We start from the raw sequence: 206,889 nt of genomic DNA, 5'->3' as shown, positions 1-206,889 counted from the left end.
TTATTATTATAGGTAATTATTATTTTGCTTAATTAGCTTTTTGTTGATTTGAACTTACTTGGTGCATTCGCCGGTGCTTCTGCAGCACACGCTCCATCATCTCTTTGATTTTTTCCTAATTAATGGAGGAATCTGATCACCCACTTCCAGCTAGTTTTCAATCCACCCTTGATTATTTTTTGTTGTTGTTTGGGAATTGATTTAGAGTTAAAACATGTCTCAGCTAATTGCAAGATATAATACCACAAAACTGTATGAATTAACAAATACTAATATGTATTTAACATCTGTCCTAGATACACGTTTATACCCATACACAGAGGATGCTGCTACAGGCTGGAATTAGAAGATAGGAACAATGTATCCAAAGTCTGTATTTCTCTAGTAAATTTCAAATCAGCATGAGACATACATATCATTCAGATATTCAGCTGTTCAGCATCTTCACCAAAAAGAGAACATTCTAGATGACCCTTATGCCAGCATAAGCTGTGGTTCTACGTGATATTACTCAATTAACATTGTATGACATTTCTCCAGATGTGTTGACTGCTGTATCCATCTTAAAGGGAAAAAAAAACCAACCAAAAAACCACATACTTTTAATTTCTCCTGTTTGTCACTAAAATGATGCATTATAAATTTGTCAAGTCCTGCAAACCACCATCATTTTGTATTCTGGGCACACCATAAATTTTCACAGGAAAATATGTGTTTAGAATCACTAGGTCTGTTTGAACATTGAAGGCAGTTATTTTTCAGTATCTTCCATCCTTGAAGTTTAGCTACCTTGTAGTACCAAAAATCCAGCTGTACAGGGATCAGAAAACAAACAAAACCAAAAAAAAGGCTGGAAGAGAAAAAAGGGAAGGAAGAAACCCATGTGTGACCTTTGGTGGTTTTAAGACTTGCTCAGAATATTGTACCTTCATCAATAATTAAATTACTTTCCCTTTTAAAATATATTGAGCCCTCATTTTTACATGGATGGATATTACTACACCAGAAATTCAACCTCTCACTCAGAAAAAGGGTGATCATAAGAGTGGGAAAACCACTCAGATAAGTAAAACCAATGCAAATGCAAACCTTTTGCCAACTCCTCAAAAGAGATTGACAATCTGAAGAAGCATAAACACATGGGGCATACATTTCCCAAAATAAGAAGTGATGGCAGATGCTCAGCTGGCACTGACACATCAGGTAACCATCACTCTGGGAGGACAGGTGTTCTCTGAAAGTTGGGCACTTCTAATAAGATTGAAAAGAAAGTGCTCAAACACCAAGGTGTCCAAAAATGTAATTAGGTCTGCAAATAGAGATTCACCTCTTTCTCAGGTGTCTCATTCTCTCTTTTTGTGTCTTTTCCTTGCTCTGTGTGAAAACAGAAAAAGGGGTAAAAAACACTACGGTGCTGGAATATTGCGTGTATATACCCATATTAATTGTATACATCCATATCAGTCAGCAAGTTAATATGTAGATGCGATTTTGATGACATATTTTCTTGGTTGGTTGGTTGGTTTTTTGGTTAAGGATCTTCAGGAGGTTTTCAGAATATAGGGGCTGGCATGGAAAGCAAAGCTCGATTTTATCAGCTATATCTCAATGCTTCTTAATACCATGTGCTTTCATCAGTATTTTCTCTATGCCTTGTTCCTTTTAGGCAGTACTTGGCACTTCATAGTCCTTCTGAGAGAGTGCAGACTGCAGCTGTGGGTAATCCTAGAGAGCAGGTGTGGCTAGCACAGGTCTTTCCCATGAGAATTTTTTTTGTGTTTTATAAATAAAGATAAAGTTTGGATGTTATTAAAAACAGTGTTTTAAGATCTAGACGGTGCAGGCTTGGCCAATCATGCCTAGGGGGAGGTTTCTAACTGACCAATCTGGGTGACCTTTGAAAACTCTATATATATGATGAAATCAAAACAATAAAGGTCTTTCCTTCTTGCCACTGAGAACTGAGTTCTTTACTCTGCTAGCTGCTCAACAGCGACAAGCAGGGACACAGGTGTCTTCTATTTTAGATATTTAGGCCCAAATACCACACATACATGACCAAACTGACTTTTACTTAGGTACTACATGATAGGAAAAGTCAGTCAAATTTTCATATTGTAAAGAATGAAAGCAAAATTGTCCCTCTTGCTGACAAATGCGTCTGCACTCACTGTGCCCCAGGGCCTGCACGCCCTCATCCTGCAAGCAGAGGTGCCTACAAAAAAGCTGGAGAGGGACTTTTTGTGAGGGCAAGTAGTGGTAGGACAAGGGGAAATGGCTTTAAACTGAGAGCAAGGTTTAGAATAGATAGGAGGAAGAAATTCTTGACTGTGGGGGTGATGAGGCACTGGCACAGGTTGCCCAGAGCAGCTGTGGATACCCCATCCCTGGGAGTGTTCAAGGCCAGGTTGGATGGGGCTCTGAGCAGCCTGCTCCAGTGTAAGGTGTCCCTGCCTGTGGCAGGGTTGGAACTGGATGATTATTAAGGTCCCTTCTGACCCAAACCATTCTACAGTTTCATGCTGCTCCCTGTGCCACAGGCCCCAGTGCCGGAGCATGGAACTGGCCGCTCTGTGACATCAGCCCCGGGGCCGAGGGCAGCGCGGCTGCTGCGGGCACTGCGGCTGCGGCTGTGCTGGTGCACAGAGCTCTCACTCTTGCAGCTGTCACGAGCCATGGCAGCCGTGCTGCTGCTCTGCCTCCTCGCCCTGCTGGCCACCTGCAGGCCTGTGCAGGCCATGTGGAACACCTGCGAGTGAGTGGCCCCAGGCTCTGGGGGGAGTTGGGCGATAACTTCAGGCCTTCCCTGGAGAGGGCCCACTTGTCCTCTGTGGCCAGGCCACAGCTTCCCAAACCCCATGGGACAGCCTCAGTTCCTTGTGGACAGGCGCACACACTGTGGCCTTCCCTGGCCTGCCGTCCCTGCACGCCTTGTGGGGAGCTTCTGCTGGAGCAGCAGCAAGCCATGGAGCAGCATGGAAATGACTTTCTGCTTGCAGAGGGAGCTGTGGGCTCCGGTCCTTGATTTCTGATGAAGAGGAAAGCATGACACGCGTCGTGGGTGGCACAAATGCCGAGGCAGGGGCCTGGCCCTGGCTTGTCAGCATCCAAGATCCCTCAGTGTCAAGCACGGGACATCTGTGTGGAGGGTCCCTCATCAGCTTACAGTGGGTCCTCACAGCAGCCCACTGCTTTGCTGACCCCAGGTAAGGAGGAGTAGGGAACAGGGATATCCCCACAACATCAGCAGGTGCCCTGTCAGCAGCACCATCTCTGGTGATGGGACTGTGCTGCTCCCATCTCTCCTTGCAGTGTGCCCAGTGCCTGGGCAATGTGGAGCCCAGCTGAGAGATTGCTCAGAAGGCTGGGCACATGCCACTACTTCCTAACAGCCTCCAGCTGACGTTGCCAGAGCCTAAGGCATGCTAGAGCAGTCACTGCGTCCATAGTGCTTTCTCCTCTGCCTTGGGAAGCAGAAGGCTGGGCTGCCACAGCTCCAGGCTCTGCTGTGTCTCACCCTTCTCTCCACTGCCCTCAGGAACATCAGTGCCATGCGCCTGGTGATTGGGGCCACCCAGCTGACTGAGCCAGGCCCTGGGGCCGAGGTGCGTCTGATTAAGCGGCTGCTGGTTCACAAGGAGTACAGTTCAGCTGACCAGAGCAACGACATCGCCTTGCTGGAACTGAATGAGCCTGTCAAGTGTAACCCCTACATCCAGCTGGCCTGTGTGCCCAACGCAACGCTGAATGTGGCAGAGCTGGAAACCTGCTACGTCGCTGGCTGGGGTGCCACCTCTGCAAGATGTGAGTTTCCAAAAATGGAGGGCAAGCTCCACACACTGGGAAGATGGGTTGGGCTCCCTAACACCAGAGGCCAAAGCCAGAGTCAGGCTGCCTGCACCCTAAAGGCAGACAGCAGGGACACAACGCTGCAGGGACACAACACTCCAGTGCCTCTGCAGAGGCAAAGCCAAGCTCTAGGGAAGGGCATCACCCCCACACAGGAGGGAAGTGGCAGTGAGCTGCTGGGTCCTCATTCCTTTCTGTGCTCACAGCTCAAAAAACAAGCGATATCCTGCAGGAGGCCAAGGTCCACCTTATCGATGTCCAGGTTTGCAACAGCAGTGAGTGGTACGCGGGGGACGTCCACACCCACAACTTGTGTGCTGGCTACCCGGAGGGTGGCATCGACACGTGCCAGGTAGGAGCATGTGACGAGCCACTCAGTCCCAGCAGGGTGGGCAGCACCACGCCACCACAGCCCAGTACCTGCTTTCCCTGGACAGTCACTCTCCCAGCCCCAGCTCCCCACCATTGCTGGGGCTTCTTGCCCATTCCCCATGTGTAGGGCCTTGCCCAGTACCTCCATTCTCCCAGAGGCCTGGCACTCTGCCCAGAAAACCCTGCTAGTGCTCTTGGCAGCCCAGAGGTCCAGATGCCAGTGCTGGAACATCTGTCCTCTGCACATCCAGGATCACTGTGCAGAGCTGAGAGAGAGCCTGACATCATAGGCCCCAACCCACTCCCAGCCAAGCTTCTGGAGGCTCCAGCATTTGAGCAGAGCCTTGATCTGCTGGGAATCTGGTAGGGGCTGTGAGAGAGAAGGAGGCAGCCCCAGTGCTGACAGGGACCACCCAACACCACCTTAATCCTCTCTGCTCCTCTGCAGGGTGACAGCGGTGGTCCTCTCATGTGCCAAGACAACAATGCTGACTTCTTCTGGGTCATCGGAGTGACCAGCTGGGGAAGAGGCTGTGCCAGAGCAAAACGGCCTGGAATATATACCTCTGTTCAGCACTTCTATGACTGGATCCTGGTCCAGATGGAAATGCTTCCACATGTAGCAGCTGCCCCGCATCCTCAGGCACTGCAATCTCAGGAATGGGGTCATTATACGACCGCCTCGCCATCCTGGACTCGTCATACCAACGCCCCACGGCCCACTCAGAATCCGTGGCCGAGACCACCTGCCACCCAGAATCCGTGGCCAAGACCACCTGCCACTCATAATCCATTGCCCCCCACTCAGAAGCCGTGGTCAAGACCACCTACCACTTATAAGCCATGGCCAACAGCGGCCCCCACCCATAAGCCATGGCCAACAGCGGCCCCCACCCATAAGCCATGGCCAACAGCGGCCCCCACCCATAAGCCGTGGCCAACAGCGGCCCCCACTCATAAGCCATGGCCAAAACCAACCCCTACTCTGAAGCCAAGTACAATACCAACACCAGTGGAAGAGATTAGCAGCTGCCCGTATCCACTCAAAAAGCTGGTGGATTTCTTCGCTCAGATCCGGGAGCTCCTGAAGAACCTGCAGGGAGGAGCTGTTTGAGCAGCAGAATGGATAGGATCCAGTGCAGGCTGCATGGGACTGCAGCTGTTTCCTGCTGGGGCAATACCTGCTGATCCAAAGGCTGCCTCAGTGCTGAAGAACTGCTCTGTCCTGCCCAGATTGCTCCTCTGCATGCATACAAATACCAACATTGACTTAGTTAGTGAAATAAAGTTGCCTGTGTTTGCAGTTAACCATGTTTTCAGTCCCATTTGGTCCCCTGGACAAGGCAAGGACTTCCTTGCCTAGGACCTGCAAAATGAGGCTGTGCCAGATCACTTGGGCACAAAGGCAGTCACTCCAAAGGGCTGGAACTGTGCCTGGTCAGAGAGGAGAGTGCTTAGAGCCACCACAGGATGGAAAAGACTGGCTCATCAAGGCTAGGAAGAGGACAGGAGCAGATAATGCCACATGCAGACACCCCGGGGGGATGCATTAAGGCACACAAGCTGGTGACCAGGGCCTGGCAAAAGCCTTAGCTAATGGAGCAGACCTGGGAAACTCCTGAGCATGACAAGCGAAATTGCTGACTGTTGCAACGACAAGCTGATAGGAGCTACAGTGCCCTAAGGAAGAGCAAGATTTCACAGGTAGCAAAGGGGCATTGATATGCAAGGTGGCCACACTTCAGAGATGTTTGAAGGAAGAGTTGGGGTCATTGTGGGAAGAGGAACCTGGCAGGAGCAGCAGGACCCAGGAAACTGCATCAGTAATGCCATGGAAGGCCAAGGTGAGTTAGTTAACAGCACCTGCAACACCAAGTCTGTTCACAGGTGGGACAAACCTTGGATTCAGGGGGAAAAGGTAGCAGGGAGGAGAGAAGGGCAGAGAAAGAGAGGAGTCAAGGAAGATGAGGGGGATGTATAAGCATGGCAGGTAGGGGGAAGGGAGGATCAAGGAGCCAGTCTCACAGATGCAAGCTGCTGGTTGGTTTGCTTGTGTGACTGAGCCCTGCACCTAATCACCACAGGATGGAAAGAGATTTCTTCATCCTAGGTTTCCTGCAGCAGAGTCTCACACATCCAAGACCTGGAGAATGGCAGGTGGGGCTGAAAGCAGGAGCATCCTTTGTCTACAGCTTCCAGTTACTGTGCATGCTTGGCCTCTCATTCCAGGTGCCACTACTGTCATTGTCAGTGTGGGCCTGAAACAGCAACAGAACTCATACACAGCAAGGACAGGGAGCCTCCCAGAGGGTGCTGATGTGGCCAGCATGGACTGCTGCATCCATGTTTCCCTGTTCTTTGGACAGGAAGGGTGACACTGCTCGGGTACCTCTGGCACATTTGGCTTGTGCTGCACTGCTCACCGGCCACAGCTGTAACCAGATTGGACACGTGCATGCTGCCTGCAGGAGCCATGTTCTCTAGCGGGTGTTTTTTGGGAAGGAGCTGCTGGCAAACAGCTGCAGAGAGCAGGGTGGCAGTGAGCTTCCCAAAGAGGTGGTGATGCCACATGTGATGATTTCCTGTGAGCTGTTAGTAGGAAGTTCTGGGAATCCCTGAAAACAGAGGGGCTAAAATAAAGCTGGAGAGGGGCTTTTTTACAAGGGCAAGTATTGATAGGACAAGGAAGAATGGCTTTAAAGTGAAGGTAGCTTTAGAATAGATATTGGAAGAAATTATTCTCAAGCAGAGGAACAAAGTGACTTCAAAGTTGCTCTCAAAGCAAATGTCACATCTATCTCCTCCTCAGAGATGGAAAAAGCCTGTCACAGTCATTACCATGACACAAGCACCTACCAGCAGCCTTGAACTGCTCATTCAAATGCCAAGTGACAGGCAGATGTTTCCAGTGAGAAATACAGCCCTCTCAGAGCCTTTGGTTGCATCACCCACCAACACAGCATTGCCTCAGCCTTCTCTGGCCAGGGCTGTGACCTGCTGGAGTCACTTGAGCTCAACCGGGCTCTGCTGGAACTGGAGAGAGGTTTGCTCTTTCTTGTCATAAATGTCTTTGTTAGTAGGGAGCTGGCAAGGAGAAGGGGACATAAGATAACTTACACCCTGCCTATTGTTTTCCCAGCAGCATTTGTGTAGTAGATTTCTAGAAGAAAAAAAATCCCACAAACTACAGTTGGGAATTTAAAACAGCACTGGGGGAAACTGTGCACGCTCTGTAATGATTAGATCATTAAGACAGAGTATAGCCCCCATAACCTGACGTTTCACTGATAAGAGCACGGAAGGATGTCACCCCTGCCTCCGGCCGAGCGCTGCCGCCCCTGCAGGACCGGCCCACAGAGCGGGGCCGCCATCGCCGGGCCAACGCTGCCCCCTGGCGGCGGCCGGCGGGAGCGCGGGCGGGGCGGCGCTGCCCGCCGGGAATAGCTGGGGATGGATCCCGCGGCGTGGGCCCGCTTGGATCTGCCCGGGAACGCAGGTACGGCACGTTTCCTGCCCGGAGACCGCTGCAGGCAGCCACTGCCTCCGCCAGCTCGCCTGACGCGTCGCGTTGGTGCAGCCTTAGACACTGGGAATTACTGGTGACACCTCACTTCGACCGGGTTAAATATTTTCCCACTCCGGGCGTGTGTTTGCACAGGAAAGATCAGCAAGTCACGTCTGCTGCCGTTCCCTATGCACCAGCCGCCCGATGTCCTTGGTACCTGGCCGTCAGTTCTTAATGTACATCAACATGCGCTGATATACAGCCTCGCTGATCTTTGACTCGCCTTTGGAACAGCGACACATTTTCTCAACAACAAATTATACTTTGACATTAGAAGGTGGCAATCTGTAATGGATATTGCAATCTGAAGATTGAAAGAGACTATCTGTGATCTTTGTCCTCAGCCGAGTAAGCTGGAGTCTCTCTTCCCTCCTACACGTTATTTGATTGTGGGACATAACCTTGGGATGTACTAATAATCATTAGTCAGAGCTGATGTATCCCTTACAGGCCTGCCCTGCTCGGGGAGGGAGACGTTCCTTAGAACAGCAGTAAATCAGCAAAACATGTGCTTAAATATACAGTAAAATGTGGTTTGAGACACAGTCCTTCATACATCATGTAGCAAAATGTTTTATTGAGAGAGTCACGCACACATTAATGAGGAAAGTGGGCTGCTGAGACAAGGCCTGCAAGGGGAAGCAGTTTGGTGGCAGGAAGGGGCTGGGAGAGATCTCAGAGCAGCTTGTAGTCCAAGGGACGCTGTGACTCCCCAAGTCCTTCTCTGCCCTCTCGTAGCCTTGGACTAGCTGTCAGGAGAGAGGGGAAGGCAAAGGAAGGAGGGGAGCCCTGCAGAGCTGTCCAGACAGAATGAGCCTTGGGAGCCTGGCAGGGGCGGTGGAAGGGTCCAGCTTGCCAGGAGGAGTGAGGGGTCTGTTCTTCTGTTCACCAGCTTTGCAGGTCAGGTCGCTACTTTGTCATTTGTTTTTGCTGCTGAGCAGCTGTCTTTTTGGAGCTGAATGTTGCAGGAAGTGTTAGAGTTTCTCCTTTTCTTTTCTGCAGACATTTGTCATTATTATTTAAATCTGAGTGAAAAAATAACACATGCATCTGCTGAATGTTTTACTCTCCAGGTTCCTGACCTTGCTGCTTCGCCTTCTTTGGTTTGTGTGGTCTTGAGTAGTTGCAGAAACTGTGCCAAAAGGGCTGGCCAAGCCAGCCAGCCAGATCTCTGTAATCTCTGGGGCCGCATTGCACACTGATCTGGGAGAGCCTGAGCTGGCACATCCCTGCTGATCATGACTGCTGGGCCCACAGGGCCCTGGGGTTTCTCTCGTGAGTCTTGTGACCCATTTTGGAGCTGACCAAACCAGTGCATGTTTGGCCTTTTTTGCTTACTAGTGACAATTCAACCAAAGCCGGAAATGTCCATGATAACCAAGCTTTGGATCAACTGTCTTGCTTAGTGCAACCTTTCCATGTTACATTTAGTTCTTTCTAATTTTTTTTTTTTTTTTTTTTTTGGTAGGGGGTGGTTAGGACAGCTCAAGCATTGCAATAGCCATAGACATTTTTACTGCCAAAACTATGTTTGATGCCTGTTTGGCTGGTGGGGAGATAGGCTCGGGATAGGTGTGCATTAGCTGCTTTCAGTACTTCTGACCCAAAACCATGTGATTTTGCTGAGGGATGACAGCCTGACATGGGCCACAGGTGAATGCAGGCTGAGCTGCCCTGGAGGTACTGAGATTCCCCAGTGCCAGCAGAATGTCTGTGACCAGCCCTGTCATGAACCTAGAGAGGGAAACAAGGCAAGTCTTTCACTTGTTTCTCCAGTGAATATTAGAATGGTTTGTGCCTTTGTTTTCCTAATTTTGTAATTTTTTTGGTCAGAAATCTGTTCCAAGCATGAGCCCAGACTAATTTTCATGTAAGGCAAGTCAGTTAAGAATGGGGATGTTTGAATGGTTTGCCTTTTAATAAATTAATGAGTGCTCATGTTTTTAACTGCCTTAAGAACAGATAAGACCTCCATTCCTCTTGTCATGGCAACTACAACAAACGGAACATCATTCAGAAGTCAAGGAAAAAACACAGGCACTTTAGGTCTCAGCCAAGAGAGCTGCAAAGTAGCAAACCTCATTACTAATTCAGAGGATCTGTATTCCTCAGAGCTCACCATTACTGGTCTTACTAATAATAATACTGGAGCACATAAATTTAGCAGAAGGCAGAGTTTGGCAGAAGGCAGAATGGTGTTGAAGTGCCACTCTCCCAGTCAAACACCTCCATGAGGCCTTCCCTTGCTCCAGTCAGCCTGGTAAGAAGCAGTGCTGGGTTGTGGGGAAAGAGCTGAGAAGAAGAAGGTTCTGGTTTTATAGCCATAGCAGTCTGGTAACATTAAACCTAGAGAGACAGTGAAAGAGGCCATAGGTGTTTGTAATTTATTCATAAAGAGCTATGCCATCATAAGAAACTTTTTAAAATAGTATGTGATAGTTCTTTAAATATTTAAGAGTTTGTTGACCTATTTTCTCAGTTAATTAGGATTTTTTTTTGGCTGCATTAACAGTGACTTGAATGCAGTCTGTTTTAGTCACTACACAGTTCAGCTACACTGAGTTACAGAAACATGATTTCTTTCTAAGGCACATGACACAGGAGAGGAATGCCATTGTACATGTCTAGATATGTGCTTGAAAACCTGGAGACTTACTTGTAGGTAGGGCATCGGCTCAACTTAGTGAATATAAAACCATTTACCTGGCATCCTTCTGGGTCCTAAACCAAACTTTATCTTTTCAATTACAGCACTGCCCTTGTTTTTTCCACAGCAAAGTGCTACAGTGCAGTTGCCCTGCTCTTCAAAGTGCAATGATTAGAAGCATCAAGCTCATCTCTGCAAGCTGCGTTTGTGAGTACAGTTATTTTCTCACTCTTTTATTTTGCCCAGGGCTCACTGGGCCTAGAACTGAAGTTGACAGAAATTTGTCCATGTGTGCAGCACAAACATCACTGATCACAGTACAGCTGTATTGTCAGAAACCAGCTTTCTGAATGCTAATGGAAGGTACTATTAGCAAAAGATTCTCCCTGTGCATCATGTTGGAGCAGGAGAACTCATGTCCCACCTGTCTCCTCTGAAGTCAAGGGTGAGGTAGGGAGGATGTGAGAGCAGGGCTTTGACTGATTATCCAGCATGGAGATGGACAACCAGTTGGAGATGGCCTGACATAGTGGGAAGTTGTCCCCAGGAAGGCTGGGTGAACCATCAGAGTCACATCATTTTCTGCTTGGCTCGGGGGGGATTGCTGTGGGCTGTGAATTAGGCTGCAGCACCAAAGTGAAAGTTTGTTCCCCACTACACAGCTTGGGAGTGATCCTGAGCTGATCCACCGTAGAAAAGGACACCAGATGGGTCAGTTCCTGCTCTCTGAAAGCCTCTAAAATGTACATCTCAAGAGGATTATTATCAGGTCTATTTCTGGCTCTTTTAAAGCTGCAGTAAAATAAACCTTTACCCTTGCTGTTGTCACCTTTCCTTCTTAGGAGGTGTCTAGGATCATGCTGGTTTTGAAAGGTTGCTTTAGTGGCATCCTGCAGAAAAACTCGTGGTCAGAGAGAAGTTTGCACAAACTCAGAACACAAGGATGCTGTTAACTTCCCACGCAGCCTTTGCAGGGCATACCCAAAGTGACCTGGGAAGGGTACTTCTCAGTCCATGTTTCTGCACAGAGTGTCACTGAGCTGACTCAAAGAAAAAGACTAAATAAACATTGGCTGTCAGACTTCAACAAGCTCCCTCATCAGGTGCAAATGGACGGGAAAGATTTTCTTCCATTTGCACCTGATGAGGAAGCATGTTTCTCCCCCAAAAGCTGGTGTCTGCCATCCCATGTTTCGCTCCCATGGATCAATTCAGCATTCTTGGGATCAATGTTCTCCACCAGTGAGTTATTGCTTTTTATTTTCAAATTGAAACTTAAAATCTTCTGGCAAATATTTTGTCATCTGAGGGATACCAAGTGCACAGAGTCAAACCTGTTAAGCTCCGAAATGAGAATGGTTGGGTTTATGTCATGGGTTTGCTGTTCCTAGAAAGAAATACGACACTAGAAACTTTTTTTCTGAGATTAAACAGGAGTCAATACCACAGTGCAGAGGAAGAGTTTCTATTTTTGCCTACACCCTTAAGGCAACAGAAGAAGGGTATGTCATTGCCACAGTGACAGCTAATGAGCAGATATACAATATTAATTGCAGTAAGTGTAGCACACTGAGCAATCTATCAACTTCTATTTTCTCAGCAGCTGTGGTTTAGAAACTTTTGCCTAACCCCTCTGTCTGAACTGGCTGCTTTGGGTTTGTTTGCCTGTGTGGTGGCACAGAAGGCCTAAACCACCCTTGTCTTCTTGCCGCTGCTCGAGGGGGTGACCCAGTTGTACTCAGCTTGCACCAGCACGAAGCTGTTCTCCCGGATCTTTCGGAAGTGCATCACCTCGCCGTTCTCTGTGACGGTGATGACGTCGGGCTCGGGCTCGCTGAAGGACACCTCGGCCCGCTTGTGGCAGTGCTGGGCACAGACACAGCGCATGGCAGCTGCCAGCGCCAGGCCCAGCGCCGCTGTGCAGACCAGGAGAATGCCAAGCTGGGCTGCAAGCAGTCGGCTTCCTCTGCCAGGCTCTTCCCCTTTGCCGGGAACAGCGGATTCGCGAGCTGTCACCCATGGCAGGGTATGCCCAGCTGCCTTCTCCTCATCCTTGTCCTCCTCACCCCTGGTGCCTGTCTCCTCTGGCTGTGGTGCCAGCTCTCTTTCTGCCATTTGTCTTGAAGCTGAGGACAAATTGCTGGCAGCGTTGGCATCACCCAGCCAGGCTGTGGTTGCAGTAGTGTCACCCAGGTGTGTGTGTACAGGCAGGGCAGAGGGAGATGTTGTCACCTGCAGGGAGGCTTTCAAGGTGGTCCCGCTCTCAGTACTGCCCTTTGAAAGCAAATACACACCAAGATGTGCAGTGAGGGAAAAGGGGGCTGATTAAGTTCTCTCTACCTGGCTCTTGGTACACTTCAGCTCTGTTTCTGATGCCCATGTGTCCCTCTGGCCTTAGCTTAACTCTTCTCTATTCCCTGTTTACTCAGTAGCTTTTAGAAAATGAAGCAGATGCAAACCTGGTCTATCCATACCAGAATTGCCATGGGAGAGACAAGGCACTCAAGTTTCTCCCAGGGGCAAAGGCAGTATGGGTTCGAGGGATAAAGGTGAAGGGCACAGGTGGAGAGGAAGGTCATTGCTTTGCCTCAGCAAAGATCTGCAGTTTCTGTTGTGGTGGTGGTATTTTTCACAGGCATCATTATCACAAAAAAAACCAAAAAAACCCCACTTAATGAACAATTCCCACCTTGAGTGGCACCAGGGTCATGCTGAAAGGGCAGGTGGGATCTTCCCAGCCAAGCTGCATGTGTAGGGTCTTATGGACCCACTGGGATTCAGTATTATCCTTCTGAGGCTATGGAGTGGAGGGACACAGGAGACTTGGGATGGCCTTTGCAATCAGCAGTTTGGGGGCATTCACATACAACCTATAAACTCTCCCCAAAGGCTGTCTTGCTTTCTCAGTTTACACAGCCAATTACAAATCTTCTGCCTCTCTGTGTTGCTTAACCACCCATTTTAGTGGGAATGACGGTTCCTGCCTGTGCCTGTTTCTGGGGACTGTCTGGTTCCATCCACCTTATTTTATCTGTCACAAAATGCCAGCTGCTCCATGCCAGTTCTGCAGCTCAGGCTTTGCTGCAGGTATCATCCAAGACTAACTGGGAAACAAGCATGCAATTTAGGAGGCCCCCAATGTATTTTTCCATTCCCACTATGCACCTGAGCCCCCATCCAAAAGCTGCAAAATGTACTGGAGTTTTTTCTTTGGCTCCACTGAGATTTGGATCTGGCCCTCAGTCGCTGGCACCTCTCCAGCCTGTCCAGCCCAGCAGGCTTTTTCACACATCCATTAATTACACCAGAGCAACTCTTACCCTCTACCATCATTAGCAATTTCTAAAGCTTCCTGGGAAGACAGTGTGACAGGAGCACAAAGCTGAGGTAGGAGCCCTGGCAAGCTGTGAAGCAAAGTAGTGGAGGGTCAGAGCATCCTTTGTGGAAGGGATGGTTTCTGAAGGTGCTATTAAAATACAGTAGTAAATAGAAGACTTTCAGTGGCTGAAGTGCAGACTGTAAAGTAGCTGGCTGGCAAAGTTAGGATTGCATGTGTATGGATCACTTGGCCTCAAAATGCAAACACCATGCTGTAAGGATATACTGCAGCATTTGGGACTTTGGGTTAGAAAATGCAACTGTATCACAAGTCCTTGTCCTATCTTTTCATACTCCTCTCCATTCTTGCCTAATTTCTCAGTATTTTTGTTTCATTATGCTCTTCTGGTCTTGCCTTGTGCAATAACTCTTCCTTCGCTTTAGTTTCCATCTACTTCCATTTTTCTGCTTCGCTCCATGTCTCTGCCAAGTGCTCGTGGTACACATCTCTCCTTTACTTGTTCTCTGTCCTCCACTCCTTCCTAAATATTTCTGCCTCATTCTCTGCTGTATGTCCCCCTTCCTCTTTTATTTTCTGTGAGATTATTTCTCTTCCTCCTTTGGCATCCTACAAACCAGATGTAGTTCTTTATTCTCCTTGTATTTTTCTTCTCTTCATCACCTGCGTACTGGACTTACCCTGTTAACTCTGTATCTTGTGTCTCTAAGCACACACATTCCCAGCAGCCTGTGGTCATGGCTACATATGGGAAAGCAATTGTTTTTACAGTGGGCCTCTTAAAAACCCAGGCAGTGGGCTCAAAAAAAAAAAAAACCCAAAAAAAACAAACAAACAAAAAAACCAAGCTAGACAGCGAAAAAAATCCAATTTCCAGTTAAGGTGAAAAATTTTAAACTTTTACAGACTCAATGTTAAGGTGAAAAATTTTAAACTTTTAACAGTCTCAATGTAGTTTTAGCCAATTATGACACCTACACGGGCTGTTTGGTGCTGTGACACAGTAGAGAGGTTTTACTGTCATCTTCTCTGAGACCTTTCTATCCTTAGAGAAGGCATCCTCCCCAACCCCAGTGCTTACCTTCCTGTCACCTGTACACATCAGACACAAGTGTGGGGTGGCAGCATGGGCAATGCTTCCTGTTCTGAAATATGGACAGAGGAAAGGCAGGGTTAGCAAGTGACACCTGTGGCTCACACCACTAAAAAGTGCTGCTCCTTAGAGCAGTTTTGGGACACATGCAGTCAGTGCAGATCACACAAGCTGTATTTTTAATTATGCCTGATCATTGATTCCTATCCCCATCATTTTCACCTACAGCATGAAATATTGCATGAAAGATCATGCAACCCAAACCTTCTAAGACTTCTGAGCAGACATCCTCAAGCCCAAATTTCATAATTGCTTTGTATCCTTTTTTCTCCTTTTCCTTGCAGATGGAGAAACAGGTCTGCTGAGTTCACTGTTTCACTCAGTATTTGTATGCACTTTTGGAAGAATGTTGTAACAGTCGATAGGTTTTATCGCATTTTTCTACCACCTGACCAGTCTCCCACTGTGCTGAGCAATGCAGCATTGGGTTTTAGGAGTTTTGGATTTTTTCCCTGTCCCTGTCTGTCATGTGCAGTCTCCAAAGGATTCTTTCTCAAAAATCTCAGCAAGCAAACACCCTCTCACCTCCCCCCTAGACACAGACACCTTCCTACATATTCCTTATTCATCTGCAGGGAAACTAATACTATTTTCCTTCCCCACAAGGACTGGAGTAATAGCTTTTCCTTCTGCCCAGTTTTTACCCTTTGAAGGTGCTGTAGCTGGAGGCATTGTCCTGGGAGAGGAAACCTTGCAAGGCATCCACCATTCCAACATCTTGGGTGGGAAGGGATGGCTCCAGCCCCCGGCCTCTGGAGCGGCTGCTCCTGCCGGGCACAGCCCGCGAAGTCCGCATCGGCTGCTTTGGCTCAGCGATGGGATGAGTGTCAAACCCCACACCAAAATCTGGCTCTGGTGTTGGTGTTGCCACGATGCCAGTGGGGCTGGCAGGCAGCGAGGAGCCAGTGGCAGCTGCGGGAGAGGTGGGACCTTGTCCAGCAGAGAGACAAAAAGCAGGGAGAGAGGAGCAGAAGTCTATTGTCTTTGGTTTGTTTATTTCAAATCCCACTCGGTGCCAAGGTTTGCCAGGAAGGTTTGTAACAGTGACTCTTTTGTTTTCTTGTCACTTATTTTTAAGAGGGAACCCACATGGAAATTAAAGCAGCGAAGCTTGCTGCCCATGTAATGATCAAGTAAAATAATTAAAACTCAGCCTCAGTGCCATGCCAAAAATGCTGAGAAATACATCTGAATTGGGTACAAGTAAATTCTTGGAGCATCTTACTGATCAAAAGCTGCACAAATACAACTAAATATATACCTGGAGAGCAATAGTCACATTTAGAGACAATTATGTTCTTCTGTTTAGGCAACATTGCTTATTGCACTTCCTTCTCTTCAAGAGCTGAGATTTTAAGTAAAGTATTTTAAGGTTTGCATTGAAATCCTAAGATCTGACAACACCATTTAATTTTTTAGTGCCCTCCTTGGAACTGGCTCCATCACCTCAAATCTTGACCCACACCCTCACTTCAAGGAGCTCACCATGGCCATCACTGATCTCCTGGACAGCCCCAGGAGTTAAACAGGTGCCCCCAGCTTGTTTGGGCCACCTGTGTTGGACACTTGCCCAGATTAAGCTGTAAAGCTACTCTGCAGGGGGTGTTGGTCAGAAACCCAGGGCTTTGCTCGCCGTACCTGTGGGGTGAGGCTCAGCTGCTCCCTGCGAGGGCACAGGGGATAAGGTGTCAGACTTCTTGTCAGCAAGTGTCTTGTTTCGCCCTCCCTGAGCCACAACAGCAGATTCAATCTTTGCCCAGTAAACGAAGTATGACTGGACTATGGAGATGCTGTTAAAACATAATCAGGCAAGAATTTACTGGCTCTATAGCATTAATAAAACATCTGACTGTTTAGCTAATCACAAAGACTGCTTTCATGTGAAGAGAGAACCAATGCAAAAGTATTTTAAAGGATTAGCCTGTTGTACATTTTCTATTACAAATAAAAGATACCATGTCCCATAAGAAGGATTCAGTCCCATAGGAAGGAGTCATAGCTAAGATAGCCAAAAAAGTGTGGGAACTTAAATAATAAAAAAGAAATTTAAAAAGCTGTATTACATTCATCATGTTGATAGAACTACATTTGTAAATCTTGGACTAGCTCTGCTTATAATCTTCTGTAGGCAGGGAAACAACAGTGGTATTTACTAATTAAAACAAGCCAGTGTTACTTGTACAAACAGCAGAATAGGTAAGGGGAAGAAAAAGTCTCTCTTCTCAGCCCTCTGATATTTGAGCCTGCCTAATCCTCTGCTTTTTGTCAGGTGCCAAAACTGCATTGGCCAACCTTTAACTTCACCCAGAGAGCCTTATTTAAGCTGGAGATTTTGGGAGAATTTCAGCTCAGATTGCTCAGCTGCTTCTGAAAATTAGCTAAGGGGAAACCAACCTGGGTTTTCCTGTGCCAGATGATTCTCACAAGACGTTTTTAAGCCTAACAAGGCATTTTTTTCAGATGCTGTGACAGGGCAAAAAGGGAGAGTCTATCAGAAATCAGCTTGGAGGGTCAAAAGCCAGAGTGTGAATGAAGTGGCAGAGTAGGTGGCTGGGACTAGGTCTTGTTGATATTTGTTTGGGTTTATAGCAGGGTTTTTTTGTGAGTTTAATAGTATTTTTTTATACTTTAATAGTATTTTCTGATCTAAAGCCATGGCCAAAAATTGAAAATTCCAAGCAGCAATATTCTGTTTCAATGAAATTTTCTGGAATCATCATGAGATGCTCAAGCCACAGCACTCACCAGGACACTTATGTTTTGGGAAGCAGCCAAGGATCTGGCCAAGCAGTTTCTAAGTGGTTCTGTAAAGTCAAAATGTAACAATTTAATCTCTTTTGAAATGAAAAGCCACTGTGCTTCCTCTAAGGCAGTCAGTTAGACGATGTTTAATTTCATTCCAAAGTACCGAACTTCCAAAGTTCAGAACCAAACTACTTGGACGGTTTGGGACTTTGGTGCAAAACAGAGATGTCAAGTTTTGACACAGTGCTCATTCTTTTTCTATTGTGAATAATTCTGTTTACATTTAACTTTTTTTAAAACAACACATTTTTCTTTTTTTTTTCTAAGAAGTGATATACAAGGTTATCCTGTAGGCAGGGAAGTCCTATGGGCTGTGTTATTTACAGACAGGCACCATGGTCACAGTTGTCACTCTATGTCTTAATATTTCTATTTCCTAAATGCTTAAGCTGTCATCTTCTGGTGTGTCTATTCTGAGAAAATAGTGACCATGTAAATAAAAAGCAGCACTAGCCAGCAGATATTAATGGTGATTTATGTACCAACAGGGATACTGTTGCAGCATTTGGTAAGTATTTAGCTGTATTGGGTTCAAGATACATAAACCACTGTGCTGAACAAGTACAATGGAAATATAAAGCCAAGGCTTTAACTGAGAAGACATAAATTCTGATTAGGAACCAGGATGTCCTTACAAAAACTTGATGTCTCCAATGGGTTGGTCCGGTGCTTTCCATACAAAGGACAGATTTCTCTTCAGTGATTTGTCTGAGTGGGTGACAGTGTCACCATCTTCAAAACAAGTCAGCAGCTTGGAACCAGGAGGCAGGAAGATGAATGTGCCAGTGATTTCGTTGTTGGACACTTTGCGAGCTTGCAGCATAAAGCCCATGTAATCCCGAGTGCTTCTCACTGTCACTGGAAGACAAAACACAGGACATGAAGGGATTTGTCTTCTTGTTACGGAGTGAATTGCTTGCAATGGAGTTTCCAGTAGTAGCACTGAAACCAAAAGAAAACTTTGGGCAGCACTACTGAGAGCACCTTACTGTCTTTGTCCTCACAGTCTGTCTTGGACATGCTGGGTACAGAAGGCCAGACTTTTACCTTTGGTTTTGCAGCGTGTAGTTGCACACAGAATTTGCCTGAGTCTTCACCCCATCCCTCCCTGATGATAAGCTGTTAACCACATTGGATTAGGCAGCATGCAGCCGTTTTTAAGGAAGGAGGTTTGGACACCACTCCTTATGTACACAAAAGCTTGTATTCTGCTCTCAGAGGGGTTTTGTTTCCCACAAAACAAAGCGGCCAAGCTGGGGAGTGGTGCCTCTCAGCTCTGTCTGCATCTGCCTCAGGAGCAGCAATGCCATGGATGGGGAAGGCTGCCAACCATGCCCAAGAGTCAGGTGAGTCACCCAGACCCCTTTGAGTGGTGCAGAGGGGCTGGGAAAGTGACTTGATGCTCTGGAGGTGTCTCTCATGTGCCATTGCATGTAATGAGCTCTGGTATGGTTGAGACACAGCCAAGATAAATTAATCCCACCCAAAACACTCATGCTGCAAGCAGAATTCCTCTGTAAATACATCCTCATGACAAGAGAGGTGTTGTAGCTCACTCAGAGCAGTTATCGCTCTTCCCAGACCTCATGGAGATTAATGCCATCACTTGAGATTAGTTACCATGTATTTTTCAGATGCAGGAATGAGAAGCTGTTCCCTACCTGGTACCTTATCTCCTGGGAAGTAGAAGGACATGTTGATGTGGAGAGTGACACAGTTGTTGTTGGAGCTGTGCAGCTGCACCCTCAGGTGCCTGGGCATCATGTCAGTGCAGGCAGAAAGGCTCGCGCCGTGCGAGAAGGCAGCCGCGTAGGAGACCAGGCACAGGGTCATGCAGGCCCAGCCAACAATGGCACTGTGGCCTCTCCTGCCATCCTCCATTCTACAGCAGGAAACAATGTGGAGTTTCACTTCAAAGCAGTGGCTTCCCAAATGGTGCCATTGATCTTCCTGATCTCCAGAGCCACCCTCCCCACTGGCTTTAAACAAAAGGGAATAAGTGATGTCTCTGGCACCTGGAGCCACTTTGGGAATCCACAGCATTCACATTCTCAAGTAAATTGTTGAGGCTGGGAGAGAGAAGAGGCCCCACAAGAGGATGTATTCCTTGTGGAGCTGCCCATGGAGGGAACAGCTGGGGAAGGTTTGCTCTAAAGCATCTTGTGGGCTTTAGGAGAAGGAGCAGTCTCTGTACAGCCACACTTGCCACCCTTCACCATTCCCAGCCCAAATGCACAGCCTGATCAATGCAGGAAACATCTGCCCCTTGGATCTGCAGAGCTGCTGCAGGTCGCATTGCATGTGGGGCTGGTGCACAGGGCAGAGCCTGTCCCTGCCCACTGTCAGAGAGCCTGCGTCCCTACAGTGACAGCACAAAACTCATTCCAGATTAACCAGAGTATTGTGCCATTCTCCTTTTTCAAAATGCACTTTTCAAAGTGAAGCTGAAGGGTGAGTGTGTGGCATTTATTGTGATGGATATCATGAGGCAGGTGCTTCTGATTTTAATGTAGCGCTTTCCAACATCTTTTCAACATGCAGCTTTTCCTGCCTTAGATGTCATTACACTTAGCCAATGAGTAAATGTAAATAAATCAGAGGAAACAGAGGCTGAGGAGGTCTAGCTCATACCTCCCTCTCAAACACTTCTGAAACATGCCAGCTGATTAATTAAGCACCACTGCATGCAAAACAGTTTATGCCCAGCCTGAAGCAGCAAGTGGATGGATGCATCCACAGCCAAGCATCCTGCCACTCCAACCAGCTGTGTGCCAGGAGATGCTCGTGGGAGTCACAGGAGCCTTTGCTAACTCTCCCAGCCCTGCTCGACCAGCGGCAGGATGCCTCCTCTTCGTGGAGTCAGCCTTCCCTCTGGGCACACTTCAACCTCCCTTGTTGGACGGGATTTCTCACAGGAGCTCACGGAAGTAGCCCCGAGCAGCAGCTCTTTCCCTTGGGTGTTGCCCCCGCTGTGCCGTTTCCCGTCCCAGCCCCAGCCGCCCTCCTGTCCCATCCCCGGCGGGGAGCAGCGCTGCTCCCCGGGGCTGCCCGGGCTCAGGCTGCCGGTGCCGCCGGCTCTTACCTTGCGACACGTTCGCTGCCGGGCTCGCTGCCACCACTGCCCTGCCAGCCAGCCAGAGACCCATCCTTTCAGGGACCATCCTCCCCTGCTCCTCTAATGGGAAGCGCAGCAGCTGTTACTGCTAATACCCACCACCCACGGCAGCTCTCTGCCAGTGCCCAAATCCTGCTTTAATCATATTAGATTTTTTCTTCACATCCCACTCCTTTTTTTGTTTGTTTGTTTTCTTTTGTTATTCTTTGTTTGTCGCTTTTTTTCTTTTTTTTTCCTCTTTTGTTTTTTGGGGGGTGTGTGGTTTATGTGTGTGTGTTAAATCTCCAAGTTTCTTCAATGAAAACAAAGGCAACTAGCAGGGGTGAGGGGGACCAACAGCAAATCATGGGGTTTGGTGGGACATCCTGAAACTCCTCTGCAGAGGTGCAGGATGATGGGACTTTTACTTCCCTGTAACCATCTCCACACACACATCCCCTCTTCCATGCTGAAGCAAAGCCAAGCCACATCAGTTCCCTCCGTGACCCTGATCAGCATGCCCTTTCTCTCATGCTTGCATGGGATTCATTTTGGCAGTAAAAGCCGAATTTTGCTACAAAGGCTGGGAAGGTTCATCCCGTGTGCCAGCCTTGCCAGAAGGAGCCATCAATACCCCACAAATCCCCCGAAGCTGGCACAGGGGACCAAACATCTGATAAGTGTGATTGTCCCCCAGCACACGAGCTGTATTTAAGTCCAGGCTGTCAGCCCTGCTCCTTGCCCGAGCTTTGCTGCGCTGCGCAGTGCTGTGCTGTGCTGGCAGTCAGTGGCAGAGTGATCCTGTCCCTGGGCTTCCCAGCTCCTCAGATCCACCTCATCACTGCAGACTGCTCCGGTGATCAGGACCCTCTGATGACCCTGGCCACTGTCATCAGGCTCACCCTGCTCCCAGCCAGTGGCTCATTTCTGACAGTGGTGCCTCATATTTAGTCTTGCTTGGGATCTGCCCTTTGTGGGAGTCTGTCCAGAGTGGGCATCCCAGCGACCTCTGCCTAGGGCACCCCCCAAAAACTGGGTGCAAGCTTGCTGGTGCTCCACTTATTAGCGTTGTTCCCATGAGCCTGCCCTGCCTGTCCTTTGGAAGAAACACAAGACGCTGGGCTGGCACTGAGGTTCTGCTGCTGACAGCCCAGCTCTCCACTGTTTAACTGGTTGGAAAATAGGGAAACCGGTGGTCCTGGGTACTCATCACATGTTTAGCAGCACTAGTCAGATAGTGCTGCCCGGAGAGTGTAAATTGCTGGGCTGATCTGAAATACAGTCTTACACAGCTATCATCCTCAGTGCCTGCTCTCAAACACAGGAACTCAGCGGCTTCAAAGCCATAGTCAATGCAAATGTCACAACCATCTCCTCCTCAGAGATGGAAAAAGCCTGTCACAGTCATTACCATGACACAAGCACCTACCAGCAGCCTTGAACTGCTCATTCAAATGCCAAGTGACAGGCAGATGTTTCCAGTAAGAAATACAGCCCTCTCAGAGCCTTTGGTTGCATCACCCACCAGCACAGCATTGCCTCAGCCTTCTCTGGCCAGGGCTGTGACCTGCTGGAGTCACTTGAGCTCAGCTGGGCTCTGCTGGAACTGGAGAGAGGTTTGCTTTTTCTTGTCATAAATGTCTTTGTTAGTAGGAAGCTGGCAGGAGAATGAACATAAGACATCTTAAACCTTGACTATTGTTTTCCTAGTAGCATTTGTGTAGATTTCTAGAAGAAAAAAACCCAAAAAACAGCAACAACAAAAAACCAGTTGGGAATTTAAAACAGCACTGGGAAAAACTTGGTAACACCTTGATAATTAAGATAGACTGTAAACAATGTAACTTGAAATTTCATTACTGAAGTGTACAGAAGGATTATAAACCCAGTTACATTGCAGCTCTTTGGTGCAGAAATTCTATCCTTCTTGCAGATTGCTTCTACATCTCCACATCACCTGGGCACAACAGGGACAGCAGATGTGGAGTGAATACAGTGGAGCTCAGTATGTAAAATGTACATGGATGTAAGAAACTCAGAGCTGACACTCCAGAGCAAGCTGGTTGCTTCATTGACAGGCTGGGAAATACTTTGCTGCCGCAAGATAATAAGGGTTTTAATGAGCTAGAAGTCCCTCCCAGTCAGCTGGCAGCCACCTGAGTCCTGGGAACAAAGTTGAGGGGCTTAGGGAAGAGTGGGCAGGTTGATCAAGTAGAGAGCTTGAAGGGGGCAACAGCTCAGTTCAGATCACAAGGAATTGATCATTAAACCAGCAAAGCTGGCAGCATCCACCTTATTTAAGAATATTTCAAGTTATCTTTAAAACAAAGAGCAGTGGCCAGCTGTGAGATGAGTGGTTAAAAACCCATGGTAGTCCCACAGAGAGAATGGATAACAATCTCTACAAACTGGCATCTCAGGGTTGACCTGTGCATATCTGTGCCTCTGTGTTCGGGCAGACCAGGATGTTTTTCTGATACTAGTTAGGCAGAGGGTTGGCAAAAGTACCTGCAGGTCCTTTCCCTTTTATCCAGTTGACTATTCTTGCTGTGCTTCTGTCACACTTACTGAAATGTCACTATGACTAAAATGTTACTGTTGGGAATGAACTGGCACATGCATGCAACACTGGCACATGCATGCAAATAGTGTGAGCCTCTTTCCCTTACAAATTGAAACCAAAATAACCCTTTATTTGGTAACTACTGCAACCTGGGCAGCTGCTCTGCACTAGAGGAGGGGTTGGGAGAAGGGAAGAAAGAGATGTAAGGCCCAGCAACAAATAGTTTAATGAGTGCTTGAATAAGACTGTGTAATATAGGAATACAGACAGCAAATAAAATGAACATGCCTTCAGGTGCCCCCATGCATGTAGCATCAGTCAGAGCCCACATGGACTTTCCCACATTTCACTGTGCAGAGCAGATACAAACCATCCATGGAGAGCTGCTCTCCCTTTTTGTCACTTGAGCTATTTTATGATTTCCATAAGCAAAACCAGCTCTATTCTAAAGGATGATCTCTTGTTGCTGCTGTTAGATAAAGGCAAGGCCAGGCAGGAGGTGCAATCCCAGCACCAAGTGGGAGCTGCTCACGAGCTCTGTTAGGGTGATCTGGCAGAGGTATCCTGTGGCTGATGGTCCCTCGCTCAGGGTCAATACAGCAGCCAAGGAAATGTCCCCTCCCATCAGATTTCAGGCCTTGGAGAACAGTTTGGCACAGAAATCCAAGACTTTGAAACTGCTGACTCCACAGCCTGCTTGTTTTCAAAACCAGCACAGGGCTGGAGCTGGCCACGGGTGTGAGTTGGGATATTAAAGATCAGGCATTGCTCTGGTACCATCAGTCACACATTGCAAGGCTGTCACATTACACTTTCATGCTTTCTTATCTCCCAGGAACAACACAGCTGTGGGGCACAGCTGGTTCTCAGAGCTGTGAAAAAGCCTGAGGAACTAAGGGGCAAGTCGTACCCAGAAGGGCTCTGAGTAGCTGTTTTGTCATTGTAACATCACGGAAAAGACAGAAAAAACTCAAATGAATGATGTTCAGAGTGGTTTGCATTAGATTCCCTTTGAACTAGGAACCAGGTGGAAACAAATTGTAAAAGTGAGTGGTCATCAGTGTATATACCTTTAAAACAAAACCTTCCCAGCATGCTGTGCTCCCTTTCTATAGGGGCAACTCCAGGGCAGTGCAGGCTTTAGTAGTAACCTGGCTTTGGCTGCTGCACCACACAGTGAGTACTTATCTTCTTCAGACTGGCTTTCTCTAGTTTCCATGGGATATGTTGTGCTGCTGCTCCCAGCCAGGGTTTTGTTTAAGGAGATGTGGCTTAGTTTGGCTTTTCAAATGCAAGAAACTTGTGCTGGATGTGGGGTTGTAGCAAATTCAGAGTTACTGGTCTCCCTAGAGTCTGTCTGTGAGCTGAATGTTTAGCTGAGGTAGGACAGTGGTTGAATGGCCATAGTTTCATGGTGTGATCTCATTTCATAAAAGTACTGACTATCAACATGAGTGCAGCTCTAGTTTTTGAAATTGACTCATAGTTTTATATTACTTAATTTTGGGTACATTCTTCTAAGAAAAGTGGTGGACAAATGCTTGCAGGTTGTTCAAGGCATTAATGTTTCATGGTCAGTTCTGATCTCAATGAGCTTGATCTCCAAGTGAAACTGGTTTGTACACTGGTATTGGGGCAAAAGCATCAGGATATGGTAAATGATGTAACATGGAGGATATAAGCACTAGTATCTTATGCTGTTCTTTGTGAATGAAGACGTATTGTGTTTATAATGAGTCTACTTGTATCTCCCAATGAGACAGACCTTATAAATGTGGCTGAGTCATCAAGAGTTTGTGAAATTTACCTTTCTACTTTGATGTTGATGTACGTATATAATGCCATGTGACTCTGGATAGCATTCCATATGGAATTCTGAAAGTTGGGGATTTACTTGCAAATGTAATGTTGCCCTACACAATATATGCATGTAAAAAAAATCTAAAAGATAAGTAGAATAAATCCAATATGACTATTTTATCCAGCCAAAACCAGCCTACATCCAAACACTGGATTGCCTCAGCGAATTCAAGCTTAAATGTTTACTTGATTTACAAATAGGGGTTGAAAATTGAATTAAAGGGGGTAAAATCTTGTAAAATGAACTGAGAGACAGTGATTGTAAGAATTAAATGCTTCATTTCTTTTGCTACTTTTGAAATTTAAATATGAATTACAACAGCTGACCTTCAATGCAAATCTTCCTGTCTACCTCACGTAGTAATAGTGACTTCATGACTTAGAATACATTAAAAAAACCTCTTGGCATGTAAACTACATAGTATTTGTATTTATATAGAGTTTAGTATGTGATTGGACTATCAGAAGTAGCAATTACAATTGAAACATGTTCTATAACTAGAGTCATAGAAACATAACTGCAGTTTAAAAGTTATCAATGCAAACTCTTGATATTAAATCAAAGTGTGCAAAATGTGTTGCTGTATGACGGTAGGTATGTGGAGGGGGGAGAAAGGTGGACAGTGGGAAAAAAATTAACCCTGTTTTAAAATAACCAAAAAACCCAAACAACAAAATCCAGACAGTCTCCAGGACTGAAAGCAGACAGTAACCTGCCAGCTACATATAGATGACAAAGCAAATGAAAAATTGCATGCCCCTCTTGGAGGTACATCTTCATTTTTTAAAAAAAGTCACTTACAGGAGAGCAAGTTGGTGATTTGTCTTATATCCTGGACCTTTTTCAACCCTTGTCAGAAAATGATAAATTATTGAAGCGTATTGTACAGTAGCAACTCTATTTGTGTGTTCTGTCATGGCTTCTGAAGTGCTTAATGTGGAAAGGTTAACTACTGACTGCAAAATAACTTAGAATTATTTCTTCATCTTAAAAACCAGTAAAATTAAAAATTTGCAGTCCACATTCCCTCCCTTTGATAAGTGAAATGTTAATATTTCCTGCTTGCTTCAGAGCCACTGGTACTTGGGAAGAAGAGGACAACGTTATATTCACAGAATTGTCTTGTGTTAATCCATCCACAGCTAGAAATACTTTTGTTCCTGGAAGCACTGTAAACTGTCCAAAGAATAAAGCAAGGCTTCAGACAGCTCATTTTAAAAAATTAACTAAATAACCTTATCGTGAGGTACATTACCCCGACTAGTAACTTTGTCATGAAGAACAAGAAAACATTCCGAGTGTGTGGATGTTAAGTGCAGAAACACTCAGGCAAAGGAGAATCTGAATGTTCAAAGTTGGAGTTTTTTTCCTTGGCTGACCGTATGTAAAAGGAGAAAATACACTTTATAAATTGGTATAAGCATCCATGTAAGATTGAGCTGGATTTACTCATTGTGCTTTGATTATCTGGGAACATTGTTGCTTTTGTCTGCTCAGAGGTTCCCCATCCCTAATGCATACCCCATACTCTAATGCATTTGTTCTTATTTCTGGCCAGACACAGAGAATATAGAGATGGTACCAGGTTGGGGTGGGGAAATGGGAGAAAGAGGGAACAGTCTGGAGAGGACATATGTGGCATGTTTACAAAAGCTTTCAGATTCCTAATGTGTTTTCAAGAGTAGCTTTAGGTATTAGTTAAAACTGCTTTTTACTGAAGAACTCCATTGTGTTTGTTAGAGAAGCACAAGAAAAAGGTCACCCCAAGCAGAGGAAGGGTGGGGGGTACACAGGCAGGAGGTGAAGTAGCTACTAGGCTGTACTGACATACCAACTGAGAGCTCTTCACCTCTGACTGACTTCCTCAGCTGGCACAGAGCTTTCTTTTCACCCTTAAGGCTTTTCTTCCATTTGATTCAATCCTTTCCCCACCCCTAACTGTTGAAGTGTCACTGCTACATCCCTTGATTCAATCCACAATTCAAGATTTTTTGGACAGCTGAACTTTTTACCCGATGACTCTTACTAGACTGGCATTTAAAGCTGACCCTGTGTTTTCCAAAAGGGACAGGTCATTGTCACCAAACCACTAGCATTTCCCTTCCCACCATCAGTTAAACTATTGTTTTGCCATCAATACAAGGCTCTGATTTGCAAGTACTCCATCCCTGCTTACCTTCCAATCAGTATTTTTGTAACTGTTAGCATAATTAAATGAGCTGTTGCTTCAAATTAGTCTTGCAGCACTATTACATGCTTCTCTTTTATTTTTTTTCTATACAATGGAACACAGCAATGCTTTGAAACAAAAACATTCAGGCAGCTTACGCTCCTTTACATTTATTTTTTTAAAAAATATTTAAACACTTGTATATTTCACCTGTGGATTTTGAGCTACAAATCAAATAGGGCTCATCACTTCAAAGAGGTTTACAAGTACAAAAAACAGCCTCCTTCTGGCATCTTCACATCCTCCTCTTCTGGGTGCTTATGTACAACACTGTGAAAAAGAGAAAGTGGCACACAGAAGAGGGCCCTGGTAAATAACATGCAGAAGCCTTTTTATTTAAAACATCTTATTTCCATGGCTTGTAAATCGACACTGTAATAAATCCCATTCAGCACAAAGAAAGTCAGGCAACTTCTTTAAAAAATGCCATTAGATCTAAACATTATGTGTTACTTTGGTTCAGTATTTATTTTATTCATAGCCAAACTATGATCCAGCAGATGCAGACCAAACAGAAAAAGAACAAAGCCAGTGCCCTGCAGTATTACTGAGGGGAGCATGAGAGCATTCTTCAGCAGCAGAATTACAGGTGTCAGACACTAATGCTGTGATCTTTCAATAAAAGCTGGAAATCCCAAGCACTTAAGGCAAAGCTAATTATTAGTTATGAAGGAACAGACATCTTCCTCCTGCTTGACTGATAATATTCCCAGAACAGATCCATTCACAACATAAAATGATATTGTGCTCCTAAACCTGGGATGTCTTCTATTCAGCCTGTTCTTGAGCCTTCTGCCTCTCATCCATTTGTTTTAACTTTTGTAACAGATTATTTCCTTAATTGATTCTCCAGCTGTAATGTCACTCCACTCCTTAGCATCACAGTCCAAATGCCTTGCAAAAAGCAAGAGTTGGCCTCATTTCAAGGATTATTTCTCCACCCAAAATGCTTTTTTACACTGGTGCTGCATTCTCTTTGACTCTTCTTCTAACATGGGATTGCATCTTTGTGTTTTTTTATTCCATCCCTCTTTGCTGACCTCCATTTTCTTTCCAAGCAACTTGGTCAAACTGCTTCATTTACCTCCTCTACAAGTCTCTTCACATCCAACTTGTGAACCTATTCTATTTTTAGATACTCTTTTCCCTGGCATGTCCTGCTATTACAGCCTGATACCAGAGTCATTTTAGGAGCCTGGGATTGTCCTTGAAGTGCACTGAAATCTACCTACTGCACTCGGATATTCAAAGGCTCAATAGTAAAGCATGAGTGATTTTCTTGACTGGTGGTAAAATCTTTACTCAAAAGATGAAAGTAGCCTCCTGTACTAATGATCAGCATTCATTCAGTTCTGGAAAACTGCTTCACCAAAAAATACTACAGTGGCACTGTAATATCTGCACTGTAGCATAAATTTATGCAGTAGCTTGCCTTGAAAACATAAACTCTTACAGTGCCAAAGCCATCTAGGCAAGCAGTGAGTACAAAAGAGTAAGCCTGTCAAACAATAGAAAATAAGCTTCAAGGAAGGCTAGAAAAGAACTTCAAGTTCAGAGGCAGAAAGGACCACAGGAATGCAGAAGAGCACAGGCCCTAGAGAGTGAAACTGTAAAAAGCAAATATTTTTAAGATTTCCAAGAACGAGTATTAGTTTTAGGCTTACAGGCAGCTTACTTACACCTCAGCCACCCCTCAAATTCAGAATATCAAACCACAATTTTCTAATGTGCAGTAACAGAAGGAGCAGGAATTACCATTATTTCCGCGGATAAATGCATCCCCGTACTTGTTCTTTAACTGTCCATTTACATATTCTTCAGTCTGCTCCAGAGCTATGTTCATATATCCATCCAGGCAAGCCAGGACACCTGAAAACAGTGGCAGTTTAAGAGAATCAGCCTGAACTTACTGTAAAATAAACAAAAATGCACTTTAAAAAGTATGGGGGGAAAAAACAACCCTGTATCTTCAAAATAAACTAAAAGCCCAAGCTTGGCCAGATGTGTTCTTCAAAGAAGTCAGCTGGGAGAGAGGAATCCCAGGCACTCTGCTAGCAATGTTATCAGTTGGTGTAAGAGTTGTGGGAGTAAAAAATGTTATTAAGGCATTATTTCAAAAGATGGGCAATTTCCACTTTGAAAGTTTAAACTGTCATTTCTCACTTGTGTTTTAAGCACTCACAGAAAAAGAACCTGTGACATCAAGTGTAACTGGATAACCTAAGAACAAAGCTATGTAAACTCAGTTATCACCAAAACTTGTGATGGATATAGCTGACAAACAACCCTTTGTTGTCTTGTGTTGTACCCTATAGGATAGCACACACACTTTTTCATATTTATCTTCATGCTTACAGACCTAGAACACTGCAAGTCTCTATTTTGATGTCAACAAAATTCTATATATTTTTCAACAGACTACATGCTCTTGAGCAGCACTGAAGTCTTCCCACAAAAACAAAATTGCAGCTCTTAGATAATGCAGTTAAAGAATAAAAATCTCGGCCATTTGTAATATTAGATGATCTTTTGTTCAGGAAAATATGCATTTTAGTAGCACATAACTAATAAGCATTTCACAAGCTCTTTTATATCCCTCTTGCATGTGTGTTTTCCTGACATCATTGCACAGACCATACTACCTAAATAATTTTTCCTCTGTTTGAAAAACACCTAGCTATTTACCTAGCAGTAAAACTTGAAATATAGTCTGTTTGCTGTGCTTGAAGTGATGGAGAAAACTCAGGACACATTCTCATTTTACTGAAGTGTTACTGTAGTATGTTCCATTTAATAATTAGGAATTCAAATTCTTCTACCAACTTGTCATGGCTTAAAGATTATTATTTTCCTTTTCATTTTTCTCTGCTCTGTTTCTACAGACATAGGAAAAACTGCTCACAAAGGGCCACTAAATGCATCAAAAACCCAAGCTAAACAAAATTCAGGATTCTTTTCCACTCCAGTAATCCTGAGTGCTCCACACAACAGAAAAAAAATGTTTGTCCAAAATTAAAATTGGACAGTGTCGATTTACCTGAGCTACTCAGTAGGCCATAAATGCAGTATTTTCAAACTCTGTTTTCCTAGAGCGCATTCACGGTTGTTTCATTCTGTTCCTTCTTTTCTTTGTGTTTACTCTTATACTACTAATGGCATCAAATATTATCACTGCCCATCCTGGCTAGCAATTATATGTTTTATCTGTAGGTAGAGCTGTGGATATGTACATATCCATATTTACACACAGAATCCATACATTAATGTATCCCTGATTATTTCCCAGGGCTTCCTGCCTTGGACATTTGCAGCACTTGGCAATGATTCAAGACATTTCACAGTTACACATCAACACTTGCATGAGGCCACAGTCGGTGCCTGTGGGAGCCTCAGAGGGTGGAGGCAACAAAAAAATCAGCAACACAGCCTGGGGGAGAATCTGGACAGATCTGCAACAACAGCCTGAGATGCTGTTTTGTAAATGTTTGGCTTTTACAACTGGTGGCCACATTTCTGCAGGAAACAAAGTGCATGTTTTTCAAATAAAAACACTACACAGATTTTCAGTCACAAGATCAAGTCAAATAGGAAGGAAGGAGTGCACAGGGAAATAAGGAAGGGAATGGGGGAAAAATATCCAGTGACAAATAATGGTGTTCAAGGAACTCTGGTTCAATTCCTGCTGTGTCTGACTGTAGGCACATTAAACTAGCTCTGCTGTGGGGAAAGTTGAGTAGTTAATTTACAGCATTTACAAATGCATCTTAGCGAGGGGAGGGTAGCAATGGTCTCAAAGAAAATAGGAGGTGGTGCAGCAAAAAAACCAAATCTGGTTTGGCCCTGCCTTGTGTGTTCCTTCAGGTATTTACCTGAAGGATAATGATGACTTGCTTTAATTGACTTTAATGAGCTCTCTCTACATTCCCCTGTAGTAAAGAACATACAAAGAGGCAGTGAACTTTTTGAGCCCCCAGTCCCACCTGAAGTGCTCAGACAATGTAGTTCTCAAAGAAATGAGAGACTGCAAATTTTGTCAGCTGAGCGACACTGAATAGAAACAGGAAGGGATAAGAAGGCACTGCTTGTTCTGTCAGTGAACAATAACTATTTAAAACTGTCATAACACAAAGATTCCTTGTCACAGCACAAACAAGTCTCCTCTCACAAGTGCCAAGCTAAGCCAATTGAAGTAAATCTCTCTGAAGCAGTGATCTGTTGCAGAACCATCATGTTTAAGTCATTACAGAATAAAATCTCTACATTGTGCCCAACAGAACATACATGATTAGTTTTAATTAAGTTTGGATACTACTAAAAAAACTGGACAGATTGATAGTGTTATCTTAATGAGAGTAGGACCAAGACATTTCACTCCACAGAGAAATGTTTCCTTTTCTGCTTAAAAACATCTATAGTCCTACATACAGTGCATGAACGTATACTGATAAGCTAAAGAAATCAGGATTAAAACTGATGGGCTCTGTTAAAATGAAACTGGCAAAAGCCACACTAAGCTTTCTCCTGTATCTCTGTGAATCTCAATCTAACACAGGCCTAGGCAGTTGTTTAACCAAGAATGTCACTAACTCTTCAAAGCTGTCAAATCCCTCGTGTAAGAATTCTATTATGACTGACAGCACAGTTTACTCTGAAGCTTTTCTGGACCAGGATCTATTCTAGGAAATGGGGAACAGAAAGGTGAAGAAAAGTCTAGTTCCAACAAGGGTTGCTTAAAAGGGGGCAGCCTGGCCATTTCACGAGTTGTAATTCCAGAATATCTTTCCAAGTAGCAGTTTAGAAACTCAGAATCATCCAGTTGAAGTATTTGTGACTAAGGACACTGATTATTTAGATCAGTAATTTTAATCTCTGAATACACTGTTAATTCCTTTTTTATCACTCTCTCTGGAGCTGATTTTCTATTTTTACTACCACCATTCTGAAGTCTGTATTCATATACTGCATGATTCTGGTTCACACTGTTTTGATTTTCAAAATCAATGCATCTATTCCAGGCTCCTAAATAAACTTTACTCACTGTGAGAGACAGATGGAGAACTTACCTCGATAATCAACTCCAGAATTTAATTTTACAACAACTGGCCTTCCAATGATTTGCTTTAGGAAGTCACTGGGGGTTTGCTTCCGTAGACTCATCTTGGTCTTCTCTTGTAAGCTGAGAAGAGAAAACATTAGAATAAGAGACATACTGCCACATTGTTTTAAATACTCTGTACAGACAGGCAGATCCCAGATTCTTAATATTTTCAGTAGAAGAAGATGCTGAAGGAGATGAAAACAAAACCCTAAGGGGTTGAGGTGGGGAGACAGAGCTCCTATAGCCATTGCATTAAACTTTCCCTTTGGCATTTTTATTACTTCTGAAAGTATTACTAAGAATCCTTGTTTGCCACACTGTGCATCTGTTAAACTTCAACAGCACTACAGGCCTTATCATCGCTAACACCTTTTGCTAAAATGGTTTTAGAGGGCTAAGCCCCAGATAGGTGTTTCATGTCTTCAGGGGCACAGGAAGCAGCCGATCGATGCTCTGGACACGGAAGTCTGTGCGGGAACAGCAAAAGTAGTTTTGATCTCAGCTCACAAATACAAGAAAAGCATAAATTTAAAAGGGTGCCGTCAGGTGATCAAGAGGACTAAGATAAGGCTTGTGATTAAATCACAGAAAAGACGCTGTGATTTAAGAACGCATTACACGCACCCAGCTTGGTGCAAGACCGCTCCCAGTCACCATTCGCTTGACTCCTGCTCCAGCATCACTTTGTTCTGCATTGCAGGTCGATGGCAGAAAACACCGGCAAGGTGCCAAGTGTCGCTGCTTCCTGGGGCAAATCGCAAAGGGCTATTCCAGCCGTAAATCCGGGGATGGTCACTGTTCCCCTACCAACACGCACTGCCGCCAGCGCTGCTGCGCCCCGGGGCTGTGTCCTTTCCCAGCCCGCACACGCGTTCCGAGCCGCTCCTCCCGCGGGCAACCCTCGCGTTCAGCCCGGCCCCAGCGCCCGGGGGCAGCTCCCGGCCGGAGACCGCGGCTCCATGACAAACCATCCCGGGGGGCACACGCAGGGCCCCGGGCCCACCCCGCACTCACCGCCCGGCGCTTCCCGGAGCTCCCCGGCGCTTCCCGCGCCCCTTCCCGGCGCTCCCCGCCCGCCGCGGCCGCGCCCCGCTACGGCGGCCGGGCGGGACATGCCGCGCAGGGCCGAGCGCGGGGCGGGGCTGGGCGCGCGTTCCTGCTGCCCGGCCGCCCTGAGGGGATGGCGGCGAGGAGTTGCGGTCATTCACGGGGATGGAGGCGTTTCTGGGTCTTGCGTGGAGTTCCGCGCGAAATAACGCCCCATCCGCTTCGTACGGAGAGAAATCTGGCAGGAAAGATGTCTCGTGGGGAAAAAAATCCCCACAGGATCAGTTAGGTAGGGAAAAACCTCACGGATCATGGAGTCCAACCTATTTCACAACACCGCCCTGTCAGCCAGACCACGGCACTAAGAACCATGTCCAGGCTGTCCTTAAACACCTCCGGGAATGGTGGCTTCACCACCTCCCTGGGCAGCGCATTCCAGTGTCTACTCACCTTGTCCGTGAAGGAATTCCTCCTATGTCCAGTACGATCCAGTGCAGAATTGTATTCAGCTCTGGTGAGATCCTGTTAATTCCCAAATGATCCTGTCCTTACCAGACACGGTGAGCACCTCTCAGGTGTCCTGTCCAGGAGCAGACAGGAAAGTGCTGAAGGTGCTGATCAGTTAATTTCACAGAGGAATCCGTGAACATAGAAGCCTAAGAGTTGGTTTTTTTTAAAGTCACCTGGGAATAACTTGGCCAAAGAGAAAACTGAAGTCACCTTCTACTTCCTTCCATCATCTCACTTGTTTTTCCTCCTTTCCCCCCCAGCTATCTCCTGACGTTTGGAAAATACTTTTTTTTTTTTTTTTTTAAGGGTTTAATACTGTGGCAGGAGTTAATCATCTGTGAAAGCTTCTGGACTGTTTTGTTTTGTTAGGGATTTTTAAATTCTTCCATTATTGATTTAGTATCTTGCCAATCCTCTCTATTCTCTTGATATGAAGAAAGTACCATGGCTTTTTGGAACACAGGTTTGTATTGTCACTTCCTTCTAGAATTGTTTATCTTCTCTTTTTGATCATGTGTCCAGTAACAATTTTTTTTCCAGAGCTTGGACTAAAAGGCTTTAAGAGGCAAGGGCTGCAAACCCGACCACATTCACCTGCCTGTCCCAGAGTTCAAGCACAGGCACGGACAGGGAAGTTGGGCCACACTGTGCCTGTGTTTCCAGGCAACCATCATGTTAATCAGGAGCATCCAACTGTGCTTGATTATATCTAGTACTTGAAGCAGAAAAGAAACAGAAAATAGTTACTCCAGGGAGCAGACTTGCAAAGTTTTATTTGGCTGCCTGGCTTCAGTGAGTAATGCTTTGATAAAGGACTATTCCTGTTTTCATTGTTATCAATCTCCAGTATAAAGATTGGGCAAATAAAACCTTCATGCCTGGGCTGGTAAATTTGCATGGCAATTTTGTAAATCTGACCAGGGACATTTTGTTTTGTGAGACTTCCTCTTTGCTTTTTTTCTTATGCGTTTGTCTTCAGAGCTTGTATTTCTTTTTTTCCAAGCCATCAGAAACTGATGAGCTGTTTTGCCTTCTGCTCAATAGGCTGCTTTCAGGCTAGCTGAGGCTTATACTTAATTACCATTTCTCTGTGTGTGGATACCTTGATTTTCTGCTGCCAGTCAACAAAATCATTGCACTTTCCTGCTTCACAGCCTGTGAACCTCACAAACACATCAGATTTGAATCATGGGCATTGAGATTGGTGAGTTCTGTATCCTTAGCTCCCATCTTCCATAGTTTGAGACCAGGTCATGAACCCAAATCTTGGGTCATTTTCCTTGGTTTGCCACAGGTCTCGAAGCAGTCTCATGTGCTGTTCCTAGGGGTAAATTAGCCTTAAATGGACTCCCTAAGGATTCCAAAGCTCCAAGAGCAAAAATAGAATTCAGATGTCATTGGCTAATGCTTATCTTTTGCTTGTTTGTCAGCTAGATGGAGAAGTATTTTGATGTAAAATGTTGCATACCTGGCTATCAATAGATTCTTTTAAACACTGCATTACTTTATCCTTTCCTAGTGTACTGTGGTAGAGCCTTTTCAGCTGCATAACTCATGGAAATCAGCGAGATGCTGCCCTTGCCTTTTAATCAAGATGAACTTGAAAGGTGAACATTGTAAGTGATAGAAATTATTTATAATTTGGTAATAAAAGTTTATGTCTAGCACTCCAAATTTCACACATCTGCTATGTGCTGGCCTTGAGATATAGAACAATTGCAATTGCCTTTACATTTGGCCTCAGATGAAAGGTCATAAATTACAATGATGGAGTTCGTAGTCATTCCCAGCTCACAAAATTTCCATATTAACATCTTCACCTCAAACATAAATGGTTACAGAGTTACAAAGAAAAGAGTTGTGTTGGCCTTTGTCAACTGAACTTTAAGATGTAACTCTGTGGATCGTGTACTATTGCTAAATTTTAAACATAAAGCATCACAGAATCCTTGTTCAGACGACCTAATTAAAACTTTACCGTTAACTTTAAAAATGAAATGGGATTTGACACACACACACACACTCTCTCTCTCTCTCATATCAATGCAATAAAACCTACTTCAAAGTTAGGAAGGTTTTTCTCTCCCAGCTACTTAAAATAAAAGCATTTTCAGAGTGAGATGGCTACAGAATGCAGAATGGGTCAGAAGGAGTGTCCAGTTTTTCCTTTTCCTGTGAATTGCACATCGTTCATATCAGTTAAGTGCAGATGAACAACAATTCAGGTGACAAAAGCATGTCTGTGGCATGTTTTGAATTCAGCCTGAACAATCCCCAGCTACAACCAGTAGATTAATAAAAGCTACAATCTTTAAACAGTCCTCATCTGAAACTCGGGTCAGAGAGGACAAATCAATTCTGGCCCCAAATACAGCATACCATATGATTTTAACAATTAACTTTGATGCCTTCTTAGGTTAGGAAAAAAAAAATAAAACCTTTTTTTGAAATTATGTAATAAAATAAGAGGCCAAGATTGAGTCCCAAATCCAGAGAAACTTTTCTTGTTCAGAACCTCTCAGAATGGGCAGGCAGAATGAGGTATCAGCCTCCATGAAATAGTGTTGATGTGGAGAAGCTCTGCAATTCAAGACTAGCACTGCTATTGCAGGGTTTCCTGAAGACCCTGAAATAAACACAATAGTACAATTGCTACAGGCACTTTGCCTGTTGGAGAGGTGGAAGGCAAAATTCTGCTCCCACTGAAGTCAGCAGAAGTTTTGCTGATTACTTCTGTGTACTAAGGATGCCTCTGTAAGGTACTGAAAATACACCTGAGGTCTCAAAACTTTCCTTCTGGAGCTGTGTTCTTTTGCTCTGATTTGTACTTCTTAGAAGTCTTCTTCTGATGTTCTGAGTGTGAGGAATAGAACATTAAGGAATTGAACGACGCATGAAGAAGCAAGAGAAAGAAAGTATTGGCACCTTCATTATTTTCCCTCCTCTTCAAACTTCTTGGTGAACAAGGACCTGTCAGCAGTTCTTCAAGGGAGCTGGGGAGACTAATGTAAGAACTCAGCCTGAGGCTTTCTCTCTGTCTCCTACACTTTCAGTTCTGTACAAAAGAAAGGGAAGATCCTCAGAAGCTTTCAGAGTTCCCTTAACCCACTCCAAGTTCCTGGAAGTGCTCTCCTTGGCTTCCCAAGGGACCAGCATTTTCATGAGCATTAAGAGGTCTGATATTCCCCTTTGCATACATTTGGATGGGAGAGTTCAAGCCTTTCAGCATTTGAATGATAGTCTGTCTGTGCCTATATGGTAAAACTTCAAAGATGTTTTTCTCCATAAATGGAGGCTTAGGTATCCAGCATTATTTTCCAAGCTGTGCTAAGGTAGTCAGAACCACTGATATCCTGCCATGTTCTCAATTAAAAAGTTAATGCATTTTTAAATGGAACCTTACTCAAAAAAGTACTGGGTTTGCGCAACAGATTTTAGATAGAAGAGCCTAGCAAAATTCTGTTGTCTTCAACTTCTTATGCTGTGCTCACACCTTGGGATGTTCATCTCCTATATGGCTTAAGTAACATGATGCCCTTTTATCATATTTGTCTCTCCTACTTTCTGTCCAGTTAAAATATAGTGTGACAGATCATGTCAGACTTATGCTTTACATTAAGTGAAGACTGGAAGCCCCACTTGATTTGTTTTTGCACCACTTAGATTTTTTTTCTATAATATGATCAAATTGGAACAAAACCTTTTGTGCTTAGACTTTATAGAATATTTACATTAGAGCAAATGCACATTCTTTATTTTTCTCTTGTGGAATATCAATTCCAGATGATATTTCAATGTAAACTTTTCCATAGCTGGTTCAATGAAGCTGATTCAGTACCTCAGGTTGAAAAATCTGGTATCAAGTTTAAGCACAGACACGAGTTGGAGTGGTTGCTTTAAATTGACCTGCTGGTGCAAAACATCTGCAAAGATAGTTCCCAGCTCCCTAGAAATGCTTCTGATGCAGACTTGGGGATATGAAGTAAACATGAGTCAGAACTAATTTGTAGTGTGGTAAGAACAATACAGAACTAATTTGTAGTGTGGTAAGAACAATACATACGTTGTCCTGAATTTCAGTGAAGAAGGAAGATTAAAGAGTGTTCAGACACCTTAAGTATTTAAAATATTGGGAATTATGTTATAATCACTGCGTGCTTTTACTAAGAGGAGAGCTTAATTTCTTTAGAAATAAAATATGATTTAATGTCAATGTTAGGTCACTCCCAGTGCATTTGTGAGCCGCTATTTTCCGATGGGCCCCAATTCTTGGCCATTGGCTAAAATGTCATTGTTTCTGAGTTTAAGGGAATGAAATAGAATGTGATTCTTTTGTAAGGTAACAACAAAAATGGGTAAAATCAAAAAGGAGAACTAGAAGCTGTATATATAGGAAATAAACAGGAATAGAACAATAGCATAAAATTCTATATTGAGTCAAAAGTTAGTTTTTCACAGAGTACGTTATACAGCTCTCTTGTCTTTTAAACTCTCTTATAAATTCAATGGATACACTAGTGAAAATAAAGATGCTATCTATAAATACAGTTCTGTCAATCTGGTGTGACTGCCTGTGACCCAGTCCCCAGGGCCTGCAGTTTCAGAGGTAGTATAACCTCAAACACAATGTTCAGATCTGATTCCCTGGTGTTCACACATGCCGGAAAATATTCCTCTATACTTCAGTCTTGTCTGCTTTTACACGAAAAAATATATTCCTGGACAATTTATACAAAACAATATTGAAGGTTGGGTACTAACTCTTCCAGATCTGCAATAACAGGTTTGAGGGAATGTTATCTTCTAGGAGAGGGGAATGATGCAGGGCAACTGACTCACTGTTCCACAGTCTGGTTTACGCCTTTCAGGCAAAACTGCCATCTGTGCCATCAGTGCAACTCCACCACTCCTAGGAATTGTAGGAGCTTTAGGGCAAAAAACAACACCCATCTTCTCTCACTCACCTGATCCTACCTAGAAAATGGAGAGAGCAGTAGCATAAAGTGCCTGTAGCAATCCAGACCACCTGGCATTAAAAATCTCACCCTTGCTGCTGCTGCATGGCCTGCATGGATGTTGGAAACAGTGGAGAATGCTATGAAAGTGCTCAGCATAGACAGGGTTTGTGACTGTGAAACTGCAAGGGTTCAAAAGCCTCTTCTGAGCAGAAGACAGATGATACAGAAGCCTGATCAGCCCTTGCAGGCTTTTATGGCCAGGAAGGTGTTGGCAACATTGTTGTAAAATGGGTTATAAATCCTTATGACTTGGATCATTATAGAACTACAGCTCTCATTACTTCTCTCTGCTCTGCTCTGCATCAGCAGCGGACTTCATTCTACAGAGAAGAGAAAGAAAATCCTCTGTGCTTCCAGGAGAAACTGGAAGGTGAAGAAGCACACTGCATTCACATGCTTTTCTTTGGTGTCTTGTTTAATTTCATTTCCGGCTCCATTGAGTGACACATGCTCTTGGATTCCTCCATGACATATGTGCAATCCTCTGGTCTTGCACCATCAAACCATATCCTAACCATGTCACCTCCTCAGCTACTGTGTTTCTCCTATGCATTCACCTTCCCCATCCAAATAATTTCCTTCCTTTTTTTGTTTTCTATTGTGTTGGGTTTTTTTTCCCCCCATGGCTTTCACCTGTGTGCTTGTATACTTGGGACTGACATTACCAATTGATTTCATATAATGCATACAGGACAGCCTAAATATATATTCCTGTCTCTGGATGTAGAGTTTAGACATTAAAATCAATGCCTTGGAGGTGAAAGGCTTCATCGTCCATAAATAACTCTTAAACTGCTCATTTTGGCTCCTCAAACAGAGTATCAGCAATGGAGTATGTCATTTGGAAGATGAAATTTGAAAATACACATGCTGTGCTCACATGCTGAAGTTTCCTCAGTTGGAGGGAATCATAGTGGAAAGGGGGAATAACAGTGGGTTAGTATTTCCACACAAAATATATAAGTAGATTTTTAATTTGTTTTTTTTAATAATAAAGAAATATCTGTGACGATTTTAGCCCACTGTTGAATAATGAATAATAAGTGAATAATCACATGCTGTGTAAACAACTCAGGGTTACACCTGCAAACAGTGCAAATTTCCAGTTTGAAATGAGCAAGTCAAGTGTGGGGCAGGTTGGTCAAGAGGGAGGATCTGTTCTCACGTCTGCTGTTGAGCTGCTTTTAAATGTTGAGACAGGTCATCCCACCTCTCTGTGTCTCACTTTCTCCTCTCTAAAACAAAAAGAATGATATATCTAAAGTGCTTTCAGATCAATGGATGAAAACTTTATGTAATAGAAAGGTATTATTAAGATCCTAATGATGCCATGAGAGAAAAGAATCAATAATTATTTATATTTTTCTTTGCTGTTTAGGAGGTATTTATCTACTGACTATATTTTCTACAGTCAAATGCACAACAGCTGAGTGTTGTCACTGTCTTGTGGAACATACAAGTCATTTTGTATCTGTATGATATAAAGATGAAAAACAGGTTAAATTCTAGTATGTCATTTCTCTCAAGGCTGGAGGGCCAAAGTCAAAGGAAAATCTAATGATTTACTGCATGAGCAAGTGCAAAATCTATGCATTAATAAATTCTACAGGACTGTATATGCATGCTTTGCTCATACTATTTTTTATGCTTGAATTTTTTTAGGAATTAACATTTAAAAGATTGCTTTCAAAAATTGCCCCGCATCAACTAATCTATGTTTAAGGAATCATGTATTTATTTTTAAAGTAACCTCATTACTACCAGACTACTTTTTCCCTTTGACAGTAAAGCTGAGTGCTTATCTTCCATATTTTCATAATGAAAGCTCCCAAGCACAGGATACTGTGGCAGATTTACAGCCTGCGAGCAGCAGAACTGACAGGCATTTTAATATGAAAGGAGATATGATGTCTTTAATGTACAGTGATGTCACTTCTAACAAGGTAGAAGTGTGCTTTTTGCACTGCAATCACCATAAGAAGTGAAACCTGTCTGCTTCAGAAGTCACCTTTTAACCCAGGAAAAGGTCACAAATAATAGAAAAAAGACAGGACTCTGCTTACTCAGGTGGAAGGGCACTCTGACGTTGGAGGAGCAAGGCTATTGTGGATGTGCATTATCTCCAGGAAGCTGAAGCTACAAATAGTCTAGCTAGAGCTAACCTTGAGAACAGAAAAGGAAAGGATAATGAAAATCCTCAAGGGAGTGTTAAACTGAAAGCCAGATTGCCTGTTGACCACCCTTTTTCCTTTTATCCAGCATTGATTGGACCTAATAACTTGAAAGTGATATTGACAGCAGTATAGTCCACCATTAGCTGGACACATGATTATTTCATTGAGAGAAAGGACAGGAACCCTGTACCAAAACCTAAGGATTTCATTCTACATTAGACCAGAGAATTTACTACTTTGTCTAGGAAATATTTGACAGTGATTTTAAAGGCTGATTTAAAATGTGCATTTCTTAAATGTGCTCCCAGCTCCGGACTGAAAGCTTTTATCATGTCATTCTGAAGATGCACCATTCCTAAACATCATATACGAGAGCATAAGATTAAAAGGCCATAAAATAGCAAGAAATCTCAAGGTCCAATAAGTACATTGTGTTAGCATTAGGCTGGTGACTTTGGTTAAAGACAGGAAATTAAAATACATTGTCATATATAGATATAGCTATCTTCTCAAGAGAGTTGCTTCCTCAAAGCGAAAATTTCAGAAAACCAACTTTGGATATTATGTCCTTTGGTATTTTGGCAGTTTGATCTTGAAGGGATTGCAATAAGGAGGAAAAGAGCAACATAAGAAGTAATTACGTTATTTTCTATTATCTGTGTAGAAATCCTGATTTTATATGAAAATGGTTTTCGGGAGGCTCTGAACCATCATCTTCTCCTAACCAGGGTGGTGAGGCACAGAAACAGTGATATTCATGTAAGGTAAGACAAGGAGGAAGTCACAATATTGAACGATGTGTATAGTGTTATCCCCAAAATGAAGTATTGATTTCAGTACAACTGCATATCTGTGTGTCCTGCAAAATCAGAAATAATGGTTGACCTCACAATGATGCCTGTAATATTCCACAGCTACTCCTATGTTATTTTGAATTTAATTTTTATAACTTAGTGTATTCTTAGAGATTATTTGGTTGGGTTTAATTTACTTTGAAATAGCTATCTCACTTCATCCCACTTTGAAGTGGAGGGAAGCGAAACTGCAAATTCAAGTTTACATAGAGAAATAATCAAGTTGCACTTCAATAGAAAATGGCAGAAATACTAGTAGTATTGGTGAATTCTTCTCCCATTTTAAGCCTGTTCTTCCAACAGCAAAGGTACATTTCAAAGATAAGCCCTGGGTATGCTTGGATTTATGACAATATTTTAATTATATTTTCCAAAAAGTAAAAATACTGGTAAGTGAGATACAATGTGATACTGCTCTAGAGCCATAGATCCCTGGGAAAAAAAAATCTGATGTCATTAATGTAAGGTAATGGTTTGGAAGGTCCTGCAATAACTTTAAAAGGTCCCATGTCTGGAGAGGAAAGCAGCTTGACAGACACAGGTTGTGAACTGCTTCACTTTCCACGCTACCTTATATCTGTCAATATATTGGTTATGGAGCTGTGCCGAGGCCAGTCTCCAAAGGCAGGCTGTCACATTTCTCAAAAGATAAAACATCCCTAAGGGTACAAAGAATTCAGGGACACAAGCTGATAGACAGGAGCAGCACTGCAACTCTAACATTTTATGGCTGAGTTCAGCGAGTGAGCCCTTTACAGGATAATTGAATTGATGAAGGGCTCACAGTTGCCCCGATTAAGCTTGTTCCTTCTCCATATGTAAGACTCAGGATAGTTTAAGCAAAAATTGATGAAGAAATTTGGAAGAGAAATATTCATAAGCTCTTTGAAAATTGGTCTCACATGAAAAGCTTGCCATTTCTTGTGTTCCATGTGCCGTTTGTCCACACAAAGAATCCTGTTGGCTGAGAAGTGCTATTTGCAGCAGCCTTTTTTTTTTTCATCTAACTAAGGATTTGTAAATATTTTTAGAACATGTCTTGCTGCTTCATGACTCATTCCCTTTACGAACTTTGGTATTTTTCCCATTTGTGACCATGCAGCATCCCTGTGGCATATGGTCACCTGGGAAAGAATTATTAAGGAAGAAATTGAGGGATTTTAGCTATTTTTAATGATTCTTGGAAGACTGAAATGTGGAAGAAGAGCCACATCAAAGCAACATTTTTCAATCTACTGTTTTGCATCAACCAATCTCATTTGTTTGTGCTTTCCATGATATATCCCTCTATTGTATCTTTATTCATAACTGAATTGAAAATTATCTGGGGAATGTACTTTGCCTCTGCACATGCTTGTCCAGTGCCAAGTGAAAGAGGGTGATGGTCCATGACTGGGACCATTAGGTGCTATGATAATACAATTTTTAAATAATTGTATATTGGACCAGGAGCTCATAATTTCCTGCTGATGAAGGAGAGCACAAGGGCTCCTGTTGAACATCCAGGAGATATTTAACCAAGTACTTAGGTAAGAAGGACACACCTTCTAGAGGGAGGAAAGGGAAAAGGAAGCATGATCTAATTCTTCGAGCCTAAATTTAACTTTATCACTGTAAGTATTAGCAGCAGGATGCCATGGCACTGGGAGGGTACAGTCAGAAGCAGGACTTATTTTTTACAGTTTAGCAGTAGATTATGTCCTTTGTGAAGTTATAAAAGTTACCATGAGATCTCTTAAATAATCTTAAGTAGAAATTAACTTATGCAAATACAACTTCTTATTTACACACGCTAGCTATGGTTGGCTACTGTAGAACACAGCTGACTGATGGAATAATGTAGAGATTTCAGATTTGTGACAGATTTGTGTCTCTTTTCACTCTGTCAGGTTTAAGCTCAGTGACTGGAAATAGGCCAATTTCAATAACTTTTCTTACTGTATTCCTGTTATCCTTCTTAAGACATTAAGGCAAAGGGGCACTCAATTTATACCTGAGCCTATAATTAATCAATAGGATCAACAGGCTGGCAGACACTTATTTTCAACATAAACTCCATGGTTTGCCTGTTTCATGGTTTTTAACATTTCATTTCCAGATTTCACCTCTAGAGACAGCAAGCTACCAAGAAAATCTAATGCTGAGGTCTTACACCGGCAGCACATGTGGTTTCATTTGTTCTTGGGCTGCACAGTCAGACACATCCTTGCTAGACCAGGACAGTCAGACGTGGCCAGCTAATCTACACTAATCAGTTTGAGTCTCATATAAGTAACTTAATATGGCTCACAAGTTACAAGACTTGGCTAGTGTTCCTACACTCTCTCCCTAGATGTATGTATGTATATATGTATATGGTGAGTATTCTGATAAAATTTTTTAGGGAAAAAATTATTCCATTCACTGTTTATTTTTATTTATAATGTTTAGTGCCATATTTATAAATGTTTTGTGCAATTACATATCTACACTACTCTCACAGGTTCATGAAATATTATACCATATGCTTAAATATTTTTTTTCTTTAAATAATACTGGGTTATAACCACAATTTCTTTTCTTCCACCCAAACTGTTTTTGGATTGCTTCCACATATGTGGCATCATTTGCCATTCCGTTTAATTAACCAGATTGGTGAGAATGCTTGATTTTTTTTTTTTTTTTAAGCACCTTCTCTTTATGGAGAATTAAAGGTCATAGCTGGAAAACTGGCCAGCCAAGCTCAGTCATTTCTAAGCATTTTGTTAATTTTTCCTGATTAATGGTCCTTTCAAATTCAGATTGCACAGTTACTTCAGACTTGCATCAAACACTCCTCAGAACTAGCAGCTCACAGTGGGTAAAGATAACCTATTTCCTTCAAGCACTGGAGCTCTATCTGTGAAATATTGGCATCACATGAAGATTGATTAAAGCTCTGCCGACACCTAATGTGCAAAAGAAAAGAATAAAAATTGCCCTCCTTGCCTATCAAAGGATAGCAAAGGATACCTATCTTAGATTCTAGCTGCTTTCTCTGAGGTCTGAAATGGACTGGTTCTGTTTATCAATTTATGCCAGTGTTTAGAGCAACATCCAGAGGGTGATGGTAACGAGGGACCACAGTCCTGGCTCCAGGGGAACACATTAGTATTAACCTCAGTGCTGGGTCATGCACTGTCCCTTTTAATCAGGGATGTTAGGCCATCCCAGGCAGGTGCATCTTGAGCTGAAGAGTAACATAACCTTTTCTACTTTATCATGTCAGGTGACAAATTTAAACCACAGTGGGCTGAAAAAGGCTTGCTCAGCACTACAGATAATTTAATTCCTCAGTCATCTTTCCTCTTTATCTCCTGTTGACATGCTCCAGACTATAAAACAGCAATAGAAACCATGTTCAGATAAACATAAACCTTATGGAGGTGTCCAGTGGGCTTTGTGCCCTTCCCCTTGTTCACCTCTGTGAATGGCAGATTGGGGTGCTGTTGGTGAAGAGGGAAGGGATGAACCTGGAGTGATCTGTGCTTTGGGATGCACCTGTCTGTGTGTGACAGGCCTCCTTCCAAAGCCTCAGCAGCCTTGCCCTACCTAATATACAGCCCACGGGGCTTTGTGGGGGACTTGTGGTTGTGGATGGGCATATATGAGTTTGACCTAGTCCATTTCTGCATGGTGTGATTCTGCCAGTCTCTGTTTCCTTGGAGTTCCTATTTTTAATATCATGTGCCTGTCTCCAGAAAATTACCTAGTTAAGTTTATAATGAAAAGTTTCCTGGGAACCACCAGCTTTTTATCTGTTCCACAATGGGCTTTCTCATAAAATAAGCTTGAAATATACTGTATTTCTCTTCAGGTTTTGGAGGATAAAAGGAGTTTATTTCATCAGTCAGGGACCAAACAGCTTACAGATCTGAAAGTGCTGAATCTGAGTATCATGGTTCATAGCTGGGAGACATCATGATTTAGTCAAATATGCTGCTTTTCCCCACGAGTTACATAAGAATTACCAGTTGGATCCTGGAAGCACCACCTAAACATTTTGTGACTCTTCTTTTATGAAAAGTGCATAATGGGGCATATATTGCCATTGTAAAGGGCATGAAGGCAGCACCTTCATGGTAGCAAGTGTAGTGTAGCAAAGGGCCTCTTTGCTACACCAACAATAGCAGTGATCTTTGAGGCAGGACAGCAGTGAGATGCAGGAATTGTCAGCATTGCCTGCTGTTGTGGTTTAACCCTAGCCAGCAGCTCAACCCCATACAGCCACTTCCTTACTCCCCCCAGTGTGATATGGGAGAGAATTGAAAGGGTAAAAGTGAGAAAATTCATGGGTTGAGATAAAGGCAGATTAACAGGTAAAGCAAAAGCCACAGGTGCAAGCAAAGCAAAAGAAGGAATTAATTTGCCACTTCCCAAGGGCAGGCAGGTGTTTGGCCATGCCCAGGGAATCTGGGCTCCATCACATGTAATGGTGACTTGGGAAGACAAACTCCATCACTCTGAACATCCCCCCCTGATTATTTCTTCCCCAGTTTTACATGCTGAGCACGACGCCATATGTTATGGGATATTCCTTGGGTCAGTTGGAATCACCTGTCTTAGCTATGTCCCCTCCCAATTCCTTGTGCAACCTTGCTGCTGGGTGGGGTGAGAGACAGGAAAGGCCTTGGCTCTGTGTGAGCCCTGCTCAGCAGTAACAAAAACATCCCTGTGATATCAACAGTGTCTCCAGCACAAACCCAAAACATAGACCCAGACCAGCTGACTGTGAAAAGAGTAAAGTCCCCCAAAAAACCATCACACTTGCTCTGCCAGGAGCATGGAGAGAAGCAAATCTGTTGAGCAGCTGCCAAGGCTACAACGGCTTGGTGATGCCAGAGAGTACCTGTAGCCACTTGGCTCTCCAGAATCTGCCTTCTGATGTCTCTGGAAGGCCAACCAGATGTAGTGACTTGACATTCAAGAAGGGAAAGCAAAGCTCTCTGCTAAGAGCTAAGATCATTAGTGGGTGTGTAAAGGGGAATACTTGTTGCGACATTGATTTATGCAGTCTTTTAATTGCATTAAAATAGGTGTAGCCGGTTCGATGCTTGCAGTAGAGTGAGTTTTTATGAGGCCAGACTAATGAATGAGCCCCTCTGCACCCTCTGAAATCATTTGAGTCCCTCCCTTGTGTATAGATCGAAATTACAGCAGCAGCCACAGCACAAGTGTGGCAGTGCCTAGAGAACAGTCCAGTGCAGACCCATCAGTCAATGTCCTATCGATATACTAACAAATATGGACTAGTAGTGTGTCAATGCTAAAATGTTACCCTGGTTTTATATTAGTGCATTTATCTAGAGCTAATGTAATTTTAGTGATATCCTCTATAAGTACATATTATTAATAACCATGTGTTTTATTAAAAATGTCCTGAAAGTGTCAGTCATCTTTTTGTTTTGCATATGGTACAATGGAGCAGATCCATATGGAGCCCACAAGCCAGCTGAGAGAATTGGAAGGAAGTTTCAATTAGTGGAGGGAGGTTCACAGCAAGAAAAATTTGCTGATTCTCTAAACTTCTTCATCCTGAGCCTCCCATTCACTTACACGTGTTAGAGACAGGGCTCCAGTGAAGTCACTACTGAAACTGAGGAGGATAAGCAATAGCTTTTCAGACATGATCTATTCCTGGTAGCTGATGATTGATTTCAGATGTTTGAATAAATGCATGTACCTTTTTTTTATTTGTGATAGAATTGTTGCTCGTGTATAAAAGTGTTGCATTGCCACATTTTTAGACTGCAGCAGCAGCAATAGCTGTATTTCAGGTGCCCTTCTTAATCATTCAGATCCAAGAAAAGAACATGGCTTTGAGCTGCCTGAGGGACAGCATGATTGGCATCAAGGATGAGCACAGCTCCTGTCCAGGCTGTGGGCCCGAGGTCAGTGAGAAGCTGGTGCTGATCAATGCCATCCAGACATAGCTGCCAATAATAAAGGAAATCCATGGCAGGAGAGGGCTGTGCCTCACACCACAAAGTGCCTCTTGTTAGCAGCAATGCTGTGCCCTGAGTGGACAAGTCATAGGCTAAGGAATAAGGTGGCTTTCTTTCTCAGGGTGATAGAATGCAATTGTTTGTCAAAACTAGTGGGCTGTGCATTTGGTTATTTTATAAAAGCAGTGTCAGGTGTTCTTCTTGTTGTGATTATGTTGTGTAGCACTAGAAAAAGTATAGAGCTGACAGCTAAATTTGTTTTGCTAACTGTAACCTTTACTATGATCCAAGAAGTGTTTATCTTGCCCCATATCAGTACTTTATTCACCATAAAACTATTCCTTTGCCTATGCAGAATTACACATAAGCACTTTTTTATTTCTTCTGCATCTATACAACACTTTGTGGAGAGCAATGTCAGCAGCACTGTATGAACAGGATTCAGGAGTGACAGATACCTCCTCTTAGCTCTGCTGCTGTAATTCTTGCAGGCCTGATCCAAATCCGCTTGAAGTTTTTACGAAATGCTTCCATTTGTTTCACTGATCTTTGCAAGAAGTCCCAAGAGACATTTGTCAACCTTTTAGAGAAGAATTGTCAAACAATGGGAGTCCCACTTTGGTCAGTCAGGGCCAGATCCTTAAATGCTGGTCTCCAAGCTTCCTCATGTACCCCAATCAGCAAATAAGGTATCCCTACTCTATGTGCAATCATTTATTTATTTATAAATTATAAACATGTGCTATTGTAATAATCAATTATATATATTATAAAAAATGCACAAAATATAAATTTAAAAAAGGATGAGTCAAAGATGTAATATATGAAATTATTTTTAAAACATTATTTATCAGGGACACACACATAAAGAATTTCTTCCTTCATCCCAATGGTCTGTCTTGTGTGTACCCCACTTTGGAGACCATCATCATAAAAAGTCCATTCATTGGCAGTGGGAATTTGCACCATCTACCACACAGAATTTTGCATCATCTACCACTCAGAATTTTACATCATCTACCACTCAGGAGTTATTTATATACAGCTGCTTGTATGTGCTCTGCTGTTTGGGAACCATTTATGCCACGTCTAAGGTTCTCCATTTGTAAAATGGAAAAAAAACCCATGGAGTTTAAGAAGATTACACACCCTGCAAGGGCTTTTTGAGAAGGTAACTAATGGACTGCTACTACTACTGTAAGTCTTACAGGCTGCTAAACATTGTAGCATATGTGTTTCCTGGACAAAAAAAAATAGCCTGGGCAAACTATGGACATTAGTAAATGAGCCTGATATTACCTTTACATCATAAGAATGATCTCATAGTTACCATAATTTAAGTTATGATGCCAGAACCATTCTTCCACAAACTAAATGATTCAGCAGAGAATTGTAATAAAAAGAGTCTGTCTGTCAGATTATTGTTTAACTAGAATCTAGCCAGATTTTGGACTCAGCCATGAAAAGCAGCTGTAGTCAGACCTGGTTTAAATTCAGCTTCATCTAAAAATCTGCTTTCGTTTTGCTTTGATTTTTTTGTTCCTAATGACCGTTCATTATGGATGTGGACTTTTCTTCTCTGTCTGGATATGTGTAAGTATTTTTGAAGCTTCTGTTTGCTGATTCCCATTGCGTTTGAACTCTGCTTATTGAGAGGGAAGACATGGGCCAAGTTTCATCAGGTGGTCTCTCCTGTGCTCCTGACTCTTGAGCTGGTTCCACTGGAATGCTGTTTTCCGAAGAGAACTTTCATGCTGCTTGACCCTGTTTGCACATAGCCTTGCCTCCTTAATTTTCCTCCTCAGAGCATATTAAGTATATCAGAACTAAATATGCTAATTTTTCAATAAGAGAACCCCGAATAAAATTAATTCACACCATTATTAAGATATCTGAAAAAAATCCCAAATATTTTATGAAAGGCACAATTTCCGAAGATACAAAAATATTCAACATGCACAAAAGCTGCTCTCCTAAATGTCACTCTGAAAATTTGAAATTTCCTTCATAGCTATCTTTCCTTTCTCTGTTTTATGACCTTAGGACAGAGAAAATGTCTATTTAATGTCTACATTAAAATGTAGCATGTCTGGTTTGAAATAATCTGTTACTATTGGCCACTGTAAAATCAAATGATCACTAACTTCCTCAGTTCTTGCCATTATATTAAAATTATTATCACCCCGTTTTTTCCCAAGAATTCATTGTTTTAGGTGAACATCTTAAGGCAATATTTAAAAATGGATTTCTACTTTATTTTTAATATATACGATTTGTTGCATGCAGAGTGAGTAATGTGGGGGGAGGAGGCACAGCTCTGGGGTGTCATCACCTTGTTAACATTACCATAACCAGCTTGGTCAAAAGAGAAAAAGGGTTAAGATAACATAAAATAAGAAAACCACAGAACATAAATTCCCAATACCACACAAGTCACTGAGTTGACATGAAAGATTTCAGAATTAAACCTTGGTGTAAGAAGCCCTTTGCAACTAAGGGTTGGAAACAGTGTTTCTTGCTATTTAAAATATATTCACAGGAGAAGAGTTGGAGTCTGTCCCACCATCAGCTCAAACACGAGTTCACTGCTCCCTTGAGGGGAGTGCAGTAGAAATTAACTCAGCAATGCCTTGTCTTCTGCTCTTCTGCTGTCACAGGAGCTCTGTCATCATACTGGACTTCATCTACTAAATCTATGTGGTGAGTAACCCATACAACAGCATCTCATGGAAAGGGTGGCATTTAACTGTGACTGGTTTATCCATGGCTGGAACAGAGCTTACTTCGAAGTTAAAAAAATCACCCAAGCAGAGGTTAAAGAAAAGCTTTGCTTGGGTAAAATTAATGAAACCAATTAACTCAGAGCTGTTTATTTTGGAAGAAGAAAAAAATCTTTGCAAATTCTAGAATGCCAAGGAATCCTCATCTGGAGTACTTTTTTCGTGTGTGTGTGTGTGTGTGTGTGTGTGTATTATGTATGTGAAATATATATATATATTGGTGTATGTGTTTGTATTAAAAGCATGGCATTTGCATACTAGGCAGTAACACCCAGTTAGTGCTGACTTATAGGTAACAAGAAGAAAGTGAGCAGGTGACATTGCTTCTAGCAATGTCCTATTTGTCCCTTTGTCAGCCTGGACTATAGCAGCAGCAGTTCACTGTCACTGCCACCAGGGTCAGCAGATCTCAGATTTTATGGGCAACCTATTGTTCATTACACACGTATTTAGAAGCATTACCATGCAATATTAATTTTTATTTTAAAAGCATCCTGTAACTGTAGCAATACATGTAACATTTACACAAAAATAACCTTTGCATCTGAATCTAGGTCAGCTTGTTGTCTCTGTCAGGAAAATAATGCCTAATACCTGTTTATGTCAGATTGAGGAAACTGATCTTAGCCACCTTGAACTGTTGCCTTTGAAGGCACAGGTTGTCAAGTCTTTCTGACTGCAACAATCTGACACAAAGGAAGTACCTCTGACAAGTTGATTGTATTTATCCATCTTGCAAGCAGTTGCCCAGCCTGTAGATTTCATCTCTTCCTCTGCAGGAGCATTTTGCAGCCAATAGATACCTCCAGAATGCACAGGCACAGAGCTGGTGAAGACTCACCAGGTTCCTGAGCCTGAAACCACACATATTTAAGTATGACAGTGGTTCTACTGAAGTAATTGTGACTATTTGCATAACTTCAGCAAGTGTTTTCAGATTTGGGACTGTGCTGGTTAGCATCAAGTTTAATACTACAAAAGCAATAGATTAGTTTCATTCCACATCTTTTAAATGTTGAATTGCATAATGTGGAATGGTTTGGACAAAAATGCTTGAATCAACTTGCAATAAGGGAAGGAAGAGTTCACACTACTTCAGTCAGAATGAGGAAAAATAATCCCCTTTGACAACCATTTAGAAAAAGAAAAATAAACATGCAAATAGACGTTTATTCCAATTCATCATAACCAGATGTGATCTGTAGTGTACCATATTTTCCATTCTTAAAAGAAAAATTAATTGTGGGCTGGATAAAATTCTATACTGTACTTGTTTGCAGTACCAAAAATATGTCCTTGATTAGATAGCCTCAATCACAAACAACAACTTATATTTTCCTGCCACTTGCTAATACAAACAATGCTGTGTTAGGACCAAAATGAAACAGAAATTAATGTTTTTGTACAGACAAATGCAATTACAGTGGAAATAATAGATTCTCTAATTATTATTTTCTAATTTTTTTTCTTTTTACCAAATAAGTATAGCATTGAGAACATGTAAAAAGTCTTCATTAATTTACATACAATTTTAACTAATTTTTTTTTGCAGTGGTTTTGTTTACTTCTTCTTAGTCAAAGTGGTTTGAAGTGGTCCCATCTTCCCCAGAAACCTTCATAAATCATGCTAAACAAGACACATATCTCTGTTGTTTAAAACTCAGCTAGGAGGGGAATGTTAGCTCCACCTATGCAGTTTGAATTTGTGTCATCTACATTTTCCACTGATGCCATGACAGAAGGGAAAAAAGTCCCCAAGTTTCTGACATTTTACAGGCAATTTCAAAATTCCATTGCTATTTAGAGGACATTTGGATTAAGACAAGAATTTTTTGTCCTGGACTTTTAGAGACATTTGAAGAGCGCCCTGAAGTATGAAGTATAAAATAGAAATTCTTTCAAAAGGAATTACTGCTTCTGAAACAGGAATGCTTTGCATAGGTTTGTTGACATTTGATGGATTATTTCTCTGTCTGAGGTTGTCTGCACTTCAGAATTTTCCACTGTTGCTAGTTCGAAAGTAGCACTACCAGAGCCCCGACTGCAGACAAGCCATGTGTGTCCTTACCAACAGGGAACAACTGTTTTCAGAGCAGATTTGGGTGCCACAGTAATATGGATGACAGCATCTGCTGGTACATGAGAAGCCTGAGTTAAGCTGGCAGGCAAACTGTGAGTACCTCTCCTCAGGCATGGCTGTGACAGTAGCCACTGAGAGAAACCTTGTCAAATGGGAACACAGGGGTAATGTGCTCTGGAACTGTATAAGGGTTGGACACAGTGAGTAGAAATACTTGTATAGAGGCTGTGTGAAGAATTTAAGGACTCCTGGCCAACTGGTTAAGGGAGGCTGGGAGAGTCAGTGGAGTTTGGCCTATGGCTGTCCATACTGCCCACCTGCAGCCCTCTGTCTTCTCCTGCCCTACATCTCTAGTGGACCAGAGCTTACACCACCAGGACAATGCTTGGGACTGCAAAATCATGTGAGGTGGATGCTCTTGGCTATCTGGGTTTCCTCTCTGGTTGTGAAGACATAACTTTAAGTTTGTATATCCATCTGACTATGCAGGGTGTTTGCCACAGCACCAAGTTACATGGAAATAGTGTGATGTACCTGGGGTAACAGCAATCCCATCCAGGCTTCCCATGCAAAGAGCTGTCTCTAAGCAGTCTGTTGCCACTTAGGAGCAGGATCTGACCTGGTAGATCTGTCTGGTGTTCTTCTGTGCCAACTTTTTGTCTCTGAGGTGCAGCTGCTTCTGGAAGGGAGCTTTGCAGCTGTACAGACTCCTAGAGCTCAGCCTGCTGTTCCTGTCTGCATGAGTGGCAGCTTTGGCCATTGATGCTTGAGGATACAGCTCAAGAAGTGTCTCCAGCAGTATTTCTAGCTAACACCTTCAGCGTGTCTTATATTTGATGTTTCCAAAGTCTCCAGTTCTTGGAGCTGCAGGAGAATGTACAAATATCCATTTCCTTGCAAAGGTTCAGGTTACACAAGCTCTTGGGTTTGTAAGCTGTCTGAGAGGTCAAATCCAGTCAAATGCTTGTGTGGCTTATCTTGTATTAAATATTGCAGTAGTCATCTTATCTATCTGAGAAAGGTGAAGGGTTCAGTGACCCTGAGACTTGAATCTGTGGTGCCAGGGAGTCAGGGAATTTTTAAAACTTGCTGTATTATGCTTATCTTCTTACAGTCTGACTTTTCTTTAAAAGCTGGTGTTAAAGACTGCAATACAGTTAAAACGGTACAGTTAAAAAAAAAAAAATCTCTGATTGTATTCATTTGTAAGCTTTGCTTATGCTCTGATCCTACAAAGCACTGAGCACCTCAAATAAAAGGGATTTTAACTTTTGTAGGCTTCAGTGGGAAATCTTGTACAGTATGCTCAGTCAGAAATCGGAAGAGAAGGATCTTGAACAGAGTTCAGAAATGTCTTTGGAGCTCACTCATGACAATGCTCACAACCTTATCCACAAGGTCATGATTTTTAAGGGCTCCTACAGTTCTCAGTTCCCATAGCTGTGTACTGTGAGCATATTTGCTCTCATTAGACAAACAAACAAATGTCTAACCTTTGTAGCTGAGGAAAATATAAAAACATTGAATCCATTTATCTCAACACCAGCAGACCAGCCAGATGACTCAAATATCACAGGAATCCGAAGTACAGTAAGTCTTAAAACAAGCTCATGGGTTTTTTTATGTTTAGAGTTATCAGTCCTGGAATTTTCAGGCTTATTTCCTGCTACCCCATTGTGTTTCTTATTTTAAGTTTTGGACAACAAAATGCCTGCTTCTCTTTGCACATGGGAGCAAGCTAATCCTCTAAAAAATCTGAGACCAAGACGTCTTGGTTTTTAGTGGGTGGCTTGCTGGGTCTCTACTGGCCCTCTTAAAGATTATTCTAATGCTACTGTGAAAGGGCTTTCATTGATTGAAGAAACCCTGTTATGCACTACAATATTTTGATGTTTCCTCTATGTCTTATGATACATTCAAAGTAATTTCACAAGTTGTTCCCACAAATAACGGGATCAGGTTAACATAAGAAGCAGCACCTTTCCTGCTCTCATCCAGGCTCTTCATATGCTTAAATGATGAGCAGTACTTTTGTTCAAAGCTCCTGGCTATTCTTTCTGGACAGGAGCACTCTAATTCCTTAAAACTTTTCCAATCAGCTCTTCTAAATAACACTGATACACACCAAAAAAAAGTGCTTTTCTGTTTGCCTGCCTGGACTGTATAGTCTCATATCTGAACAATGTAATTTATTATCGATATCTGAAGTGGATGGCTACAGCTTCCCCCATATATTAATAGCTGGAGCTATTATTTTCAACAGAAGGATCTGCTGGGCCCTTCTTGTGATATAAACATTGCTGCTAACTGCGTAGCTGGCTGGAAAGGATGATAGTGTCCCTTGCTATTATAAATCTAGTGAGCTCACCTTTAAATGTCTGTCTCTATTCTCCCCTTTGGGCATTGTTCCAGTCACTTTTTGGCCTTTTTATTTTAAAGAAAAACACTGTCCATATGGTCAAAGGAGGAAGTATACTTGCCCTCAGATTCACTTAATGTGTGCTTGTTCTATATATTTTGGAACTGGACTGCCATTGTGCAGGAGAGGAAAAAATAGCCATCTTCAATGAAACACTAAATTAGTAGCCTGCATGCATCAAACAAGAATAAAAGCCCATGCTGGAGGATACAGTAGATCTAAATATGCATGCCCTGATTCACGTAGACGGCCAAACTCTTTCAAACAGAAGCATAATTTGACCTATGAAGTAATTAATGCCATGATTATGGGAAGGGAAGACACCACAGTTCAGGCTGCAGCCGGACTGCTTTCCATTAATAGAAAGCTCTATTATTCCCTCCCCCCACACACATACTTATCTCAGTTTTTAAAATTATGTTGGCTGCAAAATTCCTGTCTGTGCTGAAGGCACAGCAGAATGCTTCAGCAAGATTTCAATGAAGTTGGTATGAGTTTCCCAAGTTATCTGATTTAGTTTTGTTCCTCTATTATCTGGAAAGGGTAGCTCACTTCTTCTGCAGTCTTGCCATATAAATCCCTTTTACCAGATTTTTGAGGAAGACAGATTGGCTTAATGAAAACATATTACTTGGTTTTATTCTAGGTAATTCTCAGACCAGTCTCCCACACATCAATATCAATGGATTTTCTTTTCTGCTGGATTTGGCAGGAAGAGGAATAGCAGCTGAAATCTAGAAAGATCATGAGAGGGGTTTTTTTTCACACAACTTGTAATTAATTGTGGTAATCATTGCTGCAGAATTTTATGAATTTCACTTTTTTTGTATCTATTGAAAATGTAATCAGACAATTTAATGAGAGGAAAACCTATCAGGGACTTTCAAATTTTTAGATAGTAACTCTTAAAAAAAAAACTTACAAAAAATCCCTGAATCTTAGATCACTAGAAAATATAGGACTATACTGAGGATGTGTCACTGCATGTTTGCCACTTCTTATTCACTTCCTTAGACATTTGCTGTTGGCTTCTGCTGGAGGAAAGGCATCTGGTGGCCTAGACCTTTGATTTGATGGTCAGTCTGAGGTATGTCAACAGGAAATTAACTTTGACTCAAAGGATCATATTCTATGATCACTTTTGACAATTATAAGCACAAGGAATATAGTCATATTTTCAAATTTTGGCATAAAATATATGGACAACTAAAATGTGATCTGAACTCTTGCATTATTTGAGGGAATATTTTGTCAGAATAAGAGCCTGAAGTGCCAGGACAGAGAAGTATCATAGGTTAAGCCTACATCCTGAATAGAACCTCATTTGTAAACGGTCCCTGTCTCTCCACTTAGGACGACTATAAAATCAAGCTAATAATGTTTATACTTAGTTTTGGAAGGAGCTTTGAGAGCTAGAAATAAATGCTTACTCTGCAAATGCGAAGATTTATTTTTTTACATGGAGTGATTGCAACTGAGTAAAAATGGGAAGAGGATCAAAAACATTTGGAAGACTCAAGATCACAAATGACTGTCAGTGACACTAATTTTCCTAATGTTTTAGGTGCTTTTGCATGTCCTCTAGGGAGGCTAATATGCATCCAAGGAAAAGCTTTATGTGCCCTAACTTTTTGATGCCTGGCACCTGATGTGCAGTTCCAAAGCTTGTGTTCGGCACAGCATTTGTGGCCATGTGAATACTGAACACATTTTACCAACAGGAGAGCTATGGAGTTGCCTCAGATCACTGAGCTTGAAGGTAAGAGCCCTCTGCTAGGTGAAAATTAATTTTTCAAAGGAGCAAAGACCCTGCCATTAGACAGATTTTGCTGGGATTTAAAGATACTTCTTGTTTCAAGTAGCTACTTTTTCATTTAGGGGAGATTTATCCCAAGAACCTCAGATATAAGAGAGTTGAGATCCTTGCAAAACCCCATTTTGTAATAAACCCTGTGTAATAAATACCGACTCTGGCTTTAAATTTAAATAGAATCATTTATTGCTAGGGTTTGACTACTCCCCTTGAAGATGTCCAAAGCATAAACTGAGCATCTTCAAGGCCTGTTAGGGCAGAGATGGATGAGGACAAGGCTGGCTGTGAACCAGCAAAGCTGACCACAGCAAGGGAGAAGTGTGATGCCTTATACCTTGGCCAGCCCATGCTGTCCTGACTCCAGGCTGTTCTATAGAAAGATGTGTAAGGACAGAGTGACAATTCTGAAGAAGCTGAGGCACTGAAACCCAGCAGCCTGGGATCACCCTGCTGTAAATGCCAGCATCTGGGAACCAACAAGCTCAGTTAGACACAAAATCAATCTTTAGTTAAAATCTATTATCTTTCCACAGGTTTTTAAGGCCAATACAAAGCAGGGTCCAAGAACTGGCTCTGAGAGTGTAATGCTTTAATAGAAGGGTCCAGTTAAAGTACCCTGAAAGCCAGGCACTGGCTTATGGAATGGTTAATCCATCTTCCCTCTCTGCCTCTGCTGCCTATAGTTCCTGCACGTTTGAACTGTCATATCCTTTCTCCATTATGTAATAGCCTAGAGGTCACACATGTTCCTCTGCTTTGAATAATACATCTCTATGAAGCCTCAGTATCTCTGTTTGAAAATTTATTTCTTTCATTTTAATATTTTATCAATTTTGTCCTAAATGGATGACCTTAACTGGTTGCAGTTCATTTTATTTCTTCTCTACTTAAATATTTTAAAGGTTCCAAAGTACAAACATCATTCATGCAGTGTGTAACAAAAATGCTCAGCTTGAGCTTTGGATTATTTAATTGTAATTGTCAAGCTATTATTAAAATTGATTTTTTTTTTCTTCAATTTCTTCCCCCCTCTCCTTCTCCCATTTATAACTTTGTTTATCACATCCTTTATGCTGGTATTTAACTACACTTCAGTGCTTATAGAAGAGCTATACAAAGCATTAATACCATTATTTGTGAACAACAGACAGACAAGAGTCAAAATCGCCATGCAGTGAGGACAGTTATTGCATTCAGAAAATAGCTCAGTAACGTAATTGATCCAGTACCAGATACAGTGCTTGGTGTTTGGTACAAGTAGAGCTTTTTGTCCTATGTTTGGAGAAAAAAAAAGAATCAGAGTTATATTTTATGAGCTGGCCATCTTGATGCTGCAACCAATCTGGATTTTATTAAGCTGGAAAAGGGTTTTATTTGAATGGTAAATCATCACAATACATACATATGCACTAGGAAATAAAATGAGTTAACAAATACCTGTCAGTCCCAGCTCTGAAATGGATAGTGCTGTTAGAGAGGTGTCATTTTGGGCACATAAGGTTCTTTGTAAGAATAGCAGTCCTAGCCTTTCTCAAGCCTTTTTAGGTAATTAAATTCAATCTTCATAAATTTCAGTATCATTTGGCTTCCTGTCCTGAGCAGGTTGATGTCACTACAGGCAGCTTCACACTGACAGTTGCTGAGTGCCTGGTCTCAGTGACCCTTCTGATGTATGAAATGCTTTGGGTTATTTAGATGTGAAAGGCAGTAAAAGCTAGTAAGCACAATTTGATTTTATGATTGTTATTCTGCACTTACACTATGAGAAAGCAAAACTAAGATATCTGCACTTCACACTGTGGCATTTTTATTAAAATAGGAATAACAATACTGAAGGAATCTGACTCATGTCCTTGAATGATTTCAAAATAACTGTAGCTGTTCTGTGTTTGCAAAATAGAATAGTCAGTATACAATCAATTTTTTATGTTTAAGACATTTAATTATTTGGGACAGGTCTATATTTATGTTGTTTATTACCTTACTCATTTTCTTGTATTTTGCTTTTGTTCAGCACTAGTCTTGCCCAGCTCTAGCTGTTAGTAAGATACAGACTCATATTTTGTTTCTGATATCTCTGTGTCATATTACAGTGTCATAACCTGTCTTCCGGTTTGACTGTGCAGTATTCCACACCAGGAAGACACATTAAATCCTTTTCTTTTCCATTAGGTCCCTAACTGCCATGTTGAGGACAATATGAAAGAAATGGCACAACCTCTCTTGCACTGGCTGTAGGGTTTTGGTTTACCTTGTGTTGTGTCACTGCAACAGATGCCATGCAGGTTGCTGAAAGCAGGAATCTGTGCCTTCGTGCAAACAAATGGGGACATCTTATTTCCAAGTGTGATTCCTGGGCTGTGCACAGAGGTGGAAACGAGTGAATGTATAAGTAGGTTGCCTCTTGTTTGCTCCTGGGATGGAGATCTGGATTTTTGGACATGAGCCAATTAGTCCTGTAATGGGGTTTTGTGATAATCCTGTTTTCCTCCAAACCACAGATATGCTATAACCAGAGAAAATTCTTTAAATAGTCCTTTAAAAGACACTTGAAACACTTGTTGCATACTTTTTTTGCCCTGATCAAACAGCTCTCCTGGTTTCTGAGGAAGCTACTGAAGGTAACCACCATTGCTTCTGTAACTACAGGAGTTTTCTAATTCAGGTGGTGTGGCAGGTGAGGTTATCTTGCCTCAACAGGGAGTGTGTTAGTATAATCCTTTAGAAAGTTTTTGCAAACACATCCTACTCATCCTTAATTATATAATTAAAAAGTATAAGCATTAAAAATCCTTCTAAATACATATTTAAATCCTAAAGGATCTCCTTAGACTGGAGTATTACACAAGATAGAGAGCTTAGCAATGAGTTGTACTAAGGCCTGATACATTACAACAATTATGCACGTTCACTTTATTAACTATCAGTAATTGTGTTGTGAGTAGTGCACCTGATACTTAAATTTAAGCAGCTTTAATGTACTTGCAAACTGTATTTCTGTGTAATAGACAAGGCAAACAAAACACAGGGGAAAGGAAGAATGGGGTTTACAAGGATAAGACCAGGAACAGGGGTGCAGAGACAAAAGATACTGAGACACCTCAGTCTGACTCCAGTATCTGCTGTGCAGTAGTACCCAGGCACGGATTCCCAAAATACCATAAGGAAACTGTGGCATTTTTCCAGAAGCAGATTTCCCTGGGAAATCTGTGACTTTGGCCAAAGTGAGCACACGCTGCTGCTCTTCACCTCACCAGGGTAAGCATCCTCACAAATAGCAGTATTTTTGTGTGACTACAGCTGCTCTTTTAACTCTCTGCATAAAGACCTGCATTTGGGGAGCTGAAGGTTATGAATTCAAATCCCAGTTTCCACTTCCAGATGAGTGTATACATTTGGCTGGAAACAATGCTTGCTGTCTGGATGTATACAGCCATGGATCATTGCAGCAGCACAAGTCAATTAGCCTTTGTGACACTCTGGTGTCCTGTGAAATAATTTTATGAATACTTCAGGGGATGTTGTTGGAAGGATGGTGCTGAGAACTACAGGGCACAAGGGGCAAGGCCAGCAAAATAACCACCTTTGGCACAGGTTTCCAAACACTTCTGTGTTTGCAGACACCTGAACCTTTCTGCATTTCCTGGGTCTCTCCTGGGAAATTCAAAGGATCACAATTAACCTTTCCTTATTACCAAGCACAGAAAGCAATAGGGGAGCCTCTCAGGTGACATGATTCATTTGAGCATTCCACTGGTGTCTGCAATCATAGATGTGTTGTGGAAGTCAAGGCAGGGAGAGCTGAGCCTCCTAATTAAAATAAAAATGGGGCCTGTAAACACATTGTAAAGGCAATAATACACAGTAATCTTCATTTGAACTGCCATATAGGAATCAGGCTGGTATAAGATAGATCTCCAGTCATTCTTCAGTACTTCCATTTCACTGGATGCTACTCTGTGAAGTAACAAAAGACTGCAGGTGGTTACTCTATATTAGCAACTAAATATTTTGGGGGTTTTGGTTTGGTTTGGTTTGATTTTTTTGTTGATTTTTTAAACATTTTTCTATTTTTATCCCCGAAACTCTAAATGAATCTCTCTTGAGTAATACTGACATTTTGTAACTTTTTTTCCCCTAGCTTTAAATTAAAGAGACCTCTTGTCTGTTTTTGTTTGGTTTATGGGTTTTTTTGCCTTGCCCCTTTTGGAAGAGAAAAGGTTTACATGATGAACACCTTTTATTTTTATTATTACTAGAAATTTTTAAAAAACAACAGGTTATTAATGTCTAGTTTTAAAATTTGTGATTTGAATTTCTCTCTAAGGAAAGCATGAGACATTTTTTAAAACCTCATCATTCTGTGTTTTGCTTGGTTTTTTAGCTTTTTCTCCCCAGAGAGTAATATAATAAGTATAAAAGTTTAAGAAGTACAAAATGGCATCTTCTCTGAATAGAAGTAAGTATAAGTAAAAGAAAGTATCACTTTTTTCTTTCAATTGCCCCCTGTGCTCAGTTTTGAACTGTAAAAGAAAGTTTTCATTTTACAGAAAATTTAAAGGAAATAATAGTGATTTTTCTTCCCCTCTATCCACTGTACTTTCCTTTCCTTTTCAATGTTTTTCACTGAGGACTCTATCTGTCACATTACTTAATGTTAGGAGGTGAAATTAATGTAGAGATTAAGTGTTAGACATGTGGGAGACTTACAGATAGGAGTAAATTTAGAAGAAAACAAAATCCTTGAGAGAGAGAACTGAAGATGTTATTGTTTTGATACTATTAGACATGTCTTAGAAAGAAATTGAGAAAAAAAATAGGACAAAATTAAATGAGAATAAACACTAAACTGTACCACAGTCCAACCATGAATTAAAAACAAGACTTTGTCATTAAAAGTTTAGTATTGTACAAGTTTTGATAATAAATTATTTCCAGGGACAAGCAAGATAATTATTCTGTTTGACAGTCCCATGCAAGTCTCATTTACAAGGATTAGTTCAGTTGTGGGGTCCAGGTTGGAGAATTACCACAGTATGTTGGGAAGAGTTTAATTGACAGCTACAAAAATTCAATAAAGTTGAAAAATTGGGCCTTCGAAGAGAGACTAAGAAATTTTGTTATGGTCCAGCTAGAAAAAAATGAAGATGAAGTGACACACAATAATTTTAAAAATAACTAAAAAGGGATGTTATAAGGAAAAGAGGACTCAGACTTGCCAATGAAAGAGAAAAGGACACAAAATCTAGCCTGTAGATTTAGGTGAAATATAGCTGGCTCCCTCAGAGGGCTGTGCCAGGAAAAGCCAGGTGGATGCTGGGGTGAGGACTTTGTGGTGGCAGACAGTCACCTTCTGTCTTTCAACTCAAGCAGGCAATGGAGGGCACCAGGAGTTCAGCTTGCAGGGCAGGAAGAGAACAGCACTCATGCCATGGTATTTTTGTGCTGATACCCCAAAGCTGTCCCTAGTCAGCAAAATCTAATTACTTAGTTTTCCTTCTTATGAATCCACAGGAGAGCAAGGCAGTTTTCAGCAGACCTGGCAGGTAGAGCTTGACTCTGGCCCCACTTTATTTCTGTAGGAGAGGTTGTCAGGGCGTGCAGAAATGGCTGTCCTGGTATGGTTGTGCTGAGATTTGGAATCTCTCTAGTAAGAAGAATTTAGACATAATGAAATCAACTGTGTTCCTTGCAGAAGAATGAAAGCAACCTACCAGCAATCCTGAGTCTCAGTATTGATTCTGTTCTTATATTTGCAGTGCTTTGAAGCTGCTATGGTCTGTTGGTTCATTAAGTTACATTTACAGGTTGTCCCTAAACACTGGCTTTTACATAGTCTGCATTTTAACACTCTTTAAGTGCACATTGATATGTTCTGTCCTCTGTGCAAACCACAGTCAAAGAAATCCCTTTTCTGCAATGACTAATGAGGTACCAGAGTGGTAAAATAAACAGAAGGAGGAATTACACAGTGTCAGGAAGCTAGACCAAAGAAATGTCACCTTCAGAGAAGCAGCAATGAGAAATGACCTTTCACTTTATTACAGTGTGCCAAATTTGGTTGGGTTTAGACAAGAACCTGCAATTACTGAATATTTAAAAGTGCACATTCTTACTCATGGAGAAGTCAAATAGAGTTGGGGGGATTTATGTCACAGAAGCACATATGATGAAAGATGGGTTTGACACGCTGACAAGGACCATGACTGAGATTACAGTTGAATTATGCAATTAGATTTTATTAACTATACATATTATTAAGGACTTTTCATAACAGAGGAAAGGATGTCAGGGTCCTGGTGATTGTACTGACCTCTTATGCCACTGGGAAAGATGCAGAAAGGCTTTCAAAAGAGCAATATAGTTCCTATTTAATCTTTAAAAAAGAAAGAAAGGTCAAGGAACCATTGCTGCTACTTTATTTCTCTCAAGTCTTCACCAAGGAGACATCCCATTTTAATGTGCATTGCCTTAGATTTATATATATTAGTAAAATATGCATCACTGAATCATTATATACTTTTGAATGCACTGAATTTACAGCAGAACTTATAAAGTGGTATGTGCTTGTGTATGAATCCTCAAAATTATGTAACTAACCTCTGAAGGTTTCTCACTTTAATTCATTTCTGACACAAAAATAAAAAGAAAAAAGAAAACCCTCCAAAAGATTGCTTAACATCTCTGTAAAAATGTCATATCCACAAAGATATTCACTTACCATGCCAAAGAAAGAAAAAAAGTGGCAATTTATATTCATAATGTAGTTTAATTTAAAAATTATATTCATAATTAAAGATAAATAAATGAAGGTGACAGCTAGCTCAAGACAGGTAGAGAAAAAAAAGCCCCAAACAAAATTGCGAGCACTGGTGTAAGTACAGAGAATTCTTTAAGTCTACTGGTTGTGCTCCAACTTTGGTAGGAAGCCTAATTGTTCCCTAAATTTTTACTTCCCTTCCAAATTGGGAGTGACACTCCCAGAGCAGGTGCAGCCCAGTTCTTCCCATGGCAGATGCTCAACAGCAACTGTACCCGAGCTGGTCCCTCACCACCAGCCTGGCCTGGCTTGTTTCAGCAGCTACAGCAGGACAGCCTCCAGTCTGCTCCACCCAGAGCTGGATAAAAACCATCTTCAGTCAGGTAATGGAATGAAGCCTTTGGGATTTAGGAAGTGCCTGTGTCAGTGCTGCAGTACACCCTTATCTCAGTCCTTTGGGAATGTCTGTCTTACGATAATCTTCAGTTATGTGATTGTTGGTTTTTGCAGTGGGATGCACAAGTTTGTCTTCTGGGCCTCTCTCAGAGTCTGCTCCTGATCTTCACTCATCTTTCATATCCAGGCATATTTCTCCCGATCCATTCCCCATGTTTGGCTGTAGCTTTTGCTCTGTGTTTCTAACTAAATGGATTTCTCTCCTCTACTGCATGGATCCCTACAAGTCACTGATGTATCCAGGACCCTTTTTCACTCCTGGTGTCCAGCAAACTGAAAGTGACCACTATAAAGAATGTCCTTTTCAGCTGCCAGAGGTGTTGGGGCTGCACTGTGGTCATGTATTCCATAGTATGAGTTGTCCAGTCAGCCCTCTAAGTTCAAGCATGCAGTAAGGTTGGAATTTTCTGAGCTTTTAGGTATTTCAGTTCTAACAGTTTTCTCTTGCAAATAATGAAAAACAAGATATCTAAAAGAAACCTAAAGGCTGTTAAAAGTTATGTTAGAAGCGTAGGTAAAAATTGTGCCACAATTCAAAGAGAAAACAAGGCATTCCAAAAATCCCCTGCATGGCTGAATGTGCAAATTATGTAGTCCATATAAAAAATATGAAGGCTTTTAAGAAATGGAAAGTTTTCTCAAATGAGAATGGGAAAACCCATAAAAATGGCAGCCCAATTTCAAATGAGAAATTAAGAAAGCTAAAAAGAATGTGAAAAGAGTCTTGCAAAGAATGCCGTAGCTGAGAGTAGAGAAATTTGTAAATGCACCAAAAGCAGGAAGCCAGCTGAGGATTAGTGGGACTACACAATGTTCAAGGTGTAGAAGAGGCTGCAGCAGATGAAGGAACCTCAGTATGAACTCTTTCAGTTGTTTTTTTTACAGCAGAAACTGTCTCATTACCAATTCTGATGCCTTCCTTGTAGCAGGTTAGTCAGAAAATATAGATCAGTTTGAAGTAAATACATGGGATGTGCTTATCAAAATAGGCAAGTCAGAGGTCAGTAAGTCATCAGGACAAGACAACATCCACCCAGGAGTCCTGGAGGAACTCAAATGTGAAATTTCAGGACTGCTGGCCATGATGTGGGATGCAATAACAAAAAGGCACTGTGTTGGAGGGTGAGTGTACAGGCATGTGCCAAAAGGCTCTGGATGGGATCCTGAGAGCTACAGAGCAGTGAGCCTTACTCTCATTCCTAGCATAATGAAGGAGTACCATCTCTAATAGTAGTGGTAATAATAGTGATAATAAATAAGATCAGTGAGCACATGGATAAATTTGACATGTTGAGAAGGCATCGGGTTGGCTTCTGTGAGGGCAAATACAGCTTCACTAAGCTGAAGTTCTTTGATGGTGACAATAAGAACATGGACAAAGAGGACAGATTGGACATAATGTATTTGGATTTTCAAAATTCCTTTGCCAGGATTCCAAAACATGGAATGGAATGGAATGGAACGGAATGGTTCCAGCTGGAAAGGAAACTATATCATCCAGTCTGGCTGTCTGAGGTCCTTCCAGAAAGTAGAGTTAGACTTGAAGAAAGGTCCTTGTATGGACTGAAAACTGGAGAAAGGAAAGAGTGGGGATTAATGGGCGTTTCTCAGGATGGAAAAGAGTTGGCAGTAAGGTACCCCAGAAACCAGTCCTGGGACCAATTTCATTCAGTATTTTCCTCAACAAGCTAGAGAAGAGAAGGCATAGTAAAAATTCTGGGTTTGAAGATGATATTAACTGATTTGCATCACAACTTTTAGCGTTGATAAGTGTGATTTTATGAAAAATAGTCTAACCCTACTTACATGATGTTGAACTCAGAACTGAGGTGCTAGACTCTTGAACTCAGGAATGAGATTTTGGAGTGATTGCTGTCAGTTCTCTGAAATCATGAGCTCAGCGTTCTGTGGCAGCAAACAAACAAAAGCGAATGAACAAACAAAAAACAAACCCAAGGAAAGTACTGAGGACAAATGGGAGGTGACATTCTGACACCATACAAAGCTGTGGTGCACCCTGTATTCAGTGCTGCCAGTTCTGCTTTCCACCTCTCAAGAAGGAAGCAGTGGAAGCAAAAAAGATACAGAGAAGGTCAGTCAAAAAGCTTGTAATAATGTAGCAACAGCCTTGTGAAGAGAGAAAAAACAGTGATATTCTTCATTTTGGAGAGAAGGATGAGGGGAGATGTGATAAAGGTTTATAAAATCACAGATGTGATGGATTAGCTAAATTCTGCCTAGTATCAGAAAGCTCAGAAAGGAATTAGACAGCTTCATGGATAGGATGTGCATAAAGGGATGCTGGAATGATTATGCAGGAAGGTAACCTCTAAAATCTCTGCAGCAACAGTGGATTCTGGAGCAGTAGAAGAGGAATACATTGCCAATAGTTGCCAAATTCACATGCCCTCCTGAAACAGCTTTTCCTTTTGTTGTTATCCCTCTGGCTTCTCTATTGTGGGCTAGGCATTAGCCACCACCAACATCCCACCCCCCCCAAACTTCCCAGGGAGAAAGGTCTAAGGAAAAAGTCAAAAAATAAAGGAGGAAAAAACCCTACTGTTTGAGGTGCAATAACAGCTCCAGGTGAAATAGCTTCAAAAAAGTGGGAAGGGGTATGAGGGTCAGAGTATCAATAATAGATAGATAGAGAAGTGGAGGGAAACACGGGGAAAAAAGCACCCAGGTCTGCCTACTACTCCCTGTGGAGCTACAAGGAATGGAAAAATGAACAGTTGCCAGAGCACCCCCTCCTCCCCATTTTTTTCCCTGCTGTCAGAGACACAATAACAGAGTGAATGGATCATTGGTCCTACCCCAGAGAATGTTTCTTATGTTTGAATGGTCTTTTATTGGAGGCATTCTTGGCCATCCTGGAATTCAAGGAAAGAGTTGTGACAGGTTCTACAGAGACTTCCTGCATGATTTGTTTCTCTGTTTAAAAAAAAAAATCTTTAAAGCATGGTCTCATTTTCCAACTGAAATAGAAAACTATAGGGTATTGGATAGAAGGCAAGTAAGACATAGAAGAAATTACTAAGGGAAATATTTAGGATAGATATAAGAATGTAAAACTGCATCTCACATAAATCAGTGGTTTTTAATCCTTTTTGATTTCCAGTGTAGGTGTATGGCAAATTTAACCTACTTAGAATAGATTTGCTTCTTTGAATTTCCCTTTCCATTTCCCTTAGTTCTCTCTGAGTTTTGCAGACCACAGGTTGATAAGTATTACAGAAAAGATACCACCTTGGAAGTTACCTATTTCTGGATACTTTCTGCAAAGTAAGAGCACATCTGCATGGACACTGACCAGGTTGTAATACCAATGGCCACACTGTAGTAACATTTCTTTTGTAGAGCTGAGTAATTGTGCAATGCATAGATGACTTTGGGTCTTAAGTTTTTTGGCAGATGCTCATCTCTTTGGAAAAGAAAGGGAAGGCTCCAAATCTTACATATCATCTCCCCCCACAGTGCATCTGTTCAACTCAGACTTGCAAGGCACTGGGTTGTCATCATTTGTGAAAGTGTCACAAACCCAAACAAAAAATATGAAATAATGACTGCATCTATTTCCCGGTGTGTGATACCAATCAAATTGTGAAACAGATCTTCAGCTACAATAAAGCAACATAGATCTGTTAAGACAATTTCATTTACAGGGAATGAGAATTTGGTGCTGTACCTTGTATGTGAGAAATAAATGCACTTGAAAAAATTTTTTGAAAAAATTAAAAGGAAGATACAACCCTGTATCTTTTGCTGTCCAACAATTATGCAAATATTTTTAATAGAACAATAGAATATTGCTGGAGACCAGTTGGTAAAGAGAAGAATTGCATAATAATTTGACTGTAAAACTAAATTCTATAAAGACATGCCACACATTAATTATTTTACATCACCCACTTTCCCCGGACTAGAGCACACAGGTCTGACTGTGAAAGTACTAATACAGAGTCCCAACAGTCCTATTAAGAGACAAAGAAAGAGCAATCTGGTTAGGCTATTTTTTCATCTTAATACTACTGTCTGATCACTTTATAATTTTGAAAATAAAACCCTGTAAGAAAATAATACCACACTGCTAGAATAAAGATTTACAAAACTTCATGATCCTGATTCCCATCTGCCTCACACCCTCTGTAGTCATTTTGGCCTGCAAAATTTTATGATGTTAATCTTGTAGATTGTTATCCCTTCTTTGTATAAACATTAGTGTCCTCACTGAGGTAAGATGGTAAAATCGGGTCCAGGGGGCCTATTTGTTTCTATAATACATTGAAAAGTGTGTGTGTGTGCACCTATAACTTCTGAATGCTAAAATCAACATTGTAAACTGGGAGGTAAATTATTCCCCTTTTTCTTCTATCCTTGCCACTCCTTTTTGTTTCCTTTCTTTCCACAGCTTTTATTTTTATTCCCTATTCTTATTTTTCTCTTCCTATTTCTTTCTCCATAGCTACATTGCTTTTACCCCTTAGTATTGCAGTTGTTCAGAGTTATTTTGAAAGTGGACAATATACTCGCTATTGCATCTCAATTTCATTTAGGACCCAACTGAGATCAGCACTGAATCTGAACATTCCCTTACAAGGTCTAAGGAATACAGCCCAACTGTGCATGACTAAAGGTATTGTATTATGGAGCTTTGTGTTTAAGCAATTATTTTAATTTTTTTCAGATTAATTTATTTATCATTTGAATTGTAATTTGTGTGAGAAATTTTATGGACTGAAAATGGAAAGAACACAAAGGATGACTGCTTCAGAGGGCTGGTTGTTCACAGCCCTCACCTTTGTTTCATACATCAGTGTGCATCTTTTGTAATCATATATATGAGATTCCTTTGAAGTATATCCCTGAACTGGTAAGTGAGATAACCAGGGACTTCTGGAATCCAGAGAGGTGGAGAGGCATGAGGCAGGCTGATATACAGAGGCTGGGACAGAGCTGGCCAGTCTGTGCCTCAAGCTGCATGTGGCTCTCTAAGTATTTAAATACAACTCCTGTGCTGGTTGGTGTGGGGGCTGGGGCATAATCCCTGCCCTCAGAAGCAGTGACTCAGCAGGAGCTTCCAAGGCCAGTTTTAGGGATTTTCTTGGCCTCTGCCTGTTTGTCTAGCAGAGCCCCATTCCTCAGGCAAACTCTGCAAGGCCATGATATCACCCTGAACCATTCCCACGGCCGCATTGCTCCAGAACAGGATAGGTGTCTTAAGACTTTAAACACAGGGAAGTTTCTGATGAGGTGTCTGGAGAGCTGAGGAGATCAGACATTATGGGAAAAGACTGTGAAATAGTCTGATAGGTTATGTTTTTAAATTACATCTTTTCCTCATTCACAGTAAATTTTTTTCCAAGCCATATGATCCTCAAATTACCAGTACAAATGGGAATACAATTAATAGCAGTACCATATATTTATAGGGAGCATCACATTTTTTGTGCCAGGAAGGCATGCCTTTTATTCTATTAAACTGAGCAAAAGTCTTCTCCTGGGCCTCGTCTTCTCTGCATGGTGCCATCCTTTCAGGAATACATCATCATCAGAGTGCTTTGTCCCAGTGATGTATTACACTAATACATCTGTTGCTTTAATGATATATTAGTGTAATACCTTATCAGAGTGATGCATACCAATGATCTATTGCTCAAAAGGTGGTGCCATTCAGGAATGAAAGAATTCATGGACACAGTCAGTATAATTATACAGATAAGTCGACATAGATTATGCTGGAAGCTGCTTTCATGGAACCAAGAACACCAGTACTATGCCAGCCTACTTGGTGCCATTTTCTAGTGCCATTGCACTGGATTTGTAATGCTGAGGTTGTTACATCTCTTTTAAACCTTTTAAATATACTAAGAGCAACTACCATTAACCTTGGGTCACTGTGAAGCAGAATGTATCCAGTTACATTATTTTTACTGTATGGTAGTACAGTACTTACTTACCCGTAACCACATGAAACCAAGTAACATTAACCTCCAAATAGCCTGAAGAACACACCATATCTCATTATAATAATCTGGGCTTCATCCTTTGCCTGACTTTAATTATTGTCCATTCTCAAATATTTTCAATTACATGACAGTTGAACTACTTCAGCCTGTCATTAACTGTAGGCCTCTTTAATCTCAACCTTCATTTTTTTTACCATCACATTTTTTTTCATTACTTTAGCCACTGAAAAACAGGTGAAATCAGCCTCATTTACATTGTTTTGAGTAGCATGTTAATTAAACATTTCAAAGCATCATCCAGAGATTGTGTCAAAAAAACCAAGTTCTATTCCCTATTTTTTAAACTTTTACTGTAAAGAAGGGGGAAAAAAGTGAGACAATATAAAAAACTCTCAAAACTCAGATCTTTTTTCCCCTCTGCCTTAACTTCTTCACTAATTGGGTCCAAGCTGCCTCACTAATTGGGTTTCCAAAGAGAAAGACAATCAGAACCACATTTTGCTTGTGGAAATTTACCTGAGGTGTAAAGTATTGATTCGCTTATTTACATTTCCTCTAAATATGCTTTACACCAAAGTGTGAAGAATGTTGCAGAGAAGAAAATTAAGGCCTCCAACTTGTTTCAGAAGTTCATCAGAGCAGGGAAAAGTGTGTAGGTAACTCTAGAATTTTTGCCAAATAGTCCAGCGTGAAACAATCAGTAGCACAAATAAGGGAGAAAAGGACAGGCAAAATATTTATAGAATGTAAATACTGGGATTTTTCTTTCCTCTTCACTTTCTCTTATCTTCAGCTTCAGTGACGATAACACTTGCTAGTGACAAGTATTATTTTAATTTGCAGGAAGGGTTGCTAAAGCAACTTTCAGGAATGTATGTAACTGGGTGGCAAACTGAATTCACAGAAGCCTTAATGGGGATACAGTGTGATGGATGCAGGACATCCTACTTGTTACATTCCTAATCCTCCAAGGTCACTCAGCTGATGTGTGACCTTCCAGTTTAGAAACTTCTGACCCAGATCTTTCTCCTGCCCCATGGGAAGATGATTTAATTTGGAATTCCTGGGTGGGGCTGTGCTACCTGATCTCTGTCAGAGGTGGAAGCAGCCTGCTGGCATGGCAATGTAGGAAGTATGGCTGCAGCAAATAGCAGTTCCTTCAGCAAGAATCCATGACAGTTTTATTCTGATCAAGAAACTAGCAAGTTACCCAATTTCATCTTGGCAGGGTGGAGGGGGAAAGGCATCCTCTTTATCTGGCCTGAGAAGCCATAAACCCCAGTAGGACTGACCTCCAGAGCCAGGCTAGCCAGTATTTTATCTGAAAGTATAATTGCTCAAGTCACTGTAGAGGGATATTTGCAAACTTCCCTGCACTTCTTAGAGGAAACTGTTTCAATGAGTCTTTAGTAGGATTTATCAGTCCTGAAAATCTGTCGTTTCTGCGGTGCTGGCCTCCTGATCGTGGTGGGTCCAGCGTGCTTCTTGTGGCAGTCTGATCTGTGACAAAAGCCTTCCAGAGGGTGATTAGCAAACACAGTAGCAGCTAATTCTGATAAACTGCGGGTGAGCAAATAGACCTTTGTGTAACTTGCCTTGTGTGCTGAGCAATTGGAAGGGACAGATTTGGGATGGGAAGAGAGAAACTTAGCAGGTGGGCTTGTGACACTGTTGCTCTGCTTGTGTTCTTCCTTACCGAGCTTATGCGATACCATACACATTAACAGCTCCTGACATGTCGTGTTTTTAGGGTCACAACAGTCAGGTAGGGGGTGTGTTAGTCTTTTCTTAAGAGATGGGCATCTGCATGGAGAAAGAGAATAGAGGGAAATGCTTAATAGTGTGCAAGAGCCTAGGGGACTGCAGGCAAAGTGTGTGGTCTCAGTCAGCATGGCTCTAATGGCCATTCAGTCCTAGGCAGCCCTTGTTTTCTGCTTTAGAGGTGCAGTTTGTAGGGTCTTTGGGAACCCATCTGAATGATGAGTGACTCCAAGTTTTTGTTTTCCTGAGTTAATTTTAGCAACATCTGTTTTCCAGTCTTGTTCACTGTATGCTACTCAAATGCTTTTGCTAGTGTGGTGCAGAAAAGGAGGAATGATGGACAAGGTGGGTGGCAATTGCTTAGATTTGCTCCCTCTGTACTGCCCCTGAATGGCAAATCACTCCATGTTACTGGGCTGTGTCAGATTATGTGTGGACACAGCATTCCTGTTAGTTAAACACCATCCATTTTAGCCAAATGGCATTCCTTTTAGTTAAATGAATAATAATTTATTTTTAAGAGCTGGAGTTTGCCTTTAAGCTAGGTTTAGGAACCTACAAATTTGTTGTTTTGCGCTGAACCAGTCTTTCAGTTCCCTCTGCAGTCCACAGAGAGAGCAAGGTTTCTCTAGAGAAATTTGTCCTAACTTCCACAGGAAGGGGAACAATTGCTTAACTGTCTTTTGACAGCAGGTAACCTAGAAATCTAGGTTACATTAAATGATTTTCTATCATACTGAAGATTAGCAGAATTTGCATTTGTTATCCACTGCTTAAAACTCCCCATGCCTGCTATCTTCCACTAATTTCAAAAAGTTTTGGAACAAAACCTGACACTGCTGCATGTCTGAAACTCTGTCAACAGCAAAGTGGCTCGATTAAGCGGAATTGGTTTGGGAAGGGAGAACTGTGGGGTGACACTCAACCTCTGGCAGGTTACCTGTGTTCCTCTGGCACAGGCAGCTGTTTACACTGCGCAGTCCCCAGCAGAAGCTTAGTGTATCACCCTAAGTTTTGTGTTCTTAAATTAGGGAAAAAATGAAAAGAAGCCTTAAAACAATAAGCTTTCAAATCTGAACTGGAAAATGGTAATGCAGAAAGTGAAACCAACAGAGCAGAAGGAGAAGGAGAGGGTGGCAGGGCATCAGGAATGGGCCAACAGCCGTTTCATCTGGACCAGGAGCAGCTGAGTTTGCCTGGCTGTGTCTTAACACCTGGGCTGCAAAATGCAGTGACTAAGGTGAAGGTATATGATTAATTCTGCTGACTCTATTATGGGAAAATTGATTTCTGGCAAAGGGATGGAAAGAGCAGTTGGGGGCAGTAAAATGCCTCAAACCTTGGAACAATTTGCTTTCGTGCATGAGAGCTGGAGTCATTATTCTCCATGAGCAAGACCCCAGCTATGAGCAGATCAGTGAGGATTTTGTCACTGATTGAATTGGGACCAGGATTTTGCTAATTCATGACTAATTAGTAATCACAGTAAGTAATTACTAATTGTGGCAAATGTGCAACAGTTGTGTTGCTGCTTGGAGTGGAGCTGTTTACTTCGGGGTTGGGCTTTTTTTTGGTGTTCCAGCATGGGAAGCAGGGCTCATAAATCCCTGTATTACTCACCTTTAAAAGGTGTGACCTAAAAAATAGGATTTGGCTGATGAGTATGGATGCATGGAAGGACCATTCAAGCAAAGGAAGGGTGAGTTCTTTCTTCTTCAGGATCTCACACACTGCTTGCTGACCTAAGTGTACTAAATAACTGCATAAAATATTTGTGGATATGTACTCTGGTATGGTAGGAAAAGCTGATTAAAAAACAGAAGAAAGAACTTTAGTAGAAAAGGGCTTTTCTGTAAAATGGTGGCACAATGTCAGAGGTAAATACAAGCATTCTCATTTCATGTTGATGTGATAGCCATTTCTGTTTATAGATGCTCCTTAGGGAGAGTTGTTGTTTTTTTTTTTTATTACAGATGTTTTCTGTCCCTAGCTGGTTTCTAGAGAACTGTGATAGTCAGTAAAAGATGTATGAGCCTAGAAAACAAGCTGGCAGATCTGGTGGCTTTATCGGGACAATTGAAAAGAAACTCAAACTTTAAATTTATGCCTGTAAAGAAGTCTGGGAAAAATCTGGTTTGCATTTGGAAAAAAAAAATAGAACAGAAAGGTACTTGGTAGGATTTCAACATCAGGGTTTGATCTACTGTTTTCCTTAGCACCCACTCCTCAAGGGGAATTGAGGGAGGGGGGGAAAAAAAATAAAAATAGTTGGGGTGCTCCACCAAAGGGAGGAAAAACAATACTTTGATCACCTGCACCTGCAAGTCTTGGTCAATGGATAAGCAGCCTGGCTGCCACCTGAGTCTGTGTTGGAATGAATCCTGGTTTCCCTCAGAATGAAACTCTTATGCATGGAGGGGCAGAATGTCTGGTGACCAGGAAAACTTCCCTGAATGAAGATACAGACTGACAGGAAAGTAGCTGAAGGCTAAAAGCAAAATTTTGTTATTTTAACTCCTTAACACTTGTCCTATACCCTTACAGCCTGTTTCCATCAAACACCCAAGAAGGTTTATTACTATTTCTCTTCTACAAAAATAAACTGAGCTGTTGTAAGTGGTGGTGGGGAAGATGCCACACTCTTTTGCTTGCCCAAACTGTGATCAGGGGCTAGTGTCTAACAGTTTAAAAAAAAAGCTGAACCCCAAACCTACCCAGCCTTCTTCCCCCAACCTAAGCCTTACCTACACCTGTGACTGCAATTAAGGGAAAAAAGCCTCAGCTGCTGTTTGGCTCTGGAAGCACCTACACTTAACTTCCATTGCTAAAAATTCTCTAAATTCCACCTGAGACTGAACCACATAGCATGCAGTTTGACCAGTGAGTGTTGCTACTCCTTTCTTCCAGACCAAAGGAGCAGAGGAGAAGGAAAGAAGCTAAAAGAAAGGTTGATGACACACAGACCTTCATACTGCAGACCACTGCTTAGTGAGCCCCAGGAGACAGGTAAGCTAAGCTCAATTTCTTTCTTGAAGGAAAGTGTGCATGTATTACCTGATATTTGGCTATGTTGGATGGGGAAACTTGTTGAGGAAAATGCATTAAAAAGTTGTAAAAATAATATCCATTTTCTGCTAGCTCTAGGCAGCTTCTCAGTGTGTGGCTGGGTTACAGATATGACTCTGAGGCACCTGAAGTCATGAGCTATGTGGGGACCTCAGTAGCCTAACACAATTCTGGATTCTGCCCTAGGGGTGAGACCACAAAAAGATCCATTTTTAAACTAAATATCTTCTGTATTTGTGCATTGTGATGCTTTCTCTCACACTAAAACATGACTGCATCAGTAGTGCTGCTCTGATGACCAGCTTAACATCAAATAAACAGGTAGAAAGTGCAGACCTGAGGAAATCACTCTGTTTTCAGTGCTAAAAGTACCAATTTTCTAGATGGTCAGTACATGGTTATCAAAAACATAATAAAAATGGCAGAACTAAAACCGGCAAGTAGTAACAACCGAAAACTTGGCTTCTAAATCCAGAATGAATTGGCAGAGTGACTCCTTTATTTCCAGTATGTGTTCTCCAATTCAGAATTTTAAAAACCCACTGATCTAGGATTGCATTGACTATCACAGACTATTGAGTTACAATGGCATAATGAGGTAGCTGACTGCGTGTTTTTCTCCTCTCTGGCACATTTGAAGTGAAAGGAAGGTATTTTAGTGTTACACATTGTATTTGCCATTACAACAGTCAAAAAGGATGTGCAAGAACAGTTAGGGAAGCTCAGCTGATGAGAAGCAACTTATTAAACCATAACATACCATGTGGACTCATCTTCATCGTAATTTTGTGTCTAGCTCTTTCTCTGATGCTGCTGTGAAGTGTGTGCATTTTTGCAGCAGTCGTTCTCTGTGCTTTGCTGGGGGTAGGAACATTCAAATACTTTGGGATAGAATTTGCAGTATCAGAAAACTTGTTTTGGCAGTTGAATGGCTAAAAGCATCAGTATTTACACATTTGACTGGTTTGAAATTAATGGGTGAAATTCATAACTCCTCCAGAGTCTCAGTCACATCTTCTGCATTAATAACAAGCAGCTCCACAGCTAAACCCCCATGAAAATGGCCCAAGTGAGAAAGCTACTGCTTGAGTAGCAGATTTTGTATGACATTGAAACTTCTGGATAAACTTCTGAAATGGGGAGGTGTCAAGGAATAGACAGCAGCTTTGGCTCACCAGCAGTCTGGTAGAGTATGAGAAGAGACTTTAAAAGTGTTGATAGATGTGCTGTTCTACTATGTAATTTTCTTTAAAACATTGCTATCCACATAGTAATTTTAATTAAGCAAAAGGGAAAAGTTGGCTGCTAAACACAATATCTTTGGGCCCATGCTCAGGCACAAATTGAGCCATGCAAATACACAGCCAACCAGATTGGTTAGTTCTAAGGTGGCATTGATGAAATTTTGGGTTGTTGTCAAGGTTTTGGGTGGTTTTGCCCCTCAATTCTTATGTTAGTTTTACTCAAATGCTGTCATTACTATATAGTAGCTAAAGGCCTGCCTGAAATTTGCTTTAATCATCTAATTTTTAGTGATTCAGCATATTTAACTTCGAGGAGCAGAAACAGTATTGCCACAGAGTATTGGGTGTGTTTCCAGGGGATTTGGTTGGTTTGGGGGTGTCTTTTTAAAGGCAATGGATTTTTTTTTTTTTTTTTTTAATACAAAGGAAACAAGGCATTTTCTTTGAGCTGACTGTGGTTGCATCAAAACCATGTAAAGAGTCACTCTGTAAGAATCAGAGATCAGGACAGAAGCGAGGAAAGCTTAAGTTAAGGTCTGAATCGTCCCAGTTGGCTGCAATATCGCAACAGAGCGGGGCATGCACACCCTTAAACTCGCTTCTGGAAGCGCTGCTTGTTGCGCTAACAACGAGGTGGTGTCGGTCCCTCTGCCCAGCCCCGTCCCGTCAATCCCCAGCGGCCACCCGGTGCCCCCTCGGGAGCAGCTGGAGCGCGGCTCCCCCGGCCCCGGCCGCTCCCCGCAGCCCGTGGGGAGAGACGGGAGCCTGCCGCCGCCCTGCTCTGAACGGCAAAGACAGGAGCTCCCCCAAATCTCGGGAAAGGGGCCCGCAGAGCCCAGGGAGTGCCTTGGCACAGTGGCACTGCTCTGGGTGCTCTGTCTCCGCTCGCCTGGTGCCAGTTTCTTCTGCTCAGGGTCATCGCGGAGGTGTGGGGAGTCTCAGCTGGCAGCCGAGTTTTGGGCTGATGTAGCGGTGAGCTTGTCCTTGCTTAGAGAGATGCAAAAAAATCACTTAATTCGGGCAGGGTTTTTAATTCCTGCACCCATAAGTTACCCCTATCTTCAGTATTGTTAACTTTATCACTAGGAGACAAGTATTGGCCTGTAACCTAACCTTTCTCCATGGGTGACTTTGCCATCTTCTGTGTGTTGGCACAGCCTGTTCCCTCAGCAGACTGTCTATCTTTTGGGAATAGGATTTTGAGTAGAAGCATTAGGATGTTGCCTGTCTTAAAGTGCTAGTGAGCAAGGCCTGAAGAGTTGCCTGGCTTTTAGGTGTGAGCCATGGAAAAAGCACCTTCCTTCCAAATGCTGACTATCATAGGTGCCTCAGCCTGGGATCTGAGCAGGTCCAGGCCCTTAAGACAGGCCTCTGAAGGCCCCTGAGGTTTCTTCAATATTCTTTTTTCTTTCCTAACCCTGTAGCAAAATCATGTGTTACCATTTTGTCTATAAGATTACTTTACTGTGCCAATAAAAACCCGAGGCTCAGCTGTACAGGGAGCAGCTAAAAGGAATATGATAGACAGTAGTATGGGAAGTCTCACTGGAGGCAGTGTCACTGAGGGAATGGAAGACTTTAACAGGGCCTGGAGAAGAGCAATTTGTCAGAGGTCAGTTTAAAAAGTATAGTCAAGCCATTTTGAAAGCCAATGGTCAGAAGAGTCTTCGTACTACAGAAAGTTGCTGAAGGCATGGCAATTTGGAGGTGGGAAAGATTTTGGTAAGGATGATTGACTTCTAGTAAATTAAGATAGAAGATTTGAATTAGATAGGATCGTCAATCAGAGGAAGAATATAAAGCTGAGGTGTTCATGTATGTTAGAAGAATGTCCTGGGTTGGAATGAAGAGGGGAGTTATGCTTCAGTTGTAAAGATAAAATGGGAGAAGCAAGGACATGTAAAGAACTGGATGAGGCAACAGTTCAGAGGTAACTTGGGGAAGAGAGAGGGACCCTAACCTTTAAATGTGCATAAATTATATATTCTTTCTTATTACATGATGGTGTGACAATTCCAGCCAGCTAAAACATTTGAGCTGTCAAACTGAAAGTCTTCAGACTTTCCTTGCAGTCTGAAATATCCTCATCTTTTTAGCTTCATTTGGTCTGGGTAATCTTTTAGGGTTTTTTTTTTCTTTGTTTCTTATTTTGGAATCTGGAGTATCTAGCTCCCAGTAACTTGCTGTACTTAATTATTTTCTGATAACTCAGAGGCACTGAGTGCATAAAGCAGGACCTTTGGTAAAAGACCATGTGTTGTGAAGGTCTCCAACAATGTCAGCAATGGAGGATGACAGTTTTCAAATTCTTATATTATCCAGTGAAGAATGTTAGGAGTTCTCAACATTTTTAATAAGTTGTTTAAAAACTTTGGAAGAGAGGGAAGTAGGTGAGGTGTCAGACTTGACCCAGCTTCCTTGATTAGCATACCCGGCTGGACAGCAGAAGTAATTATGTCTGACATGATATCACAGCTGTGGGGACTGCAGGGTTGTATGAATCATATAAGCCTGATAAACCCTAGATAGGAGAGCTTTAATTTTTTTTATACTAGAAGACCACAAAGATGTTCCATGCTATTTCCTCTTAATTTCTGCTGTAAACCCTCTCCAGAGCCCTCTCCAGAGCTGTTTTCTCTTGGAAAGCTGCACATGGGTGTCTTCTTGGCCCACTTCCCAATTGTTTTGCTATTCAGATGATGATTTTAAAGTCCCTGATTTTGCTTTTTTCCCCTTGTAAATGAAAGTACCACAGTGCCTCCCTCTTCATTTGACATGGTACAGCTCTTGTAGTGTCCACAAGGCAACCAAGATGTTTTGTTTCTGATGGACACTGTTCTTGGCACATTGGGGAAGAGGCCACCTACCTTAATGGGTGTTGAGACCAAGAAGGCTTACTCATTTTCTTAGAAGGTGCCATTCAATACATTAGAATGAATAAAACCTCCAAAATTTGGTAAAGATTTCCAAGAAAACCCAACAGCAACATCTTAAATCTTGTCTACAAGTCTACGGCCTTGCTGGACCTCTTCTCCAAAAGTCATTCACCTTGATTTTTCCCTTTTATCCTCTGCTTGATGATCTTTACAAGTGGGAGATTGATACCTTCACTGGCTAGGCAAGGAATACTTACTATTTAGGCTCCCACCTGTTTTGATTGATTCTGGCTTGTGCAAAATCCTCCATCTAGGAAATATGGAAGTACTCCTTCCTTTAAACAGCACTTCACCTTCTCTTTTCCCCACTTTTTTCTTTAATAAATGTAGTTGTTGTTTTTGGGGTTTTTTTGTTGTTGTTGTTGTTGGGAGGGGAACATATACAAAGAGATAGACTAGAAAATATTTGAGTTAATCTCTTCTTCCATTTTCAGACCCTCGATTCTTCATTCATAGAGTTGCTTTTTGATGAGGGAAGCACACAGAGGGGCAACCCCACAACTTCATCATTTCTTTGTTGCTCGAGTTGGGGGAAAAGAAGCATGTGAGAGCGTGTTCGCTGGGGCCGTGACTCCATCTGCAGGCAGGAGCGTGCCACTCTCTGCCGAGAGCCACCACGACCTCTGTGCAGCGTCGAGCCCCTTAGGTCTTGAATGACACTGCTGAAATTCCCCGGTGTTTCTCAGTGCGCAGCAGTATCTCTAGCCCTCCCAAAAGGATAAATGGATAGCGCTTCCAGAAGCTAAATGAGAATAAGAGTAATAAAAAATCGAATTACATGGGTACCTCATGAATTTTGCTTCCATGACCTGGACACCTCTAGTGCAAGCAGCCAACATGTGTGAGGGGTTATACGAGTAAATTTGTGTGCTTACTGGTGAAAGGAGAGAATAGCACTAAGGAAGTATGGCTGCAGGTTAGCGAGCAAAGAAATTAAATCCTGTGGCCACAGCTCCTACATGTCAGGGATGTGTTGATGATAATGGTTTGCTGGGAACAGCAGCCTTAAAATTCTACATCGAGATTTGTTGGTGAACTACCACAGGCAGAGTGCGTGTCCCCAACTGAAAGGCAGAGGTAATGATGCTTTGCAAATGTCTAAGGAAAAAGGCACCAAACTTCTAGTGCTTGTATTTCAGAGAGTTTAAAAATACAGTCACTCTTCTACCTGTTCTGCAGTTATAGGTTCATTTAGTTTGTATAATCTTCAGGGTAGGAACCATATTGAGGGAAGAAGAGCAAGGGAGTAAAACACCAACCACGGTTTTGGAATTATTAATGAATGTTTTCCGTTAAGCATCTCATAAACCAGTATGACTTCTAAGAATAAGTATTTGGACATTAAAGAGTTCTGGATATCATAAGAGTGTTTTTGTTGAAGAGTTCTAATAGCTAAAAACCCTAGTGGAATATTTGTGTTCTGTAAACTAGTCCCATAAAACCAGACATGAATACTGTGCTTATGAAACAGTAAATGCTTACATTACAACATTTTCATTTAGACTGGGAGGGTCGTCTTAAGATCATCTAGTCCAGCCTCAGTGCTCAAACAAGGTAAACCAAGTTGTTCAGGCAACCTCTCTGGTCAACCTGTGCCTGTGTTTGACACTCCTAATGATAAAAAAAAATATGTTTTCTTGTGTATGGGTGGAATTTTGGTCTTGTGTTCTTTGGTTTGGTTTTGGGGTGGTGTTCCGGTTTTGTGTGGGTTTTGTTTTGTTTTTTTTAATTCTGTGCCTCTTGCCTCCTATCCTGGCAGTGGACACTGCTGAGGAGAGTCTGACTCCTTCAACTTCATTCCCACCCATCAGATACTTGTACAAATGGATGAGATCCTTTGAGCCTTCCCTTCTCCAGGCCAGACAGTCTCAGTTATTTCAGCCTCTCACACAGCAGGTGCTTCAGTCCCTTAATCATCTTTGTGGCCCTGTATTGGACTCCCTCCAGTAAGTCCAGACCCTTCTTGTGCCAGGAAGCCCTGAATGAGAGGCAGCATTCCAGATGCAACCTCATCTGCACTAAGTAGAAGCTCAGGATCACTTCCCTTGATCTGATTGCAACTATCTTCCTCCCAGCGGTCTTCTTGGATACAAGGGTGCATCGCTGGCTTGTGGTTAGCTTGTTGCTTACCAGGATCCCAATATCCTTCTTGGCAAAGCTGCTTTCCAGCTGGTAGATGCCTAGGATGTGCTGGTGCCCAGGGCTATTTCTCTGTACATGCAGAACTTTGCATTTCCCCTTTTGAACTTCAGGACATTCCTCTCTGCCCACTTCTGTCGAGGTAGTACTTGTGAAAGGTAACACAACAATCTGGTGTTATCAGCCACTCCTTCCAATTTTATATCATCTGCAAACTTTCTGAGGGTGTGCTCAGTTTTCTTGTTGAGGATACTATCCTCAGCTTTTCGTGTGGAAATGAAAGCTGCTTCCCTCAAGGTATTACCTCTTCTCCTTTTTTCCTACTCATGAAGTTTTGTGCTACTCTGTGTGATTTTTTTTTTTTTCCCCACTGTTATTATTTTACTTCTTTTGGACAAATAATTTGAATCCTACTCTAAGCTACAGACTTGAAAACACTGCGTAGCCTTAGAGTTGCTGAAAAGTAGGGACTAGAAACAGTATTTCCATCAGTGTTAGCAGGGATTGAGGAAGCTAGTCTTTATTCCTGATATCTTAAAAGACAAATAACCTTTTCCTGTGTGTTGTACAGAGATGGGGAAGTACCAATGCAAGGAGATGTTTCCTACAGACCACATAACTTCATACTCAGCAGGCTGACTTGCGGCCCAAACCTTTCTGCCTGCCAGTAGGTGAGGGTTGATTACTGAGAATGTGCAGCATGGTCAAGCATAGCTGAATCCCCTGTGAAATTCATCACACCAGGCAGATGAACTCTGCTAGAAGCTTGAGCTCCTCCCCTCTCTTATCCTAATGGATTTCTTTTCCTTGGGAACGTAAAATCTCAGCATCACCATGTTTTCCTGTCTCCCAAATGCCATTCTGTCTCACCCTTCCATAAGCTGTTAAGGTATTCCACAGAGGGCACAGCTGGCATCAGTACCACTGACATCCCCCTCTGTGCCTGCCTTCCTCCTGCTGTGTCTCTGGCAAGGTGCTGTGTCAGAGAGAGAGGAGTTTGGTAAATGCACAATCCTAGATGGTGGCTGAGCTCCTTGGGATCTTGTCAGCTCTCATGGTCCAGCACAGTCTCAGCATTACTCTAGTGTTTTAACAATAGAAAAGTAGTTAGTTAATTGAGAAACCAGAATTGATTTCCCCAAGGAATTCACCACCTTGCTGGTGCAGCAGAGACTCTGCCTTTCAGCCTAAATGTAACAGCGTGTTTGAAAACTTGGACACACTTCCATTTAGCAAACAGCTGTGGCTTAAAATGCTGTTGCCTTGCTACTTAACTAAGCTGCAAGACTTCTCAGTGAAGTAGACAGGAGGCCAAATACATCCTGTTTCACCAGTTTGGGAGGTGGTTTTTCCAGGAGGAGGTAATGCCTTAAAGCATGGCAGGTGTTTGACAATAAGGCTATGCCTAAATCTTCAATTAACCAGTGACTAGCAAGCGATTAAGCAGAAGCAGAATGAGAGAGGGAGTTCTCTGGGACTTGTTCAGATTTATCTTAGACCATTCTTAGGGTGGGGTAGAGTTATTTATTTCAATGCATTTAAGTGTAGAATGTAAAATTATGCAAAAAATATCAGTATTGGAGCAGATATTTATCCTTTTTTATTTGCACATTTGTAACTGCACTAGCCCTTAGCTAAGGGTTCCAGTCCTCAGTTGGCTAAACAAGTCCTTTTCATCAGTTCATAAGAAATTGCTTAGTGTTTTATATTGTAAAATATTAATTTAATTTTTCTATATTTAATCTGTACTGGGTAAGATGTTCACTCAGACTTGGGAGAGATATTCTGCATTTCAGGTTTCTGTATACCTAAGCCCAATAGTCCTAGGGTCAATGAGTCGTTGGTTGATGGTTTTTGCTTGGATATTTGGTTGGTTTTGGGTTTTTTTTTTTGTTGGTTGGTTTGGGGTTTTTTGTTTTTTTGGGGTTTTTTTTGTTTGGTTTTTTTGTTGTTGTTTTTTGCAAGATAGGCCTATAGTAAAGGGATATGAAGGGGTGATATATATTATATTTCGTTGTACATCATTGTATTATATATAAATTACATATATAATTGTGAAATTGAAAAGCCAGCTGCAGTTGTGGTAAGAGAATAATCAAGAAACCTCTTTGGCAAATCTGAAGAAACACCCTATAGTATTTGAATAGCAACAAAATTATAGGGACACTAATGTGTGGTCCCTCTTCCGACCTATAGACAACATATTTCTGGCCTGTGAAATCTGGGATTTTATATCAGTATGGGTTTAAGGCCACCAGCTTTAAAGTGTTGATTTTTTTTTAAAAATTGAAATTAGAAGCTAAATCATCTTTCCTAGGGAGTGTGCTGTACTAACAGCTGAAAAATATAAACACCCTGGTTCTTCTGAAGAAGTATTAACGTGTTAAATTTGCACCTCAACTAGAAGCATCTTGTGCTAAAGTTTGTTATAAAGTGATGATGGCTAGTTAGTTTGCCAGGATTTAGACAAGATTCTGAGAAAACTGGTTGTGTTTTAGCAGAGACATAGGTCATAGTGTACTCTTCCTCTTTGATGCCTCTCCATTTGGAGGCTTTGAGACTGTAGTGGAATTCTTGGTCTTCAAGAGCATTTGTGATTCAATATGCTCTCTGCAAGTGTTCTTGCCTAGAAGTGGCTGTGGCCCTTTCATTTTAAGGAAGAAGAGGTTAAAAACTTTGCAGAAGGCGAATTTCGTTGTCTTTCAAAAAAGCTAAAGTCTGTGTGTCATTTAGGATCTGCTGGTTATACAACTGTATCTCCCACTTGGTAAATGCTTGTCATCTGTTCCAAGATGATACTCATCAGACAGCAATGGCTTCTGATCATTGCTCGTTGGCCTTTGTGGGGTTGGTCAGTGGCCTTGCCAGTCACTAACTTGTCATTATTAATTCTTCTTACAAACCTACTACTTAATGTTATTTGTTTACAGAGCATTTGCAAACATGGATGATGGTGTCCATGAGCTGTTGTCCTATGGACTTGTTCATCCCTTTGCGTTTGCCTTTCAAATGCTTAGGAGCAAAGAGAAGTCTGTAATCAAGTGTCGTTTGAAGGACTAATCTGTCCTTCAAATGCTTAAAGCTGTGCCTAAATCTTCAGTTAACCAGTGACTAACTGACTATTTCCACTGCTGAGCATGGGAATATTGGCATAAATTAAAATAGAGGAGTTTATGCTGTTAAGGGTAATGGCCAACATATATGAAAGAGATGGTAATTTCAATTTAAACTAGCGGGCCTCATCTTACATACTGAAGATACAGAGCTATAGAAGGTATTTGGCTATGTTCAACAGGAAATTAATCCAAAGATAGGAGTAACTTTAAAAGAGCCTGTGGAACCTGAATAACTCTCCCCAGCATGCTCAGGGACACACAGAGCTGCCCTGGCCACCATTTTGCTAGGCTGTACTTTAAGCAGAGGTGGCCTCAGTTTGGTTTGAGAGGGCCAAGGAATTGGTTGAAATAGTCTCATTTTTTCACTCAGCACACCTTTAAAAAAATCTGACCCTGGGAACGGAACTCTTTAAAGTTTCAAGGAATAAAGCAAGGATGCCAGCTAATTTTTTAGTTTCTGTTTAGCAACCTTTTCAAGTATTTGTTACATTGCATAAAGACAGTTTGGATGCTAGATACCCTGCAAAGGTGTTAGGAATGTTACATCTTTTATTACTGTTTAAAACCTTATTTACTCAATTTGTTTCATTTTTCTCATGTGTAAGCAAAGAAAATATTTACTTTGTTCAAAAGTGGTTTCTGAAGCTGAACTTAATTCATATGTGTAACTAGGTTTGGTGTTTGGAAGGTGCCATACAATCATTACTTATTAATAGCAGGACCTGCAGAAGCAATGCATTATTTATATTATGTTATCTGTGGAAGACTTGCAACTATTTTCTTGTGTTTGGACTAAAAATGTTCAAAAGTGTGGTCAGATGACTTTTTTTTTTTTGGTGCTATACCACCAAACATAATGAAAGATTATTTTTTAAATGGCACCATGCCTGTAAGTCACCTTCCTTAAAGCAGTGTGTAAAATAGTATGAAGTGAGGACTGATGTGCCTATGGTTTTGATGGGAAGGTTGGGTGCTATCTATTGACTGGGACAATATGTGAAGTAATTCACTTAGCCAGGATAGAGATGAAGAACCAAGTTGTTCCCCTCTGGAGTATTTCCAGGTGTAGCGTTAGAAACTCTTCAAAGCTAGAGTATATAAAATTTCTCCCTGACAATTCATTCAACTGTTGGGATTTCTTTCACTGCAGAACACGCTTAAGGCTTGGCCCACTAAACTCCTAGGAAAACTGCTAGGATGACTATCGAAGCCAAGGTCACCCTCAGAGAGATTTAATGCTGCTCTGCTGTGTGCCAGTCCCCATGGCCCTTTCAGAGAGCTGTGTTCCCATAGTGCCTTTTTGCTGCAGCCACCTCAACTCCCCTAAAGGGGGTTTCAAATGATGGAGGGGAAAAAAACCCGCACAGCACATTGTAAATTAATGCTGACAATGTCAACATTAATTTATGCCAGAAACGCATGAGGAATAAAGGGTGGAGAGAGTGATAGTGAAGAACACTGTATTTCCTATGTCCTGTTCCCGTGGAGCACCTGGGGAAGGGCTGCCACAGCAGTGGTGGATCATAGCACAGAGCCAGTACTCTTTCCCTTCCTGAAATGGCTACTATGTGGCCTCCTGCACAGACAGGATCATTTGGTTGCTGCTCACAAACCTGGCTTAGTTCAACACAACAGCCATTAGTATTGGAAAAATAAGTAAGCAGGTCTGGCATTGCAACTCTTACAGTGAACCAAGTTCTACATGTAGCAGAACTAGCATGTCTAGTTTGAAAATGCTAGTCCCAGGCATGTCAAAATTGAGGTTTGTGAGCAGTAGTAAAGAATGCCTCTAATATTTTTGCTCATCACTACTAATCCTGTAGAAATCTCCAAGACCAGTATAAACTGGAGAATTAAGGGAAAAGACAGGACCTAAATATTCTGAGGGAATGAGTAAGTGTAAGGCAGCTGTTTGGGCTCTTCCCTAGCCCCCAAAATCTCCAGTACTGACAGTTATACACTTTGTCTTTACTTCTGGATTAAAAATAAGTCTCTACATGAAAATGAAGTATTTTAGCTGTACTGCAAAATTATAAACCAGCTGAAGTCAGGAGGAATCTGTTTTGTCTCAGTAGATGTGTGCCCTGTACACGTTGTTTCAAAACTCAGAATTGCACGGGCATGGTAGTGAACTTGAGATTGTCATATATGTAATCTTTTAAATCCTATTTAGATTCTTTTCCTTCTGAGAGGCTCATTGTGGCTGTAAAATGGGTATAAGATTATGTGAAACCATTCCAAATTGAGGTGATTGAAAGTTTAAGTTGACTGTTTTAAAATATTTAGGTTGCAGATTTGGTGTTTTGTGTTTCCCTAGGCAGCTGTTTATTTTTAAACAACTGAAGTTAGGATAAAAAATAGTGTGATAAAATGATGAGTCAAGTTGTCAAAAGCCAAAAAATTCTAACAGGTATACATGCTAGAATAATGCGTATTTTTATTTTTTCAACATCTGACTCATGATTTTGATTATGTATTCTGCTAAGTTCAAAGTTTTCTTACACAAAGAGAGAGCTATATGAAACAACCATGCTTCAAATAATTTTACTTCAATTGTAGTAACAGGTTTTGGAGTTTAAATCATTAACAACCTCTGTGTGAACTTTTATCCAAATGACTGCAAGTCACAAAGAGAGCACTTCTCTTTCACGGAGTACCTTTTGTGCTTTAGTGAGACCCAATCCCTCTTCTATTTTTTTCCCCACCTTCATGTCAGTCTTTGAAGAAAGATGTGTGATTTGTGAAGTAATGAGAGTATGTATCAGTTAATGAAAGCTGCTATCCTGGCTTCATAATGCACACTGGAATTGCTTCAGGATAAAGCTTCATATACCTGCATTACAGAAGGGAAAAAAAAATAAATAAATTTCAGAAGTCCAGATTGCTGCGTGCACTGTAAAAGTATCATGTAGCAGTTAAATCAACCATTGGGGTGACCTAATCTTGATTTCCTCCCCCCTCCACACACACTGAAGGACTTGTGATTTTCATGCTGCCTTGTATTCTTTCCACTTTTTAAAACCTGCAGTAGAAATTGTCAGGATACTAACTTGCCCACCTTTCTTTCTGGCTTATTTTGGGTGCTAGTTTTGGCCTGGGGTGAGTTTGTGTATAAAGCAGCCTCTCCCTCCCACACTCAAGTTTGGCTGCAGTAAGCTCCTCTAGCCCCTGTGCTTTGTGAAGGGATTGAAGGAGTAGCTGAGACCATCCAAGAAATTCTATGGGCTTAGCTTTGCACCACCATAATTTTTCTTTTCTAACACAGGAAGACAAAACGTCTTAATTTGGAAAAAAAAAAAAAAAGGGTTGATGTTATGATTTTCGTTGCCACCACAAACGAGGGGATTACAGTGTGAATGGTCGAGACCCACAAATTCAAATTCACACACACCTTTTTTTTTTTTTTTTAATTTTTTCTTTTTTTTTCTTTTTTTTTTTTTTTTTGTTCCTTGGTAAGAGCGGATTAGCAGCGGGTGCAGGACCGGGGCAGCGCATCCTCCGCCGCCGCGCAGCGCCGCGCCCGGAGCCCGCGGGGAGCGGGGGCACCGTCCCCTGTGCTCCGGCGGGGCGCGCGTGTCTGTGCGTGTGTCTGTGCGTGTGCCCGCCCGCCGGGGCTGTGCGGGGGTGTGTGCGGTGTCCCTGCCCGCCCGCGGGCGCGCCGGGAGCGCCGCCGCCGCCGCTGCCCTTTGATCCCGGCGTTAGTGTTAGTTAGGGGCCGGGAGGAGCGCGGGGCGCAGCCCTCGGCACCGCCGCGCCAGCCCTCGCCCCGGCACGGCGCCCGGCGCCCGCCCGCCCGCCGGGAACACATCCCCGGCCGCTGAGGGATACTGCGACCGGGGACAAGCCAGGTGCACGACCGGGTTGCGGGGGGGGTGGGGGGGTGGGGGGTGGGGGGGAGAGGAAAAGAAAGAGAGAGGGGGAGAGGGAGCCCTTCGCGGTGGCTCCGGGAAAACCGGCTTCAAGCCCCCTTTCCCCCGGCGAAGAGGGAAAACCCGCCCCGGTTAGCAGCTCCCCCGGGGGCCCCGGCTTTGTGCCTGTCCGTGCCCCCCCTCCCGGTCTTATTTGATCTCCCGTTAAACCAAGGAGGAGAATGTGAAAAAAGGGGGAAAATGCCCAGGAGGAAGCAGGAGCAGCCCAAGCGCCTCTCTTCACGTAAGTGCCCCCTCTTTTTGCCATTTTCTCCTTCCTCCTCTCCCCGTCTCCTTCCCCTCTGCAGCCGCCTCCGTCGTTTCGTGCATTAGTTTAGGGTTACAGAGGTGAAACTGACAAAGACACAGCCTGGGTTATTCCTCTTTTAGGTCTGAGCTAAGGCAGCCATGTTGGTGATGAACAGCCTTGTGCCCTTTTAATTTTTCCTCTCTCTCCTTTCCCCCCTTCTTTCTTCGCGTCTCTCGCCCTTTCCTCCCTCTCCCTCCCCTCGCCCGTGATTGTGCATTTGTGCTAAGGGGGGGGAAGGGGGGGCGGTGTGGGTTTCTCTTTGGGGCCGGAGGGAGGGGGGTCTGTTTTATTGGGGTGGGGAGGGGGGCTAAGCACGGGAGGGGAGGGCGGCGAGAGGGGAAGCGGCTGCTGGCGTCTTGTGCGGAACCAGCCGAGAGGTCCGTCCCCGGCTAAAGGTTGCGGCGGGGCTGGGCGGCCCGGGAGCGGGGGGTAGGCGGGCAGCGGTCGCGGAGGGGGCCGACGGGGCACCCCACACCGACCCCAGGGCCACCCCGGAGGGGGCCGTGACCGCCGGCGGCGGCGTGGGAGGGGGTGGCGGGGAGGCAGACCGTGGCAGGCGAGGTCCCTGCAGAGCAGGGAGAGGAGGCGGCGGCGGGCTCCGGGCTCCTCCTGGCCGCAGTGAAATGAAGGGTCAGGCGAGCCAGGCGAGACTCAGGCTTCGGCGGCGCTGCCCCAGACGAGAGCAGCAGAGCACAGGGCTAAAGTGCATCCGATCCTCCGCCCGCGGGCACCCCCTGCGCTCGCACACACGCACACACACACACAGAGCACACATCCCCTGACACGGCTCACCCTGCCCTGCTCCTGATCGCTCCCTACCCCCTCCCTGCCTGTTTTCTACCCTCTTTGCAAAACAGTTAACTTTTCTCCCGCTCGCTCTGCCCCCCTCTCCTTGTATTCAGCGCTCGGCAGCTATTGAGAGGGAGGCGGAGAGGAGGGGAAGGGACCTAAAAATACCCTGCCCCTGCATGGCCCCAGGGCTGGTTTAAGGAGAGCGGGGGATGGATGGAGGGGTCATTTGTCTGTCCCCGACACATCTGCTCGGAGCGTGCCTGCAGTCCCTCCGCGCGGAGCTCGGGGCAGGGCGAGAGCTGAGCCGCCGGTGCCGGAGCCGGGCTCGGTCACCGGGAGTTCACCGGGGCGGCTCCTGCCCCTGCCCGCGGGGCGCCGCTGCGGGCGGAGCGCGGCCCGGCCCCCGACCCGCTCTGCGGGCAGAGGGGCTGGGGCAGCGCTCCCCGCGCCCTTCCCGCACCGGCACACGGGCCGGGATGGGGGATGTGGGCGCGGGGGGCGGCGGCCTGGGGGCGAGGGGGCGGCACTTGCAGCCCCGCAAAGATTAGTCTCCCCTTTTCCTTTCCTGCCGACTCGAGGCAAGGGCTTGAGTTCTGGTGGGCTTCGCTTCGGGGGGGTTTGATGTTTGAGGTTGGTTTTGGGGTTATTTTTTCCCCCTTCCCCTCATCTTGCCGTTTGCCCCCGCGTCGCCCTTTGGCGGTCCGCCCGCTGGAGGAGCCGAGCCGGTGGCCCCGGTTCTTCCCGCAGAGCGCGGCTGGCACGGCTCGCCTCGCCCGGGCTCGTCTCGGGGGGGCGGCGGGAGCGCGGCGCCCGCCTCTGCAGCGCCCCGGCCCCGGCGCGGCGGGCGGGGGCAGGGGCCAAGCCCGGGCGCGCAGAGCCGTGCGCGGCCGCGCAGGGGCGTTTCGGGGGGCGGCCGCGGGGGGCCCGGGCTCGGCAGCAGCCCCGCGGGGCTCCCGGGGCGGGCGGGGGCGGCGGGGCCGCGCCGGGCTGGCGGCTGACCTTGCCCTCGCCCCCGCCCCGGCGCGCTGCCCTCCGCCCGCCCCTGGGGCTGACATCAAACCTGGGCTCCATCTTAGCTCGGCCGGGCTCTGCCGAGCGCGGCGGCGGGGGCTCGGCTCGGCGCGGCTCCGCCGGGCCCGGCCCTGCGCTGCCCCCGCCTCCGGGTTGCGGCTGAGGCCGCCCGCGGCCCCGACCTCCTGACCGCCGCGCCGGGGGAAGTCAGGGCTTTTGCCGGGCCGAGGAACAATTGCCTTCATTGTGCAGATGGAGTTCGGCGTGTGTTGTTATTTTGATTTTTTTTTTTAAATACTCGGCCTAATTTGGACTTCTTTCGGATTAATTTTTTGTTCAGTTAATGGGAGGAGGTTATTTTTTTTTTTTTGGTGGTGTGTGAAAGGCACACACGCTGTATGTCCCACACGAACGCTACCTTTGAGTGGGATTTATTTATTTCTTTTGCAACTAGATTGCACTGGATCAAAAGCTATTATCTGACAATAATGCTTTAGATAACTCAGAATAATACTGTTCTAGATTCAGAAAATACCTTGGAATTCAGTGTGCAGATGCTGTAAATAGTGATTTGGTTTGGATGTCTTTTTTGTTGGCTTTTTTTGTTGTTTTTTTTTTTTTTAAGCAACATGTTGCTTTAATGCATACTCAGTGTAAAATGCATTTTTGTTCCATGATTCTCGCTGGTTTTAGCAATACTGTTCTTAGCGGGACAGAGTGTATATTTAATTTTGAGGTATTATTGGTTGCAGAAGAATACAAAGTGCCCCACACACATCCCAAGAGAAACTATCAACTGCTGTGTTCAACCTTGACTCTGCCCCACTGAGTGCATTGCGTTATGAATCACTCCCAAGCCATGTTACAGGTTGCTGCTAGTGCGTGAATGCTCTCCAGGACACCCTAAGTGATGTAGCATCTTACTGAGCCTCCCGGGGGTGTTTGGGATTCTGCTTCAGTTGTTGGGGAATAAATAGTCAGGTGTTGATACCAGATAATTTGTGAATGTTACATTGTAACTGAGCAAATGTAACAGTCTAGCAAGTCCTTGGCGACTCAAGCGCAGCTCGGGTAGGAAGGTGTGTTCTCCGCGTTTCTAGGCCTTAATTAGTTCCTTCGAAATTGTCAGGTACCCTGCAATGCATCTGAGGATTGCTGTCACTGCTGACTAGCACCCAGATTTTATACTTCTGCCCACTGACTGCGTTGGACATCCCTCACCTGCATTTAGATGTAGTTTCACTTGGGAAGACTGCACTGCCTAAAAACATGCCATGGTGAAAAAGTTCTCTGTACAAGAGTTTGCTGGAGATGGACGAGGCTGCTTCAAGAGTTTAATTCAGTTCCAAGGGAGTTGCTAGAAACTGATGCCTCAGTGTTTGAAGGAAGGATTGATATTATTAGATGCAATAATAGTGTGTTTTGGTGGCATCTGCTTAAAAGGGCAGAGTTAAGGTTGAGCTTTCAGTCACTGGAGTTGTTTACAACATAATTTAGTTTAGAAGGGTCCTTTGGAGGTCGTCTGGCCTAGCCCCCTGCTCAAAGCAGGGTGAACCTCAAGGTTCAGTCAGATGGATGGGCCCTTTGAGACTCCAATATTTACATGTATTGTAAAGTGGAGGTTTTGTGTCTAAAGAAGTCAGGTTTGGGTAACTGTTTAATCATAGAAGCCAGCAGAATGTCTTCACTCACACTCTGTGAAACAGAAAAGAAAATGCATCCTTCTTAATTTAAGATATGAGGAGAGGACTTGAGGAGTTCCTGGATAGACAATGGCTCTTTCATACCCCAACTAAATAATGCAGCAGTGTAGACTCAGTTAACAATGACACAATTAGGTCTATAACTTAAAAATTTACCCAGTATATGCATGCCTTATGATTACTTTTGGATGTGGCTAACTTGGACAAGTCAATTCATTTTCCATGGAATGTTTTAAGGAATTTTGCTCATTTTGTGTGTATGTGTGTTAGGGTTTCTTTCCCTTTCAGCTATGTTAGCAGTTAAATATTTCTTATTTAGTCAGTTAGCATAAGAATCTTAAAAAATATATGTGTAAACACAATTTTACTCTTTCTTCTCCTTGTTGCCTTACTTTCCATTCTGCCTCAGGCTATCATTTTCTTTACTGAGGATTCCTGAAAGTCTGTTACCTCTCAACTGCTCGATGTGACTCACAAGAGCTCAGCCTGAAAAGTAAAAGTTTTGGGAAGTCTTCAGGCACTCGAGTAAATGTTTAAGATCTAGAGCACTACATTGCCTTAAGTGCAGCAATCGATACTCCTTGGGGTTTGATTCTGCCTCAGAGGCTTGTCAGCGATGCAATTTGCGAATGAATGCCACAATTCCATTTATTCAAAGCTTGCATTTATTACAGAGTCTCAGGCAGAATTAAATGCTGCATTGAGAAGTTTGAGCTACTGCTAGCTTCTGAGGAATGTTTTCAATGCAAGACAAACTTCAGTGGCACTTTCTGTTGGATTTGTTTTGTTAAAGGAGGAGATGTGGAATTGATACAATATTAGTTTCAACTTCAAAAGCTGGATCTCTGACTATGAGGGGGTGTAACTCTTCTTGCTTTTATGGTCAGGTGCAGTGTTGGATGTTCCAGATACTGTGTTGAAGTGTTCAGCTGTTTCTATACAGTAAAAAAACACTTGAACTCTGCGAAGCTTTTTATTATATTGTGTTTTTATTGCTCGATTATATCATCAGAGGACAAAAAAATGTTGTCAAGCAAGTAAATTAACAGTGATTCAGAGCTTCCTTCATTTTTTATTTCTGCAGCTCGCTTCGTCTGATGCATCCTCTCTTGCTATCAGAAGGTGTCATATGGGTTTTTCAAAAGACTTCCGAATGTCAGGAAAGCATTCACTATCATTTGGCTTTTAAGAGTTGCCTTCGAGACAAAGCGCTTTTGCCAGGAACAAGAATTTTTCAAATGAGTTTATTACTTTAGTAGCATACATTGCATGTATAAGGGAAAGCTTTTATTTATTCTAACATGTTTACTATTTTTGATGTCTTACCACTGCAGGGATCTTGATATAGTACATAGTCAACAAGAGGATCCACGTAGGGAAAATTATTCTTCTTAGTGTGATTAGGTTAATAATTTCAATGCACTCATGGTTGTCCTGGTGGTACTGTAATGTACCTCTCAAATGAGCAGCAGCCCTTTTGGTGGATTGAGTAACATCCCCATTTCTCTGAGTCCTTAGGATCTTATAAGTGAGCTTTTAGAGGAAGTAGGGGTGCCAGTGATTTGGAACAAGACTGCAAACTTTATAGTTGAGTTGGCCAAACAGGAAAACCAGCAGGTAAGAGCGGTGGAATGGGAACTGTGAGAGCAGGCAGACAGAATGCACTTTTAGTTTTAAAATGGATGAAGAATGAGTATGACTTAATCTTTATAGCAGAGTGATTGTTGTCTTTTTCATATGTAAGAAGGCAGGAGTAGGAGGAATTAAGTTTAGAAAAAAAAAAAAAGGAAGAAGAAGAGCCAGGAGGAGCTGGCTGTTCAAAGTGAAGTATTAGTAATTTCCTATAATTTAATCAGACCAGATCCCAGAGCAAGATAATGAGAGCATGACCTACAAAAGAGGACTTTTTGGAAGTTAAAAGGGTTTCTAACATGAAGCTTCACAAGGCATGTGATTTGTCATGAAGCACCATATAGGGGACTTTTTTTTTCTTTCACGTTGCAAAGATATCATAATATAGACATGAGTTCAGATGATTAAGGAGAGCTGTTATGGGCTGTCTGGAATCTTTTTACTATTGCAGTTTTTCAAGCATAACTCTGGAGTTCTTTAAGAGTTTATCTCCTAAATAACGTTTTGGTTTTTTCCTAGTATAGCATTTTTTGTTGCCTACTTTACTGTTCATGGTACATGATTTGTATCATTTGGGTTTAGGCATTCAAATCTCTCCAGGATGTTTGGAGGCTAAAACATCATATGCCTACAAAATAATAATATGCAAAATATCTGGACTACAAAATAGCCATCAGAATGTAATAGAATCCAGTTTTCATGGGAATGGGAGCTGTTTTCTTCCTCTCTCTTTCTGCCCCCCAAAGTAAAACTTTTTCATTTTGCTCTACTTTAATTGTTTTGTCTGAACAATATGTGCTATATATTGCTATGGGCATGAAGAATAATAAATTATATTGGGCTGAAGGAAGAAAACCCAAACTTATAAAAGGTGGATAATATCCCAAGCTCCAGGGATTTTCTTTTTTAAATGTAGTTAAATAATAGAATTCAGACTTGACCCATACTTCACTTGAAGGGATACATGCTGCAAGGTAGAGGCAGCATCAATGCTGCACTTATACATTGCATTATGGCTACTTTAGTGGAGGATTCAGCAACTTGTACCCATAAGCTCAAATAAAAGGTTTTCTTTCAGTTTTTCTTCTTTGCAGACTGAGTCACAGTCACCTTCATGGTAGTGTTGTGCTCCCAAAGACAATTTCTCTTTTCCTCGCCTGGTATCCTTCTAGGTCTAGATGATAAATATTTTGAATGTCCGATCTGAACCTGACAGCTTAGGAGTTAGCTCTCTTCCTTAAAATTTCTCCTGCCTTTCAGGGGATTTCCTTGTTTGTGATGTAATTATACTGTAGTGGAGTTCCAAGTTAAGCCAAATGTTAGGATGAGATGTTTGCAGGTTAAGCTTTCACACAGAGTCCGAGTTCAGGTAATTTGGAATGACACAAAAGTCCTGTTTGGGTTTTTTTTTCCTCAGAAACATTCAGTAAAGAGAGAAAATCTGGGCTGCATAAATAGTCTTTTCCATCATTCTTTTCAGTAGTTAGCAGGATTGGAAGCAGAGGGGAAAGAGTGACTAGTGCTGATAGCACAGTAGACCAGGAGAGCGATGGTTGCATGCAAGACAGATTATTTAGTTGCTGTGTAGAATAAGTCCCTCAAAAATTAAAGGGTTACCAAGTGGTAGTGGTCTTGTAATGAGTGGTATAATCAGCAGCTTCAGCAGATGAAGTTAGGTTCCAAAATCTGCACTGTTTTGTTTCTTTTATTTGGAGTGCTCTCACTGGGGTAGAAATAAAATTTTTAAAGCAATTTAAAGCCAAGCTATTGTCACCATCCCTTTGAATTCTGCATGACCCTACTCTATGGATGCCCTTCCTCAAGGATTTATAGCTCTGCTGGCCCTCCTCTGGGGTTTGTTGCTTGGATATGGTTTTCCTCTATTGCTTTCTATGCAGGTGCAAAGAATTCTTCCCTGCATGGTCTCAAGTTTTATCTGAAAGTTTCTGTGAGGGAGAAGGTTTGGCACAAGCTTGCTTTGAAATTACAGCTTCCTATTTTGAATGAATGTTTTGGACAAGTCCTGAATCTGGGTTCCTGTTAGAGTTTGGAAGATGCTGTATGAGGGCAAGTAACTTTTAGAAAAATGCATTAAAAGAACTTCTGGTTTTACTAAGTGTGTGTTTAGCTTAATGAATAATCCCCATGTGTGACTTTAATGAACACAAATTCTTTGCAAGCTTCTAGACTTCACTTTGATTTGTGCAGTAGGACAAATAATTACTCATCTCAAAAATTGAAATAGGAACAGATCTTCCACAACTAGCTGATCATTATCTAGAGAGAAAAGTAAGGAACAGAGAGGGTGACAGACAAGCGTATTTAGATAGCAGCTGGTGGCATAGCTGTTTGTGTGCTTTCCTGAAGCACAGCCAGAGTCGCTCCCTTTTTAAACCACTGTGCCAAATCTAGACCTGGCAACTAATGACTGAGGACCCATCCCTTTATGTGTTTGGAGCAGAACTTCCTCTTATCTACCTCTGTGTTTCTGGCACTTTGAGCCCATGAGGAGCCCTTCTCAGGCACCAAAGTAAGCATAACAGCCTAGAGTTGCTCTAATTTCTGCTGCCCCCAGGCTCTGACCCTGCTCCTCGTTCTGGAAAGGAAAGGCTGACATAATCCTTTTGTCAATTCTGCGTTGCCAAAGGGAGATCTTTGCACAGCAAATAACTCTGAAGGGGGCTCTTCTGCCCACCTTGAGGTACTTGAACATTGCTCATAAGGCCTAAATAGGCTTCATCATAATTGTTTATATTGTCTTCCAGCACAGTGCTGTGCCACACCGAGATAACAAAGCAAGCTCTAAATAAGCTGCCTGGTGTACAGGAGGCCATTATCACAGCAGTGTGCCCAGGTTAATTCAGCTCTACTACTTGTGGGTATTCTCCAGCTGGCTCAGATATCACCTCATAGCTCTGTTATTTAGTATGGACAGACTCTCAGGAGAATCAGAGTTGTTGTCTTTGAAGGCATTTACTGGCCTGCATAAAAGTTGTTGGTAAAGCCCACAGAGTTCTCAGCTGAGAAATGCACTTTGGAAAAATAAAATCAAATCCCACTACTGTTGTCACACCTGTTTGTTTGTTCAGCAGAAAAAGCCAGGCATGGATTGGACATGAATGTGAAACTTCTTCTTAACTTCTAGTTATTCATCTTTATCTAAATTTTAGGTGGACTTTTAGGCAGAATGTCAAAACAGGTTGCTGTCATTTCTGCTGCATCTGTGCCCTAAGTAGCCATAGCACTAGTTTCTTGTACTGGGAGCTTGGCACAGAATCCTAAATTTCTTTAAAATAAGATAAGGTTTGAGGAATGTCCACTTCTAATTGAGTGCTGACACATTATGTGACCTCTGACTTCTCAAGGTTGAAATCTGAGGTGTGCCTAAAACCATGTGTCTGGGAGTGAGCAGTGCCTATTCCACATGGTCTGCTGCTGTGTGCTCTGCTACCACTACGAGTAGCTTCCTAATCCTCTCTTATTTGGCTTTGCTTGTTAACCCCAAACAATCCTCTCAGGGACAGCAAAAGAAGCTGTCTTTGGTAGCAGACACAGCAGGACAAAATAAACACTTCTTGAAGCTTCCCTTAGATGCATTACCATAATATCATCCTTGCGGGAGGAATTAGAAACACAGGGAATATAATTTGCCATATTTTAATCTGGCTTTGAGAGAGAGGGAAGGATTAAATTATAGCGAACTAGATTGCTGTGACATGTACAGGAGGGAATAATTTCAGGATCTGAAACCTAAACCTTTTTGTTTCTGAACCAGTTGGAAGGCTAATGAGAACAAAGCACCTCAGGTGAGTAATGGAGCAGAGGAAAGTGGTAAATGAGGAGCCCATTATTTACAAGAAATAGAGCAAGAGAAGTTGCTTATAGCAAAAATAAACAGAAACTAGTCAAAACCAAAGGAGATCTTTGTTCAAGCAGGTACACTGGTTGTTGTCACCTGCTGTGATTGAATATTGCCATCCACAGAGTTTGTGAGCTCCTCCCTTTGCTTTGTGACCTCTTGATAGGGGTTGTGAGCACAGCAGAGATAATTAGAGGCACTGTAGCACCTTGATCTGAAGCTTCCACTGTTCTGCTTATTGCCACCTGCATATTAAAATGACAGGGATTTCTAGTTGACTTTGTTTTTCTTTTACTTTATTGATCCCTGGAACATCTTTAATAAATGTGTTCTAAAGCAACAATTTCATATATTTTAAAAGTCGTTTTCTAAGAGTCAATGTTTTGAGTGCTTAGTGTGGGTTTTTCTCTTTCTGTATGTTAATAAAAGGGAAAGAAAGTTCACAGTATTTGCTGTCACTACCTTTCTGACTTCAATATTTAGAAAAATTTAAGATTACTTCAGTCAGTCCCTTTACATTATTTTTTAAATTGAACTTATTGTTTATTATCAGGAATGGGCCATCTTTGCAGTCTTCCTCTGATCTCCCTTGTAGTGCTAGGGTAGTGCAAATGTTATGGAAGTGGCCTTGGTCCCCAGATGGGGATTCTCATTGCATGGGGGTGTTTCCAGGAGAGAAATCATCCTATTGTTTTGTACATCTTCCTATCACTGCAATGTGGAATAGGCTGTAAATCAGAGATGGGGAAGGGTTAGAGATGAAGAACAGCTGGAATGCATTCAGATCTACTGCTAGTTAAGAGCCATTTCTAGCTGCTGCTGATAAAAGCTGGTCTCCAGGCTGAGTCTAGGATAGAAAACACAAGGGAGAATCAGAGCTTGTGCTGCCTTCTGCCTTTGCCAAATACTCATGGATCTCACAGGAGAGAACCTTGCCCTGTGCGTAAATCGGACAGAAGTGTTGGGATTATTGAATATGTAGCAGTAGTGATTCTTCCAAATCAAACTGAATGAATTCCTTTTGCTGGATTTCCGCTGGGATTGTTGGGAAGTTGAGATGTCTTATTCATGCTCAGAGAAGGAAATAACGAGCTAACAAAAAGTCAAAGTAGGCATAGGTTAGGGTGTACAACAGTACATCATCTCATCAGGACAGGCAAACACAACCAGTTCTTTGACAGTTTTTCTAGCTCTAATATGTCTGGCTGTCTTTCTATGAAGAACAGACAGCCAGACACCTCCAGCAACAGAGACAGAGATGGAGAGAATGTGTTCTTCCTTCCTCAGGAGCCTCCTGGGTTAACCTTGTGCCTTTGAGATGAAAAGCTCCCACTGGCAAGCAAGATTTTTTCCCTTGACATTTTATGGGTCCTACAAGCTGTAACTGTGTTCCTTAAACAGTTTTTAGGCCCAAGAGTTCTAGATTGCAATGACAGAGCTGTTGAGGTTGCATGGTGATTGTGGGGTTGCTTATAGGCTCAGTAGGACAGTATGCAGGCATCAGATCTCTCATTTTGAGTGCTTGTTTGTTTGGGATTTTTTTCCTTGTGGCTCAACAGGAAGTTTTCTTTAGAGAATCTTCACACCTATTGGCACGGCTTCACACACAGCTTTTTTCAGCTTTAATCCTTGTATAGTAATACTACACTGATGGGATCTATTTTTTGTTCCTTTTCTCTTTCTTCAAAACCACTTGTGGTGTAATCACTGCTTTTATCATTGATAATTCTTCTCTTTTTCACCCTTCTCCAGCCAGTATTTGTGGTAAGTTTTCTATGCCAGCTGAAGAAGATGGGTCAGGAAAGGTAGGAAAGTAGAGAAAGAAATAGCCATTTTTCATTTTGGCAATAGCAGTACTTTATCAATGTCACACCCTGAATGCTATTGGTGGTTTCAGAAGTTAATAGAAAGAGAAGTTATTTGGAACTGGTTCAAGAGAAGACACAACATATCTTTAAGCACTAAAGAGAAGAGGAAAAGTAAAGGTTGCCATTTGTATCATCCCTGACATTTTTGGCCTGGATTAGGAAATTAGACACAGTCGTCATGGAGAAAGCAGATCAGAAATACCATTTTCTTCTGTAGGACTTCTGATGATTCTTTCAGCTGAATGTCTCCTGAATTTCTCTTTTCCGTGGTAGCAGTAAGACGTCAGAAAGTGCTCTAAAGGATTACCATATGCATGAGAGACAAGGAAATACTGTTTTCCTCCACCTCTGTTGGTTATGTGTAGCTAGGGAGTTAACCTGCTGTGCTAGGTACGAATGACCCAACAAAAAAAGTAGTTTCAGCCTAAAAGTGAGCCTGTATTCTAGTTAGGTCCTGTAGGAAAGATACACTGCGGTTTCTGAGGGAAACTGTGGTAAGTCATTGAAGCTGTGCATCTATAGGGCAGTTATCCCTTAGAAGAACAGAGGTCAGTAGGGACAAAGTTGGAAAATGTGCTCCTTTAAATGACTAGATATGTTCAGGATGCTGCTCTATGTTTTGCAGTTCTGCTGAAAACTTTTTAAAGAGCTGTCCTCAAGTATTGGAATTCTGCCAGGCTTCCATCAGTCTGTCCCTGTGCAAACCCTGGTCAGAGTTTGTCAACACTCAATTTCAAAACTTGACTATGCCTTTGAGAAGATACAGGAAACCAGTTCTATTGCACAGTCCATTGTATTTAATAACTTCTGTGTGCAGAGGAAAAAGAATGATTTTACATATATGTATATAAAATCATCCTTTTGGTTTCAGTATCTGTGCCCTAGCTATTTTCTGTTCTCTTGTTCTGGGAATGTCTTGCTATTACCAGTGAGAGGGGAGGTATGGAAAGGGGAATTTTACCTGACATCATGTGCATCTACCTTGCCATAGGTTTAATATTCCATTTTTAGCCCAAATCAGTTCACTGGCAAGGACAGTGGCCTGTGGTTTTTCCACACTCTTCTGCCACCTGTGAGAACTGGACTGTTCTTTAGATTCCCACCAGGGGCACTGAAGCAGCTCTGCTTTGAAGATGAAATCAGTAGCTGCAGTGCTTCAGTAGTATTTGCTTGTCTTTACCTTCCTTTGTATCTTAGTGATTTCTCCCTATTTTATAGATGATGAGGGGAGTGTGTGGCTGGGGGAAGAATGTGGTTTAGACTTCGTAGGAGGAGTTGAGAAGAGACTGGGAACCTCATGTCCTGTGTTTGTGCTCAGCCAGGCAAGGAATAGTGATGGAGAGACAGCAGCTGCTCTTGCTGTGGTGTTCAGGTGGGCTGAGGGAGCACTGGGGGTCCTGCACAGAGCCAGAGTTAATGTGGAAACAGCAGCCTCAAATAATGACAATAAGGGAGCTTTATTTTATGGAGCTATCACTTTGGTATTTAGAAACCTTTTTAAAATAAGCCTGTTGTAATCTTGTTTATAGTAATTAAAGATTTGCTAGTAATTGAAATAGTTGGTTTTGGCAATGGGCAGGTCATCTTCTTATATAGGTATTGCTAATGTCAGGTTGAAAACATTTACACAAGAATAAAAGTCAAGGAAGCAGGTAATTGACCGATTTATCAACCTTAGCAGACAATTTTTTCTGATACATCGTGGTGGCTATGGTAAATTTACTCTGGATTGCTTAAGGGCACGATCCTATATGGTGTGTACAACACATGAGGACAACTCCTCGGAATGAATGGGTGAAGGAGCAGGTAATCAGCCAGCATGGTTTTTTGGTGCCTCAATTAGCCTTTTGGTCAATGGCTTGTCTCCTAGGAAAGTTGGGAATCGCTGTACACAGTACCACTCAGAGCACAGGTGATTTACAGCTTTTTTCATGGAGCTTTTAGATTAATTGTAGTCTTTCAGGTAAAGTGAAAATTTTTGTAAACTTATGGCCGTTCCCAGGTCATAATGCTAAATTGCAGTTGTGATCAGGGAATTATTTATTTTCATTGTAAATTGTCTGTATGCAGCAAAGTGGTATGTTTGAACAATTTTCTTACTTTTTTTGCCAGCTGCATTGATGCTTGTAACTTCTCCTTTGCTTCCTTTCCACCTAAGGGTGACTAAAATCATGTTGCCGTGATGACCCTGTCAGTTTTAAATGATGAGCCACTAAAATGAGCCACACCTATTGCGGGTTAATCAGCAGTGCAATAATCTGTAGTGCAAACAGATCACTTTGCTCTTGGCTGCTGCAAATTGCAAGGAATATTTGAGCATTCTTGTGCCTCCTTTTTTTACTCCTGAGGTTGTGGCTGCTGAGGTTTGAAGTGCATTTCAGGTGATGAAGATGCATTTTGTCGCAGTAAGGAGTTGAGACAGCTATCAGTCCACCCAGTTCTGCAGAGGTGGCAGGTCAGGGGCAGGCCTTAATTACAATTAATTGTTGGCTGATGAAGAGCAGGCAGTTTATAGTAGCTCAAGACCAGAGAATGTAGGTATGCAAAATAGAGCAGACCACCAATTTTATTTGTTACCAGATTAAATGAAGATTAGAAAGTTGAGTTTGGTGGTGGTTTGGGTTTTTTTTGGCACCTAGATGGTACAAAATGTGACTTAGGAAACTGTACTATTCATAATTACTTCAGTTTTGATATGGAGCCTTCTATGACCGAGAACTGAACAACCAGAAAGCACGTAGTCATTTGGAAATGAGTAACTGAGCCTCTGGTTTGCAGCTAGACTATGCTTAAGATAAGGTAGTTTTGTGTTTCTGCTTAGAATTTCCTAATAGAGATACTAGTTCTGTGTTCCACAAGCAACTTCTCAAAGAAGGTTTCATTAATGACCTGCCAAAGGAATAAAATCTTATTCACGGAGGTACATGTTATTGAAGGATAGCTTTAAAATATTATGGATTTCTATACTGAACATTTGGCATTCATGTGATTGTCTCCCACAATAATTTGATCTAGAGTAGGAACTAAAGTTCCTCCTTTAGTGACTTTTTTGGTTGTAGCCAGCTTTTCCAGTTAGTTTCCTCAAATTGTTTGAGGTTTCATTTCCATTGAAGGCCCATATCATGAAATTTTAGAGTATTTTCCCTTCTTTTTGGGATAGGCTGACTTGATAGGTCTTGTCTCTAGATGCGAAGGATAAGAGAAGTCTTGAGAATAATCTTTAGCTCTTCTTATTTTGGAGGTGCCAGTGTCCCTGTTATCATTCGGTGTTTGGTACTTTCTCACTGCAACAGCCTATTACCTTAGGCATCTGCCTGGAGCAAAACAAATGAGCAAGCAAAGTAAATTTTGGCCAACTAGAAACAATTTTAAGGAGATCTTAAGCTTTCTTATAACTAATGAAACGTAGAATTTTTAATTGCTGTACTGAACTCTACATGTAAGTGGCAAGTGTGCACTGATATCAGTGATATACAGCCATTCCAGGTGCAGGGAATCTCTCTGACTAGACTTGCGCATGAACCATTTAAACCACCACAGATTGTTAAGGCTGTTTTCCATTTCCAGCAGAGCTGTGGGAATAACAGTGGAGCTCCTGCCTATATAGTTTTTCCTCAACTTTATAATAATCTATCAGAGTCATAAACTGGTATCATAGCTGGTTTTAAAAGACACAGGGAAGCCTGAAATTCCAGATAAGAGACTTTGATTTGGCTCAGAAGTTGCAGCCTAAAAAATTATTTGGTTTTTTAGCAAATGGTTTATCATCTCTGTTTACATTGGGAAGAAGGGGTGTATTCCTTTGATATGCTAATGTACAGGCTCCAGGTTTTTGGTTGGCCATATTCTTTTAGTCTATAAGTCAGTCTGGTCATTATTTTGTGCTTTATGAAATGTGTGCCCAGCCTCAACTGTAGGTTATTACAGGATGTTTGCAAGGGCTTGTGGAAGAAACTTTCAGTAAGTCTGCCTGTGGTATTTTGCTCAGTCTCCATAAAACTGTTGTGAGAACATTGGTAACATAAAATTGGTTTTGTAAGGAACATGATTCTCTATTGTTTTACTGACACTTCATGTGTTTTATGAACCTGTCTTGGGGCTACTAGGCAGCCTTTGCAGCATAAGCTGACCTCAGAAATATTTGTTTCTTCTGAAAACCTCTGTCATAAAAATCAACTGTCTTTGTATACCTTGTCTCCAGTTATTCTGTGTGTTGATTAGAGAATCATAGAATGGGTCAGGTCAGAGGGGACCACAGTGGATCATCTGGCCCAACCTCCCTGCTCAAGCAGGGTCATCCCAGAGCACATGGTACAGGACTGTGTCCAGGCTGTTCTTGAATATTTCCAGCAGGGGAGACTCCGCTTTGGTCAGTCTGTTCCAGTATGTGGTCACTGAATAATAGAGAAGTTCTTCCTCATGTTCAGGTGGAACTTCTTGTGCATCAGTTTCTGCCATTGTCTCTTGTCCTATTGCTCAGCACCACCAAGCAGAGCCTGGAAACATCCACTGGATACTCCCACCCTTTAGATACCTTTATATATTGATGGTTCCTCTCAGTTGTCTCTACTCAAGGCTGAAGGGACCCAACTTTCTCAGACTGTTCTTGTGAGAAAGGTGCTCTGGTCCCTTAAATGCCTTTGGAGCTCTGCTGGACCCACTCATGGAGCTGCACATCCCTCTTGTACTGAAGAGCCCAGAACCAAATGCAGCACTCCTGATGTGCCTCACCAGGGCTGAGTAGAGTAGCCAGGGTCACCTCCCTGGTGACCAAGTTGGATCAAGTCAGGCTGATGGGAGATTTTTGTGTAGGCTGTTCTTCTGTGGAATACCTCATGAGAAACGGTCTTCAAAAACATTCCCCTCCTCTAAGGCCGTGTGTGTTCTGTTCTGTTTCACATGCACACCTCAAGTACTTTAGCTCACTGAGCCTGAAATACTGGAAAAATCCAGCTAGAATCAACTAATTCTAAATAACAAGAAATTACAAGAAAATATCATACATATATTATTGTACACATGTATTTATATGTAACATTGTTATTTATTACTTTATAAGACATACTGCTCTGCCCTCCTACTTTGACAGTTGCCTCACTGTTAAGATATTTTTTCTGGGTCTTTAAAACTTCTCTCAGGAAGATGCTGCTCACCAGTTCTAGAGAAGAGGGTTTTTTTAATTAGGATCAGATCATGTGGGGGCCAACCCAGCTGCCCCAAACTAGGCTTCTAAAGCAGTCTGCATGATACTGGCCATCAGGACTGCAGAGGCCAGCTCTTCTCTAAGAGGTGTAGTATGTTGTTGAGGTTTTGGATGGGACAGAGAATCCTGTTGGTTTTTCACTGACAAGATGTGATGTGCTCTGCACCCCCCAAGACCAAAGAAGATAGGTGGCTCAAATTGTTGACTCCACCTTATTTTCTCATTCCTGTCTCCTTTGCATTAATTTTTTCCTGATTTCTTGACAGACTGAATAGTTTTCTGCCAGATTAGTCAGTTGAAATTGGCTCATGAAGCAGTCAAACAACACAGCAAATCTAAGGGAGGGCACAGGACCACCACTTCTGTTGGTCTTGAGCTTTTGTCACCTCACTGCACTCTAAAGTGATGCGTCTTTCTTTGTTGCTTAAAATATCTTAGTCTCAGAGGAACAACCCTCCTCAAACACTAATCCCACAGCTACTAACTATAACCTCTTGCCTGGAACAGAAGAATAATCTTTCTTGGGGGCAAGATGTCAAACATCCATCATTCTAGGAGTTCTCTTCTGAACTTGCTTTTGGGGGAGATCAGGCTTGTCACTATAAGGTCCTATCTTGTGATCTGTCAGCCAGCCCTGAGAACCTTCAACAAGTAGTGACAGCTCTCCTCAGGAGAAACCATGTATTTCTGTCCCCTTCCATGGATGCTTGCTAGTAAAATATGGATCTTTTTGGCAGGTAATGAAACCCACTTGCCACATTTATTTTGGGGCTTGTGGCTGAAAGCAGAAGGCCACTGCCTCTGTTTCCTATCTACCACAATTTTTTTCTCCTTTGAGGGACAGGAAATAAAGGCAGTTTTATGTTGTCTGTGACAAGCTTTTTCAGTAATGTGTCTTGATTCCCTTTTTTCTTGGAAGAGTCTGTCACACCTGGATTCTGCCTTTGAGAGGAAACTGAGGTGTTGTACATGCATTTTGATATTCTATGACTGTCTAGCAGTTTGCAAACCTGAATATGTAATATTTGGGCACATCCAGCTGTTTGTGTCTATAGGCAAAGTATCTTGAGTTACTGCAAAATAATTAACATTCTCTAATATTTTTTGCTTTTGAGTCCTTTTCCAAAAAAGCCATACTAGAGAAATTTTTTAGATTAATATTCTGGGGTTTTCTTGTATGTAGATTTTTTTCAAAGTCACTTTAAGTTAGGGATAAAGGTAGGGAATATATGCCCTGTCTTTAAAAGCTCTGCCTTCCTTTTCCCCTCTCCTTGTTCCCTCCAGTTAGGAAAATCATTATCTTGGAAGATGTAGAGATGAAATACAGAGTCCTACCTAGGGCTTCTTTCCCTGTCTAATTGTGTGAGTATTTTCACGCAACCTAAACACAGGGGAGAAGGACAGAACAGAAGAGCTGTGGCTTTTTGGCAGATCCTTCTTGCAGCTGTGCTGCTCTCTCTAGGTCAGCCTGCAGTAGAGAAATTTGGTTCAAGCACCAGCAACACTACTATACCATTTTGTGAGGAGGTCAAGAGTTGAATAATCATCCCGTTGATAAGGAGCAAGCCAGAAATTCCATTCAAAGAGGACAGTGACTTCCTGTGCTGCTTACCTATTATAGGTCACAGAAATTGTGAAGGGAAAATGGGGGACCAAGGGCACTCTAGCACATGACTTTTTATGTAACTCTGACTTTTAAGTCTTATTTGCTGCAGTAGATATATTAAAAGGAGTTAAGGCAGGCCTTTGTGTTTTTATGAAAATCATGATTTTCTAGCAAGCATCCCTATGGGAAAATCAGCACAGCTGCTGCTCTGGATATACAGCCTCATCAGTTGTGTCTGTAAGTGCTTTTTAGAGGTGGAGATTGTGGGGTGTTGGTGCACAGTGTGCCCAGCTTCTTGGAGGTAGTCTTACAACACATATATTTACATGGTTTGGGAACCCATAGAAGTTGTTCAGCCCAACGACATTACATTCACTCTTTCTTTTTTAGTTTGAAATGCTTAAAAATCAGCCTGAGTACCAAAAGTGTAGTTTGTAGGCAGGCAGCTAGACTGAGAAATTTATGTAGGATACCACAGAATAGACTTTCCAGATATGACTGTCATTTTTAGGCCTCTGCCTTCTGGTTTCTATAGTACCTGATTGTGAAATTAGCAAGGGCTTGTGTGCAGCTGACATCCAGGGAAAATGTGAATTAGAAAGTGATGTGATATTAGCAAGTGGTCTCTTGTAATTATTTTTTACCCTTGCTAAAGTAATGCACTTACACAGTTTATGTAGTGTACCTAAGGGTACCTAAAGGCATCTATTGTATTTGGTCCTTAGCTCCTTCATTCTTTTCTCCTTTGTATTATCTGGTCTGCAGAGGTGAGATGGAGCCATTGTGAGCCTGTGTTGATTTTGAACTAACAGCCACCATGTGAAAACTTGTCTTATTTGGATATGGTGGTGATGGTGACAATCATGATGGAACCTGGGTTATAGCAGGAGAGGTTATCCTAAACTGGACTGCCAGAACAGTGAATTCTGGCCTGTGGCCTGATTCCCGAGGCCTCATTTGAGGACTCTAAGAAAGCAATTAGGAAGAAAGAGTGCAAGAGAACCCATCCTGGAAACTAAATATGAGCATCTGAGCATACCAGTTCACTGTCTCCCCTCTTCTTGTCCATGACTGGTTAAAAGCTTTTACAATTGTCTTTCCTTCTTGGTTGTCAACTTGCTTCTTTTCATTCTTTTCTTGCTCTTACCCAGGGCTAAGTTCTAGGCTGCTCAGGTATTGTCTCTGCCTTGTTTTTGATGCATCTGCCTATATACTTGGCCTTAAACTGATTGTTCAACCGAGCCAGTGTTTCCGCAGAACTCCTTTTGGATGGCTTCCTGCTTCATTTAAGTTTAATGTGTTCTTTTAAATTCTTCAGGTATCTTTGCAGAGCTCCTCAGTTCCCTGGTGTAAAGCTATCACTTAATCCCAGCTCTTTCAGTAGGCCTAGGTACAGTGTTTAGTGTAAAATAATACAAAAGATGGTTTATGGTAGGTGTTAGAGATGAAATGGAGTTGTTGGGGCAGCAAATTAGGAAGATGATCTGGGTGTCAAATGGACAACAAGGGCAATTGTAACTTGATTTAGATGGACACAAACTTGAATGATCATGTCTGAAATCCTTATAAAGATCAGGATAATTGATATCAAGATAATAAAGATGTGGCTTGGCTCTCCTATGTCTTTAAATCCTGGTTCTGTATGTTCCCAGTTTTTCCTTGAAATGTAAGTGCTGAAAAAAGGGGCAATTTTGATTAATTTATCTCATCAGCAATTTACCTGGGTGCATTTCTTTGAAATTATTTGACTTCTGCCTACTTTTGTATCTGCTTTAATTTTCATTCTGTAATCCCATCATTACAATTTCCATATGTTTCATATCACTACAGCATATGGATTGCTGCATTGAAGTTCTTTAATTTACTCATTACAGTGAATGATTAAAGTGGAATTTTGTCCCACTTAGCATGAAAAATCAGTCTCTTTGGGATGGGTTCCTTAGCTGTAGCCTCTTCTCAGATAATTTCTAGTGTTTCAAACAGTGTTTTTTCCGTCATGTTTTCACTGCCCATGTCTGTTGCTCAGGAGCACAGCTTTGAGACACTTCCCCTTTCCTGTAGATCTAACCCACTACATTCATATTTCTCCCCTCCAAGTCCTACAAAGTGGAGCTGTGGGACATCTCACACTTGCCACTTTCAGGAATGGTGTGTGTACATTGCAGTGGGTACAGTTAAAGTTTCCAGCATTTGAACTGAGTGGCTCAGTGTATAAATCAACAAGCATGTTTGTCTTTTTCAGTTTTCAGATATAAGTAGTTTGAGCAAGTTAATATTTACATTTCTACTGGCACCAGGGTCAGATTCTAATCAGTACTCTAAATAAAAGGGCAGATGGTCACAAAGTGAAATAACACACTTTGGGATCAATAAGATTTGTCTGTCAAACTGATCTCTTGAAGAGGAAAATGAACTTCTCTGTATTTGAAAACAAGCAGATGAGTTGGCGAGCGAGGGAAACTGGCACTTCTTCAAACAGTGCTTTCTGCACACATTTGTGGCTTTGCCAGAGATGGATATATGGGCTACGTCAGTGGCAGCAGTCACCCAGCAGTGCCTTGGTGCCTTTTGTCATTGGTGACAGGAGTGGAAAATGTTTTTTTGAGGCTTCTGGATGCTGGGTGATTTGATAGTCTTGAAACATGCAGGATGTCTGTAATTTCTGCTAGCCTCTGCCAGTGGCAAAAGGTTTGGGAAGCAGTTCGCCTTTCAGAATTGCCCTGGAAATCAGGAAGAAGCAGTATTGACAGGTCATAACTCTTGAATAATGATGACAAGAGCTCCATAACTGTGTTGTGAGAGAAGGGAAAAACACATTATGCAGATCTTCTGCCACAGATTTGAAATACAGCTGAAGTTTAATGACAGACGTATGGAGCTTGGCTCCTGTTTCAGGCAAACCTGGTCTGGCAGACCCATGAACCCCTGGGTTCTGAGAGAAGGTTTTACATAATTTGAAATCATAAAGAAGTTGTTGGATTGGGTTGATTTCTGCTGGAGTTCTCCAGCTTGTTCAAACTCACAGGCACACAAGTCAATGTGAATTAAAATTCTGCCCTGAAGGCCTTGAAAGGCAACTTAGAAATGAAATTGCCAGGCTTCACTGTTCTTCTTCTGAACCAATTCAGTGGTGTTTAAAGGGAGGCTTGACTGAGCTCGTGATAAGACACTGATGCTGGCTTTTTCAGCATTAACCTTACAGCCTTCAAATACAGTGGGCTTGATGCTGCAGCAACTGGGAATTACGGAGAAGAGGAAAATTAGAACTGTGTCAGCAGTTAGAGGTCTGATTTCTGGCTACAGAAAGAAACTGCACTGGTGGAAAAAAAAAGTATCCTACTGACTTTTGGGATAGTGAGGCTGCAGAGGAAATTTGCCCTTTATTATAGAGACTGCATGGAGCTTTGAGAGGGCTTGAGTGGTCACAGGTAGATTAGCAACAGGAGAGGGAGCTCTCAGTGCGTTACCTAAAGAGGGAAATTGTGGATTTGGGAGCAAGCCTTTAAATGAAGAGTCCTGCACTGCTGCTGCTTCCTGTCAATAACGTGGTGGCTGCCCTTTTATATGGTCAAGACCAATGTGGAATGTGCATGTCTGGAAAAAAAAAGAAATTTAGGTACACAGCAAGAACAGAGCAGTTTGGGGATTTAGTAAGCTGTAGATTTCTCTAAAACAAAAGTCCCCTTCCTCTTGGATCCACTTACACTTAAATATGCCTCAGACTGCAATGTTTGAATGGCTTTCGGAGTAAAGGGAAATGCAATTCTCCCTCCATATTTATGGACGGGAAGTAGAGAGGCTGAGAGAGTGAGGTTTGGAGACATTGTTTCAACAGACAAATATAAGTGGTAGGAAGCAGGCTAGCTCTGGCTCGAGAGCGGTGTAGTGGTGTCAACTCCAGGCTGTGTCCCAGAGGATGTGCCCTGCACTTGGTCTATCAGTTCAGACAAAGTGCCAGTAAGATGCTTTTTTGGCTTCCAATCCAAAACTTGTTTGCATCTGGGCTGAGTGAATGGATCTCTCATCTGAGTGCACCCAGCTGTACAGACAAGCTCAAGTTACCTTTTTTAATGTTGACAGGGTGAAAAGGGAATACGTTCAGTTCTCCTTTAACCTGCCTAAGTGCTGGTTCAACTGATTAGCATCTACCCTCTTTATCTGAATGTGCATGGTTCTGGCCTTTATGCACATGTTATTGTTAATTTTGCTCTATGTGTGATGTTAACTAGAACAATTCCAAAATAATTTTAGGTAATAGCTTGGGGGTTTGCTTTGAAAAGGGAATATGCTAGCCCTCTTCTGCTGAATTACCAGCCTAAGGTAATGGAGTGGGTTTATAGCTTCTAAAATATTGGTGACTTTTTTTCCAAAGAGTTTTGAGTAAAAGAAACTTTCTATGAGAGACTGTTCCTCATATTCTGTATAATATAAAAGAAAAAAAAAATCTTTACTTTCAGAGTGTACATTTGTATCTATACTCATGACACATTTGTCTGGGGGTTTCATCCTTAAATTCTTTGGATCGAAGCAATAATAGAAATCTAAGTTTCTATTCATTAACTTCTCTCCAAGTTTTGTAATTTGCTGGAATTCAATTGGGAATCTGGGAATAACACAGGATCATAGATACAATGCATATCATGCAGGCTGATTTCCAGAATGTCAGTGGAGGGTTATATTAAATACTTCTGTCTTTCTGTGGTGTGATTAGAAAGATACTTGTGCAGCTTGGGACATTTAGTCTAAAAGCAAAAAATGTGAGAGGTATCTGGCAAGAGAAGATAATTTAATTCTAGCATTGCTGTTGTTCTTTTCTATGTTCTGATTGGCCAGGAAGATCTGCAAAGAAAAAGGGTCTCAGTCACATCTGTATGACTTTGAATACCTGTCAGGAAGAAGAGCAAATCCAGGGTCACAGTGCTTTAAACACTGGCAGTTAGGTCTCAGGAGAGACTCAGGTGTGCTGCAGTTAACAGAGAGGAGAAAATGTAACTTAACTGCAGTGAGATCAACACTTTTTTTCTTTTCAGCAAAACTAAGTTCAGTTTAGGATGATCTTTAAAACTTTAATAAACAGTGACAAATAATAACAACTAGAATCTGTATAAGACAACACTGTGTATATTATACTCCTTTCCCAAGTAGTTGGAGAGATGAGAGATTTAGCCTGCATTCATGTATTAGTCATTGCAGCTATTCAGGAATGCATTGTGAATTATTGGTACAAATTTTATTTTATTTTATTTTAGATAGGGGTCACTGCAGGATTGGGCTGAGATTTGAGTAGCTACATACCTGATCTGCCTTTGAAGGCACACCTGTGCTGGCTGTACAAATACACAAGTATCCAGTAATTTCTGGTCTGTTAAATCCCTGCCTTAGACCAGAGAGTTCATAATATTTTGCAGGATGTACAGACTATGCCAATAAAGAATTGTTTGCAATATATGGATATATATTATGTTTATATGTTTCGTTGCAGTTTTAGCTGCTTTAGTTATGCTGACTGAAAGATGACAAGTTTGTCATGGTTTTGTCTTCTAGGAAAGATTTATTCATTGTGAAAAGCTCTTTTTTTCTGGTCACTGAATCCAGGCTGATTGCAAGCCCATGCACTTTAGGAGAGTGTGTTAGGGGACTGTTCAGGAGGGTCATGCAGAGGTCAGTCATGCTTCATGCTAAGAAACTGTTTTACGCAGATTTGGGAATAATGCTGTTGTTCATGGTTCTGCACAGATGGTACCAGACAGGAGGAAGTGGAAGGTGAGCTCAGTGAAGAAGAGCGCTGGTTTGGGAATTCTTCAGAAACTCCTTCGGAAGCATCATATGGAGAAGTCCAGGAGAACTTTAAGTTGTCTCTTGAGGACAGAATCCAAGAGCAGTCCACCTCCCCCGATACCTCTTTGGGAAGTGCAACGCCGAGCAGCAATGCAGCAGAGCTGGGATCCCTTGAAAATGAGGCGCTAAGAGACACATTACAGAGCAAGGAGCACCTTTCTCCTGATGTGCCCTCTCTGGGTGAAGAGGAACCTCCTGGTCCAAACAAGCCACTGAGCAGTAACCTGAGGCGGCTGCTGGAGGCTGGCTCCCTCAAGCTGGATGCTGCTGTTACAGTCAATGGCAGAGTTGAGTCCCCTGTAAATCTTGGCTCAAACATCTCCTTCTCTCCACCTGCTCACCATGCCCAGCAGCTAAGTGTGCTTGCCAGAAAGCTTGCTGAGAAACAGGAACAAAGTGACCAATACAATGCAGGCAGTCACTTTATATGGAATCAAGGTAAGTGGTTGCCAAACTCAACCACCACCTGTGGTTTGTCCCCTGATTCAGCTATCCTGAAGCTGAAAGCTGCAGCCAATGCTGTTCTACAGGACAAATCTTTTTCCAGGACTGAGGACACGATAAGATTCGAATCCTTTTCCTCACCTTTTAGCTCTCAGTCAGCCAGCTCCACGTTAGCAGCTTTATCTAAGAAAGTGAGTGAAAGAAGCATGACTCCTGGGCAGGAGCACCCGCCTCCAGCCAGCTCTTTCCTTTCCCTGGCTTCCATGACCTCTTCAGCTGCCCTTCTCAAGGAGGTTGCTGCAAGGGCTGCAGGCACCCTCCTGGCTGAGAAGAAGAAATCACTGGTTCCTGAGGATCCCCTGCAGCTTTCGGAGATGAAACAAGAGAAAGCAACTCCACCACAGTCTTTGGAATTACTGCTACTACCAGTCCCTAAGGGAAGAGCATCCAAACCCACTAGTACAGGTATGGATACAATTTGAGCCACTAAGTAGAGTGTATTTGTTTTGCTATAGGCTTATATAACATCTCTTCAGTGGGTCTGGATTTGGTTTGATTCCATGTCTTATGAAAATAAGAAATAGATACTTCAGGTGAACAATAGAAAAGCTTTTTCAAGTACAGCTTTGAGACCAAGCTGTCACAAATGTTTCCCTATTTTAAAGGAATGAGTGTACAGTTCAGTACATTTTTTTTTCCTTTTATTCTATACAATAATATTTTCCTCTCACCAAGTTTAGAATGTGTCCACAAAAATATTTAATGGTGAAGATCAAAGAATTCCTGTTAGGGAGCTTACAGTATCGGTGAGCATGTACAAAACTAATGCTTTTGAAATATTGGACAAGGGAGAATTCTCCCTCCTGCTGTCTCTGTCACAAATGGACTTTTGTGTAATCGCTTACTACCCTGTCCTAATTTACCAGAGTATATTATTATGTTGCCACTTTCCATTAAAATTTTTTTACAATCCTTTGTTGGTAACAAAAAAAAAAATTCCAACTAAACTGCATTTCTCTAACTTGCTCAACAAGAACCATTTTACACATCTGACTGTTCTCCACCAGTTCCAGCTGTTGACAGTCAAGGAATCATGGTTATAGGAAGGAAGAAGAAACTGTCTGGGTAACAAAAGCTTTGAAGTATGGCAAGCCATGCAGGGGAATTTAAATGATCCATCTTCAAAATAAGGAAAAACAATGTTTTTCATCTCTTTCTATAAAATGTTCACATTATGGATTTGTATTTCTGGTGGAACATATGGCTTCAGGTGTTGTCAGTGTCCTGCTGCAGTGGTAAAGGAAGCATGGCAGGTATCTTCACGAGATGCACAAAGTGGTTTAGTATATTCCAGCTTTATCAGGCTGAATTTTATCAGGAATACTAGCTTGGCTGCCCAGGTGTAGCCAGCCAGTGTACAGGTGTGGAGCCTGACATGGATTTTGTGCAATTGCACTGATGGTGTTTTGGCCTAACTTCTTTGCTTAGGGGTATCCTGAGGCCTGCTCTGTCCCTGTGTGGCTCTTGGTCAAAACTCCTAGGGTAGAAGGTATTGGATGGACAGCAATGCTCATCCCTCCTTTGGAAGAGGAGGGAGAGGGATGCAGTGAGTTGCAGCCAGTACCAGTTTTTGCTCTGTGTTACATGTGCTCCACAAATGGTTAACTGATGTGTTTTGCCAAGGCAATTAAAGTGGCAAACTATTCTTGGCATGGGCCTAGCCTAAGGTTTTCATTAGTTTGGATGAAGTCCTTCTTGGGCTAACGTAAGCTAAACCAAGAAAAGGTCATTTCATGTGGGAATAAGAGTACCCACACTGGTTATACCAGTGTGAATATGGGCATTAATTTAATGTAACTCTTCCCACAAGGACTGGCCTTCATATAAGAAAGGCAACAACATACAGAAAGGAAGTAGGGTTAAAATTTAGTTGAAGTTCTTGGTCTATTTCCTGCTAGGGACAAAGCTGTTCAAACAGCAAGATTGTGCTGGGGAAAAGTACATGGTTGTAGTAAAACCCAGGTTCTGTGTTTGACCAAGAAACTGGGGGATTTGTCTGTGCATCTTGTACTAGAGGAGTGCTCTGTACAGGAGTACTGGCATTTTATAAACTAGCTTTGATGCAGCAAATTCCTAGCAAGTATTCTCTTTGCTGAAGGCCCAAGCATACTGTTCTGCTGAAAGGTAACAATGGGGGCTGACTGCCTCAGGTCCTTGGCAACCAAGGAACAATTTTTCCTTTTTTAATAATACATGGGACCAGTATCCCAAGAGGAAGGGTGTTTTCTTCCAGGTCATGTGCACTGGGCCAACACCAGTTGGCATCCAAGCAAACTTTAAAGTGTAATGTCTGTATAATTTTCTGATATTCTATGAAGTTTTTCCTCTCTAAAAGCAAACTGTTGGTTAGCATATCTGTGTGTTGGTTATAGAAAGCCACTCTCCTTCCTTCCTTTAGCCATGGAGAAATAAACCTTCTGAAAAGAGGTCACCATTTAGTCACCTTTGATTAAAGACTTCACTTCTGTAAAAGTTGAGTAAAGCAGCTGAACGTGTGTACTTGCCATAAAAATAAATGTCATACATACCTGATTTGTTTTGTGCATAGAGCCTTATGGCACTAAAAGGAAAAAAAAGTATATAGTTTTATAATGCTTTGTCTTTTTTCTGTCTGGTTTTTCCTTGAGACTTTTTTTATCTTGTTCCCAGAGAGAAGCATCTTTTCCCAGTAGATATAGCTTGAGAGGTCTTTTTTTCCCCCTTTCATACTTTGAACTTTTAATGCTGTTACAAATCTGATTCACTTCTCACCAGAAACATGTAGCTTTGGTTAAGAGATCAATACTCAGTGAGATTAATTAGATATAAGTAAGGAGCAGCAAAGATGGAGGCTATTTGAAGAAGAGTAAGTTAATAACAAGAGTATGCCTGCTGCTCTTTTGTCCACCACGTTGAGCTATTTGCTCAGAATTATTTCAGGCAAGAAGCTGGAGCCATGGCTTATCAGAGTATAGTTGCCTCTGGAATGGCACATCAGGTTTGGGCAACCTAAGTGTTACTTGCTTTTTTTTTTTTTTAAATAGTAAAGTGGTGCCAGAGAAGACTAACTTTTCTATCAGTCTGTTAATATTGCCAATTTTATAAACTGCTCACACATTTGGGATGAAATTTAGAAGGAAGCCTGGAGTATCTGTTAAGTTAGTTTTTGAAGAGAGTGGGTGACAGACCTTTCTTTTATTGACTGAATTCTTATTTAGTGTAACTTAATGCCTGTGATGCTTGCAATTTTGTTCCCAAGACTTCTTTGGGAAGCACTGGCTCATTCTCTCCTCACTGGAGTAACTCTGTGATATAAAATAGACATCAATATAAATGAAGAAAAGCTGAAGCCCCTGATTTTCTTTTTATTCTGAGCTGCATACAGTATAGTATAGAGCTACCACTAGCATGGAGCACACTGGCATAATTCCTGTGTAACGCTAATTGTCACTGTTGTTGGTGAAGTCTCATGCATTCGTCCCACTTGTTTGCATATTTTGTAATGTGCTAAATCACCATTGATCCATCTTGATTGCAGATTTATTTTTAAATGGGTCAAAACCAGGTAATGCCTTGTTACACATTTCTTTTCTGGGTGATAACCAGAGGCTAAAGAAAAGACATAATGGAAGGGAAAGAAGTGATAGGTAAAAAAGCTACCTATGTATTTTTCCTATGTTTTTTTCCTGCCTTTTGTGCAGAAAAAAGTAAAAATATATAAAAACAAACATAAGCAGTTGTGGCATTGGATTTGGCTTACTCTTCAGAGATGCAGAGAGAGGAACAATTTGATATTTTAAATGTGATAGAATATTTTTCAGGGAGTATTTCTGAACTTACACTTGTACATGCTTTGACACTGTGTCCCTTTCTGTACTTACATAATGACTGCCTAATCAGTTGAATTACAGTGGTTTTATTTCCTCCATAATAGCAAGAATTGTATTTTAGGACATGACAGATCTTTCTGGACGTTTTTATCACTTTGTTCCTCATCAAGAGAATTTGATGTTTGCTATATCCTTATCAGTGATAGTAATGAGATTGATTAGGCTGAGAGAATGTTTTAATAGCAAGATGCACATTGCTGAGCTCTGGATATTTGGAAACAGCCTTGTCTTTTACAGTGAGGAAAAGGACATCCAGTTCCACTGCAATAGTAGGCCTTTCTTTGTAATAACGAGAGGAAATTGTTGTGAGAGGTTGGATGGATAGGTGGTTAGTTGTGCAAAGTCAGCAGCAAGGAATTTCTCTTCAACCTTGTGATGGTTCTGCACTTGGAAGTCTGACCACATTTTCCTGATCAATGGTGCCAAATCCCTTTTTTCAGGTGAAATGGGCAGTAAAGCAGAGTGCAGACATTTAGGAAGGCAGTAGATTTAAAGCCCTGGCAATTAGAGGAGCAGAAGGAAACCTATGACCTGAAGACCTTTGATGGCTGATACTGCAGTATCTGCTTGAGCTGTAACTAAACAATTTCGGCAGTGGAGCTTCTGAAGTTTTTCATTTCTGGTGTTAAATATATCTGATGTGCAATACCAGCTTGCTTTTCAGTTAAGTTGTGGATTCTTCTGTGCTTTATATCCTGCTTCCCTGCTGGCTAACCATCAGATGTGGAAATGGATCATTTTTTAACAGTTAAACGTATTTCCCATACTCTGCTACAACCAGCCTTTGATAGGAAATGAAGCTGAAAAGTGATGATTATGAGAGGCATTCATCTCAGTTCAGTTAAATTATAAGGAACATTAGGACCAGGTGAGAGAGAGTAGCATCCTCTACTGATTAGTGAGAGGAAGTTTGGGGCATTAACCTTTATAAATTATGGTGACCTTTCCCAGAGGGATGATAACTAGATTCAGGGGAAAAGGTATATGCAGGGGGGGGAAGGAACTGAAACTTCTGGTAGCTGTTGTTGTTTAACTGATGTGTTTCTTTACAGATGAAACTCTAGTATTGAAAAATGGTATCTTGAGTATGTTTACAAGGGGAAAGTACTTGACAAGTGGTTGTAAAGGATCCTCTCTTTTTCTTCCCCCTTCTGCTAAGCCTCAGAAGAAGAAGGGGGAAAACCTTTCCAGTGTCCCATCTGTGGTTTGGTTATCAAGAGGAAGAGTTACTGGAAACGGCACATGGTGATTCACACAGGTTTGAAGAGCCATCAGTGTCCACTCTGTCCTTTCCGCTGTGCACGCAAGGACAATCTCAAATCACACATGAAGGTAAGGGAAATCTTTACTGACAATCAAAATACTCAAATCATCAGTCAAAAACTGATAGCATAACAAAGCTATTTCATTTGCATTTGCAAGAACAAAATTGCCCTAGTTGTACTACGAATGATGCCTATACTTAAGTAAAGAGACCATAAAAAGATAAAGAAATAACTTGTATTCCATTGCTTCCCTTTCCATTTTATGCAATGTGGAAACTGCCTTGGGTTATGTCAAGTTGGTGCAGCACAAGCTGTCTGTGACTGATTCAGTTCCAGACCTGGAACCACCAGAAGCAGGGATGTTGGTTGGGATGTGACACAATGCAGTCCTATCAGTGCTGCTCTCCAGGATGCCAGCTAAAAACCCTGTATGCCAATGTATCACACTAAGGGCAAACCAACTTGGCCAGCTCTAGCAGGGATCCCTCCATGGCTTTCTACAGGCAAGCCTGCAGTATTAGCTTTTTTCTTGCTGTGGTTTTTAATTGCGGGCACTTCAGCAGTGAATCACCCAAACCAAAATGAATGACAGATTATGCTGTAATGTTTTGTTTTCAAGTGTTTCCATTAAGTTTAGAGTGTGTTTTTAACTCAGCCTAAGTTTTGGGCTCAAGTTGAAGGTGACCTTTTGAAGGAAGAAACATCTATGTTGGTACAGAAAAATATAAAAATGTAAAGAAACTCAGTGTCTGCTTAGCTGAAGTACTATATGGTTGCACCACAAAGTGCCAGGTCTTGCAAGCTGTAAAATATTCTTGATGAAATAAAAACGGAACCTGTCCTCTTAGCCCTTCAATGAAGAAGCTGAAGTGAAAAAAATTTCCTTGTTAATGCAGTTGAGTTTTATAGTAATAGTGAAATGTTTTATTATATTAGCATTTTGTCTGTTTTAGATGAATGTGTGTAACAAAGCATCAGACTGGTGTGAGGGGGTACAGAAATGCTTGTTCAGGTTTCCTAAATGCCATTGCAGAATCTGAGCTTACTGGACAAGAGTCTGGCCTTGCTTACACTCAAGTAACTGTTTCCTTCAGTGTAAATTATTCAGATTCCTCTGGTCAGAACAGCAGCTCTTGCTGTGTTTTAGGTTGTTGCTAGGTCTGAAATCATCCCCCTAAGAAATGAAGGCTCATTCCTTAGCACTTCTACTGTAGATCAATGCACTATTCCCAGGCATCCTTGCTGTATCATGCTAATCCTTACTGAGTAAGCTCAGTGTTCATGGCCTCTCTTTTAGGATTTGGTTTTCCATGCTGGCTAGGGGGCCATCCTAAGCAGAATATTAATAGATTGAATGGGAACACAGCATGGAAATAAAGTTTGGGTTTTTTGATTGTTTGTTTTCAGCTGTTGACAACCTGCACAGAAGTGTGCTTCACCTAGAAGCTTGCTGTTCCCTGGCAAGGGCCTGTTGTCATCCTCTGCTTTGTAAAGGCCATCTCTGTTGCTCCCTGCAGAGATTATTGTTCTCTTCATTTTCTTGCCTTATAGGCAAAAATTGTTATTGGAAGGTTAAGGGTCTACCCCTTCCTTTTTGGCATGGGGATTTCTGCCAGTGGTTGCAAGTAGGGTGTTGGAGAAAATCAGGGACTTTTTCACAGTCTCTGGGTGTTCTCAAAGTGATGGCTGTCTGAAGCCCTTGTGCTCTTTTCTGCTCCCCTCCCAGCATTAATGCTTTCACTAAGTGAGCCTGCATCTGCTTCAAACATACCTCCTTGTACAGTCATGTAGCATATAGTGTTAATTATTTGGTGATATGTTGGTTATGACCAGGTAATGCTCAGTTAGAGATCACTGAGGTCACAGTCAGGCCCAGAGCTGCTTTACTCAGTGTAAGAGATTACAGCCTCCTTCAGCCTTACTGTGGAAGCCAGATATGAAGTCTCCTCAATCACTGCAGTCCAGTCCTGCAGGTTATGGTGGACTTGGGCATCTTTGCTGGTAAAACTGTAATTATTTGAGGTGAAAGCAGTTGTCTTACAAAACCAGGTGGTTTGCATTTGGTTTTTGATCTTACAGATAGATGTAAAGACTCACAAGCACAACAATGTGAAAAATAGTATTTTACCTTAGTTCCAGTCAGTTTCATACACTTTTCTCAAGCAACTAAGCCATTAATAAAATTCTTTTCTATCACATCAGAATTGAAGCAGGTGAATGAGGAAGGGGCATGTTAGTCTTGTGTCCAAAAGAGTCAGACATAATTTGAACTCCTTTTTGTGGAAGTATAAATTGATAACAAGGTTAAAGATAAAAAGTACCAGATTTCTTTTCTCATTATAAAATAGTGCTGCTTTTAAATCTGTATGTATATGACCAAAAGGCCACTCAGAATTAAGATACTGGTGTTTGTCATTCATTACAAGCCAACTTTTATTCCAGGATACTGTAAAAAGCCAAGCTTTTTTCCTTTATGCTGCTCTTTGGTTTTCAGGTTTTGTGCTCTATTGATAAGGATGAGAGGCTAAATGTGTTGAGGTGTTTTGTCCTGCTGCAGTCCTCAAAAATCTAATTTTCTTCTCTTTTCTTCCTCCTAGGCAACATAACCATGAGTTTGAAGCTCTTACTTTTTTTTCTAGGTTCTTGTAAGCATTCTCCATTGAAACTGGTTATTTGGAGATTTAATTTACATTAGTGGTTTGTGTGTGTCCATATAGGCCTTTCTTACTGTGTGTATCTTTAGGCTAATGACCGGTAACTATGTAATATATATACCATGTAGTTTTATGAAAATTATAACATGTCCAAATGACTAACCCAGAACAGGATATTGCCAACATTTTTGGTGTCTCGTCCCCTGGTACAGACAAAATCTTAACAGAGAGCTGGAATAATTCCAGCCCTGACCCATATTCAGATCTGCATGTGCTACCCACCACATTGATGAAGCTTTCTTCCACTAAGGGCACTTTGCCAGGGCCAACTCACAACTGGAGGCGAGGAAGTGAAAGGTGCAAGAAGGGAAACAGAAGGAAAGTTTCCACACAGGCACACCACAAACAAGGGGGGCTGAGCAGCCTGCCTTTTAAGGCACGCAGTGTTAACTATAATGCTGATATTGTGTTTAGATTACCCAGTGATAGGCACCTTAGAAAAATCCTAAAATAGACACAGTACGGAATTTTATTAGTCTTTTTTTGGAGGGAAGTTGTAGTGCATGCATAAGCACAAGTTTTGGTTCTTATTCCCAGGAATCTGGGGGGAACATCTCAGCAGCTGATTCTGGTATCATGGTATGTTTTCCAGGGATGCTGAGAGTACTGAACTGAAAATGAAGCTGGACAAAATGAATGTGTATCTGAGAGAGTTGTGTTGTCCAAGCAGGCAGCAAGTACTGTGTTTGAGTCTGTCTCTCTATTTATCAAAATAGATATTCAGTTGGAATATGTTTTCCTCTTGAGAAGAGAGAGTATCTTATGTACTTCTTCTGCAGAAAGCAATGGAAAGTTGTGGAATACGTCAGCAAGATGTATTCAAGCTTTTCTGTTTTTCCTGGTAGGGATTAAAATTTCCTCAGAGCAATACCACAAGCATCAGTCAGACTTTGGCCAGTTGGTGTCTTTGGATCATGCACATATCTTCCTCAGCAATTGGTGGACAGATAGGCTGTGAGATCATGCAGATACGTTCCAAGAAAGCAACAGGATATTAGCCTGAGCACTTGGAAGGGGGATGAGGAAGAGGAGCATATGGCCAAAAACAATATCTATAAATGTTGCTTGTGCTGCTATATAGACATAAGGCAGAAATGGGTGAGCTAGCTGTGGAAAAGATGGATTTCTAGTAGTGGAAAAGAAGCTTGGCGTTGTGAACACGTGCTGAAACATGATGGTTTGATTGAAAATGAGGAAAGAGAAGAAACTTCAGCAGGGAAGTTCGATGCAGTGGTAGGCATGTCATGTGATGCTCAACCACAGGATTTTCCTGCTTTTCTTGCTTGTGATTTCTTGCTTATGAAGAGGAACCCTGTCAGTGAGATCCAGATTAACGTTCCTGTCTGATACAAAGAGAGTTATAATCAGCCTTGCAATTAGGGAGTGGCTGTTAATTACATGATAGTGGGAATCAGGAAAGGTCCTGAGGAATGTAGCCAGATGCTCAGTGCCCTTTGGTGATTTGCTTTTCCCTCTTTCTTCCTCAAGCAGTGACAGACAACTGAACAAGCTTTCCTAATGCATTTGGGTGAAGTATAGGACTGGTTCTTTTTAAAGCATCTTCACCTTCTTGGGAGAGGGACGTTGACTGCATTTTATGGGAGGGCTGTTTTGTTTATTTTTAAGGTAAACTTTAAGAGCCCTGGGAGGCATCTGTGGTTCCATGAGCTCCCCAGCAGCTAAAGGGGAAGAAATTCAAACTTGCACAGCTTTTCAACACATGAAATCTGTGCCCAGAGTCTCAGACGGGTACCACAAGTAACTTCAAGTATCTCCCTTTTAAACTCAGTTTTTGCATATGAGACAAGGATAAGGCAGGATATGCACTGATACCTTAAATCTTTTTTAAAAAAAAATTATTTTTTTTTTTAGTCCTAGTCCATTTCAGCCTTGCAGAGGCTTCTTTTTCCCCCCTTAGTTTTCAAGCAAAGCAAGTAGTTTAAAGAAGAAAATACTGTATGAATAAGATATGTGTCCTGAGGGGAAGGATAATATCAAAACACTAAACTTTTGAAAATGCAATATTTTAAAAATGAGGGAATTTGTTAGAAAAGAGCATGAAATGAAAAAGCAGAGGGCACATGATAGATGTAAAATGGAAAGTGTACTCAATTTTTAAAATAATAGCAAAAAGACCTTGTTAAATCCCACAGAAGACATGTGAATGCTTGTGTCTCATAACCAGAGCAGAGAGTCTGTGCAAAGCATTACCCCGCTTTAGGGAAGGGGAAAGGAAAAGATCAACCTCAGCAGTAGTACAAAATTGCAGGACGCAAATGTGTCACCGTTTTCCTCACTCTTACTCCCATTGTACCCTCTTGGGTGGGATCACGTGTATTTGTAACTGTGGCACATCTGTATCACTGCTAAATCAGAAGGGACATTGCTTTTAAGTATGAAAAGATGACTTAAGAAGTGGCTTATGATACCAGAAAAGTTACTATGTCCACAAAAAAAATGTAACAGGAAAACCAGCACAATGATACAAATGATGTGATGCGATAGGGACATGTGGTTTCTGTAAAAGAAAATCATGTGTTCCTCTGCTAAGATGTTTTGAGCATGTCAGGAAAATCACAGACTTAAGAATCAGTTGAAATTTATTTGGTCTATAAAAAAGCCTTTGGCAAAGCTTCTCACAGAGAAGCTGCCAAATAAATTAAGCAATGTGATGTACTATGGCAAATTAGAAATTCACCAAGAGACGGTAAAACAAAGGCTAGGAAGGAATTAGCAATTTTAAGCATGACAAAAGGCTAACAGAGGGGTGTTCCATTACTAAAAGTGGAATTGTGCATATTTTAGCAAATGTGATCTACACAGAGTGATGACTGTGGGTAAGAGAATTATAGATGGTCCAACCTTATGTGCATCAATCGAGATTGAAAAGGCAAAGCTTGAAAGGGAACAAAAGAAGGTGGACTGATAAACAAGGGGGCAAATGAAGTTATTGTTGACAAATAGAAGGTACTGTACCTTGGAAACCAGAGTCTAATAATGCACCTGGCTCTCTGATATAATGAACTGTAACTGCTCAGGAAAAATATCTGGATATTGTTGCAGACAGTTCAATGAAAACCTTTTCTTGGCATGCACAGCAGTGGTTAAAAAGCACATTAGATATTTGAGTGTCTGGAGAATAAAACAGAAATAACACTGAAAATATGACAATGTTACTATTAGCATATGGTATGCTGCCACTTCTGGTCACTGCATCAAAAAAACCATATGAGAAATAGAAGGGATTTTAAAAGCTGGCGGTGAAAATTACTAGTGGGATGGCAAGAAAGGATTCCCTTTGAAGAAAGAAGCTGAAAAGGATGGGACTGCCAGGAGAGTAAGAGAGGTGTGATCAGAATAATGCTTTATAGAGAAGATAAACTGAATGGCCTCTTTTTTTTTTTTTTTTTTTTTCTTTCTTGTGAGGATGAGGAGGCAGCAAGAGAAACTGACAGAAACAAAGAAACAAAAATTAAAAATTTTGACCAATAGATAATTTGTACCTAAGTCCTCAAACTAGGCCTAAAGTTTGTAAGGACAGTATAATTCTTTTGAAAATTACTGTGTATGTCATAGGATGCACACACTGAAAAAACTGCAGAACCACAAAATATCATGTGAGACTGGGCAGACCACAGGGTTAAAATGAAGATGATACAAGTACTTTGCCCATTCAAGGAGAACATCCGTGGTTAAAGGAAATAAACTCAGAAGCCAGAAGCCCTTAAGTGGTTCTGGCATAAGTCAAACAGTAGTTTTATGGGATTTTGAAAGAAGCATTGTCTATGAGCAGGTTGTGCACTGTGGTTTGTTGCAGTGTAATTCAGAGAGATCCAAATCTGGCAGCAGCTGGGCTCAGACTGGCACTTTGGGGAAAACCTGCCAGCTGCACTCTTGTCTCCTCCTGACTGTGGTTCTTGCAGGAAGAGCCTGTTTGAGTCTGAAGAAGACATCTGATGGTTTGGGTAGCATTAGCACAGTGCAAGAGCCATTCTCTGCCTCATGGAGGGAGAAGGCAGCTTTTTGGACTGTAATATTGCATGGCCTAAATCTCCCCTGGGGCTTTCTGTGTAGCTCTACAGGGTTTCTTGTTTTTTATTCTGCAGCTAGTAGTTGCTGCCTTGACTTTTCCCCCCAAATGGCATAGAATGTCAATTCTTGGCTGTTTTAGCTGCTGTTGAATGAGAAAATAAAAGACAGTTTTTCCTTTAGAGGCATTTTAGCTTAGCTTTGTTGTTCAAAATTTTAAATTAATATTATTTACTTTTGAAAATAAAATAGAGTTAAAATCTTCTGGTGGGAATGGACTCTGGACATTGGGGGCTAAATATTTGGCTTTTTAAAAATTTTTTCTAGATCTAAAAATTTTAATTTTCTAATTTTCCTTTCAGTAGTGAAAATATTTTGGTTCTAACTCTGTCATTTCTTGGCTGCAAGTTACAAACATACATTATTTTAAGAGAAATCCACTGGTGATGCAGTTACTGTCTTTGGACAGGAGAAAAAATCCAAATCAAATTAATCAGTGGCTCCTATTTTCTTTCACTCTCCAAAGATATTGCAGGGGTGGCATGCCATACTCCCAGGGAGAGAAGGTAGACTCCCACACAGGCTTTGTCACCTGACTGCAGCAGTGACAGCCTTCTGAAGGCATCGTATTGATGGTTGTGATAAGGGCCTCTGAAAACTGTGGTTAAATACACAGGCAGGGAAATGTTGATTGAAGGGGATCCTGGAGAGAAACCCTGGCACACAGAATCTGTGGGTGTAAGAGATAAAGTTGCCATGGTGAGGGTGCTTGCTGCCCTGAGTACATCTCCGTGTTCTCTGTGAAGAGTGCTTACACACTGCTGTGCTCACAGACCATCCTGCTTCCAGTAGTGTAGACAGGCAATCTGTTTGGCATTTTCATTGTAACCTGCTAATATTTGGAATTTTTTGTGCTGCTATGCTTCTGCAAGGTTGCTTTAAATCTGTGTTAGGTTAGCATTAGCTACTTTCTTTTTTTTTTTTCATTGTCAGGTGCAATTATAAAATTCCAGAGTTGCTTTGTCTGTAAATGTCATGCTTATACAGTACTGAGAATGTCATTCTGGCCAAGAGAAATTCTCTTGCTATCTCTTTGTCTAGCACCTATTCTCCAGAACCCTCAAAGAACCACCAAATGAAAAGTTACTGGTGAAATGTGCCTTCACTGAATGCAAAAAGCACAAAAAGAGGGACAACTCCCAGGTTCCCATTTTAGCAGACCTGAGTTGAGGGCTTGTGTAGAGCTGGAAATCCTGGATATGAGTTTGTGACCAAGTTCCTCTTACTATATAAGAAATTAATCAGGCCAAGTCTACAACCATGGGCAAGTCCAGCCTGAATTCTAACAGAGCCTTGTTTGGGAAGTGCTGTTGTTATCCCAGAGCTCTTCAATGGCTGCACCAGGGATCTAGATCTCAGCTTTGCAGGGGACTGGAAAATGTTTGAAAGCCTAAGCTAAATCTAGGTTTTCCAAGCTTCCTTCTGTAGATCTGCAGCCCTCAGGGTTTTTGGACTCCCAGGCTATAGCAGCAAGCCTCAGATCCCTGACACAGCTGGCGGCTTCTGAGCCAAGCCCAGGGAGCAGGGAGAAGGAAGAGTGCCACTCAGTAGGGTATGGGAATCACACCTTGTTTGCCAAGAGTTCATCAAACCTCTCCATGTTTCAGGTGAAATATTTTGCATTCAACAAATTGCCATTTTCCAACAAAAATCTGTCTCACTGAAATGTTTCCAACCAAGTCGAGTCACAAGTGAAAGCGAATGTGTGGAGCTCAGCTGGTGCCAATGTGCCCTGATCACATGTTCATCCATTAGTAAGGAACAAATGTATGTATTTGCCAGCCTTTTTGCAGGGAGTAGCCTGGAGTGCTGCTGTCAAGATTTAAAATTTATTTGTGAAGCCATAGCGAGAAGATTTTTCAACAGACCTGCTGCTATTATGCTGGGCTCAGTTGTTCCTTCCCTTTAATGAGTACTGTATGAGGCAAGAAATTGTATAATTATTCGTATATAGCTGATATAGTTTAATGAGTGTGTCTGTTCATATAATATGTGAGCTATTACATACGGATGGATGGAGTTCCCTTTAAAAGGTAATCGGGATCGAGCCTGAGGATACCAGGCATTGTACTCATACTGGGGCATGCAGGCTCTATGACAAAGAGCCTGCAGTCAGAATATGAGGACAGTGAGATTAAATGTGATCCTTAATTGACTGATAAACTAGAATAAATGGCAGACACCATCTCTCATGTTTCTATGTTATCATAAAAGAGCTGTTTATTTTCTGGTAGAATTAATTTGCAGCAAACTGTTTCAATAGCTCCTTGGTATTGCCAGGTGCTATGTTTTTACTCTAATGATACATAAATCAGTGATGGACGTTGCTTTGCAGGTTGGGGTTTTTTTCCTGGGTTGCTCTGAACAATTTTTATTTGGTTGCACAGAGTGATGTTTGTTTTTTAATCAAGAATGCTATTAGTTATAGCTTGGAAGTCTTTATGCACTGACAGGTCATCAGGATCTGGTTGTAAGGACTGTTTGATCTAAAGCAGACTTCATCATTTCCAAGCTGCAGAAACACATGTTCCTGATTTTTTTGTTTTCACTTGAGTCTGATGTTTATGTTCTTTGACTTGTGTGAAAGAATCCTACTGTTCTTGGTGTCTGACCACTTTCCAAGTGTTCAGAATGAAGAGCTCACTCATAATATTTTCTTCTTTTTTTTTTTTTTTTTAATGGTGTGAGAAATGCAGAGTTGAGATTTCCACAATGCTATTAATCTGCTTGGCTTAATACATGCTTTTATCTTTCACCTCTTGAACCAGGTTCATCAGCACCAAGACAGGGGTGAGACCTTCCAATGCCAGCTATGCCCTTTTACCTCCTCCCGCCACTTCAGCCTGAAACTCCACATGCGTTGCCATCAACATTTCCTCAGGACAGAGTCTAAAGTGAAGGAGGAAATGCCAGAAACTGAGGTGAAGGGGTCACCACAGCTAAACAGTGACTCCTGCCCGGGACCACAGAGGGAAGGAGGTGGGCCTGACCTCACGGGATCAGCATCTGTGTCCAAAACACCCGACGTGGCTGGGCAGCCTGCTGGGGGGGTTCCACCTTTGCTGGTGAAAGAAGAGCCCAAAGATGACACTGGCGCCTCAGCTGCACCTTTTGCTCTTAGCACTGTCGACAGAGCCCCCAACAACACAAAGCTGAAAGACTCCTCTGACTTTGTGGCCAATACAGCATCAGCACTATTCAGCCAAGACATCTCTGTCAAGATGGCATCAGATTTTCTTATGAAGCTGTCAGGTAATTGCGCAGGCAGCAGCAGCAGCACTGGCTGCTCCCTTATGGGCTAAGCGACATTTTGTCTTGGGTCTGCTAAGTCATGGAATTGCAAGGAGAAAAACGTAGCTTCTTAACTTATAATTTCTTGTTTCTTTTGATAGCAGGGGTGTATGATGGAAGGCAGAGGGGAAGCAGTGAGAGGGGAGAGGGGTTGTGCTGTTCTGTTGCTGGGATTGGGAGTGAGAACTATTTATCCAGGCTTTGCCATGCATTAGCAATTACCTTGGCAAATCTCATGCGGTGTGTTTTCCAGGCACACTGAATACCTGTAGTTCTAGTTTGAGATCACTGAGAATCAACCAACTGCCCATTGTGTTCAAAAATTCAGTTCTTAAGTTGTCTGCCTTTACCCACCTGTTAAAAAGAACCAATAAAGTATTGGTCACTTTCCTTTCTGAGTAGCATTTGAAGTCTAAGTAGCAAATATATGTAAAGTGTGAATGTCACTGCATTTGGGTTTTGTTGTTAACACTTTTAAAAGAAGGGTAGTCCTAGAGATTAATGTACAGCTTTAATTTTTTTATTATTTTAATTCAAATCCATATCTAATGCAAAGCATGTGTTTAGTGTTTTTCTACTGTCAGATCATTGCTGTAAGAATGTTATTCATATGTGAGACTGAAGCGTAGGATGTGTTTAGGGTGAATCTATTATATGTTATGTGCTCTTTTATTGATTTGACTGAATACTTCAGAACAGTTGATATGCTGGGGAGGTGTTTTATAGCAAATGTTTTCAAAATTCGCCTTACATTTTTGAAGAGAAAGTTGGGCAAAACATCACTTCTTTTTCATGAGGAGATGTCAGTCCCTATGGCAAGTTTTAGACTTTGGAGATAGAAGATAGCCTTTTCAATAGTCAGCTTTTTAGTCAGCTTTCTGCTTTAAATGCAAAGTAAGTTATATTTGAGCAAATTTTTCTTCTCAGGTAAACTAAGGAATTAGCTCTGTCTTAATGCCCAGCCTTGGTGAAACCACAGCCATGTGTTTAGGGAAGTCTTTCTGTCCTCATCTGCCCAGATCTTTATACCTCTATGATCACAGTTCTGTGAGGAATTGAGTAGAATGGGTTAATAGAAGAAATCAAGACTGAGGTTTCATGGAGCCAGCCAGGAAAAGAGGAAACAGCTGAGGGCAAGCAAGAGGTGAATTGGGCTGGCACAAATGGTTTGCTGTGCTGGTTGGAAGAAGCCACAGGACTTCTCCTTGAAAAAAAATTAAATAATCTGTCAATGTAAATTATTAGTCTGACTGACAAAAAGTGGGCAGGATGAGTCTGTTTTGATTTGCTTGCACATTTCTTTACTTGAGTTTCAAATTTGGACTCGATATGAAATCCATCTTACACTGTCAAACAGCTGTCCCACACATGTTGTTGTTCTGATGTCGATCTTAAATTCGGGTTGCTATGCACAAAGAGGCTCTGCACATCAGCAGGGCTGACCTGGGAAGGGTAGTGCTCGTGATGGCTGCATGTAGCAACAATGAGAGCAGAGTGCAGGAGAGGGGGGGAAAGCCTGAAAGCTGAGGGAACATGCAGCAATTCGGTGCGTGGCTGTTCATGTAGCAGATGATGGGAAGCTGTTCATGCTTTGGCAGATGGTCATGTTTTCAATGTCTGATCTATTGGCATCAGAGGAAGGATACAAATGGACATTATTCATGCAAAAGGCCTATGCAGTTATTTTATGGTGACTTACTAAAGGTCTTGAAACCTGACTTGTATGCACTGTTACCTAGCAACATGTTATAAAGTCGCCGGGGGAGCGAGATGTATCTGTAATTTTGTATGTGCACATATTTGGATTAAAATGTACTGCCAGTCACCAAGTTTGCTACACAAAAAGAGCAATGTCAGAAGGAAAGGAATTTCTTTTCTTCTGAGATTTATATTGTGTTACATACATTTAGTTCATGCTTTCCTCTCTACAGAGTGCATAAATTTTGAGTAGAAGTAATTCTCTTTTCACAAGTTGGCTGAGTATTAGCTGCAGCTTTGATGGCTTGCTCTGCTGAACGAAGTTCCTTTGAGTGATTTCTTTATTACAACAGTCTTGTTAGGCCCATCAGAGCTTCAATTATTTGCCCTACCTTTCCAATGATATAAATCTTTTGACATCTCAAATTGTATATGCCAGTTGTAACAGCCAACACAGATTTTTCGAGACCAAATTATGTCAAAACAATCTAATTTTCTTCTCTGACAGGCTTTGTGGCTAAGAAAGAAGCAGCAGATAGATATATAGACGTTTACAATTTGGCATTTATTGTTATTGAATATTGATGTTCTAAATGAACATTTATTTTTGCTTGCCAATGTTTATTGCTCCTCTTCGTGCTTGGTGTCAATTTGTATACATCCAGTTTCGTGGGAAACCTGCTGAAGTGCATCTATCATGTCTCTCTGGTTTAGAGACAAGGGTGTCACATGTGACAGTGCCAAATGCTTGGCACAAGTCCAGGTAGACACATCTGCTCTGCCCCTGTCCACCCATGCTGTAGCCTCATCATAGAGAGCCACCAAATTCATCAGGCATGATTTGCCCCTGGTGAAGCCACGTTGGCTGTCACCAATCACCTCTTCGTTTTCCATGTGCCTTAGCATAGTTTTCAGGGGAATGGAAATTATAGTAATTAAGCATAAAATCTCTGTAATTAGGACAAAAAGTAACAGGATTGTATTGCTGTAAGGATTAAGTTAGCATAAGGAAAATCCTTCCCAAGTTGAGGTATTTATACCCCTAGGATGGTTTTGCTGGAGAGATTGTGGCATCTCTGCCACTGGAGCAATTTAAAAGCATGTTAGATAGCTACCTGTCAGATATGGGCTGGTCACATATTAGGTAGTAAAATGGGTTAAATCTGTGTATCTCAATCAGTGGATCATAGGACATCATAAGCAGTGGCAAGAAATGTTATCCAAACAAAAACAAGCAGCAAGGTGTAGAGTTGCAAACTGGGGAGATTTGCAGATGTTCAAAGTTCGAGTTCATTTGGAGTGGGCCAGAGATTAATTATGTGGCTTGAAACAGCCACTCAGGTTTTTTTGAGAAAGGCTCAGGGGACCTTTAGATTTAAAGAGATTGAGAAATGCTGGTGTGGATGACCTTTTCAAGACCACTTCATCCCCAGTTCTGTGCCATCGCTTGCCAGAAAGATCTTTAGTTATGACTTTTTTGAAATAAGGCATAACACAAATCACCAAATGTAAATCTAAAACTTAGAACAAATCTTGAAATTTTTTCCAGATTCCATTCTCTAGGTACTAGTTTAAGGTAGGAGAGTCTTTTAAATTCACAAGAAATTTAAAAGGGTTCTCTGAAGTTTTATTCAGGTTTATTTGTAAAGACAATTAGCAGATAAGCAGAAGGACATTTAAGCATGGGCATGCTTTTACCTTCAAATCTTCCCTCTTTGATTTCAGTAGAACTGCTTGTACACTCTTAAGTTTTCCTAGTGTTTTGCTGTATCAGTGCTTTGCCAGAATGTTTTCCTCCCCCAGTTCATTAATTCTATGTTGAAACTTTGTAACACTATTCATGTCTTAATTTGAAGAGTATTTGGTTTTCCCATTTCAAGGGTTTCGGTGGCAGGCAATGTACAACACATCTCTTTAAACACTGATGTCCTTCCACCCACTTCTCAGGCTTGGGAGGTTTTTTTGGCAATAAAAAATGTCTTTCACAATGGTCCAAACTACAATGGCCAGTGTACCCTAGTGATGTTATTACTGTGCCTATGTTATGTGCTGCAGTAACTTTTAACATTCGAAAATAAATGAATCCCAGCAAAATGAATGGGATTCCTGCACTATTGCTCTCCATGGGATTTTGTGTGGAAACAGTAATTGGTACACATCCTTCATTGCTGGCCTCTCTCCCCCACCTCTCTGTGTTTAAACAAGTGCATTACTCCATCAAGCAGGTCTCTTCATCTTGTAGAGTGGTATAAAATGTGCCCTGCTTCTGCTGTTCTTTTTATGTTCCCCAAGTTACTCGCATGGAAAAACTTTTAAAAAGACAGGAAGAAGGAGCTAAAATGCTGAGGGTTTGGGGCTGGCTGTGTTAAGCCAATTAGAAACTGTTTTCTCTCAGTTTCAGTCATATCTGCTGTCACTGTCGTGTGAGGAGTCAAGTCTTTATTTTGGGAAATAAAGCCACCATGGGACTTTGGTGACAGTCTGAAATATTTGGACTTTGCACTCATGTTTTATCAGCTGATTCCATTAATGGAATAATGAAAGAGTAAATCATCAGACAGCTACATACAGCATATTAGTAGATAAGCTAAGTAATCACTTAGATTATTTGTTCTGTTTGGCTCTTGAAAATTACTGCATTCCTTAAAGGTAACACAAGTAATTTGAAATGTGTTATCATTTGCCATTGACAGTACTGAACTGACTGGCTTGAACTCTTCAAAAAGCTATTTTTAATAAAATAAAAGCATGTCCAATTAAATTGCTATAATTGATGTATTTGAGTATCAGGTTCCAAAGAAAAGATCACACTTTCTATATATAGGATTTGTAGTTTGACAGAATGTAAAATTTCAATTAGAATATAAATGCACAGGACTGGCAATTATTTGAGCCATGTCCTTAATTTAAAAATACTGTGAATTCCATAATGCTGCTGTCAGTGTAAATACCTCTGATGTCATCAAGTTCTTTCTTTGAAGTGTCTCTCCAGATTCACATTTTCCTAGTTTCCATATAGACGTTTAGTTTGAAAAGAAATTGGGAAGGGGCAATAGCACATCTGTGTAAAACTTGGGCAAATAAAATCTTGGTCTAATCTTTGCTACTGATACATCATCACCCTTATAATCTCTTTTCAGCAATTTCTGGTCTTGCATCTGCAATTTCCTAGCATCCTTAAAATCATACCCGTCGTATTTACAGCTTGAAGGAATATGTAGGATTTAGCAAGAAAAAGCAGTGTAGTCTCTGTTCTAATTCAGCAATTTAAAATGCAAAATAACAAACTCCTTTTTTTATGTACTCAGTCCAATACAACTTAAAACAAGCCACCAATATGATTCTGGACCAGCTCCATGCTTAAAATTTAGTTTTAATGTCTACACAAACTCTCACACTTGGACTATAGGGCTGGACTAGGCTGGTGGCTCTTTTGCTTCCCTGAATACACCATTACTCTGGGCAGAAGTCCGAGCTCATGAGCCTTTCTGTCACATCTATCCAAAATGGGATTTAAAAACACTGTTAGTTCAGTCATCTCTGATTGTTTTGTTTTTTGTTTTCTCAAACAAACATAGAGGTTGGTCTGGTGGTGTTTCTCTCCTGTGGTTTTGCACCTTTGTAGAGAGAAGACATGCCCATATTGCAAGTAATTCTTTCAACAACAGTAATTCTATCAAGAACAGATTCCCCCCTTGCTTCTCTTACTCCTTCCTTTCTTTTCTCCATCTTCCTCACAATCTTACCTGTTCTGCTGCTGTTTTGGTTTTTACCTGGAAAGGAGGCGATGATCTTGGCAGATGCTACTACCTTGTTTAGCCTATGAGACGTTAGCTGCATAACAGACATCTTGGGGCATTGAGAGTGTGGTTCTACACATGCCTTAGCAATTTGCCTAATTCCTCCCTTCTACTTGGACTGGAACACAGTGCAATTTTGAGGGCACAGTAGCAGGACTGGTCGTTCTTTTTTGCTGTGTCTCATTGTGCTTGATTCCAGCTCCCTACACACAGAGCTGCTTTAAAGAAGATCAGGATAGTTAGCTGGCCTTTGCTTAACCTGTGCTTACAGTTTTTAATGTACTTAAGCAAGATGGTTTGGAAGACCTTGTATTTTAAGTAGCCTTTTGAAGCCCAGGGGTGTCAAGCTGTGGCATCATCGTATTTGTGATTGTCTATTCTGCCATTGCACAGCTTTATTAAAAAGAAACACTGTAATGCTGAGCACCCTTGAGTCACAAGTAGATTTTTCATTGATAATACCCATCCTGTCCCTTATAGCCCTATAGGTTAGTTTATTTGGCAGAGGGCAGAGTACAGGGCTTTAAAATGCAGGTGTGATTGATTGAGAATTCCTTAGAAGAGTTAGGTAGCATGAGGTGCTCTGGGACAGCCTAATACTCCAGGGCAAGAGTCACTCGAAGGAAATGACAGACCAGCTGTCCTGCCAGAAGAACAGTATTTCTCCTTTTGGGCCACTTACAGTGTATGCAGCCTCTGTGTTTAGTTAGATGAGCATAACTTACCAGCCCAATGGGATTTTAGTGTGGAGATTCTCCAACAGGTTCCAATTCCATAGATTTTTCTTGCAAAGCAATTAGTTCACTGTGAGCTGCTCCTGCAGTGTTGGTGCCCCTTTCTCAGTTCTTGAATGTTGTCAAATCCAAGCCATGGTGTCCATGCAGAATGCCAATTCCCACCTGCACGTTTCAATTGCTAGAGAATAAAATAGTAGATTACCCAAGTCACACCCTTTACTGACCACAGCTGCCTTCAGGAAAGATGAGATGCCCTTTGTCATGGAACTGTGTCTTCCAAATATTGCAGAACTGATCTGTAAAAGGCCCTTGGTTTCTTTTGACCACTGCAGCTCACAACTTTCCATCTGGAATGGGAGGCTCTCTGTGTCATTCAGATGCTCTAACTCCAGCAGGACCTGGATACAGCAGTATCATGCCAGGGTTGTCATGCCAGGGTGGCTCTTGAGGGAAATCTCAAGAAGACCGGTTCAATTTGCAGTGCTTTTTGAAATGTGTCCTAGCTTTCCCCTTTTCACTCAGCCATGAGCCGTGAGTCATGACTGGTCTCTAATCTCTGTAGCTATAGTCTGGCATCACTGATAAAGTCATATGAAGGTACAGTGATGTACTGTGGCATTCTCATCACAGTTCCCTTAGACCCAGACTCTGTGGATGCTTTTTCTCATGGCATTTTTGGGGCAGTGTTTTTGTTGTGGATTATGTTCTTTTCTTCATGTTCTTCTCTCAGACAGATGGAGCAGTGACCAGCTTCTTGCTGATTGTGACTTGTAATATTGAGCTTGGCTTGGAAGTAATCAGCCCATTTTTCCTCTTTCAGGTATAAAAATTTTGAGCATTTAGAAATCCTATTAAGTGGACTGATGGAGTTAGCAGCTTCTACCAGAGTGTTTCAGATTAGTGGCAGATGCCCAATGCTTTTCTTGTGGCATTTGGCAGTTTCAGGGAAGTGTTATAACTTTCATCATCTACTTTGCCAAATGGCTGAAATGATTCCAGTTGCCAGGAAGATAAAAATCAGCAGTCTGGAATATTCTTTGATCTGTGTTTTTTCTGGATATGGAATGGAACAAATGGAGCATTATCCACCATGCTTGAGAGATTCCTGCCTGTTGGTTTCATTTGCTACGTGGGTTTGTTTTGTTTCCTTGCTGTGTATTTCAAAATTAAATTGCTGGGGGTTTTTTATTCAGTCTGCAGGCAACACATCCTTCATTCTGTTCTCACTGCTGTTCAGAATGAATGTAAATTAAATACAAATTAAGGGTGATATGTGTGTGTATCTATTTTTGTATGTAGATAGAAGATACTCTTCCTTCTGGGGAGTAATAATTTTGTCATTCAAGTGTACTTTAATAATCTTCAATATATTCTTTTTAATTCTTCTCTAGTTCTAATTTTTTTAAAGGATTCCTCAGTCATGGGATTTTTAAAAACTGGTCATAGTAAACTTTTAGTTCCTTTATGTGCAATGTTTTTTTCTTACATCTGTTTATTGTTTTCCCTAAAATGGCTAGTGGATGCATCATACTTGCTATTTCCCATGTGTTAGCAATTTTGTCCATAGCTGTGGATCCAAGATGGGACAGAGGCAAGAAATGGTGGGGACTTTCGTTGTTGAGGGGGTCTTTTTTTTTTTTTTTTAATTGTTGTGGGTTTTTTTCCCTTTTGGTTTAATGTATGGATCTGATAAATGAGACAACCTCCCCCTTTTTATTTGTCCTTTTATTTTAGGCTTCATTTACATTAGACTCTGCTTTAGCATATTTCAAGGAAGAGTAAAAACCCTATTAATTGTAGCAGTTGGCTTGAAACTGACCCAGTAGTTGTCGGATTTTGGGTTTTTTCTGAGGGAAGAAAAATGAGGCAAATAACTCTTCTATTTTTGTGATTTATCTACAATTTAAATGCTTGATTTTTAGAAAACATAATCAGTTCAAGGAATGTGCTGCCAGTTAATTAAAGAAATAAGACTCTACTTCTTTCCTAATTTAGTGATTCCCTCTTCTGTCCAAAACAAAGCAGCTAGAGTAGGCAGAATCAGTGGCATAGGTAAGAGCAATAATTGGGGATTCTTTTCCTTCAAGTAGTCCTGCCCAAGGCACACCTTCAGAGCTTCCTCTGGGTTGTGGGACCCTGACTATGTTTTACTTTTCTCATAGGTGAAGTATTGTAAACACACAGAGTATACATATCTCTTGGAGATCTCATTTAGATTGTGTGATGCTGTGCTGGTTGACCTGTTATCAGCATGGTTTTGTTTATCATGGATATCCTGGATGATGGCTCAGAAGTGTGAGGAGGCAGTGGCTGCTAGCAGCACCTGTTGTCACAGCAGGAGAGCTCATGTGTGGGGTAGGGAGAGAAGGGGAAAGGTGGACAGAGGAAAGGAGAGAAACTTGATTTGTTCTGGATCTGTCACTTCATAGGATCAATTAGGTTGGGAAAGACCTCTGAGATCGAGTCCAATCCATGACCAAACACCCCCTTGAACATGGCACTGAGTGCCACATCCAGTCTTTCCTTTTCCCCTTTACTCCAGGGACAGTGACTCCACCACCTCCCTGGGCAGCCCATTCCAATGTCAAACCACTCCTTCTGGAAGAAATTCTTCCTGATGTCCAACCTAAGCCTCCCCTGGTGATGCTTGGGGCTATTTTGTCTTGTCCTGTTGCTGGTCAAGAGACCAACACCCACATGGCTACACCCTCCTTTCAGGCAGTTGTAGAGAGTGATAAAGTGACCCCTGAGCCTCCTTTTCTCCAGGCTAAACACGCCCAACTCCCTCAGCCACCTCTCATCAGGCTTGTGCTCCAGACCCTTCACCAGCTCTGTTGCCCTTCTCTGGACTCACTCCAGCAGCTCAGTGTTCTTCCTGAACTAAGGGGCCAAGAACTGGAGTATCACTAAACTGTTTGAAATCTGATGTGACCTACCTTGAATTTTGTGGTCCTCTGAGCTAAAAGAACTTGTCTTCATCTTAGTAGAGTGTTAGGATACTCTGGGATAAAGAGCATAGAGGCACCACTTTGCACCTGCCCTTGGACTGGGTCAGATTGGTTGCTGACTTTTGGCTTGGTGATAAGAGGTTTTAAAAAAATGCTAATTTCTTCCAAAAGCACACATTTTTATCCTTTTTCTTGTGGCAGGGTAATTCAGTAAGCATCTGCCGCTGCATATAATAGCACCTAACTCTTGAAATCAGTTCCTCATTTAAGTCTGTGATATATGAATTCTGTTACAGAGATTGTATTTGTTTATGAATGTTTTTGCCATGGTGTATGGTTGCAAACTTACACTGATCTATGTGAGTTTAATATCTCCTCTATTTTAAATGGTGGAAGAGTGTAGGCTTGCCCAGCCTATAGTGCTTCCTCTGCCTGGTTCATTCTCTGCCCTGGTTCATGGCAGAGACAAGGCTGGGTCCACAGGTTAATGGTTGTTCTCAGTGGGTTGTCTTTACCTCTTCACTCAGACTCATACTTCCTTTATTTTCTGGGACAAATTTGAATTAATACTTTTTTGAAATGAATACATTCAAAAGACCTCTTCTTTTCTCAGTGTTCTCTGAAAGTTCAGGCAGAGTGCTCTCTCTTGGTTGCACTCAGATCCTGGTGGAGGTATTTTTCATATCAGCATAGCAGCTGGAGTGGCATGTTCTAAAAGCAAAGGACAGCAGAAGGTAATTCAGCAGAGATGGTTTAGGTCCTTTTTTTTTCTTTTGTGACCATTTATCATCCCAGGTCAAACCCCAGAATAGACTGAGGCCAGAATAAAGATAGATGGAATTATTTTGTTAGTACCTTGGTAAAGTTAAGATTGGCTTGTGAGCTTTAACCTATATTTTTATGGGTTAAAGCATGTTTTAATGTTTCATATTTCTGCTTTTACTCTCCTTAAAAAAAAAAAAGCAAAAGCAATTCTTAATGCTGGTAAAAGTACCTATCAGCCATGTTAAAAATTACACATATAAGGTAATTTAATTTCTGAAGTAGTAATAGAACTAATGTGTATGTCCACGTTGCTTATGTGTGCACTCTTTATACCACTTGCCTTAATCCTGTTTTTGGTAATAGCTTGCCAACTAGCACAAAAGGAGGAAAATCAAACAACTCTGAAATATAAACTGAAAAAACGTGTTGTGTTACAGGGTAATATGGTAGCCTTAAAAATTATGAGCACACCCCCAAAGACAAACACAAAAATAATGTACTCTGAAAATGAACAAAGGCTCAAAGTAGCAAATATAAGTGTCTAGTTTTGATAAAGATGGCAATTGTACCTCATATTTTAGAGTTCTTGTCTCTGGGAGATGGTGAGCACTTCATGGTGGGATCCAGGAATTCAGGTTCTCTAGGAGTTTGGGGGGAATTGCTGAGAAGGAGAGTGAGGAAATAAGACAGAAAGGTGAGACTGAGAGTAGGTAAGAAGCTGTGAAGTGGAGGAGAAAGTAGACCAAGATTTGAAGCAGGTAATTGTTGCCAGATTTTGCTGGGGACAATGCACTGTCTTTTTATGGAGACAGAAGTTTAGAGAGGTGGAAAAGATGTATACTGGCCAAAGTTAATGGCACTCAGTGAGTCATCCAGTGTGCATTACTGGGAATTTAAAGTGAAATTTTGGTCAAGAAAAAGTCACAAAGAGACAGGGAAGGAAGGAAGGACCTCTTCATGGTTAAACATAAAAATTACAGGGAAATCTGCTTGAAAAATAGTGCAACTTCTTTAGCCTTCTGCTTCTCATGCATCTGCCAATTAATTTATGTTGCTTAGGCTTGGAAGTGCTGTTTAAGAGCTGCTCTGGCTTCATCTCTTCAAACCAAACACTGTGCAAAGGATCCACCACTGTTGAGGGGTGTCAGAAAGACCCTTAAGAGCAGCATTGCTCAGAGTGTAGATTTTAAACAACCCCCTAAGGTCCCCTTACCCTCCTCTGAGTCTGTACAGCTGCTTATTTTAAACTTGCACTCTTTCTTTTTATGGATATAGAGCTTGGAACAGTGCAGAGTTGTCTTCTGAAAACCCCTCAGTTCTCTTTCTTAACATACCAACTTCTAGGACCTAAGAATTTGCTCTCTTTTCCCTTTTACTCCCCTCTTAGGTTTTCTATCTTTCTACCATGCTCCAAAAACGTCATATATCATACCCATCGGCTTTGCCAAATTTGCCTTTATGTGAAATGATATTTTAAACTTCCACCAAGCCTATAAAAGACCTACAAAGAAATGACCAGGGAAGTGCTTTTAGGAGGAGGAGGGGCAAAAATGTAAGGGGAGAGGATGTTTTCTTGAGCTTTGATACGTAAGTTGTTTTGTGTCAAAACTTCCCCTTTGTAGAAAAGGTGCAGAAATTTGCCACTTGAAGCATCTTTGAGCACAGTTGGACATGTCTGCTTCTAGCATTTCTCAGGTTATGGTTTCTTCCTGTTACGAGCTGCTCCCGGATTACATATTACACTAAGTCTCACTTCTTTCCTTCTCTTGACAGCTGCAAATCAAAAAGAGCCCTTGACTCCTAATTTTAAGGTGAAAGAGGAGCCTAAGGATGAAGAACCTGCAAGTTCAGCCATTTCTCAGTCGAGCTATGTGTTCAACCAAGAATCTGAAGCCTCAGCTCCAAACGTCCCCGAGGAGAAACTCAAGCCACAGGAAGCACAGGCAAATGTGATGAGGCAGGACATGTCAGTCAAGGCAGCATCTGAGCTCCTCATGAAGCTCTCAGGTAGATATTTAATGTAATAATATTGAATTTCTTAATTTTTTTTTAACGTGTGCTGGCAGGATTATCTTGCAAGAAGGTAGGTTCATCTTTAGTAGCAAGGTAAGGAACAATTGAAAAGGCCTGTCTACAAAGTGTCATGTACATGAAACATCTCCGTTTGGTGTGTAACCACACTATCTAATTATCTCTGCTCTGATTTTCAAATGAATGACTATGGAATAAGTCAAAAGAAATTATGCCTTAAAGCTTTTAGGTGCTGCAATTTTTAAAATGTACAAAACCATGTTAATACCAATTTATTCACGTGTCACTTCATTAGCATCATGAGAATGTCTCTGTACTTTTCTGCACCTGACATAGTTTTATAAAATATAACTTCTAAAACTTTTATTTTTTTCTGATGATATATTGTACTCAAAATTACAAGACACACTGGTAAAAATTTGTATAAACTGAGCTAGCTTTCTGCATTTAGCAAGACCCCTTGAACCTGGCCTGCATTGCCTTAGTGATAGATTCTTCTGCCAGACATGTAGACAGTGTACACACATAGGTAGTGTTAAAGCTGGAGGGAGTAAGATAAAAATGTATGTTATGCTAATTATGATTTTTCTGTCTGTTAGAATCGAGGTTTAAGACAAAGTAAAAGGGTTGAATTCTTCCCACTGGGATCAGGTCAAATGAATGACGAAAAGGCTTTGAACTTCTAACAGACCAATTTTTAGGACCAAGACATGAAAGTCTGTCTGGCAGGCTGGGTTTTGTGCTTCTGCACCCAAACTGGATTTGATAGATTTTAAGTCTTCTCCAAAACTGGGCAAGACTTATTTTATTAATTATGCCAAAGTCATGCAAGAAGTGCTGGTGGGAATGCCTACAAGTTTAGTAACTTCTGAGATCCCTGTCAAACCTACCTGAAATTATTTGTCTTGATTGCATGCTGTCAGCCTTGAATTTGGGTTCAAATTTGTACCTGAAAGACTTAAGCTGACTTGGATCTCCCCCATAAATCATGTAATTAATTCACTCCTGTTAATACCTGCACAGTTTAGTCTGCAGAAGAATTTGAATAACTGATTTGCAAGCCTTCCACGTAAATGGTGTAAAAAGTGCTTCCCAAGTACAAATGCTGATCCTGAGCAGTGGTTTCCAGATTTTTCACAGACTCCCAAATACTAAACATTCAGTTATTGGTGTAGTTCACTGTTGCTGCTGGCAACTGGTTTGAGTGAGGTGTTTCGGTAACAAAACTTTGCAGCCTAATGAAAGCTAAACTGAGACTATTTTTCTTGGTGCATACAAGTTTATGTAACTATTTTTATAAAGAAACAGCTCCATAATTTAAGGTTTTGTCAAGTGCTTCAGAGACACAAGGGCTCTGGATTATCAATCTGAAGTTCCGAACTAGCAGGCTGTGTTTAGATAGTTTTATTACTGACTATTATGTTAGAATATTTGTGCCTTAAATACCTGTTAATGTGACATAAATCTTACGTGTATAAAATCTTGGTCAAATCTTCAAATTGTGTTGGGACCTCCGAGGCTTTAAAGGCTGTAGTAAGAAATACACCAGTGTAACATTTCTCTTATGATCTCTTTGGAGCTGAGCTGTTTTTGCTGACAGTGGTCTTTTTGGCTAATCCATAGATTAGGAGGTGAAGAGTGACTAGGATTTGTGGAGTCAGTGTTGCTGCCGTTGATATTCCTGCCTCAGCCAGTGGGTGGGGTTACACCCAGTTTGTCAGAGACAATTTTCAACTTGCACTTCCTTGAATTACCAAGGCAGAAACTATAAATGAGGCAAACACTGAGATACAGTTTAATGTAGGACAACTACAAGAGGAAAATCTAAGATGAATGGCCTCTTTAGTGGGTTTTTTGGGGGGTTTAATCTTTACTTAATCTGGTAGAATATTTCCAGATCACTGTTGACTTCCCAACCTACTGTAAGCAATTCTGCAGCCTGGTTTTGGTGACCTAGAACTTACTTAAACAATTAAGACACTTTTCATAGAATTGTAGAAGGGACCTTAAAGATGACAGAATCATTTAGGCTGGAAAAGACCACCAAGATCATTGACTCCAACCGTTGACTGATCACAACCTTGTCCTGGGCCACAGCGCTGAGTGTCACATCCAGTCATTTCTTGAACACCTCCAGGCATGGTGACTTCACTACCTCCCTGGACAGCCCATTCCTATGCTTGGCAACCCTTTCTGTGAAGAAATTCTTCCTGATGTCCAGCCTGAACCTCCCCTGCTGCAGCTTGAGGCCAATTGCTCTTGTTGGCTGGTTGCTTGGGAGAAGAGACCAACCCTCCCTGCTACAACCTCCTTTCAGGGAGTTGTAGAGAGCAATCATCTGGTTCCAACCCCTCTGCCATGGGCAGGGACATCTTCTCCTAGACCACATTGCTAAAAGCCTCATCTAAATGGCCTTGAACACTTCTAGGGATGGCTCATTTCTTCCTGAGCCACTTCTTCAGATTAAAGGGAAAACAAGAACAAACTTCCTCCTTTTTCATGGTACTGGACAGAAAAAAAAAATTGAATTAGTATGTCTTGATGCTCTACTGTCTGTGGGAAATCTTCAGTCAAGAGCCCTTGTCAGATTTCATGTATTTTATAATTGGGTTTAAGTCCTTCTGGGCTCTGTATTTTCTTGGAAAGGACTGAATGGATTGAATTCTTTATTTTCACTTTCTGCTGTGTAATACTAATCACCAAAACCTGCAAGACATACAAATTCAGCAAGGGATTCCCAACATCATAGTATGGTGCTTCCTGTATTCTCGACGTACGTGCTGCTGTTATCCTCTGAGCAAGAATATTGCTGATTGTTTCAGCATCATAGGAGGGAGCCTCTTGGGATTTGAGCACAGACCATGCTGTCTCCTTCCATGCAAAGGATACACCAGTTTATATTTTCCACTGAAAAATCTCTTTTCCTAAACAAGAGGTACTGTTCCCAGCTCTTAGGTGTACAGGGAGGCCTTTCCAGCTCTGGATCCTGGTTTGGTCTGGTGCATACTGTAAGGTGGATTTACTCCAAATCACCAGCCCCTCTTCAGCCACTCAGAAACTACTCTAGAGCTAGGAAAAGTTAGAAGAATAAACATCTTTTACTGGAGTAGAACGTTAACAGAACATTTGTTAGTTGCCATTGTAGAAGCAGATGAACAGAAACGAGGAAATCACACACAGTGGTCTATTTTAGTTCTACAAGGCAAGGCTCTCTCTTTCAAGCTAAGGGTGCCATCCCTGCAAGATTTTAAATTCCTATTAAATATTGCATGAAATCAATTAGAAGAAATGGGAGTAATGTATTTTAAATGCACCTGTTTTTTACAGTCTTACCAGTTCTCTTTCATGGAAAAGCTAATTTATTTCTCAAAATGTTTAATTAAGTGGTGCACTGAATGATTCCTGGTCAGTTTTATGCATTCAGTCTTGTAAATTGAAGTACAGGTTTCATAGGAGACTGAAATTCAAAATAAATATTTGCATTTACATGCCAATGTTGGAGCTGAAAAACTCATTTTCTGTTGAAATAGTCATGCTGCTGATATGTTTGGGGCATGTATTAGCTTTTAGAAGCATACAGTGTTTTGGCTTCTTGTCCAAAAATGAATATATAGGTGGAGGAGTATAAAATCTATCCCAGGCACTTTTTAAGTAGTGTTTTACCCAGGGACATTAGTATGTTCTTGTCTTTCCTAGAAATGTTGTCTGAATCACATATGCCTTTTTTTCAGATACATTGTATTTTTGAAATATTTTCATTTTGCATTTCAGCAGTAACTCAGGTTGTTCTCCTCTCTTTTTCCAGTGGGTCAATTCCCTAGGTAATGCACGTATCCTTTATCCCTAGCAAATGCATGACCTTTGTACTATTTGGTTCCTTTGGATTTTTTTTATTCCTCAGCCTTTGGGTCACACAGTGTTTTCTTGTAATAAACCAGTACCAACAAATTGTCTTAATTTTTGGTTACCAGCACATGCAATTAGTGTATACTTGCTTCATGACCTCAGCACACCAAGTGAAGTGTTGCCTACAACTGATTCTAAAAGCATTCCTGATCAACTCCATTTATTATCACCTAATTATATGATAGTTCCTCTTTTGGAACAACTGGTTATTACAGGTGGGTGTGCTGGGGTTTTTGGCATTTTTTGATTAAGCCTCTATCCACTTAAAAATGTTTATGGTCATTTTGTATTTCCTACCTTCTAATTAATTTTTTTTGACACTGTATCATACATTTAATTGAAATCACATGGATTAGAGCTACTACTTGAAAAGAGTAAGACAAGGAGAAAAGAATAATAGTACAATTCTATCATAAGGTGAAGGCCAGAGCTAACCTTGCTGTGTATTTCTTTTCCATAACATTGTGGACTGCTCTGGGATGTGCCTGTGTGGAGTTAGGCTGCTGTCTTTGGAGATTGCTGTTGCCAGTACCTCATGAGAGTCCCTGCTTAGAAAGCTTGGTAGTGGGCACAGGAGGGAAAATACAGGGAAGACTTTTGTTCCTTGATGCTTCTGTAGAAGCCCAGAACATAAGTGGGGAAGTGTAGGAGCTGAAATATGGCTTTCTCTTGATAGGAACTAGAGAAATGGCAAACCATGGCAAGTCACATAACCAGATGAAATCCTGCCACTAGCCAAGTGGGTTTTATTGGGGCTTTTTCTGGTTTGGGTATTCTTTTTTAACCAGATTCTTCAAATAGGGTCTTGCAGGTAAGCACCATAATCCTACCATTTAAATGGAAGGAGCAGCAGATGTCTATCACAACTCTAATTAGTCTTTTGCTTTAATTTGCTCCATTTTTTTTCCTTGGCTCTCATTTGTGTGAAGCAGCTTGTAGTTGCAAAATTCTGTAACATGGGAGTTCAGAGGTTCCACTTTAACAAATACGAGCCATTTCTTGATGATTTTTTTTTTTAATGCAGGATCCTGTTACATTGATTCATTGACATTGTCTTATATAAAGCAGCAGTTTGTAAAAAATACTAGCAAAATAAAGCGTCAAGCACAGCGCCCTAGGGAACGTCAGATGTTCCTTGTTGTGTCTCTGTAGCAGAACCTTCAGGGCTTGCCAACTGTTCCTTACCTCTGAGGTTTTATTTAAGCTGTTTTAGGGCATGTTTATTTCTAGCAAATCAGAACAATTAGCATAACAAAACGCCTGATTCTCCGTGCTGAAAGCTTTTGAAGTTGGTACAAGTTGACCCACTAGTTACCCCTGTCTGCTTCATTGTGGAGACTGGTACATGAGTCCAATTTATGAGACATATGGGAAAGGCTTTCTTTTCTAAGTTGATTCATAAAGTTGATTTGTAAAGCTGATGGGCATTTCAGCAAATATGAGCAACTTAGAATTTTAGTCGCAGGGTGAAGTTTTAAATAAAATGGTGGGAAGAGGCATGAATGATTTAACAAGTATTCATTTGATTTTGGCAATGCAAGATTATTGGACAGCTGTTGTATCAGCAAAAGCAATATTTACTGCATGACTTGTGTTTTTTATGAAATCTATCCACTTACCTTTGACTTCTATCTCAAATAAGAGGAAAAGCAGACTGTGCTGCATTAGGAAGGGCATGTTCAGTGTCCCCTCCAGAGCATGTGAGTGCTGCATGAAATCACAGAATGGTCTGGGATGGAAGGGACCTTTGAAGGTCATCCAGTCCACCCCCCCTGCAATGAGCAGGGACATCTTCACCAAGATCAGGTTGCTCAGAGCTCTGTCCTACCTGACCTTGAATGTTTACAGCAATGGCCTATTTACCACCTCTCTGGGCAACTTATTCCCATGTTTCACCACTCATACTGTAAAAAATTCCTCCCTTATATATAGTCTGAATCGACCCTCTTTTAGTTTAAAACCATTACCCCTTGTCCTATCACAACAGGCTAAGCAGTCTGACCTCACCTCTCTTACAAGCCTGCTTCAAGTACTGAAAGGCTGCTGTAAGGTCTCCCTGGAGCTTTCCCTTCTCTAGGCTGAACAACCCCAGCTCTCTCAGCCTGTCTCCACAGGGAGGTGTTGCAGCCTTCTCATCAGGTCTATCAGATCATATCTTCCCTGTGCTGAGAGCATTGAGGGAACCGAGCCTGTTCAGTCTGGCCCAGGGCAGCTAAAGGCCAATCTAATTGCAGCCTGCACCTACTTGAAGGAAACTTGGAAAAACAGTGGAGTTATACTCTTCTCCCTGGTGGCAGATGGTAAACCAAGGGGTAACAGCTGCCAGCTGCAGCTTGGGAAGTTCAGAGTGGACATTAAGAAAAGTTTCTAGTGCTGCATTGGAACAAGTGTTACCTTCCTCTTGGAAATTCTGAAAGATAAACCTGCAGCTGGCCTGGTGGTGAAGGTTCATTAAATGATTTAGTTTGGAGGGGACCTTCAGGGTCATCTATTCCAGACCTTTGCTCAGAGCAGATCCAGCAAAGGCAGGCTGCTGAGGGCCTTACTAACTTTTGAATGTGTTCAGGGATGGAGAACCCAACCTCTCTCAGCAACATGTGTCAGTATTTCTCCATCCTGCTGGGGAATGTTTTTCCTGTATGTATAAACAGAATTCCCCATGTTCCAACTTGTCTGTTGACTCATAGGATCACTGTGCATTTTTGAGAGAAGTCTGACTTCAGCTTTTCTACACTTTCCCTTTATTCCTTAGAGAGTTGTTAACAGCAATTAAGTGTCCCCTTAGTGTTGTTTCCTTAAGGCTGAACAAACCCAGTTCTCATAGTTGTTCTCCTCTTCTGTGTTGCAGCAGCTCTCTTGACTACCTTTGTTGCCTTCCACTGGATATGCTTTGGGATGTCAGTGTCTGTCCAGTGCTAGAGAGCCCCAGATAGGGTACAATACTCTAAATGCAGCCTCATAAGTGCAGAACAGAGGGTAAGGATCTCCTCCCTCTGCCTGATAGCTGCAGATCTGATAATGTGGCCCAGAATATGGCTGGCCTTGGATACCACAATGGCACTTTGCTGGCTTGTGCACAGCTGGGGTTGGATTGAGGTAGTCCCAACTTTCAGAGAGAAGTAGCTTGAACAAGGTCTTTCTAAAACTTGCCAGCATCTGTCCTAGGCTGGAAAGAGGTGTTGCCTAAGGCTAAATTTCAGAAGTGCTCTTACTGCTTCACCTTATATAGGTGACACTGCCAGGCCTTCAGGGATAAATGTTGTACCCTGAGCTTTTAGGTAGCATAAGAATTGTTTTACGTTTCTGCTGTTCTATGTTTGGAAGGTTTTTTGTAGCAAGTATCACCACTTTGCAATTCCTTGCACTTGTGAATGCCAGAGAACCTGAAAACTGTGGAAGAAATTGCTTCCTCCTGGAACAAGCCTGTCCAGTATTTTATTTTTCATGTCTGATGTGTCAGTGTGAATAGGATGACGTTCATTAAGGTTTTCGTAGGTCAGATGATTAAAAGTTACACTGCACTGCAAAGAAACAGGATCTCTGTGGCTTGATAAAGTACATCCATGTATAAAATAATTTTCTTTTGTTAAGGTGATTCTGTAACACAAAGCTAATAGCAGAAAAAGACATATTAGGTGATTTAGATCATCTTTTTCAGATGAAGTGTCTCAGCACTGCTGTGCTGTTATTCTGAGCTTCACCTGGGTTAGTTTTGAATGAATAGCAGACAGTGTTTTGGAGGTCGTGGTCTGGATACTTCTGAGCCATTTGAGTCTTTTTAGCCCATGGATTTTTGCTGTACTATTATAAAAATCTGACCTGAAGGAAAAAAACCTGACTCTCATATGCTAACTTCGTATTCTGATGCATTGCAGATTATTTAACCAGCTCATCTACTAGGTCTGCTATAAAAGTCAAAGATAAAATGATTTTCTTTATTTGAAGCAGGAGACCTTTTTGTGTACCTGTACTTAACTTGAAAAACTGTAGCTGCATTATAATCACGTGAGGACACCTATGTAAAGAAATAAGGGGTATCACCTTACTCCACAATGAACAGCACAGAAGGGAAAATAATCTTCAAGAAGTTAGAGTTTGACTCCCTGTATGGTGAGACAGGTATGGGTATAACCTTAATTACAGTATTTTGGCAGCACAAGATCTAGCACAGCAGGGTTTTATGCCTGTGATTGCTGCTCGTGGGACAGACTGACTGTGTTTCCCTTTCATTAGTTCTTGTAAAATTATCAGAAACCCTTCTTCAGTCTTCTCTTTGTCTGTTTGCTTTTGGGATTTAGAGTATGACAGAATTCGCATTTGGCAGGGACATTCTGTCAGATCAAAAGGGTGCAGCTGGGAAGATAAAGGTCAAAGGAAATGATCAAATATGTAGATTTAGTTAGGGCAATTGGAGTGCTCGCTGATGGTGAGGGAGAGAAGGTCACTGGTATTGCTTGACTCTTGCCTTAGTTGGGGTCCTATCAGCTTGTCTGATACAAAAGCATTTGCAGGACAGGGAATTAAACTGTGTGGAGCAGAACAGAAATAGAAAGAATATTTTAAAAGCAGAGAGAGCAGCAAAGGTCAGCTTGACTCTGCACCTAAATTTGGCAGCTGGGTGCAGAGCTCAGTCTGTCAGACATCTGAAGAACTCATTTGTTTGCGGAGTTACCTGAGCTTTTGATTGACAGTGTTACCTGATGCGTTCCTTTGCTGCTCTGTGTTCACTTTCAATGCACAGCATGCTATTTTTACACTTTTAAACACAGATGCAAGCTGCCGTGGGTTTTATAATAAGAGAGTAATGGAAGCTTTAAACAAAATTTTAAAAAAGAGAAAAATCTTCTTAAGAGGACAAAAAAAGGCATTATGATATTTCTAACTGGTCTTCAGCTTAGAATTCACTATAAAAATTTCTGAAGTCTGAGAGGTATCTGTGGATAGTAGATGGTAACGATTTTTATCAGTGTTTATATGTGTCTTTTAAAGGTCATGAAATGCCATAAGAAAAGATTGAAAGCACTTCATGTAAATTGTTCCTGGAACATATCCAGGTGGCTTTTATCTCCTGGCTTCAATTTTTTTTTTTTTTAAGAGCTGTAGGAAGTAAAGCGACTTTTTCTCTACTCCAGGAATGTGGGGAGAGGGAAAAACCAAGGTAATGAAAAAGCGCTGGGTGACACATACCAGTTTAATTTTAGGTAGAATACTTATGCCTTCATAATGAAGGGATTCTGTTCATCTTTTGCTGGGGATGACAACATTACATCAACCAGCTGAGGAGCTTGAGGATGTTATTGGTGATAACCAAACCATGTTTTGGTGCTTCTGAGATTTATTGTGATATTGGGTATATGAAAACAAAAGGCCTGAAACCTTCACACTTGGAATGAAACCTGTGAAGCTCATATGAGAGTTAAGAGACAATGGGAAAAACAGAGAGAGCAGCAACAAATTTTGTTGGAGCAATTCCTTACCTGGGTGTTCCTTCTGGTATTTAACTGTGTTCATGCTTTTATTTATGTTCTTGGTTCTCCAGGCATGTTACCTTTTTTAGGCTGTTTCTGAAGTTTCTGGTCAGCATCCAGCCAGCAGAAGCAACACTTCATTGGTGTTCTTCTATCAGGGCAGTTCTGACATGATACCAGTGCTCTGAAGGAAAATTACCAGGAAAAAAAAAATCATTATCTTTCTATAAAACTAAATTGAGAATAAATTCTACAGGTTTTCAACTTCCCTTTTCACAGCAGAAAGTCTGAATCAAAAGAGCTGTATAGGTATTTGGGGTGTGGTAAACAAATTACCTTGGAGCTTTGATTTTGAGATTTCAGAGCTTTTATTCTGAAGAAAGAATGATCACTTACCTTGCAGCCAGACCAAAGCATTCAGCAACACTCAAGGAATCCCAAGTGTAGAAATTGAACTAGAAATTGGCTTCCAGAATATATTTTGTTTGCTAGACCTGGGACACTGGAGAGGAAGGCAAGGAGGGGAGGATATGGACTTGAGAAAACTGGTCATTAAGTGAGTAATCTAATTTAAAAGTGAGTATCTGTCAGCCTTGAGAAAAGTGTGAGCCCCAGAATACTCCTCTCACCTTGAAAGCTTGTGCAGGTGTAACAAACAGGTTCTTCACATGGTTGTCTGGAATTTTCCATAAAAGAGAAAGAGTGGGAGAGAAGATGAGCTTTCCTCCTCTGCCCCATCCCCATACTGATACTTCTGACTGTTGCTGCTGGTACTTCTGATAAAGAGTAATTTGGAGTTTGCAAGAGGCCTTCGGTGCCCACCTTAGGACAGCTGCTATGTAGTTGCAACTTCATTTAATAAATAGAAACAAAGCTTCACTAACTGGTGTGTCATCACGCAGTACTCATAGAAATTGATGTGACTCTCATATTTGCAAATATGCAAGTGTTTTCTGCTCTCTAGTTTGAAAAATTATTTTCAAGAGATTGCTTCTATTTATAACAAGCAGAAGAATACTGAGGCTGTCAGCTGCTTGCTTCCCTTCCCATTTGCAGGGATACGGTACACAAATTATAACTTGGTAATTGTGATTTCTGCTTTGAGCACTCTGAAAAATTGCAGCCTAATTAAATAATTACGGTGGTTGTTTAATTTTTTTTTTTTTTTAATACATATTTTCAGCCGAGAGTTTCAAGGAAACCCAGATGGTAAAGATAAAGGAAGAACCAATGGAAGTTGACATCCATGACTCGCAGGCTTCGGTGTCACCCAGCCAACCCAGCCAAAATGTTGGCTACAGCACTTTAGTGGGGCGAGACATCAGTGAGCGCATCCAGAAGGCACCCGAAGGCCGTGTGCTGCCAGAGAGAAATCTGTTCAGCCAGGATATATCAGTGAAGATGGCATCTGAGCTGCTCTTCCAGCTTTCAGGTAGAACCAGTGTAACTGGCCAGTAGCTGAAGTTATAGAACAGAATGAGATTTTTTGTGTAACCACAAAGTTCTGTGAAAGTGTGAGATCACCAGGGCCAAAAAATAATAGGAGTTAGAATCCTACTAGCCTCACACTTGAAACACAGAAGCCTTCCCAGATGTCCCCCATGGTTTGTATGTGCTTTAAAGCTCTGTGGCAGCCAGGTCAGGTTCACAGTATTTCAACTGAGTTGGAAAAGCCAGAGTTCAACTTGTGTATTTTTGAAAGCTAATTAAATAATTTGCGATGACTGGTTTGATGCCGGTGGAGGGGAATCTGCAGATGGCAGTTCCTGGCCTAAGTGGCCAGTGGCTGCAGGATGCAGCACTCCTGAGGCTGCACTGCCCACTTCCCTTAGCAAAGAAGGTGAACCTCACCTGTCACACAAAGGCAATGGGACCAGCACTGTGTTCAATGAACACTCGCATTGCACAGTCTGCATGGAGCACTAACACTGACGTGTGGAGCTGAAAAAACTTGCTGGGTGTTAGTTTAAATGAAGTCATGCCTATTGTCTAATCATGCTGGAACAATTTACCCAAAATTTCTCTGGCTTATGCTGTTATCTGAAAGCATTAAAATAGTTCTGCTCAATGAAATCTGATAGAGAATATATGACTTAAGCTAATCACAAAACCCATGTGTGTTCCTCTGCAGAAAAGGTGAGCAAAGAGCACAACCACAATAAAGATAACACCATCAGAACTACAGCCAGGTAAGTACAGGCCTTGGTTACCTGCAAAGCTGCACTGTAAATAGCATTGCTTCCTTTTGCCTTGTGAACTCAAACCTGTCTGTCTCCTGCAAATGTGACCTGATAGTAAGATATGTCCATATCTTACAAATGTAAGATATTTCCATGAGTAACGTAACCTGGATCTGAAAAGTTACAACTATAGATCTGATTGCTTAGGGTTTGTAAGACAAAAGCCCTTTGGGCCAAAATGACTGTTCTCCTCTGATCAAGTATTCACACATCATTTTAAGAATTATTTAATCTATTTTTTTTAACAAAAACTGAAACTTAAAAGAAACTGCATGGTACATGCAGTGCTTGAGGGCAGACCAGGCTGCTGGATTTTAAGACATGGACCAATGTAAGAAGAGGAGATTTTGATTGTCTTCTGTCAAACTAGATTTCTTTGGAAAAATTTCAGTTTAGTATTTCTGTCATCTCAATACATTCTAGAGATGAATTTTTAAAAGTCTGACTGTAAGGCAGTGCTAACAAAACGTTTATTTAAAATTACACTCACATTACTACAATTATTTAAACTAAGCAGGAATTAAAAACATGATCCTATTGTAACCTGTGCCGTTAAAGAAATACGCACTTTACAGTACTGTGACTGGGAACAAGATGTTTACATATCCATGAGCAGCAAGGTGAGGTGTCCCCATGGGAAAATTCAGAGCTCTTATGCAGTAGGTGGTAGCTGGAATTGGTAAAGATTTAGGAGCCCTTGTGAGGAATAGGCAAGGTTACATTTATTTCCTGCCTGAAAGTTCCCTGATTATTGTGGATAGGTTGGAGAAGACTGAGCACACTGAAGTGATGAAGAGTTCATTCAAAGAGAGAGTAAGAGCTTCCTGCCTCTGCAGTCCCTTCAGAGAAGTTCTGAGTGCTAACTTAAAACAGCTTTGTCCAGACAGAATGGAAAAGCATTTCAGTTGCAAAGAGAAGATCTCTAAAATATATTGTACTTAAATTTCTAGGCCTATCCAATTCATTCATGGTAGCTGCCGTAAATAACTTGTTTTTAATAAACTGACTGGCTCAGTAAATGTACATTAGGGACTTTTTGATGTTACAAGTTGAAAGATAATTCAATTGAGCTTTTAGCTTCTGGTTACAGTGAATGCTTCCATATTTGCTAGTGTGGGAATTTGTTGGATATGCAGCCTGCACAGCCTTTCTGTGCTACTGGAAAAGCATAAGCCTGAGATAGAGAGATAAATGCACATATTGTCCAACTACTCATTAACCATCCAGGGTGTGCTTGTAGGGAGGGGCTGACAAATAGTTGAAAATAGATTTCAGTGTCTCATGATATTACCAGCAGGACTGGTGTGAGAATCCAGAGCTACTTTTGGATCTATCAAAGATAATTCCAATTGGAAAGGTTGAGGACAGTTCAAAGATAACTTGCCCTTCTTCTGGCTGCCAACTTTTAAGAGGGTAGCACAGTTGGCTGTTGTCAAACTTGTGCTGAACTTTACTGGGATGTCCTTAGAGTGGCTGCTACCCATCAGGACATGAAATGCTGAGTGCCTGGTTCCGTTTTTCTGGGTGCTTTTCTTATCTTGCCTGTTTATCAACAGAAGAAGACATTAATGAGGAGAGCTTCCTAAGAGGGGAGGTGAGTCAGTCTACTAAATCCTGCGAGTTCAAACAGATTGACTCGAAAGACCTTGCCAAAAAAAAAAAAAAACCCAAAAAAAAACAACCCACCCCAAACCAAATAAACAGCTGGAAGTCTTTACTGGTAAGGGTATGACGCCTTCTCAAAAATAGAATGTGATGGAGCAGCCAGTGGAGGATAGAGGCACTTGGACTGCATTAAGAAAACATGTGGTGTTGCAGTTTGGCTCACCAACCCACATCTGGAGTAGTGACAGAAAGGCATTTGAATCACAATTGCTGTGTGAAATGTGCTGACAGCTGCAGAGAGCCAAGGTGAGGTCAGTGTTGTCCACCTGTGAGTAGCTGGGGAGCAGAAAGAATTAGTTGTGTCATTGGAGAGGCTTAAATCGGCAAACCCTGGCAAGATGGGGAACACAAGCACGTTTTGCTGTCTTATTCCTTATTAACATTTCTAACTGTCACCTATCTGTTGCTATTCCTCCTGTGAGTATTCCTGGACTTTGCCAGCATATACTTCCATATGACTTTGCTTAAGCAGCCAGAACTGGCAAGGATTCCTCACAGTTCAATGGCTGAGTGAGATGGTAGAGCCTGCCATCTGTGATAAGAAGACAGAAAGTGGAGAAGCAAGTGCTCTGGAAGTGAGTACGGCAGCATAAGATGCCAAGTTAAGTTTCTTTCATCTAGAGAACTGTGTAACCATGAAACTGGAAAAGTGCAGCCAGAGGAAAAATAAAAAATCCTAAAGCTTAATCTTCATCAGAAAGGACTTTGCACAGTGATTGAGGACAATGTGTGTAATTTATTACCACGAAGCAGGAGTTCCTCCCTCCATTGTTTGCACTGGGAATTGGAGGACATATCTGCTGAAATAGCAATAATAATAGGGCCACCGCTGAAGAGCCTCAGCTGCCATTGTAGAGGAAGGCAGAAAAGAGGTATCAAGGATGGTACTGTAATTCACCAGAGGCCAGTGGAGGAGAGGGAGATCCTTGGGATATGACACAATGCAGCCTTCAACAGCAACCTGCTCATGATCTATGGCCTAACCTGGGATAGATAAACCCTGCACCATCCATGTTGCTTAGAGCCAACAATGAGCAGTGTCCCAGTGACTGAATCTAAGGCACAAGCAGGAAAGCCAACATGGAAACCTGAGTGGATTACAAGATTTTGAAGAGTTACAACAGTAATGAAACATTTTTTATTGCTGTTTTTCTTTCAAATTATTATTAAACCAGTGAGAGGAATGTTGCAATAAATCATGCCGTATTTTTACACAGTGTCAGTCTGTTTCATATTATGTCACCCCTGAGTGGGAGTGTGAGTCTTGGAAGAAGTTAAGTTTTGCATATGTGGGTTGGAGCTGTTTTGGTTTATCCTGGTCACTTGTTTCCTGGAATATTCTGCATTGTTCAGCTATTGGCATTCACCAAACGGTTCAGGTTTGGGGCAACTTCACGCCTTCCCCTTCAGCACAACCTAACGTCGACTGCTTATGGATGTGTTCAAACTTTTGTAGAAATACCGAAATATCCCATTAACTGTCACATATGGAACAGCACAAAAGGAATAATGTCAAAAAAATTAATGGGAAAGTAAAACAATGTGGTTGCCAAAAGTGTTTCACAATTAAGTTTACTAATTATCGACAAGTTTCCCTGAGGTAGAAGTGATCTGACTACAAGTGACTTGGTGGAGACACCTTGTTCACTCTGCAGAAAAAGTGCTCGGGGGAAAACACAGGCAAGTGATGTCTTTTAGACAGAAACTTTGGGTATCTGGACTGGTGAGGTCAGCTTGGTGCAGCTGACACATACTTTGAGCATGGACTGCCCACTGTGCAATGCTTCGTAAGACCTCATAGTAGGTCCTTTATCCTGGAAAGATTCTTAGGTTTTTTACTGAGTAAGAACAGGCTGCAGAAATGGTCTGGCCTCATGTCCTGCACCTTTAAAACATCCACTGTACACTACTTGTTAAGGATTCTCAATCTAGGAGAGATCAGATTTAAAGTAATTCATATTTTGCTTAGAAGAAATTGATAGTTTGCATGCAGATGGAATACACCGCTTTAGAAAACAGTTTTCCAAGAAAGTCTGTAGTTTTCCATTTTGATTTTTTTTATGTACCTCTTACTGATGTCTGTCTCTACTGCAGACAAGGAATTCCTGTTTCTGTTATGATCTTTGAGCAGAAAACAAATACTTTGACAGAGATGCCATTTCACTATTGAAATTAACTTTTTTCTGCCTCTTAATTAAAACTAAAGCAAAATATTCTTTTTGGAGTCACATAGCTGATAATTTTTGTGCTTAATACTCTTCAGGATGCACCCATTCAATTTGTTAATTGTTTCCTGCTTTAAAAATCAAACTCATTGAGTTAATTTAATTCATGGAATACCATGTCAGAATAGAACTATTTAGCATCTTAAAATAATATTTGAAAAGTTCTGATTTAAAGATAACTAGTGTATGCTTCAGGTTATTAAATAGTATCTTTTACCTTTCCTGATTGCCCTCTCCGGATATGAAAATAGAAAACAAATTTTGAAGTGTTAATTTTAGTGATCCATATTGTATTGTGATATGGCAAATATAAGATGTTGAATTGTAGTTAAAAGCCTCTTGTAAAATCTTCAGTTTTCACTCTGAAATGCAATTTTGCCAAAGCATGCTGCCTTATGGTTTGCCTGTTTTTCAGCATGAATTCTCTAAGTGGAAGAAGCTTTTTAAGAAGATGGTATTTCTTACAATATTAAGGTGTTGGGGTCAAAATTCATATTTACTTCTTCTGTTAACTGCTGTTTTCTTTAAAAAAAGGCATCTTGTTTTTTCCTATAGCCCTTTCTTTTCTGAAGACACATTTAGACAATCACCATTCACTTCCAACTCAAAAGATCTCCTGCCTAATGAAACTACTCTTCATGGAAGGACGTCTGCACCAGGTCAGATACCTTTTTCCATTACTTCCAGTTAATAGCTATTTGTAAAATTCTCTTACTGTGAAATCCACCACCTGACCAATGCTCTTAAAATACAGTTTGCTTTGTCAAAAGACAACTATTTCTCTGTTATAATAGGTGCTTATTATTTAGAAAAAAAAGAGAAAAATTAAATACTGCTGAAGCATTTGTATTAATAGTCTTTAGGCTGCTATTTCTATGAATTGTGCAATGGTCTATAACAGATTAAATTTAGCAATATCAATAGAGGTGAGGGGCTTTGTGTGTGTAGGTGTGTGTCTCCCACTGCACTGATGCTGAATTACTGTCTGCTATTTCTCCTGGCCATTTCCATCTTCATCTCCTGGAGGAGAGATGAAATGTTTGCAGTACATGTACCAGGCTGGCCGAGCTTGGCAATACAATTTTCCTGCCTTTAACAGTAATTTAGAAACTTTCTGGAAGGATGTGGAGTTCTTCAAATGTACTGAAAGGCCTCAGTACCTGTGGGTGCTTTCCCACTGATTTTCTGAACTAGTTGACAGGCATTTTATGTCCAGATGTAGCTTGGGCTATATTCTGCATTAAAATGGAAAATACAAGCATGTAATAATACTATTCAAGGTCGCACTGAACACATGCAAAACTTGATACTTGCCTTCACTGTCCTGCTGCAAAATAACTCGTTTGCTACTTCACTGCTATCTGTTCTTAAATTAATAGCTCTGGGGTTCTAAAGGTCAGTAATTACACAGTCAGCTGTAGGGGGGGTTATTCACCTTTTCTTAGCAATCAATAAACTTTTGGGCACGTTACTGCTAATTTTCAGCTATAGACTGTCATTTAATTTACAACTTAACAGACCCTTCATTTTTTTTAATGCTTGAATAGTCATTTGACAGCTTGTGAAGTGGCAGATGAGGGTAAGAGCTAGATGCTGTCTAAGGGTAAATATGCATAGCAGGAAGAAAAAAAATTGTAGCATAAGGACAAGGGTCTCCAGGCTGGGCACAGACACACTTCCACGAGGAAGCAGTGGATTCTGTAACTCTGGGTGAGGAGAATCAGACCAGGTGTGATGCTTTTAAGTATTAAAATGTAAACCAGGTTAGCACTTTCTGTGCTGGCTTTTGACCTTGGCATAACATGGAATATTCATATGCCCAGATGAAAGATGAGAATTCACAGACTCCTCGGGCAGGGCTGGATACCTCAGAGGACATGGCCTCTAGCAGCAAGACCCTTACATCATCCCAAGATAAATGCATAAGAATTTTAATTCTCTCTAAGACTTCATCTTAAGTGAGGCCACTAGAAGTGGGGGTGGGTTTTGGTGACATGTTTGATCTTCTGCTTAAAAGATGTAAAGTATATAGTAGGTTAGATCATCCTGGAGTGTTAGAATGGCTTCTGAGGAACTGGTTTTTTATGTTTGTGCTGCTCCATAATATCTTTTGTGGAACCTTGATGGGTCTGTGTATTATAATACATATTGCTCTGTGGTTATAAGACTCTGATATATAATAGTAGCATGCATACTGAAAATCTTAAAATGCCAGTTTCTGCTACATTTTTATTTTTGGAACAACTCTTATCGTTCCAAATATGTTGTTTTTTCTCAGCTTCTTAACAAATTCTTTGGTCTGAACTTCACAGTAGCACCAAGAATGTGATTTAAATTTTTAATCAATCGCAACTATTATATCCATGTAAAGGAACAGCAGAATACCCACAGGTGAATTTCCTACTAGTTTCAGCCTTGCGAGAAGAAATAGCCTACGCAGTGCTATGGGTGGCTCTGAAAACATTCTATCCCTTTAAAGAGCTGCATTAAGGAACAGAAACAAACCATTGTGAAAAGCCTACAGAAAATGTTACAGAAAGTGCTGTGGAAGTGTGTGTGTGGTCTCCCACCTAAAAATGCTTTCACTTGAGATTTGTTTTGGGTTACTCCATCCCTGAAACAGGCCAGTAAGAAGTAGAAAAGAGCAGCACAAGAAAATGATAGAAAATACCCAGTCCAGTGGCTCTGGTGGAACCTCACGTGTGCAGTTGCCTCTTTTCAAGTGAGCACCAAAGTGGGTGCCTGCATCCCCAGACTCCTGCCAACTTTGTGTCTGCAGACTTTTTGGCACCCTAGCTGCAGAGGAATTGGGGGAAAAGTGACAGGAACATAGGACAGTAAGATATTTCATGTGTCAGATTCAATTCTTTTCTATACTAGGTAACAACATTATGTAATCTTATTCATTACCAGGCTCCATCCTAAACCCCATCATCCTTATTATTTGTATGAGGATGCTGTTTCAGAAACTCACCCCTTTGAGGAGGTGGGACCTTTCTCTTTCCAGCCTGCATTTATTCACAGCAAGTTCTACTTTTGTTGTTTCACCAGTGCTGTCCTGCCACTTTGAACATTCTTCTCCCTTGCAATGTTCACCATCTGATGTGCCATCTTACATTCCTCAAATCCAGCCTTCATTTTGGGAGAGTAAGCCAGCCAGTGTCTTTTAGTGTCTTTTAGTATGGTAGGGTTTCCATTTCCTAGCCTTTTTCTGCCTCTGTTTAGGGGACATTAATTTCTGCAAATATGAGTAGTCAGAACTATATGTGCTTTTTTATAGGTGGTTTTGCCACTGACTTTTTCAGCAGCCTGCAATCTTCTGTGTGCATATTGGAAATGCCTCTCCTGATTAATCACAGCCTTTGTAACTACAACACGCTGGTGTCTCTCTTGCTAGTCAAATAGCAACTTGTTTTTCTTTTCCTTTATAATTGCAGCTGATGATTTCAGCATGCAACAGAAATTCTTGTTCCTACACTCTAGGCACATGACCTTGTAATTTGAATTGTTTCACTTGTTATTCTAGCTCTCGAGATTATTTCTTTAGTACTCTGAAATTTCTGCATATTGATATTGCTTTCATTAATGCAATTCTGGTTTGTTTGGGTTGGTTTGGTTTTGGCTGGGTTTTTTTGTGTGTGTGTTGAAGCTATTAAAGAGGATTTTTAAGTACAAAGGGTGCAAAGTTCAGTCCTTGAGACTGAAGCTTAGTGGTCCCCTCAGTGCAAACCACTTCATTTTATAGCTAGCTTATGAGAAAATTGCAAAATAGGATATTTAAGTGGAAGAGCACTCTTTGTAGGGCATTGAGTAGATAAGATCCCCAAGGAGTATGAAATAAGTAGGAAAGAATATTAAAAGATGTGTGAAAGCAATGCACTGATCAGGGCATTTAGTGGAGAGGAAAATAACCCTAAATAAATAATGATATTGTGATGGATTTGGCCTGAGAAAAAAAAAGGTGGAGTATTCCTGATCAGCAGCACTATCACAGGCAGGAGAGTTGATTCTCATATGGAAGCTTTTAATTCTGGTACCCAAGGAAATAACAATGAAATCTCCAACAGCTCAAGGAAATAACAATGAAATCTCACCAGACCCACAGAAGTCATAGTATCTCCCTGAAAATCTGTGGTGGATTCCTAATACACTCAGAAGGGAAGACAGGAGTTTCCTAGGGCATATAGTTCAAATTTACTTGTTAGATTTGGGGAATTGCTTCTCTTACTTTTAAGGTATTTTCAATGTTAATAACCATATTATTATATTGCACTTTTCTGTATTAGTCTTACGGTCCACATAACTTCATTTTTACTCAAAAATGGCAATCAAATAGTTTTGGTGTCCACAAAACATTTTTTTTTTCTCAAAAATTACTATACTACCAAAGTAATATCTAATACCAAGTCATATCCAAAACAATTCAGTAATTTCAGCTGCCCCCTATAAGAATATGGCTTCTTCTAATCTAGCAAAAGGTAGGGAGAAGCAATTAAATTTTTTTATTTCAAACAGTCACTTTAAAAGGATATTTTCATCTTCTGTTTTATAAGATTCTTCTTTTGACAGAATAGTTTAGTTTATGTCAGACTATATAGTTCAGTTCAGATCACTGGATAAATTAAGAATTTGATCTTATGCTGCTGTTCCTGACCCCTAGTCAGTCTTTAATGTGCTTTAATAGTTTTCCACCATCTCATTGACTCATTCTGTAAATCAAACCTGCCTTCATGGAAGCCAGATGAGTGATATTCGCTTTTCCTTTTCTGGATGGTTCATTAATATTGGTGAAAACTCCAGCCATGGCTTTTTAGGAGTATTTTTTCTCCATGGATATCTGTGTGTAGTATAATAATATTTCATTCTTTTCTCTCCGGTTCACCAAGGACCTGGTATTCTCCTTCATTTGCATTGACAGTGTCAAATATTGAAACAATCACATCTGTTGTGGATTAAATTTTTTAAAAATCCATCTTTTTGTGAGAATTTAGTATTACTTGCAACACAGTAATTTTGATTGTGGTAAATGAATTTCACATGGCTAAAATAAACTTTTGGAACTGGAGGACGTAGGACTTGGGAAGTTGTAGTCCAGGAATAGCTCTCTCTTTTTAAATTTTGCCACAGCTATATTTACTGGTTGTTGGTTTGTTTCAGTGAAATAAATCCAGTAAGGCTTCTGTGCTCCAGTACTTTTTTGAAATGCATCAGAGCCTCTTCTTCCATGTGTGTCCACACTCTGTACTGACCTGGCAGGTTACCAACAGGCCATGCTTCCTCCTTAGGATTGTCCAGAATCAGTAGCATGATGCTTAGTTCAGCAGAAATTTGGAAACCCAGTGCAAAAATTTTGCATTTTGGTAGTGTCAGTTTTCTTTTATTGATGATATAATTAGTGGGATTAGTCCATTTTTATTTTTATTGAACTAAAGTAGTATGTGTAACAGATCCCAGTATGTTTGGAACTCCAGGACTATTCTGCAGTACAGGTTTCTCCATACTCACAGTGTCCTTTTCTCTAAAGCAGTAATTCCACTGTAACTTCAAGAATACTAAAAGGTGAAAACCAGCCTACTCCCAGGGCCTTATCTTTGCACATTCTGCAGCACAGCACTACCAACACCCGTGTGGGATGTGAGCAGGGTGAAGGGAGGCTGTATCCTTACACCACGTGAAATTTCAGCATTCCTGTGAGACTGGCATGCCCATGAGCACACTTAATTTTGTTTACTTTCTTCTGTTACTGTAGCTGGAAAATACCTCCTGAGGGTTTAGAATTTTAGCTTGAATATAATAAATAATCAAGCTGGTGGTGTTGTGCAGATATCATATTCTTTAGTATGAGTTTCCATGTGTCTTCCTGCCTAATTCCTTTTTAAGGATGCTTTAAGGTCAATATACCTCTTGGTGTTGTAATTTTCTCTGACTCAAAGCATCTAGAAGGTAGATAGCAAGAGCTCTTTTGGTCCAACCTGCAGATGTGCTCATTCATATCCACCATCTTCTGGCAGTATTTGTGCTTCATGCTGGTTTCCTGTGCTCTGCAGCAAGCTAAACTTCGGCAACCGTCTACAGCAACCAGCTCTGAATTTTGGGTCATCACCCTGACACCACTGTAAGCACATTGCAGAAATGATGGGATGCCTTGAGGGTTTGATTTGTGTGTAGAGGACCATTGCCACTTCTGTCACAGCCTGTCACCCTTAGACCTTAGGGGACTGTGAAACACACAGACCCTGGGGATTTCCATTGAAGTGATCAGCGAGGAAATGTTGGCATTTCATCTGCCCTTGTGTAGCTTCCCAGCTATGTACCCATGGAGTTAATTAGAATGATTCACACCTCCTTACAGTTGTTTGCTTACATCTGCCAAAAAGCTTCTAACTCCACAGTGTGGGTAATCCTATTTACTGTAGGAAGGCTTTCTTCAAATGTTCAAATGTTAGAATTTGTATATGAAAGCCTGGGCTTAAGAGTATGATTACAAGCAATTGATTTTCAATTTATTCAGGACAGCAGAACCTGTGGATTATTATTTTTGAGATAATCACAGAACGATTGAGGTGTGAAGTCTAGTTCCAGGCCCTTTCTCAGAGCAGAGTCATCTTGTTGCTTAAGGCTATGTCCAGTCAGGTTCTGAATATCTCCAGGAATGGAGACTCTGGGCAATCTCTGAGCACCCTGTGCCAGTGTTTGACCTTGCTCACTATAAGAAAAATGGTTTTCTTATGTTTAAATGTATTTTCCCGTATTTTAATTTGTGCCCTTGCCTCCTCTCCACTGGCATTACTAAGAAGAGCCTGACTTGATCTTCTTATTCCCTCATTTCAGGTATTTATCCACATTGAAAAGGTCCCACCAAGTCACCTTTTTTTCAGGCTAAGCAGTCCTAGCTCTCTCAGCCTCTCCGTGTATGGCAGATGCTTCATTTTCTTAATCATGTTTGCTGGACTTTAGGCTTTTTTGAAAGTCTGAAAGAATATTTCAAGATCCTGGCAGCTGTTTCCGTCCCTGTGACGGAACAGCAATTTTTACTGCCAGTGTAATTGCAGGGGGGAATGAACGTGCATGTGAATTGACTTATGTAGTGCTTTTTCCCCCCCTTGCTTTATCCCATTATTAGTGCTTATGATCAATTTATCTGCTTTCAGTTTTGGTCTGAGTTATGAGCTCTGCCCATCCAAGACATTAGATACCCCCTTCAGTCTCCTGATGATGAGAGTCCCTGACCCCTATTGGCTTCCTGTCAGGGTAGAAAAGTGAGAGTGGCACTTAATTCACTACCAAGGCATGTTCCATCAGGCACTTGGTCCTGCTGTTCATTTCTGTCTTAGTGTTCCTGTGAAATGTGCTTGGTGAAAGTGGTGCTGGAAGTGGCTACCACACAGTCATTGCTGCCTGCAGAGCACAATTGTAGGTACTCCCTACGCTGTGCAAGGTCTGCTTCTCTCAGTCCTCAAAAGCACCCTTTTAATTTTCTTCTTCTTCTGGTACTTCCCTGGGAGTAACATTCAACCAAATGCTTTTCTTTTTGTGAGTGTCTGAGTGTGTGTGTGTGTGTGTGTGTGTGTGTGTGTGTGTGTAAACATGGGTGTACATGTGTGTGTTTGTGTAAGAAATCCATGCAGATGCATGGAAAAGGATACTGGAGAGGTGTCCCCCTGACAAATCCAGCTTGGCTGACAGCTGGATTTGTCAGGGTAGGATGGTAGGAAAGTTTTTTTTGTGACAGAGTGGCAGATTGATTAGAGTAACTGATTTTAGTTATCTCGTAGATCTCCTATCTCCAAGATGCTAATTCGTCACGCAAAAAGAATTTCTTGTGGGTACAGGTGACTGCTGTGGGCTCTCTGGAAGGCCAGGGACTGCCAGCCACCAAGGTGGCTCTCTGCAGTCTGACAGCAGGAGACAGATAGCTGGCAACTTGTGGAAAGTGATTCTAGGAAGGTGAGATAGTTGCACTGCTGTAGAAGTGGGCTGTGCTTGGCAGAGTTCTCCAAAGCAAGACAGATTTTGCAGAATTTGTTCAACATAATTCAGTGCTAAACTGCCTGATAGTGGCTCTGGCACGTTTTGCATCTCTCGAATCCTGTCAGATTCCCATGACCGTCTGCCTGGGTGCAGCCTTCTCTCCCTGTGCACCCAGCTGCCTTGACAACCACTTTGCACCACAGCCATTGAGAAGAGGCTCCTGTGTTTCTGGTTCATTCCATGGGATCAGAACTGAGGCGGCTTCAAGTGATTACAGTGTTTCTGGGTCTGCTGCCAAGCAGGTTTGCATCTTCTGCATGTGTGGTGCAGATCTGTGGTGCAGCAATAGATGCTGTGTCCTGAGCAGCCACACAGTTTTCATAAGTAGCAGAGTCCCTTTCAGAGCTGAAAATACCTTTATTATGCAGAACAAACCATTTCAAATCAGCAAATGGCCTCTTGCTCAAGCGTGCACGGGGTGTTCTCTGGCTAAAACAGGACAAGTGAAATGTGCAACACATGCATCATTGTACATGCCTTAGTTTTTCTTAACAATCAGTATTTGTTGGGCAGGGAATGTGATCATATCCTTTTGAGAAACCCAGGAAACTCCTGGTGAATTGGCCAGTCTCTCAATACAGCCTAAATAGCAGAACTTTGCACTAATTGCTGTGGGCACATAGAGTTCGTTTCCTTTCCCTGTGAAGTCACTGCACTGATTATTTTGCCAATTTTTTACAGGACCTTCAAGATGAAAGGTGTTAATTAAAACAAACAGAAAGACACACATTGAGGTCCATGTATAATGGCTGCCTTGAAAGGCACTTGACATCTATCTGAAAGCTTGTGTTTCTTGTTTTATTGTGGGCTGCCTTTGTGCTGGATAAATTTTATTTTCCCTCTAATACTGTGCAGTGCTCTCATACAAGCAAAAATACTCCTTTTTTAAATTTCATTTCTCTTTTATGTTTGTTCCTTCTAGAGCACAATCAACTTATGGTAAAGGACAGAAAAGCAAAGTAATTTCACTCAGAAAAAAATACCTTCTTTTTTTCATTTAGAATAAACCCAAACTCGATCACAGTCATTAAACCCAGCAAACCAAAAGCTGTTAAGAAATATCATCAGCTTCAAATCCAGAGCAAAAATGGCCAAATCTAACAGTTTTATCCCACATGGAAAAATAAAACTTAGCATTCGGATTTTTTTACCCTTTCAAGCAGGGCAAGTTTTGACATTTCTTATTATTTTGGCAACTCTTACTATTTAACTTATCATCATAAGCTTCCCAAGTCTCTAATAGTTAATAGAAAGTAATTTTTTTAGAAGTAAAATAATTGTTGCTATAAATATTCTTAACTAGATAACACAAGTGGAGGTCAAATTTGAGAAGGGTTTTCTGAGCAGCTACAGTCATTGGAAGTACTCAGTGAGAAATGTGGGACTTTGTCTACCATGTGTTCTTCTGGGAAGTGAATTTGGAACAACACAGGGCTGCCCAGCAAGTTCCTGGGAGCTGTTTTTTGATGAAAGTGACAGAAGACAGCTTGAGGGAAGAATGACCAAGAAGTGGAAGAATGTTGGTTTTGGGAAAGGAAAAAGGGAAAACAGCAAAATAACACCTGCTGGCTTCAGGAAGGACAACTGTAACCAACTTGGAAATGCATATGGAAAGAAGTCTAACAATAGTTAATGACCTCTGGGGTTGAGTGAAGCTTTTGATGTTGTCTCCCACAATGTGCTCATAGTAAGAAGGGAAACCCAGGATAGGTAGAACTCTGAGTGGTGAAGTGTAGCTGTGAAACCCCAGGGACCACATGTGTTCTGCAAGAGGCTGTGCTTGCTCTGGTATTTATCAGTCCTATAATGAACGTTGTGGATGATGGAGGAGAACAGATGTTTGTTAAATGTCTGGGTGACACCTTGCAAGGAGGTCCATAAGCACTTGGGAGGACAGAACCAGAGTTCAGTCTTACCTTGAGGAATTGCAGAAAGAGGCTGAAAAATAGCAGCCAGTGCAGTGAGATCCATGTTCTGTGCCTGAGGGAATGGTGAGTGCCATAAGAAAGGGGAGGGATGAATGCCCAGGCAATCCAGCTTAAGGCAGGGATCTGGATTGGAGTTGGTCAGAAACCATGTGTAGAGCTGGCATTGCAGAAAGGACAAACATACAGATGAGATGTCAGGAATGTTGTCTGTAAGGCACATGTGGTAATTGTGCTCTGCAGCTGGAGCCCTGAATTCAATTTTGGGCTCTGTAATCCAAGAACCATGTGGAGGAGACAGTGGTGGTCAGAGGTTTAGAACACATGAGCTGTGCATGAAGTCTGAAGAATTTTACCAATTTATTTAGTCTGGAGAACAAAAGAGGTGTGATATGATAATGGCATTAAGATATGGAAAATGACAGCTTTAAGAGGAATATAATAAACCTTGCCTGTGTTCCTGTGAGCAGAATAAGGAATAACAGTCTTAAATAGCAGCAGAGAAGATTGAAGATCAAGTAAAACTTTCTAGCAGTGGGGTGTTTTTGCACTGCCACAACTGTCAGAAGAGGCTGTGGAGCCCCTGTCACAGGAGGGTTTTTTCCAAAAAAATAAGTAAGAAAAGCCCTTGTTGGGACTGATGGGTAGGTTTGGTGAGTGGCTGATGTGCCTCTGAGTGAGGGAGAGACAAGCTGGCCTCCTGGGGTCCCTTCCAGCTCTCATTCTGGGATATAAATTCAGTAGCAAAGCTATAGTGGTGATTGAACAACCTCCTGAGAGAGATTTGATAGATGAGGCATTTGGCTTATAGATACTCAGCATGCTGTGGTTTAGAATCTGCATCCTATTCAAACCTATCTCTAGTTTCATATCCTCTTTTGTCTTTCCTAATATCAGCATCTTTTGTAAATGTAAACATCAGCACTGCATCAGATTGTTTCCTGAAGATGAAACTTTTCCAAATACAAGCTCAACATGAAATAGAAAGACAGGTTTTAAAATTACTTTTCTCGCTCTGCAAAAGGAATTGGAACACATCACTCCTGACATTTCTTTTTAGAGCTACCTTGGGACTCTCCAGTCCTCACCTATCCTACCTTGTACAAGTTTGTCTTCTAAAATATTTGCCTGCCTGACTAAATTAAATGCAAAATTCATCAGCAGTTTGGACAGATGGATAGATGACATAAAGACTGTTGTTCAAATATAATCTAAGCAAAGGTGAGGACAACTTTGGGGGTTTTTTTCTTCTACAGCAGTTTCAATCAGAGTACAAATTTGCCCTAATTTGTTGCTGGGTGTTTTAGTTGAGTTTGGGGAAGTCATGGTGCTCACTGGTGCGCTGCAAATGCACCCTGAGCAGAAGGCAGATGGGAGAATTATGCAGCAGGAGGGGGTGGTTTACTGGTAGATGCATGTGCTGGTGACAGGAGAGAGAGCAAGGAGAGATGTGAGTGTCTTAAAGAGTGAGTTAAAGGCCTCAAGGAAATGGCAGATTCAGTGCTTTTCGCTTGAGGAACCTGCAATAAAAGCAGCAAGAACATTTTCTTTTACAGGAGCAATCACAAGCACCTTGGGAAAGGTGGGTCTGGCCAAATGTTTGTAGCTACTTGTTCATCCAGTGTTGATTATTTTGCGTTAATTCAGTCAGCTCAGGGACTCTGCCTGCACTTGGGGCTTTATTTTGCATTCTCCCGCTGGGGTTTCTGGTCACCAGCTTCTTCTACAGAAGACTTTGCTTCACTCAAAAGGAGGCAGAAAGCTGAAAAGAAAAATATAATTTAAAGGCCAATTTGTCTTCATTTGTATCTGAATTCTGGATGGGAACTATTGGTGTTAGCCTCTGCAAAGTGTCCTAGGTGTGTTTATTACATTCTCTTTAGGAAAGAAAACCCCCTATTTCCTGTGGACTTGTAAGCAGAAATTGTCTCAGTGACAAAAACAGAAGAAAAAAAGGAAAAATTTGTACATGCCCCAAAATGGTCCTAATGTGTGCACAAATATTTGAGTGATTTTTAAAAGGGTTTCTTGGAAGTGTGTATTAAGCGGAATCGTAGGAAAGAAATTAAAAGAGAAACCTCTTGACATTATTCAAATGAATTAATTTTGGTTTAAAAATAGCAAGGGGAGCAAATGATACTTGTGTAAGTTCATATGAACTCAGTGTTGTAGCACCCAAAAAAAGTGTTACAAGCAGAGTAAATGCTTGAGAAAATGTGAGCTCCACCTGTTTGGGAATGAGTGAGAGGAAACTTAAGTGAGTTCATCATGGCACATCTTACTGTGGTCATGAAGACATTTTGAGGAGGAAATTAAGTAAAATCTAATATGCAAAGATAAGAGAGCACATTACCAGGTTTTTCCTGTGACAATGGGTGCAGGATTTAACTTTAGCTGTTATTTCTCAACAAGCAAAAAGAAGTAGTAATGGTGATAGAGCCCTTTGTGCTGAAAGGCTCAGTTGTTCTTGGCTAGCAATAATCAGGTAAAACTTTTAAAAATGCTTTGGGGGAGTGGATTTGCTGGTGCTTCCTTCACCTTTCTTGAAGTGTCTCAGCACCCTCAATGAAGAAAAAATAAGCCATTTTCTGTCTGGGCCATATTGCATTACCTCATCTGCAGTCATGAAACCAAGCTGATTTTCCCTGTGAAAACTGTGAATGGTGGAGGAGCTCCTGGAGCCCATAGAGTGAGATAAAGGGACTCTCCCATGCTGCTTCTTGGCCAGCAAGTTCACAGCTTGGGGAGGGCCTTACTTTGCATCTGTTGTGAATTTTACATTGTTCTGTTCTTTCTTGTGTAAGGAATGCAGTTACCACAAGACAGTCCTGTTTATGCTTTATGCTAAAGCAGTACAGTGGGTAATACAGGCTGGGGGAAATAGAGGCTGTTGTCCAGCATTATCCTCAAATTGATGCCATTACGTACATATTGTAAAAATAATTTTCAAGAAATGTCTGCAACATTATTGTAGCTTTAGGGTTCCTTAAAAATCTGTAACTTCAGCCACCTTGCACAGAATTTACACAAACTGTATTTTTTTTTATACTTGGTTGTTTCTTAAGTTTTGAGCTTAATGCAGAGAACAAAAGCAAATCTCAGAGCTTTATAATGCAGATGAAGGTTATGACAAGGTATCTCATGGTTTGCTCAAAAGTCTTCTCTTGTAAAAGTGAAGTGGAAATAGGTGTGAGTTTTGATGCAAAGGTGGAAGGTGGGCAGTGGCTTTGTGTTTTAAAGTCAGTGTTGTCCTGACCTTGTCTTTGCTCTTTCTCACCCTGCTTCTGACTGTCCATTTTTGAGCAATGGGCTCAGTCTTAGCAGTGAAGGGTGCTTCACTTTACCCCCCCAGGTTTCTCTATGGAGTCAAGTTTAAAGTTCGTCTTTTACCTGTTTTTATTCTTTTCCCAAACCCTGACATCTTTATTGTTTCTCAGTGACCTTAAGTGTTGCTGCCTATTGTTTGCACTTGGAATACTTTTTGTGCACAATATTAATGTTTCTTTTGGTGAGCTGTGCAAGCACTTTATTGAAGCATTTCCAACTTTGATGATTGCTGTTTTCAGAAAGAGCAGCTTAAGCACTGTGCTGCTGATACATAAAATCACTTGGGTTCTACTTTCTTCCATATCAAGGAATTTAAATTCACATAACATTACTGCTTTTTACCACGCTCCATAATAACGTTAAACGTTTGTAAAGCCTTTGAGGAAAAAAATAAGATCATTAATTGGTAAAGATTTTATTTGGAGACTTTTTCTGCTTCCTCTGTGCATTTGTTCTGTCATTCAGATTGATTATGTGCAGATTTTTGGAGCTTATGGTACAAAAAAGACATGACCCTCTCACATGTGGAACTAGAGTTTTCTATCTTCTTTTTATTTTTGTGGGGAACATGGAAAAGCATTATGCCTAGAAAGCAATTGCTTATCTCAGTTAATAGTGGATGAGTCTGCTCACAGTTAAAGATACACCCTAAACCAAGACCAGACAGGATGCTGTGATGTAGGGGGTGACAAATGAAGACAGCAGGATCAGTCAGGATCACTGATACCTTATCTGAGAGGCATATCTTACTCAGGAACTACAGTACCTGGAAGGATTCCACTGTTTATTTTACCTGACTTACTAGAAATAAGAATTCTGGTCCTACAAATAAAACCTTTGTGGAAGCAAGTTGGAAAGGGAGTAAGATATATCGTATTTGGAGCACTGCAATTTCGTAGAGTCAATATATTTTTGAGCTTGGGAACTTTTCACAGGCTTTTGGCAAACAAGCTTGCAACAGAGCCTTAATTATATATTTCATAAAAGGAGTTCTCAATTTTTAAATACAGTGTGCTTGCCAGAGGTGATGGATGAACATGTAAAAGGAAGACTCTAAAGCAATAAAATGCATCTTTGATGATGGGAACACTGCAGAAAGTAGGAAGACAGTATAATAAGATAGATAAATGCAGACAGAAGAAGGAAAGAAAATTTCTTTGAGCAAATAAATGTTTTTAAAGCAATGTTTGCATGATTACCTGACCTTAATACCTTGTTTCTGAATAAATAATTTCTTGAAGTTTTTGTCTTTTAGACATAAGCAAACAGAAATAACCTTACAAATGGAGCAAGCTTCTGTGGCATTCCTGTCGAGCTACATGCAGTGTATTTACCTCTTGGGTAAATGAGGGGTACTTGACAGGTCTCAATGGAAAAAGCAGCAATTCAGCTCAGGCTGGAAGCAGCCAAAAGTTACCTGATGACTGTTTCACATCCCAAGTCTTTCAGAGCAAACTGAGATGCCTTGATGTTGGATATCTGCACAGTAATGCTCATCCTCTTGCCATAAAGCTCACAGAACCCTGGCTACCTTGTCAAGCACTGTTTCTTAGTCAGTTTATTAATTTTCTGGTTTGGTGGAATTTTTTAGATGCACTCTTCCATGGGAGCTTCCGTCTGCATCTTGAATTTTTCACATCAGCTTTTATCCCCTGGAGTGTGAGGAGGGAGGTACCACATGCTTCCTCCTTTCCTCTTCTGCCATATCAGCTGCCATCTACCTTTTCCCAGTTCACCTCCTGTCCAGAGTTTGGCTGTCTCTCCCTCTTAGCTCTCAGCCTCACCCTGGGCGGCTCTTCTGTCTCCAGATCTTCCAGACATCTGACTTGTTTCCTTCGTGGCATTCAGCCTGCAAGCAGGATTTATTGGAAATAATCTAACCACAACTCTCTATTGTCACAGGATTCTGTTCATTTCATTTTCAGAATTACTTACCTGGTTTCTCCTTGACCATCTGTGTGATGTCAAGCTGTCTGAATAACCCAAAATATAACTATGACATACACTTCCAGAAGAATGGGGAGAAAATGAATTTTGACCTTCCTTGTTAAGACTTATCAGCACCTCTCACTTCCATCTCTTTAAGGAATACTTATTGCAAAGAACAATCTATTTAATTTATATCTATGGGATTCCATCTCACCATAAGGATCTGCCCTTGTGGATTTGGTTGCCTCCAAGGTCTATGGAGGTGTGAAGATTAAACAGAGAAGCAGCTGTTTAAGTGAGTTATAGGATGTGAGAGCAGACAGGAAACCAGCAAAGGTTATAAATATAAATTTATCTTCTTTGAATGACACTTCAGCACACTTTTTGTTTGTTTTCTTAGGTTTGTCTTTTTCACTTATATAGTGGTTTCATTCTTTCCATTGCTAGTATAAAGTTGGGCATGGCATTGAACAGCATATCAAAGCATAATGTAGAATGAAGCACTGTGAAGCAGTAATTGCAAAATACATCAAAGTAAAAGAAAATAAGTAATCAAAGTGTCAGAGTCCAAAGCCAGTCCCTGGGAAGTTCTTGTGCCTGACAGCTACCAGCAGTCACAAGGCTGATTGGGTGACTCTGGACAGTCACTTATGTATTCAGGTCATGCCCTGTCCTCCTCTTCAATTACAGCTTCAGCCAGATATGGTGTCCTCTCTCCAAGCATATCTTGACAAAAGTCAGGGTTAAGACTTTTCAGAAGGGGTGGTTAATACACATTTTGTATTGTTATCACCAGTTGGAGAGGAAGAGGAAAAAATTAATGACTAAATGTGAAAACTGAAAATACATACATGTTCAGAACTATGCCCAACACCTTAGGAAAGGGGTGAATAGTGAATCTTTCAAGCTGCAGCACTTTGTTTGCCAGAAAGGCAATCTATCTGGAGGGGAAAGAGGAGGCACAGAACAATGTTTCTGCAGCTGATGTCCTCACCTCAGAGAAAATAGAGATGGTGGCAGTTCCTAACCCCTTCTTGGATGATCAGCTTTACACAGCTCCTCATTATGAAGGTGACATGTGGCTAGAAGGGGAGTGATGCCAGGTGATGCACAGGGGCAAGAAAGGTGTCCATAAAGATGTATTTCCCTATATTTAATTAAGTTTTACCTTTACACAAGATTCTTAGCTCTTAGAAGTTCTAAGCAAACTTACTTCAAAATAATTTTATCACTAGCCTTGTAATATCCTGAGTCTTAATCCTTCTGTTTCTTTTTAATGTTGTACTGGAGAATGTGGAGGCCTTTCATTTTACTGAGCATATTTTATTTTATACTCCCAAACTCATACAGAAATGCAGTCTATTACTTAATAATTTCAACATAATTTTGTCATGTATAGTTTTCTAACATAGGAATTTTGGAATTTGCTGTGGAGTATTCATTTAAAGCAGAAATATTGTATCAAGTCTCTTTTTTTCTCTCTTTTTGTTTTCCTCTTCATTTTAGTATAGGGGATGTCGTGGTGAAAGATGGATTTCTGTTAGACATTTTTCACAACAGTGTGATTTATTATTTAACATTAGTTGATCTCAGTCTATCTTGTTGCTGTGTAAGGTGTTCTTAAAGGATAACAATCCTGACTGCCTTGGAGAAGGGCTTTGGGATGCACAGAGAATGCTGTGCACAGCCCAGTGTTATGGTCTTGGAGTCACTGGGCCTGTTCTCACTTCACAGAAAACACCATTCCCTGGCAATAATTAGAGCCAGAGCCCAAGGATTGAATGTGGAAGTTGACTCACATGACTTTTCAGGTCACTGGCAAGGTCAGGTACTTGGCATGTTCTGGGAAGATTCCTGGACCTCAGTATGGACACAAAGCTTCAGTTTCCAGGATACAGTCAAAGCTTGCCCAGAGGGTAAGATGGGTGGAAGGAGGTGGTTTTCCTTGGAGCTGAGAAATCTTGCACAAAGTGCTGAGGCTCCTGTTGCAAGAGACCAGCTCTGGTTTGCCATGAACAAGCTAAGAAGCTGCTAAATAGAAAAAGCTTTGCTGCAGAGGGAAGATTCAGTCAAAAAAGAAGAAAGAAGCACTGTAGTTAAGACTCCAGAAATAAATCTTTAAAGTAAACAGAAGTACTTTCAAAACACCTCAGTGTCCTCTTTTGCATCAATGAAAAATATGCAGCTGTTTTGCAAGGGACTGGCTGTCACCAGCTTGAGATAATCAGAAAGCTGCTATTTTTCCAGCTTCCCATGAGCTTCCCAGGACAATCCTTCATAGAGAAGAGACTATTATATTTCTTTTTCTTAAGAGATAAAAGAGGGCTGATGACTAATACTGAAGTGAATTGTTAAGAGACTTATTTACTTAATTGAGCCTGCTTGTTTGGTATGTGTCCCAATTAATTCATTTCTGTTGTGACCATATTGAAGCAACCTACACCCTTGTGACCTTCTCTTATAATTATTACTATTTTCCTCATTTGAAGCACTGTTTTGATTATGTACTCAAAAAGCTCTGCTGAAACATCTGTAGCACTACCAAAGAGTCAGATTTTTCCATTGTTTGGAGCTCAAGGATAGTAATAAAAAGAATCCTTCTTTATTGAAGTTTTTGGAGGTTATGGGTCACTTACAGCCCTTAGGGGAGGGGGGGGTCTTTAATTTCACAAAATTACTATTTTGAATAGGCAGAACTTGTTTTCTAACTAAAAATTCTTTTAACAAAAATGTGTTGTTGGATGGTAGCACTCAGAGGTGGCTCAGAATTCCTCTGGTGTGAATACTGTACATATTATAGGGTCACAGGAGAATGTAACAGCAGTGGAGAGGGGGCTGGCAAGTATGGCCAGCCCTAAATTTGCTGAGATTGCTGTGTGGACTCTCTGCCCCAAATGAGGCATTGCTTTTATTATTGCTTAAATTAAATACAGTATTTGACAGCTCTTTGCCTAAGCCACAGTGGAGTTGTCTGAAAAACTCTCTCTGAAAGAGAGAGAGACTCTCTCAACCATGGCAGCCACGTCTGCAGTGGTAGATGACTGTCAGTGATGGGCTGCCAGTGCAGGGGGGGTGGTTATTCCTCAGTGCTTCGTCTTCATGGGATGAAGATTTTGCTGTTTGTTCCAACCTCCACAATGTTAAATTATGCTCACTACAATGTTTTTGAACTCCTGACTCCAGCTCCTCTTCCCCCGTTTACCTGAAAATCCCAGCCAAGTTGTTTTCCTCCATCAGGGCATGTGCAAATGCACTGGTGGAGCTTGTTCTGGGCAGCAGTCCCAGAGGTGGTGTTGGTTTGGAGAAAGATGCTCTACCAATGGCATTTTTCATTCCAGTGGAACTGCAAGTCTTACACCAAGCCCCCTCACTGCTGCCTGTTGTGTTTGGAAAGCTGCAGAGTACCCTTGAAATTCTGTGCACCTCTAGCAACAGCAGTCCTTTCTCCTCAGGGAACAGGACCTGTGCACAGAGTATTTTTTTTACTCAAGACTTGCTGATGCTGTTTCTCTTATTGATTTAAGTAGTACACTGCTTTCCCCAGTCTCTAGCTGCTTTTTGCTCCATTCTGTCTAAATCAAAACTGGCCATGCTTTCAACTTCTTGAAGCATTGTGTACCTTTTTTCCTTTTCTTCATTCCCAGTCTCTTTCTCTTGACTTCCTTACAAAGTGTCTTCATATCTGTGCTCTGTGGGGTTTCTTTTTTCTGTATTGCAGACTCTCTCTGTTCCTGAAATAATTAAAACCACTTACTAAAAGACAATAGCTCACTCTGGGTCACAGTTTTTCAATGGATGGCCCTCTAAGCTGCTGGGGATTTTGATGGCAGGACAGCAGTGCTGGTAGAGTTTACCTTTGATGCCAGCCACATACTGGTGTGCTGTGTGCCCTTGTTTTAATGTTTGTCTGAACAGTGTTCTGGTCTTCAGAGTCAGACAGCTCATGTACATGTAGCTGTGGCACTTTAGGACATGGTTTAGTGGAGGACCTGGTGGTGTTAGGTTAATGGTTGGACTTGATCTTAGAGGTATTTTCATACCTAAATGATCCTATGATTCTATGGAGCAAAAATTCTTGCCTCAGTAGAAAATAAAGTATCTGGAAATCTTTCTTCAGCCATGAGTAATAATCCAATGTTAGACCACCATCTCAGACCAGGCTTCTTCATGCACCAGGCAAAGGTGGGTGATTAAAAAAGCCACGGGAGTGGTTGTTCCACAAAACCATAATTAGAAGTTAATGGTTGCCCTGCTCACTCTTTGACTTTCTCTCTGTACATGACCTGGTTTAACTCTTTGGCTGTGCCTATGTCCAGAACACTTTGGCACAGTGTTCTGCTTTAGAGTGTGCATGAAAGATGCTGTATGAAAGATTCAATTCCTTCCCAGCATTGGGAGTTTCCTTTTCAAATGAACTCATGTGCCAGATCACACAGCACGCAGCCGAAGTGCTGCATTTTATATGACGCCTACAGGGCTCTATGAATGAAATCTGCAAGTCTTCAGAGTTCTTAAGATGTGACTTTATGTGGTTTTTGGAACAGAAACAGAAAAGCTGGGGCTGGAGGTGGGAAATGGATTGCCATCTTGGAAATTTAATGACCAGCTGTTTCCCTGTGATGTGTGTGGAAAAGTGTTTGGTCGCCAGCAGACGCTGTCCCGACATCTCTCGCTGCACACAGGTAAGGCAGGGCTTGGTGGGTGGTTGTTACAGCATTCAGGAATTCCGTGTGGCTTGTTTTAGGGAGGAGAAAAAAGGTAAGGAGAGGAATGTGTGAGAGCCATCCTGGGCTCTCTTGGAGCAGAGCTGAGCGCAGGAACAGGACACAGTGTCAGAGTGGCTTTATTTCTTTGAAGCTTATGTGTAATTTCTCCTTACAAAACCTGTCAATTCGGGTTTGTCCAGGTTCCAGCACACCGGACTATAAACACCAACTGGTAACCAAGCTTGGTAATGGAGTTTTGAAGAGAAGGCACAGCTTTTTTTTTTGATGGATTTGGGGTTATTTTGGACAGAAACATCATTCACCTGATGAACTTTTTAAATGTCACTGAACAACAAAAGATTTGGCCTTGGTGTTTTAGGTCTGTGCAACTGAAAAGATTGAATAACTCATTCATCTTTGCTCTCATCATACAGTTCTGAGAGGAACAGGGGTTATTCTACAACATACCAACTTTCTTAAAGTGAATCAGCTTCAAATCAGCTGGGACAAAGAGAGTTTTTATATGGAAGATGCACTCTGTCAGCCTGCTGGGGTGCACTGCACAAAATAACACTTGAAAGCAAGAATTTCCCATATAGTGCTGAGAAATCGTGTTGCTATAATGGCAGCGTATGTTGAGCCATCCTGAAAAGGTTCAGATGCACCATGGTCTAGTGGGGTTTCCTTAGTCCTAAGCTGCCTTATGGAATGCCTTTCCCCTAACACTTGTAGCATTATATTTCAAATTTAGAGCAGCAGGTCCTCAAAGGAAAAGGTTGTAAAAGCTGATGTAATGTTTGGTTATTTTAATCAACCCTTTGGAAAACGCAGCCTGGCGCATGCACAAAAGCTATGCTGCTAGGATCTAGAAATGTTTAATTTAAAATAAAAAAGAGGAATGCTTAAAGTTGTGACGCATCAGAAACTCATGATGAATTTGTTTAATTTTTTCAACTGTTCTTTAAGTGAGCTTTTTCATTAGTTTATGTTTGGAGCTGGACTAATGATATGCAGTATTTCCTTTCTTCCTGTCCTCAGATTTTAATACAAAATCATCAACTATCAGCTCTCTGCAAGTGATCACATGGGCAACCTCAACAGTAACTAAGCCCAAAAATCAAACAGAAGATGCTGGGTAAAGGAAGTAGTTGTAGACTATTGACCTGTCTCTCCACTGGCTTTGCTGCAGCTCCCAGAACAGCAGTTGCCCCAGTTTTCCAGTTTATAAAGTTTTACATTATCTGACTATAAATGGTAGAGCAAATGAAAAAAAGCTTGTCCTAAACTACCTTCAAATTAGTTGGGTTTTTTTCTGAGTAATTGCTGTGAACTCCTATAAACTTCTAAAATGTCGAGCTTCCAAAGTACCTCATCCTGAAAGCCGCTTGGAGAAACCCAAAGGAATGCACACTTGGTTACTGGCAGCTTTCAAAGCAGCTGGCTTCAAACTGAGGTGTACACTCACATCTTTCTGCTCCTCTTTTCAGAAGAGAGAAAATACAAATGCCACTTGTGCCCCTATGCTGCTAAGTGCCGTGCTAACCTGAACCAGCACCTGACTGTGCACTCTGTGAAGCTGGTGAGCACCGACACCGAGGACATCGTCAGCGCCGTCACGGCCGAGGGCAGCGATGGAAAGAAGCACCCTTATTACTACAGGTGAGCAGCAGAGAGAGCTGTGCACCACAAGCTGTCTCTTGTGCCTGCTGAGGACATGTGACAGTGCCGTGCTTCTGGTGCTGTGGGGTTGGAACTGTGATTGAAGTATTTGCCTTGCCTATATCTGGTTTAGGCTGAGCAGCAAACCCCAGCTGGCTGCCTCATGCTGTTTGACTTGGCTGGCCATTGGGAAAGACTCTGGGGTTTGCTGTGGGGTTGGGTTTTTTAAATGACTTTGTGAGGCAGCTGTGCTCTTAGAAGTGTCTCTAACTTTTAAAGCAATGTGCCTTTAAGTTTTGTGTTTGGAAACATCCCATCTTGTACACAGATTCAGGGTGAATCTAAAGCCCTGTGCTTCCAGTTGCCTCTGACAGCTCCCTTGTCTTCAGCCAAATCTATGAAATCAAATAGCTTAGGAGTGTATCAAGAATTGTAACATCAATCTACACATTTCCTCTGTTTGCTAGAGGTATATACATTCTGTGACCAACATGGTCAAAGAAAGAGAACCTTCTGGAGAATTTGCCTGAAAAATTGAAAGAATTGCCCAGATAAGATGGAAATTTAGACATTCTTCTTGCTGTATGCACTGTTGTGCACTCTGCAAACCGTGATGTGCACTCTAGTGGCCAAGCAGATTACCAAATCACTCTTACTTTTAGTCAAAGTGCCAAGAGCAGATTTAATTACAAAATCATAGAAGTAAGAAATAAATGAGACCTGCTGGATTAGATTATCTGGTCCTTCCCTTGGGAAAGCAAAATAGTGCCCTGGAGTACATGCCTTTTCCAATCCTTCTGGCTTGTTTTAAATGTTAATGGCCTAATCAAAGCAAGAGGAGGACTCTGCAAGGAAAGTTAAATTAAAGGGTCCTCTCCACTGCCTCTCAGTATCACTGTGTTTATGTGCTGGCTGCAGAATCTGTATCCCTGCTAATTATTTGCATAGCTGAAGACTGCTGTTTTCCAGTCAAGCATAAGAAATGTTTGAACCCATTTTTACTTGCTTACACTGAAACTGCCAGGCAGTTTTGCACAAGATCCCAGTTTGGCATGGGAACCATTCCAGGGCTTGAAAATCACTCCTGGAGTGTGCAGCAAGCTCTCTGTTTGTCAGTGTATCAGCTGTACTAAACATCTTGGCAAAGCTGCAGTGCCTCTTATTGCCCAAAGGAATCAGTTAGGTGATGCACAGCATCTGGAACCTGTAGTTTTTAATTAACTTTATGATTATTTAGCATCATTATAGCATGTACAGGATTGTTGCATTGTGCCTGCCCTTAATCACATTGGCATGGCCATCAGTTCAAAGGCAGTTCAGCAGACAAAAGAATTTTGCAGTGAACACTGAGCAGTGAGGAAGCGCAGAAATCTATGCTGTGAGTTTCCTCTTGCAAATTTGGGGAAAGGCAATAGGCCTCTGTTTGTGGTTTGTTTTTAATGTTTTTTACTCTTGAATCCTCTTCTGCCTGCAGCTGCCATGTGTGTGGGTTTGAGACGGAGATGAATGTCCAGTTTGTCAGTCATATGTCCCTCCACGTGGATAAGGAGCAGTGGATGTTCTCCATTTGCTGCACAGCATGCGATTTTGTCACTATGGAAGAGGCAGATATGAAGGCTCATGTCAACAACAAGCACACAGGTGATGATCCCTCTCTCCCAGCTACAGTGATCTCTCTCTTCCTTGCTTTTTAGGTGCAACCTTCACACTTCCCATTAGCACTCTGCTTTCACTGAAATGCTTGCTAATTAAGGCCTGATCTCTCAAAGTTGAAGTGAATTGGACTCCAGCCAGGCAAATAATCTGGTAGTGCAGATCAATTTTCAAGCTTAGTGAAATAAATGGACTACTTAGCTCTTCTTCTTCCTATTCCACTCATCTCCCAAATCTCCTCCCCTGTTGGAGTCAGCATATTTCATTTGTTTTTCTGACTGGTTTACTATTTCATCAAAATCCTGCTTTGACTTCTGCCACAATAAGGTGACTTTGAGGGCTAATTGTGCATACCTGGCTGCAAGTCTGAAGTAAACATTATGTTGAGCTTTGCTCTTGGCCGTGTTTGCCCCCACAGTCCATCAGTTTGGAATTTCACGCTGCTGTTTAGTTGACACTGTGATTCAGCAATACCATAAATGTAACTTTATATTAAATAACAGAACGAGTAGTGCTCGCTCCCTGGTCCTGCTCACTTAATAGCCGAGAATAAGAGCAATAGCAGTTTTCAAACAAGCTCCATATGCTTAGTCCAGCTAACGAAGGCTGGCATAATTTAACGAGAAGAAAATTGGAGTACTTTTAATTAATTTCTCTTATAAGACCAGGCAGAAGCATTTTGCTACCACAAACTACTCACAGTTGCGTTTACAACACGGAATCTGAATTGCATTCGGCACAACTTTTCCATCGCTAAATTGCCTCTCCTCTCCTACCAGGAATAAAATTGGGGAAATAGGAGGGATGAAGAAGAAGGAAGAGAAGAATACAATTGGTTGTGTTCACAGATACATAAGTTAAATGCAACTACAGAAATACAAACTACTGGAAAAGCTCTCAAGAGATTTTATGCCAGCATAGCTCTCAGCAGGACTTCACTTCATACAGAGGAGTTCAGGGCAAATGAGAAACACCATCCATAGCTATGTGAAAAGCCTCAGAGCTCAAAACTGAGCTGTGCTCAGCTGTATTTTCCTATTGTGCCTAAACGATTGAAACTGCCACTTGTCTTTTGAAGATAGGCAAAACCCCCTTGTTCTACCTTCACCCTGCCCAACTGAGCCATTCAGCTGGTGATTCAGCCAAATGCTCACACATATGGCAAATACGGAGTGAAAAATAGAATGGGTTTTCTGGGTCACTTGACTCCAGTTCCTTATCCTGTGAAGTTACCAGGTCATAAAGGGATTGTTTGTGCAGATATGGCATATGCCTTCAAAGAAGTACCATTGTTTTAAACAAGCTATTTCTAGAGACAGACAGCTGTAGACTTTCTTGCATTAAAGACTAGGGACCTTTCTAAAAATTTCCAGTGTGTGTCTTATTGATAATCAGAATACACATTGTTCTTGTGCCAGAACTGCCCTTTATCTGAACCAGCAGTCCACTTCTTCCTCCCTCCACCTTTCATCCCTCCTTCCACAGTATTTATTCCTTTAGTATATTTCTGGAGAACAACACTCTCCCCTCTAAATGTACACTGAGCCTTTTCCTATATGGAACACAGTTTTCCTGCTGTACCAATCCCTCACTGCATATGTTCTTGTTGGAACCCCTGCTCTGGACATATGCAATCACAGCTGTACATGATGAAATGAAATAAGCAGTGGTGGCAGTGCAAACCAGCAGCAGCTACTGGGAATAGCTCACACAATAATATTCTGTGATCACATTTACCTTCCTTGAAGGCTCCCCAACACTGATTGCTCATATTCATCCTGTGTTCTGCTCAAATTCTACTTTTGTTTTCCTTGACTGTTTCTAACTTAAGCACTTCTCATTTGAAGCAAAAATTCTTGTTACTGGCCCTTCAGGTCATAACCTTGTACTCTGTGCTATTAAATTCCATTCCATTTCTATTACTCTGGACCCCAAGGTCAGTGAATCTTTCTGTATGATATCCAGTCATCCTCCCTATTGGCAGCTCGGGTCATCAGATTTCATTAGTGCATTCCTATGTTTTTATCTTAAAGGTGCCACTTACCAGTTTAAAGTTAAGTACACAGGTGCTGGTGTTTGCAGAGGCCTTGATCAGGGCACTGTATCACATAGAGAATTTGAAGTTTTAGTGAAGTCTCTTTTTAACACAGCTCTGGTTGAACCAGGACATGGGTGGGAGGGAGTAATTTGCCCATCCTTGCCTCGTTGGCTTATGGAGGTTCTCATAAGGGGAACTCTAGCTCTTGTTCATTTCTAGTGTGTGATAGGGTTTGGGATTTGAACTTCCTACATTATTGCACATGTAGGGAAGCTCCGATGGGCTTTAGGTGCAGTTAAATAACATGCTTTTCAATTGTCTTTAGTAGGAGATCCCAATAAAAACATATAAATCTTGAGACCATGCTGTTATCTCTGCAATGATTAGTGAGGATGCTCTTCAGTACAATGAGTGAAATTATTCTCCTTTACCCTTCATCCCAAATTTACCCATTGGACCCACATAAATGGAAAGGTGGAGGAAGTTTAGCTTGGACCAGTAGGTACTTTTCGTTTCTGCACCCCAAACCTATAGAAATTCTGTTTCCTAAGTGACATGTTTTCATTGTTTTTTAACTCATAGTAGTCAAAGTGTTTTCTTGAGATTTTTTTCAGTCCAGTAAAGAGGTAGAATTGCATGATCCCTTCCCACTACCATTACAGAGACACTTAATTGCAGGATAAACTGAGAGATGTACTGTGGTTAAACACTAATAAAAAGGAAGGAGGTCCAACAGTGTTTTTTTAATCAGCTCAATTAATTTTAGACTTGTTTTGAATGAACTTTAAATATAAGTACTTCCTGAAATTTAAAATAAATAATGGAGACTCCATCTAATCTGCTGAACTAGTTATTCTTTGTTTTTCAGCTGAAGACAGGAAGACACCCAGTGAATCTAACAGTCCATCTTCATCTTCGCTGTCAGCACTGAGCGACTCTGCCAACAGCAAGGAAGATGCAGATCTAACCCCAAAAAACAAGGGGTCAAACAACAACCTGCTGGTCATTTCTGTAGTGCCTGGTAGTCAGACCTCGGTGAACACTGAAGAGAAGTCAGAGAAAGGTAAAGCACTGTTTAACTAACAAATGCAAATTGCCACGCAGTCAATCTGGGCACAATGTAAGGACTAAGTTTTCCTGTTCTGTTTTTCAGGCTTTGAATGTGTTTTCTGTAACTTTGTCTGCAAAACAAAAAATATGTTTGAGCGTCACCTGCAGATCCACCTGATCACACGGATGTTCGAGTGTGATGTGTGCCACAAGTTCATGAAGACACCTGAGCAATTACTGGAGCACAAGAAATGCCACACTGTCCCCACCGGTGGGCTCAAGTAAGGAAAGCAAGTACACAAACTTTTACTGTGTTAAGCACCTTAATACTGTGGGGGTAGGGCAAAAGGAAGTCAGTCAGAAAACGTTGGTTAACTAATAATCCGGATTTGGGGCTTCCTTGTATTTGGATGACCTAAGGCCTGTCCTTTAGGCTTGCATCATTACAGCAGATTGGTAACCTAGCAGCAGAGGAGCTGTAACAAAATATGGCCCTTTCCCTTTTCAAGTCAAAGAGGAGATAGTATGTGATGGGTCCTACAGAGAATGAGGCAGCACTGCAAAGAGCTTTTGGCAGAATAAGAGGTTTTTTTTCAAGGCATCAGAGCAAAGGCAAGCACCCAGCACAGGCTCTGTTTTGCACCTGGCTCAAAGAAACTAAATCCTGTACAGCTAGGTATGAAGTTACAACCTTAAAGGTTATAGCTTTTGTATACTCAAATACAAAGTAGTTTCTCAAGTGTGAATAACCTGAATGCTTTCTGCTTTGTTTGCATGCCCCACAAGAATCACTGTTGTATAAATGAACATGTAATGAGTAATACAGTCTTTTAAGGAAAATAGCCCTTTGGTTTTGGCTGCAATGGTGTCCTTTAAGGTCTTTTGGTGCAGAGCAGTATTTCTAGAGAATAAGTGTGCCCTTATGTCAAAGTCAGCCCCCTGAGGGAAGGAGGGACTGCTGGGGCCATATGCTTGCTCTCTGGGCAGGCAGTGTGACGTTATGAAAGAGGCACGTCCCTGGTCTCTGTTCCAGCTGCTGTGGGCAAAAAAAGGCTGGAGCCACTTGGAGCCCAGCTAGGGTTCAGCACAGAGCTCCCAGCTCCTGTTGCTCTTGCTGAGCAGACTGATGTTTTCAGTGCACTGTGGCTGTGGCACGAGGAGGACATCACATTCAAGGGTACTGCGTGCAGCTCCCTCAGTTTGCACTGCAGCTTTTGAAAACAGGTCCTGTTTGCCAGGCAGCCTCTGGTCTCCAGCTCAGTAGTTCCACAGACTGGGATCTGTGGTCACTTGAGATGAGATGACTGAATCTGGGAAGAAGACCAGATTGAGAAGCAAGTAGTGTGCCAGAACGACAGGATGTCTGTCTTGGACATACAGACCAGTTGTCTAATGCACATTTGGTTTAAGCTGCATAAAATCTGTTCTATTTACCAAGGAAAAACCATGACCTATGACTCAAGTCTTCCTGAGAGAATGGGTTTTGCAGTCTATATTCCTGCCCAACTCAAGTAATAATTAGGTACCTTGAACACTGCATCTAAGAAAAAGCTCTGATTTATTTTTTTTTAAGGCATCCAGAAGAGCCTGAAGAGATCTAAGTAATTGTATTTTTCTGTCTCCTGTTTGCTGTGGGGGAAGAGAAAAAAACATGATTCTTCCAGCTCCAGGTCAAAATCTGAGATTCTGATCCAGAGAGCACCCAGCCCAGGAGAGGTATGTGTGCATTGACAGCCAAGTCCTCTGTTGCAAGAGATAATCACATTAGAAGCCTCAGTGACAGGCTCCCTCTCTGGATCAGAGTACTTGATGTGCATCAGGAAAATGTCCAGGTTTTAGTGTCTCTTTGTCCTCCTGTTATTACTCACTTTCCTCAAAAATCTCTTGATTAGCTCGTAGATTACTATTAAACCTGTATGTGCAAGGAAGTTGTAGCAAGGAAAGCATGCTACAAAGTGGAGATGGAGAATCTCAGCTTAGAAATTATCGAAAATGCCGGAACACAATTAGCAGACCTGCTAAACAGTGAAGGCAGATGTGTGGCAGCTGGGGATGTTGGAAGACAGTAGCCAGGTGCCTTAGTTGTATGTTTTTATCCAGCCTTGCTCTCTGAGCTCACAAGTTCCATGTGGAAGGCTGCGTGTTTGGTTCAGTACAGCAGAGATCCCTGGCAGGGAGCTGTCCCCACCAACTTCCTCTCAGCTGCATCAAGCAAAAGCAGGTGTGTTTTGGGTTTGGTGGTGTCCTGGCTTGTTCAGTGAGGAGCTCAGGCTTCTTTCCAAGCTTCCATGATTCCCTCCTCTAACCTTCTCGGCCCTTCCTGCCTCAGGAACTGGGGTGAGGCCCTTTGCCATGTCCACCCCGGGCCGGATGCTCGCTGCAGTGAGTAAGCAGAACCCACATCCTGTTCCTTCACAGGAGCAATTCCTGCCATGGCAGAGGCGGCTGTAGGCAAACACTGCCAAACAGATGCCCCTTTGAGCATGGCTAGCTCACCTCCCAGACATGGGAATCCCTACAAATCATCCTAAGAGCCTGACTTTCAACTGCTCCTAGCAGGATACCCAGCAAGCTTATTGTTCAAGATCACATAAAAAGGGACTTCCTAAGCTTTTGCTGTACGCGTGGTATTACAAGTTTATTCCATCTTTACTTAAACAGCTGCTTTCATACTCATCTGTAAACACTCACTTTAAACCACTTCTTAATGGAAAAAATGGCCAAAGTGACTCCGTGCAAACCCTAGGAATCGTTACACAAAGTACCTGTGCATCAGTCACCCACCCTGCACTACCCGGCCTGCTCTGGGGAAAGACCCCATCAAGGTAAGCCAGAAGGTTAAAGGTTTGCTGCTTCAGAGTGAGTCAGTGTTTTCCTAGGAATGCCATTAAATGGGCAAACCTCCTCTAAGTAGAGATGTGTCAAGGTGAACCAAATATTGGAAAGAGGCTTCAAAAGGAGAACTAAGTGCCCTTTTCTCCTCCTTAGTAGGTCAGAGAGGGGCTGAGTGACAGGGTTAAAGCAGGAACGCAGCTCTGCAAGCTGAGTGACTCCTCTTTTCTTTGTCCCTGCCCTTCCCTGCTGTGTTGCCAGGTGCCCGTTCTGCATCTACTCCACAAACCGCCCCGCAGCCATGGAGTGCCACCTGAAGACTCACTACAAGATGGAGTACAAGTGTCGGATCTGCCAGACGGTGAAAGCCAACCAGCTGGAGCTGGAGATGCACATCCGAGAGCACCGCCTTGGCAACCATTACAAGTGTGACCAGTGTGGCTACCTGTCCAAGACGGCCAACAAGCTGATCGAGCACGTGCGTGTCCACACTGGCGAGCGCCCTTTTCACTGTGACCAGTGCAGCTACAGCTGCAAACGCAAAGACAATCTCAACTTGCACAAGAAACTGAAGCACGCTCCACGCCAGACCTTCAGCTGCGACGAGTGCCTGTTCAAGACTACCCACCCTTTCGTCTTCAGCCGCCACGTGAAGAAGCACCAGAATGGGGACTGCTCTGAAGAGGAGAAGAAGGGCCAGTATTCGACCTCCAAGGAAGCCAGCCCGCTCCTACCGGTGAACAGCTCCAGGAACCTTCTGTCACCCCTCTCAGTTATGTCTGCCTCCCAGGCTCTGCAAACAGTAGCTATGTCAGCTGCACATGGCAGCGGGGCAGAGCCAAACTTGGCAGTGAAAGCCTTGGCCATCAACGGCACTTCCCTGTGCTTTGATAAATACTGGAACTCAGAGTTTGCCCATCTTATTCCTTTAACAATGTTTTTCCCCAAAAACCACTACGATCTCACATTCCATCCACCCAGACCTCAGACTGCACCGGCAGGTGCCTCTTCACCTAAACACTCCTTCCTTGCCTACCTTGGACTAACAGAAAGGGCAGAAACTGTCTGAGGGCAGTTGCATTCTGTACCAAAAATCCCCCAACAAACCCAGCAGGTTATACATTGCTGCAAAACGTAGCCCCAAGAGGTAACGAACACTTGTACTATATCATTAGTAAGGTTTAGCAAATGGCTCTGTGTGTATACTTATTGCATTGACATGAAAGCTGCTTTATTAAATCTCCAAGAGGTGACCTACTGCATACTTCTACCTTCAGAGGCATGTTCCCAGTACTCTTATCTAAGAAACTATTTTGTCTTGTTAAGCTGAAAAAAAAGAGTGTCCTTATTGGCAATCAGCACTTGTAAGATGACATATTGATGCATTTTATTTTTGGGCTTTGTGTGCCTGCGAGTGCGTGAAAGAGAGTCTGCCTGTAGTGTGCCATGACATTGCTTTTGCACATCCCTTGGATTGGCTTATTTAATTATTCTTCTTTTCCCCTTCTCACACACTCGCTCCCTGCCTTCTCCTGTCTCCCCCTGAACTGTGGAGTTGTGGCAAGGAGTAATGTTTGGGGCGGGGCAGGGGGAGAACTGGTGTATTATTTCGGTGCTGTTTGCAGCTTCCTTTAGTTGTTTGTTGCCTTGTACTCTGTTGTCACGGTTTGAGCATTTGGGGTAGAACTAATGAGGAAAAAAAGTTGCTTTCAGCACTGCAGGATGAGAGCATGACAATGAAAAGTGTGTGTATGTCCACATGCACATGCAGTGTGTGCAGCCTACACACCATACAGCAGGCCCAATTCTCAGCTGTTACACAGGTGTGACAAACACCTGCCTCTGGGCCATAGCATACATCTTTTGTTTTAAAAGGGCATATAAATATTATATATATACTGTATTATGCAGTGGTTACCTTTTAGTTTGCAGGAACAACTTGTATAACTAGAATTCTATGGTGGGAAAAAAAAAATCCAACAAGGGGATTTAAAAAAGGGTATGGATAAATTCTGGGTATAAATACTCAGACTAAAAAAAAAAAGGCAGTTTTGCACAGTGCTTTAGTCTTGCACTAGTTTGTTTCTCACTTGCAAAAAAAAAAGAAAAAAAAAAAGAAATTGTGGGCTGAAGTTAATAGGACTGTTTATTTGAAAAGGTACCAGTAACTTCTTTGAAATATAAAGCTATAAAAAGATGCTTTTGGAACCATACAGTTCTCTTTTATACCCTCAGTATTTCAATTGTACTTGCAAATTTCACAGTCCTCTCGCTCCCCTCCATGTCATCAGTGATACTTTATTCCTTTTTGTTGATGGGAGATAGTGTGTCCTGCTAGGAAGCTAACTTTGTACTTATTTAATGCTCCTACTCGTGGTCATTAAAATGACATGTTATATGTAGCACTTTATTGCAGGAAGAAGCAAATGCAGATTGGTTGTATAACCTTTGGTAATCTCAAAATGCCAAGAGTGATCTTAATTTAAGAGAAGCTAACTGACTGTTAATTGATTTCTGTTCCTTAGACAACTTAATATGCCGGAAGAAAGATCAGGATTTAAAACAATTGGAAGTATAAAATGTGAAGCATTTCAGAATTATCATGTGACGTACAGGAATGCCTTCATACTGAATTACTGTTTTCCATGGTGTCTCTTGGATTTGGATCTGGCTGTCTTTTACCAGGTATTAGAAGTGTCTGACCTAGCTTTTGCCACAGTCCCCTCACTGTCCCTTGGCCAAGCCACTGTAGGAGGTGCCCTGAGTCACATCTATCATGCTATCTACCCACCCTCATGCTGTCCTGAAGGAACTTCCTCTGCACGTTGTTGTGGCATGGGGGGAAACAACAGCCCCTTGTTCATGACAGCAGGAAAGCAACAACCCAGTTCAGGAAGGCATTTCTTGTCCACAAGGGCTTTTAGCCATACAGACAACTAGAAATGTAACTCAGTCTTCATTAGTTCTTAAATGAAGCTTGTGTAGAAAGACTTTTGGATGCAAAACTTGCATCGCTTTAACATATTTGCGAGATTCCTACATTTGTTTTGTACTGAGATGGCCAAACATTCTCCACTGTCATGACCAAATTCTTCCTGTTTGGGGAGGACACCCTAATCTGTGGACTCCTGTTAACATACTGGAAGCTAGTTACAAGGGGGAAATATCCAAAATCATAGCAGGTTATCATTTGGAATGATTAATTACAGGACAGAGAAGCCTCACCATTTGTTTACATTCCAGCAGACAGTTTTGGTTCTAACGAGCATGTGGCGGTTCTGTCTATGCAGTGAAGAAAACCCATCTGCTCCAAACTATGTGTAAACCTTTGTAAACAACTTACCTAACTCAGGGCCCTGTTCACCATGCTTTACTCCATCAGAACTCCTGGTAACACCTCCCTGGAAGTACAGACAAAATAGAAAATACTGTGTTGGTAAGTACTCAGAGCATAAAATAGCCACTATCTCACTAGCATGAAATCTGCAATCTGTATCCAGCAGCTCTACCAGTTCTGTAAAACACACTCCACACATGCATCTCTGACCACACCACACAAAAACAAACACTCCCAAATCAAAAAGCTTATTTTTCACACCGAGTACAGATAAAGTACAGCTGTCCAGGAGGAAGAAGTAGTAGAAATACTAGTTAGGCCACTTTATCTAAACCAAAAGGAAGTTTAAATAGGGCTGAACTTCCAAGAATGAGCTGCCAGCATGCGACCGCCACATGTTCAACCATGTTCCACTGCACCACTATCTGACCTGGCAATGGTTAGTGTACCTGGGAAATTTGTTTAGCACTTTGGAAAGGATAAATTCATTCTTTTTGGCAAGTTATAGAAGTTTTCTCTGTAAGGAAAAGTGTGTTAGGAGGTTTTTATTTTTTTAAGAAAAAAAATACAGTATTTATCAGAGCTCTTGCATATTAAAATAATTTGTTTGCAGTTCAAGACTAAAGAAAGGAATATTTTCCAGAGGTTCCCCCTACTGATTAATGACCAACAGTTCTGATAAATTCCCCCCACCATAAAGGTAATTTCATACTGGTTTTCACTATGCATTCTTTAACGAAAGGCTAGAGTGTTTTTCTATTAAGTAATTCAGTTAAAGTTCTCAGCACTTTTTTCTTTCTTCTTTTTTTTTTTTTACTTGTTGTATTATGTTCAAATATCATCCTGTCAAGGTTTGTGTACATTAATAAAAATTTGTATTGTATAAAGCTTTTTGCATTATAAGGCTGTACAGGGTCATTTTGACAGTAACTGGTATATTTCTTTGCATCTTACGTTGCATTGCCAATTTCTAGTGTATCCAGTTTGGAAGTACAATATACTCTAATTAAAAAGGTTGGCTATATTCTGGTTTCTTTTTGGTTTTCCTTCCTTTCTTTTTTTTTCTACCTTAAATATATTTAGAATTTATTTGGAGGGAGGGGCAAACAATTCTATCAGACAAGGAGAAGGACACAAGAAAGATGTTATCAGTGATTAAAATTGAAAAGGAAAGCTCTGGCTCTCACTACTGAGAAGAAATACAGCAAATAGTCCTAGGACAGCTCCAGCTTCACTCTGTGGGCTCTGTGCTTGTAGCAACCTTCCAGGTCAATTCTGCAAGGGGGATAATTCCTCTTCTGAGCACTCTGCTCAGTTGTGCAACTCAAAAAAATCAGATCCTTAAGCAATAGTTTGGGGGACTTGCTTTTGCTTAGAGTAGCCCAAATGAAACCAGGAGAACTTTTTCCTTAAAGAGGAGCTATGCAGGGAATAAAAGAACATGATACACTAAATCATTGTAGTGAAAAGTCTATTTTTTTTTAGTTGTAAAAATACTGTGTGTGCATTTTGTCAGCATTTTAGAAAAACCTGGTTTTTAAACCAGAGATTGTTGGAATAATTAAAATGCAAAGATGACACTAAAGAAGGAAACTCTAAGAGCAGACAAATTTCCAAAAAGCAAAAGTACTGCTGACTTCATTGAATAAGAAAAGATACTCAACATCCTAAAAGTTAAGTTAGACTACCGAAACAGTAACCAAGGGAAGAAAATAATCTGGGTATTCATTAGATAAGAATTATCCTCAGATATATTAATGTTAACATTAAATACGTGTGGATTGCGCTTTGCCCTCAGGACAGTGTTAAGGTCTAATCAACTGAAAACAATTCTTACAATTATTTCTACTGAGGTGTGGATACTAATTTTCAGGGCCTTTTTCAGTACCTTGTGCACAGTGTTGTTAACAGGTTGGGGATTGGAATCCACTGCTCCTCTTCCGCGGATGACTCCTTAGCTGTAAGAAAAGCTTTGGCACAGAGTGGGGTAAGTCATGCTCACGAAGAGGTGGTGTCTCTCTCTCCTCCCTCCCACACTGTATCTGCAATAGACAGTGATACTCTATGTGGAGTTTTTTGCACTAGACATAAATAGTTATCCTAGCAATTAAAAGGCAATTCTACAAATCAAGCCCAGAGTAGCTAGGGATGCCCCATCCCTGTAACTGTTCAAGGCCAGGCTCGATGGGGCTCCAAGCAATCTGGGCTAGTGGAAAGTGTTCCTGCCCATGGCAGGAGGGTTGGAACTGGATGACTTTAAGGTCCCTTCCAATGCAAACCATTCTGTGATTCTATGAAGAAGTGGCTTAGTTGTTTAAGTAAGTTCTAAATCACCAAAACTAGACTGCAGAATTACCAGATAAATTCCGGGAGGGAGCTAAATTATCTAACTGAATTACCCTGACTAGCTAAGTAGTCAGCTAGCAGCTAAGTGCAAGCCTTGCAGTAGCTCCAGCCCTTGAGTCATATATAATAAGCTTTTGTTTAAAAGATCAGGCCCAATCTCAACCAAAACATAAACTGGCTGCTTGCAATCAGCCTCTGTAGCTTTAGTCTGACACAAAACCCCTGTGTCCACCCAAATAGGGTAGGGGTGTTAGTGTCACATGCTGAGATGTGATAAGGAGCCCCTGTCCTTTGCAGCAGGTGGCTATAACATGCTTGTAGTCCTGCATGATTTTAATCAATTAATTCAACCTTCCCTAGTCTGTATTTTCTGATAATATTCCAATTCCACGTGTGATTATAGAAAACAGCTCCAGTTGTGTACTAACCCTTTCATGAAAACAAGAAGTGCCCTGTTTTCATTCCGAATCTATGTACATTTTTAATACAGGTTTAAAAAATAATTAAAATTGGCATTTCTGCAAGTAGTTATTTCTTAAGTTCCTACACATGCCATAGGCATAACGAGCCCAGCAGAACAAGGCTTTAAAAGAGAATTTTGGGAGGGTGGGGAAAAAGCCAAACCAAACCAATAAACATACAATTTTCTGTAACACTGCACTGTAGAGAAGGCTTCTCTACAGTGGAGGGGATGGCATCATTTATGCAGAGCCCTGTTTTAAGATCCATGTTGAGTTAAAAATACATCAGTTATGCTCCTAACAGATCGACATCTCCATTATATCATCCACCATCTTATCTGCTGCTAATTGGCCTCCTTGTTGACAAGTCTCAGCAGCAAGGTTAAGTGCTGGCTGTAAAAGCAATGTAGCCTCTTGCCCGAGGGGTCAGAGCTCAGGCAGACCGTGCTGGAGCCTGCATGGCCTCTTTCCCTGCTATATATTTTCTGGGAGCTAATAAAACACCAGGGAAATCACTCCTGCCCGGCAGTCTGGCAGCAACCACGGTGTCTGTGGAGCTGCAGCAAATGGTACCTCAATCTTCCCAGCACAGAGCACTCAAGGAGTCTGCAAAAGGAAAAGGTATCTTCTCTTGCACCAAAGTTTTAGAAACTCCCAGAGAATTAAAAAATCCCTAAAGTGACAGCTGACCTTGAACATGGGGCAGCCAATGCCTGAGCAGCCAGCCCTTGGAGAAGGGAGGGGGGAACACCTTGGCTGAGTTCACAGCTTCCATCTGAACCAAAGACCAGGATTTTACTTGGCTGTTGGGCTCCTTGCAGAGCTCTTGGGAACATATCCTAGGAAGTCATCCAGTTGCTGGATACCAGGCAATACATCAGAAATGCAGCTGCTTGGGCTTCCACATGTGCACAGCACCTGTCTTTGACCAACCTGGCAGTGGCTTGATTTACATATAGGACTGACAAAGAAAAGAAAGAAAAGAAGACAAAAGAAAAAGAGAAAAGGTAACTTAGAGCTGAAGCTGAGCAGTAGCAGGGGAAACACACTGATTGAAGATGTTTCATTATGTTAAAAAAAAATAAAAAGAAAGCAACTCCCCAAAAAACCCAACAACTGTAAAGAAGAGCAGAGCACCAAGTGACAGAATGGCACTTTTTTTGCAGCCTGTGGCAGCCTATTTCCCTATTTAAAATGGGGAAGGGCTTTCCACACTCAGAGGTGGTTTTGCTTTGTTTTGTTCTGGGGTTTTTTTAATTGTTTCATTTCCCTCCCCCTTAATCATTATTAAAATGCAACATATGGCACAACTTTGAAAAAAAGAAGTCAAAACTCCCTAATTTTTTCCAATTTAGGCTATAGTTAATTAAAAAATACTTCAAGTTCCTGTAGTAGAAGTTCCTCTTCTGTTTGCATTTAGTTCTGCTCTACTTTACTTTTCAGCCCTCTACTTTCTATCACATACCTTTCTTTTTCCAGCACTTCTCAGACAGCATTTCACTGGAAGTGTAAACGTTGGATTGTTACTCTTCTGGGAATGTGCCTGTTTAAATAAAGCAGAGAAAAATGTTCTCTCACTGAGCCCCTAGACCTTCATGCCAATGTTTGCAGCACAGCCTGAAGTGACCAAAATCAAAAATAAGCCTTGCTTTCTGGCTGGTCAACAAAGCATCAAATACTTTCTTGATTCTTTCCTTGCTATTTAAGCCTGGAATGTTCATTCACGCGCCAGGCCGAAAAATTTGTTTTTTAAGAGATTTACCAGGAAGCCAGCTGGGAGGGTCACAGCTATAACTGAGGTGCTCACACATGGGGGAGTAGGACTTTGGAGCCACAGATGCAAGACTGCATCAATGAGTAGGACTGTGTTTCTCCCAGTTTGCTCTCACTGCCTCCTTAAGCTGGCACAAATTACCACAGGAGCCTGGGCTAGGCCCTGCTCAGGGCTGGAACCAGCAAAATAAATCAAGGCAACCCATCCACGGCTGGTATTCCTCGACTGCAGGGATTAACACTTCCCTGGTATCTAGACTTCCAGTACACAGTGTACAATTGCATTCCAGCACAGTTAGAAGCAGTGCTTCTTTTAGCAATAAAAATCACAGGATTATTCTTTCCTGAAACTGAGAGAAAAATTTTAAAATGGGTGGGACTGTAAATAAAGATAAATAGTTGCAGGAAAGCTCCTTCCATCAGTAGGATTCTGAAATAATATGAATACATTGGTGGCTGTCACTCACACCAGTGACAGTTTTAAAATGTACCAGAATAGCTCTATTCACAGGTGTTACCAGAGCAATGCCCACTTGCACTCTGCATATTTAGTAAGCAAGCATTAAGACTTCATGTTTTTATACTTAGCTACCTATTTTTAATGGGACTGCATACCCAGAACTTAACAAAAATATCTAAATATAATGTCAATGTGATTTAAAAATATGCACTGCATCTTTTAAGTTGACATTTCAATTAAAAATAAATAAGATCCATTTATATGGTGATACTGTGATAAGATTGCATCAGTCAAGTTTCATTCCTACTCAAAGTGACAGATTTCTCTAAGATAGAGCTAGGAAGTTCAGTCCTCCAGCCACTCAAACCAGGAAAATATAACTAAGGGTGAATTTAAGCACTTCACAAAAATTGGGGTATCATGTTCCAAGAATAAATGTATTTCACAGAATCATAGAATCCTTAAGGCTGGAAAAGACCTCCAAGGCCCTCTTTTTGTAATAAATGAATTTATAAAGACACTTTTTACTATCTTTCACAGAAGTGGCCAGATTGAGCTGTAGCTGAGCTTTCACCTTTCTAGTTTTCTCTCTACATGACCTAATGAAATCCTTGTACTTTTCCTGAGTTGCCTTTTTCCAAAGGCTAGAAATACTTTTTCTTCTCTGAGTTCAGGGAAATCTCCCTATTCAGCCAGGCCAGTCTTCTTCCTCCTGTTCACATTGTTACTTTCCTGTAGCTAGTCTATTACAGCTAACAACTGCACATTAAATATTCATTCACAGCCAATTTTAACAGGAAAACAATGCCACATGCACTGCAAAATGCTCTTGTGCACATCTGCATGAGTGCACTCCCATCTTAAACACTCACAGGCACCTGCTTTAACTTGGTTGAGAAGCTCTGCTTTACAACAGCAAGCCCACTGCTTCATACTTGTGAGCATCACTGTTCTCTCCTCTAAGCCCTCTCCACTTAATTGAAAAGCTCATTCTGTTCACAGTTCCTTTCCATGGGTGGTAAAAGAGCAGACCAGCCCTTCCATTTCTCAGTTCCAGCCACTATCCTGCTCTCAGGGTAAATGCTACTGACTAAACTTCAGAAGAAGAATTAAAAAATAAAGTCCATAAACTGGGATTGCTCAGAGGTTTCTTCCAGCAGAATGTTTTGCTGTCAGGCAAGTTTTAAAAGACATAGGAATTTACTCTGGAGCAGATTTTGTGGTTCCTGACAAACTGGCTACTGACCATGTTCTGACCAACTGCCTTTGGATCTGGTTCCCAAAATCCTGTACACAGAGAGCTTTTTCCCTGAGAATTCTTTAGAAACTGGACATTTTCTATCAAGATTTTTGGTTCTGTCATTGTAATAGCCAGTCCCTCAACTTTTTTATTTGCCATTGGCAGCCCAAGTCACATGAGTGTTGTGATTAGTTTTTTCTGTCACCTTATCAATAGCTTGCCAAGCTCCAGGCTCTTATTTGGTGCTAGAGACTTCAAGAATCCTCCACATTTAGAGAGCCAAAAGAAAACGGATGGGGTATGGTTTTGTACTGTTCATAAAATCTGTTTCCCACTGAACTTTTTAGTTTCCTGGGCTAGTAGGAGAGAGGAACTGAGACAATTAAATAGTAGCAACCACATATAAATAAAAAAGATCACCCAAAACTGTCACTGGCAGCCAAGAGGCCAGCACTCTGAAACCTCTAGTGGGAATGTTTCCTAACCTGCCAGAAGCTTGCATGGTTCAAAGCTTGCCCTTGGCACTACCAAATGACCAGGGACTACCTCTTCCCAAGTCATCTGCCAATACATGACAGTCCAAAAACTCTGAAGAAATCCCTTAGCTCTGCACCTCTTTCTAGAAACCTCAAAAAGTAAGGCTATTTACCTCTGACTCCTCTGAGATCTGCTGTCTGTACGTATGTTGACATTGAATTTACTGTGCAAACGCTGAAAGCCAGAGAACTTCCACCCCAACAGAAGTACACATACCTGGTCTCCCCTTGCTCTACTCTTGCAGAGGGTGGACCCCTTGTTGTAACAAGTTGCAGGGTCATAACAAATTCAGATCAATTATCTTCCTTCCAATGTAAGACTGCCAAGTCCCTCACATCATCTCATCACAAGCTTTCTGAAAGGGACTTTCTGAAGACTTCTTTCCTGTAAACAAAAAAGGAAAAAGCACTTACAACACCCAAGAACACAATTAATATTGTCAGTCAAGCCAAGTGAAATCTGACATCTTACACCATCCCAAGGATGCATTCAACTTGAATTCTGATGGTATCCTTGTTTACCCTTTCCTTCCTGGCTATAAATAAGAGAGCCAATGAAGAAAGGTACCCTCAAGAAAGAATCCCTCCCACCTCTTTCAAAGGTCTTTGAAAGATCTCCCAGCAAGGTGAGAGAACACAGGGAGACCTTCCAGCCACAGACAGAGACTGCTGCTAAGTGCAGGGGGAAAGTGTCACACTCCAACTCCAGCAGGCAATCTGGGACACTGGGCAGAGGCAAGAGAAGACATCAACCTGTCCTCATGCCATCCATCTGTCCAGCCCAATGTATCCTGTAGTGTTCTTGGCAATTAGCACAGTTTCTTTTGCTAATGGGCAATGAAGCATGTGCCAAAGCCAATGCAGTCTTCAGCTCATTACAGGGAGGACCTGAGATTGACAATAAAACTCTCCAGGAATGGAGAGACAGGAGTATGAGACTCTAATCAAAGACCTGTAGGAGAGTCCTGAAACCAACTGTTTCTCACCAGCAAGCTCTATATGGCTATGCCCTGACAGAGCCTGCAGCTTATTTTGGACATGGGAAGTGTCAGAAAATAGATTAATGCAGCTTAACTGGGAAATGGGCAATGCATCCTCCATGTCTCAAAGGCTGGCCCTGAAGACAAGCAACTGTTTTTTCTTAATTTATAAGGCATGGAAGTTAACCTCGAGGCACTTCAGTTCAAAATGTGGTTCTTTTTTCCCGATAATGATCAAACAGAACACTAATTCAAACCCACATCCTGAAAAGGTGAACAGCAGCCAACCATGCCAACTGCTCAGGGCACCTGCTGCCAGTGATCTACCCTCTCTCTTGCACAAAGAATATCAGAAGATGAACACCTTCTATAAGTAATTACCCTTCCTCATCCCCTGCCTGCACATCTTGGTTTGCCTGTGCTCATGTCATATACCTCCTCAACCATACAGGATCTCTTTCACTCAATACATGAATTAACATATTTACACTAAATATCACAGTGCAGCAACTTTTTTAACACATCAAAAACAATATTTTCATTGTTTGCTGAAGGAAGAAACTGCAGACAACTCATGTCAGCAGCCAGATTAAAACTCAGCAGCCAGATTAAAACAAACCAGTGTTTTTTATAAAAGGTGCTTTTTCAAGAGACTTAGGCTCATTCATTACCACCAGATTTAATGGACTGCAGATTCCTCAGCTTTTGGGAAATGCAATTTGACAGTTTGTAAAGGAAGACTGATTTTTATTTATACACATCTATAAATAAAGACTCCATACTGTGGCATCAGCCAGTCAGATGCATTATATAAGTTCAGCATCTTTTGAAGAGAAACAGGCAGGATTTTGAACAAGGGACTACAGTGTGGATCATTTTCCAACTCCAGCTGAAAAGTGTGTTTTCCCCTATCTAACACTGGTGAAGAAGGTTGCACCTGTGAGGTACCTCTGCCAGGACTGCAGCCTTCCCTCTCAGGCTAGACACGGGTCTGTCAGCCTTTGCCAAACAAGTCAGAAGACAGAGATGCAAACATACAGAGTGGAAAGAAATGGAAAAGAAGTGTTTTGCAAAAGTGGGACTTTCCCCTCAGTAATTAAAAGCATGTATTTCACCCCAGCCATAGCAGCTCTCCATCTACAGAGAGAAATAAGGAAAAGGAGAACAATACACAATACAACTCACTGTGTGAATTATACAATACACCTTCATAAGAATCTGAAAGTCTGAGAAGAAGGAGGCCTTGAGGGATGGATAGTTTTAGCAAGGCCATACCACATAAACAAAAGATATCAAGGCAAAAAAAAAAAAGGTGTATGTGAGATGATCCAAATGAATTTTAATCTGTTTGGGCTACAGAAAACAGGTTTCCTGGCTAAGAGCAATGCCTTGAACTACTTAACCACAAACAGGCCTCTTCAAAAAAGTTATGCCCTTAAAGCTATTTACACAACAGCTGGGACTCCTAATTTTCCCAGCCTTGCTTCTTCTCCAGCTACAAAACATTTTATATCCTCAGTAGTTCTTGCCCATTGCAAATCAGTGAAAAAAACCCTTGCCAAAAAGTCAGAAATGCAGAACAACCCTGAAGGAAATGAGACCTGAGACAATTGATTTAGAACTCTGCTCACCATTCTGTTTAGCACATTTTCCCTGGTTCTGAGTAGCCTGATATGCTTCCGAAGGACCACGGAGCAGTTTGACACATGGAGGGGGAGGAGGAAAAAAGATGGTAACAAGTGGTTGTTCTTTTTACCTCAGCTGTAAATCTGAGCACAACACCCAGGGCACAGCATCAATTGCAAACAAGTGCAGGCAGATATACAACGTGCTGCTTGCCCTGATCAAGCCACAGAGCAGCACAAAAAAAAAAAAAAAAAAAAAAGGCTCTCTAGCAAGACATAAAAATACTCAAATCTGTTGTAAGCAGTTCAGTTTTAAGGTCTAAACTCTCCTAACTCCAGCAAAACAACACCACTACCCAGACAGAGTGAGCCTACCCACAGATCCCAAACAGAATCCCTACAGCAGATGCAGATTTTAGCAGGTAATGTGAGCATTTTTAAGGAGCAGCGTGGTGCAAGAAGGCTAAAGACTGGTAAAGAAATATATTCAAAACAGCTAAAACTGATTCTTTGATAGGGGCAACATGATACTTATATCCTGGTGAGTTTTTTAGGGAGAAATAAAGAGGTTCTGAGGAAGCACAACAATCCCCATGTGAACTGTCCAGGAATTTTATAGTAGGCAATCTAATCACCAGTGCCATGATTGCTTTGCTGCAAGTCCAGCAGATCCAGTGATGGGGCACAAAATCTATGGATTGTTTCATGCCATGCTTATGTTTTAATCTTGTATGTTTTAACAGATTTGTATAAGGAAAGCTGAGGACTGACAGCAACTCCCTGAGCTCCTGGAAAGGATTCATACCACGAGGAACCACAAAGCCATCTGATGCCAGAAAATACAAACCACATAGACCTTGAAACCTCCCATTCTGCCACAAGAACTCAAGCTTCTCACTGCTCAAATGACCAGACCAGGAGCATGAACTGAGACACTCTTTGTATCACTGAGAGATCTTTTGTCTCTTTTTTTATGGGATGTTTTACTCAGGTCTCTCTTGAGTTACCTGGTAGGGAAGGCAGATGTAGTCAATGCTGAAATTATGTATCCATTAGCATTTGCCATGAATCATTTGGCATCAATCACAAGAAGGGGTTTTTTTGTCTCTCCTTGAAAATGAGTTGTTTTTCCTATGTGGGACTGTTTGACTGCATCTGGCTGATTTGATCATCAGGAAGAATGAAAGCAGGATGCCCAATCAAGTACCAAACATCACTCCAAACCACTAACATTTACAATTCAAACTCTGACCAACCAGTTTCAGTTGTGGTTGAAAAAAACCAAATCAAACAAGCATGCAGAGGGGGAAAGAAAAGGCAACCAAACTTCAAAAAAACTGATTCCACTAGAAAACAGTTAAAGAGATGAATTACTAAAACAAACCCGAAACAAAACACTAGAAAAAACACACCACAGCTCAGTACAAACAACAAACTAGATAAAGGCAGGGAACATCTACATTGCTTTTTCAAAGCAGCAACATTATGACTGGTACCTCTGAGAGTGAAACAGAGCAAGCTCTCCAGTGTTTTGACCTCCAGAAGGTCATGTTCACAAGTCAGTGATCGTAAGAGCCAAGCTGGCATTCCCAGTGCCCACAACAATAGATCCAATTACTTCAACCAACAAGCATTAAAAAGCAAGTGCAGCACATAAAGCTCACATTGCTTTGTTAATTCAAATACATATATCCAGAGAAATGAAGATGAGAGGACGGCACCCTTGCCATCTCTGTATGCTGCACGTGCTCTGATTCTTAACTTTCCTCACATATTTTGGCTTCCACATTTCTTCCACTGGTGCTTCCCTGTTTGGAGACTCTTCACCCAAACTCAAAACAAAATGAGACTGGATAAACTGATTCAATACCTATTTGCTTTGTGAATGTGATTCTTCCCACCATTACTCACTGCATTTCTTCAGACTTGGCTAAGACAAAATACCATTTTGTTCTTTCAATAGCAGATGCATAGATCTGGGTGCTTGGTGAAAAAATAAACTTGTTTCATACTTACTACTTTTGAATTTTCTGAATAACCTAGCAGGTCAAATAATTCATTTTGAGAAGAAACAAAAACCTTCAGTAACAACACTGCTGAAGTAAAAAAGTTCAAAGGGGATCAACAGCATTTTATAAAAGGCAGATTGAAATAAAAATCTACAAGCTCCAACAACAGCTGCCAAATAGCCCATCCCCAAGGTCATTTGAGCAACAGCTGGGACCAAATCTCAATGAAAACCCCTTCACAAGTATCAACACCCTCTACCCTGTCCCACTGGGTGGGGATGGGGTTTGCCTTCCTCCCTGGGAGGCCTAAGGTCATCACCAAACCTGGCAGCTCTGTGGGCTTCCATCCTTGCAGCTCAGCTCCTGCACTGCCAGGTATGATTGCCACCAAAATCCTCTATCACCTCTGTGTTTTCCTCAGGCAGGCAGAGCTCTGCTCAGTGGCTTCCAAGTGGCAGAGGAGCTGTGCTGACCTGAAAGGTAAGCTGGATATCGCAGTTTAATGTGGCTGCTAATCAGGAGGCTTTTCATGCCTACTTAGTAAACGTTCCTATTTATTTTAAATAAAGCTCTGTTAGAAGAGCCAAAACAAAAATACCTATCCAGAGCATAGCAGACAAAGCTAACTGTGAAAGTGATAGTGCTGCACAAAAACATGATGTAGCCCATTTTGCAAGGCTGCTAAATTATGTATTACTAAGGGCAGTACACAGTGACCTATTAATACATCTAGAGCCCTTTGTTGCCCTATTATCAATAACAAACCTACTGCACTATTTTGGGAAATGACCTTTCTCCACAGTGTGGTGTAGCACGAGCCAGGAACCTCCTGAGCTGAAATTCCAGCTCCACCATTGACTTGCTGCATGGTGAGGGAAAGCTACTTTAACCTCCCAGGTGCTGTTTCTTTTTCTGTAAAGTCGTGGTGACACTCGCCTCCCTCTCAGCTCAGTGGAGTGCCTTACTAAGTTCAAATATTTGAGCAGAGCTTTGAGGATGCAAAATAACAGATCAGAGTGACACATTGCTGCAGCTGCTTAAGGATTTTAACAGAGCAGAGAAATTCAGCTGCAGCTAGAAGAATATATTGTGTAGAGCTACAAGATTCTCTTTTCACAGGTGAGAATTTACAGCCACCAAGCTTTAGGCTACAAATCACCACCCAGTAACATTTAACTTGTCAGTGTTTTCAAGCTAGAGTTTCTTCCTCAACTCGCAAGAAAGAAAATCTCAGAACTTGGTCCCACCTGCATGGCAGCAGAATCCAGGGTAATGTTAACAACCCACATAATGGTAAAGGATACACCTAAAATAACAGCATGCAGGCACCACAGGATGAGAATTACTGGGACGAGAGGAACGCACAGCAGATACTCAGTTTATGCAACCTGGGACATTTCAAATGTCAAAAAAAAGTTGGGTTACAGGAAGTTTCAGAGATTAAAAAAATAGAGCAGAGAGAGCAGAGACTATAACAACACCAGCTCTTTCTCTCTCTCTCTCTAAATAAATAAAAGTCATGACTAAATGAAGTCATTCTGAAAACATGAACTATTTCATGTGCATATTTCATTTGCTTTGGCAGAATATTCCCAGGCTTAACCCCCTCAAGTTGCAGGAACAGGTGGAAAACACAAATTACAGGAACATGCAGAAGCACACAGTAAAACTATAGGAAGGCTACATTCCCAACTTAGAAAAAAGAAAGATCACATAACTCTTTCCCAAGGGGCAGAGATCAATTTGTTTTCAACACCTCACTTCTCTCCTGTGTTGTTAAAAAACAAAAGATACCATCAGTATTTGAGGGTTCTCCATTAATTTTCTTTAATAATTTAACCAGCAGCTTCCAAATAAAATTTACTTTGTGGCTTGAAACCCATCCTGCTAGAGGAAATTCCATTTCAATTCCTTTGTAATTGACAGCACAACTCAAATTCCTAAATCTGCGTCCCTAATTCTTCAGAAATTAAGTGAGTTCCACAGCATGGAAGATTTAACCTGAAAGCCACACCACCACTCCCATATTTACATGAGGAAATTCCCAGGGTGACCACTATTCTTCCATCAGGATGATCCTCAAATGCCCTCAAAAACTCCTTAACTGTTATTTAAAAGCACTTTGTTTTACAGACAGAGAGCAATACATTTGGCAAGGGTGTTTAAGCTTGACATGATTCAAGTTTATAAGAATTAAATTACAGCAGCTATTGAAATCCATGTTTGAATTTAATATTTAATATGCCTCTACTGACAGATTTCATTTACTCATCCTAATTAACAGTGCCCAGAGACTGCTTTTTCACATTCTTTAGACTGAACTATGGCCAGATTTTAGCCCTGAGGTGGGGCTCAGTCATCCCTAAGGCAGCAGAGGTGCCGAAGGGCTGAGTGCTGCCATACAGCACCATCTAAGGGCTCTCCATAAGTACTGCTGAGGGGATGTATGGAATGAAACCTATGGACTGCATGGTGGATGCTCCCAGCCAGCTGCCAGGCACACTCACTGTCCTCACAGCAGTGTCACCACAGCAAAGCTCTCTGAGCGACTGTTTCCTCTCTGAGTTGCTGCCACTGATTCTTTAGGAGTCATCTGGAAAACGAAGTTACCAAGAAGCTGCCTGAGGAATGACTTTCAGAATAACAAGATTTACCTCTGTCATCAGCCCAGTTTGTTTCTCTCTGTGGCAATCTCTTGGCACGCAGACAAGGCGGTTTATTACAAACACTCTAGATTAAGCACAGGAGGAGAAAACGATACAACTTCTAGATTTAAAAACTGAAAAACAAGAGTAGCTTTAATTCTATCCAGCTTGTGCAATATTTAAATCTCTATTTCAGCTTTTCCAGGCAAATTCTTTCTTTCTTCATAATTTATACAAGTCTCACTCATGAAAATATCTTCTTCTGGAGTGGTTTTGTGATACAATCTACATGAGGAAATACCACACTAACCTGAGGATCCACTTAGTCCAGTCTTAATCTCAAGGAACGGCAAATAAAGAAAAAAAAAATAAATTATGAAACCAAAAGTATTCAAACTGTCCCACAGAAATGCCCTTGCATGTTAGTTGTTCACTAAGGTTCAATGTTCAAAAATGTTAGATGAGAGCTATGCAGACTAGACTAATTTGCAGGATCTGTGCCTGTCTCCACAGCAATGTTTTCTCCAATGAAAGAATTGGCACGGGGCCAAACAAGATTATTTTAATTATCCCATTTTCCCTCTGGAATTTCTTGGATCATTGCATATGAAGTTTACCACCCCAAAAATGGAAAACTGACCCATCTAGCAGGACAAACATCAGGCAGCCTGTATTCCAGTACTTTATTCCATCACGTGTGTAGGCACATGCTCCAATGCTGACCTCTCCTGACCTCAGGGTGTGGAGAATCAGCAACATTTCTAACCTGGAAGGAACTGTGAGTGGTGAAAATGAGTGTCTGGAGCAGTGTCTCCAGCTAAACTGAAAGCCACGTGCATTGTGCAAGACATGAAACTGTGACTTTGAACATATCGTAATTCAAAATAACTGTTTAATATCAGTACAGAAATAAAGCATTCAGTGGCTTTTAGTGGCACTAGTGCTGAACACTGGCTATGGTCTGCTCCACTGTTGCAGGTTTGGAAGTGACAGTACTAAAGAGTCCAATATTAAAGACTTTTTCATTTATAAGAATGCCACATTCTAACGGATAGTGAAAAGGAAAAGTGAAGGATACAATATTGGAATTGAAGTCTGAAACATTAATTTTCAAATCTAATCAGTTTCTATTGCCACTGCATACAGAAAGAACCAGTCAGATTATAAGTGCTGAATTGTAGCACTCATAAACAACCAAAAAGTTTTTTTTTACTTTTACAGAGACTGTTTTTGAAAGCTTATTGATCTTGACCAAAGTTCTCTACTTCTCCTGTAAATTAGAAGTTCAGAACACAGCTTCAGACACTTGTTTTGAGTTCTGCAGATATCAAATATTAGCAGCTGTTGTTCAGTGAAGACAGACAAATCATACTCACAGCTCAAAATAAAGAAATCCTGTTTGGGTGAACGCAGTTTGCTCTGGTCAGCAAGCAAGGGCATGAGAAGTCATTCCTCTCAGTCTCAGCCATCAGGTTTTCCAGGTAGATAATTTTGTTAAGATTCATGCAATGGAAACAAAAAGAATAATGTTTGCAACATAATTCACATTCCCATATGCTGATTATTTTACTTGATTGAGCTCTGCCAGATGCCATACACTTGCCATGCTTTTGACATGGCATGTAGAGCAGAAGCCACTTTCTTATGCAGCTGCCTGTTCTGGAATGAATATCTGATCTATCTGATCTCAATTGTGCAATTTCAGCAATATTAGTCCTCTCCATAAATTTTACAAGATTGGGATAGCTGAACAGCAGAGTTTCTCTTTAAACTTCAAAAGAGGAGAGACACCAGAGCATAACAGGCTTGTGAAACACACACTGATCTTTTAATACATTGACCTGTAGTGCTCTCTAAAGCTACCAATAAATAGAGGGGAGAAGTCAGTGGTGGAGGTGAGAGGGGAAAGGAGAAAACCAGCACACTGACAAGGCATTATGTTCCACCTTATGTCTACAAGCATAAAGGTGGCTCAGGATAACAACATTTCTGGCAGAAAAAGTATACAAATATTCAGCTGTTTTTTCACTCATATCTACAAGTAAAAGACAAACATCTGAGCAACAGTAAAATCTCCTAGTGTAAGCTTCTGGTGTCATAAGGCACATTAATTGCTGCAGCTTCTGCTGTCACTAAAGAGCCTTTGTCCAGTCAGACTAACAATTTACAGTTTAAAGTTAAAGTGAAATGAGCAACTTACTCCTTGCACTTATTTGACAGGCTTTGCCAGATTTGATCAGCTAAAGGCATACCTTCAGTGCAGATCCTTAATAATTTTTAAACACATTGAATACCCCTTCTAGTTTAGTTTGTGAAATCCCTTCTAAAAGATGTCAGGAAATTCTTAGCGCCCTAATGTCCCTTTCTTCTAGGGACTGTTTTGCCTACTTCAAAATATTAGGAAGGCTTGTCTGAATAAGAATAGATCTTACTGTGATGGCTGAAGTCTATTTCTCCTTCCATGAGAGGAGGGTCTGACATCACAGCCTGGGAACCAGCTCAGCTCTTTTTCCTGAAAAGAGGCAGGATACATCTTAGCATAGTTGACTTGTCTCTGTATTTCCCATCCTCCACATCTTCCCAGGACGGTGCCTGCTTTCTTCTAAGATTTGATGAGAGAGACAAAGAGGAGTAAAGAGCAAAGGTAACCAAGAGGTCAAGAAGAAACTGCTTCCCTCAGACGCTGCTAACAAGGCACAGCACAGGAGTTTCACACGACTTCAGAAATCCTTGTTCTCCGCTGGTGAGCTCCGTCCAAGCCTGGGTTCACCGAGGTTACAGGAAAAGAAAAGGTTGTACTTTTGTTGATCAACGCTGCTAAGCAACAAGTCATAAAAACCAACATCACTCTTGTCTTCTGCTGGTTGCAATTAGAGAACTACAAACAGGAGCACAGATTCAGGGCCGGGAGAAAACCTTTAGCAGTGTGAGTGTGCAGTGCTCCGAGCCACACAGCCCGGGCAGTATCTTCTCATTAGACATACATTCTGCATCCCCAGCCATTGCAGCCTGCTCAGAGCAGGTCAGCCCAGGCCTCTGAAGTTGTAATAGCCTTTGGGTTCTCATAGGTTGTAATCTTTAGGTTGTAGTAGTCACTTTCAATTGAAGAAACAAAGCAAAAGTGTTGTCAATCCCTGATTAACTTCATGAATATTTGAGTAATGTTAAAAGGTGCATTGCTAAAGCTTTTATAGGCTACTCTACCAGTGGAAGAGATGTAAGAGGAAATGAAGAAAATGAAGACATAATAATCAACACAGAGCAGGAACTCACTTTGCCACAGTATTTGAAGGAAAAATACAGGAATCTTACAGTGCATTCTGAAAGGTGAAGCTTTTAACTTGTTACAAGTAAACAGTCATTTACTCAAACTACAAGAACATCTAACTATTCCCCATTTAGAGCACAATTACAAGGAAATACACCTGGTTATGAAGGGCAAGTGTCACATTAAACTAGTCCCATATGACATACAAGTCCAAAAGATAGGAAAGGCAGTTCAATTTATAGTTTTTGTAAGCTTCACACGGCAAACACCATGGGTCACATCAGTTTCTGTGGCTTCAAAGTGAATTATCTAGGATAATTCTTATGTTCCCATGGGAGGAAAGAATACAGAAGAATAGGCATTCTTCTTACTGCTCCATAATGTACCTTCTCCATACACTGTCATGGATCTCAGCTCCTCTTTTCCTTCCTTGTTCACCAGCTGAACCATACCTTAGTAAGACAGGAGGGAACAGAGTATGTCTGTCCTTCCTGTATATCTTTCCATTCTAAGTATGTATTTTAATTACCTATAAGCTTTTAATTTTGAAATTTTTATTCTCAGTTTACAAATGTTGATAATGTTCCATCACAGGGTGGGTGGGTTACTTTTAAATAAACTGTAAGGAATATGACTGGTTTTCAAAAGAGGAATCCTGCTGCTAGTCAGTCTGTGCACTGATGATTGTCTGAATCTTAAGTTTCAGGGGAACACACTAATTTTTCCTTAAATACATTCTTTACTGACTTTTGTTCAATCATTCCTCAAATTATAAATGTTTTCTAATAGTCCAGCAGGAATAGTTACAGAAGCACTAAGGTCTGTGAAAATGTTTTTCTCATTTTAACTCATGGATAATGTTACTTATTGACTGCATCCACGGGGAAGCAACAGGGCACTCTGAGTAAGTAAAGTAAAAGGGGAAATAAGTATGTTTGCACCAGTACAGAGCAAGTCAGTAATTGAATCTTGCCACATTAAGAAACAAAACTTTAGGAAGGAGACTGCATACAGTTAAAAAAAAATCCTTTGTATTCTTTAGCTTTACTCAATTCCCATTCCCAAAAATCTCAAATAGCCAACACATGGCCGATTTCACAAATAAGCAATATATGTGAGGAGAACATAAAGGCTGAAGAAGAATGCAAAACAGGAAGTAATGCATTGACAGAAGGCAAAGACAGATTAGATATCAAAGGAAAGTTTTTTATTACTTAAAGCAGGACATTACAACAGAACAGTAGTCAAGAAGGGGTCACTGGGTCCTGTCACTGAAAACAGAGAGATTAGATATGAAAGGAATAAGTCACACTAAGAGCATGAACTTGCTAAGAGCATTTTTTCAACCTTAAGTAACATGGCTGTAAATATACATGGGGCTCAGAGTAAAGACTATTGAACTGTAACCCTTACACTCACTGACCTATTTCAGAGT

The 206,889-nt window shown here is 41.6% G+C and overlaps 4 protein-coding genes and 3 long non-coding RNA genes across 18 annotated transcripts; 3 read left to right on the top strand and 4 right to left on the bottom strand.

Annotated features, from left to right (window-relative positions):
* Nucleotides 1-2,517: 2,517 nt before the first annotated feature.
* LOC146437998 (acrosin-like) lies at nt 2,518-5,529 on the top strand. The gene is made up of 5 exons (XM_085058191.1): nt 2,518-2,755; nt 3,000-3,206; nt 3,539-3,804; nt 4,056-4,201; nt 4,670-5,529. The coding sequence occupies exons 1-5, from the start codon at nt 2,520-2,522 to the stop codon at nt 5,333-5,335; spliced, it is 1,521 nt and encodes a 506-aa protein (XP_084914317.1). The 5' UTR covers nt 2,518-2,519; the 3' UTR covers nt 5,336-5,529.
* A 6,045-nt stretch (nt 5,530-11,574) lies between these two features.
* REELD1 (reeler domain containing 1) lies at nt 11,575-20,940 on the bottom strand. Its single transcript, XM_085058199.1, has 7 exons — nt 20,811-20,940; nt 19,390-19,610; nt 18,364-18,586; nt 16,562-16,713; nt 15,568-15,853; nt 14,852-14,915; nt 11,575-12,707 (listed from the first exon to the last, which is right to left on the bottom strand). The coding sequence occupies exons 2-7, from the start codon at nt 19,607-19,609 to the stop codon at nt 12,120-12,122; spliced, it is 1,533 nt and encodes a 510-aa protein (XP_084914325.1). The 5' UTR covers nt 19,610; nt 20,811-20,940; the 3' UTR covers nt 11,575-12,119.
* Nucleotides 14,573-61,691, top strand: LOC146437995 (uncharacterized). Its single transcript, XR_014851629.1, has 5 exons — nt 14,573-14,652; nt 14,690-24,561; nt 41,988-42,087; nt 50,680-50,840; nt 61,617-61,691. It is a non-coding gene; the product is annotated as an uncharacterized LOC146437995 (long non-coding RNA).
* LSM6 (LSM6 homolog, U6 small nuclear RNA and mRNA degradation associated) lies at nt 27,479-33,692 on the bottom strand. Its single transcript, XM_085058198.1, has 4 exons — nt 33,589-33,692; nt 32,540-32,652; nt 29,232-29,345; nt 27,479-27,746 (listed from the first exon to the last, which is right to left on the bottom strand). Exons 2-4 carry the CDS (start codon nt 32,631-32,633, stop codon nt 27,712-27,714), a joined length of 243 nt encoding a protein of 80 aa, XP_084914324.1. The 5' UTR covers nt 32,634-32,652; nt 33,589-33,692; the 3' UTR covers nt 27,479-27,711.
* Nucleotides 61,692-64,215: 2,524 nt separating the features above from the next.
* ZNF827 (zinc finger protein 827) lies at nt 64,216-189,135 on the top strand. Of its 10 annotated transcripts, none has more exons than XR_014851622.1 (17): nt 64,216-64,375; nt 69,005-69,084; nt 75,086-75,184; nt 112,308-113,318; nt 117,942-118,114; nt 127,619-128,102; nt 139,863-140,096; nt 150,678-150,926; nt 151,626-151,683; nt 156,180-156,283; nt 175,381-175,518; nt 177,030-177,201; nt 178,676-178,842; nt 181,761-181,955; nt 182,046-182,223; nt 183,516-183,658; nt 184,604-184,743. XR_014851622.1 is itself a non-coding variant. In XM_085058184.1 (16 exons), exons 2-15 carry the CDS (start codon nt 69,075-69,077, stop codon nt 182,225-182,227), a joined length of 3,276 nt encoding a protein of 1,091 aa, XP_084914310.1. In that variant the 5' UTR covers nt 64,216-64,375; nt 69,005-69,074; the 3' UTR covers nt 182,228-182,232; nt 185,036-185,174. The 10 variants fall into 10 exon arrangements, 8 of the variants coding, with proteins under 8 accessions (XP_084914310.1, XP_084914308.1, XP_084914307.1 ...); XR_014851623.1 differs by having other exon boundaries at nt 183,516-184,163; nt 184,604-184,726; XM_085058184.1 differs by lacking the exons at nt 183,516-183,658; nt 184,604-184,743 and adding an exon at nt 185,036-185,174 and having other exon boundaries at nt 182,046-182,232.
* Nucleotides 87,210-89,768, bottom strand: LOC146437994 (uncharacterized). The gene is made up of 2 exons (XR_014851628.1): nt 89,446-89,768; nt 87,210-87,512 (listed from the first exon to the last, which is right to left on the bottom strand). It is a non-coding gene; the product is annotated as an uncharacterized LOC146437994 (long non-coding RNA).
* Nucleotides 178,691-203,688, bottom strand: LOC146437992 (uncharacterized). 3 transcript variants are annotated; one of them, XR_014851626.1, is made up of 7 exons: nt 203,563-203,688; nt 195,145-195,312; nt 192,384-192,461; nt 191,609-191,879; nt 190,000-190,153; nt 188,118-188,175; nt 178,691-178,794 (listed from the first exon to the last, which is right to left on the bottom strand). It is a non-coding gene; the product is annotated as an uncharacterized LOC146437992 (long non-coding RNA). The 3 variants fall into 3 exon arrangements; XR_014851625.1 differs by lacking the exon at nt 178,691-178,794 and adding an exon at nt 202,196-202,320 and having other exon boundaries at nt 186,735-188,175; XR_014851624.1 differs by lacking the exon at nt 178,691-178,794 and having other exon boundaries at nt 186,735-188,175.
* Between the last annotated feature and the right edge of the window lie 3,201 nt (nt 203,689-206,889).

The sequence above is a fragment of the Lichenostomus cassidix genome, chromosome 4 (genome assembly GCF_008360975.1).
Source record: "Lichenostomus cassidix isolate B80296 chromosome 4, HeHo_3.0, whole genome shotgun sequence".
Classification (NCBI taxonomy): domain Eukaryota; kingdom Metazoa; phylum Chordata; class Aves; order Passeriformes; family Meliphagidae; genus Lichenostomus; species Lichenostomus cassidix.
The sequence above is the reverse complement of the archived record's forward strand: the minus strand, read 5'-3'. Positions and strand labels throughout refer to the sequence as shown.

What these genes read in the sequence shown, in the direction of transcription:
- LSM6 (XM_085058198.1), bottom strand. Translation starts at nt 32,633, where the DNA reads ATGAGTCTACGGAAGCAAACCCCCAGTGACTTCCTAAAGCAAATCATT. An exon ending in TTCTGGAGTTGATTATCGAG is followed by an intron (nt 29,346 to 32,539) that starts GTAAGTTCTCCA and finishes CACTGTTTTCAG; the next exon opens with GTGTCCTGGCTTGCCTGGAT. An exon ending in ATTTATCCGCGGAAATAATG is followed by an intron (nt 27,747 to 29,231) that starts GTAATTCCTGCT and finishes TCTTTTTCACAG; the next exon opens with TGTTGTACATAAGCACCCAG.
- REELD1 (XM_085058199.1), bottom strand. Translation starts at nt 19,609, where the DNA reads ATGGAGGATGGCAGGAGAGGCCACAGTGCCATTGTTGGCTGGGCCTGC. An exon ending in AGCTGAGCCTCACCCCACAG is followed by an intron (nt 15,854 to 16,561) that starts GTACGGCGAGCA and finishes CTGCTGGACAAG; the next exon opens with GTCCCACCTCTCCCGCAGCT. An exon ending in AGCTACAGCACCTTCAAAGG is followed by an intron (nt 14,916 to 15,567) that starts GTAAAAACTGGG and finishes TCCATATTTCAG; the next exon opens with AACAGGAAGCATTGCCCATG.
- LOC146437998 (XM_085058191.1), top strand. Translation starts at nt 2,520, where the DNA reads ATGCTGCTCCCTGTGCCACAGGCCCCAGTGCCGGAGCATGGAACTGGC. An exon ending in GCCATGTGGAACACCTGCGA is followed by an intron (nt 2,756 to 2,999) that starts GTGAGTGGCCCC and finishes TTCTGCTTGCAG; the next exon opens with AGGGAGCTGTGGGCTCCGGT. An exon ending in GTGGCATCGACACGTGCCAG is followed by an intron (nt 4,202 to 4,669) that starts GTAGGAGCATGT and finishes GCTCCTCTGCAG; the next exon opens with GGTGACAGCGGTGGTCCTCT.
- ZNF827 (XM_085058176.1), top strand. An exon ending in TAGTGAGCCCCAGGAGACAG is followed by an intron (nt 75,185 to 112,307) that starts GTAAGCTAAGCT and finishes GGTTCTGCACAG; the next exon opens with ATGGTACCAGACAGGAGGAA. An exon ending in GCTGCTCTTCCAGCTTTCAG is followed by an intron (nt 150,927 to 151,625) that starts GTAGAACCAGTG and finishes GTTCCTCTGCAG; the next exon opens with AAAAGGTGAGCAAAGAGCAC.